The 288,358-nt window shown below is 43.8% G+C and overlaps 2 protein-coding genes across 3 annotated transcripts; one reads left to right on the top strand and one right to left on the bottom strand.

The window, feature by feature from the left end:
• Positions 1-14,229: 14,229 nt before the first annotated feature.
• BNIP3 (BCL2 interacting protein 3) lies at positions 14,230-50,305 on the top strand. The gene is made up of 6 exons (XM_030202973.1): positions 14,230-14,379; positions 33,104-33,287; positions 38,241-38,319; positions 44,603-44,709; positions 44,795-44,944; positions 48,616-50,305. The coding sequence occupies exons 1-6, from the start codon at positions 14,334-14,336 to the stop codon at positions 48,659-48,661; spliced, it is 612 nt and encodes a 203-aa protein (XP_030058833.1). The 5' UTR covers positions 14,230-14,333; the 3' UTR covers positions 48,662-50,305.
• Positions 50,306-77,352: 27,047 nt separating this feature from the next.
• PPP2R2D (protein phosphatase 2 regulatory subunit Bdelta) lies at positions 77,353-266,445 on the bottom strand. Of its 2 annotated transcripts, XM_030202971.1 has the most exons (10): positions 266,102-266,445; positions 265,893-265,967; positions 214,966-215,061; positions 170,990-171,155; positions 145,216-145,328; positions 117,539-117,716; positions 107,500-107,664; positions 105,346-105,515; positions 105,172-105,263; positions 77,353-79,333 (listed from the first exon to the last, which is right to left on the bottom strand). In XM_030202971.1, the coding sequence occupies exons 2-10, from the start codon at positions 265,950-265,952 to the stop codon at positions 79,054-79,056; spliced, it is 1,320 nt and encodes a 439-aa protein (XP_030058831.1). In that variant the 5' UTR covers positions 265,953-265,967; positions 266,102-266,445; the 3' UTR covers positions 77,353-79,053. The 2 variants fall into 2 exon arrangements, with proteins under 2 accessions (XP_030058831.1, XP_030058832.1); XM_030202972.1 differs by lacking the exons at positions 170,990-171,155; positions 214,966-215,061; positions 265,893-265,967; positions 266,102-266,445 and adding exons at positions 146,828-146,833; positions 147,966-147,971.
• Positions 266,446-288,358: the final 21,913 nt, after the last annotated feature.

Raw genomic sequence — 288,358 nt, 5'->3', positions numbered from 1 at the left:
TTCATGAGGTACTTTGTCAAATGCCTTCTGAAAAGCCAGATACACAACATCAACCGGCTCACCTTTATCCACATGTTTGTTCACCCCTTCAAAGAAATGTAGTAGATTGGTGAGGCAAGATTTCCCTTCACTAAATCCATGTTGGCTTTGTCTCATTAATCCATGCTTTTGAATATGCTCTGTAATTTTGTTTGTTATAATAGTCTCTACCATTTTGCCCAGCACCAACATCAGACTCACCGGTCTATAATTTCCCAGATCTCCTCTGGAACCTTTTTAAAAAATTGGCGTTACATTGGCCACCCTCCAATCTTCCGGTACCACGCTTGATTTTAAGGATAAATTACATATTACTAACAATAGCTCCGCAAGTTCATTTTTCAGTTCTATCAGTACTCTGGGATGAATACCATCTGGTCCAGGAGATTTGATACTCTTCAATTTGTAGAACTGCGTCATTACATCCTTCAGGTTTATAGAGAATTCATTCAGTTTCTCCGACTCATCAGCTTAGCATACCATTTCTGGCACCGGTATCTCTCCCAAATCTTTCTCGGTGAAGACCGAAGCAAATAATTCATTTAATCTCTCCGCTATGGCTTTATTTTCCCTGATCGTCCCTTTTACCCCTCGGTCATCTAGCGGTCCAACCAATTCTTTTGCCGGCTTCCTGCTTTTAATATACCTACAATATTTTTACTATATGTTTTTGCCTCCAACGCAATCTTTTTTACGAAGTCCTTCTTAGCCTTCCTTATCAGCACTTTGCATTCGACTTGACATTCCTTATGCTGTTTCTTATTATTTTCAGTTGGTTCCTTCTTCCATTTTCTGAAGGATTTTCTTTTAGCTCTAATAACTTCCTTCACCTCACTTTTTAATCATGCTGGCTATCGTTTGGTCTTCTGTCCTCCTTTTTTAATACGCAGAATATATTTGGCCTGGGCTTCCAGGATGGTGTTTTTGAACAACATCCATGCCTGATGTAAATTTTTGACCCCTGCAGCCATTCCTCTAAGTTTTTTTCACTGTTTTTTAAAAGTTAAACACTAATGTATTTGATTTCCTATGTATACTTTCTTCAAAGCTAATATCAAATCCGATCATATTATGATCACTGTTATCAAGCGGCCAGAGCACCATTACCTCCTGCACCAAATCATGTGCTCCACTAAGAACTAGGTCTAAAATTTTTCCTTCTCTCATCAGCTCCTGTACCAGCTGTTCTATAAAGCAGTCCTTGATTTCGTCAAGGAATTTTACCTCCCTAGAGTGGCCCGATGTTACATTTACCCAGTTAATATCGGGGTAATTGAAATCACCCATTATTTTTGTGTTGCCCAGTTTGTTTGCATCCCTAATTTCCTTTAACATTTCTGCATCCATCTGTTCATCCTGGCCAGGCAGACGGTAGTACAGTCCTATCATAGTAGATAGCCTGACAAGACTCTAAGGGCCAATTTAGGTACTGGTCATAAGCTTAGCCAAATGAGTCCAGAGTAATTGCTGTCTGAGTGATTTTCTGATATATAACAATGCCTACAGTTGCTGTCATAGGATGACTGATCTCAAACTTCATTGGAGAAATAGGCGTGGATGGGGAAGGGGATGATCCTTCTTCTAAATCAAACAGGGACAATAGATTGACTACAAAGGTGAAACCTTTTTCCTTCCTATAATTATTGGAGTGGAGAGGGCGAGCAGAGTGATAAGGAAGAGCAAGCATTTGTTAGGCCGTATAATACTCATGAAAGGAAGCAGAGTCACAATAGTGAAAATGAATGGTTCATTTGGCTACAAACAGAAATGGTCATCCAAGTCACCTGAGCTTCTGCCAGAGAAGCCAAGGGTAAAGTAGGCATACAACTATGAACATGAAGAAATGCAAAAATGACAAGGCTGTAGTCAGACTAGGAAACTAGTCCATGGAAATAGGATATGTAAGACCTTTACATGTAATCCACTTTCCCCTGGATTATCTATATGATGACTAAATTGGTGTGCACAAATCAGCATGCATTGACAATTTGTGTGATAAATTAATTCATTAATGAACTAATCGGCATCAGGCATTTACACATGCATCATATTCTATAACGATGTGCACAGAAATCCTATAGCATGTAAATTCAAGGGGCATGGCCAGGGCATTCCCAGAATGTACGCACATTTTTACACAATAGACCCAATTGGTGCCTAACCTAGGCACCAGCACTGGCGCCTTACGTTAGGTGCAATTTATGCACTTAGCCACTATTCTTTAAAAGGGCGCAGATGCTTTATAGAATAGCACTCAGCGCTTAAATTTTCTGGTGCCAATATCTCAGTGCCATTTACAGAACCTGTGTATTTTAGTAGAGTAGAATAATGACTAGCTTTATATTTTAAATCCATGTTCTGTTTCAGAGATGGTATTGTCCCCTTGTTTTATGCAACTCTGTGTTTTGGTGTTATAGAATATGATAGCAGAGGATAGGAAGACCTCTAGAGGGATGTAAGAGCAGACCAAATGTAAACAGGACTATTTCAAGGAAGCACTAAGATAGTAAAGAACTGGCTAGGTTTGTCACAAGAAAATGAATAATTACAACAATTTGAGCTATTTTTGTACAATGGATAAGAGGTTTCTTTTGCACTAAAGCTTAGCATTCATACTACGGCAATTTAAAGTTTGGTTCATGTAGCCCATATTCTGCAAATTGACTTAAATGGATAAGTCAGCTGAAAATCCATGAAGCTAACTGTATAAGTGATCCAGTTAACTTTAAGCAGATATTGTCTCACTGAATATCAGCACCCTTAACATCAGAGTGAAATTTCTCATTTACTAAGCTGCATAAGCGTCTATGCACACCTTGCATGTTTTGATTTTGCTGCACGTCCATTATTGGCAAAAGCTTTAAAAAGGCATTTTTTGCAGGCGCACTGAAAAATAGATCTGCGCGCACCCAAAACATGTGCCTACACTACCGCAGGCCATTTTTCAGTGCACCTTAGTGAAAGGACCCCTTAGTTGGTTATAGACTCAGTCAAAATGGCTCAATGCTGACACACTGCTATGGTCAATTTATCTATTGCTTCAACCACTCATATCTTCCTAAATCAGCTTTGCTGATTAGCCTTATAGTTAAAGCAGCAAACAGCCATGTTCAAATCCAACTACTGCTTCTTGTGATCTTGGGCAAGTCACTTAACTGTCTACTGCTTCAGGTACAAACTTTGAGGCCCTTTTACAAAAGCTGTGGTAAGTACTAATGCATGCTTACCGCAGCATAAAATGGCATACCGTGGGGCATGCTGAGGTGCCTCACAGTAATTTTGGGATGTGCACATGCAAACCACAAGCTAAAAAATAATGTATTTTTGGTGCAGGAGGTGTGTGTCTGGGGGCAGAGATTGGGCCTGTTCTGCGCTAATCAGTTAGTGCAGCTACATTGCTGTGCACTCACCAATTAACGAGTGCTTAGCATGTGAGCCCTTACCACCTACATAATGGGTGGTGGTAAGGGCTCAACGCCTTAATCTGTTTTAATGGCCACATGCTAATTGTAAAATTAACGCATAGCCATTAATACAAAAAATAGGAAATCCAGCCATTTTACCCAAGCAGTAAAAATGGCCTTAGCGTGCAGGAACGATCTGCTTAAGGGTACACTAAGGCTTCTTAGATGGTAAGCCCTCCAAGGAAAGGGAAATATTTGCTGTAACTGAATGCAACTCACCCTGAGCTACTATTGAAAAGGTATGAGCCAAATCCAAAAAGATACATGACGTCTTCAATACTTTACTAGCATTACTGAAATGCTGTATTTATTTACATAACTCAATTTTTTTTGTAGAATAGAGGCATAGAAATACCAGGACAGATTTTTTTTTCCTTTTGTTTTGTATTTAATTGCAGGTATAAAACAACTGTGGAAAGAGTTTAGACATAAGGAAGACAAATATGTGTGTATGATGCAAAGCTGTTAACTAGATAAAATGTATAATTCATATGCACAATTAATACTGCAGTAAATAACCAAATAGTAAAAAGCGTAGAATGGTTTGAGAGTTAATGAGGAAATACTGTACCTCTATACATGCACCCACAGGAATAATTATATGGATGTTAGTTGTACATGCCAGTAAAAACCTGACAATTAAAATAATTTAATAAATTAATGCCTTTCTATGAGCCACAAAACACAGAGATACTAGTAACTTTCAGAACAGATGGCTGGATTCTTTGAAGGCTGTGATACCAGTTTTCTCTGGGATCAATACTGCTACTAGAATTCCATACCACAGAACAGATGGCAAACTTGTTTCAATGAATATTAAATATTAAATTGCCCCTTTTACTTCTGTCTTGCAACTTACCATTACCATTCCCTGAACTGATTTCTACTGTCGTTTTCCCTTTGCCTTCTAGATATTGCTAATAGTCATCTCTTGACCCTCTTTTTCACACCTACCTTCAACATTCCCTTTGCAATTGTTCTCAGCTTCAAAAGTTTCAAAAACATGACAAAAGGTCCAATTTCTGTGCAATAGCCTGGCTTCATTCCAGGTGGTATGTGCCAGGTCTAAGTACCAACATCTTTACTGTTGCACACTCAAATTGCTTCACCAGTTCCCCAGATGTTAACAATAGTAATATAGAATAGAATTTTAGAAAGGTCATTCAAAACCAAAAATAAACGTCCAACTAGAGATGTATGGGCCAGCTGGGGTATTACAAAAATCAAGCTGTGAATGTCTAAGATGGTTCATAATCGACCTGTAACCATCCCCTGAAATGAACATCCCAAACTGTAAATGGACATATGACAGAGGAGAAGTGGCCTAGTGGTTAGAGTACTGGTCTTGAAATCCAGAGATGGCCGGTTCAAATCCTACTGCTGCTCCTTATGATCTTGGGCAAGTCACTTAACCCTCCATTGCCACAGGTACAAACTGGGACAGAGAAATTTCCAGTGTACCTGAATGTAACTCACCTTGAGCTACTACTGAAAAAGGTGTGAGCAAAAATCCAAAAAAATAAATATTAAAAATAAAAGATGAACATCCATGTCACTAAAATACTCATCCATATACATGCATAGGTGTTACTGTCTGCTGATAACCAGAAAACTGATCCTAAATATAGGAAAACATCAATTGGAACCTCAGTTGCCTTAGATAGGTGAATGTTATAGAATGCACAAGGCCACACATTCTGTACAATTTAGACTGTTACCGCCATGAAAAATGATATATATCCAATGACCATGGTCACACTGAATGATGTCAAACACTGTATGTTCTCCGGATGATCAGCATGAGCTGCATGGAGTTAAGACATGCCGTTTCCAGTCCGAATGACATAGCACCCCTATATCTGCAAAAATTTAGATGTGTAACATGTCTTCCAGGAGGGAGCCAACTTCTTGGAGTAGTGCACCTTCAAGGCAGTGCTATGTATTCTCCACCAATGACAGCTGTTCCGCAAGTGCAGAAGGCTGCTACCACATGCTGCAGCCATATGCATGTGGAGAAAAATCAGGAGCATCTAAGACAGGTAAGAATATTTCAATGTCACCATGTGCCCACCAACAACATCCTGCACTCCATAATCACCTCATTGATAGCACCACATATGCCTTGGATCCCATTTCTTCATTCTGGATTAGTTTGCCAATTCATAGGCTTCTTCCTCTGGCTCAGTTGTCTGTTCAAAATGTATCAACTAGGACTATTTTAAAAATTAGAAAAGGGGAAGGCAGAGTCTGTGTTCACATCGGGCTCCTACAATTCAGATTAAATAATACACTATATTTGTTTATTTACTGCCCAAATTTTGCATATTTCTGCTTAGTCTATGTTGGGGGTATCAGTCCTGAGATTTATTTTGAGTTTTCTTTCCTCCCTTAATTAACTTCATTGTTTTGTTTGGAAAAAAGCTACTTTTTGCCTTCATGCAATCTTTTAGCAAGCAACCTTTCTCTTTACTTGTGATCTGATCTGGATCTACAACAAAAAAAGCCTTCAGTGGTCTGCATCAGTTGGATCATCAAAGGTCATCAGAATCAGAAACTGCAAAATGATGCAATTCCGTGAGTTGAAGTTCATATCTTTACCTTAAATTATCTCTAAATTTTGATATCCTGCTGAATCTCCCTCTGCATTAAAACTTCCAAATAATTTCACAGGAGTGAAATACAGTCACTTGATTTACGTCTCTAGTGAACAGAAGTGCCTTGTTATATATAAGACACTGGACTTTAAAAACTATTTTACCTTGCTTCAACATTTAATAGCACAAAATATAGATAGAATAAGCAATTCTATGAGGCTGATGCCTGACTACTTATTTCCTAAAGAATCTCAACTTCCTAGGAAGCAGACACTTAAATGACTGGCTAGTTAAAAGTAATTGGCCAGACCCATGTCAATCTGGTTTCAGACATGGGTACAGGAACAGAGACCGTTCTTGTATCCATTCTTGATGATCTGCACAGACACTGTGATAGGGGATCTGCCTTGATACTAGTGTTGCTGGATTTCTCATCAGCCTTCAACACTGTGGATCATAATATCATGCTTACAAGCCTGGCAGAAATAGGTATCAGTGGCACACTATTTACATGGTTCAAATCCTATTTGTCAGACAGACAACAATCAGTTCTGTTCAGCAACAGCACATTATTACCTTGGGCACTGAACTGTGGGGTGCCACAGGGATCCATACTGTTTCCCATTTTATTTAATATCTACTCAAGCCTCTGACTGAGCTGTTTTGGTCAATGGACATAAGATTCTATATCAATGCTGATTACGTGCAACTATTCATACCCACCGAACCAGAGCTACCCACAGTTTTGAGTAAACTGACTACCTGTCTAACTGCAACTCAGGAATGGGCAAACAACAACAAACTCTGCCTGAACCCAAGCAAAACAGAAACTCTTTGGGTACCTAACACAAGTGGACAAATACCTGACTTCAAAATACCTTGTGGGAAGTATGAACTCCCCCTAAACTCACAGGTCAGGAATCTTGGGATACTGCTAGACTCATCACTCACTCTGATCCTGCAAATTCAAACAACCTTTAAATTGTCTTTATCACCTGCAGCACTTACAAAATCTCTCTCCATATACTGAAGAGACAAGGATGATCATGGTGGTCCATGCCATGATAATGTCGATAATGTCACAACTAGACTACCGGAATAACCTGTACACTGGTCAAACCAAAAAAGAGTTTGCATCAACTCCAACTAATTCAGAATGCTACAACACAACTGATAGAAGACTGTAAGCAGTATGAAAACATCACACCCCTTCCTTCAAAAACTACACTAGCTACCAGTACCTTACAGGCTAAATTTAAAACTCTGATTTTCAAGGTCATCAAATAAAATGAGCCAGAGTACTTAAAGAATAAGTTAGCCCTTTACACACCTTTGAGTCCCCTAAGATCTTCTCAGGGAGCATCACTAACTGTACCCTCAACAAAAGAAATTGTACAATGAGATATTAGCCAGCTAGCCTTCTCAGGAGTAGCTCCCGTACTCTGAAATTTACTTCCAGAGGGGCTACATCTAACTCAAGACTACCTCTACTTCAGGAAGCAGGTGAAAAAGTCTGGTTCTTTCCCCAAGCCTTTAATACATAGGGTGACTGACTATACACTCATTCTGCATCTAGACTACCTAGCTATACACACTGCAACTCAGACCAGTTCTCTATATCTTATCAAAGAATTGACTTGAATTTAGCCACCCATCTATTTATCCCAACTGACTCTGTACCACCCATCTTGTCCCCAGCTACTGTATATATCTTCACTTGGCTCATCAGCTACATGGTATGCTGAATTGTAGAAAAGCATTAGCATCATTTCAATGTTATGCATATCATATCATAGCATCATTATTTGAATGTTCTAATGCGTGCTTGTCACGAAACGCCTAACAACCCGCCTGGGGTTACCCTGCAGCCACTTAGAGGGTCTATCCCAAGCCTGCATCTGCCGCTTGTGCTCTACACTAGTACCCTCTTCCCACTGACTGGGTCCCAACCACCTCGGGGTGAGTCTCCCACTCTCAAGTTATCCCCAGTGATTTCTAGGTTACTGGGGCTAAACTCCCAGTGGTCCAACAGTTCCCAGAAAGTACTCACAGACCAAACACACAAACCATCAGGATTCTTTATCAGTCCAGACAGCAGTGTCAACAAATTGAAAATTATTTATTGTCTTAAAAATTGAATAGTGAAACCTAAAAAATGCAATCAGCAAACAATAGCAGGTAACTGAAATATGGATCAATTATAAAACTATCTAAACACTTGTTTACTTTCTAAAAAGTACCTGGGGATATCAGGAAATATGCTGCTCACAGATTATCAAATATAACTGATCACAGGGCCTCAGCAAAGAGATCTGTCTCTCTCTTCTCCCAGACTAAGACTGAGGAAAAAACCAGTAAAATCCAAATGAAATGAGCTCCTGGGCCAATCAGAGCCCAGTGCAACAATCTTTGAACATATACTGCAGACTGCCTTTCTAAAAGGCTTAAACAAAGAAAACAGCCTTAGTTCTACAGCAGCTTCAAAACATAAACATGCACCACCTGCTGCTCAAACTACAGAAATACACATCAGGAAAATTAAGGCAGTTTTACAGACTTAAAACACACTGTTCTGTCACAATGCTTATTAGGTGTTTTGTTAGTATTATGCTGACATCATATTATATCTCTGTTATTAGAATTTAAGTACAGTTAAATGTGCATATTTTTCATACTGTATTATGGTAGTCCTATTATTAGGTTTCAATTTGCTGTTTTCAAGTTTACCTCATTTAATGTATTTATGTTTATATTTGGTCATTTTGCTATTGTTATGCTGTTAACAAAATTGTAAGTTTTATGTTAAACTGTACCTACTGCACACTGCCTTGGATGAATCTTCATAAAGGCAGTTAATAAATCACAATAAATAAATAAATACGCAGTAGTTTGTCCTATTCTAAAGAGGCCTTCACTTAACCCCAATGACCCTACCAATTATAGACGGATTTGAATCTCTGTTTTCTATCTAAATTAATAGAAAAGGTAATGTTCAACCAACTCCATTTCTATGTTGAACAAAAGTCAATTCTTCATCTATGATAGTCAGGATTTTGACTAGAATATAGCACTTAAACTGTTCTAACTACCCTGCTGAGTGAAAACCATTTAATACTAATTCAGGGACATTGGGCCCTTGCAGTATCAATTGATATTTTAGCTGCATTTGACTTAGTGGATCATTCTCTTTTGAGGTCTCAGTTGTTGGACATTGGTGTAGGGGTAACAGCCCTGCTACAAGTGCTAGTGTATTACATAACTTGACTACATGCAGACGTGGAGGGGCATAATCGAACGCGAACGCCCATCTCCATGGGCGTCTATGTCCGAGAAAGGGTACGTGAAGGGGTGGGACAGACCGTATTTTTGAAAAAAAGGGCGTCCATCTTTCGTTTCGAAAATACGGTTTGTACGCACCAAAATGCCATGGATTTAGTCATTTGTGAGCTGGGCATTTGGTTTTTTTTAGCGATAATGGAAAATAAAAATGCCCAGCTCAGAAATGTCCTAATCCAAGCCATTTGGTCGTGGGACGGGCCAGCATTCGTACTACACTCGCCCCCCTGACATGCCAGGACACCAACTGGACACCCTAGAGGTCAGTGCGATGGACTTCAGAAAACGCTCCCACATAGCTCCTTTACCACGGGTGCTGAGCCCCCAACCTCCTCCCCCAAAACCCACTACCCACAAATGTACAACACTACCATAGCTCTTACGGGGGAATGGGGTACCTACATGTGGATACAGTGGGTTTTGGAGGCCTCCCATTTACCAGCACAAGTGTTACAGGTGGGGGGGGGGGGCTGGGTCCGCCTGCCTGAAGTGCACTGCGGTACCCACTAAAAGTGCTCCAGGGACCTGCATACATGCAGGCCTCTAGGACTTGTTGCTGCTGTATAACCTTGGCACAACAGTTGACACCTGAAGACTAATCTCTTTGAAAAAGTCCTTTATTTGAATAAGCACATTTACTCACACTTAACTGCAGATCAGAGGTTGTGCCCCATTGGCAAAGAGTCTTCTTGGTACTGAGATTAGCAGTAGGTCAGAGCTGGCAGAATGCTGTACAATGCCCTCTTTCAGCAACATTCAAGGGAAGAACTAAGTTCTGTAACGTGGCTAACACATGAAAGGGATCTAAAACTGTGTTACAAAAATGGCCACTACCTCATGGACTACCGGAAACAAAACAGGGCACACTCTGACCCAGTAAGCAGAGGGAAAAGCACCATGGGAGTAGAGCCTACCAACTACCAACATCGTGAGCATTTAACACAAGCTACTGGAATCACGGAGCCCAATACCCTACACCCACCACAATGCATTGCTGATGTGACTCTGCAGTGCACATAACAGAAAAGGTGTCACACTCACCCAAGAGCCACATCAGAATCAGGGAAAGGCTGTCACAGGATAGAACACATTCTGCTGTCATGGAGGTGGGTACGGCATTTGAGGCTGGAAAAAAAAGTTTTTAAAGTGGGGTTTTTTTGGGTGGGAGGGGGTTAGTGACCACTGTGGGAGTCAGGGGAAGTGATCCCCGATTCCCTCCGGTGGTCATCTGGTCAGTTGGGGCACTTTTTGGGGACTTGGACCTGAAAAAAAAGGGTCCAAATAAAGCGGACCAAATTCTCGTCCAAAACGCCCTTCTTGTTTCGATTATCAGCTAAAGACGCCCATCTCTCCTTGGCCAATAACCACGCCCCAGTCCCGCCTTCGCCACGCCTCTGACATGCCCCCATCAACTTTGTTCGTTCCTGCGACGGAGTGCAGTTGAAGACGACCAAAATCGCCTTTCGATTATACTGATTTGGTCACACACGGGAGAAAGACGCCCATCTCCCGATTTGGGTCGAAATATGGGCGTCTTTCTCTTTCGAAAATAAGCTGGCTAGTCTACAGAATACAATGGTGCAGTGCTAAGGTGCCAATAAAGCATGAACTTTGCTGAGTTATGCTTACACTAAAGAAAGGCCTTTGTATACTGAACATGCCCATATCCTTGTTAAGCAACCTGGCTAAAAATGAGACCAAGGAATGTAAGCAATGTGATTATGTCAGCCCCAGACTGCTAGGGGCCCAGAAAGCATCTAGAATGATGCCAAAAGACATTAATTTGATTTGATCTGTTTACTTAATATACCCTGTGTTTTTTTCAAACCATAACATAAAGGCACAGCTAATCACCTATTAAAATCTTATCAAACCATCAAAAAATATCCAAAATCTGAATAGGAAAGATCATTTTCAAAAAAGAAAAATGTCTACCTTTTTTTTTCAAAAATACTGTTTAGAAAAAGGTTTTGTGATTTGGACATTTTGTCTTTTGATCCATTTTCAAAAATAAAAAAAACGTCCAGGTGCAAAACACACAAAATCAAGCCATTGGGATGTAGGAGGAGCCAGCATTTTTAGTAGCCTGGTCCCTCAGACATCCCAGTAAACCCACAGGGCACCCCAGGGGGCACTGCAGTGAACTTCATAAAATACTGCCAGGTACACATCACACTGTTGCTCCTTTATCTTGTCTGAGGAGCCCCCCCCCCCCCAAAAAAAAAAAACCCACTACCCCCAACTGTACACCACTACTATAGTCCTTACGGGTGAAGTGGGCACCAATATGTGGGTACAGTGGGTTTCTGGTGAGTTTTGGAGAGCTCACAGTTTCCTCCACAACTGTAACAGTTAGAGAGAGGTGTAGATCTGGGTCCACCTGTCTACAGTGCACTGCACCCACGACTAGAATACTCCAGGGACTTGCATGTGTACTAATGGGCCTCAGTAAAACATCTGAGGCTGGCAAATAATGTTTTAAATCACATTTTGGGGGGATGGGAGGGGATTAGTGACCACTGGGGGAGTAAAGAGAGGTCATTCCTGATTCCCTCCAGTGTTCATCTGGTCATTCAGGGCACCTTTTTGTGCCTTATTTGTTATAAAAACAGGTCTAGCTCAAAATGTCTTAATTTTAGTACTGGATGGTTTTGTTTTGTTCCATTATGGCTATAAAACGTCCAAGTGTTAGGAATGCCCAGATCCTGCCCTTAACACGCCCTCTTGTGATTTCAACACACTTCTGATGGACTTCATAGAAAAATGTCTAAAAATTGGTTTTGAAAATACTAATTTGGGTGTTTTTGTGAGAAAAACGTTCAAATGCAGATTTAAGCCACGTTTTGGACGTTTTTCTATTTTGAAAATGAGCTGCAAATATTCAGGCAATTAAAACGCTATATAACACTGAAGGAAAAAGACAGTAGATGACTAACACAGCTTCAGTTATATCTACTTCTGTGAGACCTCAGTGATTCCACAAGACTCCAAAGCTGAGGGAGTCACTGGCTTGTGAGCAGCCAAAAAGGAAGAAAATTGTGAAGGATGAAAGAAGATGTATTTAATTGACTTATACTTATCTATATATTTACAAGGAAATCTGAGAAAGAAAAGAGTACCCAATTGGAGTACACCCGGCTGTGCTTCTGCATTTCCTTAGTTACATCTGGCAATATTCTGATCTTAGAATTTAAAAATAACCCATCTCTATGATGGAAAAAAAGCCTAACTAACCAATCAATCTCTATCTGATTTTAATGCAAAAAAAACCCATCAAAGTAGATGATCTCATCAGATCTGAGTCAGATGTTTTCAAATGTCAGATATATCTAGATTAGGATTAATAGCTTCAGGATTCCACTCTTCGGATTAGATTGCCTCTTTGCCACTGGAAGGCATTTTCTTAGGAGTCACTTCCAATATTTCTCTTTGGTATTGAAAGAAGACCTGTTTAGGAGATCTCATTGGAACCTTTGGAAAATTTAATAATCTCAAATTAGTAGCCTTCAGTTGGCTCTCCAATATCTCTACTTTAGATTTCAAAAACATGGACAGCACCATTTTAGATAAATCGTAGAAGTGGGAATTGCAGATGTTTTTGCTAAAACATCTAGAGTTTTATATATTTTACAAATGCAGGGCTGAACATTTAAGTGTATTGTAAAATTGACATATCTCTGTCCCCTGAGCAAGATGTCAAAAAGCTTGATAAAACGTATGACAAATGAACAGCGAAGTCTCAAAATGTGTGCATGTGAAACACAGAAATAAACAAGTGTATCCGAGAGTGGTCATGAAGCTGAAAACATCCCACAGGATCCAACCCAGCATGCTCTGCCCTCATAGTACGAGTAAGCAGTCTCCACGGCATCCCAGGTGTCCATTCAGCACCTGCAGAACAAAACATTACCCTAGCATTACCCTTGGCAGTAGCACAAACCATATAGTGTTGGGCATTGCCACATAGGAAGTGCTAGCGCGGCTTGATAAAAAAAAGGCCCTTAGGCCCCTATCCTAGTCTGAAGTTTTAAGACTTTAAAACATGGAAAAGAAAATAAGATGATTGGACATAACTTAATACATTTCTTGATTAGCTTTCGAAGGTTGCCCTTCTTGGTCAGATTGGAAATAAGCAAATGTGGTAGCAGATAGTATATATAAGAGAAACATCAAAGCATTACTTTGACAGTCTGACAGAGTGGGAGGGTTGGGGTATGCATGGGGACATCAAAGCATTTCATTGATATTCTAACAGAATGGGTGTTGGTAGGTGAGAGGAGGGTAATAAACAGAGAAATAAACAGAGAAATACAGCTTTATGGTTTATAATGGGTTAGAAAACCCAGATCCTTATTAAGTCCTGTTTGTTGTGTGTCAAAATATTCTATCATTCTTATTTCAAAGGTCTTACTTCCTGTATGGTTTTAAAACTACCTTTCAGTATTCTTACTGTGAAATCACTGGTGCAGGACTTAATTGCCCCTAGAGAGCCCTGAAGCGCAACATCTCTTAACCTGGCTGGAGAATCCACAGAAGGACTTAGCATTTGAACCTAAAACTAGGCGTGCCTGTAAGCACATAGGCATACCCAGTGAGGGGGGAGGGCTTCACTTACATCAAAACTGCAGATCAGCTGATTCACAGCTTCTGCCCGTCTAAGGAAAAAAAAAAAAAGGAAATGCGTGATGAACGTGCCTCAACGCAGTGGGCGTAACTCGATGGAAGCCAATTAGCTGGCTTACCTCTGCAACGTCTTGACGTCACCTGGCTGCCATCAGACCACTCCCCCGCCTCTTCCCTCCTCGCCAAAACAATAACAACAACACACAGTGCAGTGCTTGTGACAGGAGCCCGGGGTTGCTGTGTACGTGTCGGACGAGAGCAAACAGAGGGGAGCAGAATGGCGCAGAGAGAAGGGCTTAATCTGCAGGAGGAGAATTTGCAGGGTAAGAAACCATATTTCGCTAGGCTGCAGTTGACCTTCCAGATCCTTAAAAGTTTTCCACAAGCCTCTGGGCTTGTAGGGAACCAAGCAGTTTCTTTAGTAGATTCTTCTCACGTTTTCATGTTTTAACTGAAGGAAATGTATGCATAACAGCTGAAGACATAAGAATTCTAACACTAACTTCTGTTATCCAATACTGTATCTAGAAAGTAATTGTTGCTGCTGCTGTTTTGTTAATTTTCTGGAGAGGCATTAGCCTCGCTAGCTATGATATTCTTGCAGTGAAAACAGTTATTTTTTTCCTGTCGTAGGTATAGGAGCAATGTTACATCATTGGTTTAAGAATCAGCTGCAAAATATTTATATTCGTAGTACTGTGCACCTTGAGGAGATCTGAAAAATTAAAATTGCAACGAATTACCACAAAATATATTACAGTTTAGTATTAGCTGTTATAAAATTATAGAAATGTTAATACCGAGCTAAGAAAAGGCATTGACAGTGTTTTCCAGTTCATAATACTTTGACATCTTACTTAATTCTGATGGATGAATTCAGTTACTCTTGTTTTTTAGCATTCAAATCTTAGGGGTTCTCTTACTAAAGGTTAGCACATGCTATCTCCACAGGACCTATTTCATTCCTATGGGCCCTGCTGCAGATAACATGCTCAAATCTTTAGTAAAAGACTCCCTTAGTTTGGGGACTGGTTCATCCATCTCTATGGTCATTCAGAGGTACTGTAATGTTTATTAAAATTCCCTGATTGGGTCCAAAATTGGAGGAAGGTGGAAGATAGGCCTAGCATTTATCCTGTTAAAAATGACTTTATTGAAATCAGAGTGAGTACTAGAAAATCCAAGGTGTTTTATTACCTATGGGGGTCTTTTACTAAGGTGCACTAGCGTTTCTAGCTCAGGCTAAAAATCAGCTGGCGTTAAACGCTGAGACACCTATTATATTGCTATGGGCTCTCAGCTTTTAGTGCTGGCTGATATGTAGCATGAGCTAAAAATGCTAATGTACCTTAGTAAAAGATCCCCTATATAAGCATTACCAGTCAAAGAAAACAGTTAAGCAGATATTTTTATATCATTTCACATCTCCTGCACTCGGAAGCCTAAGTCTGACACCCAGAATAATTATTTCAGGATGCAGAATGGCTTCTGAATACTCAGAACACATCAGGAGTTCTGTTTGTTAGCTTTGAGGTTGATTTACCAAATTGTAAATGGAAAAGCAGTTTAAAATATCCCCAAAATACAGAAAAAACAACAAACTCTGCAGTGGTTCATGTGCTTTTACATGCAGTGTGCCAAGAAAATTTGTGAATTTCAGCCCTCATGATAGTAAGCTTTCACCCACAGTTTGCTACATGTAAAAGTGTATTTACATTCATTATTAATGAGCTGTTGTAATGCAAAATTGCACAAAGCAACTCCTTAGTAATGCATTTTTTGAAAACTAGTATGCAAAAAATAGCTGCCCATGGCAGTTTTCACTTAAAAGATAACAGCACTTGGATGAGGGGTTTTTTCCCCCAGACTTTTTCTACACAAATTTCTTGCAAAAGTGAACTTGCCATGCCACAGGTTGTGTTATGACACAGAGGGTATGGAATCAGCTTGGACTCTACTTTGTTTTCCACAGAGTTGTATTTAGCTGTCTGAGGAAGGGAAATTTTGTTTTCCATAAATTGATTTTGTGTTTGGGCAGTAGGTTTTTTGTAGTTTTTATTGTTTATGTTTCTGTATTGTGGATTCTTAATGATTTTTTTTATTATGTATGTGCAATTTGTACTGTTACTTAGATATAGGTGGGTTATAAATATGTAAAAAACCAATTCTCCATCTCTCCCTCCCCCAAAGTGTCCAGTATCTCTCTCCTTCCCTACTGCAACCCAACCATATAATAAGATAATATAATTTGAATCCACTTACATGATAGCTTTTGGATAACAGACACCATATCTGACGAATGGAGTTCCCCAATATATTACATGTAAAGTTACATACATTTAGGGAAAAAAATTAAGACAGCTGTGTGATCTATAAACTAATACACTATCCTTGTATAATGTGTTTAGTGTTTTTGTTTTTCTTGTGGGGGTGGGGTGTTATTTAAATTTGATTCTTCTTGATTGTAATTTATGTCTAATATGCCCTGTCTTTGTTTTATTTGTTCTCATGTTCTATTATTATTTTCATGTGTTTTATTTTATAAACATCTCTGCTATTTATCTTGGTATATCCAATTATTAAACTAAACTAATTGAGCAGGGAAGGGAGCCTACCCTCCTCCTATTAGACATCTCACATCCCTGCAGAAATAGAAACACATACTCTCAGAAACAAATACCCCACATATACCATCCCCATCATACTCTCACCTGCACCCCCCATGCATCCTACCAACCCTCAGGCAACCACACATCTCTACTATTTTAGAAGTATCCCACATGTGAATGACAGCATTTAAACATCTGGAGGGACCAGTTCAGAACAGGGGCTATTCGCATGTGGGGAGGCTAACTACATACAAATTTTAAGGGAGCATGAGTAGAGTAGGGAGAGGATGTGTCCTGGGCTGGTCTGTAGTACAGACATGGATTCCCCATTTCACATAGGAATTCCATGGGCCCTGTTTACTAAGGCGCACTAGTGTTTTTAGCGCACACTAACCATGTCAATGCCCATAGGAATATTATGGGCATCTACAAGATTTCAAATATATACTGCTTCTTCCTTCCTGTTTGTGTCAAACTAAAAAAAAAAAACACTCAGAGGGTCTTTTACTAAGGCATGCTCATGTTTTTGGCGCACGCTAAAATTGTGGGCTCGCTAAACGTTAGAGACGCCAATGCATTCCTATGGGCGTCTCTAACATTTAGCGCAACCACAATTTTAGCATGCGCTAAAAACGCGTGATCCATAATAAAAGACACCCTCAGTTCTTTGTAACAGCTTTATAGCAAAGAAACACCATCTGCTGGCCAAAGAGGAGAAATACACTTCAGAACATAATGCAGGAAAATATCCAATACTTTTTACAGGCATAAAACACACTGTTTCTTCACAGACATAAAGGGCTCCTTTTACTAAGCGACAGTAAGCCCAAAGTGGGCCTACTGCTCGCTATACAGGAAGTACCACTGGGCTACTGCAGCAGCCTGGCGGTACTTCCCACTCCTAGCATGCCATCATTTCCAGCGCTACAAAAATGTATTTATTTTTGTAGTGCTGGAGTGTACACAGCGAGTGTACATGGTGGTAATAGGGCAGTGCCACTCTCTGCCCGGTTACCGCCGGGTTAATGCGGGAGCCCTTACCGCCACCTCAGTGGGTGACAGTAAAGGCTCTTCCCCCCGAAATGGCTGCATTGCAAGTGCTTTACTTCCTGCGGGAAGGCGAGATTTCCCTTTTACCAGCTTACAGTAAAAGGGGCCTCGGAGCGCATGTAAAACATGCGCCGATGCCAGCACTGGCCCCCCTTTGCCACAGCTTGGTAAAAGGGGCCCAAAATGAACAAGCCTTAAATATCATAGTTCAGAAATGCTGCCATCAATGTAGAGAGACAGAGCAATAGAAAAAGGAAGATAGCAATGAAAGTGTGGCGAAAAAACAGCAAATATATCTTCAGTGCACTCCTTCTCCTTCCTGCCTAGAGAGTTCCCCAGGGACAGAAATCTAACCCATCCCTGCAGGAATCTATCCTATTCCTACCTGTCCCCGCTGGAATGTAACCCGTTCCCACTCGTCCCTGCAAGAATTTAACCCATCCCGCCCATCCCCACCAGAAATTAATGGTACATAAAAAAATTATGGTTGGCTGTCTCAGAGTTCAAGCTGCAGTAGTGCAGGCAAAGAAGAAACAGAAGATGGAATATGGAACACTGGCATTCACATGGAAGACTTGTCTCTGATTTGCTGGCACTGTTTGCTGACAGGTCACCACATGCACCCGCCAGTAGGTCAGGTGACCTCTGATGCTCGTGCCTGTGTTAGAGCTGAGGCCTGCACATCAGCCCGGGGTTAATGGAAGACTTTCTGCATCCTCACTGTTAAAGCAAGGAGGCGGTACTCAAAGAACTTGGTATTTGATAGGTGAGAGGCTGGCGCAGGTGCAGCTTACACATCAATGGGAACCCCGCAGGAACTGCTTCCGTCCCCGCGGTAGTCCTGCAGCCCCGGAGGGGAGGCCTGCGGGAGTCCAGTGAAGTCCATTCCCATGTAGGTCTCTAGTCCAGCCTTTTATTAGTAACTAGTAAAAGAGGCCCGTTTCTGAGCAAATGAAACGGGCGCTAGCAAGGTTTTCGTTGGCAACACCCCTCCCCCGCCAACCCCTTCGTTGTTGTGGCATTGCTCCGCCCTCAACGTCATGACGTTTGACGCGAGGGCGGGGCCCGTAGCGATTTCCCACCCCACCGCCTCCCTGCCTCCCTCCCTGCCAACTGCTTCGTTGTTCTGCCACTCCCCCGCCATCGAGGGCGGGGCCCGTAGCGATTTCCCACCCCACCGCCTCCCTGCCTCCCTCCCTGCCAACCGCTTCGTTGTTCTGCCACTCCCCCGCCATCGAGGGCGGAGCCCGGAGCGATTTTGGTGACTTCACCACCACGAACCTTCGAACCTTTTTGAAGGAAGTCAGAGCTTGGCTTCACTGACGTCACTGTCTTCAGAACGTTGAGGGTGAGTTTTATGTATATAGATATGGTAAATGATGCAGACAAAGACCAAAATGGGTCTTCTGGTCTGCACAGCATGGTTAAGTTCACCCTAAACCAAAGACCTCCAAGCATTCAGTCCTGTAGACAATGCAGGGCTGCCTGAGCAGAACCCTATCCCAGCCAGCACTTGCCTGTCTTCAACATTATTACACCATAGACTTTTGTCAGGCCATGTGACTAATGCACATATTGGAGTCCTTTTTCCATGTTCAGAATGGTTCAGGTGATTCATTATATTTAACACTACAAAATGGCCTTGTACAACGTGGCTGTTTTTTACTTGTATTAGGAGGAAAAAGCCTCTGAATTCCTGGTTCAAAACATGTTATAATCTGTTTTGTCGGGATGGAATCTTCATCGGCTAAAAAACCTCCATCGATGCCATATGAAGATATAGCTTATACTTCACAAACTGACCATGTCAGATATGTAACACTTATCTGAATATAGTAATGTTGCAGTGTGGTTACTCTCCGTTCCACTCCGACGGGGTCCCGTTTCGCCCTCTTGCAGCAGCTTGCGGTAGTACCACGAGCTGCCACGAGAGATCACAGCAGCCATTTTAGATCAGCACCACAAGGGGCAGGAGTGAGGGGGCAGCGCTCATGCCTCCATCAACCTCACTGGACTACCAAGGTTATAGGCCCAGGGAAAGGCCTGCCTGTTCGGCTGGGGGTGAGTCTTGATGCTAGCTGGAAGGGGGGAGGGAAAGAGGGGACATTGGGGGGGGGGGGGAGAAGGAGGCTCAGGGTTTTTTTTTAAGGAAAAAAAAGTTATGCAGGTGCCGGCCCGATATTCAGAGATGGCACCTGCATAACTAAGTGGCCTTGTTTAGGACAGCTCTAAATGAAGCCATTTAGCTATGTGGGTGCTGGCACTGAATATTGGTGGCACCTGCATAACCTGGGACTCCTCCCCAGTGCTGCTTATGACCTGCCTAATTTTTGTTTGGGCGGCCTAAGGGGATATTCAGTGGAACTCTTCGGGCAAATGCTACTGAATATTCCCAGTTTTGAATATCGACCCGATTATGTCCATAGCAGTATGGACATAATTGGATATGTATGCAGATCTCTATAAGTATTAAACTACACACTATGCTGATTAATTTCTGTAGTGCTAGTGCTAATCATTATTATTCATATTTATTGGGAGTTATTAACCACCTTTATGAAGAGATTTGCTCAAGGCAGTGTACAAGTAGACAAGTTCAGTTGAAATATATAGACAGGAATAATTGAAGGCAAATTATATGCACAGTTGAATAAGGAATGAGGAACTAGTCTAAGTTAGTAGGTTTAAGCTAGCCTAGGGACAGAGTGAGTGAATAGTCAGTATTAAAGGCTTGAGATGAGAGCCTAGCTTTTACCTACTTCCTGAAATAGAAGTAGTCTTGATTCTTGAATGTTATCAGGGTTTCCAGAGGAATGACTCATCACAGGTTCTGTAAAGAAAAACATTTTGAATGTTAAGAAGCGGGTCACTGAATAGCTGAAGTGGATTTCTGTTGTTAACTTACCATAACTGCACAGTCACTTGTGGAACGAGGACAGTGTGGTAAATTTAAAACGAATTGGAGAAAATTTTTCTTCACCCAACGTGTAATTAGACTCTGGAATTCGTTGCCGGAGAACGTGGTACGGGCGGTTAGCTTGACGGAGTTTAAAAAGGGGTTAGATAGATTCCTAAAGGACAAGTCCATAGACCGCTATTAAATGGACTTGGAAAAATTCCGCATTTTTAGGTATAACTTGTCTGGAATGTTTTTACGTTTGGGGAGCGTGCCAGGTGCCCTTGACCTGGATTGGCCACTGTCGGTGACAGGATGCTGGGCTAGATGGACCTTTGGTCTTTCCCAGTATGGCACTACTTATGTACTTATGTACTTATGTAACATGAGTACATTAATACAAATTCATTTACATTTCAGTAGCATGGGCTGTTAATGCAAGCTAATCCATGTGTTAATGGCTGACATGAAAATATTTTAGTACATTAGATGCTGAGTTTCCTAGCCCTTATCATAGATAGATTTATTTATTGAGATTTATTACCCACTTTTAGGAAGAGATTTGCCGAAGGCAGTGTAGAGCTGGTAAAGTTTAACATAAAAACTTACAATTTTGTTAACAGCATAACAATAGTAAGAATTGCCAAATATTAATATAATAAATGAGGTAAACTTGAGAGCAGCAAATTAAAACCTAATTATAGGAGCACCATGAAACAGTATCAAAATGTACACATTTAACAGCACTGAAATTCAAATACCAGAGATATAATGTGATGTCAGCATAATACTAATGAAACATTTAATAAGTATGCATTAGAATATTTAAATAACATTGACATGATGTTAATGCTTTTGTACAACACAGCTTACTATGTTGCCGAGGGGCCAAGTGCAGATATATAGATGGGGACAAGATGGGTGATACATAAATGTATTGGGGTAAATATTCAGCTTGCAGTGACCAGTGTTTTGTTTTGTTTTTACTGCTGTCGGCTTTATTCCTGGATATTCAATGCCAGGCCATATCTGGGTACATTGAAGTTCAGGTATGTGCAGGTGGCCAGCATTTAACTGGTTTTGTACCGATATTCAGCCTTAAGATAGGACTGCTTTTTATGCAGTCCTGTTTGGCTAGTTTAACTTAACCAGTTAAGACTGAATATTGACACTTAACTGGTTAAGTGCTGACTCTGCCACTGGACTGCCAACTAAATAGCCAGTTTCGGTATAGGCTCTTTGAGCCTGATTCAGTAAATGGCGCTCAAAGGCGCCGGAAAGAACCACGCTGAAATTGCATTCTATAAAGGACCAAGTGCCGATTCACATGACCAACTTTGGGCATGCGGACTTACACCAAATGAATCCTGGTGTAAATCCTGACACACAAGTTGACCTCGCATACCTGGAATTCACTAACATCGCGGCTAAATTTATGGAAACACTCCTGATCTGCCCCGCCCCTTTTATGGCAATGCACGAGACGTGCAACTTTATAGAATAGCATGCAGGCAGAAGTGTGTGCAACTCCAACTTATATCCCGCATTATCCAAAAGCATGTTCGATTCAGTTCGGCTTACATAAAAGTAGATACCAATATCAACTGTGAGAACAGAACTATTGTAACAACCGTGAGGAAACTTAAAGTGTACAATTAACAAATATGTAGAACTTCTCTTACATTATGTGACTTACTAGTAACTGTCACAAATTCAAGGTAGGTTAGTCCTTAGACCACATCTGGAGCTGCAGCAGGCAAGTCCCCTGGGCTGGCAGAGGGCAGGGGATTTGGGCTCACCTACCTTGAATTTGTGATAGATTGCGAAGGCAAAGCATGAAAGTCCCAAGATTCCTTATAAAGATCCTCACTGATGATGTCACAACTTGGAATGAGGCATGGAACACACTGAGAAACACAGCAGGGCACCAGAGCGAGGCTAAGATAACCTCTGGAATGAGGCTTGGGAAACAGGGAAACAGGCAACAGTGGTATCACTGCAGGGAGAGAGAGTCTGGAGAAGCCACAGAGCCCGACCACTGGAAGAAGAAGGTGAGTCTGGACCCGGAGCACAGCTGCAGCCATGACAGTAACAATTCTAAGACTAAACGAGTTAAAAACAGATTACTAGCAACAGCTGGTAGCCAGTGTCGTAGGAACTGCCAACCCGCTAGTAACCGATAAAGTTGATTTCTTAACTAATTGACTCGTTGATTAATTGACTTGTTGCCTAATTAGGCTGTGCGTGCTTCTCAGGTTTACACCTAAAATTGGGCAAAATTTGGCGACCTTTATAGAATCTGGGGGTTAGCGCTGATATTGAGTGGCACTATCTGGTTAAGTGTTGCTCAATATCAGCGGATAGCCCCTGCACAGGTAATATAACCGGGCAAGAGCCTCTCCTGCCTGGTTAAATCGCTTTGAATATTGACTCCTAAATGTTTAACATCTCAAAAATTTCAGATTCTCAAGCCTTTCCTATTAACTCCACAGCCAGTGGGATTTTCTTGATACTTCCATTCATTGGAGACCTAGCATATGCAAGTTTTTATCATGCATATTGATCGTGGATATCCTGAAAACCTGACTGTGGAATCAGTGGGAATATGACCTGAATGCAGGCTATGAGGGTCTGTTTTTCAGATATTTTTAATTAGCAACAATATCTCTTATTTATTTGGGGTCCAGGTTTCCAAGTTTATTAGGATTTACTAATCCGCCAGTCAGGGGTACCATCTAGGCAGCTTACAATTGCATCAATAATATAATAGAAAAAGATGTATAGTGCGTGTACATAGACAAATATTTGAATGTGAGGGAAAGAGGGAGGAACTCCATATACTTTAGAAAAAAAAGGTGGAGTGAACAAATAAGAGGGATGCTCTTAGTGATTCAGAAAGGTAGTATAATGGATGAAAAATGAAGAAACTAACTAAATGCATTTTTGAAATAAAAATGTCTTAAGGTCAGTCTTGAAAGTTGATAAGGATGTTTGAAGTCACAAAGAAATTGGTAGAAGATTCCAAAGATATGGTCCTTGTACAGAAAAGATTGAGGCACGAGTATGCTAATGAAGAACTTTGTAGGTTGGTACAATGAGCAAATTCTGATCTTGTGAGCGTAGGATACGGAAGGGAGCGTATTGTAGCAGGAGGCGATATAGATAAGGAGGTTCCATTGAAGCTGAGGTTTTAAAAACCTTAGCTTCACGCTGTAATTGTTGGCAGAGAACAATCCTTTGTGTCTGCCCAGTTGCCCTCTGTTTTGTGCCACCTGAGACTCAAGTCGCATTCGCAACATTTGTAACAATTTATGGGGTCTTTTTACTATGGTGCGCTGCAAAATGGCCTGCGGTAGTGTAAGCGCATGTTTTGGGCGTGCGTAGATCCATTTTTCAGCACACCTACAAAAAATGCCTTTTTTTATCTGCCGAAAATGGACATGCGGCAAAATCAAAATTTGCGCGCCATTTTTGCGTCTGAGACCTTACCACCAGCCATTGACCTAGCGGCAAAGTCTCATGCAGTAACTGGGCGGTAATGACCTACGTGCATCAAATGCCACTTGGCACATGTCTGAAAATAATTTTTCGGATGCGCATATCAGATGCACTCCCAAAATGAAATTACCACAAGAGCCACGCGGTAGCTCCATTTTGGCATGCGTAGACGCTTACATGGCTTAGTAAAAAGGGCCCCTATGTGTTATTAGGGGTTGCCTCAAACAGAGGGAGTAGAGAAAATCAGGACGTTTTGCAGAGCTATGTGAGGATATTTCTACAACCTGGGCCTCTGTTATACTACGGTCCCTGGGTCAAGCCAGTCCTACTGTGCTATGATTATTTTATTTGTTAAAAACAAATAATTCTTTAATCTTCAATGAAATGACGTGAACTGTAACAAACTCTTGGGCCTCTTTGGGAGTGTACTTTCATTAAATCATATTTTCTGGCGTAGTAACACAAAAATGTCCAATTTTGTTACTCTGTTTAAAGCAGATTTTCAGTGGCATTTTCCCCTCAGCTTGTTGATATGTCATATTTATGGGGAAACAGAGCACACAATGTTCAGATTAGTTCTTTGCTAAGCTGTGAGAGAACATGTGTTTCTGGTAGCAGCACGATTATCTGATCCTATTCATAACTCTAAAGTACTACTACTACTACTACTATTTAGCATTTCTATAGCGCTACAAGGCATACGCAGCGCTGCACAAACATAGAAGAAAGACAGTCCCTGCTCAAAGAGCTTACAATCTAATAGACAAAAAATAAATAAAGTAAGCAAATCAAATCAATTAATGTGAACGGGAAGGAAGAGAGGAGGGTAGGTGGGGGCGAGTGGTTACAAGTGGTTAAGGGTCAAAAGCAATGTTAAAGAGGTGGGCTTTCAGTCTAGATTTAAAGGTGGCCAAGGATGGGGCAAGACGTAGGGGCTCAGGAAGTTTATTCCAGGCGTAGGGTGCAGCGAGACAATAGGCGCGAAGTCTGGAGTTGGCAGTAGTGGAGAAGGGAACAGATAAGAAGGATTTATCCATGGAGCGGAGTGCACGGGAAGGGGTGTAGGGATGGACGAGTGTGGAGAGATGCTGGGGAGCAGCAGAGTGAGTACATTTATAGGTTAGTAGAAGAAGTTTGAACAGGATGCGAAAACGGACAGGGAGCCAGTGAAGGCTCTTGAGGAGAGGGGTAGTATGAGTAAAGCGACCCTGGCGGAAGATGAGACGGGCAGCAGAGTTTTGAACCGACTGGAGAGGGGAGAGGTGACTAAGTGGGAGGCCAGCAAGAAGCAGATTGCAGTAGTCTAGACGAGAGGTGACAAGGGTGTGGATGAGGGTTTTGGTAGAGTGCTCGGAAAGAAAGGGGCGGATTTTACGGATGTTGTAAAGAAAGAAACGACAGGTCTTGGCAATCTGCTGGATATGAGCAGAGAAGGAGAGAGAAGAGTCAAAGATGACCCCAAGGTTTCGAGCTGAGGAGACAGGGAGAATGAGAGAGCCATCAATAGAAATAGAAAACATTCGTAGCCATATGCTTATACAGAACAAGGCAGAAATATAATTAAACCTTTCAGCTGTACTCCTGCATGCTTTCCACTGTGGGCCGACGGCAGGTTCATTTGGGTAGCAGGCTTCTATTTTTAACACAGCCTGCTCCATAGTGAGCACATAACAACATGCTGATATTTATCTGCCCTGCTCACTGTTTTCTTCCAACAGTGTGAACTAGACAGGGCGAAGTTCAGATCAGATAATGTCTTCTTGGACTACATATCCAGTTCTTTTCTGACACTATCTCTCTATTCTGGGAGGAGGAGGCTGTACTGTGCTCATACTACATACTCCATTGCATTACTAAACATTGAGCTATACCAATTCAATGTCCAAGGAGAAGTCAGTCTCTTTATTTTCCAACTGTTTATCGCAAACAAGGAACTTTACTATAAGTAGTTCAAATCAAAAAGTGCAGGTTTAGTACAAAAATGGAGATTCTTTCTGCAGAATGGATCACTGAGGGGGTCTTTTACTAAGCTGCGGTAGCGTTTTTAGCTCACAGTAGAAATCAGCTGGCGGTAAATGCCGAGTCGCCCTTTATATTCCTATGGGCGATTCGGCGTTTGCCACCAATCGATTTCTACCATGAGCTAAAAATGCTACCATGGCTTAGTAAAAGACCCGCTGAATGCAGTTGACTGATTGTGAGTGGATGCTAAATGACTGAAGGAATGGATTTTAAACTAATTGTAGGAGTTTGAATTAACTGGGGAGTGGAGTGGGAGAGGGAGAAAAATTCTGTGGCGTGCCTTGTTTGCTGTGCCCAAGATAGATATTTTTGTACTACTGGAGGGTTGCAAAAGAAAACCCAAAGGGACTAGGGGCTCTGGAATTGGCTAATAGGGTCAGAGGTTATACCTTGGGCTGAGGAATGTGCAGCCCCATTTAGAAAGGACGTAGAAGTTGGACTTGAGATGTCAAGGCCAGGATGCCTCAAGTTTGACTAGTATTCTAGAACAGAATCTGCTGATATACAGGCGGTCCTCAAATACAGGAGAAATGAACATTTATATGCCTAAGTGCATGTAGCGTAAGCATCCATTTTAGAAAAAAAAAAAAAGCAAAAATGTCAACAGGTTGAAAACCAGAACATAAACATGTTTATGCCAGCACATACATCTTTGTCTTTGCTATTTTAGAAATATACGCATGTATGTTCCAGATGCTGTCACAAAGAAACTGGTTTCCCTTGCCAGTTTGGTTAATGAGAGGACAAAAACTACTGAGAGAATGCTGCTCAGTCAGAGCAGTTTGCCAACACCTAAATCCTAATGTTGATCTGTTAAGAGATTGATGTTTAGTCCCCTTCTAAAATAGGGAATAAATATGTATTTTCTAGGCACGCCCTAGTCCTGCCCAAACCATGCTCCCATGCCATTTACACACACTTGGGTTTTTGACATGCATATTCTGGCTTTGTAAGATGGGAACTTAGATATTTATGCATGTCTCAAATGCAAATAACCCTTCTAAAAAGACAGCCTTGACCTATACTTACAGCCATCTAGCAAGAAGCTGCTTGCTGTATCTTACAGGCTATCAGTACAATAGAAAACAAAATATAAATATGCTCTGGGGGTAGAATAACTGACTTTAGCTAATGAAGCAGATAGATTGCAACTCTAGTTTTCGGTTGGGCCCAGAGCATGCAACTCAATGGACATAACAACAGACAATTCCTCCTCAACCCTCCAGACCGGTCAAGACGCTTGGGTTATGCTCGCCTACCAGCAGAGGGAGACTGAGAACACTAACTTCAAACTATGTACATATAACCTGTGCCTAGCCTTCTGTCGTCAGTATTTTCTCAGTCTCAGCAGAGGGTAGACAGGCAACCTGTGCAGCTTGTCCGGTCTGGTAGGATTCAGAGATTTTGTTAGAAGTTTCTTGGATCTGTTTTTAGATTTCATCCCTGTGCCTGGAAGACTTAGTGTGCTGGGGGTTGGTGGGTCCGGTGGGGCCTGCCATTTTCCCCTTTGGGGTGTCACACCCGGGTGGCCGGGTCCCTCCCCCTAACTGGCTCTCCCGTTTGGGCAGCTTGTGCCTCGGCTGCAGTTCTGTGCTGCAGCCTTGAGTGCCGTATAGTTTAGCAGCAGCAGGGCTCAATTTCTGCAATAAAGTTTGTAAAAAAAAAAAGATTCTTTCAGAGCAAAGGCCCAGACGGTGTTGAGAGCTAAGTGAGCTGCACTCCGGGGTTCCGGAGTTGTTCAGCTGTTTTGGGGCACTGCTATTGAAGGCTCCGGGTGATTGAGGTTTCGGGCTGTCAGCTGTTAGTTTGGCGCGCGATGCAAATCTTGTGCGCGCCGGGGGGGTTGACGTGGTTGGCGGTTCCTGCCGTTATTGTGGCGAACCGAAGGCGTCTTCCTCCGCTCCGCCGGTGCTAGCGGCGGAGGTACCCGCGTCTGGCCCCCCAGAGCCGGCAGCGTCTCAGTGTAGCAGTGCGGCGGCGGTCCCGATTTTGGCGGGAACCGCCGCCATTTTGGAATCGGCATCGCAAGGCCCGGAGTTGGTCGGAGGACCTATGGGCAGTCAATTGTCAGGTTTTTATGGGGGGACGTTCCTGGTCGGATGGGTTTCCCGCCGGATTTCATCTGGAGTTTATTCCAGGCCTGGCAGGCAGGGCCGACGCGAGCGGAGCCCCCTAGTCTGGGAACGGGGGGGGGGGGGGGGGGGCTAGTGTGAAGAGACCACGTGTAGAGTGGTCGGAGGACTTGGACAGTTTTTCCCCTCCAGAGTCAGAGGGCGATTTTAGTCCCCTGGAGGAGGATGAGGGGCCGTTGGCTGGTTGTGAGAAGGAGATTGCGGTGCCTGGGGAGGACCCTTCGGTAGTTCGCATTTTTCACCGGGATGAGTTGACGGAACTGATTGAACAGGTGTCGTCGACTCTCAAGTTTGAGGCGTCAGCTCCAGTGACAGCCGGGACGCAGGATCCATTGGTTAAGGGGATCCGGCAGGTTTCACGTACTTTTCCTATGAACGCGGATCTGAGGGAAATGATTACCCAGGAGTGGCGTTCGCCAGATGATCAGTGTAAGGTGGCTCGAGCCATGGCTAAGTTGTACCCGCTCCCGCAGGAGGATAGAGAATCCCTCTGGCCTCCGACCGTGGATGCCGTGGTGACGGCTGTGACTAAGGCTACGGCTATTCCTGTGGATGGGGGGGCCGCGTTGCGGGACCCACAGGACAGGAAATTGGAGACGTTTCTCAAGCGGAGTTTTGATTTGTCTGCCTTGGCGTTGCAGGCGTCAGTTTGTGGAGGTCTGGTGGCCCGGGCGTGTTTTCGCTGGGCGGAGCGGCTGCTGGATAGCCCACCGGCGGATAGGGCTTCTTTAGTTCAAGATTTGGCAAAGTTGGAGATGGGGTCGTCTTTCATGGCTGATGCGCTGTATGATTTGTTACGGGCTTCGGCTAAGAACATGACCCTGGCTGTGGCTGCTCGTCGGGCCCTGTGGTTGCGGGGCTGGATGGCTGATGCTGCTTCTAAGGCAAAGCTGTGTTCGCTGCCGTTTAAAGGTTCTTTGCTTTTTGGAGAAGAGTTGGATAAGTTGGTGAGGGGTCTTGGTGATGCTAAGGTTCCTCGTCTTCCAGAGCTTCGCCCTAAGGCCGCTGGGGGTCCGCGGTGCGTGGTCGGTTTCAGGAAGCTCGTCGTTATCGGCCCGGCAGGTCCTCGGGGGGGACTAGGGGTCGGTTTTTCCAAAGAACTCAGTCCTTTCGAGGTGGTCGCCGTGGAGGGCGCGGGTCCGCTTCGGGAGCGAACGGAGTGTCCCGTCCTTTGCAATGATGGTTTGGGGACCCAACCTCTGGTTCGCGTGGGGGCGCGTTTGCGCTTGTTTTACCAGAGGTGGGTCCAGATCACCTCAGATCAGTGGGTGCTGCAGATTGTGCGAGACAGCTACGCGTTAGAGTTCGACGGTCCTCTGCCAGATTTCTTTCTCGTGTCCCCTTGTCATTCCAGGCGCAAGGCGAGAGCAGTGCGGGAGACTCTGGCGCGTCTGGTCGATTTAGGAGCAGTGGTTCCGGTTCCTTCAAAAGAGCGAGGAAAGGGTTGTTATTCCATTTATTTTGTGATCCCCAAAAAGGAGGACGCCTTTCGGCCCATTTTGGACCTCAAGAGGGTCAATGCAGCTCTGAAGGTTCCTTCCTTTCGAATGGAGACGTTACGCTCGGTCATTGTAGCGGTTCAGGAAGGAGAGTTTCTAACGTCTTTAGACCTGACGGAGGCGTATTTGCACATTCCCATCTTAGAGGCACAACAGCGGTTTCTTCGTTTTGTGGTGTTGGGGAGGCATTTTCAGTTTTGTGCTCTTCCGTTCGGCCTGGCAATGGCGCCCCGCACTTTTTCCAAGGTCATGGTAGTGGTGGCGGCTGCGCTGCGTTTGCAGGGCATTTTGGTCCATCCGTATCTCGACGACTGGTTGATCCGAGCCAAATCAAAGTCAGAGAGCGAGGACGTCACCGGCCGGGTGGTGTCTTTTCTGCGGTCGCTCGGATGGGTTGTCAATCTGGCCAAGAGTCACCTCGTTCCGTCGCAGTCTCTAGAATATTTGGGAGTACGTTTCGACACGAAGAAAGGCCGAGTGTTTTTGACAGCTCCCCGCATTTCCAAGCTGCAGTCTCAGATTCGGCACCTCCGAGCTCAGAGGGCGCCAGTGGCGCGGGAGTATCTTCAGGTGCTGGGTCTGATGGCGGCATCAATAGAGGTGGTGCCCTGGGCCAGGGCCCACATGAGACCGTTGCAGGTAGCGTTGTTGTCTCGTTGGTCTCCTCAGTTTCAGAGTTTGGAGGAGAGGCTCTCACTGCCGGAGGTGGCTCGGTGCAGTCTTCGCTGGTGGCTCCACTCTCCGAATCTAGTGAAGGGCATGCCGTTGGACACTCCAGATTGGGTGGTGCTGACCACGGATGCAAGTCTGTCAGGATGGGGGGCTCATTGTCTGGGTCAGGTGGCCCAAGGGCGTTGGACGTTGGAAGAGGCGAGTTGGTCCATCAATCGCCTGGAGACGCGAGCTATTCGGTTGGCTCTTCGGGCCTTTCAGAGTCTTCTGGACGGCAAGGCAGTCAGGATTCTGTCAGACAATGCCACGGCCGTCGCCTATGTAAATCGACAGGGGGGAACGAAGAGTCCCGGGTTGGCCGTAGAGGCGGCGGAGTTGCTGTCCTGGGCAGAAGTTCATCTGCAGAGTCTATCGGCGGGACACGTGGCAGGGGTGGACAACGTGAGTGCGGATTATCTGAGCAGACACACGTTGGATCCCGGAGAGTGGGCTCGCCATCCCTCCGTGTTCGAGCGGATAGTGTTGCAGTGGGGTCGGCCAGTGTTGGATCTTATGGCGTCGGCCGACAATGCGCAGGTCTCTCGGTTTTTCAGTCGTCGAAGGGACGCGCGAGCCGAGGGCATCGACGCGTTGGTGCTTCCGTGGCTAACTCAGCAGTTGCTCTACGTGTTTCCGCCGTGGCCGCTGGTGGGTCGCGTGGTGCAGCGGATCGGTCGGCACTCGGGGTTAGTGGTGCTGATAGCGCCCAATTGGCCCCGGCGTCCGTGGTACGGAGATCTGATGCGGTTGCTGGTGAAGGATCCGATTCCCTTGGGGCCTCGGGTGCGACTGGTTCAGGGGCCGATAGAGATGGCAGATCCCTCTCCGTTCTTGCTTACGGCTTGGCTCTTGAGAGGCACCGGTTGAGAAAGAAAGGTTTTTCGCCCAGGGTGGTTGATACGATGTTGAGGTCTCGCAAGAGGTCTACTTCTTTGGCGTATGTGCGGGTGTGGCGCATCTTCGAGAATTGGTGTCAAGAGCGGGATTATGTTCCTTTGCGTGCTTCGGTGGTGGAAGTTTTGGATTTTCTGCAGGATGGTTTGGAGAGGGGGCTGTCGCTCTCTTCCCTGAAAGTGCAGGTTTCGGCCTTGTCTTGTTTTAGAGGTAAGATTCAGGGAGTTTCCTTGGCGGCTTCTCCTGATGTGGGGCGGTTTCTGAAGGCAGTGAAGTTGATTCGGCCGCCTCGTCGTCCGTTGGTCCCGCCTTGGGATTTAAATTTGGTCCTGGAGGCGTTGGTGGCACCTCCGTTTGAACCCTTGGCATCCATTACATGTAAGGATCTTACTTTGAAGGCGGTTTTTCTGGTGGCCATTTCTTCGGCGCGTAGGATTTCAGAGCTTCAGGCTCTGTCTTGCAGGGAGCCTTTTTTGTCTTTTGCTAAGGAGAAAGTGACTTTACGGACGGTTCCTTCCTTTGTGCCTAAGGTGGTGTCTGCTTTTCATGTCAACCAGGTGATTTCATTGCCTGTGTTGGGGGATCGCGCTGGGGATCTTACGCAACGTCGACTGGCTAAGTTGGATGTACGGCGCGTTTTACGGTCTTATTTGCGCAGAACGCAGGATTTTCGAGCATCGGATAGGTTGTTTGTGTTGTTTGGAGGTCCCAAAAAAGGGGCAGCAGCTTCCAAGGCTACTCTGGCTAGGTGGTTGAAGGAGACCATTGCGTCGGCGTACTTGTTGAAACGCCGGGCCGTGCCCTCGGTGCTTAAGGCTCATTCTACTCGGGGGGTAGCTGCTTCTTGGGTGGAAAGTAGTTTTATTCCTCCGCAGGATATTTGTAAGGCAGCGGCGTGGTCTTCCATCCATTCCTTTGTGAAGCATTACAGACTTGATGTTCAGGCAAAGGAGGATGCTCGGTTTGGAGCGGCGGTGTTGTCTTCTGCTTTTCGAGGATCCCACCCTTAAGTTTCTACTGCTTTGGTACTTCCCAAGCGTCTTGACCGGTCTGGAGGGTTGAGGAGGAAGGTGAAATTAGGCCTTACCTGCTAATTTTCTTTCCTCTAGACCCTCCAGACCGGTCAAGAGCCCACCCTGTGGATTATCAGAAGTCTGTGGATTATCAGAAGTGATTTTGAGCCGTGTTCTGCTATGACTATCCTTTCAAGTTTAGGTGGTCGGAGAGAATTTCTTTGACTATATGACTCTACAGAGCGGGGCGTTTTGACGTTCCGTCTGTGGAGGCACACTGTTGGTGTTTGACTAGGGGTTTTCCAGGTACAGGGGTTGTTTTTATTGTTTCAGGTTTTTTTGGTTTCTGCTTTGCTAAGTGTATACTGACGACAGAAGGCTAGGCACAGGTTATATGTACATAGTTTGAAGTTAGTGTTCTCAGTCTCCCTCTGCTGGTAGGCGAGCATAACCCAAGCGTCTTGACCGGTCTGGAGGGTCTAGAGGAAAGAAAATTAGCAGGTAAGGTCTAATTTCACCTTGCTTGTTCTGCAGCCCAGAAGTTTTCTGCAAATTCACTCTGTTCAGCCATAGGGTTCTCAATAATAATAAAAATACAAGTCATGGTTTCTTTCATTTTAGTATTTTATGGAGCAGATGATGACAAACAAATGTGACACACTCCTCTTAGTTTTGGAAAATACATTTCTTAGTGTTTTCTTCTTGTCTGACTATGCATTGCAGGTTCGTGGGTGGAACTGTACTTCAGCGGCAATGGCAATGGGTCCAGCACACAGCAAGTGGGACAGGGACAAGAGCAGGTGCCAGCATCTGCTTCCATTTACAATGGAGATATGGAAAAAATCCTTCTAGATGCCCAGCATGAATCAGGGAGAAGCAGCTCACGAGAGAGCTCACGCTGTGACAGGTAGAGAAAATAGTTAGAACTCTGTATTAAATAATGCAGTACTGTGATATGATCCCTAACATGAAATAATTCAACATAATGGAAGCCCATTCCACAGTTTTGAACCAAAAGACATGTTGATTGGACTGGCTCGACAGCTGGGTAAGTTAAAATTGCTTTTGGTGGAGAATACTAAAGCACAGTGTTACCTGCCTCCAAAGAGAGAGAATCTTTTTAAACAAGGTTTAATTTATCCTGCTTTTTCCCTATTAGTAATATTCTATGCAGGCTCTCAGAGAAGTCAAAAGCCCAAAAAGAGATCATCTTAGGTCCATAACTCATGCCATGCATGACAGAATAGCTCAAAAGCCAGCATGTAGATAATCTTTTAATAAACATTTGGTTTGTTAATAGCATATGCCAGAAAGTGTGCTATTCTCTCCACAGTCGTGCTCTCACATCCTGCTGAGTTTGTCAGAGAGCAGCATACCCTTGCATCAGCTCCAAACCTGATAGCTTTGGGGTTTCTCCCACTGTAGATTTGGTATAGTGGAGAAGAAAAGGGAACAAATGTAATTAGCACTTCCGCTACATACGATAGTGCTTGTAATCATTCTGTAGATGCTGATACATTTTTCTTTCATACAGATGCTACTAACAAGATAAGGAAAAGGAAACAAAGATTCAGGGCTGGCTTAACCATTGGAACAGGCGAGGCACTGGCCCCGGAGTGCTGGAAATTAAGGGCGCCAAAATACCCAGCCTCTGACCTCGCTTAGTCTAAAAGTGAAGCCTTCCCCCACCCCCACCCCCTCCCAGTCCGGCCTCTCTTCTCTTTCTCTCTGCACCTTGAGACGGCACTGTTCCCTCTTCTGTCTTATTGTCCTGCAGTCCTGTAAAGTTTACATCAGTTGCTGGCGGCAGCATGACAGGTTGCCTTTGGCCAGCACCTGGATCTTCCCTCTGCTGTGTCCCACCCACAGGAAATTGCATCAGAAGAGGCAGGATGTGGCAGAGGGAAGAACGAGGGGCTGGCTGAAGGCAGCCTATCGTGCTGTTGCTGCTGTCATCAACCGACATAAACTTGACAGGACTGCGAAGGAGTAAAAGAAAAGAGGAAGCAGTGCCGACCCTCGGGAAGTGGGGGACAGAGGAGGAGGAAAAGGAGATCAGACTGGGGGTGAGGGTGGGGAGAGATGCCGGCCTGAATGGAGGGAGAGAGGCTGGACCCACAGGGGGGAGAGGCGCTGCCAAAGCATATTAGCTTAGGATGCCTCTATCACTTGAGCCGGCCTTGCAAAGATTCAAATGGTTGGTGGCATCTACTTGTAGGAAAGGCATATCAGTGCTACGTAGTGATTTCTGGTACAGCATAATTTGCTGTTCCTACCCTTATCCTTCCCTTCATCTCATCTGATCAGGATCTACTGCACATCCTTCTGCATCTTTGCAGATCTTCATTTTTGTATTCGACTCTACCACTCTCATTTCTCTGATTGAGAACAAATACATCCCCTCTACTTCTCGCCATCTCATTTATCCTGTTGTCTTTTCCTTTTATTTCTTTCCCATGTTGCTCTTCCTTTAGTTTTCTTTCTCTTTTACAGTCACAACACTGCTATACCATGATGGCTGATGAGTGTGGGAGAGTAAAGGCAGGAAATGCTGGAAATGCCTGTCTCTCATGCTGCTGCTCTTGCTCCTTCCATAGCCTGGTAGACCATCCTGCTTATAATCGAACGAGAAAAACGCCCAAGTTCCGACCTAAATCGGGAGATGGGCGTTTATCTCACAAAAACGAATAACGCGGTATAATCAAAAGCCGAATTTGGACGCTTTCAACTGCACTCCGTCGCGGATGCGGACAAAGTTGACGGGGGCGTGTCGAAGGCGTGTCGAAGGCGGAACTGGGGCGTGGTTATCGGGCGAACAGAGATGGGCGCCCTTTCGCCGATAATGGAAGAAAAATATGCGATTTCAGCGAGAATTTAGGACACTTTTCCTGGACCCTGTTTTTCCACGAATAAGGCCCCAAAAAGTGCCCTAAATGACCAGATGACCACTGGAGGGAATCGGGGATGACCTCCCCTGACTTCCCCAGTGGTCACAAACCCCCTCCCAGCACAAAATATGACGTTTCACAACTTTTTATTTTCACCCTCAAATGTCATACCCACCTCCCTGGCAGCAGTATGCAGGTTACTGGAGCACTTATTAGGGGGTGCAGTGGACTTCAGGCAGGTGGACTCAGGCCCATCCCCCCCCTACCTGTTACAATTGTGCTGCTTAATGCGTTAGTCGTCCAACCCCCCCAAACCCACTTTACCCACATGTAGGTGCCCCCCTTCACCCCTTAGGGCTATAGTAATGGTGTAGACTTGTGGGCAGTGGGTTTTGAGGGGGATTTGGGAGGCTCAACACACAAGGGAAGGGTGCTATGCACCTGGGAGCTCTTTTACCTTTTTTTTTTGTTTTGTAAAAGTGCCCCCTAGGGTGCCCGGTTGGTGTTCTGGCATGTGAGGGGGACTAGTGCACTACGAATCATGGCCCCTCCCACGAACAAATGCCTTGGATGTATTCGTTTTTGAGCTGGGCGCTTTCATTTTCCATTATCACTGAATAACAAAAACGCCCAGCTCACAAATTAGCGAATAACATATGGGCGTCTATTTTTTTCAAAAATACGGTTGGGTCCGCCCCTTCACGGACCCGTTCTCGGAGATAAACGCCCATGGAGATAGGCGTTTTCGTTCAATTATGCCCCTCCATGAGTGCCATAAACCAGTAGCTTACAAAAAATGTGTGCGGGGGAGGGGGGGGAGAAGTAGCATTGAGAGAAGAGCTTCCTGCACCATTAGGTATGTCTTTTTGCAGTGCCAGCACTGCAATAGTAGACAAGCCATAATGTCAAGATACACTGACTTGTTGCAACCTGAAAAATGGAAAACTCACCAGAACATCTGGAGTCAGATCTCTAGACTGAGAGGCTCCAACCAGCTGAGTTTCAATGTGTGTTTGATCCTGCGAGATGCTCAGCAGGGTATGCAGCCAGGGCTTGCATACCGTTAACAAAGCCTTTGGGTTTGGGAAGGTGTGCCACTAGATATTATACCCCCATATGGAGCATTTCAGCATAGCTAACTTTCAGTCAGTTAGGCTGACCTTCATCTTTGGCCTAGGTGATTAACTGTATGTATTTAAATGCAGTGATGTCAGATTTCCAGGAAGCCATAGGTTCACATGTGCAGGACCAAGCCATCACAGTATTACAATACTGCTAACGTCCCTTTTTCATTGTTAGCGGTACAGTCTATCAGAAATTTTTAAAAAAAAGGGTCACCTGGTGCAGAAAAGAGTCTTGGAAAATTTTTAGTCATGCTAATCACTGCTGAAACATATTACTACTACTACTTATTTCTAAAGCGCTACTAGACGCAGTGCTGTACATTTGAACATGAAGAGACAATCCCTGCTCGACAGAGCTTACAATCTAATTAGGACAGACAAACAGGACAAATAAGAGATAAGGGAATATTAAAGTGAGGATGATAAAATAAGGGTTCTGAATAAGTGAATAAGGGTTAGCAGTTAAAAGCAGCATCAAAAAGGTGGGCTTTTAGCTTAGATTTGAAGTCGGCCAGAGATGGAGCTTGACGTACCGGCTCAGGAAGTCTATTCCAGGTATATGGTGCAGCAAGATAAAAGAAAAGAGTCTTGGAAAAGTTTTAGTCATGCTAAACACTGCTGAAACATATGTGTAAAAACCGTAAGCTTTTTCATAATTTTTAGAATATTTATTTTGGATTTGGGTCATATTTGTTCTACCTATACTCTTCTCTTACATTAACAGTATTTCATTGTAGACATTGGTTTACATGAGCATGAACCACTCTACATGTGGTTTCCGACATGCTCAGAGAGCAGCTGGGGAAGACAGAAAGCATGAAGGATTGTATCTTCAAGAGTTTTGATTTGACCTCAAAATGGGAGAAAAACCTTTGAAACTAGGCCTACAAAACCTGGTATACTAGTAAGCTTGTTCAGAATCAAATGAAAACATACAGTGGTCAGAAATATTTCACTTGGGCTACATTATTCTATGGCTGTATGACTAACTGTTCTTATGTTACCAGTTCCTCTGAAACTATTTCATCACACAAACCTCCATCCCTTCTACTTGTTGCTAACGGTTATTAACACATTGCCACAAGAGGTTTCCAGAACTGTACAAACAGAATTGCAAAACAGAATAGATGTATCATTGTTTTTGGCCTGCCCAGAATATGCCTCTGTTGATCTATGCATTCTGTAGCATGCTTGCTTTGTTTTACATTTGAGCTATTTACTGTTTTGTAACACACCTAAGGTTATAGATGATTGGGTGGGGAAATAAAATTTTCAAATGAGTAAATGAACACATATAAAATAATGGCATAGTAAAATCAGCATTTAGATGGTGCCATACAGCTTTTCTAAAATGACTCATTCAACCTGCAGGAAGAACAAACATCCAAATTCAGGCTATCCCTGTGGTAGTACAGATCATTACACATTTTGGGCTAGTTGCAATATCATTTGTGACCATCTCTGGAAAAAAGTGCCAAAAAAAAGAGGTTTTAATGAATTCTGTTAGAGCAAACAATTTGGAATACAACAGTCCAAACTCCATCCTTTTATGTGAGAAAAATAGGAAAGCTAGGGAAGTTAAAACATGTAACTTTTTCAGACTGGACCCTTGACTTAAAAATTGGCCACTCTCAAGATTTTGGATCTGCTGCTTTTGTCACTTTTTCCCAGAGGTGGACACATTTACACCTCCTGTTTACTAAGCTGCGCTAGCGGCTGCGGTGCGCTAATGCCAACACAGCCCATTCACTTTGAATGGGCATTGCTGCGCAGCTTGGTAAAAAAGGGGGGTTTGAAGACAATTGTATCTTGCTTTACCTTTATTCTTTTCTTTATTTTTTTAACAAGTCCTCCTCGCTCTCAGACACCTCAAAGTATTCAAAGATCTTCTGAAAGCGATAGCAGCAAAGAAAAGACGGGCTCGCAGGTAAGACAGCATACTCGGATATGCACTGATATAGCTGACTAATAGAAGATTCTCATAATTTATGCATCAAGATGTTAGCAACTTATTGACATGAATGCCTTGTAAAATTGAAGATCTAGGGCCCTGTTTACTAAGCTGTGCTTTAGGCATGCTAGCATTTTTAGCGCGTGCAAATTTTTAATGTGCGCTAAAATCATTAGCGCACCTTAGTAAACAGGGCCTTTATTCTAATCTAAAATGACTCTTTTGCTCTGCTTATTCCTTATAAAGGTTCGAAGCGGCGTACAATCTAAAAAATCCCCAGTACATCAGTTAAAATGAATTAAAAACACTGAATCAATATGTCTGAATTAAACATAGGTAAACAATATATCATCATATTCAAACATCCAACTGAACATACTTCTTAAAGAGAAATGCCTCTGTATCGTTCCATGGTGCGACCTCACCTTGAGTACTGCATTCATTTCTGGTCGCCATTTCTCAAATAAGATGTAGCGGAATTAGAAAAGGTTCAAAGAAGTGCGACCAAAATGATAAAAAGGGATGGAACTCCTCTCATGTGAGGAAAGGCTAAAGAGGTTAGGGCTGTTCAGCTTGGAGAAGAGATGGCTGAGAGCAGATATGATTGAGGTCTAAAAATTACTGAGATGTGTAGAACGAGCATAAATGAATCGATTTTTGTACTCTTTCAAAAAAGTACAAAGACTAGGGGACACTCAATGAAGTTACATGAAAATACTTTTGTAAAACAAATAAGAGGAAATATTTTTAATTTAGGGGCCATTTTATAAAGGCGCGGGAGGGCCTACGCGCAGGTAGCGTGTGCCCAATTGGCACTACTGGGGTAGCACATGCGGCTGGTGGCAGTTCCAAGTTTGACGCGCACCAAACCCCACAGTAGAAAATAATTCTGTAGTGCGGGGGGGGGGGGGGGGGGGGGGGGGGGCCTTTCCAGCGGTAACTGGCAGCGCGCCCAAGTTGGTGTGCACTGCATGGTTATTGCATTGGGAGCGCATGAACCCTTACCGCTAGGTCAGTGGGTGGTGGTAAAGGCTCAGGCCATAAATAGGCATGCGCAGGTTTTAATATTAGCGCAGGCCCATTTCCCAGCTCATTAAAAATAGCCTTTTTCCTAGCCGTGGCCCAACGAGCGCCTGAAAGACATGCCCACAATTCCGCAGGCCACTTTTTACTGTGGCTTTGTAAAAGGATTTCTCAGCAAATAGGTAAGCTCTTGAATTCTTTGCCAGAGGACGTAGTAACAGCGGTTAGCGTATCTGAGTTTTAAAAAGGTTTGGACAAGTTCCTGCAGGAAACTTCCATAGTCTGCTATTAGGACAGACATGGAGAAGCCACTGCTTGCCCTGGGATTGGCAGCATGGAATGTTGCTACTATTTGGGTTTCTGCCAGATATTTGTGACCTGGATTGGTCACTATTGGAAACAGGATGCTGGCTGGATGGACCATTGGTCTGACCTAGTATGAATATTCTTATGTTCTTATACTGGGTGTCTAAAAATTACCTATCCTCTGTGTTGCTAAAAGTCTGAATTTTTTTCCACAACATGGTGGCATTCAGCTACATTTAGAAGATGTGTTTCAGGAAGCTTTTGTAGATCGAAGAGGAAAAGTTTGTACATAGCGTGAATTCTTGAAATCTTCACACATATTATTCCTGCAAAACTCTACTGGCAGGTGCAAGTTGTACAAGCACTTTATACCTGTTGTCATTTTCAGAGTAAAAGTACATGCACACTTTTCCTTTGAAAATTAATGCAATGTGTGTGGGTAAAAAGTCCACAAGAATTTTGCATCAATACAGGTAATTTGAAAAGTATCCCCATAATATAGTAATTCTGAAACCACAATTTTTCCTTTTCCAAATCCATAGCATTGTAGAAATTATTTTAAAAATCTGCTTATTGAATTTTCAACCAATACAATGTCTAAACATAACAGACATTTTCATCAGAAAATAGTATATGTGTATCTTTACACATACCACTAAACTTACAATATGAAATTATTTTTTATGTGTACAAGTCCCCACTCAAAACTACTAGTAAATTAACTAACTGCATATGTAACACAATCACAATATCCATTTCCTCACGCTAATCCTCCCCCTCCCTATGCTGATGAAAATATTTGTTAGTAAAATCAATCTCTAGAATACCTGCAGAGTATAGTGCCTATTCAGTAGTCCACTTCTGGCTCTGATCAAAAGCATGTTCCATAAAGGTGCCCAGATACTCTGAAATTTCTTCCATTGGTGTTCATTTTTGTCATTCACTGCCATCCTTTCCACAGTCAACAGCTGCATCCATTGATGGATCTTAGGAGCTTATGAGTTTGTCCAGAGCAGTAATATGCACTTTCAAGCAATCAAAATGGCTTTTCTCTGAAAACCTCTAGGTCTCTTCCCTGTGCTGCTTAGTCTTCCCAAATTTCAAACAAAAAATTGAATAAAGGTAATATTTGAATATTTAAGAACATAGGAATAGCCATACTGGGTCAGATCAATGATCCATCTAGCCCAGTATCTGCTTCCAACAGTGGCCAATTCAGGTCACAAGCACCTGGCAGAATCCCAAATAGTAGCAAGATTCATGCTATTGATCCCAGGGACAAGCAATGGCTTTCTCCATGTCTATCTCATTAGAAAACTATGGACGTTTTCTCCAGGAACTTGTCCAAACCTTTTTTTAAACCCAGATTCATTAACTAATGTTACTACATCCTCCGACAAAGAGTTCCAGAGCTTAACTATTTGTTGAGTGAAAACATATTTCCTCCTATTTGTTTTAAAAGTATTTCCATGTAACTTGATTGAGTGTCCCCTAGTCTTTGCACTTTTTGAAAGAGTAAAAAATCAATTTACGTTTACCATTTCTACACCACTCAATATTTTATAGACCTCTATCATATCCTCAGCCATCTCTTTTCCAAGCTAAACTAGCCTTTCCTCATATGAGAGGATTTCAATACCCTTAAATCATTTTGGTCGCCCTTCTTTGAACCTTTTATAATTCTGCTATATCTTTTTTAAGGTACAATAGCCAGAATTGCACACAATACTCGAGGTGTGATTGCACCATGGAGCAATAAAGCGGCATCATAATATTCTTTGTCTTATTTTCTATCCCTTTCCTAATAATTCCTAGCATTCTGTTTGCTTTTTGACTGCTGCTACACACTGAGCAGAAGATTTCAGCATATTGTCCACATTGAAAACTAGATCTTTTTCTTGGGTGCTGACTCCTAGGGTGGAACCTAGCATCAAATAACTATGATCTGGATTATTCTTCCTAATGTGCATTGCTTATACCTCCTCTATCCAAGGTTTCTCCATCTGTTCATCTTGTATCCCTCCATCCAAGGTTTCTCCTGTTCATCTTACTTCTGAGACCTTTTTACTTCCAGGATGGAGAAGCTTCAAGCTATCTTCTCACTATCTTCCATTTCTCTCCCTTCCCCTAACTCTCCTCTGCTCACTCTCTCATCGCAAATCTACTCAGCGTTGTGTACTATATTTAATATTCCTTCTGTTGATTTTGTCCAGGTTACTATCTCAGCTACTTGTCACTTTCTGTTCTCTGGATCCACTTCCATCAAGCTGGCTAAATCAGCCTTCTCTTGGGTTGCTTCATTTTTTACATTCTATGATATTTAACAGCCTGTCTTCTGGTCTGGTTCCACTCCCTCTCAAACATGCTCTGGTCAAACCTATTCTGAAAAAGGTTAGCTTAGATCCACTACAGCCCAACAACTTTTGTCCTGTCTCCAATATGCCTTTCTTGTCAAAAGTACTTGAGTCTGAAGTTCTTCAGCATCTTCAATCTTTTGCCAAATCAATGAATGCTCTGCACCCCCACCAATCACGTTTCAGATTAGGCTATTGCATGGAGACTGTCATCACTGTACATAAGTATTGCCATACTGGGAAAGACCAAAGGTCCATCAAGCGCAGCATCCTGTTTCCAACAGTGGCCAATCCAGGTCACAAATACCTGGCAAGATCCCAAAAAAGTACAAAACATTCTATACTGCTTATCCCAGATATAGTGGATTTTTCCCAAATCCATTTAATAATGGTCTATGGACTTTTCAAAAATGCACTTCTCAATAGTCTTATGTAAGCCGCATTGAACCGGAGTATACTAAAAATAATTCATTTCTCTTCCTGTATTATGAAATCATACTTAAGCTTCTGTAGCAGTTCACGTGATGTATCTTAATGTCTGTTAACTTTCTATTATGTATTTCTCAATAATGTTTGTCATGGAAGCCACATTGAACCGGAGTATACTGTCTGGATAATGTGGGATATAAATGTCATAAATAAATAAATAAGCCCTCTGGGGATAGAGAAATACTCAGTGTACCTGAATGTAACTCACTAAATCCAAATCATTAAAGTAAATAAAAAAGAAATATATGCCTGGAAATGCTAATGTTCCAGGAACACCCTGTTCTATACAGTGGTGCTTAAATGCGTTGGCACATACTTTGCAGGTAAGCATTCACATGAGTGGAGTTTTGGTCAGACCATGGGTGGGGTACAGAATCCCAAAATCTAGGTGTGTATTTTAGCGATCTAAGAATGATCATTTACATTAGTTCTGTAGCAAGTGTAAGTGATCACACTTAGAATATGGGCGTGTTCTTGGCTATTTATGCTGGTATAAATAACAGTACACACTTACTTTTCTTTATAGAATAGGCTCCACCTAGGCACCTAAATGTAATTCCCTATAAACAGTATTGTGATTTGTTAGTATCATGGGGAAATGAAGGGGGAAAGCAGAAACCCATGGTAATGTCAGACTGGAATAGAAATTATTATGGTAACATTAATAACAGATCTTAACTTTTACATGTGCTTTTGATTATTTTCTTACTTTTTGTATCCTTATTAAGTGTAGTACTGAAATCTGATCACGTTTGTCTACCCATATTTAATTTGCCAAAACAGTTTTCATACCTGACACACAATATAAATGAGGCACTAAAATTGTGAGAGTTTGCAAACATGACTTTAAAAACACATCATTTGAATCCCCAGGAGATCGGGCAGGTCTCCCCTTGTGTTCTCTGCATAGTAGTGGGCTCCTTGGTTTGGGGGGGGGGTCCTGCCTGGACTATCAGAGCTCAGGTCCAGGGGGACAAGGGGGAAGGGGGGCTTGGAGAGAAGGGGGGGTAGAGATGGGTGAAGGGGGGAGGGTTCTCAGGGGTAAGGGGAAGATAAGGGGGGGTTCAATGTTAAAAATTGGTTGATGCAGAACGATGCTGTATTTTCTTATGCTGTATCATTTTCCTTTTTACTTTTGGGAAAAGTATCTGTTTGTTAAGTTCTACCATCAATAAAAAAAAGTTGAAATCTAAAAACAGATAATTTGAATATTGATCTGTATTAGAAACATACAAATGGCTATTTGGAGACCCGGGGCACATTTTTGTGTATTTTGCGTGACAGCATCTGCAGAGATCTGTATATGTGAAATAGTTACAGTAGCTGAAAGTGTCTAACTTGCACCATAGTGTTAGCGCATGCTGATGCTATTAATGTGCATTAATTTACTGCAGGTCCAATTTTATGCTGTGGGCCCTCATTACTAATAATGCATGTTAAAACAACATTAGCATATACTAATGCATTCACATACCTTAATAACTCTAGGTATTTATTTGTGTTTCCACTTACATTTTCAGATCTTGTAATATGCTTCTTTTAATTTTTTCTCCTAACTCTAACGCGGATAATGGTTTCTCTTAACACAGTGGTAATGAGTGGCATTTTAGAAAGGATGTCCAACTCAGAATATGGACGTCCATGTCACATGTATTTTAGAACAGGATACAACCTGTACACATGTGAGGTGGACCTCTGTGTGCTGAAAACGTCCATCATAAACCTATCGGTGTCTCTAGCATTAGCGCACACTAATTTTTAGCGTGTGCTAAAAATGCTAGCGCACCTTAGTAAACAGGGCCCTTAGTGTGTTATGGGTGGGATTAGTCAAGCTAAAGGCATTGTCAGTAAAACTGCAAGGAACGAAGGTCCTTTGGAATTGCCAGTGTGTTGAGGCAGAATTCAAACTTCGCTACTCTGACCTTTTATTTGCATATGCTGCCATATTGTCAAAAATACATGCCAGCTTTTCTTGAAGAATGAAAGAAACACTTGTGAAAAACAATGGGTTCTAGTCGTCAGTCACCTTTGGCATGATGAGTTCCTTAACAGTGTGGAGTCATATTGAACATTTGTTTTTGTGTTAGTCTGAGGAAGATTACATTGAAAGAAGAAAAGAGCTAGAAAACATCCTAAAGAAAAATTCTGATTGGATTTGGGATTGGTCCAGCCGGCCTGAAAACATACCCCCAAAGTAGGTCAATGGAGGATTCTTAAAAGTTTTCACAGTCTATTAATTTGGTTTAGTGTAAAATCTTTCTTTTCATTTTTTTTTACAGGGAATTTCTCTTTAAACATCCAAAGCGCTCTGCCACTCTCAGTATGAGAAACACAAGTGTCATGAAGAAAGGGGGTATATTCTCTGCTGAGTTTTTAAAGGTTTTTCTGCCATCTTTGCTTCTTTCTCACTTGCTTGCTATTGGATTGGGGTGAGTGAAATATTAGCCCTTCCACAAATCTTGCTAAAAACTTACATGTACTCAGATAAGATCTACTAATTATCTTGTGTTTTATGTTTCTTCCAATTTCCAAATGATGGTTTTATTCAAGAAAGAAGTGCAGATGGTAGTGCAAACTAAGATACAGTTTAACCAGAGCAGAAATGTTATTGTTAAATACATTATCTCTATATATAAAAGGCACCACCAACGTTCTAATGAAGCCTCCAGCCGGAAGTGTGAAGCGCCAGAGATATCCGGTTTCCCCACGAGTGAAGGAAAACAGCACAGCACAGCACGAAATCCCTCTCTCTGTAACAGTGAAGGACTCAGAGGGGGGAGGGGACAGAGACGCCCTCACTCTCTCTGTAACACAAACACAGCACAGCAGGAAACTTAACACTGAAGCACTGGACTCGGAGGGGGGAGGGGACAGACAGCACAGGGGAAGGGAGAGAGGGCAGAGGGCACGGACACACACACTCCCACATGCACACTCTGAAGAAAACCTTGCTAGCCACCGTTTCATTTGCATCAGAAACGGGGCTTTTTTACTAGTGTATACATAATTTACAGGATGTCTACCAAGTTCCAGACAGAACTAATGAAGTCTTTTTTTTTCTGGAACATGTACATATATATTTGGGGAGTGGGGAGGGGCTACGTCAATTTTAACAAATATTACCCTTAGCCAGTGTGTTTTTAGTAGCAAAAAAGGTGCTGGTACTCAAATGATAGGCCACCCTTCAGGGGTGACGTGATCACTGATGGACTCACCTCACAATAGCCAGGCCCCCTGCAACCAGTCACAGAATCTATTACAAGGCAGAATTAGTGTGTAGAGCCTGAGCTCGTTCATTAAAACTTGGGGTCCAAGGGTCAATTTTAGCAGACAATGGAAAAGGTGCCGGTACTCAGTACCCCCAAGTACCCCCTCAAAAAAGCCCTGCCCTTAGCTAACCCCTTTGGAACCCCCCCCCCCCCCCCCCCCCCCCCCCCCCCCCGAAGCATCTGTGAAAATTTGGTGTGGATTGGATGTAAAACCAAAAGGTTATTAACTGACAGTCATCATAATTAATGGAATAATACTTGGATTCCCCTTCTCCCCACTATACCCCTGTCATGATCTTATAGGACCCTGACATGTCCTTAAAATTTGGTGTGAATCAGATGTAAAAGTGATTAGGTGGCATATTTCCTTGCTTGTACTCATACAAAGAACATGGATCCAAACAAATGTCCCTGTCAGAATCCCACTATCCCCACTGTTATGTCCTGAAAATTTGGTGTAAATCAGACTGAAAGCCAGATGTTGACATCATAATCGTATGCATCAGTCCCCCCAAAGCACCTTGTTGTGCTTGTGCACTTCCTTGCAAAATGGATGCCAACAGAAAACTTCTAAAGGGGATGGCATCACTTTATAGAATACGCTTAGCGAGTTATGCACGTAAATCCTAATTATCCCCAGTTAGTACTGATAATTGCTTGTTAACATCCAGTTATCGGTGCTGGCTGGCTTGTTGACCAATGAAGTTCGGTGCGCAAATCAGCTATGCGTGCTGATTTGCGCATGGAACTTTAGTCACCATGTATAGAATCTGGGGAAAGATGTGCCACATGGTATTTGCAAAGAAATTCTTAGGGAACATTCCACATGTGGAAGTATTCTGATCTGATGAGACCAAAGAGGAACTTTTTTGGTCTCATTATGGTGTAAAATACATCATTCTGCTAACACCATCTCTATAGGAAATCAAGATGGTAGCAGCATTATGTTGTGGAGATGTTTTGTAGGGACTGTCAGTCTTCATATCCATGTTCATAGACCCTGACTCCTGCATGGAAGCTGGAAGTGACAAGTACACTGTGATTAAAGTTTGCAAATAAGGCAGAAGGAGAAAGCTGGAGGGAATCAGAGAGACGCTGGTCCAGAGTTGAAAACTGGAAGTATGACATTCAGGAGGGAAGTGCAGTGTGGGCTACCTTTAAGACATATTATTTTACTGTTAACCCCAGATATTAGTAACTAGGTCTCATTGCATAAAATGGGACTTCTGATAAGAGAGCACGTTAGTGGTAAAATAACATGTCTCATTGATACTTATGCCCCTCAGGTATTTGCCAATTCTTGCTATTAACTTGGGCATGTCAATTTCTGCATATTCACAGTTGGCCATGGTCAAATATTATTGGTGAAGAGTTCCTAAACCACCACCTATCATACTAAAGTACCATGATATCCATATTTTTTCTCTTGAAAAGAAGAAAGGAGAGCCAGGAAAAGAGAGAGATATGCTTGAATGTAACGAGTGAAATTAAGATCCCAGAATGCTAGGGGTCTTGCTTGACTCCTCCCTCACTTTCTTCTCCCATATTAACCAACTGTGGAAGAAAACTGTATTCAAAATCAGACAGCTACATCTAGTCAGATCATTCTTTGACCAAAAAGCCTTTGCATTGTTACTTCAAATGTAGTCCTACCACACCTGGATTACTGTAGTGTCTTATTTCTTGGTAAGAAGCGTCAATATCAGAAAAAATTGCAAATCATACAGAACACGGCTGCCAGACTAATATTCAAATTGAATAGATGTACTAGTGTTTCATCTTATGAAACTGCATTGGCTTCCCATATAAGAAAGAATCAGGTTTAAAGCTGCTTGTTTAGTTGTTCATATCTTACAGGGTTTCACATCTGAATTGCTAACTAGGGCTGCTTTACAATGTTTGGTCCAGTCTATCAGACTGAAAGAACAATTGATGCTAGAAATTTGATATCAGAAAATATTTAAGTGCATAAGTGTTGCCCTACTGTACTTGGAGTTACATTGTGGAACTCTTTACCTATTGCCATCAGAACAGATAATAGATACCTTAGCTTCCAGAAGAGGCTAAAAACCTCTCTCTTCCCAAAGACTGTTTCATAACAATCCATTACGACTTCTGTCTCCTCGTATCATCTATTAGACTTTCCTATAATGTTCTTTTGTCTCATACATGTACTCTAATAGTTTCTGCTTTTGTCACACTTAGAATATAAACCACACTGAACCCTGGAAAGGAGCTATTAGTGTTATAAAGAAAAGATGTGATTTGATTTTGTCAATAGGTTTGGGGTCCTTTCACTAAGTGGCCTTAAGCACTACCGCATTCTTCCTGCGCGCCAAAATGTACTACCATGGGGCACACTCAGGTGCCCTGCAGTAGTTCAGGCATCAGCACACGCTTCCCGGGTGCTAAAAACATACTTTTAGCACTGGGGGGGGGGGGGGCGTGTTTGGAGGGGCAGAGAGTAGGCATGCCAAGTGCTAATCGGTTAACTCAACTACATTGCCGCACACCCACCGATTAGAGCATGGTTAGCGCGTGAGCCCTTTCCACCTACTAAATAGGTGTCAGTAAGGGCTCACACACTAATTGGGAAATTAGTGCCTGGCCGTTAATGGGGGAAAAATGAAAATGTGAAAATGTGGCTATTTTACAACCACGCTAAAAGTGGCCTCAGCGTGTGGAGAAATCCACAGGCTAATCATAACACAAGGCCTCTTTTAGCACAGCTTAGTAATAGGACCCCTTTATTTGTTATAATCATGACATGGACATTTTGATTAATCCTCATTCTACCAATACTTATTTATATTAATCCTTTTTCCATCTAGAATTTATATTGGGAGACGTCTGACAAACTCTGCAGACACTTTTTGAGATGAAATGGAAACCCTTTCTTCAAAAGCAGAATAAATATAGATCTGGGCATATCAAAAAAACACAAACATCTTCTGATGCTATGAGGGCTGCATGGCCTCTGTTTGCTTGCTCTGTAAATGTCCTGTAATTCATTCATTGCTATTGTGGGAAAATTGTCACTGAATACGAAGAAAATAATTCTTCGGGTGTATTTCAGAGCTTACACTTACTGTAGAACATGGTGGTGATAAGTTACTTTTCTGGCCAGAGGCCAGTGATGCAACTTGACCAGTATAATTAATGCTGGCTGTATATTTTATTTTTCTGATTTGGTTCTGAATAAAAATAAACGAAGAAAAATCAATCTGTACTCAATATAGACATTCAGCTTTAAAAAATAAACTATGTTCTGTAGTGAAGTTTGAAGAAAATCCAATAATTTTTTAAAACTTATCTAAAGCACCTTATTTCTGTTTGTGTGTAGCATGCAATTTAAATAGAAAACAAATAGGTTGAGGAAAGCCATGCCTATAGGCAGACAGAAATGTCCTAATATAATTACTTTGGGGCTGGGTAGGGGGTGCATTTTCTAAATCATTTTCTGCATGTAGAACATGTTTTACACACTGGAAAGGTTATCTCTTGGCTAGCTATGGGGGCCTTTTACTAAGGCGTGCTAGCATTTGTAGCGCAAGCTAAATGTTAGAGGCGTCCATAGGAATATATGGACATCTCTAGCATTTAGCGTGTCCTAATGATTAACGCACGCTAAAAACACAAGCGCCATAGTAAAAGACCCACTTTATTTGCAAGTGTTTATGCACCTGCTAGTTTCTCAGTCGTTCCTGCTTTCCATTTTATAAAGGAAGCCATTTTTGGCTTTGCTGGTGTAAGTGGTCTCACCTATATGTATGTTCATTATCTGCCACTTATGCTAGTATTCTGTTTTTAAAAAATGCTGGTGTCTATTTAATATATCGAATAGGCTTAAAATTGGTGCCATAACCAGTGCCTATAATTGGCCTCCTGTTATAGAGTTACTCCCTACAAGTATGACTATGAAACAAAGCAATATTATATAGTAACAATTGTAGCAATTTCCCAAAGTATTACCGTCTGCAAACTTTTCTACAGTCACTGTATGTATATAATTTTATTATGTGTGATTTTGTGATACAATGATTACTCATTTCAGAATTGTTTTATGTTGTTGATCCTTTCATATGCAATATAAATGTTTTTGTAGATAGATTATTAGTGGCTGTACCAAGTGTTTTGAAATAAATTTGAGTTTGGCTCGACTCTCCCCAGCTATTGAATAAAGTTAGGGTTGTCATGTGCCATTTCAAAAACCAATAATCTGCAATCATAGGAGCCAGCTGTGTGATATTAAGCAAGCTCCTTCGTTGTGTCCTAAGAGGAGTAATTTGTATTGTGTTTGGCACACCCAATCATTTTGAAATATCAGCAGCAATATCTGCAGTTGCATTGAGTGTTCAAAATGCAGGACTAAGAAGGGTGGTACCTAGTCATACTGTACATCATATCTGAAACTCTGGAAATAACAGTCAGGATAATAGTTGTTTTAAACCATTTTATTATGTTGCAATGTGAATCAACTGTATGAAAACTCCTAAATTATTAAATATATGAAGAATCATATTTTGTCTCATCTGTGGTCAAAAATTTGAGAAAATTGAAAAAAAAAATCAAAGAATGCTTTACTAGACAAAACATACATAGTGTACACTTGACTGGATGACTAGGCATTAGTGTTGGGACTTCTGCAAAAGAAGGATAGTAAGGTTCTCAGCTTTTCTTCATCTTTCCAATAGTGTCGATTTCTGAACCATACAGCCTGTTGGTTGAGAACTGGAAGGACCACGGCCTTCAAAATTCCCTCCCTTTGATGGTAAATGGTTCATCCCACTGCAAAGGCAGCGGTTGGTCCTTTTGCAGAGTCCAAATTCATCAGGCTTCACGTTGTCCCACAATACTGTCGGAAGACCTGAGCCTGACTCTCCTACAAATTAGTGTGATTACCATGTTAGTCCACTTTAAAGGTAATAAATAGAAATTTAAAGAGGAGGGGAATAAAAGGTGATCTTATTTTTGTTTTATAGTTTTGCTTTATTTCTATGTATCTGTGTCATTTGGAGGGGCATTTTTGAAAGAAACGTCCAAGTTGGGATTTGGACGTCTTTGTAACGTCCAAATCCGGGGCGGGGAAAGCCTTATTTTTGAAAAAAGATGAACGTCCATCTTTCGTTTCGAAAATACTAAGGACGTCCTTGGATTTGGACGTCCTTAGAGATGGACATCCTTAGACATGGACATCTTTGACTTTCGGAGATTTTTGAAACCAAAGACATCAATGTCAAAAATGTCCAAATGCAAGGCATTTGGATGTGGAAGGAGCCAGCACTGGTCCCCCTGACATGCCAGGACACCAGCCGGGCACCCTAGGGGGCACTGCAGTGGACTTCATAAATTGCTACCAAGTACATAGCTCCCTTACCGTGTGTGCTGAGCCCCCCCCCCCAAACCCCCCCAAAACCCACTACCCACAACTGTACACCACTACCATAGCCCTTACAGGTGAAGGGGGGCACCTAGATGTGGGTACAGTGGGTTTTGGAGGGCTCGCTGTTTCCTCCACAAACGTAACAGGTAGGGGGGTATGGACCTGGGTCCACCTGTCTGAAGTGCACTGCACCCACTAACACTGCTTCACGGACCTGCATGTGCTGTCATGGACCTGAGTATGACATCTGAGGCTGGCACAAAATATTTTTAAAGATGTTTTTGAGGGTGGGAGGGGGGTTAATGACCACTGGTAGAGTAACGGGAGGTCATCCCTGATTTCCTCCAATGGTCATCTGGTCATATTGGGCACCTTTATGTGCCTTATTCATAAAAAAACATCCGGGTGACAACGTCCAAGTTTTACTTTAGGACGTCCCTGCGTTTTTCAATTATGGCTCAAAGACATCCAAGTGTTAGGCACGCCCAAGTCCCGCCTTCACCATGCCTCTGACATGCCCCCTTGAAATTTGAACGTCCTTGCGATGGACTGCAGTTGGAGATGTTCAAAATCGGGTTTTGATTATACTGATTTGGGCGTCTCTGGGAGATGGACGTCCATGTTCCGATTTATGTCGAAAGATGGACCATCTCTTTCGAAAATGAACCTGAGAATGAGCTGTGAATAATTTGTATCTCCATTTTAAAACCGGACTTCAAACGTAGTTATTTTCAGTTGTTTAGTGATAGGCAACATCATCTGGAATCTGATGGTCAGTTTCTGGTCTCTCTCTCTTTGTACTGTCTTTCATCTTTGTACATTTGTTGCTACATACTTTTCTCTTCCTTCTAATATGCTGTTGTATGTAGCTTATGACTAATCTACTCTAAACCACCTTCCCCTTTTCTGCCCTCTGATATGATGTTTTATGGTGGAGTGGAGGAGTAGCCTAGTGGTTAGTGCAGCAGACTTTGATCCTGGGGAACTGGGTTCAAGTCCCACTGCAGCTCTTTGTGACTGTGGGCAAATCACCTAACCCTCCATTGCCCCAGGTACAAAATAAGTACTTGTATATATGTAAACCAATTTGAATGTAGTTGCAAAATACCACAGAAAGGCAGTATATCAAGTTCCATTTCCCTTTATTTGCATATACAGATAAAGAGCAGTACATCAAGTAAATAAATTAAACAGAGCTATTTTTTTCCCAACTTAATGTAATGTTGGAAAGAAATTATACATAAATTCCTCTCTCTCTCTCTCTCAGAGTATTCATGAAATTGACTTTAAATCAACTCCCTCCCTTTTTTTTCCTCTTTTCCTGAAAATGTTCTCCCTGCTTCTGTAAATGAACCAGGTGTTGGGCTCTGTATTGGATAAAGTTGCCCCATTCTATCACAAGGCTCGTCCTCTTCATAGTTCCAAACCCTGACTTTCACCAGTCATTGTTGTACTTTTGACCTGGATGGTTTGGCCTTCTTTAGAAAATGGTCTTTCCTAGTTCCTCCTATTGTAATAGCAGGCCGGTTTATCCTTAGCAGCCTGTAGGCAATAATGAATTGTCTATGCCAATGGAGTCTCTAGAAGAACATTCGTAGGCAGAAGAGTCTGGGTCCATCACCTGAACATGATTTGAGCTGGAGATTTCTCCTAATGCCTCGGGGTATTCCTCCAATCCAGTAGATGCAGGAATGGATCGATTGAGGCCTCAGAGGCTTTCTGTAAAATCTGTTTTGCCGTTCAGCCAGCATTTTCTGCTGTCCCATTTGATTGAGGGTGTCTGGGGGAAGATGTTGTATGTCAAAACTCAGAGTCATGAAAACTGTAATTGAATGAAAATTTGTCATTAAATGCCTGTTCTGAAATACCATGCTGCACAAAATGCTTTTTCAAGCAACATATGATATTGCATGTCTTCCTATCCAGATGATCAATTTCAAAGTAATTGTTCAAGTAGTGGCTTGTGATCAAGCCACTTGTCTAGCTTAGACATAAATATGAAACCGCTCTAGTGGATAAACTATGGCTAGGAGCTCTTTATCAATTTGGGCATAGTTTAGTTGTACCTTTGTCACTGCTCAGGATGCATAGGCAAGAGATTTTCTGTTTTGCAAAAGGCAGCCCCCTAGACCAGTGTTTCCCAAGTCCAGTCATGGAGTACCCCTTGCCAGTCAGGTTTTCAGGATATCCACACAGCCTCCATTATATGCAAATCTCTTTCATCACTGACTGGCAAGGGTATTCCATGACCAGACTTGGGAAAGAGTGCCCAAGTCCATGCTGGATAGCATTGCATTGCACCACAAGAGCAGCACTGGCATCATATAATCCCAACTCTGGAGCTTCCTTGGCTAAGTGCCTCAGCTCCTCTAGCACTGTGCCATGTCTCTCATGTCATCAAATGAACTCGTTTTCCTACTTGAACAGTTCTCTAATGGGTGAGTATATTTCAGAGAATGCCGTTACAAACTTTGCTAGATATATTGCTATCGCAAGTAATCTTGAGATCCCATGTGGGCACAGGTATATTATTTATTTTTATTTTATTTTATTTGTTGCATTTGTATCCCACATTTTCCCACCTATTTGCAGGCTCAATGTGGCTTACATAGTACCGTGATGGCGATCGCCAATTCCGGTATAACAAATACACTTTAACCTTTAAAGCAGTAGTAAATAATGAAGGTATTATGACTATAGAGAAAGATCACTGTCCCATGACAAGAAATGCTAAATAAAGTTTCTTTTTTATATTATTACATTGCTTGTATGTCCATTAATTTGTTCTTATATAAATAATTAAACAGAATTTGGTTGTGGAAAATGGAGCATTTCCCCTACATAGCAGCAGAGCACTTATAACACTGCTGTTAAAGCCGGGACGTCCTGAGGATAGGGCAGATTCTTATCGCCCAATCTCCGTACTAAACTTAGATGTAAAGATTCTGGCCAAGATATTAGCAAATCGCTTGGCAAAGTGGTTACCCAAGTTTATAGGGCAAGAACAAGTAGGCTTTGTTAAGGGAAGGCAATCCGGGGTTAATGTGCGTAAGCTTTTGATGGCAATGGCCCAATGTCAACAAGATAAGAGATCAGTGGTAGTTATAAGCTTAGATGTGGAAAAAGCCTTTGACAAGGTCAGGTGGGACTTCCTGTTTGGGGTACTGAGGTATATGAGTATCCAGGGTTGGTATTTACAAGCTATTCCAGCGTTATATATGGATCCTAAAGCTATGTTACTGATCAATGGTAGAAGGGTGGGGAAAATAGACATTAAAAGGGGGAGAAGACAGGGATGCCCTCTTTCCCCATTGCTGTTTTTGTTGTCAATAGAACCACTTCTAGGCACATTGAAAAGGGCGCAAGGGTCACTGTAGGGGAAGAGATTGTGAAGATCTTAATTCAAGCTAAATAAATTGCAAATTACAACAGTCAAAAGATTATATTCATCTGATATCCCTAGTGCCTTAAGAAGTTTTAATTAAATAACTCTATAATATTAAGATGCAGACAGTAGTCTAGCAGCAAGAAGTGTGCTATCCAGTCTTTTGCATTGAGTGTCACATGTATGATTATCTCCCATTTAGTGAGATGTCAAATGTGTGTGCTCGATGCAAAGAGCTCCTAGCTCTCAGAGAACGAGTCCGTTCTCTTGAGGCTAGAGTAGCAGACTTGGAGGAGCTGAGGGAGACAGAGAGGTACATAGAGGAGGCCTACAGGGACATTCTAGATAAGTCCCACCTCCAATCTTGCAGCCCCTGTGCTGCCTTGGAGAAGGGGCGGCTCCTGAAAGGACAGCATCGCCCTGGTGAGGCTGGAATTAATCCTGTAGACAAGACCAGCATACCAGGGAATACAATATCCTCTCGCACCGAGGATGTGTCTCCAGGAACTACTGCCCAGTTGGGAAAGGTTAGGACAGCTGTTGTAGTGGGTGATTCGAATATTAGGCATGTAGATAGCTGGTGGATGTGAGGATCGCCTGGTGACTTGCCTGCCTAGTGCGAAGGTGGCAGACCTCACGCATCACCTAGATAGGATTTTAGATAGTGCTGGGGTGGAGCTGTCTAGGTACAAGTGGGTTCCAATGACATAGGAAAATGTGGGAGTAGTTTTCCTTTGTATAAAGCTGATTTTTGATGTATTCAGGCCACAGGATGTAGAATCCATATTAAATCAGCAAAAGGTTCAGGCTTACCAGGCCTCTGACCAGCAAAGATGAGAGCAGAAAAATACCCCTACACACCATGTTGAATGTGCTTGTCATATCAAATTGGTGTAGGAGGATGTTTTTTTCCTATTGAGGTTTTGTGTTTAAATTTGGCCAGTGTATCAGTACTGTTTCTGTGCTGTGGTTTGGTCTGAAACCTGATTGGGATTCATGTAATATAGAGAATTTGTGAGTTGTGTGGCTACTATACCTTCTATCATTTTGGTCGTTAATGGTATGGATGCCACTGGTCTGTAGTTGTGATATTGCTGGTGTTTTCTTTTGGGTTTCTTTGTGTCTTTTGGGATTTGTGAGGGCAGAATGTTTCCTTTATACATTGGAAATTGGCATTGAACATAAAGTTTAGATAGAATGTGGGTTGTTCAATGAATTAGTTAGGTGGTGCTATATCATGATGTAGTTGGGGCATGTGTCTACTTTGCAGTGGGCGAATGAGAACTTAGATATCGTTTGTGTTACTATCTCTTTGTAGAGCTGGGCAAAAGATGTACATGTTCTGTCCACTGGTGATTCCTCTGGTGGATTATCTAGTTCGTCTATGAAGGCTTCAAGATTGGTATTTCTTTGCAGAAGATTTTTTCGTAAGTTGATTATTTTTTCCTTGAAGTATTTGGCTAGCTCATTTGCGTGTGGGAGGTCTTTGATCATTCTTGTTATTGTTTTGTTGTCAAGTAGGTTGTTTATAAGCTTGTATAGTTTCCTCGTGTTTTTACAGCCATGGCCTATTTGTTCCTTATATAATTTTCTTTTTGCTTGTCTTATTTTATATTTGTACCTCTTTTGTGTTTCCCTCCATGTGGTTATTGTAGATTCATTTTAATTTTTTCTCCATGCTCTCTCTTGTCTTCTACATTGAGGCCCTTTTACAAAGGCATGCTGAAAAATGGCCTGTGGTAGTGTAGATGTGTGTTTTATGTGCGTGCACCTGTAAAAAAAAATGCCTTTTTAAAATTTTTGCCGAAAATGGACATGCAGCAAAATGAAAATTGCCGCTTGTCCATTTTGGGTCTGAGACCTTACCACCAGCCATTGACCTAGCGGTAAGGTCTCACACAGTAATGGTCTACACACGTAAAATAGATAAACAACAGCAGCGCCTGCTTCCTGAGGAAAAAGGCCTCGAGAAGCCCCCAGCCTAAATGTGGCTCTGGGGACTGGACTTCATCATCATTGGCCAAAAAAACTCTTTTATTATAGCTTGTCTCTCGACATAAATTCAATTAGTAAAGTTACTTAGCTTTCATAACTGTCTTGCTTGTGCGGGTCTGCTTCACACCACGGCCACAACCTATGATGGCCGCCGTTTCGAAAGTCTGCCTCAGGGTTCAGTGGTCCATTTTTTCTGACAAATTACAATTATGGGTGCCATTTTTTCTGACAAATTACAATTCTGAAAACCAAAAAGTATTTTGATGATTTAAATTTTGAGACACACCTTTGGATTCCCGCAAGCCGATTGGCCACATTTAAGCATAGGCGTCTGACGTGGCCGGCTATAATAGAGCGGCCATTTTTAGTTGAGTTTGTCTCGTCGTGCAATGCTTGACTGATGCGGAGGTACTGGTGAGGGGTTTGATTTTGAAGAATTTCACCAACGAGGACTGGTGGTAATACACATTTTTTGTTCTTACCAGGTTAACACATAGACCACTGAACCCTGAGGCAGACTTTCGAAACGGCGGCCATCGTAGGTTGTGGCCATGGTGTGAAGCAGACCCGCACAAGCAAGAGAGTTATGAAAGCTAAGTAACTTTACTAATTGAATTTATGTCGAGAGACAAGCTATAATAAAAGAGGTTTTTTGGCCAATGATGATGAAGTCCAGTCCCCGGAGCCACATTTAAGATGGGGGCTTCTCGAGGCCTTTTTCCTCAGGAAGCAGGCGCTGGCTGCTGTTGTTTGTTATCTCTTTAATTTCTATATTTTGAATATAATTTACAAATAAAAGAGATAAACCTCGCCATACATATCTTTAGACTACACATGTAAAATGCCAATTACTGCCCTATTACCACCTGCACGCCAGAAAACAAAATACTTTCTGGCACACATAGTGGACGTGCGTCAAAAATGAAATTACCGCAAGGGCCATGCAATAGCTGGGCGGTAACTCAAAATTAACACGTGTTGGGCATGCATAGGTAGGGCTTTTTTTTGAGGGGGTACTGAGTACAGGCACCTTTTCCATTGTCTGCTAAAATTGACCCATGGACCCCAAGTTTTAATGAAAGAGCTCAGGCTCTACACACCAATTCTGCCTTGTCATAGGTTCTGTGACTAGTTGCAGGGGGGCTGGCTATTGTGGGGAGGGTACCTCAGTGATTACCCCCACCCCTGAATGGTGGCCTAGCATTTGAGTACCGGCACCTTTTTCACTAGAAAAAGTGCACTGTACGTAGGTGTTATGGATTCAGCTGTGGTTTCCATTTCGAAGAAGGATCTGTATATTAGTGTGATACCCGCTCCCTTTCTCCCATTTCTGGTCCTGTGCAGAATTTTATAGCCTGGCGGGCAGAGGGCCGAGATTATAGGATCTTCATTGTTGTTGATCCATGTTTCATTGAGGAAAGCTAGTCCGAGGTCTTCATCCATTATCCAGTCCTTTATCATTTCTGTTTTGTTTACTGCTGATCTAGTGTTTACATATCCTACTGGTACTGGTAGGTGGTGCTCCTCTGTTGTGATTTTGGGAATTTTCACTAGTTGTTGTTTGTTTGTTGTGTTAGACTGATTTGGTCCCTTTTTTCATCTGCTGTGTTTGGTGTGTAGATGAATTTCCTCTTATGTTTGGTTGATTTTTATCTTGATGGGAGGTGGTGGGTCTGGTAGGATGAGGTAGGTTACATAGTATGGTTATGATGTTTTGGTCATCATGGGTTAAAGTTCCTGTAGTGGTAGTTTGTGTTAGGATGTAAAGTCCCAGGAGAAGTTTTGTGATATGCATTTTGTGTTCTTTCTGTGTGGTGTGGAGGTTAGAGTCTGTGATTGTTTTGATTCAACAGTGTTTTGTTTTTAAATATTTAACTGTTTTCTTTCTTTTCCCTTTTTTCATCATTTATGGTTGATTAAACCAGGCAATAGTATGAACCATTGTAATTCATTTTGCATAGAGTGGTTTATCAGTCGAGTAGATAGATAAATACACATTTCAAGGTGCACTAGTTAGGAAGATTAGTTTTCACAGCTGTTACATATAACTTTGCATACAGTCTTCCTTCCAGCACATCAATTACGCAAGTTAATGTCTAGGTGATTTCAACAAATATATCTTACAGTTGGGTAGGTAGGTTAATAGTTTTCAAGGTGCCCTGGTTAAGCAAGCTAATTTCAGCAGCTATTGTATACAACTTTGCATCAATTTAACACATTAATGTCTAGATGATTTCTACAGTTGTATATCATACAGTTGGGTAGATAAATAATTTTCAAGGTGCATTGGTTAGTCAGATTATTTCCAGCAGCTATTGCATACATCTTTGCTTACAGCTTCCTTCCAGCACATTAATTCAGTAAAGTATTTTTCTAAAGTAATTTCTATAACTGTAGTATACAGTGTGCACTAGTTAAGCAGGTTAGTTTCAGCAGCTATTGTATAACGTTGCATACAACCTTCTATCGCATCAATTTAATAGATTCATTTCTAAAATAGTTTCTACGGTTATAGCATACAACCTTCCTTATTAATCCCTTTTGTTTATGCCAAGGTCTGGCCGATGTGGTATATGGAACCGTGTTTTGTTTTCAGATGTCCTGCAGCTGATTTCGCTTGGTTCTGTTCTAGTCGGCTTCGTCTTGGGGCGGTGTCGCATGGCGAGGCAACCCATCTCCTTGCCTTTCATTTGACAGAAGGTGATGATTCCGCCCGATATCATCAGTTCATGGCGAATTCTGGTCTGGTCTGGATCTCCCTCCAGACACCCCTGCCCTAGTTGGAGTGGGAAATATCTGGTTCCAGCTATCTGTGTCCGAGATGACCCTGGTTTAGCTTCTTGATAATGCTGCTGCATAGCCTGTGATTTGAAAGCCTGCACCATTTATTTTTCCTGAGTAATAAAATACAAATCAGAACAAAAGAAGGAAATCACAATTCTGTTCACAATAACTGCTGAATTACCTAAAAATATATCTGAAATAGTACTTTAATGAGTTGTACCATATATAATATATAGTATTGTTGCCCCATCTGGTGGTTACACAGAACACTGCTTCAGTATGCAACTAATAAAATACAGATACTTTAAGAAATTACTCTTTTAAAACAAACAGAAGAAAATATTTTTTCACTCAACATATAGTTAAGTTCTGGAACTCATTGCTGGAGGATGCGGCAACAACAGGTACTGTACCTGGGTTTAAAAAAAGGTTTGCACAAGTTCCTTGGATGAAAAGTCCATAATCTGCTTTTAAGATAGAGGGAAAGCCAGTACTTATCCCTGGATTGGTAGCATGGAATCTTGCTGCTCTTTGAGATTCTGCCAAGCACTTGTGGTCTGGATTGGCCATTGTTGGAAATAAGAATAGTCCATCTAGCCCAGTATCGTATGTTCTTATGTAAGTAGGCCTAGGGTAACCCTGAATCTGCCCACAGTGGTCAGCATTAAAAAAAAACATTGCTGCCAGCTGAATATTGACTGGTTTAAATTTACCCTGCAGGCTACAGGTACCCAGTGGTTTTCCTGTAGCAATGGGAAATGTGATCAAACATATTGGCGCAACAGAGAAGCCTAATTGCTGTATTCTGGATTTATGGGAGTGTTGTGGAGCCCATTGCACAATGCATTAAAGTTGTCAAGTTCACTAAGAGCTAAGGCGTGAATAAGAACCAATAAAGCAGCTCAATCCAGCAGCAACCTGATAGACTAGATTTGATATAGCATTAAAAGAACAACAAAACAACTTGAGACCCTAATGAAATGACTCTAAATGTCAGTGTCAGATCAAGGATGACCCCTTGAACTGAGAGTGAGGAAACAAGAAGTAAAATATGACCGTAAAGAGATGGTGCAAAGTTGGTGAACTCTCTATCAGTGATCCACTTAGCATTTCAAAAGATTGAGCTTAAGCTGGTTTATATCCAACCAATTGGCAGTCTTAGCCAGAAATGGTTATGTAATTGATTGCAGGTTTGGTGTTGTGGGATCAACACAATATTCAAGCTATATCAGTGAAGAAAAGGAGACTTGCCCTGAGAGATTGGATCAAGGTGGCTAATAGAGAAACAAGATAAATAAAACTGGTGCCTGGATAGATTTCTGAAGAATCCCCTGAGAGAAAGGGTAAAACACTGAAAGGGTAGTGTTAATCAAGGCATGAAAAGTTCTTTCAGGAAGGAAAGAAGTGAACCTGTGCAGGACAACCAAACAATACCAAGGTCAGAAAGTCATGTAAGAAGCAACGGATATCAACAAGGTCAAAAGTAGCTAAAATACCAAGAGACACAAGAATGAGAATGCTACCACTATCAAGGAACTTTCTGATCTTGCTTTTCAGAGATAAGAGATGTTTCAGTTCTATGGTTTTACTAAAGGTCAAATTGACATGAATGGAGAGTATTCATTTTAGTAATAAAAAATCTTGACTGGAGCAGCACATTTTCCAAACATTTTTTTAATTTCTTTTATTTATATCATTAAAAAAAACAAGCAAATAACTTGTACAGAAAAGCCAACAATGAAAAAAAAAACATTTGTTTGTTACATTTGTATCCCACATTTTCCCACCTATTTGCAGGCTCAATGTGGCTCATCAAATCAGGATAGCAAAATAGGCGAATACAATTCCTTAGCTCAAGCCAATCAGAGAGAGAGAGAGAGAGAGAGAGTTCCAATACTATTATTTGGAGGAAATTGTCAAAACTTTGCCACATCCTGTGAATCAAGGGATGGTTTATTGAGAAAAGGAGAGAACTGTAAGGCCTCTCAAGACTTAATATCTATAAAGCCTTGATATCTTGGAGCATAACCTCGGCATACCAGCAAACACCTGAAGCCTCTTTATTTTCTGAAGTTTCCCTTATTGAATAAATATAGTTTACTCACAGTCAGATGATCAAAAGTATTGCCCCAAGGCAACACAGACTCCATAATTCTGAGAGCTGTTATCAGTGGTTGGAGATAGAAATCTGAAGAAAGGCAGCTTTATTGCAGAGGTGAGAAAATAGTTAAACAGATGCCAGGTAGTTCAGAGTTGGGTGGCTGGAATATACACTGATTTTATTGTTATATTATATTGTAAACCATTCTGATTTACTTTTTGTAATAAGTGACGGTCTAGTAAATAAATAAATGATAAACGATAATACCTTATTAGAAAGTATTAACAAGATAAAAAATGAGTTTGTTACAAGGAGTTTAGCAGGACAAATGCTGTCTGAAGCAAGATGGAGAATGCCTCATGGAGAAAAAGAGAGGCCAAGAAGGGGCTCACACAGGCCCAGGGAGGAGGTAAAGGGACCAATGGAGACAAAGCCTGCTATCAGGTAGCAGGGGTGGTCCCAGAGGGCAGCCCTTGATTGGAGGAAAAGTTCATACCTGGTTGACCTCTCAGGACAGAGGTAGTAAGAATGACCAGGAATGATAGCAGATAGACAAAGGAGCCAAGCTTGGCTAAGAAAGAGAAGAGGTCTTTGCAGCAGAATAGACCAATAGTAACAATCCTTATACAGACAGGCAGGGGTAGCTGCATTACATGTGAGACTACATTACGCACAATGCATTGCTCATATATCTTTGCAGTAAGGACTGCAGCAATAAAAATCCTTAGAAGTGAGAATAACAGTAAAGGCATTAAGACACATTTTAGGGTCACAATATAAACTAGTATAAGGCTGTTGTATGACAGAAAACAATAGCTAATGGGAAAACTAAGGCAACGCTAGCAATGATAAGGCCAAAAGTGGAGAGGAAAAGACCAATATTAGGATTTTTAAACATATAAGAAGGAAAAGGGTTTAGGGTTGAGGTGGACTCCCATCATAATGGCCAGAGTCCTGGAAAGAAAAAGGAGGTAAAATTGCATTAAAAGCAGTCCAGTAGCTAGGACAGTTCAAAGGATATCAGGTAAGGACTGTAAAGTATCAATTATTGGAGGGAAGAAGGTAGGGAGGGAGGAGAGATAAAAGGAGATAGTGGGTTTCTTAATGGAAGAGGTAAGGGTTTGAACTTTATCTATGAAGAACCAATTAAAAGCATCAGGGGGACAATGAAATTTGAGACTCAGGAGTAGGACTAGCTAAAGCTGTTAACAGACTTAAGTTTCTTAGAGGAACTGTCACCAGAATTAATGAGATTAGAATAGTATTTCTCTGTAGCCTGCCTAATGCAAGTAGAACAGGCTTTTTCAAACTTAGTAGTTGCAGATATTTTGGGTTCCAGGGTGAGTTGCTCCAGTCCATATTATTCTACTCCTGCTTTGTTCTCTTTATTTGTCTTTAATTAATGATATTTTTTCTTAATTCCTTTTTAATATTAATTTTATATTTATTGTAAACCAATTTGATGTATGTCTACAAAAGATGGTATATTGAATTAAATAAACCACAAACTTGTTTACTAAGCCGCACTAGAGGTGCGTTAGTGTTTTTACCATGCGCTAAGCATTAGCACGCACTAACTGTATAGATGCCCATAATATTCCTATGGGCTTCTATATGATTAGCATGCACTAATTTGTAGCACAGGCTAAAAATGCTAATGTACCTTAGTAAACAGGGACCCTAGTGACGCCAGAGTCTATCTCCTTTCACATTCAACCTATGCATCCTCATTCCAGAGCTTCATTTCAATTGAAAGAGGCCTGCCTTCTGTGCATTTATGCTATATATATATATATATATATATATATATGTCACTACCATTTTCCCTTCTCCTGCTTTTCTTCCAAAATATACATATTAAGAAGTCTGTCATCAAGCCCACTGAACATTTAATACTGCTATCTGTAGTTTTTTTTGAAGGTGCATAAACAGTAATCAAAATGAGGCCTGACTAAAGACAGGGACATTATCACCTCCATTTTCAAACTGACCATTCCTCTCCCTATGAACCCAAACAATCCTTCTGGCTTTTGCCATCTCCTACTCCACCTGTCCCGCTCTTCTCTTATGCACAGTACTTCACCTCCTTTACTGAACTGCTTCCTTAGCTTTTGCAGCCCAAATGCAAACCCTGCAATTTTAGCATTACTGTTAGCTGCCAAATTCTAGACTATTTTTCAAGTTTCGCTAAATTCCTTCTCATATTATTCACACCTTCCAGGGTGTCTATCCTGTTACTGATTTTGGTATCACCCACAGAGGCAAACCTTACCCAAAAGCCCTTCCATATTATTAGTTATAAAAATGTGAAGTAGAACTGGACCAAGGTCAGATCATTGTGGCTTACTATTGGTAACCTCCTTATCCTCAGAGTGAACTCCATTTATCAGTACCCTTTTACCAGTTTCTAATCCACTCAATCACTTTAGGGCCATAACAAGGGCACTCAGTTTATTTATAAGTCATCTATGGAAAACCATGCCAAAGGCTTTGCTGGAATCTAAGTACACTTAGGGGGCTCATTTTCAAATGAGAAAAATGTCCAAAAAGTGTCAAAGCAGAACTTGGATGAATTTCTTCTCATAACACCCAAATTAGCATTTTAGAAACCTATTTTGCAGATGTTTGCGTAAACAATTTGCCTTCCGTGCATCCAAATCACAAGGGAGCATGTCAGGGCTTAGGGCAGTGATGGCGAACCTTTCAGAGACCGAGTGCCCAAACAGCAACCCAAAATCTAATTATTTATCGCAAAGTGCCATTCCCCCTCCCCTCCCCTCGCCCCCTCCCTCTCATCCCCCCTCCACCTCTCCCCAAGTTCCAGGATCCCCCAGGGCCGTGCCAAGGGTCTCTGGTGCCCCCCTGCAGACTATCAGCTGGTGCCCCCCCCCCCCCCACGTCTCACTTCTTCATTAGATGTTTCTCCATTGCTACCTGTCTTTCCTTTAGACTGAAAACTACAGGCCCAGCCAGACCTGACAAAAGGGTCTACCACACCCTTCAATGTCAAGCATATACTAGAAGACTGTAAATTAGCTTACACAGGAAAGCAGTTTAAAAAAAATAAACACAATTCCTGCTGTTTCTTAACACTGCTCTCCAGAGAGAGCACTGCCTTTATATAGAGGCTTTTCAGTGGGACTTAGCCTATTAAAAACTATTAGCATAATTAGGAATGGCCAGCCCTTGTAACTGCAGAGACCTAAGCTTTGATTATGCATGTTCCTGTCTTTGTTACAGTGGGGGGGGGGGGGGGGGGGGGGGGCTCCATCTCATTTACACAGTCTGACCTCCCTGGCTCACTGGGAGCCCAGTCTCTTGGAGACTGATATACATTGCAAAATAAGATAGCAGATGTAAATTCTCAAAGTGGACATATTCCAAACACTAAAATGAAAATAAAACAATTTTTTTTCTACCTTTGTTGGCTGGTGACTTTCTTTTTCTGATCATGCTGGCCCAGTATCTGATTCTGTTGCTGGTATCTGTCCTCTTAACTCTGTTTCCAGGGATTCCTTTCCACTGTATGTATCCCTCATTGATAAGTCTCTGACTCTAAAGTTTAGCAATTTTATTAAAGCAAAATGTATTTTCAAATATCACAAACTCTCCCTATCCAAGCAGAATGTTTTATATAAAAACAAACACACAAAAAAAGCAATCAGATTTTTACTTACCAGCTATTCTACACTATACGTCAGGTAAACTTCCTCTTTGAAGCTCAGCCAATTAAATGGATTTTAGCTGTAGCTATGATAATTATGTACACATCATTGCAGTCATGCCTTACCCTCCTCTCAGTGTACATGCTCAAAAAACAAAAACTTTGAACCACTTACAGATAACAATTACACTATTTATTTTTTATTTCTCCCCAGTCTCACTTGCACACCTGCCTCCAAACCTGTTCTCTTTAATTTGAATGTTGTTCCAGCTCACCCTGAATGAAAGTTGTTCACACACCAAAGCCATAAATAGCTGCTGGTTGTACTCTTTGAAGCAGCTTTAGCAGAGCAGCCTGTCTGTCTCAGCACTGGTGGGCTACCTTCACTTCCTGATGCGGGAAGGGCAGGGGAGAGAGGAGAATCACAACTTCAGGTAAAAGATTTTGCAAGTGAGTGGCGCCCTCTAGAGGTCGGCGCCCCCCTGCATTGCTTACCTCGCTTACCGTGTCAGCACGGCCCTGGGATCCCCCCTCCCTCTGAGTTCCACAGGGTCCCCTCTCCCTCCCAGTTTCAGGGCCAGGATCCCTCCTCCCCTTTCCCTCCCAAGGCCAGGGTCCCCCCTCCCCTCTACCTCCCTCCCACCCAGTTCCAGACAAAAGCTTTTCCTGAGCAGCCCGCCCTCCCTCCGTCCGAGTACCAGGGCCCCCCTCCGAAATTTAAAAGTCATACCTGGTCGGGGTTAAGGCGGCGTCGGCGGTAGCAGCAGCAGTGAAAAGCATGCTGACTTGGCGCGCCTTCAGCCGTCCCTTCTGTCTCTCAAGCTCTGTGGTCCCGCCCTTGCGGAAACAGGAAATGAGGGCGGGACTAGAGCTTGAGTCCCGCCTACTAAGAATGGTGGCTCCTCCTACATCCTAATGGATTGATTTTCTACATTTTGCACATTTTCTTTCAAAAATGGCTCAAAAAGATAAAACCACAGAGCACGAAAACATCTTGCATGTGGCAAATTAAAAAAAAAAAAGATAAGACATTTTGCAGTTTCGAAAACGGCCATATTTCCTATTCGGATTTGGGACGTTTAGCGAAAAATGGCCAAAGTCCAACTTAGATGTCATATCGAAAATGCCCCTCTTACTGATCTCCCTTGATTCAACTATCTGGTCAACCAGTCAAAGAAATTAATCAGATTTATCTGAGAAGACCTACCTCTGGTAAAACCATGCTGCTTGGGTCCTGCAATCTATTAGATTCCAGAAACTGCACTGTCCTCTGTTTCAGCAGTGATTCTATTAATTTAAACCCAGCAGATGTCAGACTAACCAGTCAGTAGTTCTTAACTAGCTCATTACATCTGCTCTTGTGGAGAGAAACTCCTACCACCCTTCTCCATCCTTCCAGGATCAATCCTAAATCTAAAGAAGCACTGAAAAGGTCAGACAGCAGAGTCAAGTTCCTTTAGTGTCCTCAAATGTAAATCTTTCCGGCCCCATTACTTTGTCTACTTTTTAGAGCTAATTCCTCATGGAAAAGGTGCAGCGAAGGGCGACCAAAATGATAGCGGTGATGGGACGACTTCCCTATGAAGAAAGATTAAGGAGGCTAGGGCTATTCAGCTTGGAGAAGAGACGGCTGAGGGGAGACATGATAGAGGTATATAAAATAATGAGTGGAGTGGAACAGGTGGATGTGAAGCGTCTGTTCACGCTTTCCAAAAATACTAGGACTAGGGGGCATGTGATGAAACTACAGTGTAGTAAATTTAAAACAAATTGGAGAAAAATTTTTCACCCAACGTATAATTAAACTCTGGAATTTGTTGCCGGAGAAAGTGGTGAAGGCGGTTAGCTTAGCAGAGTTTTAAAAGGGGTTGGACGGTTTCCTAAAGGACAAGTCCATAAACCGCTACTAAATGGACTTGGGAAAAATCCACAATTCCGGGAATAACATGTATAGAATGTTTGTACGTTTGGGAAGCTTGCCAGGTGCCCTTGGCCTGGATTGGTCACTGTCATGGACAGGATGCTGGGCTCGATGGACCCTTGGTCTTTTCCCAGTATGGCATTACTTATGTACATATGTAACAGTCTTCTGAAAATCATTCAAGATAAACTTCAATTCCATACCTGTCTGTTCTCTGTGGCCCTGCTCCTGACTCTTCATCTGTGAATGCACAACAGAAATATTTGTTAAATAATTCCACTTTATTCTCATGAGCTTGTATATCCTCTTCTTCACCCTTAAGTCCTATCACAAACATATGTAAAAAAAAAAAAAAAAAAGCCCCCCCACCCACCCACCCAATTTTATTGTATTGGCTATTTTTCTTCCATTTGCTTTCTTGGCTGCATCTGTGCAGACTGTGCTTCGGATTGTGAGTCTAAACTATGAGCATTTCCGCTCATAGCCTGTCAGCAATTTTTGGATGACTTGCTTGTTTTTTGTATAGTTTGTGCTCCAGTCTTCTCTTCAGCTTTGTTGCTGATGAGTGACTTATGATAAATTCTCCCTTTATTTTTTCCACAACTATAATGCTGTTGCTAGGGGTGACATCCTAAACTTTTCTTCCATTTTTCATCCCTTTCTTTAGTCCAAAGATGTCTGCATATTGTTTAAAATTTTCACTTACAATCTTTTTGCCTTCCACTGGGAGATGTAATACATCTGTACAGTATAGTCTCCTGTTGTTCCATTTATATCTAAAGCCTTCTGGCTCACACCTGGTTGTGTCTCTGGTCTCCAAAATGCTATTGTGCTGACAATGCCGTTAAGTCTCTCTCCATTGAAGATGCTGTTTCTAGCCAGTTCATTTGTTACCAGATGGATAACAAAATCCATTTTAGAATCCTTTGATTTCACTAACAATTCAACTTGTGTTCCTGCTAGTTGAGAGTCTTGGAAAGCATTTCACCTTTTTCTGTCCATTGAACCATGTTCCAAAATAAATGCCTCTGTTAACAGAATCTCTAAGCACTAACAATTCTGTTCTCAGCAATTTTGACATTGTCAGAGATTTTTGGTACACTGAGTACCTCCCTCCTTGGGTTCTACAATTGGAGCGTCATCGTTTGATAAGGCAGAAAACCTATTTTGCAATGGTATCCTTTGGAGGAGTGGGTGGCTCTGTGTTACAAGTCATATTCTGCCAGAGCTCACTGTAATTAGATGGATTACACCAGGTTTTCAGTGATTCTTTTGAGTGACTGGGAGTGAATAGTCTTATTGTAGGCTGGGGGAGTCCATGAACACTGGTTGATGAACAATAAAGGTTCCTTTGACATTTCTGATTGGTGCCATTTGATTTATTGCCTCACTGCTTCACTTCACTGTCATCATATGGGGCTTTATCCCTTCTTCTACAGACTGTTTTTTTTTTTTGTTATATATATTATAGGGATTCCCTTTAATCATAGTTAATTCTTTCCTGAGTTGAGTCAGCTATTTGTTTTTTTCAAATCAGATTGTTGGCGACAGATGGAGCAAGCTCTATGGTTCCAAATGCTGTGTTTTAGGATTAAAGCACTGCAGCTACTACATTAAATAATTGTCAGTATGAATATTGGTCCTGGATATGATGGTTTCCACTTAATTAAAGTCTATTGGTTATGTACGTTGTAGGAGGACTAGATAACAAAATCCAGCCCTGGGGTGGATGGGTGAAGGGCAGGGAGGGGGTGTTTAAATGTCTGAGGCCTGAAGACTGTGTCTGAACTGAGGGCAACCCCGTATCTCTTATTTATAAAGACCGAACAGGAAATATAGAGAAGAGGGGAGGGTAATGGGATTTGATAAACCGCCTTTCTGTGGTAAGCTAGATTCTCTAAAGCTATTAGCTAAAAATGATACCAAAGCCTAATGTGAGATTAGAAAATCTTAAAAGAGGTACTTCAGTTTGTCATCTTTAAATGTTATTTTAAATTTAAATGTCTACTGTTAAATGCTAGATCAGTTAGAAATAAGGCTACTATTTTATTTGACTTTAGATAAAGTAATTATGACATTGTTTGTGTTACTGAGTCCTGGTTGGTACCTGAAGATGTTATCTTAAAGCAATTATGTCCTCCAGGGTACTATGCTATATCTCAGCCTCTACTGAGGGTGGAATAATTGTGCTTTTTAAAGATTTTATTGAATTATCTAAAAAGGATTCAATATTGGACTCATCACTGGAATGTTTAGTTTTATTATTTCTTAATATTCATCAAGGGGCCCTTTTACAAAGTGTCGGTAAGCCGCTAAAAGGGAAGTACCGCCAGGCTACCGCAGCAGCCCAGCGGTAGTTCCCTGCCCCAGCTTGGCACATTTCTGGCACTACAAATTTTTAAAATTTTTATAGCTCCAGTGTGAACCTGGTGGTAATCCAGTTACTGCAGGGGTAGCACAGGAGCCCTTACCGCCACCTCAATGGGTGACGTAAGTGTTCCCACCTAAATTGGGCACATGGCAAGTACTTCACATGCTGCATGTACATTTCTTTAAAAAAAACAGATGCCAAAACACATGCCAATGCCAGAACAGGCTCCCTTTTGCTGTAGCTTTGTAAAAGGACCCCTTAATTCTGTTTTATTGCCCTCCTGGAATTTTATGCAAGGAAATTTCAAGTATGACAGAACTAATCATAGATATTAGTTTAGATTCAGTCAAAACAATTATTTTACATTACTTTAACCTTCATGTTGATGATGTAGTTAATTATTTAGTTTCAAGATTTTTTTATGGCTGCTAGGATGGTGACAAATACTTCAAAAAGTTACCCATATAAAAGGAAATATTCTGATTTTAATTTTTATAGATAGAAAATATTGTAATCTGGAAAGATGTGTGAACCAGATTAAGCATGATCCTCAGTCAGAACATTTTGTGATAACTTTATGATAGTTTTCTACTAATATTATGCAGAATAACTCACTAAATTATTATGAGATTTTTTTTTAATCAGAAGCACTGAATTTGAAGGCTGACAGTATTGACCTTTTAGACATTGAAGAGGCTACAGTATGATGGAATGAAGCCTTATCAGAAACACTGGATGAGATTGCACCAGTGAAACAATATTGTACAAAGAGGACCCATTCTGTTCCATGGGTTAAAAATGATCTGAGGATTATTAAGCAATCAGTACAAAAATGTGATGAGAATGGAAAATGTATCCATCACAGATAACAAATTGAAAAGTGATACAATACTTTGCAATCGAAAAATGATTTTTTGTATAACTAGACAGAATCAGTGCCTACTCAGTCCAAGGAAATTTGTGCTATTGTTCACAAGTTAAGTAACTTAGATGTTAAAAAAAAAGGCAACCAAATTTCATGTGAAGATATAGCAGTTGGTATGAGTAAGAAAATTCACTTAACTAATACAGGTTGAGTGTGTTTTGACAGACGATAACTGATGCATTGTTTTTTCACAAGTTAGTGAAATACAGACAAAAGATCTCTGTACTAGGACCAAGAATTCTTAGTGTACTTGACCCTTGCCAGCTTTTGATGGTGAAAGAACTAAAAAGTCTCTTTAGTACCAATTCAGCATATTGTGAACAGTTCTCTCAAAGAAGGCTGCTTACCAAGTCTTTAAAAAAAAAAAAGCAGCTGTTAGACCTTTATTTAAAAAAAAATGCAAATTTAGATTCTACTTCTATCAGTAATTATCATCCCATTTCATCTTTACCTTTGAGTAAATTGATTGAGAAAGCTGTACTTAATCCATTGAATAGAGATGAGCAAAGATTAATTTTTAATTTTAATAGTCTACAGCCCCATGGACTTAATCTGGAAATAGATTACAGAGTCTTCCTCTAAAATTTATAATTATCTGAAAAACCAGTCATATTTACATTAGTCTTTATACATACACGTTTTTATACATTTTTTCCAACGGATACACTGTTTCCCTATGTGTTTTTAAATTTTTTTGTTTTATCCCCTTTTTCACAGTTCTAGGTATTAGAAATTAAGATGTTTATTCATTTAACACAGAATATTTAATTTGAAAATTCCTTTAAAAAATCTTGTATATACATGAACTTTGTAGTCGAAATTTGGTTATCTGTTATATTTATTAGATTATTTTAAGTATCTACTTTATTTTTATCATTTTAATGCCATAATTACTTAATACCTGCTATAAGTACATATTTTCCAATTAATGTATTTTGCACAGCTATGATATGTCACATCAACACAGACAATTGTTCGATTATATAACACACGATTTACCAACCATCATCATTCATAGGTCTTGTCATAACTCACTTTATCACTTTTAAATTCTTTTAACACTTTTCACTTACTTTTTAATTTTTTATATCATTTTATTTTTATATTCACTTTGCAATACACAGATACACAGTATCTATTTTTTTCGCCTACACCATTAATTGACACACAATTCACCCACCATCCTCACATATAGGTTTTATTTATTTTATCACGTTTAATTTTTAACACTTGTGAATTCATTTATTTTTTACATTATTTTTCTATATTATATTTTTATTTTTGTATTCACTATGTGATACACAGGATCTATTTATTTTTGTTCATATTTATATGTAGCTTATATAAGCCATGGTGTTGCAACAAACTCTCATTCACTGGGAAATACTTTGTAGCCATCCACGCGATACACAGTATTCATTTGATGTAATCTACATATGTCATGGCAAAGCAACAAACTCATTCACTGGGAGATATTTTGCATTCATCCATTCCGTAGCTTAATTTTGTGTTCAACTGGTTTCAACATCTTCCACTCATACTTGTTAAATTTAATTATACCATACACATTCATTAAATGTCAATTGTTTTCTATATGTTTACATCCACCTCACGAAAAGGATGCAGCACATATTTTTAAATAATTTTTTTCATCAAATGCCACACTATTACATCAACATTTACGCTTGTTTTTAATTTCATGTTTTACATCAATTTAATTACATAAAAAGACAGATCCTGCATCATTATCTATGCCATGGCACTCATTAACTAGTAACGATCATCATACAAGTAATATATTTTACATGATTATTCCTACGCCATTTCCTGTCAGACTTTTAAACGGCGGTTCTTTCAAACCTTCTGTTTGCAATTTTGACATCATTGATGAGCATTGTCGCCACGGCATTTTACAGTTGAGTTCCTCATTCTTCAAATTTTAGGGTGAGTCATTCAGTTTACCCACTTTTTAAAAAATAGAGTAAGCAACCAATTTGCAAGGATGTAAGGCATATATTCTTTCCGGAGCTCACGTTTCCCATAGCTTGTTACATTTGGTCCTCAACTATTTCAATTATTTTGGCACCATTTTTATAAACAATGCAGGTAGCACACTATTTTATCCCGTTTTATTTTTTATCTAAGTTTTTTTTTAACTTCGGAAGACATGATAGACTCTTTAAGAAGATTTTGCTATCGTTGTTTGATTTATAACTCTGGTAGTCTTTTCATTTGTCTTCACGCAGTGAAGTGGCTATTTTTTAATTGAATATACTGATGTGCATTAATCACTACTCCAATTCCATTTTTTGATTCATTATTGCACGCATCATTATTGTTTCTCGTTTCTTTTAAAGTGTATCTCTCACTAACACATCATCTCAAATGCACTTGTTTTGACAATGTTTTATTTACTTCCCCCAGGTTGGGTATTCAGAACACTTTCTCTCCGTTTAGAATTAATACGTTGAATATAAAGGAATCCTGTTCCGAGGGAATGGATCCTCAGAAGCTTAGCTGAGATCGGATGGCAGAGCTGGTGGTGGGAGGTGGGACTGGTTGTTGGGAGGCGAGGATATTGCTGGGCAGACTTATACGGTCTGTCCCAGAGCCGGGGGTTGGGAGGCAGGGATAGTGCTGGGCAGACTTATACGGTCTGTGCCCTGAAAATGACAGATACAAATCAAGGTAAGGTATACACAAAAAGTAGCACATATGAGTTTATCTTGTTGGGCAGACTGGATGGACAATGCAGGTCTTTTTCTGCCGTCATCTACTATGTTACTATGTATTACGTTCTTTACTGCTATTTGGTACTCCTAACCATCTATACCTTGGCTTTATCACTCACCATGTTTTACACCACGTTATTATAGTTTGGTTGGTGACTAAACCATCTGTTTTTGCTTTTATTTGTTAAAAAATTGATCTTTCAACCGATAATTAACTTTTCTAATTTCCTTTGTAGAAGCCTAATAGCAATATTTCTCTTGGTTTATCCTTCAGCTATAACTCAAGAGGTACATTTACTTTGCATACACATTTATTCGTTGAGCACATTATGGCCAATATTAGGAAAAGACATCAATATGTACATGCAAGGTTGTATTTACTTTCAAACAATATCATTTATTGATTATTGGTTATCCTATTTTAGGTTATTTTATCTTATTTTATATTTTCTAAAGTTTGTATTTCTTAATTTTTCGAATAATCTCAATTTCTACTTTATACCATTACATTAAGTTTATAAACTGTAATCCATAAACAGATGTTTTTATCATATACATTATATATCTGTCTATTTATTTTATTACACATATAATCATTCATACAATATATTTTTATCTACATAGCTTTTTATACATGTCACTGTTTCATTTGTTATGTTTTTATCCGTTATTCTTTTACATTTAATTTCAATTTTCATTTTTATGTAGATTTAATTAACCCCTGATGCAGGCTCTGATGCCGAAACACGGCCGTGTCGGGTCATTATTTTGCTATTAATAAAGACTTCCTGATTTCCTCTTGTAGTGCAGGAGTGGCCTAGTGGTTAAGGTGGTGGACTTTGGTCCTGGGGAACTGAGTTTGATTCCCACTTCAGGCACAGGCAGCTCCTTGTGACTCTGGGCAAGTCACTTAACCCTCCATTGCCCCATGTAAGCCGCATTGAGCCTGCCATGAGTGGGAAAGCACGGGATAAAAAATGTAACAAATAATAATAACTCATCCTCACTCTTTGTGTCCATTGGATTTAGATCCAAACATAATACTGAAACATTGCTAATTTCCATGTTAGATGTCATTAAAGCAGGTTTTGATAAGGGATAGGCTTTTTAGTTTCCCTTGACATATCCGCACCCTTTGATTTTCTAGACCATCACATTTTAAAAAAAGGAAGATTACAGTCAGTTGGGATTGGTGGAACAGTTCTACAATGGTTCTCTTTGTTTTTGAATAGTAAACAATTTTGTGTAACTAAAGGACAACAGAGGTCTAACCCCCCACTCCCCGTTTACAAAGCCATGCTAGCGGCTCCCGGTGCGATAATGCCAACACATCGGCATTCCCATATGGCTTTGTAAACAAGGGGTAAAGTTTGTCGATATTCAATTTTCCACAGGGTTCAGTTCTATCAGCAATTCTTTTTAATATTTTCTTATGACCACTATTGTCTGTTGTGGTTTTGGTCTCCAATAATGAATTTATGCTGATGATATTTAGTTTCTCTTTAAATGTGAATCTACTATGTCAGACTATTGGTTGTGTCCATATTTGAAGACAATCATGTCCATATTTGAAGACAATCGACTAATGGTTGAAAGTGAACCAGCTAAAAAAACCATGACAAACAAAAGTTTTGTTTCTTTCTAGTTATCCAGTGTTGGGAGTTCCAGAAAGTTTTGAAGTTGATGGTCAAGAAATTGAAATTTGAGAAAAGATACGAACTTTAGGTGTGATTTTAGACTCATCACGTACAATGAAAGGTCATAAGGAAGATTGTAGGAACAATCTTTTACAAACTAAAAGTAGTTAAATGTCTAAAGGATTTCTTATCGGTTGACACACTGGGTCAGACCAAAGGTCCATCAAGCCCAGTATCCTGCTTCCGACAGTGGCCAATCCAGGTCACAAGTACCTGGCAGAAACCCAATTAGTAGCAACATTCCATGCTACCAATCCATGGGGCAAGCAGTGTCTTCCCCCATGGCCATCTCAATAACAGACTATAGACTTTTCCTCCAAGAATTTGTCCAAACCTTTTTTTTAAACCCAGATATGCTAATTGCTATAAACACATCCTCTGGCAAAGAGTTCCAGAGCATAACTATTTTTCGATTGAAAAAATATTTCCTATTTGTTTTAAAAGTATTTCTATGTAATTTTATTGAGCGTCCCCTGGTCTTTGTAATTCTTGAAAGAGTGAATAATCAATTCACTTCTACCTGTTCTATACCACTTAGGATTTTATAGACCTCAAACATATCCTCCCTCAGCCGTCTCTCTTCCAAGCTGAAGAGCCCTATCCTCTTTAGCCTTTCTTTCCATTCCCTTTACCATTTTGGTCGCTCACTTTGAACCTTTTCTAATTGTGCTATATCTTTTTTAAAATACTGTGACTAGAAATGAACACAACACTCAAGGTGAGGTTGCACCAAAGAGCGATACAGGAGCAATATAATATTCTTGGTCTTATTTTGCATCCTTTTCCTAACAATTCCTAGCATCCCGTTTGCTTTTTTTTTGGCTGCTACCGCACACAGGGCAGATTTCAGCATATTGTCTACAATGACGCCTACATCTTTTTCTTGAGTGCTGACTCTTAAGGTGGACCCTAGCAACAGCTATGATTCGGATTATTCTTACCAATGTGCATCACTTTGCATTTGTCCACATTAAATTTCATCTGCCATTTGGATGCCCAGTCTTCCAATTTCCTAAGGTCTTCCTGCAATTTTTCACAATCCACGTTTAACTTTGAATAGTTGTGTGTCATCTGCAAATTTAATCACCTCACTTGTTGTTCCATTTTCCAAATCATTTATAAATATGTTAAATAGCACCGGTCCCAGTACAGATCCCTGTGAAACTCCACTGTTTACCCTCCTCCATTGAGACAAATGGCCATTTAACCCTACCCTCTGTTTGCTGGCCAATAACCAATTCCTAATCCAAAGGACTTTGTCTCTAATCTTGACTTTTTAATTTTCTCAGGAGTGTCTCATCAGGAACTTTGTCAAAAGCTTTCTGAAAATCTAGATACACTACATCAACTAGCCCACCTTTATTTACTTTGATTATGGTAAAAGTTTGTTAAGCAGGATTACACAAAAAAAAATCTTAGGGATTTATTTGGCACACAGTGTGACTGCCAGGCTTTTGTGTAGTTTATCAAAATACAACCAAATTTCTTCTGCATTAACGAGACCTCACTGACTGCCTTTAGAATATTGAATATAAAATTTCATTATTAGTGTTTAAGGTGTTAATGGATTTAGGTCCTTTTTTACTAAACCGTGCTAGCAATTCACACACATTTGCCATGCTGGGAATTGCTAGTGCAGTTTAGTAAAAGAGGCCCTTAATGCCTTGTGTGATTGCTGCTACATTATACTTACATCAGTCAATTAGACTGTTGAGATCAGCTTCAGAAAACATATTAGATGTGCCTTCATTCTGGTTAATTTAGAAGAGTATAGAGCTTCATTTTTTGCACTGCCAGTCCAAAAGTATTGAACAGTCTACCTCTTACTGTGTAGCAATAAGGAATGTAGCTCAGTTAAAAAAAAAAAAAAAATCACTGAAAACCTATTTCAAATTGCATTTAATGTTGTGATTTGACAAGGGATGAAGTATTTATTGTTGAAGTGATTCCCATGTTTGATGATGTGATTTTTTTGTTTTGTATGTATTATATTATGTATGCTAGTTTGTAAACCGCTGAAAATCATACATCATGCAGTCTATAAATTTTTAGAACTAAATAAATAAAACATGTATTGGTGACAGTTGTGCACCATGATAAAACTAGCCCAAAATGGGAAATAACTAAAGGTCTGATGTACTAAAAGAATCTGTATCTGTCTAAGCAATAGGCTTACCGCTCACTAAACAGGAAGTACCGCTGGGCTACCGCAGCAGACTGGTTACTGTCAGGTTAGCGCGGGAGCCCTGGCTCTCCCCTAAATGGCCATGCAGCAAGTGCTTTACTTGCCGCACGGCCATTTCCTGTAGAAAAGAGAAACCTCCTTTTTACCCGTTGCGGTAAAAGGGGGCCTCAGCGCATGTGGAAAACCCTTTTTGCCACAGCTTGATAAATGGGGCCCTTAATGTCTAACCACACAGAATAATTTCAATTTTGTTAGTATTTATCTGCATTTTCCTATAACCCCCCTCCCATAGAAAACTTGGAATACTTAGTTATTAACTAGTGAAGATTATATTATTTTTGCTAGCTTAATAAAACTGAAAAATAGGAAAGCTAAAGTTTGAGATACAAATGTTACAAATAATATGTCAAAATACACAGTGTAAATTCAGTTAAACACATTTAAAATTTATTAAACTTTTTGGTCAAAATAATTGAACAAGTATATACAATCCCATTGTATTATTAGTACTAATATGTATTTCAGGAACAAGGTCAATTTTATACTTAAAATTGACCAAGAAGTTCCACAATTCAGGATCTGCAGATAGTGTCACAACCAATATACAGTATAAGAGAAAAATTGCAAGTTTTAGAACACTAGAGATTTGCTAGTTTATTCTGAACATGAGTGGCACTCTATGGACATTAATTTAGAAGGCGGAGGAGGGAGAGCAACACATTTTATTCTTGCACATCCTTCTCAAGTTTAGCAATCATAATAGCATACCTTCAATTTAACAACAATGGAGTGTAAGAAATACTTCTACATATCACCAGGGAAGCAGAAAGACTTCATCTTCAATAAATTCAATAACCACATGGCACCAGCAGATCCACAGCTGCTGCCACAAATGCACTCTATTAGTATATAGTGTCAGGAAATCCTGACTACTGGTGTCAATGGGTTAGATTAATAGTTAAGTTGTGCTAATTGTTTGGCATAATCAAGTTAAAATTAATTGCTTTCTTTAATTGTAATGTTAAACTCACCATGCATATATTCCTTTACACCAAATATTAAACATTTTTCATAAAAACAAAAAACCCCCCAAACAAAAAAACTTAAAAAAGGTAAAAAATAATGCATATCAGGTTTGTCACTGTGTCAAACATGTTACTTGGCTGTTAAAAACGGAATTCAGTTTTACAACAAAAGTTTTGCTGCATTTTCCCTTCTTTCCAAGGTGGTTTCTTACCAGTAAGGCAGAAGATGTCTTTATATCACCTTCTCAAAATTTTCTAGTTCTGCATTATATAAAGTATTTTTACAGGAAAACAAACACACAACATAAACTAAATGGCAGTTCTGTTTGAAATAAGTTCAGGAGTTTGGAGTATTTCATACGATATAAAAATGTTTACCATGCTGCCAAAATTGATGATTTGGGATAAACCTTTGTTAATCTTTTCCATCAGAATCATTTTGCACAATCTCTATACATGCAATAAAAGAAAAAGAAAAGACTGAATACATACTTCCAGATTTAAAAACACCTTTTATAGCTTGTTTTTTTTATTAAGTGGTTTACACCAGAGGGTGCGCGTATAGATACAGTCAGTGAGTAAATATACATGAAAAACCTGCTAATGAACCAACTCAAGACCTATCTAAGTGCTCAAAGGTAAAAACACCTAAGCCTAGATAAAGGTCAGAGAAGGAATGTTTACAGGCATAAAGCACAATATATGTTTTGAAAGGCCCAAATATTACAGCAGAGAAAGACAGACAAAGAAAGAGGAATTACGTGTTTGATGACAATTTTTCCTCAGGTGTTAAATTTTTGGTCTATAAACTGGAAAAGAAGGCTCAGACTTAAATAAATACATTTTGAGTATTGGCCTCTATTGAGCACTGTCCATCAATTCTGCTTCAAGTGGGCTTTCACTCAGAAAACAAATGTATGCCCCCTCCTCACTGAAGGCAGAACTATACCACGAACTCAAAACCAGGCCAGCATGTCTCCTTTTTCTATAAAGATAAGTGCATCAATGTTCTTTAGTGGGAGGACAACAGAGCCTTTTTCTTTTATAGATAAACAAGTAGACTTATTATGCAAGAACAAGACTTTGTCCTCAATTAAGTCTTTAGTTAACTTTGTCCTGGAATATATACAAGTTATTGGTGGCAGCTACAGCAATGATGTTCTCTTTAGGGTGCCATGCTGTATGTAGGATCTTCTTGTTGAAGTCTAGACTGTCGACACTTATTTCATCTTTCTTCCTCTTACCACCTGTACAGACTTTGCGTGGCTTTAAGATGGCACGTGGTTTGCTACTCTCCCTTGATGCTTCCAATGTAATATCCCGCCGTGTAGATCTATCAAACATTCTGAAAAAATTGTTGTAGGAACCAGTCATAATAGCACTGTATAAAAAGAGAAGGAACATTCTGTTAATAAGCCAGCTGGTACCAAAATCTGGAACAAACCACCACCACATATCAGAAAATGTAAAGTCACAAAAAAACATAATTCTAACACTAGTGCATAATACTGCAACACCTTCCAAACATACCATTGATCAAGCAGCTGCTAATATGCTCCAGAGAGGTTTGTGCTGACCATGGATGCTGCTACATATCACATGTTACAGGCAAGCAGTCTTTCTGTCATGCATATATGTACTATTGAAGCAATGGTTCAATTTAACTACAGTGAAGGCTATCTGCATGTTTTTAAAAATACAGATTACTGGTAAACAGCTGGCATAGTAGTGGGTGATTACCATACAGCTCTTAGGAGTTCAGAATAAGTGGGAAGTTCAGAGCATGCAAGACCCTACCTGCACAAAGTAGTGTACTCAAATTCCCTTATTTAAGTTCCTCAGTTCAAGGAGACGTATACCTCTCAGGAAGGTGGCAGGGTTGTGTGCCTGATTGTTTACCCATACTAGGTGTTCCTCCATAGCCAGCAGGATCAATTTTGTTTGTTTTTCCCACCGAAAAGCAGCATACTGAATTAGGCATACAAGTGGGTGACTCTTAAGCAAAGGATCTGTCCAATCTACAGTCCCCGTTTCCGTTTTTGAGGAGTGATCAGATGATGATAGAAATATTGCTCTATGAACCCTGTTCTCAGGTCAGTTTTGTGGAGTAGGAGGCTAATGGTTAGTGCAGCATGCTGAGATCCTGGGGAACTGGGTTCAATTCCCACTGCAGCTCCTTCTGATCCTGAGCAAGTCATTTAATCCTCTAATGCCCCAGGTACAAAACACACCTTAGATAGTGAACCCACTAGGGACAGAGAAAGTACCTGAATATAGTAACAGAGTAAGTGACTGCAGATAAAGACCTGAATGGTCCATCCAGTCTGCCCAACAGTCACATTCATTTTCAATTCAAGATTAAATCAACAATGAACGTGATAGTAGACACCTGATTATGCTCTCTCTCTGTTGTTTCTGTGACATAGACTGTAGAAATCTGTCTGGCTCTGGCCTTATATCCCTATAATGTGTACAGTGCTATATACCTCTAGTAGTGCTACAGAAATAAGTAGTAGTTGTGCTTGACTGAAAAAAAAAAAAAAAGCACTGTCTGCTACTGAAGATTGGCCCAGGCAGTTGTGTGATGTAAAGAGATGAAGTGGGGTACCAATAACTGTTTTTATAAGCTTTTTGGTAAAGAAGATTCTAACAGCTACTATAATTTATTTATTTATTATTAATATTTATATCCCACATTTTCCCACTGATCGCAGGCTCAAAGTGGCTTACATAAGTCTGCAATGCAAGCTACATTACAAGAAGAACAATTATACAAACTGAGGATAAAGATAAAAATAACAAACAGCAAAAAAGCAAAGTAATAATATAAGTGACTCCTCTGATGCGGCTCAACTATATTGACTAAAGGAATCCCAGTCTGTTCATTACAATGCTTAACACAGAACACTAATCAGTTAGTATACACTTTGCAACTGGAATACCGTCTGCCTTATTTTCGAAAGAGAAAGTTGCCCATATTTCGACCCAAATCGGGAGATGGGCATCTTTCTCCCGTGGGCACCAAAATCGGTATAATCGAAAGACGATTTTGGGCGTCTTCAACTGCAATCTGTCGCGGAAATGGCCAAAGTTGACAGGGGCGTGTCGGAGGCGTGGTGAAGGTGTGACTGGGGCGTGGTAATCGGCTGAGGAGAGATGGGCGTCCTCGGCCGATAACTGAAAAAAGAAAGGCGTTTTTACCGCGAATTTGGGTCACTTTTTTTGGACCCTTTTTTTTCCCGCAAACAAGTCCCAAAAAAGTGCCCTAAATGACCAGATGACCACCGGAGGGAATCGGGGATGACCACCCCTGACTCCCCCAGTGGTCATTAACCCCCTCCCACCCAAAAAAAACAACTTTAAAATCTTTTTTTTTCTCAGCCTGTATGCGCCAGCCTCAAATGCCATACCCAGCTCCATCACAGCAGTATGCAGGTCCCTGGAGCAGTTGTTAGTGGGTGCAGTGGACTTCAGGCAGGTGGACCCAGGCCCATCCCCCTACCTGTTACACGTGTGGTGGTAAATGGGAGCCCTCCAAACTGCCCCCAAAACCCACTGTACCCACATCTAGGTGCCCCCCTTCAGCCATAAGTGCTATGGTAATGGTGTAGAGTTGTGGGGAGTGGGTTTTGGGGGGGATTTGGGGCGCTCAGCAACCAAGGGAAGGGAGCTATGGACTTCAGAGGTAGTTAACTTTTTTTTTTAATTGTTACAAGTGCCCCCTAGGGTGCCCAGTTGGTGTCCTGGCATGTGAGGGGGACCAGTGCACTACAAATCCTGGCCCCTCCCACGACCCAATGCCTTGGATTTGTTCATTTTTGAGCTGGGCGCCTTCGGTTTCCATTATCGCTGAAAAACGATACCGCCCAGCTCAAATCCGCACAAATCCGATGCATTTGGCTGGCACAAACCGTATTATCGGAAAAAAGATGGACGCCCATTTTTTCGAAAATACGGTTTGTCCTGCCCCTTCACATACCCGTTCTTGGAGAGATGCCCATGGAGATGGGCGTTCGTGTTCGATTATGCCCCTCCAAGTTTACTGGGATCAAAGAAGGTGAACAGCTGTGAAGACCTTGAGTTTTTCTAAAATAGTAGGTAAGAGCTTGTTTTAGTCTGGAGTGTGGAGGGACTTCTCACATTGATTTCTTATGTAGTAATGGTAAAACATATGCACTACTTCTTCATTCTTTTTCTTGTTTGTAATTTATTTATTTATTTGCTGCATTTGTACCCCACATTTTCCCACCTATTTGCAGGCTCAATGTGGCTTACATTATATTGTAATGTCAATAATAAACCAAAAAAAGCCAAAATTAACCATTATAGACGCATGCTATCTTTTCAAGTCCATGACAATGCGGGAAAGAGAGCAAGTAGAAAATCACAAGTAATCCAATATAATTCACTGAAGTAAGCTAACAGCATAGGACACTCTAGTAATTACTGTTACTGCGGATCCATTGTGGCTAGTCTAACTGAAGAACTAAAGTCCATCTTCTTGCTGCTCAGGAAAGCAGTTCAAAAGGTTCAAAGAAGACATTTGACTGACTTCCATATATTTACATAGATATTTTAAAAAGAAAAGGGCTCCCATTTGGAAAACAGCTGGTTTAAGTATCAGAAAACTTCTTTCCTGGGTCTCCTTGGTCAGATCAGAAAACATTCTGACATGGAAAACCAAAAAGGATGCATCCCTTTTCTTTAAAAAAAAAGAAAAAAGAAGAATTATGGAAGCTATGCCAAACAGACCACCGAAGTTAGTTTAACCACCAACTCTGTCTCTGAGGTCCCCCAAATATCAAACATTTAGAACATTCAAGATCTGGAGTTGAGATTATGAAGGTTCTTTTTTTTGTAGTGGGTAGATAATAGACTCGGGTGATAGGAGGTATAGCTTCTTATGGTATCAACAGAATTTCCTTAAGATACCGATAAAAACATCTCTCTAGCTGATGTAAGTGCAGATTTAGGAAAATTTATCACATGGAGGTTTTAAAACCTTACCACATTTTCCAAATGTTCATCCTTATGCCTTAACAAGGTCTTCTCTTTCATCAAAGTTGAAGTCAGTTATTAATTCTTAATCGGTTCACTATAACCATCATGAGATATCTGCTTCTGAACAGAGACTATATTACTTGAATTGGTTTGAATATTAGCATTTATAGCTACAACCTGAACAGAAACTGCCTTACCTAACGCAGGCACTGCTGTCCAGATTGATTCCAGGGTAAATATGGAGGCCTCTGGATCTGAATTTGAAATGCCATCATCAGAGACAAACTGCCTCCTCCAGCAGCCAGGTCTGGTTCCTGCTCCTGGGCAGTGTTCCCTCTAAGGTGAACGTGTGAGCAATTGCTTATACATACCAGGAGTGTCGCTCATTGTGTTTACACAGTAGCTCGCAAATGTCTCTGTCCCTCTCCCGACGTGCCTCACAAGTCAGGACACCCGAACAAACCTTTCTGTTGGATCCCACAACGTTCCTTGGGGTGGTGGTCCACATCTCTACAGCATCAACCGCCGCCAGCTTCCAGGTACGCGTATGCAAGCATGCAAAGGAACTTCTATTAAGTAAGCACTGGACCCACAAGGGACGCCTGCGCTTCGAGGTTGGGGCCTATTTAAGGAAGGCTCTGCTTGCCTGACTATAGTATTGCCTGCTTTGAACACTGTCAGCATTGCCTGCCGCGATCCATGTCAGCCTTGTTTGCCTGTTCCCTGCCTGAGCCTGCCTCAATGCCTTGCCCGACTTCAGACCTGCCTGCTTTAAACCCTGTCAGCATTGCCTGCCAACCTTGCTGCTGTGACCCCTGTCAGCCTTGCCTGCCTCATCTGCCTCCATTTGGAACCAATATGAAACGGTGTTTGGGGTTTAAAACAAAATGGTTGATGGAATGTTTTGTTAAAACGGACTTACCGTATGGCGCAAGACAGCATATGCTTATTGGAGAAATTTTTAACTACTCTGAGACGGATGATGTCATTTGCAAAATGTGCTTGAAAGCAGGAGCTTTAACAAATGAACTTCAGGGAAAGCATGAATCGACTGGAAAGTGGACCATCTCAAATTACGTTTGAACCAGAACTTTCATATCGATTCAGTTACAAAGCTTAAAAATCAATCCAAAGGTTTGTAGAAAAAAAGGTAAAATTATGTATCATACCTGATAATTTTCTTTCCATTAATCATAGCTGATCAATCCATAGACTGGTGGGTTGTGTCCATCTACCAGCAGGTGGAGATAGAGAGCAATCCTTTTGCCTCCCTATATGTGGTCATGTGCTGCCGGAAACTCCTCAGTATGTCGATATCCAAGCTCCATCCGCAGGACTCAGCACTTAGAGAATTACACCCACAAAGGGACACTCTGCCCAGCTCACCACCGCCGAAACGGGGGAGGGGAATTAACCCACAGAAGTGGGGGAGGGGAATCCGTCCAGCTCATCCCCGCGGAGCGGGGGAGGGACACCACACCCGCCGATGCGGGGGGATCTGGCTTATCCTGCAACCGCAACCGCGGGAGGAGCTGACTGACCCTAACACCGCCGAAGCGGGAGGGGTACAAAGCTGCCCTACTGCCGCACGAAGCGGGAGGGAGCGCCGGCAGAATTTAAGTCTCAATCCAGCCCCGTAAAACGGAGGGGAGAGGAATGCAGCAGCTCACTGTAACACAAATTCGTCTCATGAAGAATTCATTGAAAAACTTGAACACGAAGTCCTCCTGAACAGGAACTGAAGACTAAACTTGAACCTGAAATGTAACCAGAATATAAACAATACAGATACAGTGGTGGAAATAAGTATTTGATCCCTTGCTGATTTTGTAAGTTTGCCCACTGACAAAGACATGAGCAGCCCATAATTGAAGGGTAGGTTATTGGTAACAGTGAGAGATAGCACATCACAAATTAAATCCGGAAAATCACATTGTGGAAAGTATATGAATTTATTTGCATTCTGCAGAGGGAAATAAGTATTTAATCCCTCTGGCAAACAAGACCTAATACTTGGTGGCAAAACCCTTGTTGGCAAGCACAGCGGTCAGACGTCTTCTGTAGTTGATGATGAGGTTTGCACACATGTCAGGAGGAATTTTGGTCCACTCCTCTTTGCAGATCATCTCTAAATCATTAAGAGTTCTGGGCTGTCGCTTGGCAACTCGCAGCTTCAGCTCCCTCCATAAGTTTTCAATGGGATTAAGGTCTGGTGACTGGCTAGGCCACTCCATGACCCTAATGTGCTTCTTCCTGAGCCACTCCTTTGTTGCCTTGGCTGTATGTTTTGGGTCATTGTCGTGCTGGAAGACCCAGCCACGACCCATTTTTAAGGCCCTGGCGGAGGGAAGGAGGTTGTCACTCAGAATTGTACGGTACATGGCCCCATCCATTCTCCCATTGATGCGGTGAAGTAGTCCTGTGCCCTTAGCAGAGAAACACCCCCAAAACATAACATTTCCACCTCCATGCTTGACAGTGGGGACGGTGTTCTTTGGGTCATAGGCAGCATTTCTCTTCCTCCAAACACGGCGAGTTGAGTTCATGCCAAAGAGCTCAATTTTTGTCTCATCTGACCACAGCACCTTCTCCCAATCACTCTCGGCATCATCCAGGTGTTCACTGGCAAACTTCAGACGGGCCGTCACATGTGCCTTCCGGAGCAGGGGGACCTTGCGGGCACTGCAGGATTGCAATCCGTTATGTCGTAATGTGTTACCAATGGTTTTCGTGGTGACAGTGGTCCCAGCTGCCTTGAGATCATTGACAAGTTCCCCCCTTGTAGTTGTAGGCTGATTTCTAACCTTCCTCATGATCAAGGATACCCCACGAGGTGAGATTTTGCGTGGAGCCCCAGATCTTTGTCGATTGACAGTCATTTTGTACTTCTTCCATTTTCTTACTATGGCACCAACAGTTGTCTCCTTCTCGCCCAGCGTCTTACTGATGGTTTTGTAGCCCATTCCAGCCTTGTGCAGGTGTATGATCTTGTCCCTGACATCCTTAGACAGCTCCTTGCTCTTGGCCATTTTGTAGAGGTTAGAGTCTGACTGATTCACTGAGTCTGTGGACAGGTGTCTTTCATACAGGTGACCATTGCCGACAGCTGTCTGTCATGCAGGTAACGAGTTGATTTGGAGCATCTACCTGGTCTGTAGGGGCCAGATCTCTTACTGGTTGGTGGGGGATCAAATACTTATTTCCCTCTGCAGAATGCAAATAAATTCATATACTTTCCACAATGTGATTTTCCGGATTTAATTTGTGATGACCTATCTCTCACTGTTACCAATAACCTACCCTTCAATTATGGGCTGCTCATGTCTTTGTCAGTGGGCAAACTTACAAAATCAGCAACGGATCAAATACTTATTTCCACCACTGTATCTGAGAGGGGCTATGGATTGATCAGCTATGATTAATGGAAAGAAAATTATCAGGTATGATACATAATTTTACCTTCCATATCATCATGCTGATCAATCCATAGACTGGTGGGATGTACCGAAGCAGTACTCACCCAGGGCGGGACATAGAAATCCCTGACCGCAACACTGAAGCTCCGAACCGGGCCTCCGCCCGAGCAGCCACAGTCAAGCGGTAATGCCTGGAGAAGGTATGGGCCGATGCCCAAGTTGCCGCCTTGCAAATCTCTTCCAAGGAGACGGACCCGGCCTCTGCCATCGAGGCCGCCTGAGCTCTAGTGGAGTGAGCCTTCAGCTAGATAGGCGGCACCTTCCCCGCGGCCACATAAGCCGCTGCAATGGCTTCCTTGACCCATCTTGCCACTGTAGGCTTAGCAGCCTGCAGACCCTTACGAGGACCTGCAAACAGGACAAACAGATGATCCGATTTCCGGAAATCATTGGTCACTTCCAAGTATCTGATGATGACTCGTCTCACATCCAGATATTTGAGAGCAGAGTATTCCTCTGGGTAGTCCTCCCTACGAAAGGAAGGGAGACAGAGCTGCTGATTCACATGGAAGCGAGAAACAATCTTGGGCAGGAAGGAAGGCACTGTGCGAATAGTCACTCCTGCCTCAGTGAACTGCAGAAAAGGCTCTCGACATGAGAGTGCCTGGAGCTCGGAAACTCTTCTGGCTGAAGTGATAGCCACCAAAAAGACTGCTTTCAACGTCAGGTCTTTCAGAGATGCCCTCGACAAGGGTTCAAAAGGCGGCTTCTGCAAGGCTCTTAGCACCAGGTTGAGATTCCACGCAGGCACCACTGAGCGCAGAGGAGGGCGCAGGTGATTAACTCCCTTGAGAAAGCGCACCACATCTGGCTGCGAAGCCAGGGAAACACCCTTCAGGCGGCCCCTGAAGCAAGCCAGAGCCGCTACCTGGACTTTAAGGGAACTGAGCGACAGGCCTTTCTCCAGACCTTCTTGCAGGAACGCCAACACTGAAGAAATTGGAGCAGTGAAGGGAGAAAGTGAGCCTGCTTCACACCACGCTGCAAAGATACGCCAAACCCTGGCGTAAGCAGTAGAAGTAGAGCGCTTCCTCGCTCTCAGCATAGTGGCGATGACCTTGTCTGAGAAGCCCTTCTTTCTCAGACGCTGCCGCTCAATAGCCAGGCCGTAAGACCAAAGGGGGAGGGATCCTCCATCACCACGGGACCCTGATGTAACAGGCCCTGCTCCACTGGCAGCCGCAGAGGATCGTCGACTGAGAGCCTGATCAAGTCCGCATACCAGGGACGTCTGGGCCAATCCGGACCCACCAGGATTATCCGGCCCGGATGCTTTGCCACACGGTCTAGCACCCTGCCCAACATGGGCCAGGGCGGGAACACATAGAGAAGCTCTTGTGTCGGCCACTGTTGGAGAAGAGCATCTACTCCCAGGGATCGAGGGTCCCGTCCTCTGCTGAAAAAGCGCGGCACTTGGCAATTGGCCGATGACGCCATCAGATCTAGGCTCGGCTGGCCCCAGCGCTTCGTGATGTCCAAGAACGCCTGAGCAGATAGCTGCCACTCTCCGGGCTCCAAGGTATGGCGACTGAGAAAGTCCGCCTTGACATTCATGACTCCGGCAATGTGGGCCGCTGACAGCTGTTCCAGGTTCGCTTCCGCCCACTGGCATAGATTCATGGCCTCCTTGGCTAGAGGGACGCTCTTGGTACCTCCCTGGCGGTTGACATAGGCCACAGCCGTGGCATTGTCCGACAGGACCCGTACTGGCTTCAACGCCAGTACCGGGATGAACTCCAAAAGCGCCAACCGAATGGCTCTGAGTTCCAGGAAGTTGATAGACCACTTTGCCTCTGCAGGAGACCAGAGCCCCTGCGCTGTCCTTCCCAAGCAGTGGGCTCCCCAGCCCGACAAAGAGGCGTCCGTCGTGACGACAATCCACTCCGGGGTCACCAGAGGCATTCCCGCAGACAACTTGTCTGTCTGCATCCACCAGCTCAGCGCCTTGCGCACTGCTGGGTCCAAGGGAAGGCGCACAGCATAATCCTCCGACATCGGAGTCCAGCGCTGCAGCAGAGTGTTGTAGTGGTCTCATATGAGCCCTGGCCCAGGGCACTACTTCCATCGTGGCCGTCATAGAGCCCAACAGCTGCACATAGTCCCAAGCCCGAAGAGGAGAGGCTACTAGGAACTGGTCCACCTGAGCCTGAAGTTTGACAATCCGATTGTCTGGCAGGAACACTCTGCCCACTTGGGTGTCGAATCGAACTCCCAGATACTCCAGGGACTGAGTCAGGCGTAGCTGGCTCTTCTCCCAGTTGATGATCCATCCCAGGGAGCTCAAAAGAGCAACTACCCGGTCCACAGCTTTGCCGCACTCTGCATAAGAGGGGGCTCGGATCAACCAGTCGTCCAGATAAGGATGGACTGTACTCCTTCCTTTCGCAGGAAGGCCGCGATGACCACCATTACTTTGGAAAAGGTCCGCGGAGCAGTAGCCAACCCGAAAGGGAGGGCTCTGAACTGGAAGTGTCTTCCCAGGACTGCAAAACGCAGAAAGCGTTGATGAGGAGGCCAGATGGGAATATGCAGGTACGCTTCCTTGATGTCCAAGGAAGCCAAGAACTCTCCTGCCTTCACTGCTGCTATAACAGAGCGGAGAGTCTCCATGCGAAAGTGCCGCACTTTCAAGGCCCGATTGACCCCTTTGAGGTCGAGGATAGGCCGGACAGAACCTCCTTTCTTTGGTACCACAAAGTAAATGGAGTAACGTCCCTTGCCAATCTGATTTTCTGGCACCGGAACGACCGCACCCAGGTGGATCAGGTTGTCCAAGGTCTGCTGCACTGCCACAGCTTTGACCGGAGACTTGCAGGGAGAGAGTACAAACCCGTCTCTTAAGGGTCGGCAGAACTCTAGCTTGTAGCCGTCTCTGATGACTTCCAGCACCCAAGCGTCTGAAGTTACTTTGGTCCACTCGCCCAGAAACGAGGACAGCCGTCCTCCAATCTGCACTGGGTCATGGACCAAGACCCCGTCATTGGGTACGAGACCCTGGGGGAGGACCGGAGGGCGCACCTCCGGGACGGCGGTCTCTGCGAAAGGAATGCTGCTTGGGGGAGAAGTTCCTTTTGAAGGAAGAGGGGGCAGAGGAGCCCGACTTGCCCGGGCGGTACCGACGGGCTTCTTGAAACCGTCCTCTGGAGATCCCGGGGCAAGCACTGGCCCGAGCCCTGACCTCTGGTAACCTCTTGCCCTTAGACGTGCCGAGATCGGTCACGATTTTGTCCAGCTCGACCCCAAAGAGCAGCTTGCCTTTAAAAGGCAACTTAGCCAGGCGGGACTTAGAGGCGTGGTCCGCAGACCAATGTTTCAGCCAAAGCCAGCGCCGCGCAGAGACTGTCTGAGCCATGCCTTTAGCCGAGGCTCTCAAGACATCATACAGTAAGTCTGCCAAATAAGCCAAGCTCGATTCCAGGGCCGGCCAGTCAGCCCTCAAGGAAGGATCCGAGGGGGAAGCCCGCTGCACCAACGTCAGGCACGCCCTGGCCACATAGGAGCCGCAAACTGAGGCCTGCAAACTTAAGGCAGCCGCCTCGAAGGACGACCTTAAAGCCGCTTCAATCTTCTGTCTTGGGCGTCCTTTAGTGCCGTGCCACCTTCCACCGGCAACGCCGTTTTCTTAGTCACCGCAGTGATTAAAGAATCCACGGTAGGCCAAACAAAGGCCTCACGTTCACTTTCAGGCAAATGATAGAGGCGGGACATAGCCCTAGCCACTTTGAGGCTCGCTTCCGGGGCCATCCCATTGAGCCGAAATTAAGGTGTGCATGGCATCATGCACGTGGAAGGTTCTAGGCGGGCGCTTCGTCCCCAGCATAATGGCGGAGCCAACAGGGGCTGAGGGAGAGACGTCCTCCGGAGAGGAAATCTTCAAAATGCTCATGGCCTGCATTAACAGGTTGGGCAAATCCTCTGAGCGAAAGATCCGTGCTGCAGAGGGGTCATCCGCTCCATCCGAGCGGGAATCCGTCTCCTCCAAGGAATCCCCAAAGGACCGTTGGGAGAACTCAGATACGCTGCCCTCATCTACATCAGAGGAAACAGCATCCTCTAAGGCCTGGGCATCCACCCGAGGGCGTTTACTTCCGGGGGCCTCAACCCCTTTATCGGACAAGGGAGAAGGGGCAGCGTTTTGCATAAGAAAGGCCTGATGCAGAAGCAAAATAAACTCGGGGGAGAAACCCCCCAGACTGTGCACTTCAGCAGCTTGTGCCACAGCCCTAGACGCACCCTCAACCGGCGCTCGCAAGAGCGGGGGAGAACCATGCTGCGCATCCAAGATGGCGTCCGGCGCGACACTCCACGAAGGAGCCGCGCGGGAAGAACGGCGCTTAACTTTAGCCGCTTTTTTGCCGTCGCCCAAATCAAGGGCGGCCATGGCATGAACGTCTCCCAGCTCAAGGGCGGCCCAAGAAGAAGCTGTCCGAGCAGAGTGGCCGGCCAAGATGGCGGAGGCGAGTAGCGGGGGATGGGCGTTTATGGCGGGGAAAACCGCCGCGACAGAGGAAGACCCGGGACACTGACCGGCCTCCAAACTGACACCCAACAAGGGCGAATCAGATTTTAAAACCCCCGCATCCCCGCTAGAAGTGCACACGCGGTCCGGGGAGCGATTCTTCGCGCCCTCGCCCTCCGACGCCATAGGCCACGTGGAGATCAATCGGGGAACCCCCTGCCCGCTACAAAAAGGTAAAAATTACCTGCTTCTCGCTCCGAGCTGTAACGACCTGGTGTCCCAGTGAGTAGCTGCAATAAACGTTTAAATAAACGTCGAAATAAACGCCCTTAAAGACGTTCAAAAATTTTTTTTTTTTTTAACGGAGCCAGCGGGAGGGGGGAGAAAAGGAGGGACCTGGCGCCACCAGGTTTGCACTTGCTCAAGAAGAGCCCTCAACCCCAGGCACTCAACAAAACCTAAAAATTAGGCTTGGAGGCCTAGCCAGAGCTGCTGCTGTGTGTGACCACCACCTGCTGAGATAGAGAACATACTGAGGAGTTTCCGACAGCACATGACCACATATAGGGAGGCAAAAGGATTGCTCTCTATCTCCACCTGCTGGTAGATGGACACAACCCACCAGTCTATGGATTGATCAGCATGATGATATGGAAAAAATCATATGAGTTTATAGCTTATGGAAGACAAAAAATGTCAGAAGAGAAACTGCTTGAATATTTAGTGAAATGATGAGTAAAAATAAACTTTTTATAAAAAGAAATTTGTTACATCACTTCTGTTAATTATTTGATAATTAACATTAAATATGTAGTAAATAACCATATGTGTGATTTTTTTTGTGCTATATACAGAAATGCAATACTAATACCGGCACTCAAAAATGATCAGTTTTTAAAAACTTGTTGCTCACACGAAAAAATATTTGCACGAACAAAGGCAGCTTAGAGGAAACATTGCTCCTGGGTAGTCACACTTCCTCATGATACTTTTAAGATCCACTGACCCAGAGGTAAACTAGACTAATCACCTCCTTGCTTGCTCCTGGAACTTCACCCCAAACGACAAGAGACTCCAGCAATAAACACTGGTTACTTACTCAAAGAGTCCCCTGAGTTGGCCAGGTATGGTTTTGACTGGGGGGGGGGGGGGGGGGGGGGGGGGGGGTGGGGGGGTAATCTGCATTCTGGGCGTGAGGTACATATATCAGACCCAAAGCTCAATGCTGTTCCGCCTGGCAGTGGCGTCAGTGCACCTAGTGATTCTCTGACTCTTGAAGGCATTGGTTTTCCTGATGCATAATGGTATCCATCGGTCCAGTAATGAACTAGAGGGTTGAGTAGAGGGTTCTGAGAGATAAACCCTCACTTTCCCCCTTCTTTTTCACCATCATGAAAAGTATGATCAGCGCCTCTCTATGCTGCAGCTGTCATCTTGACTCCTATTTCTTCATTCATATGACAAGGTGTAACCCACTTCTGGCAGCAATTTAAGACCGAGTGTAAATGTCATATGTGACCAATGCTCAAAAACATTTTCCAGGTCAGAATTTTGAGATGAGGCATCCAATGGTTCAAATGGTGGTTTCAATAGAGATTTAAAGATGATATTCAGGTTCAAGAGGTTGGACACAAAAAAGCCCTGTCATTAATCTCTTCCATCTGAAAGCAAAACATCATCTTGTGGATGGTTTCTATGCTGCCACCAAAATGTCCTGAATTGGTGAGGTAGATTCAAGGAGGAAGTGGCCTAGTACAGTGCTTCTCAACCTTTATTTCAGGGCACACTTTCAATCATCTTGCTTGATCCTCAGGGCATACCAGAGCAAATTTTACAAAATTGTCTTGTTTGCCAGTCATTGGCTACAGGCCACTTGATTGTGAAATGCCAGGTAAATGTACTTTACTAGAATGTACATATTAAAAAGCCTAAGACATAATTAAGGAGGTAGAGATTTAGAAGAAAAGAATGGGGGACCATGACAAGATATAATGTAAAATGCTTTTGGATGACCATGACTGGTCAGTGAACAGATGAAAAACAAGTAATCTGTTTGCAAACAGACAACACTTTACTCTCCAACTCACTTACTCCAAATAGGCAGCACTTTTTTTTCTCTCCTGGAAGCAGCCCCCTCCCCAACTCAGGCACAACATTTTTCCTCTTGTGCCCCTCCTCTGGAAGCACTTACCCTCAGGGGCAGCTCAAGGCAGTCTGTGATTTGAAGACTGAGATGATGCCCCAACCCCTACCAAGCTCCCAAAGGAAATGGCTTTCTGAAAACTCTGGTCAGGGTGGAGGGCGAGGAGATCCCCTCACTGAGAACACTGATCAGGCAGCTGCCCCCAAGAGAACAAGGCAACTCATATTCCCAAGCTATACACTTACACTTGATTAGAGAAAGAAAACAAAAAAGGTATCTTTGCCAACATGGCTATTACACTCAACAAAAATTCTTTAAGTTATGTAGCCTGGAACTCAAACATAAAAAAAAAAAAAAAAAAAACCTACCCTTCTCCCAAACACCTTCCTGAGTACATTCCATGACACATTTCTATATATTTCTGCCACATTTTCTTGGTCTTTGGCTGCATTTCTGTTGTGTTTCATTAGACATAATGTACATTGGAACAATGGATTTTTGAGCAACGGATACTGCCTTCCCCCCAATATAGTCTGTTGCTCCAAAGATTTACTGTATTATGAATTAATACAATCCCTACAAAAGTCACTCTTTTAGAACAAATCTACCATTCTAAAACAGCACCAGCAAGGACCTTCCAAGGAAAAGGTACCACTGTAAATACTGCAGTTATTCCAGAACGTTATTACATTTATTGAGAAAATTAAAAAAGCTAGATTCCTATAGATCCCTATACATACTAATATTAGGCTACCTGGCCTCAGACACATATGCACAACACAAATAGTCACTCTCAACATACAGAATAAAATGACCACAATCTAAAATTAGAAATATGTAGACAAAAATAATCTGAAATTCCAGGAAGCCACGTTCTTGCAGCACAGCAGCAGAGAAAGCAAAGATACTTGCCTGTAGCAGGTATTCTCTAAGGACAGCAGGCTGATTGTTCTCACATGTGGGTCGACGTCTGCGTCGGCCCAGGAATCGGCATTTTGCGAAATATAAACAAAGTTTTGCCAGAGTCTTCTGGCGCGCGTGCAGCGCGCACCACGCACGCGCAGACTTCCTGCCAGTCGCGTGAGCATGCCTCCTCAGCTTAATCAAAAAGCATAAAAACAAACAACTACAAAAGGGAGGTGGGTGGGTTTGTGAGAACAATCAGCCTACTGTCCTCGGAGAATACCTGCTACAGGTAAGTATCTTCGCTTTCTCCGAGGACAAGCAGGCTGCTTGTTCTCACAGCGAGGACATAACCAAGACTGACCTGAAACCATAAACAACTAACTGAGAGTGCAGCCTGGAACAGAACAAAAGTGGGTCTAGGGGGTTGGAGTTGTATTCTAAACCCCGAACAGATTCTGCAGCACTGACTGCCCAAACCGACTGTCGTGTCAGGTATCCTTCTGAAGGCAGTGGTGAGATTTGAATGTGTGGACTGATGACCACGTTGCAGCCTTGCGAATCTCCTCAATGGAGGCTGACTTTAAGCGAGCCACTGACGCAGCCATGGCTCTAACATTATGAGCCGTGACACAGCCCTCTAAAGACAGCCCAACTTGGGCATAAGTGAAGAAAATGCAATCTGCTAGTCAACTGGAGTTTGTGATTTTTCTGATGGCAATTCCCCTCCTGTTGGGATTGAAAGAAACAAACAACTGGGTGGACTGTCTGAAGGGTTTTGTCCACTCCAAGTAAAAGGCCAATGCTATCTTGCAGTCCAAGGTATGCAAACTGCTTTCGCCAGGGCGGGTATGAGGACAGGGAGAGAATGTTGGCAAGACAACTGACTGGTTCAAATGGAACTCCGATACCACCTTTGGCAGGAACTTAGGGTGCGTGCGGAGGACTACTCTGTTGTGATGAAATTTGATATAAGGTGCATGTACTACCAAGGCCTGAAGCTCACTGACCTTATGAGCTGAAGTAACAGCCACCAAGAAAATGATCTTCCAAGGTCAAGTACTTCAGATGGCAGGAATTCAGTGGCTCAAAAGGAGCTTTCATCAGCTGGGTGAGAACGACGTTGAGATCCAATGACACTGGTGCAGGTTTGATAGGGGGCTCTGACAAAAGCAAACCTCTCATGAAGTGAACAACTAAAGGCTGTCCAGAGATAGGCTTACTCTCTACACGGCGATAAGCACTAATCGCACTATGGTAAACTCATCAGAGTCTGGTCTCAAGACCAACTCCGTAAAAGTGCAGAAGGTATTCAAGCAGGGTCTGTGTAGGACAAGGAAGAGGATCTAGGGCCTTGCTGTCACATCAGACGGCAAACCTCCTCCATTTGACAGAGTAACACCGCTTCGTGGAATCTTTCCTGGAAGCAAGAAAGACTCGGGAGACACCCTCTGAAAGACCCAAAGAGGCAAATTCTAAGCTCTCAACTTCCAGGCCGTGAGAGCCCGAGACTGAAGGCTGGGATGTAGAAGCGACCCTTCGTTCTGGGTGATGAGGGTTGGAAAACATTCCAATCTCCACGGTTCCTCGGAGGACAACTCCAGAAGAGGGAACCAAATCAGACGCGGCCAGAAGGGAGCAATCAGAACCATGGTTCTGCAGTCTTGTTTGAGTTTCAGCAAAGTCTTCCCTACTAGAGATATGGGAGGATACACATACAGGAGGCCTGTTCCCCAATGCATGAGAAAGGCATCTGACGCTAGACTGTTGTGGGCCTGAAGCCTGGAACAGAACTGAGGGACCTTGTGATTGGATAGAGTGGCAAAAAGATCCACCGAGGGGGTGCCCCATGATCGGAAGATCTTGCGGGCTACGCCCATGTTCAGCGACCACTCGTGAGGTTGCATAATCCTGCTCAACCTGTCGGCCAGACTGTTGTTTACGCCTGCCAGGTATGTGGCTTGGAGAAACATGCCATGACAGTGTGCCCAAAGGCAAATTTATATGGCTTCCAGACACAGAGGGCGAGATCCGGTGCCCCCCTGCTTGTTGGTGTAATACACGGCAACCTGATTGTCTGCCTGAATCAATATGATTTGGTTGGACAGCCGGTCTCTGGAAGCCTTTAGAGCGTTCCAGATCACTCGCAATTCCAGAAGATTGATCTGAAGACTTTTTTCCTAAAAGGACCAGACTCATTGAGTGTGAAGCCCATCTACATGAGCTCCCCACCACAGGAGGGATGCATCCGTCTTCAGCACTTTTTTGTGGCTGAGGAATTTGGAATGGACGCCCCAAGATCAGATTGGATCGAATCGCCCACCACTGCAGAGGATTCTGGAAGTCGGTGGACAGTTGGATTACATCTTCTAGACTCACCGCAGCTTAATACCACTGGGAAGCTAGTGTCCACTGAGCTGATCTCATGTGTAGATGTGCCATGGGAGTCACGTGAACTGTGGAGGCTATGTGCCCCAGAAGTCTCAACATCTGCCGAGCCATGATCCATTGAGACGCTCGAACTATGGACACCAGGGACAGGAGGTTGTCTGCCCTTGTCTCGGGAAGATAAGCTTGAACTGTTTTTGTGTTCAACAGGGCTCCAATGAATTCCAACTTTTGCACTGGAGATGGGACTTGGGGTAATTGACTACGAACCCCAGTAGTTCAAGCACCTGAATAGCCATTCGCATGGACTGCTGAGCGCCTGCCTTCGAGGTGCTCTTCACCAGCCAATCATCAAGATAAGGGAACACATGCACTCCCAGTCTGCGTAGTGATGCTGCAACTACCGCCAGGCACTTTGTGAATACTCTGGGCGCAGACGCCAGACCAAAAGGTAGCACACAGTACTGAAAGTGCTGAGTTCCCAGCCGAAATCGAAGATACTTCCTGTGAGCTGGAAGGATCGAGATATGTGTGTAAGCATCCTTTAAGTCCAGAGAGCATAGCCAATCGTTCTCTTGAATCATGGGAAGAAGGGTGTCCAGGGAAACCATCCTGAACTTTTCTCAAACTAGAAATTTGTTCAGGATCCTTAGGTCTAGGATGGGACGCAGCCCCCCGTTTTCTTCTGCACAAGGAAGAACCTGGAATAGAATCCCAGCCTTTCTTCCACTGGTGGAACGGGTTCGACCGCACCGGCCTTTCGAAGGGCGGAGAGTTCCTCTGCAAGTACCCGCTTGTGCTGGGAACTGTAAGATTGAGCTCCCGGTGGACAATTTGGAGGTTTGGATTCCAGATTATGAGTGTATCCTAGCCAGACTATTTGAAGAACCCACCGGTCGGAGGTTATAAGAGGCCACCGTTGGTGAAAAAATATCAACCTCCCTCCAACCGGTAAGTCATCCGGTAAGGACACTTTTATTGAGGCTATGCTTAACTGGAGCCAGTCAAAAGCCCGTCCCTTGCTTTTGCTGGGGAGCAGTATGGCCCTTAGTTGCATGCTGTTGATGAGAACGAGTGCGCTGGGGTTGAGCCTGGGCAGGCTGCCGAGAAGCAGGAGTGTACCTACACCTAGAATAGGAATAGGGAGCACTCCTCCTCCCGCCAAAAAACCTCCTAGATGATGAGGCAGTAGAAGACGACGTCCGGTGGGAGAGAGATTCCATAGCATCATTATGCTTCTTGATCTGATCAAATAGATCCTCTACTTTTTCACCAAAAAGATTATCCCGCCGGCAAGGAACATCTGCCATTCGCTGCTGGACAGAATGATCCAGGTCAGAGACACGCAGCCATGAGAGTCTGCGCATCACTATACCTTGAGCAGCAACTCTGGATGCCACGTCAAAAGTACCCCTGACCAGGAACTTTCGACATGCCTTCTGCTACCTGACCACCTGGCGAAAAGGCTCGGCCAGCTCTGTAGGGAGTGCATCAACCAAGCCCAACAGTTGCCGTATCGAGTCCCGCAAGTGCATGCTCGTGAACAGCTGGTAAGACTGGATCTTGGCGGTGAGCATAGCGGCCTGGTACGTCTTTCCTCCCAAAAGAGTCAAGCGTTCTAGCCTCTCTGCCTGGGGGCGCAGAAGCATAGTCTCTAGTACTCCTGGCTCTCTTGAGGGCAGAGTCCACCACCATGGAATTGTGGGGTAACTGAGACTTCATCAACCCAGGTTCATCACGGATCTGATACTAGGATTCAGCTTTTTTCGGGACCACAGGGCCAGACAGAGGGGCTGACCAATTTCGCATAAGGACTTCCTTCAGTACCTTATGCAAAGGAACTGTCACAGCTTCTTTAGGTGGAGAAGAATAATCCAGGACCTCGAGCATTTCAGTCCTGGGCTCATCTTCAACTTCCACAGGGAAGGGAATAGCCGTAGCCATTTCACGGACAAAAAAGGAAAAGGACAGACTCTCCAGTGGAGACAGTCTCCTTTCTGGCGGAGGGGAAGGATCAGAGGGAATCCCAAAGGACTCATCAGAAGAGAAGTACCTGGGATCCTCTTCTGACTCCCACGAACGCTCCTGCTCATTATCAGATAGAACCTGAGTTAAGGTGCTTCGACACTGAACCTGCCTCGAAACTATGTCCTCTATGGCGATGTTGAGAGGCCGATGCCCAGTCTGACTACGGCGAAGCTCCCTCCACCAACGTCGAAGGGGAGTCGACCTGGGTGACAGCTGACGTGGATGCCACAAGCGGCATCGCGGTCGGGGACCTCACCGCAGGCGAAGGGCCAGACACCGCTGCAGCAGCAGGTACAGAAGGCACAAGCAACCCCGAAATAGAAGCTGACTATTGTAGCAGCCCTTCCAGAAGTTATGGAAACAAGGCCCGGATGCGCTCGTCGAGAGCCGCCACCGGAGAAAGCTGCGGGGTCTTTGGGACAGGCGGTGTCAGAATCCGTGGAGGCTCGGGAGCAGGTACCAAGCTACTGGGAGACTGATGCATCGGCACCTCCTGTATCGAGGGGGAGCGATCCTCTCAGCGCCGACGCTTCTCAGGTGCTGACTTCTCTCAACGCCTCGGAGCTCCCGGTACCGTGTGTCGAAGGAAAACGATGATGGTGTTTTTTCGCCTTCGCTCCACGCCAGTCATCGAGACTCCTCGGTACCAATGAGGAAAACGTGGAATCCTCACACGTCTCCTCGGGGCTTGGTCCGACGAAGGCCGTTCCTGGGGGGGCCTGCATAACAGGAGGCCTCAGAGCAGGTGGAGACCCACTTGACGCCTCACTGTTCCCAGCAGCCATTACCCTTCTTCCCGACGTCAATGCTCCTGTCAATGTTGACGCCGACGCCCCCGGTACCGATGTCGAAGGACCGGACTGAGCCCCAAAATGTTTTCCTCGCTGGGCTTCTCGAGATGCTTGGGTTGTTTCTTCATACGAAGACACAGAGTACAAGCGGCTGGGCTATGGTCGGGCCCAAGGCACTGGATACACCAGGCGTGGGTATCGGTACCTGAGATAGTTCGGTTGCACCGCATACAATGCTTGAAACCACTGGGTGTCTGATGACATGGAAGGAAAAAACGGCTTCGGCGAAATCAAACAACGCGACTGTGCCTTTGAAAAGAAAAAAGGGGCGCAAAAGAAGGGAAAGAACTCGGCCGCGTCGAAAAAGAAAGAAAACTTATAAAAAGGGACTAAATTCAAGAAAAATACGGGAAGAATTTTTTTTTTTTTTTAAAGAATGACGAGAAAATAAAAGAAAACTAAACGAACTAGCCGTCAAAGACTCTGTTTCCTGGGCCAAAAACGAAGAGAAGAATTGAAACGCTGTCTCTCCGCCACGGACAAGAAAAAACTGAGGAGGCACGCTCACGCGATGGGTGGGAAGTCATCTGCACATGCGCGGTGTGCGCTGCACTCGCGCCACAAGACTCTGGCAAAACTTTGTTTATATTTTGCTTGCAAAATGCCGATTCCTGGGCCGACATGGTCGTCGACCCACATGTGAGAACAAGCAACCTGCTTGTCCTCAGAGAAATAGAAATATGCATTTCCATCTATACAGTACAAAAAATAAATATAGCAGTGTCAATTCCCAAAACTGATATTCTAATCACTAAATGGAAAATATTAAATTATTTTTCTACCTTTGTCTGGTGATTTTATTTTTCTGATCATATTGATCCCAATTTCTGGTTCTTTTCTCTATCCGCTCAGCTTGCTGTCCAGGGCCTTCTGTCCATTTGCCATGTCTTTTCTCTCCATCTTTCTTCCGCTACATTTATCTCTGACATTGATCTTTCAAGCTCAGCTTTCCTCCCTTTTTCTGCTCTCAATCGAATCATAATTCATCCTTCCTCTTCACCATCTTTTTACTGCTGCTAGGTATAGGTTTCTCCATCCATGTTTATCACTCCCCCATGTACAGCAGTAAGGTTCAGGGATTCACCGAGCCCCACTGAATCAGCCACAGTACCCAAGAATGAGAACAAACTACTTTCAACCACAGTAATTTGGACCAAGCAAGGCATCTGGCTGCCACTCCGAGGGCAAGCACAGGTCTTGCCTTTGCATTTTCCCATATCCAGAGACACGCTGGCTAGCAACTAAGAGGAACTCAACTCCATGTGTCCTCTCCCAATGCCATCTTGGTTCCTCCCCAACTGCACCTGAAGATAAATTTTTTAAATATAGAGAAAATTCACACATGAAATCCAAGCATACAACTTGTAAGGAAACAGAGTACAATTAAAAAAAAAAATAGAGTAAATTTATCTTTCATTAAGAAAAAAAAAAAAAAAAAAAAAAGAATGTCATAGTTCTAATAGTACTTAAAATTTTGGGATATAGCTTTAAGAACATATTCTTAAACCAGTCCTCAGGACCAATCTGGTTTTCAGGATAGCCGGTAGGAATGTGAAGTTTAATTTTTATTTATTTCTCAGATTTTATATCTTGCCTTCCAAAAGAGTACTGAAAGCAAGTTACAATAAGATTCCACAAGTCATTAATAAATAGTATTAAATACAAAATTAAAAGACAATAAAATAAACCCTGGTTATCTTGGAGATCAGCCAAATACTCGACAAAAAGCCAAGTCTTCTAAAACTCAAGTAATACATTTCCAGATATAAGTCCAAAAGAATGTCATTCAAGACTTCTGTTGAGTTCCTCTTAGTTGCTAGCTAGCGTGTCTCTGGATACGGGAAAATGCAAAGGCAAGACCTGTGCTTGCCCTCTGAGTGGCAGCCAAATGCCTTGCTTGGTTCAAATTACTGTGGTTGAAAGTAGTTTGTTCTCATTTTTGGGTACTGTGGCTGATTCAGTGGGGCTCGGTGAATCCCTGAACCTTACTGCTGTACATGGGGGAGTGATAAACATGTATGGGGAAACCTGTACGAGTGGAGGAGTGGCCTAGTGGTTAGGGTGGTGGACTTTAGTCCTGGGGAACTGAGGAACTGAGTTCGATTCCCACTTCAGGCACAGGCAGCTCCTTGTGACTCTGGGCAAGTCACTTAACCCTCCATTGCCCCATGTAAGCCACATTGAGCCTGCCATGAGTGGGAAAGCGCAGGGTACAAATGTAACAAAAAAACAACAACAAATAAATCATTCCTCTCTGTATTAAAGCTTACAAGGGGCAGAACAGGATTACAAAGGAACAAAGAAAAAAAAAATCTAAATTAAGACAAACAAAAGGTGTGCTGGACCTTACACCCAATCCATACTTTTAAAGGTAGACCTCCACTGAAGCTCATGAATACCCCTCTTTCTAGGAGAGAGCAAAGGAGCTTTTATCAGACAAAAAAAAGTTAATTGTGATGGCTCAATAAAACACCACTACACGTTTAAAAGGAAACTTCAAATGCAGCGAGTCCCAATTCATAAAACTTTGGGCCTAAGAAGCAAGAATTGCCTGTGTCTTGCATGTGGCTCTAGCCACATCTTGGAAAACACAAAACAATTCCTGTATGCGTCAAAGAACTTCCATAACAAATTTCAATCCACTCCATCACCAAATGTTGTGAATAAAGTACCGGCCTGAAAATGTCAAAGTATTTCCAGTTGATATATTTAAATTATAAAATAATTCTAGTGAATCAGGTGCATAATTTTCTTCAGGAGACGACATCCCAGTTGAATGAGTATAACATGCTCACACTACAGTTGGAAATATTTCAATACCTCCATCAAATATCTAGCCAGGTCAACCACCCCTAGTATCACCTTTAGTTGTTGCTTAGAGGCCTCTTATCTAATAACCAATGGGGAAAAGAGGTTGTCTTCACTCCTCCAGACTAAACATGACACCCAAGGCCTGGGGAGACTACAGGGCTCCCTTCTCCAAAAAACTTCCAACTCCCCAATCGGAGCCTGTCCGGAATTAAGCTCTGACAGCCATCGCCAGAGTCACCACTCAGTCAATACTCTTCCCCATTGTTGAAGGGGATAAGAATTAAAAAGAAATAAACACGGTAAATGCAGAGCTCACAGAGCTAGCAGCACTGCATCCACTATCCGGATTTCAAGAGTATCATTGTGCTGTTTGATCAAATAGCCTCTTGCACTATATCTTCAAAGGAATGTTCTCCTTGATATGTCAGTCAACTTTTTCTGCACAGGATTTTGTAGACTTTTCCCCATTCTAGACCTCTCAGGATTTTGTAGACCTCTATCATATCCATCCTCAGCTGTCTCTTTTCCAAGCTAAAGAGCCCTAACCTATTAAGCCTTTCATCACTTGAGAGGAGTTCTATCCCTTTAATCATTTTGGTTGTCCTTCTTCAAACCTTTTCTAATTCACTATAATGTTTTTGAGATACGACCAGATTTGCACACAGTACTCAAGGAAAGATTGCATCATAGACCAATAAAGAGGCATTATAATATTCTGTATCTTATTTTCTATTCCTTTCCTAATAATTTGTAGCATTTTGCTTGCTCTTTTGGCTGCTGCCACACAATGAACAGAAAATTACGTTTTGTTCACAATGACACCTAGATCTTTTTATTGGGTGGTGACTATGATTTGGATTATTCTTCTCAATGTGTATCACTTTGCATTTGTCCATATTAAATTTCATCTCCCATTTGGATGCCCATTATTCCAATTCCCTATGGTCCTCCTGTAATTTCTTACAATTTGCATGCAATTTTACAACTTTGAACAGTTTTGTGTCACCGGCAGATTTAATCATCTCACTCATCTTTCCCATTTCCAGATCATTTGTAGATATGCTAAATAGCATCAGTCCCAGTAAAGATCTCTAAGGCACTCCACTATTCACCTTCCTCATTGAGAGAAATCGCCATTCAACCCTACCCTCTGTTTTGGAGTAGCCTAGTGATTACTGCAGCGAGTTTGATCCTGGTGAACTGGGTTTGATTCCTACTGTAGCTCCTTGTGACACTGGGCAAGTCACTTAACCCTCAATTGTCCCAGGTACAAAAATAATTACCTGTATATAATATATAAACCGCTTTGACTGTTTAACAAGAGAAAGACGGTATATGAAGCCCCATTCCCTTTCTCTCTTTTAATCAGTTCCTAATCCACAACGGAACATTGCCTTCTATCTCAGAAATCAGATTATCTTTAGCTACATGTCTATTCACACCTTCAAAGAGATGAAGCAAATTGGTCAGGCAAGATTTCCCTTGGCTGAATCTATGCTGTGTTTTGATTGTTGAGGGTCCTGGCCCAGCCCCAACATTAGTAAGCATATGTCCATGGAGCAAGGGACACTGGGCGAGGTGAGTTGTTGGTGATGGCTACCACCAGTCTTCTTTGAGTGGAGGGGTCTGGTATCCCCACAGTCCACTATCCACCTTATAATTGAAAGAGAAAAACGCCTAGATTTCGACCCAAATCGGGAGATAGACGTTTATCTCACAAAAACAAATAAATCGGTATAATGGAAAGCCGATTTTGGACGTTTTCAACTGCACTCCATCACGGAAGCGTACAAAGTTGACGGGGGCGTGTCGGAGGCGTGGCAAAGGTAGAACTGGGGCGTGGTTATCGGCCGAGGAGAGATGGGCGCCTTTCGCCGATAATGGAAAAAAAGTATGCGTTTGTAGCTAGAATTTAGGGCACTTTTCCTGGACCCTGTTTTTTCACGAATAAGGCCCCAAAAAGTGCCCTAAATGACCAGATTACCCCCAGAGGGAATCGGGGATGACCTCCCCTGACTCCCCCAGTGGTCACTAACCCCCTCCCACCACAAAAAATGATGTTTCACAACTTTTTATTTTCACCCTCAAATGTCATACCCAGCTCCCTGGCAGCAGTATGCAGGTCCCTGGAGCAGTTGTTAGGGGGTGCAGTGGAATTCAGGCAGGTGGACCCAGGCCCATCCCCCCCCTAACTGTTACAATTGTGCTGCTTAATGCTTAGTCGTCCAACCCCCCAAACCCACTGTACCCACATGTAGGTGCCCCCCTTCACCCCTTAGGGCTATAGTAATGGTGTAGACTTGTGGGCAGTGGGTTTTGAGGGGGATTTGGGGGGCTCAACACACAAGGGAAGGGTGCTATGCACCTGGGAGCTCTTTTACCTTTTTTTTTGTTTTTGTAAAAGTGCCCCCTAGGGTGCCCGGTTGGTGTCCTGGCATGTGAGGGGGACCAGTGCACTACGAATCCTGGCCCCTCCCACGAACAAATGCCTTGGATTTATTCGTTTTTGAGCTGGGCGCTTTCATTTTCCATTATCGCTGAAAAACAAAAATGCCCAGCTCACAAATTTTTGAATAAAACATGGACGTCTATTTTTTTCGAAAATACGGTTCGGTTCGCCCCTTCACGGACCCGTTCTTGGAGATAAACGCCCATGGAGATAGATGTTTTCGTTCAATTATGCCCCTCTATGGCTCCCAATTCCTACATGCCTGTCCTGTGTGCCTGTCCAGCCACTAAGTGCAAAATACATGTGTGCATAGATGGACAGATGGCTCAAACCTTGTGCTATCACCTGTTGCGAAATGCACCTAAAACAAAACCAAAAGCAAATCATGGCTCTTGTTAAAATTATGAGCCAAAGTGATAAAATACATTAAAAAGCATTTGGGTTTATTTTCATGATCCTGCTCACTGTTACCTGAGCTACCTAATTAATGAGGTCCGCATTGACTTTAGGGAAGAACATATAGCCTTGACTATTTATAAGTAGCCTAAATAAAGCACATAAAACTGAAGCCCAATTACTACTTGCTTGAAATTAAAGTTTTGATTCATGTTTCTTTAAAAGGAGTATAATATAAAATGACTGCCAGTAAGATAAGGAGGGAAGCATAATTAACTAATCTACTCCTGGATGAAATTACATGGTATACTTACCTATCAGGTCCATTCCAGCAGCATTCAAACTTGTCAAAGATGCAATCATTTTCATACAAAGAACAAAGTTTACTTCGAAGATACTCATGGACCTGGAAATATTCACAGGAAAATTAACAGCATAACCTTCATCAAAACAAATCTGTATTCAAAACAAAGCACACAAAAGCTTACCTGATACGTTTCTACAGGCCTGTTTTCCATATTGAGATCCCATACTTTCACCGACAGGTAGTCTCTAGTCATCATATATCGACCACTATGACTGAATTTTACATCAGATATTGAGGAAATGATTTCTGAAAAGAATGATCTGCTGCTGGGATCTTCAGGTTCTTCAAAAACTAAAAATAAAAATATTAACTTATTTGAACCACAATTTTCACAGTTATTCCATTTAGGTTTACAGCAACAGAAAAACCAGGGATTTAAGTATCCCTAACAGAATCCAATTCTCTATTATTTACAAAATTATAATACCACCGCTCTCTTTTATAACCAGTTGGCTTCCAGTTGTTCTGATAAAGCTGATGCTGAGCATTCGAGCTATTCCCTTATGACATAGTAGGAATGCCTACTAAGTGAAAAAAATTAATTAAACAAATCTAAGCTCCCAATTAAGTTTTCTGGATACTTAATAAAATGAATTACATTTAAATACCAGAAGAAAATCACATGCATTCTCTTACAACTACAGATGGGCAAATATTTTTAAAAAAGCTTTGCGGAAGCAATTAGAGAAACCCATAATTTTTTGAAGGTTCACTCAATGAGATGTAAAATAAATGACCATGAAATACAAACAGAACCATGGAAAGCCACAAAATTCACTACCCTGATTTTTCTGGTTTATGTCTCTACTGAGATTTTTCTGGTAGATGCACTCTACTGAAGCTTAAATCTAACCAGTTCAAATTCAGTATCAGATAGTTTATACATTCCTAACTTATACCTACAGAATTCACATATTTGCAAAATGTTCGTATAAATTAATGGTATAGAAACACAAAGTGTAGTCAGAAAACCACAATAAGAAAAAACAAAACCTGGATTTTTAGGTATTGAATTGTGAATTTAGCCATTTTAATTAGCAAGCACAGACCTAATTATTTTTCATTCAGTCAATTTTTGAGATAAACATTTCCCCCGGATTCTATATAGCACGACTTAAGATGCATGTGCAAATCCAGTCGTATTCTGGACTGATGTGCACAACTTAGTTAAGCCAATCAGCGCCGATAATTGCCATTTAACAAGCAATTATTGACACTAATTGCTTGCAAATTTTAATGTGCATAGCTGAAAGGGAGATTGGCCACGGCATTTCTAAAATCTATGCGCGTTATTATAGAATACACCTAGATCGCACCTAGTTTAGTTGCGGGCATTTACACCAAGTTTTACTTGATGTAAATGCCCACGACCAAATTTAGTTGCATGGACAGCAGCTCGGCGTATTCCATAAAACATGCCTAAATCTAAGCATACTTTACAGAATACACCTAGGTGTATTTTTTTTTTTTTTAGGTGTGATATATAGAATCTAGCCCTTCATGCTAATGTATCATTTAAAACTTAGAAATATAAACATGGAGAACCTTGTCATTATAAAATTTTCTAAACTGGTATGACATAGCTAAGTAATAATAATAATAAGTAACAATTCTATGCTCTCATACAGCATACAAACCTACCTGCAAATTAAACTGATAGTGCCAACTCATTCTTTTTTCTTCTTTGGAGAAGGCATACTTTACAAAACAGATGTTATTTTTATGGAAACAGGTACATTTTTTTTTTAAACAGGCTGACTATCAATGAATCCTATACCTTATGGCTGAAAAAGAAAACTTTCCTCACCTATGAGGGGCTGCGTGGCTCAGTGCATTAATACACTGGCCTGTCACCTCTGGGAACTGGCTTCAAATCCAGCACAGATCAATGTGAACAAAATTCATTCCGATAGCTGTAAAAGGTCACAAATGAAATGGGTTCTGGTAGCCTCAGCCCAGTTCCTAATGCACAAAGGTAGATGTCAATAATCTGCCCTGAACTGGCACTGGTTAATCAGACACCTTTGAAAAGCCTTAAGACTGAGTCTGGACAGAAGATGGGTCCTAGTTATGCCCAACACACTTGCTCTCTCACCTGCCAAATGATATTAACGTGTGAAGGCTTAGAATATGATAAAGTGCTCTATTTTATGAAACTACAACCCACCATTATACCTCTCAAGTTCAACAAGCAGAACCTTTCATTTTTCATGGGCATGAAATTAAGCAAATATACCTAAAGTACACTCACAAAATCCATTATCACACCACTTACATTTTGAATGTCTATCACAGAGGGCCGAATCACGCATGTCACAAAGTCTTATAGTTCCTTTGCTGCTACTGTAGACAAACACATTACACTGATGCGGATGGAACTCTGCTGCAGTGATTACTTCCGTCAATTCTTCCATGTTTGCTGGCTTAATATCTACAATGTCTGAAAGTAGTTTGTCAAGGCAAATAAAACTGAAAATATCAGGTTTCACAAGTGCAAACAGTTGAGTTTCATACACCAATGAAAACACACAAAACAGAAATTGTTATGAGGCATACCATTTCAAAAATTACAATGAAAATCCACAGTAAGCACAGTCTAATCTGCATGCATGTGCCCACTATTTTTTCGTACTTTGCATAAGGTATCATGGTGGCCGAAGTTTTGAATGGGTAAATGCTAGTGAATTTCATCAATTACATTTTCTTCACTTTTACTCAATAGCAAGCTGTGTGTGTTTTGTTTCTTCCTTTTTGTCACTCAAAATTCTATATATTTCTTATACCCCTTTGGGTAATTCTTCTTCTGCCCTCATCCATCATTCTTCCAGCTTCTCACTGACTGTCTTACAGTTATTCCAAACGCACTAAGGGCTTCTTTTACTAAACCTAGCGATTCCCAGTGCAAAAAGTGAGAGGGAGCACATTCAATTCATACAGGCTTCCTCTTATTTGCTTAGTAGGGAATCACCAGTGTGGCTTTGTAACAGAAGCCCTAAATTCTACTATGTGGCTTCCACTGTAATGGCTATCATTTTGCAGAATTGTGAAAGTCATTACAGTAGAAGCCACATAGTAAAGTTTTTATATGTACGCATTTTACCTTAGAAATAAGAGATAAATGGTATGTTGTAATATGTCTGTACAACAAATGCAATATTTCTAAAAACATATACTTTTACTTCTTTTGTGATATGACTGTTACTTAAGGTCACACAGGACTGGGTGGATATAGACTAACCATAAGGGGCCTGTTTATTAAAGTATGGCCAAAGTTTGTAGTTACTGAACAGTAGTTGGGAAATTAATTCACAGTGAGCACAAAGCCTGTGCAGTAACTATTAGGGGCATTGCCTGTATTGCTTATGCAGTTAGACATTTACCACACATTAAATGCAAAGCCAACAGCATGTCTGCAGCCATACTATCAGCAAAGCACTAAAGTGATAATTCTGTATGTGGTTGCCTCCATTTAGGCACCCCAAGGGGGTACTGGCAGAACACAGCTTGGATGATATACTGGCATTCAGTATTCTAAACATTTCTGCGCATATGTTTATAGAACGGTCCATTAAGAAGCTAGTACAAAGTATCATCAGGGGGTCGAAGCTGCCATTTTGATCACAAGCTGAGGCAGGAGTTACTGGGAATTGCTCCTAATTCCTGCTAGGATTTGTGGTAAGAACTGGGGAATGGGGTGTTGGGGGAGGAGGTGGTGATGACAGAATATTTGGAAAGGTGTTGGGGAGGTGTTACAGCTGCCTCTTTTTTTGAGACGACACAAGCACATCCATGCTACCTACAGCAGTGATAGTGTATGGTAACTTATCATGCACTAACTGCAATGTGATGTCCATGCTCATAAACCTCTACCATTTTCTTGCCCCTGCCACAGCAAGCAGTAAGCATTTGAATTAAGGTGCTAGCAGTAGATAAGGGTTTTAAAGAATTTTTTAAATTGTGCTGTATGATATAACTGTTTAAGATTATTTGCCTCAATTAGGTTGTACTCTGCTCTGTATTTGTGCTTGAAAGAGAAGCATATAAGCACTATTATTAATTTTTTTCAAATTACCATGCCAATTAGCATGTGGTAAGTGAAGTGTAGCCATGTGGTAATTATCACCATGTGCTAATGGTAACTCCTTATCACCTTAGAAAAAAGCCTTTAGTTCAACATTTATGGCTCTGTTCTGTAATCAAGACTACAATGTAAATATTTTGGCACACCAAATTAACAGAGAGAAAATGTGGGCAGATAAAGATCATTTTGCTCATCTGTGCCTGCCTACCATGTTGCTACAATTCTAACTGTGTCTATGATCATCTCCTTCCTTTCTCTTTTGGTCTGTCTCAAGTATGTTTGAATTATCAATGCTTTGGCTCCTACCACCGTAGGAGGTCTGTTACAGATGTCTACCACTCTTTCATTAAAATAAATTTTCCTGCACACATTTTGAGGCTCTCTGCTTTCATCATCATATGGGGGAAATATCACAGCCTACAAAATTGCAAAGCACATGGACACTTTGGACATATTTGCAAGTATTTTTCAAACAAAAACTACAGGTAGTTTTCTTAAAAAAAAAAAAAAAAGTGCTAGCATAAGGTTATCTGCATACAATTCACCTTCTATTTGTTCAGCTGGCTGGGAGGATGTGATACCCAAAGTCTCTTTCCAATTTGAAGACTCCTAATAGTATTTAATTCTTGAATTTCTACAACTAAAACTCATTATTTTACCTCAGCTCACGCAGAACCTGTGCCTATGTAATGCATACCCACCCCCTCAACCCCACCCCCAAATCTGCCTGTTGCCATCTGTGAGGAGCACTGCACATGTTGTCAAAAATAATAATGTGTGACGCCACAAAGGCCCATCACCTGAACCCTGTTTTTGGAATTCACTGGGACCTAGAGTTGATCCGGCATCAGTACAAGCATGTCCTGTGTGAGGACCCTGCTTTAACCTGGAAAATGTGGGAGTGCCTCAGGGCCTGATATAAGTACCATAGATGTAACACCCCCTATTGTGGCTCTGTCCCCGATTAAGGCCCGAGTATGCAGCTACCCCTATATTTACTAGAATGTGTTGCAGCCAACCCCCAACCTATGAGATGACATGGAAAGTAAAGGGGGAGGAGGGGAAACCCTTTGGTCTGCATCTTCCAACAACCAAAAGTGCCCAGTGTGCCACACACACTTACCTAGCACATTGCAGCTGCCATGGCAGGGGAAATAAGAGTCACCCTAAATACCTACAGTGAGAATCAAACCCACATCCCCTACGTTCAGGGCACACAGCACTAATTTCTTACACCAAACATGCATCTGACAAAGGAGTGTTCAAGGAGGACAGTACGCTGACCTCAAAGGGCCATCACAGCATCAGTTTCCCCCCAAATGGATGTTCGCTCATGCCCCCTAACCTGGTCACTGGATATACCATTGTCTGCTCTAAAGGTCGGTATGCTGCCCTTTGAGACATCCCTGAAGGCCCAAGCTGGAGGTCCCTGAACTATCCACATGGCCCCTAACCCCTGTTATGGAAACTCCCACCTATGAGTGTACATAATCCCATCCCCCTTGGGCATCTCCAAAGTATGGGCATGAGTCATGGGGTGATGTGTAGACACCATCATCAGTGAGGGCCTTAAAACAGCTAGCATCAGTACTCCACTTTCCCTATGCAGGCAAGGACATGAAGTCGGATGGAGAGTCTGAAACCAGAAGCAAGAGGGTGAATCAGTGGCAGCTCATAGGAGGACACTGTGGGAGAGCAAGAGCACCCAGAGGACACCAGCTGGGAGCTGCCTGCAGTGGATGAAGAGCAGGAGCAATCAGTGATGCAATCTACCCCCTTCCCTGAGGCATTTGCAGGTGGTCCAACAGAGGTAGAGGAAGCTGATGAGGAGCCACGGTCAGCCCCCTAGGGGACTCGGTTGCCACAGATGGCAGGTGCTGTGGCTAGCTAACAAACTGCTGACACAGAATTTGCAGCTGGCGGACTACCAGCAGCAGAAACTGCAGCTGCTGCAGGAGGGGAGTTTGAAACCCAGGTATAATGCAGCAGGAGAGCCAGGAGGCAATCCAGAATATCTGGCAGCAGCTTCTGGGGATTCGGTGGGATCTCCACGATTAAATGACGGCCTTCTCAAGCACACTGCCGACAGCAAGCACCCAAGCCTCCACCTGGAACCAGTGAGGACACCAATCCTGCACCAACACCCTCCACACCAGCTGCAAATTCCACCAGTGGCCACATAGCCCAGTAAAGCTTCATTGTACCTGCCTCAGCTGTCGAGCCACAACCAACCTCAAAACGTCCAGGGATGGGGACCCACAGCATCCCAGGCCAGTGGGACAACTGAGAAGCCAGGTTCTACAGGGCCAGCACATGCTCCCTTGCTGAATGCTGGGTCCAGCAACTGATCTGACACCTGGCCAATCAGGTGGCCTGATTTTCAGGGTGCAGCAGATGCAACAGATGGAGTGATGACGTGGTTAAAGACAAGAATAGATGCAGACAGAATTGCCTGTAAAAATTGTGTTTTCAATTATAAACACCTCATTTGTAATGCTAAACAGTCACACTATTCTCATAAAACAGCAGCTGGATTAAATAATTCAAAGATCCAGCTGACAATTTCATTCAATTTACTCCCTCTGCTAATGAGCTAGCTTTATTCTTTGAGAAAAAGATTAGACATTAGGTCTTCATATTCTCTAACGGAACCGACTGACTGTGTTGAAACTTTTAAATTTTATTCCGACAATGTGATTAAAGTTGATCAATATTGAACCAATTTTAATATGGTTACATGACATCAATTAAAACAGACTATTATTTCTTCTAGTCAAAGTTATTGTGAATTGAATCCATGTCCTGCTTCAATTATGAAACATCTTCAATGGAAAATATTCTTTGGCTACTGAATCAAATTTATGCTACATTAGGGTTATTACCCACTCAGTATTAGTTCCATAGTTGTTCTTCCTATAATAAAAGAGAGATCAAAAACACCCTCTCATTGCTCAAATTACAGGCCTATTGCCAATATCCCTTTAATGGCTAAAATCATGGAATTTATTGCACGAAACAGCTTCAAGACTATCTGGATTCTTTTGCTATTTTAGACACCTATCAGTCTGGATTTAGAAAATATTATAGTACTAAGACGTGTCTTTTATCCCTCTCATCAGTACTTAAGACTCTCAGCTGACAAAGAAATTGCCTCGGTACTTATGCAATTGAACTGGACAGCTGCTTTTTATTTGGTGAATCACAAATTTTTGTTGTTTCGACTCAAATTGGTATATCAAGCAGGGTATTTGTTTTTCACCTTTAAAAAAACCCCAAGTTATAAAGTATCTGTTAATAATGAGAGCTTCTGTGCTTGGACCCCAGGCTGTCTCGTTGTCCCCTACTTTAATCAATATTTATTTCAGTCCTCTAGGTAAACTGCTAAAAATCAATGTAGTATTATATTTATGCGGACGATGGAAAAATTAATGACCTGATAATTTTCTTTCCTTTAGTCCCAAAGGATCAGTCCAGACAAATGGGTTGTGACCATCTGCCAGCAGGTGGAGATAGAGAACTCTATTGAGTTGTGCTTCATAAGCTCATGCGCTTAACAACCAAGCCAGTTTTCAATAACAAAGCAGTGAGTGACTTCCAGAGAAAAAAAAAACCTCCAGCCTCTAGATAGAAAAAGAATTATGAAATAAAGGGCAAAACTCGTGCCTTAGAAATAACGGATCCAGAATAATACAAACAACTGAAATTACATAGAACCCAGAAAAAACAAAATCATCAAAGAACGGCGGGCTCTGAACTGATCCTTTGGGACTAAAGGAAAGAAAAACAAAGAGATAATCAACTAATTTCTCCTTCCACTACATCCCAAGGATCGGTCCAGACAAATGGTATGTACAAAAGCAATCCTTAAGAGGGGAAGGACTGTGATATCCCTGCAGCGAGAATCGTGGCCCTGAAGGAAGCATCTGCTTGAGCAGGCACATCCAAACGGTAATGCTTAACAAAGGAATGAGAAGATCACCATGTCACTGACCGACAAATCTCTTCCAATGCAATTGCCCTAGACTCTGCCATAGAAGTCACGAAAGACCTGGTAGAATGAGCCTTGACGTGCATGGAAGCAGATCTACCCCTCAGAATGTAAGCCGAAGAAATAGACTCTTTAAGCCATCAAGCCACTGTCACTCTGGAGGCCAGAAAACCCTTCCAGGGTCCCGCAAAGAGGACAAAAAGATGATCAGATCGCCTGAAATCATTGGTAGCGGTAAGACAGCGCATAAGGTCGCGCTTCACATCCAACAGCCTCAGAGAAGCATTTCTGCAGAACAGACCTCCCTGGAAAAAGAAAGAAACACAGTCTGACATGAAAAAGAGATACAATCTTCAGCAAAAAGCACAGAACTGTATGGAAACTCCAGGGTCAGAAAAGCAGAGAAAGGGATCCCTGCAAGAGAGCTTGAAGCTCTGAAACTCTCTGTGCTGACACAATGGCAACCAGAAATACTGCCTTTAACATAAGATCTTTGATAGTTGTCGAAAGGGCTCAAAGGGGGCCGAATGAAGAGCATTAAGAACCACTTGAAGACACCACTGAGGACAAATATTGTGGAGAGGGGAACACAGATCAGCGACTCCTTTGAGGAACTGCACTATACAGGGTGAGCTGCTAATTAGGCATTCTGTATCTTGCCTCTATGACACTCCAACGCTGCCACCTGAACCTTGAGCAAATTGAGAGCCAAGCCTTTTAAAATTCCTCCTGAAGGAAGGATAAAATTTGAGACAAGGAAGGACGAAATGGAGAAACACCATTCTATGCAGACCAGCTCTCAAAGGTTCTCCACACTCTTAGCATAAGAAGTGGACCACTTTAGGGCTTGTAGCAAGGTGGTAATAACATACGTGTAACCCTTCAATCTCAATCATGCCCTTTCAAGAGCCAGGCCATAAGACCAAAGCGGGAGGGATCCTTCTTAAGTACTGGAGCTTTGTGCAATAAGCCCGTTTGAGGAGAAAGTCAACTGAGGAGCGATGTGAAGGTGGCTAATGTCTGCATACCAAGGATGTCTGGGCCAGTCCAGTGCTACAAGAACGACATTTCTGGGATGATGCATAATCCTGTGCAACATCCTTCCCGTGAGAGGCCATCCAAAGGCCAAGGCTGTACCAGTGAATCCTAGGGAGTCTTTCTCCCTGAAGCAGATGTAGAATCTGCGTACTTGTGCATTGAGCCTGGATGCCATGAGGTCCAGAACTGGAAGGCCCCACTGTGTAAAAATGAGGTGAAATGCAGTCTTTCAGCGTTGCCATTTCCCCCGAGTCCACAGATAACACTGCTGAGGAAATCTGCTTGTGACTACATGAGATGCTGAAATCGGCACATTCAATTCCACCTACTGAAAAAAAGAGGACCACGCCTCCTGGGCTAGAGATACATCAACAGACGAGGAACAAAGTGTAAGACATGGCTGTGATATTGTCTGAGAGCATGCACATCGGCCTCCCGGCTCGAAGTTCCAACTGTTGATGGACCAGGAAGCCTCCACTTTCAACCAGCAGCACTGTGCAGAGTGGTGGAGATAATGGGCTTCCCATCTGAAGAGGCTGGCACTGGAGGTGAGAACACACCAACTGGGAGCCTTAAGGGCAAGCCTGAGTGTGAAAAGGGAGAAGACACCAAGTCAGATTCCATCTGACTTGAGGCGTCCACGGCACCAGCTGGTCATAAGTCCCTGAGACCGGATATCTCTGGCTCAACAGGGACAACTGTAGGGGCCGCATATGGAACTTCACCCAAGGCAGAACGTCCAAAGTTGCTGCCACAGAACTAAGAACCTGAGCATAATCCCACACACATAGGCAGGAAAGAGAGAAGCATAAGAATTTGCTGTTTGAGCTTGAGTTGACAATGCTGAGGCAGGAAAACCTTCCCTGCCTGGGTAGTAAAGCACACTCCCAGAAGCTCCAGGGTCTGGGTGGGGGCAAGATGACTGTTGCTGTAATTCACAACTCAACCCAGCGCAGAAAGAAGAGACAAGACCGTTTGTGTACTGCGAAAGTACTGCTGCAAAGACTTCATTAGTTGTCTATTTGAGCTAGAGTCCATTTCAAGGCTTTATGCTTTGTTTTTAAGATCTTGAATGGACTCTGCCCTGAATACATGATGACTTTAAATTTTTGTGTCAGTCTTGTTGGATTACTACTAGGCTCACTCATGTGAATAAATTGCAGATTCCTCCTTTTTTTTTAGGCCTTGCTTGGTTTCAACAACCAAAAAAAATTATTCATACTGGCCGTGGATTCCCATCTGGAATGCTCTGCCTTCTGCCATCAGGACTGAGACAATTATCTATAGTTTTAGAAGTTACTTAAATCTTGGTTCTTTTTAAAATATGTTATTCTTAATTTATTTTAATTGCTGAGATTTTATTTTATGTACTTCTGTTTTTTGGATTTTTGAAAAGTTTATCTTTCAGTCTTTTATGTAATTTTTCTTACTGTAAACTGTGACATAGTATATAAAAATTGATATGTTAATGAGGACAGTGTGAGCCCCACAGGGAAGCGGTCTGTGGTGTAGAACTGAGCTATGTTGTTCTGAAGTGCCTGGGCGGTAGAGGGGAAGGTAATTTAGTGCGACGTGTGGATGAGGAAGGCATCAAGAAACTGGGAAAGACAGTTGGAGATGGCAAGCCGGGTGAGGCCTGCACTGATAGCTAGCACTAACTGGAAGATGCTAGTGGCCAGAAAGGAGAGGGAGGCAGTGACTTTCAGGTGGACTGGCACAGGATTATTCCTGCTTGTCCTGGGCTGGAGGAGGGGTTGTAGCTGGTCACAGAGGTGTTGCTGGCAGCCCTGTCGAAGCAGAACCTAGTCAGGCATTCCTGGTTGATGAGATCCAGAAAGCAAGCGCAGGGCCTGAAGACTCTGTTAGGGATATCTCCTCTGGCACGTCCTCATCCAAACTCTCAGCCAACAAAGCATTCAGGGCATTCATGACTGGCATGCAGGTGTCCCACCACCACAGGTGCAAACCGCTGACCCCAGAAACACCATTGTGCACACCTCCATCTACTGCACTTCGTAAGACCCAGCACCAGCCCCTCAGAAGCACACAGTTGTGACACACACCAGTTGCCCAAAACACACTCTCCCACCACCAACAAACAGCCCTGACACACTCAGCAGCAGCACAAAACACTCACTCTCCTAGAATAGCACGCAGCCCCTCACACAGACAGCACCATCACACAGCACAGTGGGAGCAAGCAGAGGAACAATGAGAGACAGAAGACAAGTAGGTAGGGATGTAGAATGGCAGATATGGGGGTTTGGATGAGGGAAGGGGGCGAGATACAGTGGAAGGGATGGATGTGGCTAGGGGGCTAGCAGGTGTGCGCAAAGACTTGAGAAGGTGAGACACAGAGGAGACAAGTCAGAAAATGTAAAGGTCAAAAGATTCAGACTGGGGCAAACAGAGGTAACAAAACACTCAGCATCTATCTACTATTTCTCACAAACAACTACTTCCACCTCCACTCGCCAACTCAGCAAAATCACAAATGGGTCTAAAGACAGGTCTGGCCTTACCGTAGACGCTTTTAAAGTGGGTCTAATTCCGGTGGCTTTTTTTCCTGCCCCTAAGTCATTTTGCTATCCACTATGGGCAGAAAATGTTCATCACATAACACTGTCCATGATCCCACTGGAAAGTTTTTTTTTTTCCCCCATTACATAACTCTACTTTCTTTGAGAATTTTAGGCATTGCTTAGGAGAGAGAGTGGAGAGGATATGACAGATATTCAGATACTTCAAAGATTAGGAAACGTTTTCTTCTAAGTGACTATATGCTTTAGAAGTTTTCTGCGAGAAAAACATATATCTGCTTGTCATGCCATTTTTTGGACGTTTTTCTGTTTTGAAAACAAGCCCCTACATATACTAGGCAATTTCTTGACATCATGGAACTAAAGGCACTCAGGGGTCTTTTTACTAAGCAGCGGTAATAAATGGCCTGATTCTTCAGTTTCAATGCCAAGACGCTCATGCGAGTGATCTGGCTATCTTTTGGCCGAAACATAACATTGTGTCAGTCGATATATTGATTAAAAAATTTTGGTTCATCTTCACTCTGGGGCTCCTGGTTTCTTACCCACTGCCCTGTATTATTACATGTGTGCATATGAAGTAAAAACATTTCCTACCATTAAAATGGTTTTACAATAATTTCAGACAACTAAGTGGCACAATAAAATTAAGGTACTCAAAGGATACTAAAACTTCTATCTGTGATTTCTAAATTCCATAAATTAATTCTCAGATCATCTGCAGAGAGGTAAGTTTCATGATCACTATTTACTGAAATTGAGTTTATGTGATATGTATGTGCATTTGCAAATATTCTTCTTGGACTTGCTTCTACCATTAGGTCCATGGGTTTCAATATTGGCACCTGCAAGATATAGATAAAAAAAAAAAAAAACACTTTTTCAATAAACAAATGCATATTTTGCCCAGTCAAAAAAAAATCATATAAAATCAGTAACAAAATTTACACAAAACTTTCACATTGCTAGGATAAATGCTGGCCACTATCTTCAAGTGAATAATTTCAAGTTAAGCTTAATTCAGCCATACAAATACAAAACCCCCACACAATACTGCTAGGATCTTGCTGTGCTGTTGCTCTATTTTAGAGTAAATGAAGAGACGAGCTAAATCCAAATAAAGTACAGAGCTTTTTAAAATACATTCCTTGTGTATAATATGGCTGTACAGAAAAGCAAAGCATTTTTTAAAAGATATTTGAGCAACTTTAAGTACTACACAGGTTGACAACTGAAAGCACTTGTGTGATCACAATCTGGGGCTAAGCACACAAAATCTTTTACTAAAGAATTTTTAAATTAATTTTTGTGCCAGTTATGAGATACATTTTAGCTGGATAAGACACTGCTCATGCAAACTTTACCCATTTAAAACTAGAATAGGCATACAGGGGGCAGAAGGCATAATTTGAATTTTCTATACTATTTTTACTGATGAGCAGGTCAAAGTGGTGAACAGGCTTAAAAAAAGGAAACAAGAACTCTGATATGCTATAGGATAGCAAGCAAATACACAAGATCAATTCCTCAGTCATGAAAGGCAGAGCAGACATACTCATCAAGAGTCGCCAGTGACTATTATACAAAGAGATCAAGCATTTCGTTCAAGACAGAAGCATGAACAACAATTCTAAAAAACTAAGGGCTCCTTTTACTAAGTGATCCCCAGCACAGCAAATGCAACGAAGCCCATTCAATTCCTATGGGCTTTGTCACATTTGCCACGGGGGAAATCACTACCACATCTTAGTAAAAGGAGCCCTAATTTATTCATTTATAAATAGGACCGAATATTCTGTAGGTCCACCTAAATGGACAGAGCCAGTAACTACTGGACAAAAATAAATGGATAAACCATCCATTTCTCTTTATGCAATGACAATCTCTCTGAATACTGCACCCCTTCCCCCCAGTTTTTCATGCACTCCAATGAATTACATTACTATTTAGATTTTGTCACGATTTAAGATTGTTTTTTGATTGATTGTATTATACTTACGACTTCTTTGTTAAGCAACAGAATAGAAATGCTAGAATTAAATCAAACAAACAAATTATTTCACAACGTCCTGTTTCCAATAATTTTTCATGCAATGCTCAACTGCACTGCATGCTTTGCTCACTGAAAAAAAGGATTCAAAGTTCATATTCAATTCTGGAAAACAATGTCCTGCATTACACTCTTGGTTGATGCCAAACTTATCTGAGGTGATTCTCTCTGTTCTTGCTTTTGCATAACCGGTGATCAGTCATTCTCTCATTCAAGAAATGTTCTAAAATGTGTCCTATAAATGTGCTTGGGTGCATGTAGGTTTGGAGAGAAACAGGTTCACACATGCTAGGCGTCTGATGAGTCGAGCACCATTACTCTATCGGCGAGTGCTCCATCCCGACAGAAGTCATAGAATAAGTTTATCCATTGACTGTAAGGTAGGTTTAAGTACATGATAGCTAAGTAAGTGTTTGTTACTAAGATTGGAAATTTTGTGCAATTTCATTCCTTTACTGCTTTGTGCTTCACTTATAGTCAATGCTCCTGATGATGCTATTTGCGAAACAAATTTGTGTAGGGCCTTGGTAAGGTTAAACGTACTCTGGGAACTGCAAGAGCAAGAAATAATCTTGAGTGATTTAAAGGGTGCTGAAGAAACATATAAAGACACGTTTCAGAAAATATTTTGAACGAGAGAAGGACGGATCGCCTGGTATACAAAAAACAAGAACTGAGAGAGAATCACCTCAGATAAGTTTGGCATCAACCAAGAGTGTAATGCAGGACATTGTTTTCCAGAATTGACTATGAACTTTGAATGCTTTTTTCAGTGAGCAAGTATCCCCTGCGAGGAGAAAAAGAAGTTATGAAATATGGCACATCAATAGCCTGGTTGTGGCAGAAAGTGAGAAAAAATGCAAATGGCAGCATTGCACTGAGAAAAAAAAAACACAACAGACTGCAGTTTGAAATCTTAAGAAATATCTACAATGGGGGGGGGGGGGGGGGGGGGGGAATTCACCACAGAAGAATGTACTGTAATGGAGACAATAAGTTTATCAATTTAAGTCCCAACAAATGGTACTGACACTACAAAAATAACACAGGTTGTATAATACTTGCTGTTTTGAAGTGCAGAATGAGGTAGCACATGTGGGAAGAATGGAAGGAACTTGGCACCACCAAGTACTGACCTTTATTAGCAGAAAAGCTCCCCAGACTCAACTGGTATGTGGCCTGAAGGCCTTATCAAGAATAATCCTTAGCATAGCCGAGTTAAGGGTCCTCAATCCCAAGAACCGAGGGAAGGGACAGCGGGAGGCAGGGAAAGGGACTTGGACTCACCAAGTATTTCCCTCACAAGCAGCAAATAGTCCTCTTTCACTCATAAATTAAGATTTCTAGCAGAACTAGACTGAAATATATCAGTGTAGAAGCTGAAAACCTGAAGAGCTGCACGATACACTGTCACCATTCCACTGGAGAAAGAATATGGAGGTTCTATGGGAGTACGATACCCTTAAGGAATGGATCACACAGAACTACTTTCTATCTTTGTTTCCATCTGTGTAACACACGAGTCTGGACTCAACTGATGAGATGACAAGGAATTTCAAATAGCCCATTTATAAGGATAAATGGCTTTTGAAAAAATGAACATAATGAGGGCAAAGTATGATGTCTGTTTTGTGCAGGATTGTTCTATTAAGTTAATTTAGAGGTAAATGATTGTTGAGTTTAATGATAAAAGGCGCTAGGGAACTGACAGTTAATTAGGGAATGTGGGAAAGGAAGGAGTACGAGCTGAAAGCTCCGGTCTTGTTTTGAGATTGGGAAAGGCTTCTGAAAGCCTTCAACTGTTGAAGACACTGATGCAGTTTTGCAGCATGCTATTGTTGAAATTAACATGGCACCTTTAAAACCATCCTACGATGAAATCCAAGGTTCTTGAGTCCTTCCCCAGGTAGGATGTTTCAGTATTCCTTGAAAAACTTTTTTACCCAAAGCAGATTATACCACCCCCACCACAAAGTGGAAGTTGGACCACATCAAATTCTGTAGCAGCCTATTTCAGATTCAGTGTCCATGTCATCAGTGAGCATGAGATGGAATTCTGCCACATTCTCAACTGAAGCCCTTTGAGAAGGCTGTACACTGGTTCCGCCATAGCCTCAAAAACTGCAATATGTTGAATGCATTTAGGTATTTGTTTTTATTTCAATGCATCTGGATTCTTATTCTCTGTTCAGAGGAGAAAGTATCACACTTGCCATTTTCTGTATCACTTCTAGCACAATAAATCCTCCAGTAATGAAGTACTCCTACTGGTCAACTCTTTCCATTACAATTATTTGGGAGATTGCTCCAAAAAGTGTTCAGAGTATTGTGAACATGAAATAAGACGGTTCATGGACGTCACTAGGAGAAAAAAATGGAAGGTTCAGGGGCATCTGGAACTGCTCTTCTTCAGGTGATTTTCAAAGAAATATGCCTTTCCGATGCAAAGCATGAGGCCGAGAGAACAAGGATTTTGATAATCACATATAATATATAAGCTGATTTGGCTGTACCACAGAAAAGTGGTATATCAAACCCTGAACTTTAAGAAGGGCCCTTTGCTCACAAAATCACCTCATAAATGTAGAGACCGCTCTAAAGTACTTTCAGCAGTAGTCTCACTTATTTTCTCACAGGAGTTGGTATGTAATTAAAGATATTTTTACAAAGTGCCTGAACTATTCTACACTTGTTTAAAAATGGTCCTAAAACTTTTCTACACTTGTTTAAAAATGGTCCTGTGGAACATCAAAAAAGTCACGCTGAGCCACACCAAGGTCCATCAAAGCCCACAAGCCCATTTCAGACAATGGTTAGTTTTGGGCACAGGTACCAAGCAGATCCCAAAAGACAGATCTATTTCTAATAGCTCATTTCCAAAGACACAATTGGGAATGCCCTAGCTTAACTGGCTAATAATTTATAGACTTTCTTCCAGGAACCTGCCCCAATTTATTCTGATTCATCTTGACCACATATCCTCCAGCAAGAGTCCACATCTTGTGTGCTATAGAAAAAACAATTCTATAACTTGTTTCCAATCTGACTGCTAATTTCAAGGAATATCTTCCTTTTAGTGTTGTCTGAAAGGTTAAACAACTGTCTAATTATTCCACCCACTCATGATTTTATAATTTTTCATATTCCCTTTCTGTTGTCTCTTTTCCCAGTTGACGTGCACTAACCAATTCAGTCTTTTTTCACAAAAAAAGTGTTCCAATCCCTTTATTCTTTTTGCTGCCATTCTCTGAACCTTTCCCCATTCCTCTATATTTTATTTGAGATGGGGTGACTAGAACTACATACAAAATTCAAAGTGTTGGCACACCATGAACTTATATAGAGGCATAATGAATTTTGCTCTTCATTCAATTTTTGAATAATCGCAAAGCAGATAATGAAGAGTTGGGGACAAAAAGGCAAGACTTTTAGGATTTTTTTTAAGCCAGCTGATGTCTTTTGCCTTCCCTTACCCTTGCTTTTTGTTTCCTGACAGTCTCTTATCACAGAAGTATGAATCTATTCTTAGCTGCTTGCAGATGTAACACATTGCTAACTGGATATCCATTTAGACCGAGATATTTTTCTTGGCTAATCGATACCTAAAGGTCCTTAGTGCATTCCAGACAGCCTGCTGCTCAAGAAAATTTAACAGAGCTTCTCTAGAACAGAGCAGAGAAGCTACTTCTCTTCCAAGGTAAGCATTATCACAAAAGGCTGGACTTTTTCCTCCAAAAAGTAGTACCTCCTTCTCAAGTGGTACCCATCTGCTTACTTTCTCTTAGGGCCTCTTATCAAGCGCGCAGCAATGCCAACAGAGACCTTTCAAAGTGAGTGAACTTTGTCGGCATTGCCACACTGAGAGCCGCTAGTGGGGCTTGATAAAAGAGGTCCTTAATTGGCTAAATGTTAGACTTTGAAAGTCCTATCCACCCTAATCTATGACTGTCCTGTATGACACAAATTTCCAAATATTTAACTCTACTGATGTAGGTGGTCTGCCAAAATATGTTTCAAAAGCTAATGTGTTGATACTTCTATATTTTGTGTTTTCTTGTGTATTTTTTTCAATGTATTCTGACACTTAGTATAATAGATTTTTTTTTTTGGGTTAGTCCTGCATTATTTTCTTCCTTTAATTTGCTAGTACTTTTAGTGCAACAGAGTTGGCTACTGTATTTTCTCCCAGTGAAGCTTGAAAAGTCATATTTGACCAAAGATATTCAAATAGGGAATTTCACTAGTCATAATTCAATTAAAATTTCAGATTTCCATCCAGATTTTTCATTCATGGTTGATCAATCAATTGATAAAAGGATTGTCTTGTTAAAAAAGGCTACTTTCTAAAATAGCATCTTTCTGTCATCTGTATCTGTCTTTCAGAGATGAGTTTCTCACATTGTTGTTCCTAATAGCATTTGAATATGGGTGCCGACTCGTATGATTCAATAATGCAGAGCTGAATGATATTTAAATGTTCTCTCGCTAACAGATCACACAACTCAAATATACTAATCACAGAGCCTGTGTCCTTTAATTGAGCAATTTGTTGGCATTGATGGGTTCTTTATTCATTTTCTCCTAGCAGTTAGGCAAAAAATACAGACTTGCTCAACCATAGCTGTTATTTGTTACTCTTTGAGTCCCCTGTAGGTCAAATACTTCAGATAACAGGAATCAAGGGGCTCAAAAGGAGCTTTCATCAGCTGGGTGACGACAACGCTGAGGTCCCATGACACAGTTGGAGGTTTGATAGGGACGTTTGTCAATAGCAAACCTCTCATGAAATGAACAACTAGAGGCTGTACAAAGATGGGCTTACCTCCTACACAGAGATAAGCACTAATTGGACTGAGTTCGTTTTCAAACCAGACTCTGGAGAGGTGCAGGAGGTATGCAAGCAGTTTTTGTGTAAGACAAGTGAGGGGATCTAAGGTCTTACTCTTACACCAGACGACAAACCTCCTCCACTTAAACGAGTAACACCTCTTAGTGGAGTCTTTCCTGGAAGCTAGCAAGATGCAAAACACCCTCTGGAAAATCTAAAGAGTAGAATTCTATACTCGCAATATACAAACAGTGAGGGCCAGGAACTGGGAGGCTGGGATGCAGAAGAGATCCCGTATTCTGAATGAGGGTTGGAAAACATTCCAATTTGAACGGCTCTTTGGAGGACAACACCAGAAGAAGAGGAAACCAGATTTGCCTCGGCCAGTAAGAGGCGATTAGAATCATAGTTCCCTGGTCCAGCTTGAGTTTCAGCAAAGTCTTCTCTATGACAGGTACTGGAGGATACGTATACAGAAGACCTTCTTCCCAAAAGAGGAGAAAGGCATCGGACGCTAGTCTGCGGTGTGACCTGAGCCTGGAACAGAACTGAGGAACCTTCTTCTTGAAATGAGTAGCAAAAAGATCAACCGAGAAGGTGCCTCACTCTCAGAAGATCTTGTGGGTTATGCCCATGTTGAGAGACCACTCGTGTGATTGCAAAACACTGCTCAGTTTGTCTGCCAGGCAATTCTCCTTTTCCGCTATGTATGCAGCACAGAGAACCATTCCATGAAGGAGGGCCCATTGTCACATGCCCACCATCTCCTGACACAAGGGTTAGGATCCCGTATCCCCCAGCTTGTTCAAATAAAACACTGCAACCTGGTTGTCCATCTGAATGAGAATAATTTAGTTCTGTAGCTGATCTCAAAAGAGATATAGCGTAATTAGAAAAGGTTCAACGAAGACAGACCAAAATGATAAAGGGGATGGAACTTTGGGGAGCGTGCCAGGTGCCCTTGACCTGGATTGGCCACTGTCGGTGACAGGATGCTGGGCTAGATGGACCTTTGGTCTTTCCCAGTATGGCACTACTTATGTACTTATGTACTTATAACTTCTCTCGTATGAGGAAAGGCTAAAGAGATTAGAGCTCTTCAGTTTGAAAAAGAGATAGATGAGAGGAGATATGGTTGAGGTCTACAAAATCCTGAAAGGTATAGTAGAAGTAGAAGTAAATCAATTTTTTACTTGTTCCAAAAGTACAAAGATTAGGGAACACTCAAGAAATTACACAAAAATACTTTTAAAACTAATAGGAGGAAATATTTTTTTCACTCAACAAATAGTTACACTCTGGAACTCTTTGCTAGAGAATGTGTAACAGCAATTAGCTTATCTGAGTTTAAAAAAGGTTTGGACAAGTTTCTGGAGGAAAAGTCCATAGTTTGCTACTGAGAACGACACGGGGAGGCAGCTGCTTGCACAGGGATTGGTAGCATGGACTTGCGACCTGGCTTGGCCACTGTATGGAAACGGGATACTGGGCTAGATGGATCATTGGTCTGACCCAATACGGCTACTCTTATGTTCTCTGAAAGCCTTTAGAGCATTCCAAATGGCACTGAGCTCCAGGTAGTTGATATGGTAAGCTGTTTCCTGAGCAGACCAAGTATCCTAGATGTGAAGCCTATCCACATGAGATCCCCACCCTTAGTTGGATGCATCTGTTAACACATTCTGAGGAGGTGGAATACGGAAGGGCATGAGTCAACTCTGAAGGAACAGTGGAGTGTCCCAAGGATCTGAACTGGGACTGATGCTATTTAATTTATTAATGATCTGGAAAGCGGAATAACAAGTGAGGCGATTAAATTTGCAGACAACACAAAACTATTCAGAGTTGTTAGGATGCATGCGGAGTGTGAAAAATTGCAGGAAGACCTTAGACAGTTGGAAGATTGGGCATACAAATGGAAGATGAAATTTAATGTGGACAAGTATAAAGTGATATACATTGAGAAGAATAATCCGAAATCAGTTACTTGATGCTATGATTCACCTTAGGAGTCAGTACCAAAGAAAAAAGATCTAGGTGTCATCGTAGACAGTACTCTGAAATCTTCTGCCCAGTGTATGGCGGCAGCCCCCCAAAAAGCCCCAAAACAAACAGAATGCTATTAGGAAAGGGATAGAAGATAAGAAAACGAATATTATAATGCCTCTTATCGCTCCATGGTGTGACCACACCTTGAGTACTGTATGCAATTCTGGTTGCTGTATCATAAAAAAAGATATAGCAGAATTAGAAAAGGTTCAAAGAAGGGTGATCAAAATTATTACAGGGATGGATCGCCTTTCATATGAGGAAAGGCTTAAGAGGTTAGGACTCTTCAGCTTGGAAAACAGACAGCTGAGGAAGAGATATGACAGAGGTCTACAAAATAGTGGTATAGAACAGGTAAAAGTAAATCAAGTTTTTTTACTCTTTCAAAAAGTACAAAAACTAGGGGACACAAGTTACATGGTACTACTTTGAACAGGAGGAAATATTTTTTCATTCAACAAATAGTTAAACTCTTGAACTCACTGCCAGAGGATATGTATGTTATCAGCAGTTAGTGTATCTGGGTTTAAAAAAAGAAAAAAAAAAGGTTTGGACAAATTCCTGGAGGAAAACTCCAGTCTGCTATTAAGATAGATTTGGGGAAAGCTACTGCTTGTGCCTTGGATCAGCAGCATGAATATTGCTACTATTTAGGATTACACCACGTACTTGTGACCTGAATTGGCCACTGCTGGAAGCAGGATACTTGGGTTCATTGACCATTGGTCTGACCCAGTATGGCTATTCTTATGTTCTTTTATAATTTGGATTACATCCGCTAGATTCCCAGCTGCCTGAGAGCATTGGAAAGCTAGGGTGCACTGGGCCTCTCTCAAATGGAGACGTGCCACAGGAGTGACATGAACTGTTGTGGCCAAGTGGTCCATTAATCTCAACATTTACTGAGCTATGACCTGCTTGCTGCTTCAGATTTGCAAGGTGAGTGTTAAGGCCTCTGCTCTGGCTGGGTCAGACCAATGGTCTATCCAGACCAGTATCCCAGCTTCCAGCAGTGGCTAATTCAGGTCACATGCCATTTTCTTGGCAAAACCAGTGAAAGATACCTTTAGATGGAGATTTACATCTCTCTTGAGGCAGGGAGGGATCAGACCAGATCCCATAAGACTCCTGCTCCTAGAAGTAAATGAGGGTCTTCTGAGTCCCATCAGTGGTCCCAGACTCCTCACTGTACTCAAGACTTGACCGAGTGAGTCTGTGCCTGCCTTGGCTCAGTGGAACCACGTCCATATTCTGAAGGGTGCTGAAGTACAGCCTTACCCTCAGACTCCAGGGAAGCTACGTCCCCCAACACTGACAGCGGTACTGCACTGGTCGGGGTCAATGTCGATACAGACATCCTTTGAGGTGCTGGCACCGAAGATCTCTCCACAAGCATGGTAGGAGCCTCAGGAAGAATCTGGGGCTGATCCTCAGTTGGCAAAAGTGCCCTCGATGACCAAGTGAACTGCAACAGCAGTATCTGCACCAGCTCCTCCCCGAGCATGGCTTGGTACCACTCATCGAAGGAATGCATCAGCAAAGGTGGGGGAGCCAGAACATAGGCAGCCTGAGAGTTGTTGCTGAATTGTAAGTGGGAACCTGTTTGATCAGAAACTTGTGCACCAGCACCTCTACCAAAGAGGGGGAGTGTTCTCTTGGTGCCAGTGCTTCCCGGCACTGTGCATTGAAGAGGACTGATGCTTATGATTCTTGGGCTTCTCTTGATGCTCAGCATTGCAGTCCTTCAGTGCCGATAATGACATCAAACCCGTTTGAGCTCTCTGTGTCGGGTCTGATGCTGACCAATCCTAGGGCCTACTTTCAGCACCCGATGTCGAGAGAGATGGAGACCTTCTCAATGCCGGTACACTACCAGTGGTAGCCAGCAGCCATCGAGGTTGATGCTTCTGGTGCTGATGTTGATGCATCAGCCTTTGAGGTGCCAAAAAGTCTCTCCTCTTGGACCTGCCGTACCTTCTGTGTCCTCAACTGCATTTGCAAAGAAAATTAGGGACATGGTCAGGCTCAAGGAACCCAATGCATCAAGAACGCATGTCCGTCACGGAAATCACCAGATTATATTGGGCACACCTTTTGAAGCCACTACATCTTAGACTTAAAAAAAAGAATCATGGCCAAATTAAACACCTCAATTGTGAACTATAATAAGGGGCAGTGTTCAAATTCAGGTCAGTGCTCCGGCTCAAGTGGGCTTAATGACTTGCAAAAAAGAAAGGACATTTGAAAAGCCGAAAACAAAATAAAACTAAAAGGATGCAAAGTTTTAAAAAAAGGCCAAGGATAAAAGAATGGGAAAAGCTCCGTCAGATGATGTCTCCCAGGTGTGAGAATAAAACAAAACTGGTCTGCTTGTCCTTGGAGACACACTTTCTAACGTTAAGAGTTACTCTTTAATTGAAATATGGCTATATGTGCAACTTTCTCCCTTATATGCACGTCATGCTTTGAAAAATTTGGGAACAGCAAAGATTAGGCCACTATTTGCTTAACAACACAAACCTACAGAGGTGAATGAAACTCTATGTTCTACTAAGTCATGGGTATTTAGTAGCATAAATTTTTAAGTCAGATAAAAGCCCTAAAGTTTCTGCAGTTTTTGAAATATATGTAGGTATATAACTATTGAAGAAAATAAGACAATATATAATTTGCACTAATAAAAGCAGTCTAGTGGTTAGAGAAATGGGCTGAGAACCAGGGAAGCCACGGTTCAAGTCTGGCTTCTATCCCTGACAGTCTTGTGACCTTGAGCAAGTCACTATCTCCCATAATCTCAAGTACCCAAATAGAAAGCTCTCTGGGGTAGAGGCGAGCAGGTCCAAACTGAATTGGAAAAATTATTGGGGGGGGGGGGGGGGGGGTGGGAAGGCTTAATTCACTCTCGAACAGCTAGAACATTCTTTAATAGATGGTTACAGGGATGTGGACTAGTAAAGAATAAGTTTATGCAGGTGTGGGAGAGGGACCTTAGACAGTAGTGTACACTGAAGAAATGGGAGAAGATCTATACTCAACCTTTTGAGAGAATTCTACAGCACATGTGTGCGCTTTCCTGACTGCTCCTGTTGCATGGGACCTCACCACTCAAGTCTCTAACAGAATTCAACACCAAGAGGAGGAGAGAGAAGATATGTATCCTGCTGTCCACAGAGAATACCTGCTAACTTAAATAATTTTTCTCGGAGGACAAGCACAACACAGACATCTTTAAATGGTGGACTCAACTACAGGATGCCTTCCTACAAAAAGGGGAACGATGAAACCGAGCCTCACAAAAGTGGAGACAGGGAAGAAGTGGGAAACTACAGACTGGTAAGTCTCACGTCGGTGGTAGGAAAAATAATGGAGTCGCTGATGAAAGAAAGGATAGTTAACTTTCTAGAAGCCAATGGGTTATAGGACCCGAGGTAACATGGCTTTACCAAAGACAAATCCTGCCAAACGAATCTTATTGACTTCTTTGACTGGGTGACCAAAGAACTGGATGAGGGACATGCGCTAGATGTAATCTACTTGGACTTCAGCAAAGCCTTTGATACGGTCCCCCATAGAAGACTCATCAATAAGCTGAAAGGGTTGAACTTAGGACCGAAAGTGGTGAACTGGATAAGAAACTGGTTGACCGACAGGTGGCAGAGGGTGGTGGTAAATGGAATCCGCTCGGAGGAAAGGAAGGTGAGCAGTGGAATTCCTAAGGGGTCGGTGCTGGGGTCTATTCTGTTTAATATATTTGTGGGAGATATTGCTGAAGGGTTGGAAGGAAAGGTGTGCCTTTTTGCGGATGACACAAAAATAGCCAGTAGAATAGATATCCCGGAGGAAGTAGAAACGATCAGAAGGGATCTCCAAATGTTAGAAGAATGGTCGAGGGTCTGGCAGTTAAAATTTAATTATTACGTCCCGGGGATCAGTAATCATTCGGTTTCTCTTGTAATTAACTATCTGTAATACCTAGAAACCTGGACATTATCTTAATGTCCTATGTATTCCCACAGTGGGAATACATAGGACATTAAGATAATATCCAGGTTTCTAGGTATTACAGATAGTTAAAATTTAATGCCAAGAAGTGTAGAGTGATGCACTTGGGGTGCAGAAACCCAAAAGAGAGATACTGGATAGGAGGGGAGAAATGAGTAAGCTCGACTCAGGAGAGAAACCTTGGGGTGTTGGTGTCTGAGGATCTAAAGGTGAAGAAACAATGTGACAAGGCGATGGCCATGGCCAGAAGGATGCTAGACTGCGTAGAGATGGGTATAACCAGCAGAAGGAGATGCTGATGCCCCTTCTACAAGTCGTTGGTGAGGCCCCACTTGGAGTATTGTGTTCAGTTTGGGAGGCCGTATCTTGCTAAAGATGTAAAAAGACTGGTGCAAAGAAAAGCTACAAAAATGGAATGGGATTTGCGTTGCAAACCATACGAGGAGAGACTTGCTCACCTGAACATGTATACCTTGGAGGAAAGGAGAAACAGGGTTGACACAATACAGATGTTCAAATATTTGAAAGGTATTAATCAGCAAATGAACCTTTTCCGGAGATGGGAAGGCAGTAGAACTAGAGGACATGGATTGAGGTTGAAGGGGGGCAGACTCAGGACTAATGTCAGGAGTGTAAATTTTAAGGGGCTTTGACGTTAGCGTCGGAACTTAGTACAAGAACAGTACTGGGCAGACTTCTACGGTCTGTGCCCTGAGAAAGGCAAGAAAAAATCAAACTCGGGTATACGTATAAAGTAACACATACCATGCAAAATGAGTTTATCTTGTTGGGCAGACTGGATGGACAGTGCAGGTCTTTAACTGCTGTCATTTACTATGTTACTATATGTTATAAGGCCTAAGAATGTAATGTGTAACATTTATTTTAAACAAGGGCAGACAAACAGATATCAGCTTGGTCTAAAGGGGTAAGAGTGAAATTCCAAATCTCACATAAATTCAGTAGTCCTATATCAAACAATAATGTGAATATGTGGATTTAGGACCATGTTGAAGCTCACGCATGGTAAACTCAACATTAAGATCACGCTCCCATTGAGTCATATAAGCATTATTTATAGAAGCCTGTAACCATAATAAATCTGTAAAGAATGGAAATATTTCCTCTAAGTTTCCCCAATGGTTTTCAAAGTGTTCACTATCATCGGGGTCATCTCTTAACCACCCTTGTTGGAGTATACAGTGTTTAACCTGCAAATAGAAGAAAACATCAGACTAAGTAGAGTAAAGCTCTCCTTAAACTCCGCAAAGGGATGCAATTCACCCACCTCTAGAAAGTCCTGAAAACAAACCAACCCCTGAGATGCCCATCGTATAAAAACAGAATGCCTAAATCCTGCTAGAAACCCTAAGTCTAGACTAGTATGAGCATATGAGAAATGTGCCTTGGACTTCCTTAATTTAGGCTTGAGAAGGTAAAATTATGTATAATCATACCTGATAATTTTCTTTCCATTAATCATAGCTGATCAATCCATAGACTGGTGGGTTGTGTCCATCTACCAGCAGGTGGAGATAGAGAGCAAACTTTTGCCTCCCTATATGTGGTCATGTGCTGCCGGAAACTCCTCAGTATGTCGATATCAAAGCTCCATCCGCAGGACTCAGCACTTAGAGAATTACACCCACGAAGGGACACTCTGCCCAGCTCACCACCGCCGAAACGGGGGAGGGGAATTAACCCAGCTCATCCCCACACAAGTGGGGGAGGGGAATCCGTCCAGCTCATCCCCGCGGAGCGGGGGAGGGACACCACACCCGCCGATGCGGGGGGATCTGGCTTATCCTGCAACCGCGGGGAGGAGCTGACTGACCCGAACACCGCCGAAGCGGGAGGGGTACAAAGCTGCCCTACAGCCGCACGAAGCGGGAGGGAGTGCCGGCAGAATTTAAATCTCAATCCAGCCCCGTAAAACGGAGGGGAGAGGAATGCAGCAGCTCACTGTAACACAAACTCGTCTTAACTCTTGAAGAATCCAAGTGAAAAAACTTGAACACGAAGTCTTTCTGAAGTAACTGAAGACTAAACTTGAACCTGAAATGCAACCAGAATAAAAACAGTACAGAAATCTGGGAGGGGCTATGGATTGATCAGCTATGATTAATGGAAAGAAAATTATCAGGTATGATTATACATAATTTTACCTTCCATATCATCAAGCTGATCAATCCATAGACTGGTGGGATGTACCGAAGCAGTACTCACCCAGGGCGGGACATTGAAATCCCTGACCTCAAGACTGAAGCTCCAAACCGGGCCTCCGCCCGTGCAGCCACAGTCAAACGGTAATGCTTGGAGAATGTATGAGCCGAAGCCCAAGTTGCCGCCTTGCATATCTCTTCCAAGGAGACAGAACCGGCCTCTGCCATCGAGGCCGCCTGAGCTCTTGTGGAGTGAGCCTTCAGCCGGATAGGCGGCACCTTCCCCGCGGCCACATAAGCCGCTGCAATGGCTTCCTTGACCCATCTTGCCACTGTAGGCTTAGCAGCCTGCAGACCCTTACGAGGGCCTGCAAACAGGACAAACAGATGATCTGATTTCCGGAACTCATTGGTCACTTCCAAGTATCTGATGATGACTCGTCTCACATCCAGATATTTAAGAGCAGAATACTCCTCTGGGTAGTCCTCCCTACGAAAGGAAGGGAGACAGAGCTGCTGATTCACATGGAAGCGAGAAACAATCTTGGGCAGAAAGGAAGGCACTGTGCGAATAGTCACTCCTGCCTCAGTGAACTGTAGAAAAGGCTCTCGACATGAGAGCGCCTGGAGCTCGGAAACTCTTCTGGCTGAAGTGATAGCCACCAAAAAGACTGCTTTCAACGTCAGGTCTTTCAGAGATGCCCTTGACAAGGGTTCAAACGGCGGCTTCTGCAATGCTCTTAGCACCAGGTTGAGATTCCACGCAGGCACTACTGAGTGCAGAGGAGGGCGCAGGTGTTTAACCCCCTTGAGAAAGCGCACCACATCTGGCTGCGAAGCCAGGGAAGCACCCTTCAGGCGGCCCCTGAAGCAAGCCAGAGCCGCTACCTGGACCTTAAGGGAACTGAGCGACAGGCCTTTGTCTAGACCTTCTTGCAGGAACGCCAACACTGAAGAAATTGGAGCAGTGAAAGGAGAAAGAGAGCCTGCTTCACACCACGCTGCAAAGATACGCCAAACCCTGGCGTAAGCAGTAGAAGTAGAGCGTTTCCTCGCTCTCAGCATAGTGGCGATGACCTTGTCTGAGAAGCCCTTCTTCCTCAGACGCTGCCGCTCAATAGCCAGGCCGTAAGACCAAAGGGGGAGGGATCCTCCATCACCACGGGACCCTGATGTAACAGGCCCTGCTCCACTGGCAGTCGCAGAGGGTCGTCAACTGAGAGCCTGATCAAGTCCGCATACCAGGGATGTCTGGGCCAATCCGGACCCACCAGGATTATCCTGCCGGGGTGCTTTGCCACCCGGTCTAGCACCCTGCCCAACATGGGCCAGGGCGGGAACACATAGAGAAGCTCTTGTGTCGGCCATTGTTGGAGAAGAGCATCTACTCCCAGGGATCGAGGGTCCCGTCCTCTGCTGAAGAAGCGCGGCACTTGGCAATTGGCCGATGACGCCATCAGATCTAGGCTCGGCTGGCCCCAGCGCTTCGAGATGTCCAAGAACGCCTGAGCAGATAGCTGCCACTCTCCGGGCTCCAAGGTATGGCGACTGAGAAAGTCCGCCTTGACATTCATGACTCCGGCAATGTGGGCCGCTGACAGCTGTTCCAGGTTCGCTTCCGCCCACTGGTATAGACTCATAGCCTCCTTGGCTAGAGGGGCGCTCTTGGTACCTCCCTGACGGTTGACATAGGCCACAGCCGTGGCATTGTCCGACAGGACCCGTACAGGCTTCAACACCAGTACCGGGATGAACTCCAAAAGCGCCAACCGAATGGCTCTGAGTTCCAGGAGGTTGATAGACCACTTTGCCTCTGCAGGAGACCAAAGCCCCTGCGCTGTCCTTCCCAAACAGTGGGCTCCCCAGCCCGACAAAGAGGCGTCCGTCGTGACGACAATCCACTCTGGGGTCACCAGAGGCATTCCCGCAGACAACTTGTCTGTCTGCATCCACCAGCTCAGCGCCTTGCGCACTGCTGGATCCAAGGGAAGGCGCACAGCATAATCCTCCGACATCGGAGTCCAGCGCTGCAGCAGAGAGAGTTGAAGTGGTCTCATATGAGCCCTGGCCCAGGGCACTACTTCCATCGTGGCCGTCATAGAGCCCAACAGCTGCACATAGTCCCAAGCCCGAAGAGGAGAGGCTACTAGGAACTGGTCCACCTGAGCCTGAAGTTTGACAATCCGATTGTCTGGCAGGAACACTCTGCCCACTCGGGTGTCGAATCGAACTCCCAGATACTCCAGGGACTGAGTCGGGCGCAGCTGGCTCTTCTCCCAGTTGATGATCCATCCCAGGGAGCTCAAAAGAGCAACTACCCGGTCCACAGCTTTGCCGCACTCTGCATAAGAGGGGGCTCGGATCAACCAGTCGTCCAGATAAGGATGGACTTGTACTCCTTCCTTTCGCAGGAAGGCCGCTATGACCACCATTACTTTGGAAAAGGTCCGCGGAGCAGTAGCCAACCCGAACGGGAGGGCTCTGAACTGGAAGTGTCGGCCCAGGACTGCAAAACGCAGAAAGCGCTGATGAGGAGGCCAGATGGGAATATGCAAGTATGCTTCCTTGATGTCCAAGGATGCCAGGTACTCCCCTGCCTTCACTGCCGCTATAACAGAGCGGAGAGTCTCCATGCGAAAGTGCCGCACTTTCAAGGCCCGATTGACCTCTTTGAGGTCGAGGATAGGCCGGACAGAACCTCCTTTCTTTGGTACCACAAAGTAAATGGAGTAACGCCCCTTGCCAAGCTGACTTTCTGGCACCGGAACGACCGCCCCCAGGCGGATCAGATTGTCCAAAGTCTGCTGCACTGCCACAGCTTTGACCGGAGACTTGCAGGGAGAGAGTACAAACCCGTCTCTTAAGGGTCGGCAGAACTCTAGCTTGTAGCCGTCTCTGATGACTTCCAGCACCCAAGCGTCTGAAGTGATTGTGGTCCACTCGCCCAGAAACGAGGACAGCCGTCCTCCAATCTGTACTGGGGCGTGGACCAAGACCCCGTCATTGGGTACGAGACCCTGGGGGAGGACCGGAGGGAGCACCTCCGGGACGGCGGTCTCTGCGAAAGGAATGCTGCTTGGGGGAGAAATTCCTCTTAAAGGAAGAGGGGGCAGAAGCACCCGACCTGCCTGGGCGGTACCGACGGGCTTCCTGAAACCGTCCTCTGGAGGTACCGGGACGAGCACTAGCCCGAGCCCTGACCTCCGGTAACTTCTTGCCCTTAGATGTGCCGAGATCGGTCACGATTTTGTCCAGCTCGACCCCAAAGAGCAGCTTGCCTTTAAAAGGCAATTTAGCCAGGCGGGATTTAGAGGCGTGGTCAGCAGACCAATGTTTCAGCCAAAGCCACCGCCGCGCAGAGACTGTCTGAGCCATGCCTTTAGCTGAGGCTCTCAAGACATCATACAGCAAGTCTGCCAAATAGGCTAAGCCCGATTCCAGGGCTGGCCAATCAGCCCTCAAGGAATGGTCCGAGGGGGAAGCCCGCTGCACCATAGTCAGGCATGCCCTGGCCACGTAGGAGCTGCAAACTGAGGCCTGCAAACTTAAAGCAGCCGCCTCAAAGGACGACCTTAAGGCCGCCTCCAATCTCCTGTCTTGGGCGTCCTTCAGGGCCGTGCCACCTTCCACCGGCAATGCCGTTTTCTTAGTCACCGCAGTGATTAAAGAATCCACGGTAGGCCACAGATAGGCCTCACGTTCACTCACAGCCAAAGGATAGAGGCGGGACATAGCCCTAGCCACTTTAAGGCTCGCTTCTGGGACATCCCATTGAGCCGAAATTAAGGTGTGCATGGCATCATGCACGTGGAAGGTTCTAGGCGGGCGCTTCGTCCCCAGCATAATGGCAGAGCCAACAGGGGCTGAGGGAGAGACGTCCTCCGGAGAGGATATCTTCAAAGTGTCCATGGCCTGTAACAACAGGTTGGGCAAATCCTCTGGGCGAAAAAGCCGCGCTGCAGAGGGGTCATCCGCTCCATCCGAGCGGGGATCCGTCTCCTCCAAGGAATCCGCAAAGGACCGTTGGGAGACCTCAGACACGCTGCCCTCATCTACATCGGAGGAGACAAATTCCTCCAAGGCCTGAGAATCAACCCGAGGGCGTTTACCTCTGGGAACCTCAACCTCTTTACCAGACGAGGGAGCGGGGGCAGCGTTGTGCATGAGGAAGGCCTGATGCAACAGCAAAACAACTCGGGGGAGAAACCCCCCAGACTGTGCACTTCCGCAGCCTGGGCAACAGCCCTAGGCGCGCTCTCAACCGGCGCTCGCAACAGCGGGGGAGAGACATGCTGCGCATCCAAAATGGCGTCCGGCGCAAAACTCCGCGAAGGAGCCGCGCGGGAAGAACGGCTCTTAATTTTAGCCGCTTCTGTGCCGTCGCCCAAATTAAGGGCGTTCATGGCATTAATGTCTCCAACCTCAAGGGCGGCCCAAGAAGAAGCCGGCCGAGCCGCGTGGCCGGCCAAGATGGCGGAGGCGAGGAGCGGGGGATGGGCGTTTATGGCGGGAAAAACCGCCACGCCGGAGGAAGGACCGGGACATTCATCGGTCACGAAACTGTCACCCAACAAGGGCGAATCAGGCTTTAAGACCCCCGCATCCCCTCTAGAAGCGCTCAAGCGACCCGGGGAGCGACCCTTTGCGCCCTCGCCCTCCGAAGCCATGTGCCACGAGGAGAAGAATCGGGGAACCCCCGCCCGCTATAAAAAGGTAAAATTACCTGCTGTCCGCTCCGAGTTGTAACGACCTGGTGTCTCAGTGAGTAGCTGCAATAGACGCTTAAATAAACGTCGAAATAAACGCCTTTAAGGCCGTTCAAAATTTTTTTTTTTTTTTTTTTAACGGAGCCAGCGGGAGGGGGGAGAAAAGGAGGGACCTGGCACCACCAGGTTTGCACTTGCTCAAAAGAGCCCTCAACCCCAGGCACTCAACAAAACCTAAAAATTAGGCTTGGAGGCCTAGCCAGAGCTGCTGCTGTGTGTGACCACCACCTGCTGAGATAGAGAACATACTGAGGAGTTTCCGGCAGCACATGACCACATATAGGGAGGCAAAAGTTTGCTCTCTATCTCCACCTGCTGGTAGATGGACACAACCCACCAGTCTATGGATTGATCAGCTTGATGATATGGAAAGCTCCATAGTGTTAGCAAATGGTGGACAAATGGATTATCAGATAGCTGACTATAGGCCCAGGAGGAGAGAGAGGTCCATAAAACTGCTCCCAAAGTATAAACCCATACATATGTCTGGAACTGTTGGACGGCCTTGGCTCCAGGCCGAAATAATTTTCAACTGGGCTGCCTAGTAATACCACTGTAGATGGGTACTCCTCACCCCCTAGGTCTACCGCCCTCCACATCACCTTTCTATTCAGCCGTGAGGCACAACCTCCCCAGAGAAATCCCGAGAGGTCCCGCTGAAGCCTCGGCAATGCTTATATTCTTATAATACCTGTTGACTCTTGAGTACTTCCATTACTATGGAAACAAAAAGAGGAAGGGAAAGGGATTGGATATGGAGAAATTAGGTCTTACTTGATAATTTTCTTTCCATTAGTTCTTCACACTATTCCAGGACAAGTGGGTAGTTGTGTCCATCAACCAGCAGGTGGAGATAGAAAATACAGAACTGCGCACCACTACTTAGCTCCCTGCTAGCAGCTTAGTTCCTCAGTATCCGTCCTCAAGCAAGGAAGAAAACACACCCAATCAGGAGCATGGTCAGCAATCAACATATCCAGCCACAAGAACAATTCAAAGATAAGGCCCCTGGAAAACAGGATACAAAGACAGTACATAGAGTCACTAACAAAGGCGTCGCACCACGGGAAGGCTCCTGGAATGGTGTGAATAACTAATGGAAAGAAAATTATCAGGTAAGACCTAATTTCTCCTTCCATTATGTTCATTCCCAACTATTCCAGGACAAGTGGGATGTTCAAAAGCTATCCCTACAAGGGTGGGAAGCCGAATCTGCCATACGCAGAACCGACGCCCTAAATGTAGCTGCTGAGCGGCACCAGTCATTCTACCATACTTACTGAAGGTGTGCAGTGAAGCGTACGCCGCTGACCTACAGATAGCCATCAGAGAAGACAACGAAGCCTGCGCCCAAGACATAGCCACACGTCCAGCAGAGAGAGCCTTCAATCTGAAAAGCGCCTCCCAGGATACAGGCTGAGACCAGAGCCACCTTCACCCATTGGGCAAAGAAAGCCTTGGGCAACATGAGACCCTCCTACTGTTTACCAAACAGCCCAATAGGACCAAACGAATGGCGAAAAACATCGGGAACCGTGAAATGCAAGAATTCCCTGCTAATACCAGAAGCTTCCAAAAAAACAGACCGTTGACTATGGAAAAAGACCAACAAACACTAAGGCAAGAAGCATGGTACTGCCCCAAGTGAGACCCTTGCCTCCGAAAAACGGATAAAGGGACTTTCCAAGAGAGAAAGTTACAAGAAGCAACAGGTTGACAGAAACACCTCAAAGAACACCGTGGACAAAGAGAGAAGTAGACAAGTGCTTTAGCCAACTAAGCCAAGGTTCCATAGAATGAGGGCCACCAATCAACAGGCTCAAACGGGGAGTGCTGAAGCACCCGAAGGACCAGAAAAAGAACTCAGTCCAGAAGGAGCAGCTAAAGAAGACTCCTGCAAGGAGCCATGAAAGCAAGTCAGGACCCCATTGGACCTACTGCACTAGCCCCATGAATTTCCCTCCTGCCAAAAAGCCAGAAAGTGGCCCAGAAAGGATGCAACAGCGACCCAAAACCTCAAAGTACGCCAGACTGAGAAACACACTCTGGCAGACACCAATGAGGAAGAGCGCTTCCCGGCCCGAAGCAGGGAAGCCACCACTGAAAGCGAATAACCTTTCTTCCTCAGCCGAGCACTCTCCAAGGCCAGGTCGCAGGACCAAAGGAAAGGGGGGAGGGAACCTCCATGGCCACTACGCCCCGACAAAGACCTCGACACTGAGGGAATCACAATGGCTCCCTAACCAGGAGCCTCACGAGATCTGCATACCATGGAAGCCACGGCCAGGCTGGAGACCAGGATCACCCTGCCACTCTCCCCCACCGCTGACCTAAAATCGGCATGGGGGAAGGCATACGGAGGTCTCTCGCTCAGACACAACCGTCACAGGATGAATAGATCCCTAGAGTCCTATGTCCATCGGTGGCTAAAGCACCGAAGAACCTAGACACAGGACTAGGCCACCAGCTGAAAACGGCTTGACCAACCGCTCCCTCTGCTGGAAACCAGAGCGTACTGACTGAGCAAGTCTGTCTCCATATTGAGGGACCCCACAAACCATCCGAAGGCACAACCGAAGTCTCACTGCCCCGTCCATTAACAAGCTGGACTCCCCCGCCAGCAGACTGCCAGGAGTCCCCCCCTGCGAGACGAAAAAAGGCAACCTCAACAGGCAAGACAGAAAGGCCCAAACGGCGGCATTCCCAACAGTGGGGCAAAGGCTGGAGGCTCACTGCACGCAACTCCAGAGGATAGAGGGTCAATGCCCTCTTTGGAGACCAAGTGCCCTGCACCAAGGAACCCCAGTAAAGGGCACTCTCCAGCCCGAGAAGCTGGTATCCATAGACACCACCTCCCAAAGCATGCTCGAGGAGGACCTTCCCAGGGTCAACGACTGGGGAAGCAGCAATCCCCTCATGCACTGGCCGACAGCAAGAGCAAAAGAGAAAGATGCAGCCACCCTCAGAAACCTGAGACCAGTGGCTGAGGACGGCCCCCTATAGCGGTCGTGTAAGAAATGAAGGAACCCCTAACATGGCCGCTGCCATAGATCTAAGGACCTGCACGAAATACCAGGCCTGTGGCTGGTGACAAAGCAGGAGCGAGAAACTTGGAAGCTAACTTAAAGAGTTGTCCCTCTGAAGAAACACTCAAGCTCATCGGGAATAAAAGTTGATGCGCTGGCACCAGCCTGCTCCTGTTGAAATTAAACACCCAAACCAGAGAAAAAAATGGGGGTGAACCAGCGCTGAAGGGGTCTCTACTCAGGCTAGGCAAGAAGAGACCCGGAGTCATCCAGGTACAGGAGAACACCAAAACCTGTGTCTCTGAAGAAAGACTGCCACTATGAGAATGACCTCAAAATGGGTCCTCGGGTCTGATGGAACCAACTGGCAGGGTCCAGAACAGAAATGAACTGCCAAGACAGCATGTAGCGGGAAAGAGAAGTATGCCTCTCTGAGATCAAGAGCGGAGAGAAACTCTCTCTCCCAAACGGAGGCAATCAGAGACCTCAAGGTCGCCATCCGAAAATGGATACCTATGGATCCCTTGAGATCCAGACTGTTCCCGTCTTCCTGTGAACCCACAAAAGGATGGCATACCGACCCAAACAGCGCTTAGAAGGAAGGATAGGAACAATGGCCCAAAAGGATAGCAGCACCTCCACTGCTCTTCTGCTCTGAGCAGAGGCCCCCTCTGACAAGGAGACTGCACAAAGAGAGGGGCTACTAGAGGGGAGAACGCCAGCCAGACACCAGCACCCAAGCTGAGAAGGTAGTCCACACAACCCGAAATGCCGAAATGCGGCTCCATGTCGGCCCAGATAGGCCAGCCAGCCAAGGATGGCTGGGAGACAGCAGCCACTCACCCCGAGTGCCCTGCTGGTTCCTGGTTCCCCGTCCCCCGGAAGGGAGAATGCCAGGCTCAAAACCGAGCACTCTGGCCAAAATTCTGAGGACCAGGACTACCCTTTGTGCTGACACGAAACTGGGTACTTGTCAAGCCCACAGGGTGGTCCAAGAACGAGGAACATCTCCTGGCCAATGCTGCAGCCCAACTCACCGAGCTCCTGAACCAAACCACTGAGGGTGTACCCAAAGAGAAAGGTGCCCCAAAGTGGCAACCTGACCACGCAGGCCTTGGAGATGGCAACCACTGCCTATAGCTGAAGGCAGAACTGACAGCTTGTGGTGAATGCCAAAGACATACCCTAAGCTGAAGCCCGAAGAATGTCATACACAGCGTCCACCAGACAGGCAAAACGTGCCTCCAACCAGGCAGCATGGGGACTGCCCCGGGAAAACAGACTGCTGCTGCTGCCACTGCAAACAGGCCCATGCCGCAGCCCTCGACCTAAGACAGCCTGCAGCGGGAAAAACAAAGGGCTACCAATAGAAGCCTGCAGCTCCTAATGCAAACACCTCCAAGACGGACTACAAGGTCTGACTCAGCTTCCCATCTAGTAGATTCTGCGAGGCAATGCCGCCAGCAACCAGGAAGGTAAAATTCAAGGTGACTGCAGACACTGAGTCCAATGTAGGGAACGGAGCTTATCCTTCTCCCTGCACTAGAGAAAAGAAGTGGGCCATGGTTCTACCAACCTGCAGGCCTGAGTCAAGTGCACTGTACATTGTAGTAAACAGGCCCCGAATGACCACAACATGAGGAACACCGAGGCCCTACGCAAGGCTAGCCACCCAACTCCTCCAGAAAACCCCAAGGGTTTTGCTAAGGGAACTGCTGCTAGTGCCACCGAAAACAGGGAGCCGAACTCCCCCCACTGAAACAGACCCGAGCACCCGAGGGTCATCCTCCTCCCCCAGAGGGAGCTCACCCTCCACCAAGGACTCTGACAGAGGAGACCCCATAAAGCAGTCCAACAGCAGCAAAACAAAACGAAGACTCCACGTGTTATCCGCTGCGAACTCCTGGGAGCCGGTGGGGAAAACCCCGCCCCGTCTCCCAGGAGATGCTAGGGCCACTGGAGAAGGGACTACTTGCACCAACCCAAAGTCTGGCAGAGCAAGAGAACAAGCCCAGAAGGGAAGGCTCTGACTCAGGCCCACCCCTCCCCCGAAGAGATCCCCACTGCTACAGCTGTCTGCACAGGCCCTCGCGCCAGCAGAGAACAAAATGGCTGCCATTCCCGCCTCCCTCTGAGGCGAAGTGCCGAGACGCTGCACTGGGGACCAGAATTGCAAGAAACGCATTGCTGCGACTGAGGGCGCTCTGTTTGCATGAACCCCGACTCAACCCCTCCACTCGGGAACTGGACTGCACAACGTGCAGCAGCCCGAGGAGGAAACCTGCCCGCTGCGAGACAGGCAGCTACTCGCACTCCCAGCAGGGGCTGCCATGAACAAATATTGTCGCAGCGCGGGAAAGCATGTGGCGCACTGCGCTACACACTCGCTTGTCTTTCGTGCGTTTTTTTTTTTTAAACTGGAGCGCAGTACAACTCAACCATAAAGCTTTTTTTTTTTGTGAGCACAGACACAAATTGCTCCCAAGGACGTCCTGAGGCCCAAAGCACAGTAGAGAACACACTACCCCGGGGCCATCCTCCCAGGGGACACAGCCACCCCCCTGTCACGGCAGGGCACAGCACCACCGGCCCGCCAAAGTCACTGAGCTGCCTGCACTGTTCCTTATCTTCTGAAGCAGACTGGTTGCTGAGCAGGCTCCCATAAGAACGCAGAACACTCCTGGGGAGAAAGCACGACAGGAACCCAGCACCACCAGGTATGTCTGCCCACTATGCTCAACCGGGAACCAGCTGACCAACTGGACCAGGAGCAAGGCCTCGGAAACAGAGAAAGAGGAAGTCTATCCATCCACCTGCTGGAGATAGAAGATACTGAGCAGCTGGCAGGGAGCTATGTAGTGGTGCTCAGTTCTGGAGCTATGTAGTGGTGCTCAGTTTTGTATTTTCTATCTCCACCCGCTGGTCGATGGAAATAACTACCCACTTGTCCTGGAATAGTGGGAATGAACGTAATGGAAACCGCCCTTCCTGTGGTACAATCAAAACAGTTTACAGTTATATCTATGGGTACGTTCTCTGTCCCTAGTGGACTCACCATTTAAGTTTTGTATCTAAGCAATGGAGGATTCAGTGACTTGACCAGGGTCAAAAGGAGCTACAGTGGGAATCAAATTGGGTTTCCCTGGTTCTCAGGTCACTACACTAACCAATAAGCAGATATGCTAGAGTTGTATCTATCAAGGCTCCTATGAGCTCCAATTTTTGTGATGAGCTGAGCTGCTCTCAGTAGACAATTTGCACAAATATTCACTAACTGCAGACAGTGACCTTCCCAGACTATTGTGAGAACCCACTGGTCCAAAGTTATAAAAAGCCATCTTGGACCATTAAACATTTTTCCTCTCTCCTACCTGAAGGTCATCAAGAAGGACATGGAAATTGAAAAGTGATGCTCTGTTGGAGATGGTGAAAACCCCATCCCTGGTTCTGACTGTGCAGCTGTTTCGAACTTCTGGGCCCTTGGTTGTCTTGAACGACATCAAGATCCCCAAGTTGATTTAGAGGAGTAGGAGGCTGGAACATACCTACGCCTCAGAGAGTAATAGGATCTCTGTTGCCTTCCAATGTAAAACCTCTTAAAATAGAAGACTGGGTGAGGAGAAGGTCTTAAGAGTGTCTTAATACTGCTTGATGAGGGTAGCATCCTCTTGCACCTTACTTTTGAAAAGATTCTCTCATCAGCCCAGCACGTTGGCAAACTTTTCCTACATCTCTGGCTTGAGGTCCAAGGCTCGCACCCAGGCAATTCTGTGGGCACCAATCTCCATCACGGAGGATCTCTGTGCTGTATCGAAAATACCATAGCTCACACGGACCTCCTCTCATGGTCCAAAATCCCCTGCCCCTCTTTTGCCCCCATCTCGCCATGATCAGGTATCACCCTTCTCAGTAGTGTTCTACGAATCTTCCCCTTCCCACACTCCCCTCCAACCTAACTAGCAACAAAAACACTTTTTTTGTGGAGCTTTGGCATTCATATATTCTTCAAGGATCTGCTCCGTGACACACAGTCCCTGCTGCTGTGAGGTTAGAGCCTTGTACAGCACTTGAACACAAAAGCTCTGATATTACTTGATAGGATTATAATCTTTTCAATTGTATTTTTACCTTAAAAATTAAAGGAAATTTATAGTTTATAGCTATAGTTTAGCGGATAAATCACTTACAGTATAAGAGACTCTCCTATTATAAAATCTGATTTTTCTAGGGGGAGGGGGGAGCCCTGTAGAAAGAATTCCAGATAATGTTTCACTGAGACTAGAGGAAAAGTTATTGGATTCTGTCTATATACATTTTTCTTTTCTAAATTTCACCCAGAGGCTCTTAAAATACCACTGCAAAAAAAACCAAATATAATAATTTCTAAAATTGTGTACGGTTTTTTATTTCCAATCCATGTGAGAAACAAACCACATTATTTCTAGCACAATTTTCCACAAACACAAAGTATAAAAATTTGTACAGAATTCCCTTCTTGCATCAAATTTGGTAATATGATTTGACAAAAGAGTTAAAATGCTGGACTGAATAAGGCTGGATGAGAACATGGAGACAAACATTGGCTCAAGGTGGATCTTAGGGAAAAGATGAACTAGGAGAGAAGGGAGCCGAGATTAGGCAAAAAGAAGGAACTCTGGGAAATTGAGCTACGGTAAAAAAACGAAGGAGCTAAAATTGGGTAAGGGAGGGGTGAGCCAAGGGGAAACATGAGCTGGTAGGGGAGGTGGAAGAAACGGAGGAAACAACAGAACAGAGTAAGCTGAGTGGGAAGGGCAGCAACAATGAGCTTGACTGGGAAGCAGTGAGTTGGGGGAGGCGGAATAAACTGGTGGGATCCATGTCAGGTCCAGAAAACAGCAAACTAGGAAGGAGGGCAAGTTGAGCCAAGTGGAAAAAGTGGGCCAAGGGTAAGAACTGATAGCCTTAGGAGCTGAGCTAATTGGCACAAGGATAAAAGGTGAAGCCTGTAAATGAAAGGGGAAAGGTGGAGCCTGTAAATGGAGGAGAAAAGGTGGAGCCTGTAAATGGAGGGGGAAAGGTGGAGCCTTTAAATGGAGGGAGAAAAGTGAGCTAAGAGGGGGGAAACAGGAGAGTTTGGTGTTTGGCACACCTTATGATGTACTACATAGTATTTCTAATTAAATTTCATACACAAAGAGACACCTAAAATGTCACATCATTAAAATAACTCTTCTAGCATTTTAAATTAATTATGCAGTGGTTCTATTGTGTTATTCTGAGACATATGCAGAATTTTCAAAAACTATGCTCAGAATTCATTTAAGTGTATATATGCAAGTAACACTAAAATACCTTGAGACCTGTTTACACTCATGAAGGACTGGAAATGAAAAACCCTTGCACTGTGTGTGCTTCACAGACCAACTGACAGAACACACACATGAGAAAAGGAACAAAAGTGAGTGAAGCAAAATCATACCCGTAATGATGTAATCCTAAATGGATCTCTAAGTCTTCCATCATCATCTTTCAAGTTATAACCTTCTGCTCTCTTATCTCTTTCACTTATTTTCCACAATTTTATTGTTTTATCTGAAAATAAAACATTTGATATTACAGAATTCTACAACACATGGGAAAACATTTTATACATCATCATACAGTTCAACAGATTGAAACAGGTCCAGCAATTTAACACCTACCTTACAGTTTTTATTCATGAAAATCCAGAAGAACCCAATAAAAATGAACCTCACCCCCACCACAATATGTACCTGTAACCAATTAAGCAACTAGGAGAAACAGGTTTTACTTTCTCCCTAACCTCAATTACTGAGCGATCAACATCTTCACCTAGACAAATGATCAACATCTTCACCTAGACAAATAAAATGTAATATGAACATTCCCACTCACTTCCTCTTCTCTCCATGAAACCAAACAATTTTATTTTGAAAATTTAGTGTCGTAGACCCGGCAGTCTCTGATGGCCAAAATGTTCCACAATTTGACCACTCTAAACAATTCCTTCCGTTTCTATGTTTATGTAGATAGACGCTTAGATACCTCGCCTGTCTTTTGAAAAACTTTTGTAGCATTTGATATATTAGACAAGCCATTGCCAACCCAGTCCTCAGGGAACAACTAGACCCATCGGGTTTTCAGGATATCCACAATGAATATGTATGAGATAGATTTGTGTGCAATTGAGGCAGTGCATGCAAATCTAACTCATGAATATTTACTGTGGATATGCTGAAAACCTGATGGGACTAGGTGTGCCCCGAGAACTGGGTTGGGAAAGGCTGCATTGGATGATCTGGTTACTATATCTCCACTGTATAAGAATTCATAGTGCATTCCTTTTTTAAGTAAACACCCTTTGCAATCCTATAGATCACTGAACTTTCTAAATCAAGCCCCTGGTTTCTTTTCTGTCCCTAGTACTACTCAGCATTTGCTGAATTTCCTTGCTAGAGGTCATACATCAACACACGATTATTAGCTTTGCTCGATAATACAATTTTGTTTAGCGGTTGGCTCAAATCAGTTCCAAGATAAGAGCCCCTTAATTATCTCCAATTCCAGTCAGTCATTGGTTACATCTGTACAAACTGACCCTCAGTCTTACTAAATGTGAGATGCTATGACTCTTTCAAAATCAGTCCCTTTAACTTATAAACATTCCCTTGGGGGTAGTGAATTAAAGAGCTAGGCAGTGTTCAGAATCTGTGTGTTTTTCTGAATTCCTCATTATCTATGGACAAGCTGATACAGATTTTATCAGCAATGCAAAGGTGAAACAGATGGCTATATCAAATCAGGTGATTATGTCTGTAGATGGCTAAGGATTCTCCTGCAATATTAAATGTACATCTTTTTTTATATCTATGTTACATTACTGCAACTCACTTTACCAAGGAAGCTTGGTTGCTACTAGGTAAGAAGAGTTACAGTAATGGAATACCACTTTATGAACTGCACTGTTCAATGGCATCTGTATTTTAAGATTGTGGTTTTGGTATTTAAATCACTGCATGCGTTAAGGCTTCAGTATTTCTAAAAAATACAACATACTTTTTTGAGCTAACCATTAACTTGAGGGCAGCCCAGCAGGGTTTACTAACTGCAGTTTTCAAGCTCTCTCTACCTATACTGTGGAATATGCTCCCCAGTAAGACTCAGATATAGTGAGCTACCTAAGCTTCTGGACAAAGTATTATTATTATTATTATTATTATTATTAATTACATTTGTACCCCGCGCTTTCCCACACTTAGTAGGTTCAATGCGGCTTACATAGTAAATAGAATTACAAAGTCTTGAAGGAGAATGTTACAAGTTGTAGTAAACATAGTAGTAGTGGGGTTTTGAGGATATGTAAGTTGAGCATGGAGAGGTAAACAAAGATAGGATGAGCAAAAGGAGAAGAGACTGGGAGGGGTAAGGAGTAGGAAGGATGGAGAGGAAGAGATTGAGGAATGAGCATAAGGAGATTCTGAGACATGGTCAAAGGTATAATAATCATCGAGGCAGGAATCATGTGGGTGGGCTTAAAAAGTTAAGTTGGGTCATTAGGGTGAGCTTTCTTGAAGAGATGGGTCTTCAACATTTTTCTGAATGGTAGACGGTCGTTGATTGTTCGGATGGATCTTAGCAGAGCGTTCTAAAGCTGGCTGCCCAAAAAGGAGAAACTGGATGCATAAGAGATCCTGTATTTAATACCTTTGCAGTTGGGAAGGTGTAAATTGAGGTAAGTACAAGAAAACGATGATCAATTTCTAGTTGAGAGGTCGATGAGGTTATTCATGTAGTTAGGGGATTCTCCATAATGATCTTATGAATCAGAGTGTGGACTTTAAAATTTATTCTTTCTCTGATGGGGCGCCAATGAAGCTTCTCTTGAAGAGGTGTTGCGCTATCGAATCTTGACTTGCCAAAGATAAGTCTGGCAAGTAGTCAGTAGTCAGCTTTTCAAAATGATTGAGGGTGCTAAACTCATCACAAGCTAACTCCTCTCTATATATGGTGAAAGAGTTTGCTCAATATTGTTAATGATGCCTGAGGGAGTGCAGGACTTATGAGTATTGTGTGCCTTACAGCTTATAAGAGACAAAAGGCTAGTGAAAAACTGTGTGTGAAATAGTTTTTGAAGGAGAGATTGTAAAGGGGATTATTTTGCTATGAGAAGTTGTGAGAGCTATTTATATGAGATAGGATGCTGAAAACTAGAGCAGTAAGCCTGATTTTGGTGCTAGGCAAGCTATTTTGAAAGCAATATTATTAGTTCTATGGGTAGACATAACTTAAAGGGGCAGAGCCAATGTGGATTTAGCAGAGAGGTCTTGCCTTACCAATCAAGGTATTTTATTTTAAGGAATTAAGCATAAAGCTGACCCAGTTAATATAATATATATTGATTTTTAAAAGGTTTTCTTGAAGGAAAGGTTTTCAGTGGAATGTCCCAGGGATCTGGATTGAATCAATGTTTTAACATTTATAACTGATTTGGAAAAAGAACATCGAGAAAAGTGATTAAATTTGTAAATGTCAAATATTATTCAAAATTGTTAAATGAGGAGATGACTTAAGGAATTGCAGGAGAACTTGGGAAGATAGAAATGGGCATCTAAATGGCAGATAAAAATTAACATGGACATGAGCAAAGAAGCTTACAAGACAAATAATCTTAACTATAGGTACACAATGCTAGATTACATGCTAAGAGTCATGATCCAAGAAAGGTTAAATTTGTTCTTCACAGGGCCAGTGCTAGGGTTTCTGGCGCCCTCCTGCTGCCTATTAGTCGGTGCCCATACCCATCTAGGGGCGGGATCACCATGGCTCCGCCCCTACAGTAGTCACTCCCACAGTTGCCACACCCCCTTTACCAGCCATGGCACATGTAAACAGGCATCACTGAAAATATTACACCAGTATAGGAGAAGAAAATAACATGTTTTTTTGTTTGTTTTCACTATAAATAATTTGTGTAAGCTGTTACAGCTCCAGTATAACCAAAATGACACAAACCAAATTAATATACCAGGAATTAGGAAAACAGTTTTGCCCAACTCTGAAAAACAATATGTTATCAAAATCTCAGAACCTAACAAACAGATCCCTATGCAGACACTTGGCCATGTAGTCACACATGCAGGACAGAGATAGCCCCTCTTAAATTTCTTCAAAAATTAACCTGAAATCCTAAGAAGTTAGACTGCCTGCAGCACAATACCAGAAAAGCAGAAAGGAACAAATCGCTATACATTGCAAAATAAAACAGCAGATGTAAATTCTCAAACTGGACATGTTCCAAACACTAAAATTAAAATAAAATGATTTTTTTCTACCATTGTTTTTCTGATCATGCTGGTCCCAGTATCTAATTCTGCTGCTCTCTGTCCTCTTAACTCCGTTTCCAGGGCTTCCTTTCCATTTATTTCTTTACTTTCCTCCTTTCTTCTTCATTTCTTGCCCTACATCCATAAGTAAAAGCTGGGTTCTCTGCAGACTTGACTGGAGGAGGTACAGAGTGGATCCAGCTTCTGCCTATTTTCTCCATCCATGTGCAATTTTTCTCCTCTCTTCATTTTCCCTCATCATCTCCTTCCTTTCTTTTCCCTCCCCTCCATCCATATGCATCTCTTTCCTCTCTCTTACCTCTCCTCCATCCATGTCCAGCATTTCTCCTCTCTCCTCTCCATTCATGTTCCTCTATCTTCCCTCCCCACCATCCATGTCCAGCATTTCTCCTCTCTCGCCTCCATCCATCTCCTTCCTGTCTTCCCTCCCCTCCATCCATGACCAGCATTTCTCCTGTCACACCTCCCCTCCATCCATGTGCATCTACTTCCTTTGTCTTTCCTTTCCTCCATCTCTGTCCAACATTTCTCCTCTCTTCTCTGTCCTCCACTCCATCCATATCCAGCATGTCTCCTCTCCCCCGTGTGCATCTCCTTCCTGTCTTCCCTTCCCTCCATCCATGTCCAGAATTTCTCCTGCCCTCTCCTCCATCCATGTCCAGCAACTCTCCTCTCTCCCCTTCCCTTCCCTCCTTCCACCCATGTCCAGCAACTCTCCTCTCCTCTGCCCTCCCCTCTAGCCACCCATGTCCAGCAACTCTTCTCTCCCCTGCCCTGCCCTCCCTATACATCCATATCCAGCAACTCTCCTCTCTCCCCTACCCTCTCCTCCATCCATATCAAGCAATTCTCTCTCCCCTGCTCCCCTTCATCCATTCCCCACAATTCTCCTCTCTCCCCTGCCCTCCCCCTCCATATCCAGCGATTTCTCCTCTCTCCCTGGGCCCTGCCCTCCCCTCCATTTCCAGCAATTTCTCCTTTGCCCCTATCATCCCCTCCCATCCATGTCCAGCGATTCTCCTCTGCTCTCCCTTCCCGCTCCCATCCATGTCCAGAGATTTTCCTTTGCCCCATCCTCCCCTCCCATGTCCAGTGACTCACCCCAGCCCCCACCTACCACCTTTTCAGCCCCTGAGTATCGGTTCCAACCATAGCCCCACCTGCCCACCCTCTTCTCCCTCAATATCCCCCTTTTCATGCCTGATGCCCTTCAGGGTTTAAATCTTTTATTTTACCTCAGTTGCAGAGGCGACGACCGTGTCAGTGAAAGCAGCAGGCAGGCTCGTTGTCGTTTCTAGCCTTCCCTTCCCTCTCAGTGCCCTGCCCTCACAGAAAGAGGAAATTACATCAGAAGAAGGCAGGACACTAAGAGGGCAGGGAAGGCTAGAGACAATGAAGCTGCCTGTGCCTTCAATGACGTGGCCGCCGCCGCTGCGACTGAGGTAAAATAAAAGATTTTTAACCCCCCCCCCCCCCCCCAGGGCGGTGGGAACAAAAGGAGATGTCGGGGAGCTGAGGGTGGGCAGGTGGGAACCTAGAGCTGCCTGTAGGTGAGCACCCGGGCGGCAGTAAGCATGGCTTGTGGCGCCCTCCCTGCTATGCTTTCCACACTTACCGGGTTCCGCTGGCCCTGTCTGTTCATTTCCTTCCTTTGATTCCTGCTAGACCAGTTTAGACTGACAGGTCATATCACCCTACCAGCAGATGGAGGCAGAGAACATGACCTTTCCTATGACATCACCAGTATAAGGAATGGTGCCAGTATGACAAAGTTGATGATAAAACTTTATTAACAAAAAACATCACCGCCCGCCCCCTTCAAGGAAAAAAAGACTCTCTTTAAGAAATGTGCCTCAATCACTGTAACATAGTAGATGACGACAGAAAAAGACCTGCACGGTCCAGTCTGCCCAACAAGATAAACTCATATGTACTACTTTTTGTGTATACCTTTGCCTTGATTTGTACCTGTCCTTTTCAGGGCACAGACCGTATAAGTCTGCCTAGCACTATCCCCGCCTCCCAACCACCAGCCCCGCCTCCCACCACTGGTTCTGGCACAGACCGTATAAGTCTGCCCAGCACTATCCCCGCCTCCCAACCACCAGTCCCGCCTCCCACCACCGGCTCTGGCACAGACCGTATAAGTCTGCCCAGCACCATCCCCACCTCCTGCCACCGGTTCTGCCACCCAATCTCGGCTAAGCTCCTTAGGATCCATTCCTTCTGAACAGGATTCCTTTATGTTTATCCCACGCATGTTTGAATTCCGTTAGAGTTTTCATTTCCACCACCTCCCGCAGGAGGGCATTCCAAGCATCCACTACTCTCTCTGTGAAAAAATACTTCCTGACATTTTTCTTGAGTCTGCCCCCTTCAATCTCATTTCATGTCCTCTCATTCTACTGCCTTCGCATCTCCGGAAAAGGTTTGTTTGCGGATTAATACCTTTCAAATATTTGAAAGTCTGTATCTCCTTTCCTCCAGAGTATACATGTTCAGGTCAGCAAGTCTCTCCTCAAAGAGACTTCAAGCGACAGTCTTCCCAAATGGGACCTGGAGGGGCTTAGTAGGAATCAAGGAAAGGGGGGAGGGGGAGGTTGTACAGAAGGCTCAACCCATGTAGACCCACCTACTAGGGAGCTCCCACTCAAAGGAGGTTAATCTTAGTAAAAAAAAAAAAAATAAATAAAAAAAAAGACCCCCTTGGGCTTATTTTCAGCTCTCAAAGTAATAGATCTAAGTTCTCTACAATGTCTACTACTAAAAATGGACACAAGCTTTGCTATAGCATCAGGGCTAAAACATTATAAAACAAGTCCCCCAACTCCCAATAAAATGGTGGCACAGAACTCCAAAGCTACCACTGACTCGATGCAAGCAAGCACTGTGGGGATATGATGAAAACACGAATGGAGATTACTTAATACTACTACTACTACTATTATTTAACATTTCTAGAGCGCTACAAAGTGTACGCAGCGCTGTACAAACACAGAAGAAAGACAGTCCCTGCTCAAAGAGCTTACAATCTAATAGACAAAAAGTAAAGCATTTAAATTTAAAATATTTAAGCAGTCAAGCACAAGAGAACAGTCACAGAAGGACTGAAGATGTTGAAGGGTGGTCAGTGTGATTAGGTGTAACTCTGGTTGGAGTAGTGGGAGAAGGTGATAGAAGAATAGAAATGGGTGAGGTAAAGTAATGAGTGGGTTGATAGGGAGGTTATATAAGACATGTCACTCTAGGGGTGGGTGGGTAGAGGGGTAGGGTGGGTGGGACTAAGTCTAAAGCAGGAGAAGATATTCTCTGCAGCCTATCTGTGAGATGGAAAATGCTCTCTGAAGCTGCTGCTATAAGTTGTTAGTTTTCTCTCCCTGAAAGAGATCCAAGCCACACCCACGAAGTTCAAACTGTCAGTGGGGAGGGTGAGGGGAGGAAATGGCAGTGCTTGATGAAAAAGAGAGCTCAGTTTGATAGGAGATATACTATAGGATCAGTGTTGCCAGGTGGGCGGTTTTACCGCCCAATTGGGCGGTTTTCCGCGCCCCGCCGCGGGAAATTTTTGCCCGCGGCGGGTTGCGGTTTTTTGGGCGGTTTTTTAGGCTTCCAGGCGGCTTTTTGGGCGGCTTTTTGATTTTTTTCGGCCGCGGGGGGCGGGGTTAGTGACGTTTTTGGGCGGGGTTAGTGACGTTTTGGGCGGGGCCGATGACGTGGGAGGCGGGGCCAATGACGTGGGAGGCGGGGCCGATGACGGGGAGGCGGGGCTGATGACGGGGAGGCGGGCCCGATGACGTGGGAGGCGGGGCTGATGACGGGGAGGCGGGCCCGATGACGTGGGAGGCGGGGCCGGTGACGGCGGGGCCGGTGACGCAGGGGTGGGGGTGTCAGGGGCGGGGTTTGTGTTTGGGCGTGTTTTGGGCTGGTTTCTGGCCCGGATTGGGCTGGAAAAAAAATTTCTACCTGGCAACCCTGTATAGGATGTCATTCTGAGGCCAGGCTAAGTCTAAAGCAGGAGAAGGTATTCTCTGCAGCCTATCTGTGAGATGGAAAATGCTCTCTGAAGCTGCTGCTATAAGCAGGGTTGCCAGGTGGAAAATTTTTTTCCAGCCCAAGATTACTTAATACATACAATTGAACATATAAAATCTCACTGCACAGCTCTCAGCATCACAGTCTCAACTGGAACCATTACAGCAGCGCATAGCTCAACCCAAACAATACATGAAGCAGGTGAAGGCGAATGCACCTCTTCATGCTGAAGAGCTGCGGAGAGAGGATTATTATTATTTATTATTATTATTATTAGCATTTGTATAGCGCTACCAGACCTGCTGAGATAGAGCAGTGGATAATAGATGGGCAGACTAGATAGGTCATATGGTCTTCATCTGCCTTTGTTTTTTCTATGTTTCTATAAGGGGAAGAAAACTTCACTGATGCATATATTACCTGCTGGGAAATTGCATTTAAACTTGGGGAACAACAGACTTGGGGTTAAACAGGTAATTCCAGTTTCTTTTTTTTTTTTCCACTTATTTAGAAAAAGGCAGTTTAGAGAATAGTTTAACATTTCAAGTCTCTGTTAAGAACGTTTTAGAGCATAGTTTAGCTTAGCATTTAAAGTTGCTGTTTTAGAGTTTACCATAACATCGGTCTACAGCATGGCTGGCAGTTAAAGGATGCCTCTGTTTAGAACTGAAACACATTTAGGCCTTATGTTTGATTTATAGGTATTTAAGCCAATTAGAAGGCTAGAAGGTTTAAAGTATCTTCATATGCAAGTAAATAGCTGTTAGCAACACATTGTGTATACGTCTTTGAGAGAAACCTAAAATAATCAAATAAATGAACAGCAGAAAAGCACAGCTTATAACTAATAATCACGAGGGACTTTAGTTTATATACACCTACTTCATTACCAACTTAACTGACAGCTCACTAATAAATACTAAGATGCAGGCAGCAGTGAGATGGTGGCTATCCATTCTTTTTTATTGAGTGCCACATGATTGGTTATCTCCCAGCTGGTGAGAAGTCATGTGGGTGTATTCCGCACAGAGAGCTCCTAGCACTCAGGGAATGAGTCCTATCCCTGGTGGTGGAGTCTGATCCTTGCATTGTTAACTGCAGGTGAAGGGGCTTCGGAATTTTGACAGGTAGCCATAAGATCTAAGACTGGGGACACCATGATTCAGCACCAGTTGGAAGCTGTGGGACTTGAACCTCACTCTTCTGTACCTAGAATATTCTGGCTGTGAAATTTAACCGTATATTCTCCACACCTATGTGAGCCACTGAGATCACTTGAAGATTGTGCTTTGTCCCAAGGCACAGCCAGAAGATCTATGAAACAGTTGCAGTACTCATGCTCACTTGCTTGTTGACCACCATTGTGGCATTGTTGGATGCTGACATTTATTTGTTACATTTGTATCCCACATTTTCCCACCTATTTGCAGGCTCAATGTGGTTTACATAGTGCTGTCAAGGCGATCACCAAGTCGGTTGATAAATACAAGGTTATAATGTGGTCGGATGAGGTAGATATGTATCAGGCATCATGAGGGTCGAAGGGAATGGAGGTTGTATGTTGTCCATTACGATCATTGGTTGTGTTGTGTTGCTGGGTTTGGGGATTTACGGTGCGTCGGTGGGGTAAGCCTTTTTGAAGAGGTTGGTTTTTAGTGATTTCCTGAAGTTTAGGTGGTCATGGATTGTTTTCACAGCTTTTGGGAGGCCATTCCATAGTTGTGCACTTGTGTAGGAGAAGCAGGATGCGTAGGTTGTTTTGTATTTAAGTCCTTTACAATTTGGGTAATGTAGGTTAAGGTATGATCGTGATGATCAGATTCTGTTTCTGGTTGGTAGATCTATGATGTCTGTCATGTGTCGTGGGACTACGTCGTAGATGATTTTGTGGATCAAAGTGCAAATTTTGAAGATGATCCGTTCTTTGATTGGGAGCCAGTGCAGCTTTTCACGGAGGGGGTTGAGCACTTTCGAATCGTGTTTTACCAAATATCAACCTGGCTGCTGTGTTTTGGTGCGGTCTGGAGTTTTTTTTTTGTGAGTTGTTCTTTGCACCCCGCATAGATTCCGTTGCTGTAATCTGTATGGCTTAGGACCATTGATTGTATTAGGTTTTGAAAATTTTCTCTCGGGAAGTAAAGTTTTAGTCATTTGAGTTTCCACATTGAGTGGAACATTTTCTTTATTACGGAGTTTATTTGGTTCTCAAGGGTGAGGTTGCGGTCGATTGTGACGCCGAGTATTTTTAGGCTGACTGAAGTGGGGAGGGTGTGTCCTGGGACGTTTACGGTTGTGGGTTTGTACTTGTTATGTTGAGATGAGAGGATAAGGCAGTGTGTTTTCAGTGTTCAGTTTGAATGAATTTGCCCAAGAGTCCATGATGTTCAGGTCATCACTGATTTCATTGGTTATTTCTGTTAAGTCCTGTCTGAAGGGAATTTGTAACATCATCTGCACAGATGAACAGGTTGAGGCCTCGATTGGTTAGGGTCTTTGCCAGTGGGATCATCATTATGTTGAAGAGTATTGGTGAGAATGGTGGTTGGGAGGCGGGGATAGTGCTGGGCAGACTTATACGGTCTGTGCCCTGAACAGCACAGGTATAAATCAAAGTAGGGTATACACAAAAAGTACCACTATGTTACTATCCTTGAAGTACTCCGCAGGCTGCTTTCCACAGTGGTGAGATGTTTGAGTTAGATTTTACTTGGTATGTTCTGGTGGTTAGAAAACCCTTGAACCAGTTAAGTGTGTTTCCATCAATCCCAAAGTGGCCAAGGAGTCTTATTAGTACATTGTGGTTTACCATGTCGAATGCGCTCGACATGCCGAATTGGAGGAGAAGTATGCTTTTAGCTGTGGCTATTTCCTGCTTGAATTTGGCCAGGAGTGTGACTAGGACAGTTTCAGTACTATGGTGGGAACAGAATCCTGATTGGGAGTCACGTAGTAATGAGAACTTGTCCATGTATTCCGTAATCTATTTGGTCACCAGGCTTTCCATCAGTTTGACTACTAGTGGGATAGATGCAACTGGGCGGTAACTGGTGAGATCATTTGTGTTTTTCTTAGTGTCTTTTGGTATTGGATGTTGCCATATTCCTCATGGAAGAGACCTTGTTGTAGCAGGAAGTTTAGGTGGGATGTGAGGTCTGCTATGAAGCGGCTGGGGGCAGATTTGAGTAGATGACTGGGGCATATATCCAGTTTGCAATGGGTGTTGGCAAATCTATGAGTCGCTTGTGTAACTGATTCAGTGGTGAGGAGGGTAAATGTTCACCAGATACAGTCAGCTGGGTATCCACCAGGGGTTAGGTCCAGTTCGTTGATGAAGGTTTCGATGTCAGTGTTGTGCTGAGGAAGTGTACTGCATCATTTTATTATTTTTTCATTAAAGTAGTTAGCACGTTTGTCTGCGGATGGGATATCTGTGTTGGTTGTGGTGATAAGGGTGGTGTCTAGTAATTTATTTACAAGTTGATATAGTTTCTTCAGATCTTTATAATCCGGTCCTATGTTAGTTTTGTAGTAGGACCTTTTGGCTTATCTTATTGCATATTTGTATGTTCTATGTATTGCTTCCATGCATTGAGGTGTGTTCATCTTTATTTTTTTTCCATGCTCATTCAAGTTTCCTAGTTTGTGTTTTGAGTTTTTAAAATTCGTCGTTGAACCATGGTATCGAGTTTTGTCTTCTTGATATTCGTGTCTTTAGAGGTGCTATTTTGTTTAGTACGCTTCTGCATCTATTCTCCCAGTGATTGACACCCTTAAGACCACACCAAACCACAGGGTATTCACTCTCTCAACAACAAAGCTTTACAGATCACTTCCTGGCTAACAAATCATAAGTTAAAATTAAAATTCATAAAAATTCAAGGCCATTTTATTCTCAGATCCAATTTACAACTCCACTTCTACTTCAAAATGTGTAAGTCCCATTGGTTTCTTCTCTGAAATGTCTAATTATAATCAACCCTGACAAAAACTTCCGAGCTCAAATCTCAACCTTGGTCCGGCTCTGCTTCTACAAGCTGTGCCTGACTCGATCAATCAAGGCACCCCTATATCCTTGTGCTCAGATCCTAGTACACTCTTCTTGTCTTGTCTCAAATCAACTATTGTAACTCATCTTATAAAGGCTTAAGGTATAATAATCAACCCTGACCTAAAATTCCAAACTCAAATCTCAATCTTGGTCCAGTGCTACTTCTACAAGCTGCATCTGACTCGATCAATCAAGGCACTCCTATACCCTTCTGCTCAGATCCTAGTACACTCTCTTGTCTTATCTCAAATTGACTATTGTAACTCATCATATAAAGGCTTAAGACAGAAAGATATATATCATTCAATTGATCTAAAACACTTCCATTAAACTGATCACTGGAGCAACACTTTCTTGGCACTTTTTCCAACTCCATACTCTCCGTCACGGGTCCTTTGCTCCTCGCAACACCTTCTAGTTATTCCCTCTTTTTGACACACCAGATATGATACCATTCATAACTCTATTTTTTCCCTTGCTGCCCCCACCCTCTTGGAATGCCTTACCTCTCCAGCTCAGATTGCACACCTCTTTACAAAAATTTAAAACTGACCTTAAAAACTTTCCTTTCTGAATATGCCTTTTCAATGAACTAACTCTGCTACTTATCCCTATTTATACCCACTGCTACTCCATCTTTCCTATCTTATATTGTAGTTCCTCTTCCGATACTGCCTGCCCTCCCCCTTCCTCTATTTCTTTCTCCTTCCTCTTCTTCTATTATATTAAATTTGTTAGTCGCACAGATATTTCATACAATGTGTGGGATATTAAGTGCTTATTAAACTTGGACACCACCCAGACCACTCTCACCCACACAAGGGAAAGGAATGCAAACAGGCCCAGGCAATGTCCCTCACCTCACTGATGGGCCAAGACGCCTCTTGCTTTCACCACAGATCCTGCACCATCTGCCTTTGACAGTGGGCTCCCATTAGGTTCCTAAGTGCAGCTACTTTGCCGAAAGTAGTTAGGGAGCCTGCTGCCTTTGCCCCCTCCTCCTTTGTCTGTTGTAGGACAGATGGGCACTATCGGCTATGCTCCTGGTGGCATCTGCTACCCAGACTCAAAGACCCTGGTGTAGAGTGTGGGATTCCAACTTCAGCAGAGATAGCGTGCGCGGTGCAGGCTGTTCGGGCCACTACTGCACCATCTGACCCTATGCTGATGTTTCTGGTAAAGTGTTTCATTGACATTTTTCCTCCTATATATCCCATATAGCACAGAAAAGCTTAACAGAGGGCTCAATGCCATCGGCTTGGAAAATTGCTACCAGATGCCCAATATTCAAGGATGCAAAGCAGAGCAGGAATCTTGTAAGCAACTATAGGCTGATAGCTCAAATACCTTTTGTCTCTAAAATTGTTGAGCATACTGTTTTATGATACTTGTTGTAGTAAGTGGAGACCTGTCAGGTGTTGCACCCAACCAGACAGGTTTCCATCCCTACCACATTACAGAGACCGCTATGTTAGGGTTGCTCCTTACTTTTGAACTGCTGGTTAGCAAAAGTGGTATAAGCAAGTCATCAAGTCAGAACTGGTAATCAAGTTGGAACTGGTAAAGAAGCATGCTGTTCTTTTGTTGTTGTTTCTTGATCTGAAAGCAGCCTTCGACATGGTAGATCATGACCTACTCTGATCGCGCTTTTCAGGTAAAGGGATAGCATCTAAGATGCTCTGGTGGCTTTGTTCCTACTTATGTAATGGGACATATCAGGTCACCTGGCAAGACAGTATTTTGGCTCCGTTTCAACTTCTTTAAGGGTCCCGTAGGGCTCTAATGCTTCTATTGTTTAATATATTCCTATCCCCACTGATATATATTTTTTTTAAATACAGAGTCTTTGGTATTTATGCCATGTATTTATGCTGACGAAACTCAGGTTGTTGTGCCTCTGGAGAATGTGGAGGTCTCCTCATTGGTAGTAGTCAGGGTGAAAGTGCTTTATCTGGAAACCTGGCTTGGAGTACGTAGGTTGCAACTTAATGTCTAGAAGACATGCATGCAGGTTTTTAGTAGGGCATCCCAATCTAGCTTTGTTGGCTAGCAACTCAGTTTGGGTTTTGGGGGTCATATTGGACTCCAAGCTATCATTTCAGTCACACGTGTCCACAGTAATTAAGGTCTGTTTCCCCTCCCCCCCCCCCCCCCCCCCCCCAATACCTGAGATGTATTCGGTCTGTTTGCCATCTTTTTGATTAGAATGCCTTACTCATTTTCCTTCATTCGTTTGTCAAAACTCGCATAGACTATTGTAATAATCTCTTGCTGGGGGGGGGGGGGGGGGGAGAAATCGGGCAGAGGGAGATCAGGCGGTTACAATTAATCCAAAATATTGTTGTGAAATTGCTTCACTGAGCAAAATTTGATCATGTGACACCACTGTTGCAATTTGAACACTGGCTTCCAGTGGAACTTCGGATCGTCTATATGATCTTATTGTTGATTTATAAGATCCTCTGTTTGGGCTTTCCTTTATTTTTGTCCATCTGTTGACTGTTCCTGCAGTCTGAGTTGTGCCTTTGAGAACATTTAGGGTTTCTATGTTTACTGTAGAGGGTCCCACTTTGTGGAATGCCCTTCATCTCCTATTACGTATGGAGGGTATGCTCAAAGTTTAAAGCCATGTTGAAAGCTCATTTTTTCTGACTGGCATTTGTAACAGGTCTGCTTAGAAACTGGGGCCTGTGGATGCACAACAGAGTTATGGTTTTGTGAATTGTCTTGTGATGTCTTTTGTCTTATGTTTTTTCCACTTGAATTGCAATTTGTTTTCCCTATTTTATGTAACCATTGAGATGGTCTCATATTAAGTGGATAATCAAATAAACACAACCCTTGAACCCAAACAGACAGGCTGGTGTAGATGGTTTAATTATGTACAGTAAGCATTTAATAACAAAAGAAAATAAAGACTGCTATACTAGATCAGACCAAATGTCCATCTAGAACAGTATCCTATTTCCAACAGTGTCCAGTCCAGGTCAAAAGCACATGGCAGGATCCCAAAAAGTGACACGATTCCATGCTACTTACCCCCAGAGATAAGCAATGGCTTTCCCCAGGAATACCTTAATAAAAAAAGTTTATGGGCTTTGCCTCCAGGACTTTAAACCTTTTAAACCCACCATCAACTACTTTATCCTCCGGCAATGAGTTCCAAAGCTTAACTATATGTTGGATGAAAAAATATTTTCTGATTTGTTTAAATGTACTACTTTTTCACCTCATGACATGTCCCATAGTTTTTGTACTTACTGAAAGATTAACAATCGATTCACATGTACCTGTTCCCAATTCAGTCAGGATTTTATAGATCTCTAGTCTCTTCACTAAGTTGAAGAGCCCTAACCTCTTTAAGCTTTGCTCATACAACTGCTAATCTCTCTTTAATTATTTTGGTCATCCTTCTCTATACCTTTTCTAATTCCGTTGTATTTATTTTTGTGATATGGTAACCAGAATTACACATAAAACTCAAGGTGTAGTTGCACCACAGAGCAATACAGAGGCAACATAATATTCTTTGTTTTATTCTCTATTCCTTCCCTAATAATTTTTAAGATTCCATTAGCTTATTTGGCCACCAACTCACAATGAACAGAAGATTTCAATGCCTAGCTCCTTTTCCTGGGTGATGACTCCCAGTGTGGGACCTAGCATTGTATAGTTATTATGTATTTATTAAACTTATATCCCACTTATCCAACTCATCTAGGCGGGTTACAACTAACACTCATAAAACAAAAAAAAAAAACATAACCATAATACAAAACATGCAACATCCAATTACTCTAAAATTGAAAAAGAAACAAAATCCTACATGTGGCTTAATTTAGATTCATCTTCCCTGAATGTAACACTTTGCACTTGTCTATATTAAATTTCATCAGTCATTTGGATGCCCAACCTTCCAATTTCCCCAAGATCCTTTTGCAATTTCTCACAATCTGCATGTGATTTAACATTTTTGAATAATTTTGTGTCATCTTCAAATCTGATCACTTCATTCATTGTTCCCATGTCTAGATCAATTATAAATATGTTAGAAAGCACTAGTGGTAACACAGATCCATGTAATACTCCACTATTCATCTGCTTTGATCTCACTGCCATGTTTGACATTGTAAATCATACCACTCTTTTTCAGGCTTTCCAAGCCGTATTTCTGGATCTGCATTGGCATGGCTTTCCCTGCCAATTTATCACCACCACAGAGAATGAAACAGAGAAACAGGCTCTGGTGCACTAAGATCTGTAACACAGATGAACTCACCCTCCCAGCCTTTGCCCCCGTCAAATTCTTTTGCTAATTGGATAACTATGATGCTGAAAAGAGAAGTACTGTGGTGGAATCAAAGGCAATGAAAGTAGCACAAATCAAGAAACATCCCCCCAAACAATGACAGATTGGTGAAAAGCAGAAAACTGTTACTGCTTGGAGACTCCATTATCAGAGGCATTAACTTAGGAACACAGTTCAAGGGTTCTAACCTAGTGAAATGCCTTCCAGGATCTTCAGCTACCAGATGTACTGAGCAAATAGTGAAAGTGAGCTGAGAAGAGAGAAAGGCTTCAAATACTGATGCTGTAATTCACCTGGAGACAAATGACCTGGCCAACAGCAGCAAGTTTACAGCACAGACAGAATTCCAGAAGCTTGGGGAGGGACTGAAATCTTTGCTTCAGGCTGTTTTTTTTCTGAAGTAATTCCCACATGGGGGAAGGGAGAGGAAAGACTATGATAGTGGATTTCAATAAGTGGCTTGAGTCTTGGTGTAAAGAAGAAGGTTTTAGATACATAGGAGAATGGAGTAATACACGGAAAAATAATAGGATGTACTGTAATGATGGGCTACATCTTTCTGTGATGGGAAAAAAAAGGATCCTTGGGGAGAAATTCAGACGTATGTTTCTAGACATTTAAACTAGAGGGCGGGGGTGACAAAAGGAAACAAGGGAATTCATAAAGTCACCCCCAAAATAAACCTGATGGCAGAGGGAAAAGTCATCTAAATATAGAAAACCACCTAAACTCATTAAGCACATGGAAAGAAATGAGCACAAATGTTCATAGTCTAGGTAAAAAGGTTCAAGACTTGCAAGCCCTGGTGTTTGATGAAAACTTGGATACTGTTGCTATTATAGAGATGTGGTTCAATGATTCCCATGAATGGGATGGGACCATGGAAGAAAACAAACCTCCGCACTGGTGAACCCAAAGGGAAAGACAGCGAAGGTGACAAGATGGATGATGTAAAAAAACTACTACTGGACTCAAAAAAGTTCACAGCAAAAATTTATTAATAAAACCTGGACTCGACACGAGTTGTGTTTCGGCCGCTCTGGCCTGCCTTGGGAGTCCCTGTGTGTTATCGTTCTGATAATTCCTGGAAGAAGAAAGGATCTTCTCAAAATGAAGAGCAGTACGTTTGTGTGCCGACTGACTCGGCTTCCAGTTTTTTCATGAGATTGCTTTCAATCCAATACTTACCTTTTAGGGCCCTGCTTACAAAGGCACCCTAACATTTTTAACACGAACTAAAAATTAGTGCAAGCTAATCGGGTAGATGCCCATAATATTCCTATGGGTGTCCACACGTTTAGTGCATGCTAAAAATGCTAGCACGTCTTTGTAAACTGGCCCCTATCTGTAGCCAATCCCCCAGGCCTACTTACAAACCCTGGTGGTCTAGTAACCTTGTCAGGACAGGAGCAATCCCTAATCACTCCTGCCCATACCAATTCTGCAGTCAAAACAGATGCCATGATTTCCTGTCTGACGAGGATCGCCTTGGATCACTCCCACCTGCTCATGCCGGCTCTACAGTCAAAACAGATGACATGATTTCCAGCAACAGTCTCACGAGGAGCACCTTGGATGACTCCCACCTATGCAGGCTCCAATCTCAAAATGGCTGCTGCAAAATTGCCACAGGAAGTCATGGTAACCATTTTGACTGTGGAGGTAACTAGGAATCTTTGTATCTCTGCCTGCTCCCTTAAAGGCACATGGACTACTCTTGTCTTTATTGCATCCCCTCTATTTTGAGGGTATCCTTTAAAAAAGATACTTTTTGTCCAACCATACACTCCTGAGCTATCGTCGGCATTCCACCAGGCTCTAGTTTAAAACTGCTCTACCTTCTTTTTAAACAGTGACAGCAGTCTGGTTCTACCCTGGTTAAGGTGGAGTCCACGTACTTGGAATAGGCTCCCCCTTCTGCTGAACACTGCCCAGTTCTCAGCAAATCTAAATTCCCCTTCCCTGCACAATTGTCCTCACCACGCACTGAGGACTCCGGAGCTCTGCTTGCATCCTTGGTCCCGTGCACGGAACGAGAAGCAGTTCTGAATAATGCTACCCTAGAAGTTCTGGATTTCAACTTTCTACCTATAAGCCTACACTTACTTGACTTCTAGACCTCATTCTCATATTTTCCTGTGTCATTGGTTCCCAACCAAGCAGATGGCTCTTCCTGAGCACTGTCTAACGTCAATCTAGTCCATGCATGAGGTTTAACTTTCACCAGTAGGCAGGCAAGCAACCAAGCAATCCTCACATCCACCATCCACATAGCTATCTACAATGCCAAAAGGACAGAATCTGCAGCTAAAACATCCATATTAACCCTTCCCTCCTGGGAGTGAAAAGATATTGCATCCCCTCCGGAAGGCATGTCTGGCTACAGGATTGCTTTCTGCCTTGCTAAGATATCCAACGGTATCCTTTCAGGTGACCTTTCTGCTCCAAGGCAACACAGAAACTGCAAGATTGGTGGTGGAATTTATTTTTTTTAACAGTATGTTTCTTCTATATACCTCTCTACTCAGCTCATCCAAATCTGCACCTCTAGCTTCCAGTGAACAGACTTCGCCAAGAGTCAATAGTTCCTTTTACCGAGCACACAAATATAACATCTCACCAAGTGGCAGATAATAGGAAGGGCAGACAAAAAAAAATTGTTTTATTTTTTCATTCCAAAACGAATGTCATCAAAAGTGTGCTGTTTGCATTTCAGAAATGCATAAATCAGCACCTAAACATTTATGTTGAATAAAAAGTCCCCATCTTACAAAGCCTGGATATGCACATCTTAAACCTAAGTGCAGGCATATGGCAAGAGGCACTGTCTAGGCATGTTCTGGGTAGGACAAGGGCATGAAGGAAAATGCATGTTTATTTCTCATTTCATGTCTTAAAAGATCAATGTCAGGAGTTACACCAGCTACCAAACACATTTAGGTTATGGTAAATGGCTGTTTACGCAGAACTCCACTGGAGGGAATGGAGGATGAGGGAGTGTCTCCTTAATTCCCAGTGACTTTTGCCCACCCCCAACCAATGCTACACTGGCAATGGAAACTGGTCTCTGTGACAGCATCAGGATTAAAGAACAGTTACATTTCCAAAGTTGTAAAGGTAAATAGGTATATGCCATTTATCTTTGCGACATGCATATGTATGTGCCAGCAGATACCTGTTTAGGTGCTAGCTTTGGGAATACAAAAAAAACACCAATAGGCCTTTCAAGTGTGGTACTAACCACTATATAATTAACGTCTTGAAGTTGGCGCCAAACAGGATGCCAGTGTGTTATGATGCACCTCTACTGTGTGTGAATGAGAGAATCTTAACTTGTTTCAGTTTGCTGATTATATGATTGTGAGGTCTAATAAAGAGCTGTTGACTATCCCACGCTTGAACGGCCCTTGGTGCTTTTTTGTATTTTTATTGCTATGTGTACTTCGACCCTCTCTTCTGCTGCTGCTATGTGCTGGATTTGGACGCTTTGCAATTTTCTACATTTATTTAAGGTGAAGCACTCAATGGTGAAAATAATTTGTGGGGAAAAAAAAACTGATTAGAAGGTCTAAAATTATGTTGCTTTCAATCCAATACTTACCTTTTAGGGCCCTGTTTACAAAGGCACCCTAGCGTTTTTAACACGCACTAAAAATTAGTGCGTGCTAACCGTGTAGATGCCCATAACATTCCTATAGGTGTCCACACGTCTACCACGATACAAACGCTAGCACGCCTTTGTAAACAGGGCCTTCAATGCAGGTAAAATGATGTTTGACTGTTTAAAAAGCTAAGGGGTCTTTTTACTAAGCTGAAGTAAAAAGTGGCCTTAGGGTACCCTTGTGCAGGTTTTCCCCCCTGCACTAAGGCCATTTTTACCACAGCTGGAAAATGGCCATTTTCTACTTTTCTATTAATGGCCAAGCGCTAATGTTGCCACTAGCGCACGTGAGCACTTAACACCTAGTTTGCATCTAAGTACATAAGTAATGCCACACTGGGAAAAGACCAAGGGTCCATAGAGCCCAGCATCCTGTCCACGACAGTGGCCAATCCAGGCCAAGGGCACCTGGCAAGCTTCTGGTAAAAGCTCATGCAGTAATTTTGCACCAACCAGTTAGCGTGCGGCAATGGTTAGCATGAAGTAATGATTATTACGTGCTGATTTGGAACTTATTGTAGGACACCTGAATGTATCCCACAGTAAGCCATTTTAAGCTGCAGCAAACATGCGCCTCTTACCATAACTTAAAAGGGCTCCTTTATCAATAAAGACACAAATTCCCTTCTATCCCATTTACTCATTAAAAAAAAAAATCTATTAACTAGGTATTAAAATAGTCTTCATCTGTGTGTATTATTTTACACTAGCCTGGGACTGCTGGTTAGAAACAGAATATTTTACCATTTGGTATTTAAAATAATATGTTATATGCCATGAACATAAATTGAGTATAAAATTATTTTCCCATTCAAAGTTCTTCTGAGATGACACTAATGCTTAATGGTCTCCTTTGAAAGGCCATATTACATTTCTTGTCCTAGCCTTCAAAGCTTTTGAGGAAGTTGCCCTGTATATCTAAAGCCAATTTAGGTCCTACTCAAGAAGCCTTCCTGTCAGTATAAACTCGCCAAGTCAAACATACTAAGCTGAGGAACAGAGTATTGTCTTCATTAGTTCCATGTTTGAGAACAACCTACCATGGGACTTAACATGTGCAGAATTACATAATAGCCACTATACTAGGCCTGACTAATGGTCCATTTAGTCCAGTATCCTGCTTCCAACAGTGGCCAATTCAGGTTACAATACCTGACAGAATACCAAATAGCAGCAAAATTCATGCTACTGATCCCAGGTACAAGCAGTGGCTTTTCCCATATCTCTCTCAACAGAGTATAGACTTTTCCTCCAGGAATTTGTCCAAACCTTTTTTAAATCCAAATATGCTAATCACTGATACTACATCCTCCGGCAACAAGTTCCAGAGCTTAGCTATTCATTGAATGAAAAACTTTTTTTCTTGTTCGTTTTAAAGGTTGTGCCATATAACTTCCTTGAGTGTCCCTTAGCCTTTGTACCAAGCTGAAAAGACCTAACTGCTTTAATCTTTCCTCATGATTGGAGTTCCATCCCCTTTATCATTTTGGTCGCCCTTCTTTAAAACTTCTAATTCTGCTATATCTTTTCAAAGATATGTTGACTAGAATTGCACACAATATTCAAGGTGTAGTCGCACCTTGGAGTGATACAGGGGAATTATAATATTCTTTGTCTTATTTTTTTTTTATTCCTTTCCTAATAATTCCTAGCATTAATTTTTTTGGCTGCCACCACACATTGGGCAGAAGATTTCAGCACATTGGCCACGCTGACACCTATATGTTTTTCTTGAGTGCTGACTCTTAGGGTAAAAACTAGCATCAAATAATTATGATTTGGATCATTCTTCCCAATGTGCATTACTTTGTACTTGTCCACATTATATATCATCTGTCATTTGAATGCCCAGTCTTTCAATTTCCTAAGGTCTTCCTGCAATTTTTCACAATCCACATGTGTTTTATAATGACTGAATAGTTTTGCAACATCTGCAAAATTTAATCACCTCACTTGTCGTTTCCATTTCCAGATCATTAAATATGTTAAATAGCACAGATCCCTGTACTCCACAATTAATTTTCCTCCACCGAGAGAATAGGCCATTTAACCTTACCCTCTGTTTTCTACCCATCCACCAATTTAGGAGAAGCCTGAAAACTTGTTTTTTTTAATTATATGTTTGGACAAATTCATATTAATAGAGAGGCTGCATTCTATTTTTATTTTCTAGCTTATTCATGGCCTATATTTTCCACATCATTTATGCACAAGGTGGCTTACAAACACAAACATTTCTGATAAAAATAGAGGACAAAATATTTATAAATTAAATCAAAAATATAAACCATATTTAAAAACAGAGCCATAAAGCCCAATAAAGTGACTGCTCCTATCATTATTCAGTAGCGTATCAGGCTAAAGAGAGCCAACCTGTACATTATATAGAACCCCCATTACACACAAACAAAGTTCATCAACAAGATTCAAGGTTTGCAATTTTAAAAAAGATGAACTACCTAAAGGTCGATAACTCAAATTTTCTCAGTTATAAGCAGCTTTTCTGTACCAATGGTCCACATCTGAGATAATCGCGTGTCTTTCACTACTTCCAGAACAACATATTCCAATGTAAGTTGTACACGGGTATAGGATTTCAAAGCATGGGTGAAATATATGAGAGCTAGAAGAGCACTAACAAGGGATCATATTTCAATCATCGAGGTGGGGCAAAGTTTGTTTGTCACTGCAGACCGCAGTAGCCTGGCTAGCAACCATGACACTTTATTGCAAAGTATCCAGGACTTTTAGATTAACTCTTTTACATTCACACTGCACTCTCAATATCATAAGGGAGCCAGGAAAGGATTGTAAGTAAAGAGGACTGCTAGTTTCAAACCTTACCCCTGTAAGTAATAAGCTGTCCTGCAGCTTATTACTTATGTTAACTTTCTAATACACTTTAATGTGTTAACTTTCTAATACAATTTAATGTGTCAATAGGTCAATGGTGTCACCATGCAGGGCCTGCCCAGGTCACAATTCCAAATGCAAAGTTCCATGACCCCATTTTGGGTCCCACTCAGTTTGGGAAGCCCTGACCTTGTGCATCTAGTTCCACAGCAATGATCTTACTGCAAACCTGCTACAGTAGATACAGTACATTCCAAAGTCTTCACATCATTCTAGGTCTGTATATATTCGTATTCGATTCTGCCCCCGAATACAATATTCGTACTCAGCCAAATAGTGATTTAAATTCAAATACGAATAATCCGGGGCTCTACTGTGCATAATCCTACTGAATTAAACACGATCTCTGATTTTACATTGCTTCTTTGATTATTTGTTATGTTAAAGCTCAATGCCCATTATTCATATTCGGACAAATAATGTTTTTCATTATTTGTATTCGGCCAAATAGTAAAATATGCTATTCCGTACAGCTCTACAACCTTCTATATTTTTCACATTCTGGTGTCTTAAAAAAGTAGTGAATGCATGTGGGGCACAGCTCATGGAAATCTTGCCAAGCCCTCTGACTTGGAGGGGAGCAGGGAGGAGTGGGTTTGAAGGAGCTGTACCCAAACATTGGTGGTTTGTTAATGGAAATGAAACCAAAACATGACAATTTGTCAAAACCATGTAAATTTGTCACATGTCAAAGGATGCATTTTCACTTTAAGAACAGGGCGTCACTGACCTATGGCAACAGATACTGGTACATGTTTCACCATCAAGAGTTGGTAATACACATGGTTCAAGTCATTATGTGTCATTCTATATAACAACAAGTAGGAAAGCTATATGGTTTGGTCATGGAGGTTTTACAGTAGAAATTATAACAAAGAAAATGAGTCACTAAGAGCCAGGCTACCAGGGTATGGCAGTAATTTTTTTTTTTTTGGGGGGGGGAAGCATATGGATCATGAAAATAATTATTTCCAGCCCTTCTATATGTGTCCAGGTACATGTGTGTCTGACTGGAAGAATAAGAGGTGAAAAGCAAAAGCTGAACTGCTTTTTACATAGAAATGCATGGGGCCATTTTGGGAAAGAGTTTATTTTTCTGGAAATCCTGGTCTGATTTGGTCCATTTTTGAACTTGATTTCCCCCACATCAAGTTTGGTTTCATTCATTTAAATTTTCAGATTTATTTTGACCCTAAACAGACTCCTTCAATCCCTAATGCATAATTTCTAACATTCTTTACTCCTTCAATCCCTAATGCATAATTTCTAACATTCTTTGGGTTGCAAAGAACAAAAATGCAATTCAGAATGTAGGAGTAAAGTAGGAGTTTATTTTACTGATCCATACTACATATGCTACACTTTCGGTGTGAAAGAATAATCATAGGACTAACAACAACAAAGTCTCAATTGCACAATCTACACATCCACTGGCTCAATACTTGGTCATAGCCTCTTTTGCAGCATTAACCACGAGTTGTTTAGGATACATTACTAGCAACTTTGCACAATGTAATGCTGCAGACTTTGCTCCTTTTTCTGGCAGACCAGCACAAGCTCTTTCAAGTTGACTGACAATACTATGTGGATTGCTGAAGTCTTGCTACAGATTTTTTTTTTTTTTTTACTGTATTTAAATCTGGACTTTGATTGGGCCACTTGAGGACATACATTTTCTCTTGTAAGCCTCTCACTGCTGCATTTGCTTTGAGTTTAGGATTTTTGTCCTGCTGCTATCTTATGGAGTAACTAGTAAAAAGCCCCGTTTCTGATGCAAATGAAACGGGGGCTAGCAAGGTTTTCTTCAGAGTGTGCATGTGGGAGTGTGTGGTCCTGCCCTCTGCCCTTTCTCCCTCCCCCTCCCCCCTTGGAGTCCAGTCCTTCAGTGCTAAGTTTCTGCTGTTCTGTGTTACAGAGAGAGTGAGGGCATCTCTCTCCCCTCCCCCTCTGAGTCCTTCACTGTTACAGAGAGAGGGATTTCGCGCTGTGCTGTTTTCCTTCACTCATGGGGAAACCGGATATCTCTGGTGCTTCACACTTCCGGCTGGAGGCTTCATAGAACGTTGGTCTTGCCTTTTATATATATAGATCTTAAAATTGCTTAACATTCAATATTTTCCCCATTCTTAGCCAAAAGGCCTTTGGAGTCTTTAAGAAATATTAGGCCTCTAAGTACCGTACTTCAGTTGACAGTTTTGGAGGTGGTGCTAAATTGTTTCCACTTTACAATAAGAAAACCAACAGCGGCTCATAGGTTATTCAAAACATAACATTTTCTAATAGAGATTGAGGTTGAAACTCTCTTTTGATAATTTTATCCTTTAGTTTTTTTCAATAGTTCTATGTTCAGCACATTTAGACCTTAGATTCAGATTCACTCCATAACACAAGCAATTTAAATCGGCTCAACTACTATAACTAGAGACAGGTGGACTCTAACTTACTATGGAATTTAAGGCATTTTTTGAAATGGAGCTAATTTGATTTGCCATGACAGAGGATGTGAAGAGATATACAAACCAAAGCTTTGGTTTGCATATTTTTATATGCTGAAAGTGTAGAATATGTTGTATAGATCTGTGAAAATTTCCTACTTAATTAAATTCTCAATTGTTTTTTTAAGACAGCAGAATCTGTCTGAAGACTTCTACCGAATCCTACAATCATGCTGTCTTAATCTAACCACTTGGTGTCACTGCTGAACAATGGCTGGGACTCTACCCCTTTACCATATCCAACACTGACCAGCCTGTATAATAGAAGACCTGAGACAGAAATCAAACCCATTTCCTCCACTGAGCCAAAATCAGTCCCACTATAATTCTTTCTAAACGGTCAGTCATTTTTTCCAGAAAAGATACTCAGTCATGAAGACGTTAAATGATTATACTTAAGGAATATACAAATAGCTGAAAATAACCTTACCATTAGTAGACAGTAAGAAGTGAGCGGCATTCTGTTGTGGTAGCCACCTAATTTTATTAATTTTTTCCTCAATTTCTAGGCTTTTCAAGTAGTCAAATTCAGGTTCGTGACTTTGAAAGGTACTATAAACGTTATATTCACCCCGAGAATGAGGACGGCTTTTATTCTGCAAACAAAAAGCAAAAAATAAAATAAAATCTGGATTACAATAGTTTTGAAACACTTGAAAGTATTAAAAAAGGAGAAATTTGAAAGTATTAAAAAAGGATGAATTAACTCAATAAATGCAACCAATGCATTATTAAGAGTTAACACAGAATTTCTTCTATTTCTCTTAGCTCTGACTCTTGTTTAAGTTGGTTGGTTCTAGCGGTGTTCTAGAAAACACACCAAGAGCTCCTCAATACGCAAAAGCAAAGGGTAGGGGGGAAAAAAAAAAAGGAGGTTGGTACAAGTCTTAGTTTGGTGACCAATTAACAGTCAGCAATGGAAATAGCTCTGGGATGAGCTGCCTCCTACAATTTTACTCCCAGCCATCACCACAGGCAACACAGGAAAACCCTTAAAAAACATTTAAGTAGATATAAAGGACCTCTTGAATGTACTTTATGATAAAATTTAAACGAGAAAAACCTTAAACTACATGAATAGGTTTACTTACCTGTAACTACTGTTATCGAAAGATAGTATTCTAATAGTTACCCTGACAAGACATGCCACAGCTCAGATCTTGTTTTTGAAGATACTTCTCCTATACAAGAGAATTTTAACAAACTCTTGTCACTATCTTGCATTAGAGTTCTTGCAAACAATCATCCTCAGTTCCTTTTTGGTAACGATATAAAATATAGAACGTAAGATGGATTATATTACAATTAGAATATATAATTTTGAAATAAAAAGTTCCAAAAAAAAAAAAAAAAAAAATACTGAAACAGACATGAAAGAAGCAGACAGTTTTGGTGGTAAAACCAAACCAACAAAAAATTTACTGAAGGATTTGAGAGCAGCAATAGTATGGTATCACATGAATCTTCGCAATACATAGTAGATGACGGCAGAAAAAGACCTGCACGGTCCATCCAGTCTGCCCAAGAAATGTGCCACTTTTTTGTGTATACCTTACCTTGATTTGTACCTGTCTTTTTCAGGGCACAGACCGTACAAGTCTGCCAGCACTATCCCCGCCTCCCCACCATCGGCTCTGGCACAGACCGTATAAGTCTGCCCAGCACTATCCCCGCCTCCCAACCACCAGCCCCGCCTCCCACTACCGGCTCTTTTATCCAATCTTGGCTAAGCTCCTGAGGATCCATTTCTTCCTCAGGAGCTTACAGTCCATACAATTCAAAATTTCCCAGTGTTAAACATTTGGTAAATCTGTGAACTGAATGCAGTGTTGCAACCTTGCAAATCTCAATGGAGACTGACCTGAGGATGACTATCTACCAAAGATATACTTTCAAATGTCTTCCGAGGTTTGTGTATGCCAGGGAACAACAGAGGTAGACACAATCTTAACTCATTAGAGATACTGTATTGATTTACAGGAAGGCCATGTATTTGAAAAACTGCAAACTACACAGACTTTTTAAAAGAATATATAGAGACTGTTTACTAAACAATGCTAAAGCATTAATGCACATTAAACACACACTTTTAGCTCATGTTAAATGTGAGATATTTCTAACAGCAAAAATCTGCATTATCTATATTAAAGTGAGATGATTAAAATTCAAATGTATGTTACCCAGCATATTCCTTTGATTCTCAAGGTAAAGCAAAAATATTCACTACTGCCCTAACATTAGTTACAAATCCACAGGTGTAAAATTATTTTCAATAAAAATCAATCATGTTGACATCAGCTTATAAAGGGCAATTCTATAAATTAGGGGCTCACATTTACACACACGTTATGCATGTAAGTATTTAGAATGTCAATTGTACACACATGTGTAAAACACCAATATTCTGCCTAAGTGCTGTTCTGCAAAAACACAGGGGTGCAGCACAGGTAGGACATAGGCAAACTTCCACTCACACACAGAATTACAGAATACTGTAAGTTATGTGCATCCCTGCCACATTTAGGCACCCACATTTAAGCCAGCTCTATGGCTGATCTAAGTGCCGGTGCCTACATTTTAAATATGCAAATACCAGATTACATTGGTGTTCTATAAAGGAACCTAGGCACCTTGCTTCAATTCCAGAATAGGCTTCTATTACACGGCCTTGAGATACTTAAATGGAGGCACCCAGTTAAAGAATTGTCTCCTAAATGTATCCAGCATGTTAATGTGCTAGTTAGTGAAAAACATTAAAGTGGCAAGTCTACAAGTGGCTACCTTCATTGCAGGCACTGTAATGCTGAATTGAGAGCATATTCTATTATGGCATCTGGCCACCCAGTTACAGTTGCAGAATACTAACACAATCCGGTATCAGCATGCCTTACATTTACACTCCTGCAGTTACACAAGTTATAGACCGAAGTGCAAGCGCTCAAATACGGCAAGGGCGTATAACTTACAGCAGTGTTTCCCACATCGGTCCTGGAGTATCCCATTGCCAGTCAGGTTTTCAGAATACCCGCAATGAATATGAATGAAGTAGGTTTGCATACAAGGGAGGCAGATTATGCAACTCAATTTTCATATAATCCATGGAGGTATCCTGAAAACCTGACTGACAAGGGGTACTCCAGGACCAACTTGGGAAACACTGCCTCACAGTATTTTCAAGTTAAGTCATTACGTCCACCTTACATTTGTTTGACTATCACTTATGCCTCATTAGTGCCCTAAACCTATTCCTTAAGAATGTGCATAAGTGGTACCTTTTTGCTCGTGACACATACAACAGGTGCCTAACTATAGGGCCAAAGTTACGGACTTGCCCTTCAAATCCTTTAATACAGTACTACTCAACCCTCTCTGGCGGCCAACCTAGCCATTCAGGACTCCAAGCTTACCCTAGAATATGCACGAGGTAATCTGCATCCAACTAGAATCCACTGTATGCAAAATTTATCTACTGCATATTCATTGTGTATCCTGAAAACCTGACCTGGCTAACTGTGCCTTCAGTAGAGGACTGAGAACCACTGCTGTAAGTGAACTGCCAGTTCAGCATGTTAATGTGTTTTTGAGTGTGCTTTATCTACATTTTCCTTTACTTCAGGCGCAAAAGCAAGAGCTTCCTTGCAGTCCCATCCACATTGTGAAACAGCTTGGGGGGGGGGGGGGGTGCATCAGGGGGAAGTGCCATCAAATTTGTGGGCTGGAAGCGACAGTTCTACACTAGGCTGGGGGGAGGGGGTGTTGGAGTCAATTGGAAGCATGTGCATGGGAAGGGGAAGAGAAAGGATGAGGAAACCTGTAAAGCAACAAGGTTGCTATGAGAAAGTTTTAATGGTGTTCACACTGCAGGTTTGAATTTTTTTTTTTTTTTTTACATATAAACAACAGCCTCTTGTAGCAGTAGCAATGTAGATGAAGTATTTGGAGGAGACAGTCATTCTGTTAACTTTTATACTGACAAATGGATATATTATGATTATTTTTACTACAGCTCACGTTTGAAGCAGTACTATTTAATAAACTTTCAACTGAAAATGGTAACATGTTTTGCTCTTGACATTTTAAAACTTTGACTTTTCGGCCGAGCCGATGTTAAGCCCTGACGAAGGAGCGTCAGGGCTTCTGGGCTTGAGGTGTCCCTCCGCCGCTGAGTTGATTCACCTCCCTGCCCTGCTCGGATCCGAGGTGAGGAAACCCCACTGGACGCGGAAGGCGCTACTAGTGGGGCGTGTCTGCAAGTTACCTCGGACCTCAGATGGGGAGGACTTTCAGTCCGGGAAAATCCAGGAGAGTTACATTAACGGCGGTCTGGGCAGCGGGTCCAAGCATTGCCGGTAGCTGTGGACTAAATCTACAAGTGAATATGCCACAACTGTGAGTAAATAAAGAAGATGATGCTTGTTGGAGAAAGTAAAGCGAATTGATACATACCTGTAGCAGGTGTTCTCCCGCGGACAGCAGGCTGATTGTTCTCCGACTGGGTTGACGTCCACGGCAGCCCCCTCACCACCGGAACAAAACTTTGCGGGCGGTCCCACGCACGCGGGCATGCCCACCGCGCAATGCGCGGCCGTCTTCCGCCCCGTGCGCAACCGTTCCCGCTCAGTTGAATGACGAGCAAAAAATTATGAAACGCAACTCCAAAAGGGAGGAGGGAGGGTAGGTGAGAACAATCAGCCTGCTGTCCTCGGAGAACCACCTGCTACAGGTATGTATCATTCGCTTTCTCCCGAGGACAAGCAGGCTGCTGTTCTCACGACTGGGGATACCCTAGCTACTCAGCTCACTCAAAACAAGAACCCGGTCAATTGACCTCGCAACGGCGAGGGTATAAACAGAAATTGACCTACGAAGAACAACTAACTGAGAGTGCAGCCTGACCAGATAATTCGGTCCTGGAGGGTGGAGTTGGATTTAAACCCCAAACAGATTCTGCAGAGCACCGGACTGCCCGAACCGACTGTTGCGTCGGGTATCCTGCTGGAGGCAGTAATGTGATGTGAATGTGTGGACAGATTGACCACGTCGCAGCCTTGCAAATCTCATCAATAGTGGCTGACTTCAAGTGAGCCACCGACGCTGCCATGGCTCTGACACTATGAGCGTGACATGACCCTCAAGAGTCAGCCCAGCCTTGGCGGTAAGTGAAGGAAATGCAATCTGCTAGCCAATGGAGATGGTGCGTTTCCCGACAGCGACCCCTTTCCTATTGGGTCGAAAGAAACAAACAATTGGGCGGGACTGTCTGTGGGGCTGTGTCCGCTCCAAATAGAAGGCCAATGCTCTCTTGCAGTCCAATGTGTGCAACTGACGTTCAGCAGGGCGGATATGCGGTCTTGGAAAGAATGTTGGCAAGACAATTGACTGGTTAAGATGGAACTCAGACACCACCTTCGGCAGGAACTTAGGGTGAGTGCGGAGCACTACTCTGTTATGATGAAATTTAGTATACGGAGCATGAGCTACCAGGGCTTGAAGCTCGCTGACCCTACGAGCTGAAGTAACTGCCACCAAGAAAATGACCTTCCAGGTCAAGTACTTCAGATGGCAGGTATTCAGTGGCTCAAAAGGAGGTTTCATCAGCTGGGTTGAGGACGCCGTTGAGATCCCATGACACTGCAGGAGGCTTGACAGGGGGCTTTGACAAAGCAAGCCTCTCATGAATCGAACGACTAAAGGCTCTCCAGAGATGGCTTTACCTTCCACACGATAATGGTAAGCACTAATCGCACTAAGGTGATTCCTTACTGAGTTGGTCTTGAGGCCAGACTCTGATAAGTACAGAAGGTATTCAAGCAGGTTCTGTGCAGGACAAGAACGAGGTTCTAGGGCCTTGCTCTCACACCAAACGACAAACCTCCTCCACTTAAAAAAGTAACTCTTTTTAGTGGAATCCTTCCTAGAGGCAAGCAAGACACGGGAGACACCCTCAGACAGACCTAACGAAGCGAAGTCTACGCCCTCAACATCCAGGCCGTGAGAGCCAGAGACTGAAGGTTGGGGTGCAGCAACGCTCCGTCGTTCTGCGAAATGAGAGTCGGAGAAACACTCCAATCTCACGGTTCTTCGGAGGACAACTCCAGAAGAAGAGGGAACCAGATCTGACGGGGCCAAAAAGGCGCTATCAGAATCATGGTGCCGTGGTCTTGCTTGAGCTTCAGTAAGGTCTTCCCCACCAAAGGTATGGGAGGATAAGCATACAGGAGGCCGGTCCCCCAATGGAGGAGAAAGGCATCCGACGCTAGTCTGCCGTGTGCCTGTAATCTGGAACAGAACAGAGGCAGCTTGTGGTTGGTCTGAGAGGCGAAAAGGTCCACCGAGGGGGTGCCCCACTCTCGGAAGATCTTGCGTACCACTCTGGAATGGAGCGACCACTCGTGCGGTTGCAATGACTCTGCTCAGTCTGTCGGCCAGACTGTTGTTTACGCCTGCCAGGTATGTGGCTTGGAGGAGCATGCCGAACTGGCAGGCCCAACGCCACAATCCGGACGGCTTCCTGACACAGGGGGCGAGATCCGGTGCCCCCATGCTTGTTGATGTAATACATTGCAACCTGATTGTCTGTCCGAATTTGGATAATTTGACAGGACAGCCGATCTCTGAAAGCCTTCAGTGCGTTCCAGACCGCTCGGAGCTCCAGGAGGTTGATCTGAAGATCCTTTTCCTGGAGGGGACCACAGTCCTTGGGTGTGAAGCCCATCGACATGAGCCCTCCAGCCCAGGAGAGACGCATCCGTCGTTAGCACTTTCGTGGGCTGTGGAATTTGGAATGGACGTCCCAAGGTCAAATTGGTCCGAATGGTCCACCAGTGCAGTGAATTGCGGCAGCTGGTGGAGAGGCGGATGACATCTTCTAGATTCCCGGTGGCTTGATACCACTGGGAAGCTAGGGTCCATTGAGCAGATCTCATGTGAAGAAGAGCCATGGGAGGTCACATGAACTGTAGAGGCTATATGACCCAGAAGTCTCAACATCTGCCGAGTTGTGATCTGCTGAGACGCTCTGGTTCTGAGAAGCCAGGGACAGGAGGTTGTTGGCCCTCGCTTCTGGAAGGAAGGCCTGAGCCGTCTGTATTTCAGCAGAGCTCCTATGAATTCCAGAGACTGGGCAGGCTGGAGATGGGACTTTGGGTAATTTATCACAAACCCCAGCAGCTCCAGGAGGCGAATAGTGCACTGCATGGACCGGAGAGCTCCCGCCTCCGAGGTGTGCTTGACCAGCCAATCGTCGAGATATGGGAACACGTGCACTCCCAGCTTTCGTAGATATGCCGCTACCACCACGAGGCACTTCGTAAACACCCGTGGGGCAGAGGCGAGCCCAAAGGGCAGCACACAATACTGAAAGTGCCGTGTGCCCAGGCGGAATCTGAGATACTGTCTGTGAGCTGGCAGTATCAGGATGTGAGTGTATGCGTCCTTTAAATCCAGGGAACATAGCCAATCGTTTTTCTGAATCATTGGCAGAAGGGTGCCAAGGAAAGCATCCTGAACTTTTCTTTGACCAGGAATTTGTTCAGGCCTCTCAGGTCTAGGATGGGACGCATCCCCCCTGTTTTCTTTTCCACAAGGAAGTACCTGGAATAGAATCCCTGCCCTTCCTGCCACGGGTGGTACAGGCTCGACCGCATTGGCGTTGAGAAGGGCGGAGAGTTCCTCTGCAAGTACCTGCTTGTGATGGGAGCTGAAGGACTGAGCTCCCGGAGGACAATTTGGAGGAAGGGAGGCCAAATTCACGGCGTATCCGCACCGCACTATTTGGAGAACCCACTGGTCGGAGGTTATGAGAGGCCACCTTTGGTGAAAAGATTTTAACCTCCCTCCGACCGGCAGATCGTCCGGTACGGACACTTTGAGGGCGGCTATGTTCCCATGGATCCAGTCAAAACCCGTCCCGGTTTTGGCAGGGGGCTGCTTAGGCGCACGCTGTTGACGGGAACGAGCGCGCTGGGACTGTCCCTGTGCCTGACGAGGCCTTCGGGCCGGCTGGGGGTACCTACGCTTGTATAGGCGTAGGGCGCAGCCTGCCGGGCCCGGGACAAACGTCCACCTGCTGAGGTGGATGCTGAAGGCGCCCGGTGGGAGAGCTTGTCGAGGGCGTGTTTCCCGCTGATGCAGTTGGTCCACCAGCTGCTCGACCTTCTTGCCAAAAATATTATCCCCCGGCAAGGGACGTCGGCCAGTCTCTGCTGGGTGCGGTTGTCCAGGTCAGAGGCACGCAGCCATGAGAGCCTGCGCATCACTATCCCTTGGGCCGCAGCACGAGATGCACGTCACAGGTGTCATATATACCCCTGGACAGGAACTTTCTGCACGCCTTCAAGCTGCCTGACCACCTCCTGAAAAGGCCTGGACTGCTCCGGGGGGAGCTTGTCGACCAGGTCCGCCAGTTGCTTCACATTATTCCGCATGTGGATGCTCGTGTAGAGCTGGTAAGACTGGATGCGGGTCACGAGCATGGAAGATTGGTTGGCCTTCCTCCCAAACGAGTCCAGAGTGCGAGACTCCCGCCCCGGGGGCGCTGAGGCAGTATCCCTCAAACTCCGTGCCCTCTTGAGAGCAGAGTCCACGACCGCCGAGTCATGAGGCAATTGGGGCCGCATTAACTCTGGGTCCGAGTGGATTCTGTATTGGGACTCTGCTTTCTTGGGGATGGTGGGATTAGATAACGGTCTCAACCAGTTCCGAAGCAGCGGTCTCTTTGAGGACATTGTGCAACGGCACCGTGGAGGACTCTCTAGGTGGTGATGGATAGTCGAGGACCTCGAGCAACTCAGCCCTCGGCTCACCCACAGAGACCACAGGAAAGGGAATGCAATTAGACATATCCCTGACGAAGGAGGCAAAGGAGAGGCTCTCAGGTGGCGAGAGCTTTCTCTCTGGTGAAGGAGTGGGGTCGGAGGGAAGGCCCACAGACTCCTCTGAGGAGAAATATCTGGGGTCCTCCTCCTCCCCCCACGAGGCCTCTTCCTCGGTGTCGGACATGAGCTCGTGCAGCTCAGTCCTCAACCGGGGCCCGGCTCGACGTCGAGGCACCGAGGCCTCGGTGGCGTCGTCGAGCGGGTGGACTCCCGCGCCGGCGGGGATGAAGCTCCCTCCATCGACGTCGAAGGGGACTCCACCTGCGTGGCGCAAGCGGCGTCGAAGGCCTCGGCACCGGGCTAGAGCATGCCGCCGCCGCAGTCAACGGCACCAAGGGCGCAAGCACCCCCAGGCGCCGGCACAGTCTGGCGCATCAGCCCTTCCAGAATCCCCGGAAGGATGGCTCGGAGGCACTCATCCAGGCCCGCTGTCGGGAAAGGCGAGGGGGCCGGTAGAGGCGTCGGTGCCGGAAGCTGTTCGGGTCCAGGAGATTGCACCGAAGTGCTGGGACCCTGACGGGGCGGTACCTCTACTACAGAGGGGGACCTCTCCTCTCGACGCTGCCGCTTCCTCGGCGTCGACTCATCCCTGGCACCGGGAGCCGGATGCGTCGTGGGCGACCGATGACGGTGCTTCTTCGCCTTTTTGCGGTGCCCGTCATCGGCGCTCGGTGGAACTGACGAGGAGGAGGTCGATCCCCCTCGGCCTCGAGGGATCGGGTCCGACAGGGAGTGACCGGGGCCGATTGCCCACACGGCCTCTCACCCCTGCCTTCACCGGGGGACCGGCGGGCCGACGAGACCTGTGCTCCTGGGGTCGATGCCATCGGTGCCAATTTCGTGGACATCGATACCGGTACCGAAGAACCGGCCGTCGATACCGATGCCGTCGAAGTCAACGTCGAGGGGCCGGCGCAAGTTCCAAAAAGACTGTCCCGAAGAACTTGCCTCGCTACCTGTGTCCGTTTCCGGAGACCGAGACACAAAGTACACGTCTTGGTATCGTGCTCCGGCCCGAGGCACTGGAGGCACCAAGCGTGAGTGTCGGTCTGCGAGATATGCCGGCCGCACCGACCACACTTCTTAAATCCACTCGGGACCTTCGAGGACATCGACGGAAAAATCGCGTCGGCGAAGTCAAAGTTGTCGATGGTGGTGGTAAAAATCACACCTCGAAATAAATCGACCGGCGCGGCCACAAGGCCGTGATGCGACGCCCCCGCTAAGAGACGAGGGAAAAACCAAAGTTAGCGTTTTTTTTGTTTTGTTTTTAGAAAACTAAAAAGAAAACAGATTCAACGAAAGAAGAAAAATTTGCGGCAAAAGCGCAATCCAGTTTCCAGGGCTGTCAGAGAGAGAGACGAACGCGGCTCTCTCCAGCGCGGAAAAGAAAAATCTGAGCGGGAACGGTTGCGCACGGGCGGGAAGACGGCCGCGCATGCGCGGTGGGTGTGCCCTGCGTGCGGGACCGCCCGCAAAGTTTTGTTCCGGTTGGTGGGGGCTGCCGTGGACGTCAACCCAGTCGTGAGAACAAGCAGCCTGCTTGTCCTTGGAGAAAAAAACGATACAAATACCCAAACTCAACAAACACAAGTAGCAGTGAATAATTTAAAATCTTCAGTTGTAGCCTTGATGAATGATAAACAAGTAAACCATCGGAAAATCAAACAAATAGAAAATCACAATAGATGCTTGAATTTGAGACTCTTGAATTTCCCTAGTTATTCATTAATTAAATCAAATGAGTTGTTCAAACTGTATTTGCAGGTAGTATTGCAGATACCTGCTTCAAATTTGCCCCCATGTAATAAGACATTATTTACCTTTGAAAAGAGGCCTGAATACTGGTTCTGCAGTAAAAGTACAAGGGGTTGCTCAGGAATCCCATAATTTGACAGCAATTTTGAAAGATTCGAACTTGGAAATTACTGATCAAGGGACTTTACTTGTGCAAATTGTGTTTGAGCAAGATTTAAATCATGTTTTCAAATTATATTTTAAAAACTCTGCTAAAATGTTCTATGGTCAGAAAATATGGATGTACCCAGATGTTGCAAAAGCATCTTATCAAAATAAGTTCAATAAAGACTTCTATAAAATTAAAAAAAAAAGCAACTCAGGAGAGAAGGAAACAATTTTTGGAATTAAGGAATGACATCAGAGCTTTGGGTGCATCGTTTTTGTTGGCTTATCCTTGTAAGTGTAGGATTAACTTCCAGGGGAATAAATATGTTTTTTACGATCCTTCCCAGCTACAAACATTTTTACAGATGAAAAGACTAGACAACCGTTCTGTATTAACATCAGTTATCAACTAAAAAGAAAATATGTGGGAATAAGGTTAAGCTGATTTATTTAAAAAACTTTGGTTTAATTATCTCCTTATATTTCTTAACGCCTCCCTCCAGAAATTGAGGTCTAAGGAAGAATGTATTTCTATCAGTTCTGATAGTAATGTGTATTTGGAATGTTACATGAGATTGTTTCTTTCCGTGTTTCTTTTGCAAGTTTGTGTAACTTGTAATAATAAAAATCAATAAACAAATTTAAAATAAAAATAAAACTTTGATTTTACCTCTAATTTCTACACAGAGCTGAGAATCAGAAAATGCATTTTTTTCAGTGCCTGTGAGTTTTTCTTTACTATTTCAATTACTTTAGTAAAATAAGAGAAAATGATAGAAGTCTGTATGGCTGTATGACTCAACTGAAAGACAAGTTTGTCACAGGTAATTTCACTTGTGTATTAAAGAATTCATAATACATAAGTATTGCCATACTGGGAAAGACCAAAGGTCCATCAAGCCCAGCATCCTGTTTCCAACAGTGGCCAATCCAGGTCACAAATACCTGGCAAGATACCAAAAAAGTACAAAACATTTTATACTGCTTATCCCAGAAATAGTGGATTTTCCCCAAGTCCATTTAATAATGGTCTATGGACTTTTCCTTTAGGAAGCCGTCCAAACCTTTTTTAAACTCCGAAAGCTAACCGCCTTTACCACATTCTCTGTCAACGAATTCCAGAGTTTAACTACACGTTGAGTGAAGAAAAAATTTCTCTGATTAGTTTTAAATTTACTACATTGTAGCTTCATCGCATGCCCCCTTAGTCCTAGTATTGTTGGAAAAGTAAACAGACGCTTCACATCTACCTGTTCAACTCCAATCATTATTTCATAGACTATCATATCTCCCCCCACCCTGTAGTGCTTGGCAATAGGTATGAAGGTTGATCACATCACCAACTTGCAAATATCCACCAGAAACAGTAGTCTCCACCCAGGATGTCACTGTATGCCTTGTACAATGAGCCCGCAAATCCTTAGAAGTCTGCTTCCCTGCAAGCAAATAAGCCGACACGTGAATAGTCTCCTTCAGCCATCTAGCAATTGTGGCCTTGGAAGCCCTAAGACCAAGCCTCTGTTTATCAAAAAGCAGTCTGCCCAATTTGAAAAACTCATTCTTGACTTCCAGATATCTAACAAGGACTCTACGTATATCAAGAAGCTTCAAGGAAGAATACAAAGCCTCTTCATCCTCTCTGTGAAAGGACAGAAGCTCCACAGATTGGTTGAGATGAAATGCTGATACCACTTTTGGAAAAAAGGGAGGAACTCTGTGTTCAAAAAGCAAAGAAAGGGATCCCAACAAGAGAGCCTGAAGCTCCAAAACCCTTTATACCAACACAACAGCCACCAACAGTGATGCCTTTAGCATAAGATATTTCAAGTAGGCCTTCTAGAGTGGCTCAAAAAAAAGGAGGTTTTTGAAGAGCCCGAAGGACTAAATTGAGGTCCCACTCTGGACATAGTGTATGAAAGGGAGGTTGCAAGTAGCCCACTCCCTGCAAGAATCTAATGATATCCAGGTGAGCCTCAAGAGACACCGTCTGTAGTTGGCCGCTGAATCAGGCCAAAGCCGCAACTTGAACTTTTAGGGAACCCAATACCAATCTTTTCTGAAGACCTGCCTGGAGAAACACTAGGATATACGTGATCTGAGAAGGGAGAAAGTCCACGTTCAGAACACCAGCCTTCTAACGTCCTTCACATCCTCGCATACACCATGAATATAGAGCATTTCCAAAACTGAAGCAAGGTAGCAATGACAGAATCAGAATAACCTTTTCGTCTCTACTGAGCCCTTTCAATGGCCAAGTTGTAAGACCAAAGGGAAGTGGATCCTCCATGAGCACCAGCCCAATAAAATGGCGCCCGTTCCCATGCTCTCCTAAATCAAATTGCACACTGTCCCTGCAGGAGAGCCTGAAGACCCCAGCATATTTGTATGCTGCACCAAATCGTACGATGTGCTGCCGCCATTCCCTCCACATCCTCTGGGATTCCCAGCTCGCATGCACTGCAATGCCCCACCGCCAGCCGATGGGTCCCACAGCGAGAATACTGCTGAACTGCCGCCACAGGATTCGCCATTCACCCCAACTGTCACCAGCGCAGTACAACGCATCCCAAGCAATGAGTCAGGATCCCTCCTCCCACACCAAGTAGAACTTGCAGCCCTCCAAGTGGTTCCGAGTCAAAACTTTAGTCAGATTTACCACTGCCAGCTGCGCCCCCCCCCCCCCCCCCCCCAAGCTCAAAGTCTCCACAAGTCTTACCACAGATGAGAAAGGCTCAGGAATGATACTCTGTCCCATGCTCTCCAGCAAACCTCTTTTTTTTTTTTTTTCAATTTTTTTTTTTTTAAGGTGGTTGTGCTGGAAAAGGCCAGCTCCACAGGAAAGAGGGGAGAGGTGAAGGGAAAGAAGAAGTAACAAGCAGGCACCATAGAGACAGGGATCTGAAAACCCCCAGATATGGACTCTGAAGACTCAAGCCACCTGTAAAGCTCAACTGGGGACCAGCTGACCAAATGGACAAGGAGCAAATCACTCAAAACAAGAGGCTAAAAAGTATGTCCATCCACCTGCTGGAGATAGAAAATAGTGAGGAGATGGACTAGATGCCAAAAGATATGCCTCAACTCAGTTTTCAGTTCTCTATCTCCACTTGTAGGATGAAGGACACAAATATCCCACAGGTTCTGGAATAGTGGTAAACTACCTAATGGTAGAAACCCACACACAAATATATTTTTCTGTGCTTACGTTACTGGCAATGAAAACCAGTGCAAGTCTGTCCGTACTTTTTCACAACCCCAGAATGCACTAACAAAACATGCGAGTACAAAATTCCCAGTACACTTGCATATTCTATTCAAAACACAAAGTAGCTACCTTTTCAACTTCAAAACAGAAAAAACCCCCACCAACCATTCAGCAGAATCAAAGGGTACTTACATAAGTACATAAGTAGTGCCATACTGGGAAAGACCAAAGGTCCATCTAGCCCAGCATCCTGTCACCGACAGTGGCCAATCCAGGTCAAGGGCACCTGGCACGCTCCCCAAACGTAAAAACATTCCAGACAAGTTATACCTAAAAATGCGGAATTTTTCCAAGTCCATTTAATAGCGGTCTATGGACTTGTCCTTTAGGAATCTATCTAACCCCTTTTTAAACTCCGTCAAGCTAACCGCCCGTACCACGTTCTCCGGCAATGAATTCCAGAGTCTAATTACACGTTGGGTGAAGAAAAATTTTCTCCGATTCGTTTTAAATTTACCACACTGTAGCTTCAACTCATGCCCTCTAGTCCTAGTATTTTTGGATAGCGTGAACAGTCGCTTCACATCCACCCGATCCATTCCACTCATTATTTTATACACTTCTATCATATCTCCCCTCAGCCGTCTCTTCTCCAAGCTGAAAAGCCCTAGCCTTCTCAGCCTCTCTTCATAGGAAAGTCGTCCCATCCCCACTATCATTTTCGTCGCCCTTCGCTGTACCTTTTCCAATTCTACTATATCTTTTTTGAGATACGGAGACCAGTACTGAACACAATACTCCAGGTGCGGTCGCACCATGGAGCGATACAACGGCATTATAACATCCGCACACCTGGACTCCATACCCTTCCTAATAACACCCAACATTCTATTCGCTTTCCTAGCCGCAGCAGCACACTGAGCAGAAGGTTTCAGCGTATCATCGACGACGACACCCAGATCCCTTTCTTGATCCGTAACTCCTAACGCGGAACCTTGCAAGACGTAGCTATAATTCGGGTTCCTCTTACCCACATGCATCACTTTGCACTTGTCAACATTGAACTTCATCTGCCACTTGCACGCCCATTCTCCCAGTCTCGCAAGGTCCTCCTGTAATCGTTCACATTCCTCCTGCGACTTGACGACCCTGAATAATTTTGTGTCATCGGCGAATTTAATTACCTCACTAGTTATTCCCATCTCTAGGTCATTTATAAATACATTAAAAAGCAACGGACCCAGCACAGACCCCTGCGGGACCCCACTAACTACCCTCCTCCACTGAGAATACTGGCCACGCAATCCTACTCTCTGCTTCCTATCTTTCAACCAGTTCTTAATCCATAATAATACCCTACCTCCGATTCCATGACTCTGCAATTTCTTCAGGAGTCTTTCGTGCGGCACTTTGTCAAACGCCTTCTGAAAATCCAGATATACAATATCAACCGGCTCCCCATTGTCCACATGTTTGCTTACCCCCTCAAAAAAATGCATTAGATTGGTGAGGCAAGACTTCCCTTCACTAAATCCGTGCTGACTTTGTCTCATCAGTCCATGTTTTTGTATATGCTCTGCAATTTTATTCTTAATAATAGCCTCCACCATCTTGCCCGGCACCGACGTCAGACTCACCGGTCTATAATTTCCCGGATCTCCTCTGGAACCTTTCTTTTTTTTTTTCATTTTTATTTATACAGTTTTATCATACATAATAAATCCTTATGAGTGATAATACACAAAACAACAATTTATAAACAAAAGGAAATATTCTAATAGTCACAATGATATATTCTACTATCGATCACAAATTAGGTAATGATCCAAGATTTATAGTAAATTTTCAAACACTTAAATATAAAGCATAATCACCAAATAAATAAATCAAAAGAGCAAGTTACGTCTCAAGTGGCAGACTCTTAGCTGCCTTACAGTGGTGCGTGCGGGACTAAACTTTAACATTTACCACTTCTCTGCTTAACAGAAATTCCTCCAACTGTTTTGGGTCATAGAATTGGTATTGCCTAGATTGAAATTTTATTCTACATATACATGGGTATCTCAGAACAAAATCTGCACCTATTGTTATTAATCTGGGACGTAGAGTCAAAAATTTCCTACGCCTTTGTTGAGTGTCCCTAGCCAAATCAGGGAATACCCTAACCTTTGATCCCATAAACAGAGAATCCAAATGTCTGAGGGAAAGTTTAAGGACTGCATCTCTGTCTATTTCCAATGCAAATGTCACCAAAAGGGTAGTTCTTTGGGTTATGACCTCTAAAGAAGACTCGAGAAATGCCGTAAGATCCATCACACCTTGTTGCTGTTGATTCTCAGATGATTTCGCATCCATTTGTATGTAATAAGCTCTTGTTATAGGTGGTAAGGAATTTTCCGGCATTCCCAGAATCTCCATTAAATATTTTCTGATCATTTGGATTGGCACTACCATAGGGGACCTAGGAAAATTTATAAAACGCAAGGTCAGTCTTTTTGAATAATTCTCTAAATATTCCAAGCGTCTCAGGGTGAAGTTTTTATCTTTAATTAGAGTTTGTCCCACAAGATCAAGTTTCTCAACTTTTTCCGACATCCTTCTAACCTCGGTCGCTTGGGATTCACTAGTTTGAATTTGGTTTAGAGCAGTCTCAGATAGAACTTTAATCGTCTCCATATTTTTCAAAATCAAGTTTTGTAAAGCTGAGTGGGTAGATGAAGTTAAGTCCCACAGTGTCTCCAAAGTCACTACAGCTGGTTTTTCTACTCTTCCCATTGAAAAAACCGGTAGGGGGGCTTTGGCAGCCTGTTCCAGAGTACTCACAGTCTTTTCCAAGGCTTGAGCAGCTGTTAATCCTGGTTCAGCTTGCAATGTGGCTCCAGTTGTCCGCTCGTGCAGTCTCCCTTCCTGATCACCTGGTTCTCCTCTCGATGCCATGGCCCCAGGACTTGCAACAATAGCTTCCCTTCCGGGTTGTGGGGGCGCTGCACGCTCGACGGGGCTTAGGGAAGCCCCGTCTCCACTGCTGTCTAGCGTTTGAGCGCTAGCACCGGCTAACGGAGTCGACGCCAACTCGGGACCAGACACAAGACGAAAATGATCCAGCGTTGTCTGGCGTGGCTGAGAGGTGCCGTCCGGTACAGAGGGAGCCTCCCGAACTTTGCCTCTTCTCTTGCCCATCACCGCGACGGGGAAGACGCTCACGCAAGTCCAAGGAAGGAGCTACTTCGAGGTGCGTCCGTTTAACTTGCTCTAACAGCCGCCATCTTGGATCGTAATTCTCCTCTGGAACCTTTCTTAAAAATCGGAGTAACATTGGCTACCCTCCAGTCTTCCGGTATTACACTCGATTTTAGGGACAGATTGCATATTTCTAACAGTAGCTCCGCAAGTTCATTTTTTAGTTCTATTAATACTCTGGGATGAATACCATCAGGTCCCGGTGATTTACTACTCTTCAGCTTGCTGAACTGACCCATTACATCCTCCAAGGTTACAGAGAATTTGTTTAGTTTCTCCGACTCCCCCGCTTCAAATATTCTTTCCGGCACCGATGTCCCCCCCAAATCCTCCTCGGTGAAGACCGAAGCAAAGAATTCATTTAATTTCTCCGCTACGGCTTTGTCCTCCTTGATCGCCCCTTTAACACCATTTTCGTCCAGCGGCCCAACCGACTCTTTGGCCGGTTTCCTGCTTTTAATGTATCTAAAAAAGTTTTTACTATGTATTTTTGCTTCCAACGCTAATTTCTTCTCAAAGTCCTTTTTTGCCCTCCTTATCTCCGCTTTGCATTTGGCTTGGCATTCCTTATGATCTATCCTGTTACTTTCAGTTGGTTCTCTTCTCCACTTTCTGAAGGATTGTTTTTTGGCTCTAATGATTTCCTTTATCTTACTGTTTAGCCACGCCGGCTGACGTTTAGTCTTTTTTCCCTTTTTTCTAATACGTGGAATATATTTGTCCTGAACCTCCAGGATGGTGTTTTTAAACAGCATCCACGCCTGATGCAAGTTTTTTACTCTGCGAGCTGCTCCTTTCAGTCTTTTTTTCACCATTTTTCTCATTTTGTCGTAATCACCTTTTCTATAGTTAAACGCTAGCGTACTTGATTTCCTAGTTTCACTTCCTTCAATGCCAATATCAAAACCGATCATATTATGATCACTGTTATCAAGCGGCCCTCGTATCGTTACCCCCTGCACTAGATCATGAGCACCACTAAGGACTAAGTCTAGTATTTTTCCTTCTCTTGTCGGCTCCTGAACTAGCTGTTCCATGAAGCTGTCCTTGATTTCATCAAGAAATCTTATGTCCCTTACGTGTACAGATGTTACATTAACCCAGTCTATATGCGGGTAATTGAAATCCCCCATTATTATTGTGTTATGGTTTGCTAGCCTAAGTCATCATTATTACTGTTTAGCTGTAAGTAGAAAATATGCACCTTATCATCTTAGAAACTGAAGTGTAATTAGAAACTGAAGTGTAAGACGTTTCCATGGTGAAGCACATGTCCCTTATGTTTCATTATAGACTATTTTCAAAGACATTCTTGCCTTTATATGGCTATATACCAGACCCACACATTCAAACCCAGAAAACTCTGCAAGCATTAACCAAAGCATTAACCAAGCTACAAAGTGACCAAGTTAAGGTTTTCTAGCTTAAATGTTTTTTGCTTTCAATGTCATTGTAGACTTCATAGAAGAATTGCTCATGTCCATCTTGGTGAACAAACACTGCAACTTTTTGCATAGCATTCTACAACCTGAATTATTATTATTATTTTTTTTTTTGCAATAAGCAGCAAGCATAATTTCCAGTCTTAATTCTACTTCTTACACATTATTGACTCCTTTATTCTATTTCACCCCCTTTTTATTCTATCCTATTAACACAAAAAAACAACAAAAAAAACCCTGTCCTTTCACTTGCAGAGGGTCTGACCTCTATAAGTTCCGTATCTGTCTCTATCCTATTGCTTATATTGCACTGTGATTTTATATTTTTATGCTGGTATTGTCTTAAATGGATTTTAGAGAATCGTGTTTTGAATATCTGTGCTAGTGATTTCATCTTTTTATGCTGGAATTGTCTTAAAGGTGTTTTCAATGGAACTGTGTTTTAACCTGTGCCAAGAGTTTTAAACCTGTGACTTAATCTGGTGACATTGAATCTGGTGTCTGTTTTCATTACAATTGTGTGTTGAATCTACACTGCCAGAGACTTAATTCAATCAATTTTGGTTACATAGCATCTGGTGACTCATAGCTCTGGAGGAGGGGCAATTTTGTTTTGAGCTAGATAGTAGAACCCATGTACGTTAAAACAAAGACATTTAACTAATGAAGTCACAGAGTGATCTTGAGTATAAAAGTCTTAACCGCTCCGGGGCTCGCACCAGTTCCTGCATAGCAACATCAACTTGATGACGAAAAGAAGACCCTCCCCCTAACTCTTTGCAAGCTAAGTAGTTTTTCTTATTGAAGATCCCATTTTTGTGATTATTTAGTGTCGATATACAGGGCAGGAGGCAGGGAGTGCTATGATGGTGGAATGGTGTTTTTGCATTTCTCAAGTCTTTGGGACGCTGTAATACACCAAAAAAAACACTGAGCACAATTTTACAAACATATTATTATTATAAGTTTTTCACATTAAGATAGAGTTTGGTTTTGACCACATATATATTTTTTCGGTTGGTTTCTTTACTTTTTTCAGTTTACTGACTAGAAACCGAAATTTTTCTAAAACCCAGAATACTTATTGGCTTGAGTTAAAATTTAATGCCAAGAAGTGTAGAGTGATGCACTTGGGGTGCGGAAACCCAAAAGAGAGATACCGGAGAGGAGGGGAAAGATTAGTAAGCTCAACTCAGGAGAGAGACCTTGGGGTGTTGGTGTTGGAGGATCTGAAGGTGAAGAAACAATGCGACAAGGCGACGGCCATGGCCAGAAGGATGCTAGGCTGCGTAGAGAGGGGCATAACCAGCAGAAGAAAGGAGGTGTTGATGCCCCTCTACAAGTCGTTGGCGAGGCCTCACTTGGAGTATTGTGTTCAGTTTTGGAGGCCGTATCTTGCTAAAGATGTAAAAAGACTGAAGTGGTGCAAAGAAAAGCTACAAAAATGGTATGGGATTTGCATTGCAAACCGTACGAGGAGAGACTTGCTGACCTGAACATGTATACCTTGGAGGAAAGGAGAAACAGGGGTGATATGATACAGGCGTTCAAATATTTGAAAGGTATTAATCCGCAAACGAACCTTTTCCGGAGACGGGAAGGCGGAAGAACTAGAGGACTTGAATTGAGGTTGAAGGGGGGCAGACTCAGGACTAACGCCAGGAAGTATTTTTTCACAGAGAGGGTGAAGATGAAAACGGTAATGGAATTCAAACATGCATGGGATAAACACAAAGGAATCCTGTTTAGAAGGAATGGTTCCGTGGAATCTTAGCGGAGATTGGGTGGCAACGCTGGTAACTGGAAACAAAACGGGAGCTGGGCAGACTTCTATGGTCTATGCCCTGATCGTGATTGAATAGATAGGGATGGGCTGGAGTGTAAATTTTAAGTGGCTTCGACATTAGATTCAGAACTTAGTACAAGAACAGTACTGGGCAGACTTCTACTGTCTGTGCCCTGGGAAAGGCAAGGACAAATTAAACTCAGGTATAAAGTATCACATACCATGTAAAATGAGTTTATCTTGTTCAGCAGACTGGATGGACCGTACAGGTCTTTATCTGCCGTCATTTACTATGTTACCTGGTTTGAGGGTACAGTTAGAGATACTGATGCATGAAACTTAAGCAACTCTGCCAAAACATTAACTCCATCAATAGGCTCTTACATGAGAAGTACCTGAAGACAGCTGAATCCAAGAATTATGGATGCAAAGCAAGTATTGTGTTTGCCTTCCAAATCACAGTTGGTAATAACTAAAGGTGTCCCATATCTAATTTAATTTAGAACAGCCATATTCAGTTCCAAAATGAAGACTAACGAGGACGGTCTTAGCTATCATCTGTATAAGACAAGGGAAAAGGCCATTGGATAGAGAGCTCCTCTTTTGATAGGCAAGCCTGAAGCACTGTAGCTAGGACCCAACCACAAGGTTGCCTTAAATCCCTCATCCAGTCCATGTGGAGATTATTTAAATTTCTTTACTGCCTGTCCCTTGTTGTAGTGCATAGTTAAATTGAACAAATCTATGTCTTTCAATAGGACAAAGTTAATTGAATTAAAGGATTTGAGAACATCCATAATGTAGTATCTTGAGGGAGAGCTGGTCCAATCAGATTTCCTAGATTGTACAAGGCTTGAAAAATTCCTAAAGCCTTCCCTTGTTTTGCATTTTGCAAAGCTTTTGGCATCAGAGAATAAAAAGCGGAATAAGCATAAAGGATTCCTGCTTCTCAGTGTACACTGAAAAGTGAGAGTAAGCTATCGTCATTGGTCACCTGGAGCAGAAATGTAGGCACTTCCTATTCTAGTTCCAATGCAAATGTTTCTACAGTTGGGACTCCACAATAGTGAAAAGCTTTCACCAATGTATCCTAATATGGACCATTTGTGAAGTAGCAGGTAATAGCAGAATTTAACTAATGACATTCTGCATTCCATGGAAACACAGAAAATGTTGGTGGATAATGACTATTCAGTTTGCTCATCCATACTAACCACTAAACTCCACATGTTTTCTCTTCCTTAGAGACCCCATGTGCTTGACCCATGTTTTTTTTTTTTTTAATTCAGATACAATCATCTCCACTACTTCCACTGGGAGGTCATTTCACATGTCCACTATTCTTTCTGTAAAAAAATATCTGACCCCCTTCAACCTCTTCTTATGACCATTTATTCTACCGCTTCCTTTTTTCCCCCACCCAAATTTAAAAACAAGGCCCACTTCCTGTACATTTATGCCTTAGATGTATGTAAATATCCATATGATATCTCCCCTATCCTGCCTTTTATCCTTAGATGTTTGAATCTGTCCTTATGTGCATTAGGATCCACTACTGTTAGAAAGCAATTTGCACTTGTGAATATTTACTCACTAGAAAATGGGGGGAATGGAAGATTTGGGTTAAATTGATAAACTATTTAAAATTCTGTTTTAGTGTTTACTAAACAGCCTACAACTGCTGCTACTTGCTAAAGTATCAAATTGCAGAGTGAGCTTACCATAACGCGGTTTGCACGCTCATTGGTATTCAAGACATCACTCTTGACCCCTGAGGCAGGCGCTTTGAGCGCCGAAACACGGCCCGTGTCGGGTCTCCTTCTATTAAAGTTTGTGTGTTATTCCATCCTTGGAGGCTCTTTTGTGCTTTTTTTTGTGTTACCTAAAGGTCAAAGACACAACACTCCAAACAAAAAGGTACAAAGGGCTTTTTAAGAATAGGACAAATGTGCTTTATTAGCGACCCAACACGGGCCATGTTTCGATGTAAGGAACTGCCTCAGGGGTCAATTCAATAACATTAAAAAAAAACCACACACATTACAATAAATATAAATATATAATAGAGATGATACAGTTGCACAATACAGACTGTACTGACTAAAAAGTGTAAATCATTGTTAAAAAGTAAAGATTAAAAGTATGTAAATAAACTACTAGATACCACACCAATCACAACCAACAACAAAGACACACCAGGAGCTGACAATCTTGCGAAATACTTCAATGAGAAAATCGTACAACTACGACGTAAAATACCAGTCAGTACCACCGATTATGCCGCACTCCTTGACTGTTTAGACCCATACCCTGGTGTATACCCAGCAGACAGAACCTGGACCAAATTCGAGATACTATCGGAAGATCTTATCTCTCAAACGCTCAAAAGATTTGCCAAATCTCATTGCAAATTAGATATATGCCCAAACAACCTTATGACATCTGCCCCTCATCAATTCATAACAGACCTCACGAATCACGTAAATTATATGCTACAAATGGACTCTTTCCGAAGGAAAAAGGAAACATTCTACTCACTCCTATACCCAAAGACGCAAAGAAGAGCGCCAGAGAACTAACCAACTACAGGCCAGTAGCAACTATACTCTTAATAATCAAACTAACAGAAGGAATGGTAATCAAACAACTCACAAATTATTTAAACAAATTCTCAATATTACACGACTCCCAGTCAGGATTTCGGTCTAACCACAACACGGAAACAGTACTAGTTACTCTCATGAACAAATTTAAACAAATGACTGCAACTGGTAAGAACATACTACTGCTTCAATTCGACATGTCTAGCGCCTTCGATGTGGTTGATCATGGAATACTATTACATATCCTCGAATATTTTGGAATCGGAGGAAATGTTCTCAATTGGTTCAAGGGATTCCTAACCACACGACCATACCAAGTGACATCTAATTCGACATCAGCTACATGGATACCTGAATGTGGAGTTCCACAAGGATCCCCCCCTTTCACCGACTTTATTCAACTTAATGATGATACCCCTTGGCTAAACTACTATCAAACCAAAACCTTAACCCATACATATACACAGACGATGTAACAATCTACATTCCATTTGAACAAGATCTAAAGGAAATTTCCAATGACATCAACCAAAGCCTACACATCATGCACAGATGGGCGGACGCATTCAAGTTGAAACTCAATGCAGAAAAAACCCAATGCCTAATACTCACCTCGCAATACAACACGAACAAATTCACCACCATTGACACACCAAAACTGAATCTTCCAATCTCAGACACCCTAAAAATTCTAGGAGTGACCATTGATCGACACCTAACACTTGAGAGTCATGCGAAAATCACAACCAAGAAGATGTTCCATTCAATGTGGAAACTAAAAAGAGTAAGACCTTTCTTCCCAAGAACCGTCTTCCGCAATCTGGTACAATCAATGGTAGTCAGTCATCTAGATTACTGCAATGCACTCTACGCTGGCTGCAAAGAGCAAATAATCAAGAAACTTCAGACAGCTCAGAACACTGCAGCTAGACTCATATTCAGAAAAACAAAATACAAAAGTGCCAAACCCCTACGAGATGAACTGCACTGGCTCCCACTCAAAGAACGAATCACGTTCAAAATTTGCACCCTAGTCCACAAAATTATTCACAGAGATGCACCAGCCTACATGTCTGACCTGACAGACCTACCACCCAGGAATGCTAAAAAATCATCCCGTACATTCCTTAATCTTCACTTTCTTAAATTGTAAAGGTCTTAAGTACAAACTAACGCATGAGTCAACCATTTCCTACCTGAGCACACAATTCTGGAATGCGTTACCGCAAAACCTAAAAACGACCTATGAACAAGCCAACTTCCGAAGTCTACTGAAGATCCATCTCTTCAACAAGGCATACAACAATGATCAACAAATATGAATTCATGTACACACAGCCAGAATTGCCCCTACAATATTTGCTGCCAAACTACTATCGTGTCCTTCATTATCATGTTACCCAAGATCTTCTACCATTATCAAATGTAAAATTTCTTTATGATTCTCATATATTTCTTAAATTTCTATTACTACGTTTGTTTGTTAAATAATACCATGTTCTAACATGATCATATTACCCAAAATTCTTCTATTACTAAATGTATACTTTCTCATGTATTCTCATTATTCATGATGTATTGTAAGCCACTTTGAGCCCGCAAAAAGGTGGGAAAATGTGGGATACAAATGCAACAAACAAATAAAATAAACAGTGCTTAACATACACTAGTGATAAAATGATGTCCTCAAAGAGCTTGCCAAGGTACTATAATAGAAATGGTGATAACATTTGAAAATGTGAATTTATAACTAATCAAAAAAGTAACTTAGTGATAAAGCAAGAAATATCAAAGTGCTAGGACAATAGTAAAAAAGGTTGACAATTGTGTGTCCATACTGGTGGATGGGTGAATGAAGAATTTTGTGTCCATACTGGTGGATAGGTGAATGAGGAAAAGTGCAACTAAGAAAAGCAAAAAATAAAATATGTTTTTCTTACCCACCAACCAATAATATGTTCATAGGTGGTGACACAGGATACAAATGTGGTAACAGCACAATGGTGGTCCTCTCTACTGAGATAACTAAGTGGACAGTGAGTAATAATGAAAACATAATTAAACCATATAATGGGTCCAACAGTAAATAATAAAAAATCCAACAGATGAATTTAAATTTATAATTTTTGTCTAAAACACACAATAATAAACTTCCTTGGCATTGTAGAAAGGTGCTTTGAATTATTCACCAAGATGCAACCAAACCACATTATCAAAGAATCACGGCTAACACTGACCAGAAAAACAACTTTGGAACTGCAATTCAGCAAGTAAATTTACACATAAAGCAGCACTAGCAGAGTTGTAGAATAAATTTATTTATTTATTATTTATTACATTTGTACGCTGCGCTTTCCCACTCAAAGCAGGCTCAATGTGGCTTACATAGTAATTGGGATTACAAAGTATTGCTGGAGAGAAATAAGTTGAGTATTATCAGAGTAATAAAAGAAATAGGAATGTAGAAATGCAGGGATGAAGGGAGTAGAAGAAGTATGAGCAAGGGTAAGTGAGCAATTGGAGGGTAGATGAGGCGGAGGGGAATGGGCAAGAGTGAAGGGAGTAGGAGAGGTGTGAGTAAGGGTAGGTGAGCATTGGGGGAGTGGTCGATGAGGCGAAAGGGGATAGAACAGGGGATAAGCAGGGGAAAATGAGGCGGGAGCTGTAGTCAGACAAGTAATGTTAAAAACTTATTCAGATTAACAAAACAAGCAACTATAGCAGCACTTTTAAACAATTATAAATATGAAGCATTAATGACTGCGCAAAAGGAGTACAATGAATGTGTACTAAATCATGTCTACAAACAAAAAACAAAAAAACCCCACATAACCAAGATATATTATGCTGAACATAAAACAAAAAAAGTGATTATTTACATTGGACCCATTAGGTTTTCATTATTACTCACTGTCCACTTAGTTATCTCAGTAGAGGAGACTATCATTGTGCTGCGTTACCACAAATATATCCAGTATCACCACCTATGCATGCAGTGTTGGTTGGTGGGTAAGAAAGACATTTTATTTTTTGCTTTTCTCTCTTGCACTTTTCCTCACTCACTATCCAAATATGGACACACAATTCTCAACCTTTTTTTTTAATATTGTCCTAGCACTTTGATATTTAACTAGCTATGTATCACCAAGATACTGTTTAATTAGGTATCTATATAAATAAAATCCCCCCTCAGACGTTCTGAAGCTCACTCCATCTGTCCTGAACTCCAGTCCTCCTGGTAGGCTAGGCTATTCGGACTACTCACCCTCAGTCTCAGCCACGCCCATCTGGGCCGTAGGCCACGCCCCATCTGCACATAAAAAGCACCCTCAACGCTCTAAAGCACACTCTGAGGCTTCAACAGTTCATATGTTCGAAGCTCTGTAACCATTTTTAAGCACACTACATCTCTGCCCCGCCCTATCAGAGAAGGGAGGAGTGTCACAGCTGCACCGCTCTGACCTATCAAAGGGAACTGAAAAAGGAAAAGGGAGGAGCGTCACACCAAATGACGGACCTATCAGAGGGAAGTCAAATAGAAGAAGGGAGGAGCGTCAGAGGCCAAGGGGAGGGCCGTATCTACGTCTCATAGGTTTCCTTGCTTTCTTTTCAGTGTATTGCAGCTGCAGCCACTTAGGTAAGTCTAGCAAGCCTGCCAGCTACTGAATACAGAAAGCAAAAGATAGCATGTGGGAACTTGCTCCATTTTGTTCTCTGGAATGCAGTGATTATTATACAAATGGTCTTGCTTTCATTATTTTGGTAGGGGCTGCCTTCATGACTGTCCACAGTCCCTCCAGTCCTGACACCTGACAGGGGGGACAGGGAAGGACACTCACTGTCTCACATATGCACTCGCACACACTCATTCTCACATACACACACGCTCTCTCACAGACACACTCACACCCACTGTCACACACACACACTTGCACATTCTCACTCACACAGTCACTCTCTCAAACATACACACTCCGCGCAAAACCTTGCTAGCGCCCGTTTCATTTCAGCCAGAAACGGGCCTTTTTTACTAGTATATATATATTTTCTTCATATTTTCACATTTCATCACCATTTTTATTATAGTACCTTGGTAAGCTTTGAAGACATCATTTGATCACTAGAGTATATTAAGAACAGTTTTGTTTCACATACTTTTAATCTTTGCTTTTTATTAATGGTTTAAGTTTTTTTTAGTCAGAGTACAACCATGCACTGTGCAACTGTATCATACACTTGTATTATATATTCATATTGTTTTATATTTATTGTAATTTTTTTTCATGTTATAGAATTGACCCTTGAGGCAGGCGTTTCTTATGCCAAAACATAGCTCGTGTCAGATCACTAATAAAGCACACTTGTCCCATTCTTGAAAAGCCCTTTGTGGGGTTTTTTTTTTTTTTTTTTTACTGTTAGTGTTTAAAGCCATTTTAGGCAGAGCTTTAGCTGTGAAAACTGTGTGTCAATGTAAAGAGAAAGTAGGGCAACTTTTCTTAGCATATACAGATAAATTGTTTGCTAGAGAAATTCTCCTATATAGAGAATTTTTACAAAGGATCCTTCCTGTTAGAAAATTACAACACTGTGATCTTATTTGAATAGATATTAAAAGCTCAATGAAAGATTTAAAAAAGGACACATTGATAGGATGCTCCTATCAAAATGCAGTGTGAACCACCAGAAGAATTGTTAGAAACTACTGCCTAAGAAGCATAAATATATATAGGTAAACCAGAGCTAAAATTAACCTCAATGTTATACAGAGATACTGTCACTTTTTTTTTCTTCCTGCTGGCTATTCTTATGCACCCAAGAATCCTTCTGGATTTTGCTATCAACTTTTCTACTTGTTTGGCCACTCTAATATCAGATACAATTACTCCCAGATCATGTTCTTTCATGGATATAATTACTTCAACTCGCTTTACTGTACTGGTTCCTTGGGTTTTTGCAGCCCAAATGGATGATCTCATGCAATTTTTTTTTTTAAGCATTAAATCTTAGCTGCCAAATTCTAGAGCATTCTTCGAGATTTGCTTGCTGGTTCCTCATCTTCCAGGGAATCTTCCCTGTTGCAAATTTTGCTATCATCTGTAGAGTAGCAAATCTATGCCAACTACCCTGTCAATATATTGCTTACAAAAATATTGAAACGAAAAGGATCAAAGGACAAATCCCTGCAGTACACAACTGTAACATCCTTTTCCTCAGAGTAAACACCATTTACCACAACCCTTTGTCGCCTTCTGTATAACCAGTTCCTAACTCAGTCAAGGCAGTCACTTTAGGGACCATAATAAAAGTACCTGATGTATTAGTCACCTGCACAGAACAGCACACCATATGTAATACTCTCCCCCAATCCTCTAGTTATCCAGTCAAAGAAATTGATCATGACTGTCTGACAGGACCTATTCTAGTTAAAGCCATGCTGGCTTATATCCAGTAATCCACTCATTTGCAGAAATTCAAAGTTATCTCTTAAAAGGATGTATTTATTGGCAGCAAAACTCAGTCCAAATCTTCAGCAATTCCTTGCTAGAATGCAAAATTCAGTTCCTACTTTTTTATACATAATACGGTCATCTGGCTGTATATCGGGATTAAAGGAAAAATTATGCCTTACCTGATAATTTTCTTTTCTTTAGCCGGCGAAACAGTTCTGCATGGATGGGTGAGCTAAACTCCATGCGGGTGAGCCAAACTCCATGCAAGTGAGCCAAACACCAGAGTGGCACTCTGTATCCTGCATACACCAGGGAAAAGCCAAATCCAGTTACTAATCAAAAAAACAAAGACTTGTTCCATTTTGTTCTCTCTTTTTTTTTTTTTCTAAAATACTGAGCAACTGAGAGAACACAGAGAACACCCAGGATCCCAGGCCGAGGTCTTCCAAGGGCAGGATTCAAGAAAGCGTTCTTTAGTCAGCGAAATTGATCAGGTAACGCATAATTTCTCCTCTCTCAGCACCAGCTCAAACATTCTGCATGAATAAGATGTACTGAAGCAAATCTACTGGGTAGGGAAAGACAAGGCCCCTTGAATGCCAGCACTCCCAACGTTTGGCCAGGTTCTGGCCAGCACATCCAACCTGTAATGCTTGACAAATGAATGAATCAATGACCACATCACCACTCTACAAATCTCCTCGGGAGACACAACCTGGGCCTCGTCCAAGAAGCGGCCTGAGCTCTGATAGAGTGGGCCTTCAGCCCCTGAGGAACTGGTCTATAACTGTTGATGTAGGTGAACTCAATCGTCACCTTTATCCTCCTCACAATGGAGGCCTTCGAGGCCGCCTGACCCTTCCGAGGGCCATGGAAAAGCACAAAAGATGGTCAAAGACGAAACTCATTCATCTCCCAATCTCCCTCAGGTAACGGAGAACAGTCCTCTGGACATCCAGTCTTTTCAGCCTTTGATCTGTGGCCACTTAACTGCCCTCCAGAAAGGAAGGCAAGCAAATAATCCCATTCACATGAAATGGAGAAACCAGCTTCAGCAGAAAGGAGGGAACTGTTCACAAGGATACAGAATCCTCCAACAAAGGACATATAAAGGGCCCAACACGAAAGAGACTGGAGCTCGAGGACCCTCCAAGTCGAAGTAGTGGCCATCAAAAACGCCGCTTTAAGGGCGAAGTCCTCAATAGAGGTTTATTTTTATTTTTGTTACATTTGTACCCCGCGCTTTCCCACTCATGGCAGGCTCAATGCGGCAGGCAATGGAGGGTTAAGTGACTTGCCCAGAGTCACAAGGAGCTGCCTGTGCCGGGAATCGAACTCAGTTCCTCAGGACCAAAGTCCACCACCCTAACCACTAGGCCACTCCTCCACGCAAGGGCTCAAATGAAGCCTCAGACAGCCCCAGGAGCATCAGATTGAGGTCTCATGACAGAAAGGAAGGTCGAAGCGGAGGACACACATGCACCACCCTCCTTCAGAAACCATAATATCTCTCAGTGCATGGCTAGAGAGACGCTATTAACTTTCCTCCGAAAACTGGAAAGTGCCACCACCTGAACCTTCAGGGACCTCAAAGCCAACCCTTAGTCTAGGCCCCGCTGCAAGACTCCCCAAATATCAGGAACATGAGCCCTCCAGGGCGACAAATTGCACTCCCCACATCAGGATTCAAAAACACTCCAGGTCTCGCACAGAGGATTTCTGGGAACAAAGCAGCATAGAAATCGCCGCGGAAGAGTACCCTGGCCTCTCTAAGTGCCTCCTTTCAATGGCCAAACCACAAGGGATCAGTGTCCTCCATTGATACCAGTCCCTCTTAAAGAAGACACCGATCCCTTAGAAAAGGAAGCGGGCCTCCATGAGAATATGCCCAAGGTCTGCTTACCAAGGTCTGCGAGGCCAATCAGGAGCCACGAGCAAGACCAGATAAGGAAAAAGTGCACAATCCCGCAAACAGTCATCCTATGAGGGGCCACAGAAGGAAGATATAAAGGGGCCCCGCGCCTCTAGCCATGGTTTAACCAAGGCATCGATGCCCTGGGAACCTAGATCCTTCTGCCACCTGAAAAAGCAATCCACCTTCATGTTGGCTCATGTCACCATCCAGTCGAAGAGTGGGGGCCCCCAGCGGTGCTGAATAAGCTGAAAGGCCCAATGTCCCAGTTCCCACTCCCTCAGATCCAGGAGAGCGGCTGAGAAAGTCCACATGCACATTGTCTTTGCCTACAATCTGAACTGCTGACAAGGTCAACGGATGGGTCTCCACCCAACAACAGAGACTCACCACTTCCTGTGCAACCACCTGACTCCAGGTACTTTCCTGTTTGTTGAAGTACACTATACCTGTGGTGTTGTCTGACATAAATCTGACCACCTTGCCCTCCAGCAGTGATGGAATTTCAGGAAGACCAGGTGCACCGCCCAGGTCTCTAGGCGGTTGATGGTCCAAGCCACTCTGGGCTCGACCAAAGGCCCTGAGCCACATGCCTCAGGCAGCGAGACCCCCAACCGAGACCTGCATCTATGCTAACTGAAACCCACTGAGAGGGATACAGAGGGACTGTACTACTGTCTCACCAATCCAGACTAAGCCTTGCCCTGGACTAGATAGGAAGAGGACAGTGAAAATCCTGGCCAACCACCTGCTACAGAAGACGCATGTGGGTCCTCGCCCAAGGGACAACTTCCAGAGTTACCACCTTGGAGCCCAGAAGCTGCAAGTAGTCCCAAACTGTGGGCATCTGAAGCTTACACAATCGTCGCTTCTGCGCTCACTCTTCCAGAAGGAACACCATCCCCTTAACAGTGCCAAACTGGTTTCCCAGGTAACTTCAACACCGAGATGGCAGCTAAACCTACCACCTGCTGATGGCTAAGAAAAATACTGGACTCTTCCAGGGGGCACCACAGCTTATTACCAGTGATGCAATCACTGGTAGAATTCAGTCTTTTCTCTACCTCCACCTGCTGGTAGAAAGGAATAACAACCCATTCATGCAGAACGGTTGAGCTGACGCTGAGAAAATCTTCTTTTCAGTCATTGTGGTAAAGGCCTTGGACACACTGAAGATTGCTCCAAACTCCAAGAAGTCTGATGTGGTTTGTTTTTTTGGCTCAAGTTTTTTGTATGCAAAGGAATAGCAAGCAAGCTCCCCATACTGCACTGGATGCATCTATGCTTAAAATAATTTGCTGTTCAGACTGTTGAAATGGAAGCCCTTGACTAAGCTGATGTATGTTTTTCATTGCTGGAGAAAGTGAGTAATCCAGCTTATCAATCACTGGAGTCAAAGGCTGAATGAACTGACTCCACTGAATTTTAGCACCTACTATAGCTGTTACACATGCTGGATGGTGGATTCTATGTAGCCAAGGAGAACCAACTTGGACTGAGCTAAAGAGCTTGATGTGTGTAAAGAATTTCTTCAGAATATGCACTCTCTGGCCTGGAAGAAGAGCTTTCTGTGCTGGATGTTGTTATCAAGGTGTATATCTTTTCAGATAATTGCATAGTTAATTTTGCTAAGTCTGTGATGAACCCCAGCAGAGAGCAGCATATCTATCTGTTGAGGGGGATAGGCATAAAGGTGTCCTGCTTCTCAGTGGATGCTGAGAGTATCTGACAGTAGGCTCTTATCGTTGATCTCCTAGAGCAGAAAGGCAAATAGTTCCTGTTTTCCAATGCAAAGATGTGTATAGTAGGGACTCCACAATGGTGAAAAAGCATTAGTTTGTATCTCCTGATTTAATGGCCATTTGTGAGGTTGCAGGTAATGAGAGCTTAGCTCTAATGACATTCTGTACTCCATGTGAACACAGCTTCTTGGACAGAGAAGGCCTTTACTAGTCTATTATCCCGGTACAGTCAGACTCCTTCCTTTCAGAGAGGAGCTGCTAGTCAAACATTTTGCGACCAGTCTGGGGCTGTGAAGACCAAAAGAACTCTCTGTATGGGTAGGGAATACCCTGCAAAACAAAAAGGAATAGTATGTATGTGAGTGCAGGCATCGAAATAAAAGGTCCAAACCAGTCTAATATCCAGGAGTGAAAGGATAGCACTCAGGGAGTTCACTGCAAATGTTTCTTGGAGGAAATTGTCAAAATTTCTCAAACTCTAAAATGGATCTCAAGCCTCCTGATTTCTTTTAATTAAGAAATATTTAGAGTAGCAACTCTTGCTGATCTCTTCTTTTCTGACTGATTTCACTGCTTTTTCTGATAGCAGAGAACTTACTTCTTGTTGAAGGGTATCCACCTGCAGGAATTTCAGACCATAAGTTTTCAAGGGACATCTGGTGGAACTTGAGAGACGTGTACACTGTCCTACTATTTTCCATACCCACTTGTCCTTTGTGATGAGGTACCAGGTGAATTTTGCCTCCTCTTGGGTGGTGGACAACATTGACTGGAAAACTGGTTATTTTTTATTTTTGTTACATTTGTACCCCGCGCTTTCTCACTCATGGCAGGCTCAATGCGGCTTACATGGGGCAATGGAGGGTTAAGTGACTTGCCCAGAGTCACAAGGAGCTGCCTGTGCCTGAAGTGGGAATTGAACTCAGTTCCCCAGGACCAAAGTCAACCACCCTAACCACTAGACCACTCCTCCAACCGCTTTTCCTGCTCAAAAATTGAGGGAAGTCTTTGACTGAATGCCTATATGAAATCTGAGGTATCTTATTTTTGTCCAGGGCTGGGGACTGCTACCTTTTCCTATGACTTGTTTATCATAAGGCCTGAGGAAACAGTAGCAGCTCTCAGTTTTAAATGCAACTCCTCGACTCTCATTCTCCAGTACACTCTCTCCTACCCCACACACCTTCTCTGGAGACTTGCAATAGGCACTGCCTCCACATGCACATGTGACTTAGCATCATGTGACTCAAGATCACCAAAATGCCTTCTAAAACAGCATGACTTAGCACAGGAGCTCTGAACTGTATAGCTCAAATTCACTGAGAACCATGTGGTGCTAGAACAAAACTGAACAGCAATTTCACAGATTATGTAAGCAGCAGGCTTCCAGAGAAGATAAATGGGGTGGGGAAGAGGGAGAAGAGCTGTCCTGGAGAACAGGATGGAGAAGGATGTATGGTTTGAGAATGGATGGACTGTGGTGCCAGGAGAAAGGGTAAATTGAATGAAGAATCTATTTGGTTGAAGGAGGACCAGGGTGTTGGGGAGAGACAGAGGAAAATTGTGAGTGAGGAGAGATAGGATGGACAGGAAGAAATAAAATGTGGTGCAGATGAGCATAGGAAGATGACTTGGTTTCGGTTATATGACTTTCTCCAAGTGTGCTTCAGCAGCCGTATCAATTGGAAAAGGGGCTTCCAGAAGCCAGCCTGCTTCAACGAATGGGGATCACTACCTTACCCAGTATGCCAGCCATTTTGTTTGCAATTGTCCTCTTACAATGAACAGTGAAAAGGAATGAATACTGTTGGCTTAGGATGTTACTTACAGGAACATTTTTCACAAAAGGTTTTGTCTTCTACATGGATAAAACTGTCCTTTAAGTGGTAGACTGTTTGGGGCAGTGATTTATTAAATCCACTGCCCCTTCTACCTGTCTTCTAAAAGTTTCCCCCATGCACAGTGTGTCTACTAACCTGTCATGCAGCTCTTCCCTTGAGCTTGAAGATTTGAGCAATATCAGCCTACTTGTTCCTATTGCCATATATAAAGACCTGGCAGAAGAATGTAAAATGCATAATGCATCACGTTGACCTTACATGATTATCACATTCCAAAGCACTGCCCATCCGATTAAGGACTTCTTTCCTCCTATAGGAGGGTCTCCACCATTGCTTTATGTTCAGCAGATACTGGCGCACTTATTACACTAACAGGCATATTTCAAAGCACTTAGCCTTCCAAAGTTCCATAGAAACCTATGGAACTTTGGAAGGCTAAGTGCTTTGAAAATATGCCTCTAAGTACAGCAAGTATACTGTAATCATAGAACGAGCACAATTCCTTGGAAACCTCCCCCCCCCCCCCCCCCCCCCCCCCCCCCCCCCCCCCCCCCCCCCCCCCCCCCCCCCCCCCCCCCCCCCCCCCCCCCCCCCCCCCCCCCCCCCCCCCCCCCCCCCCCCCCCCCCCCCCCCCCCCCCCCCCCCCCCCCCACCCTATTATTATTATTTTTTTTTTTTACCATTATCCAAGGCCTTTGGCGCCTTGCCTAATGATGTATTCAACTTTACTTTGAACATTTACATATTTAAAATTGTTTTGGCTTTTTCAGTGCTCCTTTCATTACTACTGACTGGTGGAGAAATAGATTGTACTGAATGCAGGAGAAGCTTGGAATTCAAATTTTAGGTTAGCTTTCTTGCCACCTGTACCACAGAAACTGGGATCTTCCATATCTGCATTTGGAATTAAGTAACCTGTGGATGGGGACCACTACTGATTCCTTTGAGGCACTGTGAAATATTGGATCTAGATTGCATTTGCTTCTCTGGGGTAAGTATGATCACTTCGGATATTTTCTAAATGATATCGTCAGGAGGAGAGAGCACTGTGAAATACTGGATCTAGATTGCATTTGCTTCTCTGGGGTAAGTATGATCACTTTGGATATTTTTCTAAATGATTTCGTCAGGAGGAGAGATGATCCAGAGTAAGTGCCAATAGGTCAGAAAGCAGGCCAGCTGATTCTTCAACCTCCAATCATTATGGTAAAAAAACCCATGAATAGGTTAAGCATTGTGATCCTTATGTAGACATAAGAACAGAAGGCCAGCCATACTGGGTCAAACCACTGGTCCATCTAGCCCAGTATCCGGCTTTCAACAGTGGCCAAGAAACCCAGCTAGTGGCAGAATTCCATGCTACCAATCCCAGGGCCAACAGTGGCTTCCCCATGTCCATCTCAATAAAAGACTATGAACTTTGCCTCCAGGAAATTGTCCAAACCTTTTTTAAACCCAGATAGGCTAGTTTCTGATCCAAGATGGCAACGGTATGGGAAGTGCTACCAGACGCGTCTCACTCTTCTCTGCGAACGCCACGAAGTTGCTCCTTACCTGAACACCGGAATGGGGAAAAGGAGAGGCAAGGTCAGGGAGATTCCCTCTCTCCCTGATGGGACAAGTCAGCTTTGGCAGGCTAAGAAGGAAGATTCTGCAGTAGCGCTGAGTCCCGGGAAGATTTCTACTCCGGTAGCTCAGGCTGGCACTTCGGCGTTAGCCGACAGTGTAGACGGGGCTTCCCTTAGCCCCGTCGAATATGCGGCTCCTCCACAACCAGGAAGTGAGCGTCTCCAGACGAGCCCTGTAGCTCAGATCCGAAGTAGAGAGCAGAGTGTGCAGGGAGGGAGCCTTTTGGAAACCAGGGGAGATCAGAGGGAAGACAGTTTGGGAGCTCCAGAGGCACCCCTTCCTGAATTGACTTTGGAGAAAATGGAAAAGCCAGCTGTAGAGACGCTAGAGTCACTATGGGATTTAACCTTTACTGCACATTCCTCCCTACAAACTGTGGTAACTAAAAATGCTCTAATTATTAAGACTTTATCAGAAACTACATTAGCCCAATTGCAAAAGACTGAACATCAAGCTGCGGAAGTAAAATTTCTTACTGAATGAACTCAAAAAATGGAACTTGTGGGTCAAACATTGATTAAAGATAAGAATTTTACTCTCTGAAGGCTGGAATATCTGGAAAATCAGTCTAAGAGACTTAACTTGAGACTAATATATTTTCCTAGTTCGCCTCTTATTACCCCTGTACAAACAGTGAAAAAATATCTTGTGGAAATTTGGGGCATGTCAGAAAACTCACCACCACCAATAACTAGAGCGTTTTATTTGCCAACTGATTCTAGAGTGGAGTCAGAAAACCTTCCTCACGGTGGTGTAGTGATGAATCTGACTACCTTTTTGGAGTAATCTTTAGAAGTTGTAACGAAAAGAGCAACATTATTAGTCTCATTTGCTTTAGAAATGGATCGGGATGCAGTACTGAGACTTTAAGATATCTGGATTCAGTTTTTTTTGGGGTCAAAAATATGAATATATCCAGATTTATCAAGAGAGACTCAGAAGAGGCGTAAAGCCTTTTTGGCTTTGCGCACAAGAACTGTGGCAATAGGAGCTACCTTCCTATTGAAATGTCCTTGTGTATGTAGAATTATGTTTTAATCTAAACAGTTTCAATTTTTCGACCCCAAACAGTTAGAGGAATTTCTAATTAGTAGGGAAGAGGTTAATGTGGTGGTTTAATTCCATGTGTACACTGTTTAACAGCCTTGGAGTGAATCACTCGGGACGTGACACTTCATTAATATAATTTACAATGTATGATTATTTCCTTAGATTATATGATTAATCTTACATCTTGGATTGATTTCTTATTCTTGTGGTCGATAATTATATGAAACTTAAATAGTAATTTACTTGTTTATATAATTTTTCATTTCCAAATTGTGCATTATCATTCAAAAATCTGAAATTATGTTTGTTAAAAACCTTAATAAAAGTAAAGTTATAAAAAGAAAACAAACAAAAAAGGAAAAATTAGGTTCTTACCGTGGTAATTTTCTTTCCTTTAGTCATAGCAGATGAAGCCATTACGTATGGGTTATGTCCATTAACCAGCAGGGGAGATAGAGAGCACTCAAAATTTCACAGTGCCCTCTTGGCCAGCTAGCTCCACTGCCTCTTCAGTATTTGAAGCTTCCAAAGCAGTATGGAAAACCGCAATGGGAATCACAAGAGCTTTCCTCACAGCGAACGATGGCCCATCACAAGGGCATGAACTCATAAAGGAGGGAATGCACATCCTCCTGGAGGGAATAAACTCATCCTCCTTATTGTATAAGTGGAGGGGAACACCCGCGCCTCCTGGAGGGAATCACACATCCTCCCAACACACTGGAGGGAATAAACTCATCCTCCTATTTATAGAACTGGAGGGGAACACACGCGCCTCCTGGAGAGAATCAACACATCCTCCAAAAAAACATGCTGGAGGGAATGAACACATCCTCCTAAATTTAAACTGAACATGAATCCTGAAGATTGTTTTCCAACTTTCTCCCAAGGAAGTAACTTCAGAAAATTAGAACAGAACCTGAAAAACAGATTCACAGCATACAGACAATCATACAGGGAGGGCTCATGGCTTCATCTGCTATGACTAAAGGAAAGAAAATTACCAAGGTAAGAACCTAAATTTTCCCTTCCTTGTCATCAAGCAGATGAAGCCATTACGTATGGGATGTAACAAAGCAATCCCTAGATAGGGTGGGAACAAGCCACACCACGTGCTAGCACTTGTGCACCAAAACGCGCATCCCTCCTGGCAGCCACATCCAGCCTGTAATGTCGGGCAAAGGAGAGCTTAGAAGCCCATGTTGCTGCACTGCATATCTCTTGAAGAGAGAGTGCTCCAGTTTCAGCCCAAGAGGAAGAAATCGCTCTAGTAGAATGTGCCTTAAAGGCTACAGGCAGAACCCTGCCGGCCAGCAGATAAGCTGAAAAGATAGTTTCTTGAGCCAGCGGGCAATAGTGGCTTTAGACGCTGGAGACCCTCTGCGAGAACCGGATAGCAAAACAAACAGATGATCAGAAGTCCTGAAAGAGTTAGTAACTCGCAGATACTGCAGCAGAGTCCTGCGCACATCCAAAAGGTGCAGCTGCCCAAAAGATTCTGGAAACTCTTCCTCTGAAAAAGAGGGCAAGAAAAGAGGCTGGTTTAGGCTGACACCACCTTAGGCATAAAGGAAGGCACGGTCCGAACCGTGACTCCGGACTCTGAAAATTGCAGAAATGGGTCTCTACAGGACAGCGCCTGGAGCTCTGACACCCGTCTCGCCGAGGTAATGGCCACCAGAAAAACGGCCTTCAGTGTCAAGTCTTTCTCCGATGCTCGCCGAAGCGGCTCAAAAGGAGATGCCTGCAGGGTTTTCAAAACTAGCCCCAGGTTCCAAGCTGGACAGGGTGCTCGCACTGGAGGTCGGAGCCGAAGCACCCCTCTAAGAAACCGTGCCACATCTGGGTGAGCAGCCAAAGACACGCCTTCCATCTTACCACGAAGGGAGGCCAACGCTGCCACCTGCACCCGCAGGGAATTATAGGCCAAGCCTTTTTGTACACCTTCCTGCAAAAAGTCCAGAATCGGCGAGACAGGAGCCCGCATTGGAGCAATGGCTCTGGAAGCACACCAAGACTCAAACAGGCACCAAATCCTGGCATAAGCCACGGAAGTGGACCGCTTGCGGGCTTGCAGGAGAGTGGAAATAACTTTATTGGAATAACCTTTATCCCTCAATTGCGCCCTCTCAATAGCCATGTCGTAAGACCAAAGCGGCTGGCGTCCTCCATGGCTACCGGTCCCTGAGTCAACAGGTTCGGTGGCAGAGGAGCCTCCAGGAGCATCTGTCGGAGGTCTGCATACCAAGGTCTCCTTGGCCAATCCGGGGCGATGAGGACCACTTCTCCTGGGTGCAGCCGAATCCGCAAGAGCAGGCGCCCTATCAAGGGCCATGGGGGAAACACATAAAGTAGACCCGGAGGCCAGGGTTGAGCCAAGGCATCCAACCCCGCCGAGCGAGGATCTCTCCGTCTGCTGAAGAAGCACGGGACTAAATAGTAGTACTTTGGTATTGGCAATTGTCGCCATTAGATCCATCACGGGCTTGCCCCATTTGGCACAGATCTGCAGGAAAACTTTGTCTGCCAGATTCCATTCTGCTGGATCGATCTGATGCCTGCTCAGATAATCGGCCTGCACATTGCTCTGACCTGCAATATGACCTGCCGACAGACACTGAAGATGCAGCTCGGCCCAGTGGCAAATCAGTTCGGCCTGCGCGGCTAGTGCTCTGCACCTTGTTCCGCCTTGTCGATTTATATAGGCCACCGTTGTCGTGTTGTCCGACATCACTCTGACAGCCAATCCTTCCAGGGTCACTTGAAAGGCCAGAAGCGCCTGAAACACCGTTTTCAACTCTAGGCGGTTGATGGACCACTCCGACTCCTCGGGTGTCCATAGACCCTGGGCATGCTTCCCCTTGCAGTGTGCGCCCCAGCCCTTCAGGCTGGCATCTGTTACCACCAGGCACCAAACGGGGAGCGTCAGTGGCATTCCTCGCCGCAGCATGCTGTCCAAGAGCCACCACTCCATGCTGAGTAGGGCCGCAGGGAGCCAGTAAGTCTGCATTGGTAATCCTGAGAAAAAGGAGACCATCTCCGGAGTAGGGAATACTGTAGAGGTCTCAGGTGCGCTCTCGCCCAGGGTACCACTTCCATCGTGGCTGTCATCGATCCCAGCAGCTGGACAATGTCCCAAGCTCGCGGGCGGGGCATCCTCAGGAGCAGACGGACCTGATTCTGAAGCTTGCACCGCCTTAGCTCGGGTAGGAACACATAGCCCGAGACATGTGTCGAACCTGGCCCCCAAAAACTCTAGAGATTGTGAAGGGGGACAGGTGACTTTTGGCAAGATTGACGACCCAGCCTAGAGATTGCAGTACTGAGACCACTCTGGCTGTAGCTTGTAAGCTCTCTGTTGCAGAGTCTGCTCTGATGAGCCAGTCGTCTAGGTACGGGTGAACCCTGATACCTTCTCACCTGAGAAAAGCAGCTACTACCACCATTACCTTCGAAAAGGTTCGGGGAGCTGTGGCGAGGCCAAAAGGCAAGGCTCTGAACTGGAAATGTTTTCCCAACACCGCAAACCTCAGAAACTTCTGGTGCGGGGGCCAAATCGGTATGTGCAAGTAAGCTTCTTTCAGGTCCAGAGACGTGAGAAACTCTCCTGGCTGTACTGCCGCAATGACGGAGTGCAGGGATTCCATGTGGAAATGCCGCACTCTCAGGGACTTGTTCACTTCTTTTAAGTCCAGAATAGGGCGAAAGGACCCACCTTTTCGTGGCACCACAAAGTAGATGGAGTATCGGCCGCAGCCTTGCTCGGCGGGAGGCACCGGGGACACTGCCCCTAACTGAATCAGACCTTGTAAAGTCTCCTCCACCGCCGCCCGTTTGACGGCAGAACCGCATCGGGACTCCACAAACACGTCTCTTACTGGGGCGTTGAATTCTATTCTGTATCCATCTCTGATCAGGTCCAGAACCCACTGATCTGAGGAAATCTTGGCCCACTCCTCGACAAAGAGGGAAAGCCGTCCTCCGATGACAGGCATCGAGGAGAGGGCTGGCGCACCATCATTGAGAGGGTCGCCCCTGAACTCCTGGTCTTGAGCCACCGGCTGCGGAACGCTTGTCCGAGCGAAAGGAGTTCCTCTGCTGACCACGGGCACGTGAAGTGAACCCAGCAGAACGCCCCGGGCGGTACCTTCTAGCTTCACGGAAGCGAGGTCTGTACGAGGAGTGGACCGCCTGGCCCTTAGAGGAAGGCCTCTGCCTATCTTCGGGCAAGCGCTGGGGTTTTGGATCACCCAGGCCTTTCACAATTTTCTCCAACTCCTCACCAAATAGGAGAAGTCCTTGAAAAGGCAACCTCACCAACCTTTGCTTAGAGGCCATGTCCGCTGCCCAGTGTCGTAGCCACAGACGACGGCGAGCCGCCACTGCTACTGCCATTTGTTTAGCCGAAGCTCTGACAAGGTCATAAAGGGCATCAGCCAGAAAGGACAAGGCCACCTCCATCCGCGGAGCCACATCCAAAAAGGGCTCCGCTCCATCTCCGGGCTGAGCCACTGCCTGTTGCAGCCAAGCTAGGCAGGCTCTAACAGCATAACAGCTGCATGCAGACGCCCGAACAGTGAGACCTGAAATTTCAAAGGACCGTTTCAATGCTGTTTCCAGCCTACGGTCTTGAGCATCCTTCAGGGCAACACCTCCAACAGGGAGGGTAGTTCTCTTTGTCACCGCAGTGACTAGGGCATCCACTGTAGGCATCTGAAAACGAGCCATATGTCCCTCACGCAGAGGGTATAACTGCCCCATAGCCCTGGAAACTCTCAAAGGTCCCTCGGGGTCAGCCCACTGAGCCGAAACAAGCTCTAGGATGGAGTCATGCAAAGGGAAGGCCCGAGCAGCTTTCTTGGTACTAGCCATTCTGGGATTACCCGAGGAGGCCATGCCACTGTCAGGATCTTCAATCGAGAGGGCCTGCAGGGTATCTGAAATAAGCGCTGACAGCTCATCACGGTGGAAAATCCTCACCGCGGAGGGATCATCCAGATCCTGTGGTAAATCCGCACCTGACTCTGGTTCCTCAGACCAAGAACGTCTGTCAGAGTTCTCCGAATCCTCACACCCCCGACCACGGGGGGGGGAAAAAGGTGCACCACAATCTGAAGGGGAATTAACCCTTCTGCGCTTATCTTTAGGCCAAGCATCCGGGGAAAAAAGCATCACTGGGCAGTCCCAGGCCAGAATCCATCGGGGGGGGCAATCAGAGGAGCCTCAGGCGACCCTTGAGGAAGGGCTCTTTTCATCATGTATGCTTTATGCAGCAAAGCACAAAATCCGGGGAGAAACTCTCACCCTGGGCACCCAATCCTGTCCGGTGCTAGCCACTCCTGAATAACCTCATCTCGAGGTGCCCCACCCGGCTCAGGTCTCTCCGTGTCCACGGAGGCCGCGCCATGCGGTGTAATCAAAATGGCACCGCTGCCAGCTCAGAGCGAGAAGAAACATTGCTCGCCATGCTCGGGCCGGCTCCTACGCCAATACAACACGATTTACAGAGCCCTGCTGCTGATTTGCGCTTGCCACAAGTGGAACAGCGCTTTACATTGTCCGCAGCCATCGCCGAAAACGGCGGTAAAATCCAAAATGCGGTTTCACGCCAAAATTGCCCCGATCGCGGGCCCCACCCCGGAGGAGTTGGAAAACACTCTTACCTCAAAGGATCTAGTGTACAACTACGATCCTGCTGAAAATCAGGTCAAAAACCTCTGTTCCAGCGTCTCTGCGTTAAAAACGCAACGCAACTTTTTTTTTTTTTTTTTTTTTTTAAGCTGTGAGGAAAGCAGAGGTATTGAAGACTCCGGAGGCTCAGATGAGTGGGGAAAGGCAGGGAAAGGGCGAACCTATATGCCTGCATCTACTGTTGGTGGGTAAGGACAGGAAAGCAAGGCAATATGTCCACATCCACAGAGGTATGGGTAAGGCAGGGAAAGGGCTAACCTATGTGCCTTTAAAGTGAAGCTGCTATAGCTCCAACACCCCGGTTAACAACTGGCAAGCCAGGAACCACTCCCGCAGATTTTCTGGAGCTCGAACAAGCTGCAGCCACCCTGCTAAGGGAGATAGAGAATACTGAAGAGGCAGTGGAGCTAGCTGGCCAAGAGGGCACTGTGAAAGTTTGAGTGCTATTCCCCTGCTGGTTGATGGACACAAACCCATACGTAATGGCTTCATCTGCTTGATGACAAGGAACATTTGTAATTTCATTTCATATGCCTTTTCATTGTTAGCTCAAGGTGAGAACTCCAAATTCTCAGGGTTTTATTTACTAACATGAGAAACAGTAGCATGCTAAATCAAGTAAAGCAAAGTGGGTTCCTTTTACAAAGGTGAGCTAGCGTTTTTAGCATGCGCATATGGGTAACTCTAGTGCTTAGCACACACTAATCATTCGGGTGCACTAAAAACGCTGACATGCCTTTGTAAAAGACCCCCAGTGTTAGTAAATATACCTCACTGAGAATAATGGGGATTGCATTATTTAATATGTATTACCCGCTTAAACTAAGGCTGTGCTTGAAAGAAAAAAAAGAGCATGATCTCATTTGCCTAGACTTGAATTCTGGCTCTCTCAAATTTTCAGCTTACTGCATTAAAAACACTGGGCTGCTCCCTTTACTATTACTATCAATCAGTAACCAGGAAATAAAGTGCTACTGACAAACTGGATAGCTTGATAGGAAAACATTTCATTTTAATCAATCAATGAAGCAATATAAGGCTCTGCTGAAGCACAAAAACAAAGATTCAAATATCTCTACCTTTTCTTTCTGGACTACATGATTTTATTTTTGTTACATTTGTACCCCGCACTTTTCCCACTCATGGAAGGCTCAATGCAGCTTACATGGGGCAATGGAGGGTTAAGTGACTTGCCCAGAATCACAAGGAGCTGCCTGTGCCGGGAATCAAACTCAGTTCCCCAGGCCCAAAGTCCACTACCCTAACCACTAGGCCACTCCTCCACTCGAAGTGAAGACCATCTACAAGTTGAATCAATTCCAAGAAAAGTTTGTTCTTTTTAATTTAACATCATAGGCCCTGAATTATATATATTTTGTAACATTACAAGGTCCATTTACCCTAAGCTTAGCTTCAGGATGTGTAAAAGTAAGATATGTTAAATATATCTATCTCCAGTATGTTGTTTTATTTTTTCTTTAATGTTTTTTTTTTTTTTTTTTTTAAAGGTTGCAGCATTTCAATCAGATTCAAAAAAATGGAATGTTTGCAAAAGAGTAGCATGAACATGTGAATGAAAATATACAAAAAGAGGTGTACCCCCAATTTAATGTTGGGTTCAGATGCATGCACAAATAACTGTCCTTTAATGTATTTTGGAGCCTGTCATGGAGCTGTAAACTGTACAGGTGCTGGAAAAGTATGAAAAAGTTCGTACGTGTCAAACCACTAATTTTATAGAAAATAACTTTCACATAGGTATTTGGTATAATCTAATTACATACCCTTAGGGAAATAGCTGATCTGGTAAGACTTAAAAGCTAGGCTAACATTTCTAGTCCCTTTTTAATCTTGAAGCAAATATCCATTAATGATGCCTTTTTCCTCCCACCCTTTTGCAATTAGTTTGTGTACAATGTTACATAGTCGCCTTGCATACATAATTAATAGTGCTTTTGCAAAAAACTGTGAAATAATGTTAAATATTGTATACTCTGGAAAAACTAAACTGCTGCACTAAAAGTTAACACCAACCTCTTGTTCCCTTTGAAATATAACCACTCTGCCACCTTTGTCTCCTGTTGCTAGTAGATCTCCGGAAAAGTTGAATTCAACGTTGAATAATATCAGCTGAAAGAACAAAAGAGATGATTAAGATGTGCAAGTTAAATTGAAAAAAATTAACAATTACAAATAAGTACAGTAGGGTTTGGATTTGTATATGGTTTTAAAAATCACTTACCATATATACTCTACTATAAGTCGAGAAATTCTGAACAAAAAAAAAAAAACCTTATAAAACTGTGGGTCACTTTATCTATGGGTAATACCTGTAGAAGGTTAAAACAAAAATAAAAACCTTAGAAATCCAGCCCTCTCATGCACCCCGCTAGCAGCACAAACAGCATTGCGACACCCCTCCCCTCTCCACCACCTACCTATAAATTTCAACTCTTGCACACAACGCCAACACTGCAGCGGCACACACCTGTGGTCTGCTCCAGAGCATTCCTCTGACCTATCAAGCCCATGAGGCAACAGGAAACTGAGTCAGAAGGAGCACTCTGGAGCAAACCTCAGGCAGTGTACTGCTGCAGTGCTGGTGCTGTGTGCAAGAGGGTTGACGGGGGTGTGTGCATGCGTGCTCGAGTTATACATGAGATCAACTTATAGTCAGGTATTTATGGGTAAGAGATAAACGAAGTCCCTAGTATCACTGGAGATTTCAGATTTTGAAAATGCATACAAATGAACTAAAGACTAATCAGATGAACATTTATATCATAAGCAGCAGGGAAGGAGAAGAAATCCCTGGTACTAGGGCACTAAAATTTGGCCCCTGCTCAAAACTACTACAGCCTGAAGCAGAATCCTATCACTGGGCCACATCAGTTACCCACAACAGCTTACTCCTGTCAAGCCACACACACACGCTGGTAGGGCTCCAGAAAGGAAGGAAAGGCTGAGAATGAAGAAGAAAGCAAATGAGCCAAGAGCAAAATATCACACAATAGAAATGAAAGGCAGAAAAACGTTCTCTGGCTTCTAGAGTGCGGTTAGTGCACAAGATCTCTACATATATTAAAAACAGCCCGATCATATAGGGATCCTAATCATTTTTGAATATCATGAAAATGTAACTAGTTTGTAATATCACAGGAATGAAGTATTTTACCCTTACCATATATACTTATGTACAAGTCAAGAAATTTTGACTTAAAATCCCATCAATAAACCAGGATCATCTTATCTATTGGTCATTCTTATTTGTGATATAGCCATCTTGTTATTGTTAGCTTCATGAAGTAAGGTAAACAGACTCTGGCTGTACTAAAGTTGTTTTAGAGGATAGAGCCAGTGACTATATATATCCTTGGCAGTGGAAAAACTCTAATTCAGGGTGAGCATGTACAGTTTTCATATTAGAGAGATGAGGTTCGAGCAGGTATGCAAGCGAGACTGAGGAGTGATAAAATAAAATAGTAGTGATTGTTTAAAATCTATTTGATTGGTTGATGGCTCAACAGTAGGTTCAAAGAGTTTTAGCCGAGATAGTTGGAAAAGGGTTCATGAGTAAAATTCGAATTGTTTTATTCAGAAATCAGTATGTCTCAGTACCTACACACACTCCTGTTTTCTTTTAACCTCCCCCCCCCCACCCCCCAAAAAATAGCAAACAAACAACATTCTCCTTGGATAGGAAGGGTGAGTGATTTGTGAAAATATTTATCTAGAACATTTTGCTTAGTAAACTTGCCAAGTTTAGCGATAAAGTGTGGTGACTAAAACTGAATTCAAGCGAGGGATAAATATAATTCTCATATACTTCATGGAGGCAGGGTGTATTGTTGTGTTTGAGTATTATTTGTATTTAAATGCACTGTTGGTGTAATAACACTGTGTATTAGGACTGCTTTTCCTATAGTTTGCAGTTCCTATGATTGATTCCTTGCGAGCTCTCCCTATTGGTTGTTAGCTCTGTGCTAGGGTCAGCCCTACCTCTCTGCCCCTGTGGGCTGTGTGAGAGGGCCCAGTACTCCTAGCATGCCTTTGTGATCAGCAGCTGATCTAGGGGCTGAGACCAGGAGATGTCCAGAACCTCAGCCCAGCTGAGAGGAAAAGCTGTAACACCCAAGTAAAATAAGGGGGAGAATTTGGAGAAAATAAATGGGGAATGACTTGGGGAGATATCTTTTGGAGATGCGTTGGGGAGATGACTTGGGGAAAGGACTTGGGACGATGGTGAAAAATCTGATGGAATTACAGTACATTAAGGAGGGATCAACCCTGGTTCTGAAGCTTGCACCACCTTTGCTCGGGTAGGAAGACCATCCCCGAGGCTGTGTCGAACCGGACCCCCAAATATTCTAGAGATTGAGAGGGGGGTCAGGTGACTTTTGGCTATATTGACGACCCAGACCAGAGATTGCAGTACTGAGACCACTCTGGCTGTAACCTGATGACTCTCTTCTGCAGAGTCTGCTCTGATGAGCCAGTCGTCTAGGTAAGGGTGAACCCGGATACCCTCTCGCCTGAGAAAAGCAGCTACTACCACCATTACCTTGGAAAAGGTTCGGGGAGCTGTGGCGAGGCCAAAAGGCAAGGCCCGAAACTGGAAATGTTTTTCCATCACCGCAAAACACAAACCTCTGGTGCGGGGGCCAAATTGGTATGTGCAAGTAAGCTTCTTTCAGGTCCAGAGATGTGAGAAACTCTCCTGGCTGTACCGCCGCTATGACGGAGCGCAGGGTTTCCATGTGAAAATGCCGCACATTCAGAGACTTGTTGACTTGTTTTAAGTCTAGGATAGGCCAAAAAGACCCTCCTTTTTTCGGCACCACGAAGTAAATGGAGTAATGGCCAGAGCCGCATTCGGTAGGAGGCACGGGGGAAACCGCCCCAATGTGAATCAAGCATTGCAAGGTCTCCTCTACCGCCACCCGTTTGGCGGCAGAACCGCATCGGGACTCCACAAACACGTCTCTTATCGGGGCATTGAATTCTATTCTGTAGCCTTCTCTGATCAGATCCAAGACCCACTGATCTGAGGTAATCTTGGCCCGCTCCTCGAGAAAGTCGTCGTCCTATCACAGGAATCGAGGAGGGGGCCGGCGCACCATCATTGAGAGGGTCGCCCTTGAACTCCAGGTCTTGAGCCTACTGCTGTGGAACGTTTGTCCGAGCGAAAGGAGTTCCTCTGCTGAAAACGGGCACGCGAAGTGAACCCAGCAGAACGCCCCGGGCGGTACCTTCTAGCTTCACGGAAGCGAGGTCTGTAAGAGGAGGGAACCGCCTGACCCTTGGAAGAAGGCCGCGGCCTATCCTCGGGTAAGCGCTGGGGTTTGGCATCCCCCAGGCCTTTCACAATTTTCTCTAACTCCTCACCAAAAAGGAGAAGGCCTTGAAAGGGTAACTGCACCAACCTTGGCTTAGAGGCCATGTCAGCTGCCCAATGTCGTAGCCACAGAAGACGGCGAGCCACCACCGCTACAGCCATCTGTTTAGCCGAAGCTCTGACCAGATCATTAAGGATGTCAGCCAAAAATGAAAAGGCCGATTCCATCCGCGGTGCCACCTCTGTAAGGGGCTCCGCTCCATCTCTGGGCTGTTCCACTGCCTGTTGTAACCAAGCGAGGCAGGCTCGGGCAGCGAAGCAGCTGCATGCAGACGCCCGTAAGGATAGGCCTGAAATTTCAAAGGACCGTTTCATAGCTGCCTCCAGGCGACGGTCCTGCATGTCCTTCAGGGCAACTCCTTCTTCCACTGGGAGGGTAGTTTTCTTTGTCACAGCCGTGACTAGGGCATCCACTTTAGGCACTGCTAGGCGCGCCAAATGCTCCTCACTTAGAGGGTATAATTGCCCCATAGCCCTGGCGACTTTCAATGGCCCCTCAGGGTCAGCCCATGGAGCCGTGATAAGCTCTTGGATGGAGTCATGCAAAGGAAAGGCTCGAGCAGGCTTCTTAGTACTTGCCATCCTCGGATTACCGGAGGAGGTCCTTTAGATTGTAAGCTCCTCGAGCAGGGACTGTCCTTCTCTGTTAAACTGTACAGCGCTGCGTAACCCTAGAAGCGCTTTAGAAATATTAAGTAGTAGTAGTACTCCCAGGGTCTTCTATCGAGAGGACCTGCAAGGCACCAGTAATAAGCTCTGGCAGCTCATCGCGGTGGAAAATCCTCACCGCGGAAGGATCATCTGGATCCGGTAGCAATCCCGCACCATCTTCTGGCTCTCCAGACCACGAAGGCCTGCCAGACCCCTCAGAGTCCTCACATCCCGGGGGGGGGGGGGGGGGGTGCGCCACTCTCTGAAGGGGAATCCACCCTGCTGCGCTTGTCTTGCGGCCATCTGTCAGGAGAAAACGCGCCTGATGGTAATCCAAGGCCAGACTCCACTGGAGGGGATACAGAAAGCAGGGCCACAGAAGACCCCTGCGGAAGAGCTCTTTTTAACATGTATGCATTATGCAGCAATAAAACAAATTCAGGGGAAAATGGCTCACCCTGGCCTCCCGGTTCCAGTCCGGGGGAAACAGCTCTTTTATTAGCCTCTACGCGAGGCGCCCCTCCAGGCTCAAACCCCTCCACCTCAGCGGGGGTCGCGCCATCCTGTTCCAAAATGGCACCCGCTGCCAGCTCCACGAAGCGGGAAGGAACATCGCTCGCCATGCTCGGGCCGGCTCTACCGTCTGAAAAGCACGCCTCACAGAGCCCCGCTGCAGATTTGCGCTTGCCACAAACGGAACAGCGCTTTACTTTCTCAGCCGCCATCGCCGAAAGCGGCGGAAATTCAAAATGGCGGATTCGCCCAAAATCATCCCGAACGCGAGCCCTGCCCAGAGGAGCTACACAAAATGCTCTTACCTCACCAGACCGAGTCTCCGAGCTCCGGTCACGTTGCACGCTGTGAGGAAAGTTTGAGGCAACAGCGAAAGAGGCAAATTTCCAACTCCGGAGGATCAGTAGCGTGGGAAAGATAGAGAAAGGGCGAACCTATGTGCCTGCATCCACAGCGTGGGCAAAGACAGGGACAGGGCTAACCTATTTGCCTTTAAAGTGGGCACTATCAGCCACAACACCCCTGCTACAACTGGCAAAAGCACAGGAGCCACCCCAGGCAGATTTTCTGAAGGAGCTTGAACAAGATGCAACCACCCTGCTGGGGATATAGAGAATACTGAGGAGGCAGATGCAGCTAGCTGGCCAAGAGGCACTATGGTTTTTCAGTGCTATCTCCCCCTGCTGGTTGATGGACACAACCCACTCGTAATGGATTCATCTGCTTGATGACAAGGAAACAAGTATCAACCATGGCTTAAATGCATGGAAAACAACAAGCCAAGATGACCAAGGACAGACCCAAGGCCTCCTCAGACACAATAAGGTGGGAAAATTATTCCTTCTACAACAGTCCTATGACTAGGGAGTGATACTCCTGCCGTTCCTCTGCTGGGAGGGGGAGGGGCCTCCAATTCTGAGCCAGTCACAGAGTGACAAACTCCACAAGGCCGTCTGCCTCATCACAGCCATCCCCAGAGGTCAATGAACCTCCTAATGAAATATGGTTACCTCTGTGCCTTTAGCCCCAGAAGTGGGGTCCTCTGTGTGGCTCCCCCCAAGCCTGGGGAGAGTCCCTCTAATGGCTGGGGACTAAAATCAGCTGTTAGGACCATGTGCTACAGCTTAATCAGAGCTCACCCCCCCTCCCAAGGGCCCCAAACCCTTATCCCCACAAGATACAATACCTGTTATAGTGAGTGAAGAGGGAGCCAACAACTGTGCTCTGCCACCGGCTCCTGCAGGCAGTGTAGCGGGCCTGTGAGCCAACCGAGGCCCCAGACTCACCGGGCTTCTGCCTCTGCCGCTCCCCTGCATAGTTCTTCAGTGTGGTTCCCTTTTTTTTTTTTTTTTACTAGCTTTACTCCCCATACAACAGGAGATTAATGCTAGACCAGATAGCCCAGCCATATTAAAAAGATTTCTTATGGACTGCCGGAGCCCGAGAAGAGGTAGGAGGCGCTTAGGCCAGAAAGGGTGGGGAAAGCAGAAGGGAAAATACGGACCACTTTCCCTGTGGTAAGGGCCCTATAGGGACTGAGCTGAGTGCCCTTGACCTGGATTGGCCACTGTCGGTGACAGGATGCTGGGCTAGATGGACCTTTGGTCTTTCCCAGTATGGCACTACTTATGTACTTATGTACTTATGAGTGCCTCACCTAGTTATCGCCTATGGATGATGACTGGAAACTGCATAGCCAAGCTCAAAACTCTACCAGGTCCAGTCTGTACTGTAAACCAGAAATATGGAAGCAAAGTTAGGCTCTACGAAGCAATGTGGCCCTTTGCTTGCAAGGCTGGCAGCTGAACCCAGGACCAGATGCACCAGCCCACACAACCTACGTACTATCTGCTAGAGGTAAAGAAATTACTGAGATTTTCCCTTATACCGGTCATATCATTGGGAAAAGTCAATCTCTCTACCTCCATCTGCTGGTAAGAAGGGTATACAATCAAATCATACAGGATGGTGCAGGTGGATGCTAAGAAAGAAGCTACTGCAGACCTCAAAGTGGATCCCATCCCTCTTCCAAAAGAGAGAAGGCCTCAATCAATAGCTCCAAAATTCAAAAAAATTTCATCAAGGTCTGACATAAGCTGCCATGCCTTGGGATCCTCTTCCCAGACAGAAGCCGCAGCATGTGTCATGAGTTATGCTCTTCAGGAAGACAGAAATAATCGCAGCATGAGCCACAGCCCTAAGAGGAGGGAAAGTCAGTGCAAGTAGAGTATACTCCCATCCCAGGACCAGCTACTAAAAAATAATGTTCTCTTTGCAAACACTTCCAAAACGTTTTGCTGGTCTGTACTTGTATTAAACGAAGCAGTACTGAAGCAAAAAACATAATTACTTTCATATTCATTTATATACTAAGAAGAATCTGAACACGTGGAAATCAATTAAGTGGATCAAATAAGTTAAAGAAGATCAAATTATTACTGACAAAGCAGTGAAACTCAATAGGGTGTGTTTTATTGGAGAAGTGCCCATTGACTTGGGTTGCACTCAGAATTACAACAGTGTCATTCTAGTACAGTATACGCCCTGTATCCTATCTAATTACAATTGTAAAGCACATCTCAATTTTCAGACTTGAAATATATTTTCAGTTTTTATACTACAGTTCATACACAACATTGAAGTTATATTTGTAACAAATTGAATTGGAAGCAGAATAAAACAAAAATCACACCATACAAGTGGGTAACATCATTCTGCCAGTGACCACCATCATGCATCAAGGCCCTCATTTCGTAAGCTTCATTATGGGCTAATATCCTTAGTCAGGCCAAGAAGAAGGTGTTGTAGACCTCAAAACAGATCCCAACACCTCTTCAGGACGTGGAAGGTCTCAACAGCTCTCAGAAGCCCAAAAAGGTTTTCTGAGGCATGGGAGATTCCATACAGCCACCCCTGCATATGCCTCTTCATTACAATCTATATTAATAAATCCCACCTTGAACGTTCTGAAGCTCACTCCAAGGCAGAGAAGCACAAAAATCCTGTAGTCTTCATAGGCTAGGACCACTCACCCTCACTCATAGACCCGCCCTCAGCCACGCCCCATCTGTACATAAAACGCTACCTCAACATTCTGAAGACAACCTGCTGAAACCATCTGCAAAATCCCTAAACAGTTCGTAAGTTCATGGTGGTGAAGCCATCCAACTCACCATGTCTCTCTGCCCAGCCCTCGAGGGCGGAACACAGAGAGTAAAGGGATCCATAAAGGCACCCCTACGAACTGGCAACCCCCTCCAACAAACAACGACCCAGGCAGGGGGAGTATTTCCGTACTCCTCCCCCTGCCTAGGAATCGCTACAGACTGCTGGCAAACTCCTCAACCACACGACCACAAAAGCCACCCGCAACCCCCCCCCCCCCCCACACACACAAACACACACATACACACACACACACAAAAACACACAAAAACACACAAAACAAAAACACACAAACACACACAAAAAAACACACACAAACATACATACATACAAACACACACACACACACAAACAGCCTTGACGGTGCACCTCTAAGTGGCCCCCGCCGCATCGCCACAACAACCCATGCAACGGGGCATCAGAAAGCCCCTACCCCCCTTCCCTCCTCGCCGCATCACCCAACCCCTCCCCTGCCGCTTCACCAAGCCCCTCCCCCCCACATCGACTGCCTCGCCACCCGCGACCGCTAATACAAACTCTGTCCGGCGGCTGCTGCTGCTTCTATTCAGCAGCAGCAGCCCGTACATAAAGAAAAACAAAAAAACAACCTTCTAAAACGCACCTCCGTGGAGAACCATTTCACATTGGCTGACGTCTCTGCAGCCGCTCCTCTTCTCCCCTCAACGTCAGTGCCCCTGCCGGAAGACCCTGGAGAAATGCCGAGACGTCAGAGGGGAGAGGAGGAGCGCATGCTGAGACTTCAGCCAATATGAGATGCTTCTCAACGGAGGTGCGTTTTAGGAGGATTTTTTTTTTGTTTTCTTTATGTACGGGCTGCTGCTGCTGAATAGCAGAAGCAGCAGCCGCCGGAGACAGTTTGTATTAGCGGTTGCGGGTGGCGAGGGGGTTGATGAGGGGGGAGGGGCTTGGTGATGTGCCACGGTGGGGGGGTCGGGTGATGCACGAAGGGGGGGGACAAGGGGCTTTCTTTGGGTGCTGCGCCGGCTGGGGGTAAGGGGGGTCTCGCTGGACATGGGTGGCTGGAAGGAAGTAGGGGGAAGGGAGGGTCGCTGCACATGGGTGGCTGCAGGGGGGGCAGGGAACAGGGAGATAGGGATGGGGCTCCACACACCACATGGGTGCCTGCAAGGGGGGCAGGGGATACAGGACGGACACTGCAGGGCGGGCAGGGGGACAGAAGGGTTGGTGGTCATCAGGGGGGACAGATGGGTCAATGGATATGGCTGGCCACAGGGGAGGAACAGGGAAAAAGGAGAGGAGTGTCCTGAGACATGGGTGGCTGCACAGGAGAGGAGGGTCGCTGGACATGGGTAGCTGCAGGGGGGGGCAGGGGGACAGAAGGGTCGCTGGACATGGCTGGCTGCAGGGGGGGACAGGGGAGAGAGGAGGGACGCTGCACATGCGTGCCTGCAGGGGGACAGGAGGGATGCTGAGGGGGGGGGGGGCTGAGACCACATGGGTGGCTGCAGGGGGAGCAGGGGAGACAGGAAGGACGCAGCAGGGGGAGAGGAGGGTTGATGGGCATGGGTGGCTGCAGGTGGATGCTGGACATGGGTGGCTGCAGGGGGAACACGGGGAGAGGAGGGTCGCTGCACATGCCTGGCTGCAAGGGGGCAGGGGAGAGGGAGGGGGTGAGGGGGTTCCTCACACCACACACGCAGTCACTCATTCTCTGTCTGCCACATACACTCTCACTCACACACTGTCTTTGTCCCTCTCTCTCACACAGTGTCACACAGAAACACAAACACTGTCTCTCACACACTCTCTCTCGCACAAACACATACACTGTCTCTCTCTCTCACATTCTCTCTCTGACACACCGCTCCATCTCTCACACAAGCTCTTTCTGAAACATACACTCCAAGGAAAACCTTGCTAGCGCCCGTTTCATTTCTAACAGAAACGGGCCTTTTTTACTAGTAGAAAATAAGGCTCAAATTCACAAAAAGGAATATGTTACTGATTTTATTTAGATTTAGTTCACACATTTTTTTTAGTAGCTCCTGAAGTCTATGAAGAACTCTATAGGCTATATTTAAAAAAAAAAAAAAAACAGATCACACAAGGAAAAGACCCTTTAAAAACGCTTTATTCATGTGAAGTCTAGAACTAAAATGAGCACATATTTTTATACATATAATAAAAGGCAGAAAACCCATACACCCTACTTCTTGTGAAATTTAAACAATGAGCATTCCCATCCTCTATATCTAATCATGTATTCTTTTCTCAAATGTAAATATAAAGTCATGTCCACTTAAGTTTATAACCCTACCTGGGCAGTTCTTCACTTTAGAAAGCTAATGGGCTCATTTTCGAAAGAGAAGGGCGCCCATCTTTTGACACAAATCGGGAGATGGGAGTTCTTCTCCCAGGGTCGCCCAAATCGGCATAATCAAAAGCCGATTTTGGGAGCCCTCAACTACTTTCCGTTGCGGGGATGACCAAAGTTCACGGGGGGGGGGGGGGGGGGGGGGGTGTCGGAAGCATAGTGAAGGCAGGACTGGGGCATGCTTAACACATAGGCATCCTCGGTCGATAATGGAAAAAAGAAGGGCGTCCCTGACGAGCACTTGGCTGACTTTACTTGGTCCATTTTTTCTTGTGACCAAACCTCAAAAAGGTGCCCGAACTGACCAGATGACCACCGGAGGAAATCGGGGATTACCTCCCCTTACTCCCCCAGTGTTCACTAACCCCCTCCCACCCTAAAAAAACAACAAAAAAAACTTTAAAAATAAATTTTTTGCCAGCCTCTATGCCAGCATCAAATGTCATACCCAACTCCATGACAGCAGTATGCAGGTCCCTGGAGCAGTTTTAGTGGGTGCAGTGCACTTCAAGCAGGTGGACCCAGGCCCATCCCCCCGTTACACTTATGGTGGTAAATGTGAGCCCTTCAAAACCCACCAGAAACCCACTGTACGCACATGTAGGTGCCCCCCTTCACCCCTTAGGGCTATGGTAGTGTTGTACAGTTGTGGGGAGTGGGTTTTGGGGGGCTCAGCACACAAGGTAAGGGAGCTATGCACCTGGAAGCAATTTGTGAAGTCCACTGCAGTGCCTCCTAGGGTCCTGGCATGTCAGGGGGACCAGTGCACTACGAATGCTGGCTCCTCCCATGACCAAATGGCTTGGATTTGGTTGTTTCTGAGATGGGCATCCTCGGTTTCCATTATCGCCAAAAACTGGGGACGATCATCTCTAAGGTCGACCTAATATTGAGATTTGGACGTCCCTGACCATATCATCGAAACGAAAGATGGCCGACCATTTTGTTTCGATAATACGGGTTTCCCCGCCCCTTCACTGGGACGTCATGCAAGGATGTCCTCAGGAAAATTTGGGCGCTCCGTTCGATTATGCCCCTCCACGTGTACTTGGAACGTTCATTAATTTTCTACCTGTTTCATTATGGCGTAGATTCAAGAAAGGGCACCAAACGTTAGGCACATAAAAATTGAGCACTAAGCAAATCTATATAATAAAACTCACCCTCAACGTTCTGAAGACACTGACGTCACTGAAGCCAAGCCACTGACGTCACTTCCTTCGTGAAGGGTACGTGGTGGTGAAGCCACGAAATCACCAAGTCTCTGGGCTCCAACCTCGCATCAAACGTGATGACGTCGCGGGCGGAGCAATGGTGTCACACATCGAGGGCGGAGCAATGGCGTCAGTGGCTTCAGAACGAAGAAGGTGATGGTGCGTTGACGAGGTGCGGAGCAATGGCGTCAGTGGCTTCATAACGACGAAGGGATGGGGGGGGGGGGGTTGGGGAGGAAAACCTTGCTAGCGCCCGTTTCATTTGCTCCAGAAACGGGCCTTTTTTTTACTAGTATTCTATAAGCGGCAAAGTTAGGCACTGAAGCTATTATAGAATACTACAATAAGTTAGTATTTCAGCGCCTAACTTTAGGTGTGAACACTTATGCCAGTCAAAGGCTGGTGCAAATGCTCACACCTAAACATTGACAGCTAAGAACAAAAGAATAGCCATAATGGGCGAGGCCAATGGTCCATCTAGCCCAATATCTTGCTTCCAACAGCGGCCAATCCAGGTCACAAGTACCTGGCAGAAACCCAAATACACTGCACCCGCGTCATAATATGCACTGTTATAATTTGACTTTGTTTACAACATGGTAGCCAATATGGCTCCCAGAATTTTTGTACCTTTTGCACGATTACACTGAAGCCTAGTATGGCTCCTGGAACTTTAGTACCTTTTGCTTGGTTGGCGTGCAGTCCAATACTCAACGCATACTGTTCCAGCACACATGGCTGATGTGCCCTTCCAGCTCACATGCTCTTCCAAGCTCACACGGTTGATACGCCCTTCCAAGCTCACACCGTTGATGCGCCCTTCCAAGCTCAAGCATGGTTCCAGCTCACTGCTCTTGAAATAGCAAGACGTTTGATGCAGCGCAAATCATATATGCTGGAAGAGAAACTAAGAGCAATACAGCCATCGATAATGGTGAAATACAAGCAAACACCTCCGGAGACATACATGTTTCAGAATCAACTTTGAGTTGACGATTGAAAAATCAACCAAAGACCATGGATTACCTGCGCAAAATCAACGAATGTGGTCAAACAAACTTGAACGGTTAGCAAAAGATGTGGACTTGGATTCGGCGCTGTTCACGTGGTTCGTGCAGCAACTACAAAAGGACATTCCAACCTCAGGGTACATGGTATGCATGAAAGCAGAGAAATTCGACCAAGAACTTAACAGTCAATTCAGTCAATTCAAAACAAGCAATGGTTGGCTATGGAGATGGAAGCGAAGGCATGGGGTATCTCAAGTATTGACAGCAGGCAAAAAAACATCTTCAGATGAGCAAGCTGCACGATCCTACCCACAGAAACAAAGAAATTTTTAAGGCTGAAGGTTATACAGAAGAACAGGCCTACAATGCTGATGAGACTGGAATGTTCTATAAAACACTGCAAGATAAAGCACTAGAACTGAAGGATGACCGCAAAAAAGAAGATTTAAACAAGCCAAATATAGACTAACCATCTTATTCTGTGTCAATGCAATGGGCAGCCACAAACTTACACCTCTTTGCATCATAAGGATTTATCGAGGCTGAAAGTTAAACAGAAGAACAGGTCTATAATGCTGATGAGACCAGAATGTTCTATAAAACGTTGCCAGATAAAGCACTAGCGCTGAAGGATGACCACAAAAAATAAGATTTAAACAAGCCAAAGATAAGACTAACCATTTTCTTCTGCATCAATGCAATGGGCAGCCACAAACTTACATCTCTTTGCATTACCTTTTCTGTATAACAATTCCAAAAATTTGTGGATGACAGCTGAAATTTTCTAGGACTGGTTCTATAATGACTTTGTTCTTTCTGCTCAAAACCATCGGAAAGAGAACGCAATGCTGCTCTTGGATAACTGTCCTGCCCATCCCTCCACCTGAAAATCTGATATCACAGGATGGAAAAGTTAGGGTTCATTATCTGCCCAAAAATACAACCACCAGGATACAACTATAAGACCAAGGAGACTTTTCCATATTTAAGTAGCACTATTGCAAATAAGACAGTAGGAAGCTGATCTTGGCTGAACTGTTTCACCACAGGATTGGGAGGGAGCTTATCAAACTAAGTTTCATATTTCTATTTCAGTTAATCTGTTGGAAAATGGGGTAAAATCATTTTATAGATGGTACAGGGCTCCCACGAACACTGCCAGTTTGTTTCTACCCATATGGGCTTGTTGGAGGGGATGCGAGGGGCTAAGTACTTATTTCTACATTTGGTGGGACTGCCCTCTTATTCGGCCTTTTAGGGTTAGCTGGCTGGAGATCTTTTCCAAAATGTTTTCTGCCTCTGTATCAGCAGACCGTGCTCTGTTTCTGTTGCATATGGTACCTGGTTCTCGATCCCCAGATGTAGTGAAGGTACTCCTTCCCTGTACAGCTGTACTCAGGAGGAAGATGGCTAAATGTTGGCGGTCTGCAATGCTACCCCAGGTAAAGCAGCTTCTGCGTGCTTTGTGGGATGCCTATTATTTCAGTAAGCTGACATCTCATTTCTTTCTGGAAGACTTGGGGACATTTTCTCGCTTGGTATATGTAGCGGTATAATCTGGTGTTCAATGTACTGGACTTGATCACTGTTAGCCTGCCTCTGTATGTTCCTGCGTTTCTTGTACTTTTGTAATCTATGTAATTTGTTTTATTGACAAGCTAGCTTGGGAATGGGGGTGGAAATTGGAATGTTCTGTTATGGTTTGGGTTGGGGTTTGTCCATTTGGCAGGTTAACTTTCTAACCAATGTTGTAGCAGGAGCTATTTGGTCTGTTTTTATTGGGTCTGTTATGATTTTGGAAAGTGAATAACAAAGTAAAAAAAAAAAAGGTAGCACCATCGCCAACAGTTGGTGACCCAAATGTTAGACAGCAACCTATCTGTTCCCGATTTTCTAAAAGGTTTATCTGTAAAGGACTTCTTTTACATTGGTGCTGACATATGTGGTCTAATAAGTGCAGAAACAATAAACCGTTGCTGGATGGCAGGATTTTGAGTCATTTGGCACAGCAGCACTTGATCTAAATTACTCAGATGACAGAAGTAATTTTGAAGGGTTTTCAGAGGAGTTGGGAAAGCCTGATGTTGAATGGATGAGAGAAATTTCAAACAATTTCATCATGGCTTGGACTAGATGTTGCACCTGCAAATGTCGAATCCTAGATATGCGGGGACAATGAATTTGAAGAAATTTACCCCACTGCACATGAGCTAAGTGATGCTGAAACTATCATGTTGGTAAATTCACGTCAACTTATAGACAACGTTTCAGATGAAGGACGAGGCACTCGAGTTACCTGAAGTGGATGATTTTGTTCCAACTTCATCTGGAAAATGGACTGAAACTTAGGATTTAGAACCTGTCAAATGTATGAAGGTATGAAGTTGAGAAGCATTCCACAATTTTCTGCTAAGTGTCAATCATATCCCTTGAAGACCCAGTCGTGAATTGCAGACTTTTTCATAAAGTGAACATGTGTGTGAGCATTAAGTAAACATGTACTGAATTTACATTCTACACTATTTTGGTTGCATTCACAAAAAGGTTCTTTATTTGGTACAGTACAGAGGTTATGTAATAATAAATTCCAACATCCTATATTTAAGTTTGATTTGCAGTCAGGAAAATAATTTTATTGGACCTGTATTGCCATTGTAAATTCAATCTGAAATCATTAAAAAGATTTTTTAAATTAAACTGAGTTTTTATTTGATCGGGTATTGGCAAGCTAATATGTACACGGTATGCACATGCCTCTCATAATAATGCATTCTTCATTATTATGCGATACTGGTTATGGTTCCGAAGTTCCATATTATATTGAGGGAGCGGTGTAGTAGCAACATTCCATGCTATCAATCCCAGGGCAAGCAGTAGATTCCCCATGTCTATCTCAATAGCAGACTATGGACTTTACCTTGAGGAACTTGTCCAAAACCTTTTTCTAAACCCAGATACACTAATTACAGAACACGTAGACAAACAGGGTTTAATGGGACAGAGACAGCATGGGTTCAGATGAAGGAAGTCTTGCCTCACCAATTTGCTTTATTTCTTTGAGGTGTGAACAAACATGTAGATAAAGGTGAGCCGGTTGATGCTGTGTATTTAGATTTTCTGAAAGTTATTTTATAAAGTTCCTCACGAGAGACTCCTGAAAAAATTAAAGAGTCATGGGAAAGGAAGCAAGGTTCTGGTGTGGATTAGGAATTGGTTATTGGACAGAAAACAGAGGGTAGGGTTAAATGGTCATTTCTCTCAACGGAGGAGGGTGAACAGAGGAGTGCCGCAGGGATCTGTACTGGGACCGGTGCTACTGAACATATTTATAAATGATATGGAAATTAGAATGAGTGAGGTGATTAAATTTGCAGGTGATAGAAAACTATTCAAGGTTGTTAAAACACATGCAAACTTTGAAATATTGCAGGAAGACCTTAGGAAATTGGAAAACTGGGCATCCAAATGGCAGATGACATTTAATGTGGACAAATGCAAGGTGATGCACATTGGAAAGAATAATCCGAATCATAGTTACCTGATGCTATGGTCCACCTTGGGGGTCAGCACTCAGGAAAAAGATTTGTATGTCGTTGTAGATAATATCCTGAAATCTTCTGCTCAGTGTGCGGCGGCAGCCAAAAAAGCAAACAGGGTGCGCTAGGAATTATTAGGAAAGGGATGGTGAATAAGACCAAAAATACTATAATGCCTTTGTATCGCTCCATGGTGCATCTGCACTTTTGAGTATTGCGTTCAGTTCTAGTCGCCATATCTCAAAAAAGATATAGCGGAATTAGAAAAGGTTCAAAGAAGAGCAACAAATTATAAAGGGGATGGAACTCCTCTCGTATGAGGAAAGGTTAAAGAGGTTAGGGCTCTTCAGCTTGGAAAAGAGACGGATGAGGGGAGATATGACTAATGTCTACAAAATCCTGAATGGTGTAGAATGAGTAGAAATAAATCGATTTTTTTTTTTACTCGTTCCAAAACTACAAAGACTAGGGGACACTTAAGGAAGTTACATGGAAATAATTAACAAATAGGAGAAAATATTTTTTCACTCAACGAATAGTTAAGCTCTGGAACTCTTTGCTGGAGGATGTGCTAACAGCGGTTAGTGTATCCAAGCTTTAAAAAGGTTTGGATAAATTCCTGAAGGAAAAGTTCAAAGTCTGCTACTGTGACAGACATGGGAAGCAACTGCTTTGCCTGGGATTTGTAGTAGGGAGTGTTGCCACGATTTGGGTTTCTGCCAGGTACTTGTGACCTGGCTTGGCCACTATTTGGAAAACAAGATACTGGGCAAGATGGACCATTTGGTTTGACCTAGTATGGCTACTCTTATGTTCTTATTCAAGGAGAGAATTTTACAATTCCTAATTGATACAACTTTTAGCCATTCCAGCTGTCCCACATCCTTATACAAGGAAATTACACTAAAAACCAGTAAGAACACAAAAATAGGGCGTTATTTCAATTAAAAATTGTAATCTTGCGATTAATCCGACTATTGAAGCTGGGCCATAGCCAGCTCTTCATGAGGGGGGTAGGACCCATAGGGATGAATAGGGCACATTTCCTCTCCCCCCACCCCACTAGATATCTTATCTTTGCTGGTGGGAATGCTGAAGTCAGTCAAAGAAATTCACTGCCAAAGCGTCCCCCTTCCTCCTTGTGCTGCCTCAGTAGTGAAGAAGTCAGCAGGGTGCTTCCAGCTGCCGATGCCGACAGTCCCCAAGCATGCTCACTTCATGCACAAACTAAGCATGCTTGGGGAGTGCAAGCGTTGGGGGCTGGAAGCACTCCTCACTCCTGAGGCAGTACAAGGTGGAAGGGTGTGACTCAGGAAGTGGATTTTGTCAGCTGGCGGGGCTTCAGCTATTCTCTCTCCTTGTGCCTTCACCCATTCTCTCTCTCACTCCATGTGCCCCCCTGTGCCTTCACCTATTCCCTCTCTCTCTCTATTATGCCCCCCCCCCCCCGCACTCTCACTCTCCCGCACACCATCTCTCCCAGACCGTGGCAGCGGCTCTCCCCTCCCTGTTTACCTCATTAGTTGTCTTGCAGTAAATCTTCACCCTGCAGCAGCCGGCTGCGTATTGAAATGCTGCTTCGGCCTACACAGGCCCTTTCCTTCTGACCCAATGCCCATTTCTGAAAATAGCAAGTTGCATCAGAAGGGGGTGAGACAGATCAGAACGAAAGGCCTGGTGCAGGCCAAGGCAGCATTTCAACATGCTGCCAGCCACTGCAGGGCAAAAATTTACTGCAAGACAACTAAGGTAAACTGGGAGGGGAGAGGCATCAGCAGTCTCGGAGGGAAGCAAGAGATGAAGGCTTGGGAGGGTGGTCAATCAGTAATTGTGATCAATTATTTTTCAATCAGAAGTAATGATTGACACATTAATTGCGATTAATGTGCAGTCCTAATTAAAAAACATTTAAATCTTAATTTTTTATTTAACTTCCAATGTAAAATGCTAAATTTAAACAAAAGGCAGCAAAGTAAAATATTACACTACAACAGAATAAAAGAATAGAGTTAAACAAAAAGTAACCAACATTTCCACTTTTACCCCTGCTTCCGTGCTAATGCTGAAGCAACTGCTAACTATGGGAAAATTAGGTTCTTACCTTGGTAATTTTCTTTTCTTTAGTCATAGCAGATGAATCCATTACGAATGGGTTGTGTCCAGCAGGGGGAGATAGAGAGCACTGAAAACCATAGTGTCTCATGGCCAGCTAGCACCATCTGCCTCTCTTCAGTATTTGAAGCTTCCAAAGCAGTGTTACACCGCAAAGTAGCATAACTTGAACTTTCCTCACAGCGGATGAACGCACCAGAACTGGAGCAATAACACAGAGGAGGGACGAACGCCACCTCCTGTAGTAGAACAGAAATCCTGAAGACTGTTTTCCAACTTCTCCCAATGAGGGAACATGTCTGCAGGAAAAACTGAACATAAAACAACATCACACAATGAATCACTGAGGGAGGGCTCATGGATTCATCTGCTATGACTAAAGGTAAGAAAATTACCAAGCTAAGAACCTAATTCTCCCTTCCTTGTCATCAAGCAGATGAATCCATTACGAATGGGATGTATCAAAGCAATCCCTAGGAAGGGTGGGAACAAGCCACACCACGCGCCAGCACTTGTGCTCCAAAATGCGCGTCTCTCCTGGCAGCCACATCCAGCCTGTAATGTCGGGCAAAAGAGAGCTTAGAAGCCCATGTCGCTACACTGCATATCTCTTGGAGAGAGGGCTCCAGTTTCAGCCAAAGAAGAGGAAATAGCTCTTGTGGAATGTGCCTTGAAGGCTTCAGGCGGAGGCCGGCCAGACAGCAGATAGGCTGAAAAAATAGCTTCCTTGAGCCAACGGGCTATAGTGGCTTTAGACGCTGGAGACACTCTGCGCGGACCTGATAAGACAAAAAGATGATCAAAGGTCCTAAAGGCATTTGACATGTGCAGATACTGCAACACAGCCCTTTGCACATCTAGGAGGTGCAATTGCCCAAAGGCTTCCGGAAACTCCTCTCTAGAAAAGAAAGGCAGGAAAATAGGCTGGTTTAAGTGAAACGCTGAAACCACCTTAGGCAGGAAGGAAGGCACCGTACGTACCATAACTCCGGACTCTGAGAATTGTAGAAAAGGATCTCGATAGGACAGCGCCTGGAACTCAGACACCTGTCTCGCCGAAGTAATGGCCACCAAAAAGACAGTCTTTAGGGTTACATCCTTCTCTGAAGCTCACCTTAGCAGCTCGAAGGGCGAACACTGAAGGGCCTTTAAAACTAACCCCAGGTTCCAGGCCGGACATGAAGCCCTCACGGGAGGACAGAGTCGACGCACCCCTCTAAGAAACCGTGCCACATCCGGATAAGCAGCCAGGGAGAGGCCAGCAACCTTCCCTCGAAAACATGCTAAGGCTGCCACTTGAACACGCAGGGGATTATAGGCAAGGCCTTTTTGTAAACCATCCTGCAAAAAGTCAAGTATTGGCGAGACAGAAGCCTGCATAGGTGTAATCGCTTTAGCAGCACACCAGACCTCAAACTGGTGCCAAACCCTGGCATAAGCCACGGAAGTGGAACGCTTGCGGGCCTGTAGGAGAGTGGAAATGACTTTACTGGAATAACCCTTGTCTCTCAATTGCGTCCTCTCAATAGCCATGCCCCAAGACCAAAGCGGCAGGTGTCCTCCATGGTCACCGGTCCCTGTGACAACAGATTCGGTACCAGAGGCAAAGGAAGGGGAGCCTCTACCAGCATCCGCCGGAGGTCCGCATACCACGGCCTCCTGGGCCAATCCGAGGCAATGAGAACCACCTCTCCTTGATGTAGCCGAATCCGCAGGAGTACTCGCCCTATCAAGGGCCACGGAGGGAACACATACAGGAGGCCCTGAGGCCAGGGTTGGGCCAAGGAATCCAACCCCGCCGAGCGAGGATCTCTCCGTCTGCCGTAAAAGCACGGGACTTTGGCATTTACGCTTGAGGCCATAAGATCCGCTACGGGCGTCCCCCACTTGGCACAGATATGAAGAAACACTTCATCTGCCAGTTCCCACTCCGCTGGGTCGATTTGATGCCTGCTTAGATAATCGGCTTGCACGTTGCTCTGACCTGCAATGTGAGCTGCTAACAGAAACTGCAGATGAAGCTCGGCCCAGTGGCAAATCTGCGCGGCCTGTGTTCTGCACCGAGTGCCGCCTTGTCCATTTATGTAGGCCACTATTGTCAATATTGTACAACAGAACTCTGACAGCCAATCCTTCCAGGGTCGAGTGAAAAGCCAGAAGAGCCTGGAAAATCGCTTTCAACTCCAAGCGATTGATGGACCACTCCGACTCCTTGGGTGTCCAGAGATCCTGGGCATGCCTTCCACGGCAATGTGCACCCCAGCCCTTCAGGCTGGCATCTGTTACCACCAGGCACCATCAGGGAGCGCTAGCGGCATTCCTCGCCGCAGCATGCTGTCCGAGAGCCACCACTCCATACTGAGCCGGGCCACAGGGAGCCACGTGAGTCTGCACTGTTAATCCTGAGAAATTGGAGACCATCGTTGAAGCAGGGAGCACTGCAGAGGTCTCAGGTGCGCTCTCACCCAGGGCACCACTTCCAAGGTGGCCGTCATCGACCCTAACAGCTGGACAATGTCCCAAGCGTGGGAGCTAGGCATCCTCAGCAGCAGACTGACCTGGTTCTGAAGCTTGCACCGCCTTGCTCGGGAAGAATAACAAACCCCGAAGCTATGTCGAACTGGACCCCTAAATATTCTAGAGATTGAGGGGGGTCAGGTGACCTTTGGCTAAATTGACGACCCAGCCCAGAGATTGAAGTACTGAGACCACTCTGGCTGTTACCTGATGACTCTCCTCTGTCAAGTCCGCTCTGATGAGCCAGTCGTCTAGGTACGGGAGAACCCGAATACCCTCTCGCCTGAGAAAGGCAGCTACTACCACCATTACCTTTGAAAAGGTTCGGGGAGCTGTGGCGAGGCCAAAAGGCAAGGCCCGAAACTGGAAATGTTTTCCCATCACCGCAAACTGAAGAAACCTTTGAATGTGCAAGTAAGCTTCTTTCAGGTCCAGAGACGTGAGAAACTCTACTGGCTGTACCGCTGCAATGACGGAGCGCAGGGTTTCCATGTGAAAATGCCGCACTCTTAGAGACTTGTTGACTTCTTTTAAGTCGAGGATGGGCCGAAAAGACCCTCCTTTTCACGGCACCACAAAGCAAATGGAGTAACGGCCAGAGCCGTGTTCGGCGGGAGGCATTGGGGACACCACCCCTAAGTGAATCAAGCTTCCAAGGACTCCTCTACCGCTGCCCGTTTGACGGCAGAACCGCATCGGGACTCCACAAACACGTCTCTCAACGGGGCATTGAATTCTATTCTGTAGCCATCTCTGATCAGGTCCAAAACCCACTGATCTGAGGAAATCTTGACTCACTCCTCGAGAAAGAGGGAAAGCCGCCCTCCTATTGCAGGAATCGAGGACAGAGCTGGCGCATCATAATTGAGAAGGTCGCCCTTTAACTCCAGGCCTTGAGCCAGTCGCTGCGGGACAGTTGTCCGATCGAAAGGAGTTCCTCTGCTAAAAGTGGGCACGAGAAGCGAACCCAGCAGAACGCCCTGGGCGGTACCTTCTAGCTTCACGGAAGCGAGGTCTTTAAGAGGAGGGAACCGCCTGACCCTTGGAGAGAGACCTCGGCCTATCCTCGGGTAAGCGCTGGGGTTTAGCATCCCCCAGGACTTTCACAATTTTCTCCAACTCCTCACCAAATAGGAGAAGGCCTTGGAAGGGCAACTTCACCAACCTTTGCTTAGAGGCGGCGGAGTGTTTTCGTCTGGAAGGGGGGGATTGAGGGGGCCACGGCAGGGTGGTCCGGGGTCCGTAACGCAGAGGGGGGGTGTTGAAATCGGAGGGAGGGCAGAGTCTGGAACTCGGTGGGAGGGGCATGAGGGGCACACGTCATGATGGTGCCTAGCAGACCACAGGAGCCACAGTCCCAGGCAGAACGTTGGAGGTGAGAATTATATATATAGATAATACTTCCTGTATCAGAAATAATCGTAGCACACACCAAACCAGAACTGAGAAGATAGCACACTTTATAACATTTGAGTTACAGCGTGTACAGCAGCAGTATCTCTTACTTATAGCAATCTAAAAAAATACCCAAAATTCTGAAGGCTACCAATAGAAGACAACTCCCTAAGAAAATGGGGACATGTCATTTTAATTTTTTATTTTTATTTTTTTTTTTTTGGGGGGGGGGGGAAGAAGAACGAAGAGAAATCTGCCTCTTGATATATAGAACTCAACCTTTCTATATAGGTAGGATTTTTTTTTCAGCTTCAGCCAGAATTCTGAAGTTTGGTATCAAGTCAGACAGCTTGCATCAGCAAGCATAATGCTAGCATTACAACCTGAGAATCAGTTTCCTGATCCTGAAACCAAATCAGAAAAGGTAAAAACAAAACAGTCTTAAACATGCACGCCACTAAGTTGCACAGAAACAAAAAAAGGAAAAAAGATGGAGGCAGCTGCAAACTAAGGGGCAAATAAAATGTGAGCGCGCCTGCAGGATCTACACTGAAGTGCTGGGAACTCACCAGTTCGGTGGCCCCCTACTTTTTCAACAGAAGTTAATGGCCAAATAAGTTACTTTTATCTTCAAGTCCAATGGTCAGAAAAAATTCTTCCTCCTTAGACATAACAGTCACCAATCCTGCCTAGAATCCCTGGGGACTAAACTTGGAGCACAAGTTTTGCTCAGAATTTATGCTTGTTACTATTTTAGTAAATCATTTGCAGAAACAAAAGCCATGAACAGAACAGCTTCTCTTATGTACAGTGATTCTTAGTAAGCACATCAGCGAAACAATACCAGTGTCAGTGACACAGCCACTGGTAGGCTTGGGTGGCCACATGTCCACCCAGTAGCAGCACAGCCATGATATGGCTGGCAGGGATCCCCAAACCTCGCCAGCTAAGACTTCCGGGCATCTCTTCCTCCCCTCCTCCCAGGCGATTGGGGATGTCTTAAGCTCCATTCCTCCAAACCCTACCTCCTTTTAAATCCTCCAGTTCTTTGCTGGCAGCAACTTATACCCGCTGATTGCGATGGCTCAAAGCCTTTCCTCTGCTGCAACTTTCTGTTCACCAAATCAGGAAATTATGTTAGAGGGAAGTCTGGGGGGCCGGCGCAAGCAGCAGGTATGAGCCACTGCTTGCTACCAGTAAATAACAAATGGAGGTTGGGGAAATGGAGTTAAGAGATCCCCCCCCCCCCCCAATGGCATGAGGAGAAGGGGAGGAAGAGATGCCAGTCGGGGTCAAGATTCTTGTGCCCACCCACTTGGGGCTCAGGTCAACCATAATTTATTTGGAAATATTTACCAACTTTTTAAAGGAATTCATTCAAGGCAGGATACAGCAAGAATAAGTCAAACATAAGCAACAGACAATTATAGCAGTAAAAATATTCAAATAATACAAAGTATGGCTTAGTATACACTACATTACAATGTCAACAAAATACTCAAGATTTTAATAGACAGCATACGTTGTAAACTAAGATGAAACATTTATATACATAAAGGTGCTTGAACATCATCTTAGCTAGGGTATGAGTGGATACACGTCCTGCTATACTATTTTCAGCTTACCTGTATTTCCCTGACCAGTGTTTTTATTTAGAGTGCTGGATTTAGACAAGACTGTGAGAATGGTTCCTTTCTTGGCATTTACTTTCTTCCATATGATATTCTGCCTGTATCTACAAGATAGCACAACGAGTCATAAGCGCCACTGTGGCCTTAAAAATAGTACAGTCTGCTATGCTAAAAACAATCATCCTAGACCGGGTCACACAGATCTCTCTTCCAGAAGGGACTAGGCAAATGTTTGTTCAAAGAGCAAAGATCTGGCTCTTTTACAAAGAGAAGACAAACAGCAAATTACAGCACTGAGCATCCAAATGGCAGATGACGTTTAATGTGAGCAAGTGCAAAGTGATGCATGTGGGAAAGAGGAACCCAAACTATAGCTACATGATGAAGGGGTCTACATTAGGAGTCGCTGCCCAGAAAAAAGGATCTAGGTGTCATAATTGAAACCCTCTGCTCAGTGAGCAGCAGTAGCTAAGAAAGCAATGTTAGGAATTATTAGAAAAGGAACAGAAAACAAAAATGAGAATGTTATAATGCCATTGCATCGCTCCAAGGTGCAACCTTACCTCAATTCTGGTCACTGCATCTCAAAAAAGATACAATGGAATTAGAAAACAAACAGAGAAGGGCAATGAAAATCATAAAGGGGATGGGACAACTTCCCTATGAGGAAAGGCTAAAGCGGCTAGGGCTACTGGAGATAGAGGGCTAGCACAGGTTATATGTACTCAGTTTGAAGTTAGTGTTCTCAGTCTCCCTCTGCTGGTAGGCATGCATAACCCAAGCGTCTTGACCGGTCTGGAGGGTTGCTGAGGAATTGTCCCATTTGCTTGCCCCGATTAGATTGTAAGCACTGTTCAAGTGTAGTAGCGCTATAGAAATAAGTAGTAGTTGTAGAAGGAACGGCTAAAGGGAGACATGATAGAAGTGTATAAAATACTGAGTGGAGTGGAACGAGTAGACATGAATCACTTGTTTACTCTTTCCAAAAATTCTAGAACTAGGAGGCACACAATGAAACTACCAAGTAGTAAATTTAAAACAAATCTGAGAAAATTTTGCCACTCAATGTGTAATTAAACTCTGGAATGCGTTGCCAGAGTGTGGTAAAAACGGTTAGCTTTGCAGGATTTTAAAAAGGATTGGATACTTTCCTAAAAGCAAAGTCCATAAGCCATTATTAAATATGGACTTGGTAAAATCCACTTATTTGTAGGATAAGCAGCATAAAGTCTGTTTTACTGTTCTGGGATCTTGCCAGGTACTTGTGTCCTGGATTGGCCACAGCTGGAACAAGATACTGGGCCTGATGGACCTTCGGCCTGTTCCAATATGACAACACTTATCTATATAAATAATTCTCACCTCAAACATTCTGAAGCTCACTCTGTGGCAGGGAAACACTGAAGCCCTGCACTTAGGCTGTCACCACTCACCTCTCACTGTCACTCATGCACCACTCACTGATAGACCTGCCCACAGCCACGCCCCTTCCGCACATAATTCCCTACCTCAACGTTCTAATGAAGCTGCAACTTCGGATTCTTGAGGCGGCAGAGATCGGAATTTTTCCCCAGGACTGTTTGCTCCGCCCTCACGTCAAACGTGATGACGTCGAGGGCGGAGAAATGACACTCTCCCAATCGCATCGCTGCGCCCTTGACGTCAACACGTTTGACGCGAGGGCGCCGTTTCGCCTGCAGGGCCGTCGGGCAACGGGGAGTCAGCTGTTCGCCCGAAACCACAAACGTCGGACGAACGCAAGGCGTGAGGCAGCCAGCCTGAAGGTCGGAGGCAGCGAGGGAGCCAGCCAGCCAGTCTCCATGTGGCACTGTGGGGGTGGGGGGGGTGAGTCCAAGACCCTGAAGCACGGAGGGTAAGGCCAGCAAAAAGGGGAGGGGGATGGGAAGAAAAGCGCCTTGCTAGCGCCCGTTTCATTGGCCTCAGAAACGGGCCTTCCTTACTAGTGTTTTTATGTTATGAACCTTAACTACTCTGTTCATTCTACTCAAATTTGACTGCATTTGTTATATTAAATTATTTCATAGTTTAATAAGAAGTGTTTCAGTACATATTGAATTCTACTACAATGGTAAAATGTCTTAACTGATAATTTTCTTTCCTTTAACGCAGCAGATGAATCCAGGAACTAGTGGGTTAAGTCCGCCTACCAGCAGGTGGAGATAGAGATAAACAAACTAAAGGCAGTGATGCCAGACGGCCAGCTGCTTCCTCAGTAAATATGTCATTCGTAAGCATTTGCCAAGGTCAAAAATATGAAACCAATAACAACCAGAAACCATCCTCACTATGAAAAACAGAGAACCAAATAAGAACTTCGAAATAACTGCAACTTGATCCAGAAATTGGAATGCTTTCCGTATTCCCAGAGAACCCAGAAGGAAAAAATAATCACACTGCGCGGCAAATGAAAAAACTGTCGGCTGAACTAGGGAGAGATCCTGGATTCATCTGATGCATTAAAGGAAAGAAAATTATCAGGTAAGACGTAATTTTACCTTCCTTGTCACTTGCAGCAGATAAATCCAGGAACTAGTGGGATGTACCAAAGCATTCCTTAAGTAGGGTGGGAAGCCGACGCTCCCTGTGCCAACACTCCCGCCCCAAAACTCGCATCCTCCAGAGCAGCTATGTCTAGCCTGTAATGCTTCGCAAAAGTATGACGGGATGCTCAAGCAGCCGCCCGACAAATCCCTTCCAGAAATAAGGCCGACGCCTCCGCCCAAGAAGCCGCCTGTGCCCGAGTAGAATGCACCTTCAGGGCCACTGGAGACACCCGCCCTTGTAGCAGATACGCCGCTCCAATGGCTTCCCTAATCCAGCGCGCAATGGAAGCCTTAGAAGCTGCCTCACCTCTTTTTGATCCCGACAAGAGCAAAGAGATAATCCGAGCGTCGAACTCGTTAGAGATCTGCAATAGAGAGCTGCACGGCTTCCGTCCCCGCGGCGCGGGGATGGAGGCAGTTCCTGCGGGGTTCCCGCGGGGATGGAAACAGTTCTGCGGGGTTCCTGCGGGGACAGAGGCAGTTCCTGCGGGGTTCCCACGGGGATGGAACCAGTTCTGTGGGCTTCCCGTAGAAGTGTAAGCTGCACCTGCACCAGCCTCTCATCTACCGAATACCAATTTATTTGAGTGCTGTCTCCTCCTCCTCTTCTTCCTTGCTTTAACAGCATAAATGTGGAAAGTCTTCCATTAAGGAGGTGGTAGAGTCACAAATGATGACGGAATTCAAAAAGGCGTGGGATGAACACAGAGGATCTCTAATTAGAAAATGGAAGTTATATAAAAAGCTAACCTTAAATGGCTGCATGTGTGTGGATGTGTCAAGTGACACTTAGATGGCAACTCTGGCTGTGATGAACTAGAGCTGATACCTGGCAGACTTGTATGGTCTGTGTCTCATACATGGCAATCTGGTTTAGGATGGGCTGGAAAGGGCTTAGACAGCAACTTCAGTGGCTGGAACATGAGGACAGTGCTGGACAGACTTTTACGGTCTGTGTCCCACAAATGAGAAGACGAATAGACTGGAGTGAGCTTCAACGGCAACTCCAGTAGTTGGAACATAAGGATAGGGCCAGATAGACTTCTGTGGTCTTTGTTCCAGAAGCACGGAAGAAAGACCATAATCAAGTATATAATATCACACTCGTTGATTTAATGACTTGATCACGAGTGTGACTATTGGCAGAGTGGATGGACCGTTCAGGTCTATTTGCTGTCACTTACTTTGTTACTATTAATCCTCTTTGCTACCAGACTTGTGTCAGACCTCAGCTCTGACACAGGCACAAGAATCAGATGTCACCTAACCTACTGGCGCGTGCATGTGGCGGCCTCTCAGCACACACTGCCAGTAAATCAGAGACAAATCTTACATGTGCACACCAGAGTGTTCCAAGTTTCAGCATCCACTCCTTCCTTGCCTACAGTGCTGTGGCTCAAATCCAGAGAGAGACTGAGGGAGCTGACTGGAACTTTCTTTTATGTACTATTAAATTCTTACGGGGATAGGTGGGGATGGGTTAAATTCTTACGGGGACGGGTGGGGACGGGTTGGGATGGTTTAAATTTTTGCGGGGATGGGTGGGGATGGGTAAGATTCCAGTGGGGACGGGCGGGGACGGGTAAGATTCCAGCGGGGACGGGCGGGGACGGGTAAGATTTCTGTCCCCGTGCAACTCTCTAATCTGCAAGTACAGAAACAAGGCTCTCCGCACGTCCAGGAAACGTAGTGAGGCAAACTCCCCTGAGTAATCCTCTCTTCGAAAAAAAGGAAGATAAACCATCCGGATCGACACCCCTGCTTCAGAAAACTGCAAGACAAAGCCTGAATTTCAGAAATCCTCCTAGCCGAAGCAATGGCCACCAAAACCAGTCTTAAGTGTTACAGCCTTCTCAGAAACCTTATTCAACGGCTAAAACAGTGGGGCCTGGAGAGCTCGCAGTACCACATTCAAATGCCACGCCGGGCACGGCTGCCGCAGAGGAGGCCGAAGCCAGAGAGCCCCGCGTAGGAAACGGACCACATCAGAGTGAGCTGCTAAAGAGGAACCATCCAGTTTGCCCCTAAAACAAGCTAGCGCAGCCACCTGCACATGAAGGGAATTATATGCCAATCCCTTTTGAAGACCATGCTGAAGGAACTCCAGAATAACCGGAATGTCCGCCCGAAAAGGCGATTCAGCACGCCGAGAAAGCTTTCCACACTCGTGCGTACGCTGCTGAAGTAGACTGCTTCCGTGCTCCCAAAAGAGTGGCAATGACTGGTCCTGAAAATCCCTTCTTTCTCAATACAGGAAGTCGCAATGGTGGCTCCGAGAATGCTCGAACGAGATCCGCATACCACAGCCGTCGGGGCCAGTCTGGGGCCATTAGAACGACCGGCCCCCGATGCCGCCCTATGCGGCAAAGAACTCTTCCTATCAGAGGCCACGGAGGAAAAACATACAGTAGCTGTTGTTTCGGCCATGGCTGGAGAAAAGCGTCCAATCCTGGTTGCCATTTGCGGCTGAAGAACTGGGGAACTTTGGCATTGCAAGCCATGGCCATGAGATCCATTACTGGTCTTCCCCAACGTTGACAGATCAGCCGAAAAGCGAGTCCCACAGCGTCCATTCCGCTGCGTCCAAAAGAGTCCAGCTGAGAAAATCCGCTTGAACATTGTCTTGACCCGCAATGTGCGCTGCCGACAGACTCTGAACATGCGATTCCACCAATAATAGAAGACGAGACGCTTCCACTGCCAAGGGAAGACTGCGAGTGCTCCTCTGCCGATTGAAGTAGGCCACCGTCGTGGTGTTGTCCGAGAATACACAAACCGCCTACCCCTACAGAAGGTCCTGAAAACTCCGCAGCGCATTCACGACTGCTCGCAACTCCAGCTGATTTATCGGCCAAGTCACTTCGAGAGGGGTCCACAATCCCTGGGCTACTCGATGAAGACAATGGGCTCCCCAGCCCGCAAGGCTGGCATCTGTCACGACTACCACCCAATTGGGAGACGCCAGAGAAACACCCTTCTGCAAACTGGCTGACCGGATCCACCACGCGAGACTGTCCCTGGCCTGGCTCGACCAAGGAAGCCGTCGTTGATAATCCAGCGACGTTGGCGCCCATCTGCTCAAAAGGAAATTCTGAAGAGGCCGCATGTGAGCCCTTGCCCATGGAATGACCTCCAAGGTCGACGTCATGGAACCGAGGAGCTGAACATAGTCCCACACTCGGGGAGCGCAACAACTCAGTAAGGTCCATACCTGAGAAAACAATTTGATCCTTCGCCCCTTGGGGAGAAACACCTTCCCCTGCTTCGTATCAAATTGCACTCCAAGATACTCCAGACTGTGTAGGAACCAGATGACTCTTGTCCATATTGACCACCCAACCTAAGGTTTGCAACACCGCAATCACGCGGTCGGTGACCACTCGACTCTCCTCTGCTGTCGTCGTCCAAATCAGCCAGTCGTCGAGATATAGATGCACTCGAATCCCCTCCTTCTGCAGGAATGCCGCCACCACCACCATGACCTTGGAAAAAGTGAGTGGGACAGTGGCCGTTCCGAAAGGAAGGGCCCGAAACTGGAAGTGCTGCCCCAGCACTGCAAATCTGAGAAATCTCTGATGGGGCTGCCAAATGGGAATGTGGAGGTAAGCTTCCCTCAAATCGAGAGCCATCAAAAACTCACCTGGTTGAACAGCAGCAATAACTGCCCTTAATGTCTCCATGCGGAAGTGACGAACCCGCAAAAACTGGTTTACTTTTCTGAGATCAAGAACAGGCCGAAAAGCCCCCTCCCTTCTTCGGAACCACAAAGAAGATAGAGTACCAACCTGTGCACCTTTCGAGAGGAGGAACAGGCACGACAGCCCCTATCCTTAGCAGGTCTCGCAAACACTGCAGAACCGCTGTCCTCTTGGCCCGCGATACACAGCGGGACTCCAGAAAAAACGTCTGTGACAGGAGAGAAGAATTCTAGCTTGTAACCTTCTCGCACCACATCGAGGACCCACTGATCCAAAGTAATTCTGGCCCACTCTGGAAGAAACAAAGAAAGCCGACCACCGATCTGCTCTCCTCCCGAGTGGACCTGCACCCCATCACTGGGAGGCCCAAGGAGTCCCCCGACGAGAGAGGTGTCCAGCCGGACGCTTCTCTTTGCGAAAGGAAGAACGCTGCCCAAAACGAGGACGCTGAAAGGCTACGTTGGACCGCCCCGGGCGATACCGTCGCGTCTCTGTGAAACTTGACCTCGAGGCTCCCTGCCTGGAAGTAGCAATTTAATGAGCCGTTGCTTAGAGGCCATATCTGCGGCCCAATGACAGAGCCACAGAAGACGCCGAGAGGAAACGGTCAAGGCCATGAGTTTGGCCGAAGCACGGACCAAATCATACAAGGCATCCGCCAAGTACGCCAGCCCAATATCCATCAGTGACATGTGAGGAGTTCCCGGCATATCAGACTCCAAAATCGAATCTATGACAGAATGTAGCCAACTGAGACAAGCTCTAGCCGCATAAGAACCACAAACAGAAGCTTGAAGTGTCAAAGCGGCCACCTCAAAGGCACATTTTAAAGAGGCCTCTAGCCGTCTGTATTGCATATCCTTAAGTGCCACACCACCTTCCACTGGAAGAGTAGTCTTCTTAGTGACCGCCGTCACCAGGGCATCCACCCTAGGTAGAGCAAACTGCTCTAAAAGATCCGCTGAAACCGGATACAGCCTGGCCATAGCCCTGGCTACTTTCAGCCCCCCATCCAGATCCGCCCACTGGGCCGAAATCAACTCTTCAATAGCTTCATGTACCAGAAAGGCCTTAAAAGGTCATCTGGTACTAGCCATCTTGGGGATGACCGCCTGAGAAGCCACAACCTCAGGGTCCTCTATATTCAGGGCTTCCAATGCCTGAGATAAAGGAGGACAACTCCTCCTTATGGAAAATCCTCACAGCGGAAGAGTCCTCCGGTTGGTCAGTGAGGACACCGTCCTCCACGTCTTCTACTCCCGTCTGCTCCGAGAGAGCCACCACGGAGGGAGCTGCAGGCGACTGTATGCAGGACCCCTCCTCAGACCCCCAAAAAGCCTAGGCTTTTTAAGGGAGGAGAAATCCTCTGGGGAATAACGCAAAATCTCTTGGATACCCCCAGACCCCCTGAGAAGATCAAAGGCCGAAGCTGTCACAGCCACGTGAGGGGTGGGCAGGGCCCTTTTCAACAAAAACACCTGGAGTAGCAAAATAAACTCTAGCGAAAACCCCTCCCCCACAACGGAGGAGGTCGCAGCCATGGCACTTGCACCACCGCCCACAGTGCCTGACAGCCCCCCCCCCCCCCGACTCCCCTACCAGTGGAGAAGAAGCTTTGCCCAAAACCGCTACCGGAGCCCGCTCCGCGACCGACTCCAAAATGCCGAGAGAATCGCCAGGCTCCGGGCGGGAAAGCATGCTCTTGGGGGGGGGGGGGGGGCCATCGCTCCGTCGAGTCCCGCCAAATCAGCGCACCCTGCGCTACAAAGGCCCTCCGCCGAACGCCGTTTCCCACATCGGGAACAGCGTTTTACCGCCTCCGCTGCCATCGCGTGCCCCTGAATAGGAACCCAGCAGGACTTACCCTGGACTGGGAAAGAGCGGGAACTGACAGCTGAGCCGAAGAAAAAAAAAAACTCTCCGACTCCACTTCGAGGCAGGCTCAGAAAAGCAGGCAACAAAACAGGACTCGGACAGCAGTAACACAAACCTGCTCTCAGGAAAAGCACACTTCCCTGTGCTTCTCTGTTTCTCTTTTAAATAAATCCTATGGTTCTCTCTCTTTTTTTTTTTTTTTTTTTTAGTGAGGAGGCAGAAACAAACAGGGAAGGAAAGGAACAGCCAAAACCTGTTCAGAGGGAATCTGAGGTGCAGCAGGAACCCAGCAACTGAGTATGCTGCCAAAGGGGACACCACCAGTCCGCCACCCCGGCTCAAACTGGCCACCGGCCCAGGAGTTGGAGAAAAGCCGTCCACCACCTGCTGAAATAGAGATATACTGAGGAAGGAGCTGGCCATCTGGCATCATTGCCTTTAGTTTGTTTATCTCTATCTCCACCTGCTGGTAGGCGGACTTAACCCACTAGTTCCTGGATTCATCTGCTGCAAGTGACAAGGAAAAAAAATCGATATGTACTAGAAAGGGTAATTTTAAAGGGTCTTTCATACGATAGGTATATCATCTGCTGCCCTCACATGAGCAGCTCTACATTCTAACCAGTGTATCATATCTAAAAGAGCAAGAAAGCTGTAAAGATAATAAATTCATCACTCTTCCCTCCAAACAATTAAAAAAAAAAACCCTGTTCTGTTGATAAAATATCTAGAGAAGCAACATTACAAGGCGAGGCCAGCTAAAATATTGGGGAGAGGGACACTGTTTCCTTGTCTCCACGGGCTGGTAGCAAAGAGTTGCTCTGGACCACAATGGTGTCTCCTAGTCTCTGAAGTTTAGTAGTTTCTTCTGTCAGCACAAGGTACCAGGAATAAGCCACCACTAAAATTCTTCCACCCCTGCTTGCCCAACCGCCTGCTCCTCTCCATTCCCCATGAAGAAGTATGAACTCTTCCCATTCCAGTTAGTTGATATCTATTCCAATCCTTTTTATTCTAAAGCTCTATGTGAAAAAAATGACATATCATATCCAGAGAGGATAGGACTAACACTGAAAATATTAGAGAAAAAGGAAATAAATTCAAAAAGTTCAAGATACAGCATTGGAAGGAAAGTGAAAAATGTTTCAAAATACTTTTGAAGACACCAAAACAAGTGGGAATGCCAGCCATAAACTACTCAGCTCTACTACAACCACAAATCAACTGAACAACACTAGATTTAACCTAGAACTATCTGAATAACATAAAACTGCTTTATTGTACCTTTGTTGTAAGTTTTGTTAAAATTATGCATTGCTATGGTCTTAATGCACTAACTCCCGCTTTCAAATAAATGGAAAAATTATTTAAAATGTCAAAATAAAAACAAAAATGTCTTCATGTAGCACAGAGAATAAACTTCAACATGTGTGCAGTAAACCAATCAATGATAGCATTAACAGACTAAAGAAAGTTGAAGTAGATGAACACTATCAATTTGAGTCTCCAATGCACCACATAAACAGTGGTTTAGAAAAAAAAAAAAAGCTTGGCTTATCAATAGTTCAACAAGTCTTTCTTAAAAAAAAAAACAACATATCTATTGTGTTGAAAAAATTCCTTAACAACATGTACCACAAAGACTGAACAGAGGAGAAATTAGAAAATAAATAAAGACCGAAACAACAAAAGCTGATTCACTACATAAAAGGCAGGCTTCTGGATTGATCTTTCAGGTCAAATTCTTAGACATCATCTCCAACGGCTCAAATGGCAGCTGTTGGAAAGCCCACAGCACCAAATTAAGGTGCCATTCCAGGCAAACCAGTCAACTGGGTGGTTTCACATGGTTAACTTCCCACAAGAAATGGACTACATCTGGATGTACCGCCAACAAAGTGTCATGCAGGCAGCCGCAAAAACACACCAAGGCCACCACCTGCATTTTCAGGAAGCCGAGTAACAAACCTTTTTCTAGCCCTGCCTGCAAAAAAGACAAAATACGAGATATTAATGCCGTACAGGTGGCCATACCCTGAAACTCACTCCAAGAGCCAAAGGTCTGTCAAACCCTCGTGTACACTACTTGGATCCAAGCCCAAACTTGTCTATTTTTAACACACTTTTTTTTGTTTGTTTTAGTTCTGTTTAAGCACATTTGTTTTCAGTAATTTTTGCATATCATTAGGTTTATTAAATAAGTAGAGACAACCTTAATATATAATCTACATTCATTTGTAATGCAAATTACAGTTGGCCAGATAGTGAGCTGAGGTACACGAGCCTTACAGTTTTGTACCAAATGAAAAACCACTGATAAAGCTCTGTATCAGTTCCTTTTGAAAAAGGGAAAATTAGGTTCTTACCATGATAATTTTCTTTCCTTTAGTCATAGCAGATGCAGCCATTACAGATGGGTTGTGTCCATCAACCAGCAGAGGGAGATAGAGAGCACACTTTTTTCAGTGCCTCATACCAGCTTGCTCCACTGCCTCTCTTCAGTATTTGAAGCTTCCAAAGCAGTATGGCAAACCGCAATGGGAATAACATAAGCTTTCCTCACAGCGAACGATGGCCCTACAACAAAGGGCATTAACTCAGAATGGAGGGAATGAAACATCCTCCCGGACGGCATAAACTCATCCTCCACTGAGACATAACTGGTGGGAATAAACTCATCCTCCAAAACATGAAACTGGAGGGAATTAAGTCATCCTCCTTTAATTGAACAAGAATCCTAAAGACTGTTTTCCGACTTTCTCCCAAGGACGGAATCTCCAGGAAACACGAACAGAACCTGAAATAGATTTACAGCAGATAGCATCAGACAGGGAGGGATCATGGCTGTATCTGCTATGACTAAAGGAAAGAAAATTATCACGGCAAGAACCTAATTTTCCCTTCCTTGTCATCAAGCAGATGCAGCCATTACAGATGGGATGTATCAAAGCAATCCCTAGATAGGGTGGGAACAAGCCACACCACGCGCCAGCACTTGCGCTCCAAAATGTGCGTCCCTCCTGGCAGCCACATCCAGCCTGTAATGTCGGGTAAGAGAGAGCTTAGAAGCCCATGTTGCTGCACTACAAATCTCTTGAAGAGAGAGTGCTCCAGTTTCAGCCCAAGAAGAGGAAATTCCTCTAGTGGAATGCGCCTTAAAGGCATCAGGCGGAGGCCGGCCGGCAAGCAAATAAGCTGAAAAGATAGATCCTGAGTCACTTCTGCACCAGACTCTGGCTCCTCAGACCATGAAGGCCTGCCAGAGTCCTCCGAATCCTCGCAACCCGACCATGGGGGGCAAAAAGGAGGTGCAGCACTCTCTGAAGGGGAATGAGCCCTTCTGCGCTTCATATTCTGCCAATTATCAGGGAATAACGCCTCAGAGGGCAATACCCAGGCTAGAATCCACCAGGGGGGGCATTAGAAGAGGCCCGTGCCGGGCTTTGTGGGAGAGCTCTTTTAAGCATGTATGCTTTATGCATTAATAAGACAAAATCAGGGGACAAAAACTCACCCTGGGCACCCGGATCTCTGCAGGGGCTAGTAGCTCCCATATCAGCCTCACTCCGAGGCCTCCCCCCGGGCTCAGGACTCTCCGTCTCAGCGGAGGTCGCGCCATGTGGTAAATTCAAAATGGCGCCCGCTGCCAGCTCAGAGCACGAAGAATCGTCGCTCGCCATGCTCGGGCCGGCTCTAACGTCTGTACAGCACGATTTACAGAGCCCCGCTGCTGATCTGCGCTTGCCACACTTGGAACAGCGCTTTACTGTCTCCGCAGCCATCGCCAAAAACGGCGGTTCGCGCCAAAATCACCCCGATCGCGGGCCCACCCCGGAGGAGTCAGAAAACAGTCTTACCTCACTGGACCGAGTATCACAGCTCCGGTCCCACAGAAAAAGGCAAGGAAAAACCTCTGTTCCAGCGTCTAAGCGCCAAAGCGCGACGCAACTTTTTTTTTTTTTTAACGCTGTGAGGAAAGCAGAGGTAAATAGAACTCCGGAGGCTCAGGTGAGTGGGAAAGGCAGGGAAAGGGCGAACCTATGTGCCTGCATCCACTGTTGGTGGGGAAGGACAGGGAAAGCTAAGCAATGTGTAGAAATGTTAAGTAGTAGTTGTAGTAGTAATGTGTCCACAACCACGGAGGAATGGGTAAGGCAAGGAAAGGGCGAACCTATGTGCCTTTAAAGTGAAGCTGCTATAGCCTCCAACACCCCTGCTAACAACTGGCAAAAGCACAGGAGCAACCTCCAGGCAGATTTTAGATGGAGCTCGAAGAAGCTGCAGCCACTCTGCTAGGGGAGATAGAGAATACTGAAGAGAGGCAGTGGAGCAAGCTGGTATGAGGCACTGAAAAAAGTGTGCTCTCTATCTCTCTCTGCTGGTTGATGGACACAACCCATCTGTAATGGCTGCATCTGCTTGATGACAAGGAAACACAAAAAATGAGTTGCAAGAAGAAAGAGAACGTCCTTGAGTGGTCTAGTCAAAGATCAATCTTAAGTCAAACAGAACATCTGTGCCAAGCCTTGGAAGATAGTGGCCCACGGACAGACCCAGTGCAAAACTATTTAATATCCTAGGGCAAAAAAGTAATTTAGTGAGCCATTTGAAAATTGCCCGCCCTTCCTGCAGGTAGAAGTACATATTGATGGTTCATTGAGTTTGTTTGGCTGTCAGGATCCATTGTCTTACTTGGTACTGCAGCTCCTCTTTGCTGCCCCCCAGAAGCTGCTGCTTTTGGTGACCGCTTAGTCTTGCCTAATGATTGAGACTCCAGCTCACAGACAATCCCCCAGCCAACTTGGTATATCAAGCAAAGTAAATCATTCTACTGTGCAAATCTGATAGATACTTATCCTGAAAAAGTAAATAAATAAATAAGCAAGCCAACCACTCATGGTTATTACTGCTGCAAAGGGGCTTCAATCAAGGAGTGAATCAATGGGTGTGAAGAAGTATGCTAGCAAAACTTTAGTTTCTTATACTTACTTTGAATATTCCAAAAGTATTCTGGTCACATTTAAAGTGTAGAATTATGATATCAGTTATGCAAATTCCTAGTTTGATGCACTTTAAGTTGTTCTTTTTAGACTGCAAAATGTGAAAAGTGTACCAGAGTGTCAAGAGTGTTGCAAGGCACTCTAAACCAGATTTCTATCACCCAGTTACATGGTAAGTTCAGTAAACCCTTTGCTTCCTACAGCAACCCTACACTGTCTCTGCCGAGGTGAGAAGATAAAAGTGTGTCTTACCTAATAATTTCCTCTTTTTACTCTGCTATACCATTCTTAACAAGTGGGCATTATCCACTCCTACCAGCAGATGGAGGTAGAGAAAAAGTTGGCTTTTTAAACAACCTCACTAGTATATCCTGCTGGTATGCTGGAAAAATTTCAGTATACATCTGTCAAAGCAGCAGAAGGCCGCTTTGTAATCACCCATGCCCCATCAACCATTGCAACTGCGAAAATAATGCAAGCAAGCATAACCCCACAGAGTGGCACTCAATACCCTCCATATTTTTTCAAATTATTCTTAGTTCTTTTCTGTTTTTTTAACTGAAAGGAAAAATAGCAGAGCCCCAGGCTATAGCCTTCCAAGGGCAAGCTTCAGGATGCTGCAGCCAACTAAAGGAAAATAAATTAGCAAGTAAAACAATTTCACCTTCCTTGTTGTCTAAGTCTGCACCAGTCTGAACAAGTGGAATGTACCCAAGCGGGATTACTAGGTAGGGGGAAGACAAAGCCCTCCCTGAGGATAGCCCTGCCAAAATCAAAATGAGCCCTGGTCAACACATCCAATCTCCAAGTGCTTCAGAAATGCATGAGGCGATGACCACGTTGCTGCCCTACAGATCTCCTTCGGAGCATCTGCCCAAGAAGTTGCCTGAGGTCTAGTAGAGTGAGTCTTCGAACCCAAAGGCACTGGCCAATTCCTACAAATATAGGTGGCTTCTATGACCACCTTGATCTATCATGCAATTGAGGCCTTAAAGGATGCCTGACCCTTACAACAGCCATGGAAAATCATTGGTCTCTTCCAATAAAGCAACGTCTTCTGGATCTTACACAATAGTGCTTGAGAAGGCAGAGGCTTGTTCACATCATGCTCAGACAAATCAGGTTACATAATACACTATTTGCTTATTTACCATTCATGATTTTACATACTTCTGCTCTGTCCATGTTGGGGTACCAGTCCTGAGTTTTATTTTGAGCTTTCTTTCCTTCACTTAGTTAATTTCATTTGTTTGTTTTGTTTGGATAAAGGCAACTTTGCTACACTTTTCAAGCAAGCCCTCCTTTCTCTTTCCTTGTGATCTAAACTGGATCTACAACAAAAAAGTCTCTAGTGATCTGCATCAATTGGACCATCGAAAGACATCAGTATGAGAAATTGCAAAATCAAACCATCAATACAATATGCGAGTTGAAGTTCAGGTTAGGGGAGTAAGACCTTTTGACTTAAAATACTCTCACAGTTTCTCTAACAGAGTGCTGGCTATCCTCCCTGCAATGGAGAATAGTAAGTTCGAGACATCCTTAGGAGGGAAACTGTGTTGGTCTAACTACCAAGCCCAGTGGTAGTACTCTTTGTTTTTGACTTTAGCTTCATGGCCACTGAACCTTTATTGCAAGAAAAAAGGCTTAGCTCTATCCTCCCCAGTACCTGTACATCTAAGAGGAAGAGGGTATCTGGCTATCAAAGCCATTGAGAAAGTAAGAGGGAAGTGCATTTAAGAGAGCCCATACAGCTGCTGCATTTGCACAAATGAGAGCTGGAATGGGAAAACCATCTCAGCATCCTTTTTACAAAGCAGTAAGGAGAGAAACAAAAATCAAGCCTGAAGAAACAGGAGAAGACCAGAGGAAGGTCCCAGGAAAAATAATAGGGCAGAAAACCCCAGTAACACTGTGCTCACTGAGGAAGGACCCTTACCAGAACTTTATACCTGAAGGCAACGAGCCCTTCTACTTAACAGACATATATATTACATCAGCTCTGAGCTGCTGTAATATATATGTCTGTTAAGAGTGCCACTCTGTGATGTTATGCTTGCAGCCGAAATCCAGGCCACATTTTCCCACCTCTTTGCAGGCTCAATGTGGCTTACAAATACTGTAGTGGCGATCCTTCCCCATATTAAACTTGTACAGTGCTGCGTAACCCTGGCAGCGCTATAGAAATGCTAAGTAGTAGTAGTAGATCGCCATTTCCGGAATAGAATACAGAGTAATATTCCAGTAAAGAATATAGAAAATGCACAGTAAAATTAGAAGAAAATAGATAATTTCAGGTATTTGAGAACAAGGATAGTAAAAAGCATTCAATAATAGCACTGTGATAAGTAACCAAAAAAAAAGAGTAGTTCAATATTAACTAATTCTTGGGGGAAAGAGAGAAGAGGGAAAGGCCATACTGATGCAAAGGGAGGATGATGGGAGGGGGGGTGGGGAAAAAAAAGGATGTTGGACATAGCAGGATTATTGTTGTATTAGATAGTTATGGGGGAATTGATCTCCAAATGTTTGATATTCAGATACAGTAGGATTACTATTGTATTAGAGGGTAAGGGGAGATTCATTCTCCAAGATTTTGTTACTTTGAAGTGTTAATAAAAAAGTTTTATAAATCATAAAAAAAAATATTAACTAATTCTGGTACAGTATTGGTGTCATATTTTTAGGAAGGATCCTTTTGATAAGTCTCTTTTATCATCCTCACTTTAATATTCCCTTATCTCTTGTCTGTACTAATTAGATTGTAAGCTCTGTCGAGCAGGGACTGTCTCTTCATGTTCAAGTGTACAGCGCTGCGTACGTCTAGCAGCACTTTAGAAATGATAAGAACTAGTAGTAGTAGTAGTGGAGGAGGGGTCCAGAAAGTAAAGCTGTAAAGTACTTGTACCAAGAACCTGTACAATAAAGAGTGTCATAAGGAAACCTACTAAAAAATAAGCGTTTGAAACTACTTCATTCTACTACTGACTGTATATAGTGAATGCTGATGTATCTTTTTTCTTCCTGTATCAACAAGTTTACATAGGTTCAGTACTGCAACTTCTGGCCTGGATTTACACTGGCTGATAGCAGAGCACTCAGTCAGTAGATTGTCGTGCCAGTCAGCCTCCCAGCTCTTGCTGGTCCCAGCCCCGACTCCACAAATCAACCCAAATTATTAAAAGTAACCTGCCCTAATACTTAACAGGCAAGCAAGGATTACACAAATATGTGTTGTCATATGTATACGTGTATGTTCAGGATAATTTTATAAGTGGCATTTTAAGTGCATATATTGAATATAAGCATAGCCATACTGGGTGAGACCAATGGTTCATCTAGCCCAGTATCCTGCTTCCAACAGTGGCCAATTCAGGTCAAAAGTACATGGTAGAAACCCAATTAGTAGCAACATTCCATGATATCAATCCCGGGGCAAGCCATGGCTTCCATATCCCTCTCAATAACAGACTACGGAGGTTTTCTCCAGGAACTTGTCTAAACCTTTTTTAAACTCAGATATGCTACCTGCTGTTATCACATCCTCTGGCAGCAAGTTCCAGAGCTTAACTATTCTTTGAGTGAAAAAATATTTCCTCCTAGTTGTTTTAGAAGTATTTCATTGAGTGTCCCCTGGTCTTTGTACTTTTTGAAAGGGTGAAAAATTGATTCGCTTCTACCTGTTCTACACCACTCAGGATTTTATAGACCTCAATCATTTTCCCCCTCAGCCAATCTGAAGAGCCCTAACCTCTTTATACTTTCCTCATATGGGAGGAGTTCATCCCCTTTATCATTCTAGTCGCGCTTCTTTAAAAATGCCCCCAGTATGTCTAAACATCTTTTTGGAGATGCTCTGGCTATTCCTTAGAAAAATCCATGTGGCAGGAACTATGACAATTTATTTTTGATACATACACAGAAATAGATTTCTAAACTTAAGAGCCAGTTCAGATATTTGATTTAAATGACTTAAGCTTATTAGTAGGATTGCATTCTTTTTAGTCATAGAGGGCTGGATTCAGTAAACGATGCTGAAAAACAGATACCAGGAAAAATCAGCGCTCAGAATGCATCTTTTGTGAATACCCGACCATGCCCCTCCCATGGCCATGTCACATTTTGGGTTATGCACAAGAGGATTTGGGCATAGATCTTTAAAGAATCATGAGAAGCCAGATCCGTGCACAAATCCAAATTAGTGTCAATTAATGTCAATAATTGCTTGTTAATAGCCAGTTGATGGATAATGAACTGTTAACAAATCACAAGTCAGGAACCTTGGAATAGTCAGATTCAACACTTACTCTGATTCCCCAAATCCTAGCAACCTTCAAGAGATGCTTCTACTATTTGTGACAGCTATGCTGCCTTTCTCCTTACATCGGCGGTGGTAATTTGGTGCAACTCTCACCCCCCCCATCGCCCCCAGAGCCACGCGTTCCCGGGTAGGAGGGTGTGCACGGTCAGCCGCAATCCACCCCCTTCTTCAGAGAGTGAGGTGGCAGGCATCACCGGCTGTACCGGCGGCTGCAGCTTGCGCTCCAGCCCGCGGCTCTAACAAGTACTTGTCAGGGACATCCTTTTTGGACGTCTTTGGCATGCGCAGAGCAGCCAGCTTGGCTGCTCTGCGCATGCTCGACCAGCCGACTGTTTTCCGAGGAAATAGAGAATGCAAGTGAGCTACAACGAGCAGCTCATTTGCATTCCATTTCCTTGATGCATGGCCGTTCCCTATCGATTCGCTATGGAATCGGTAAGGGAAGGGCTCTTCCGAGGACTTTAGTGCATCTAGCCCTATGTCTGAGCTTCAATGCTCTGAAAGGAAATGGCCCCGATTACCTGAAAAATAGGATGATCCTTCACACACACCGCCAAAGACACTACGGTCCTCCCAAGGACTATCACTAACCACACCCTCTCCAAAAGACATTACACGATGTGATACCCGCAAGTGAGCCTTCTCCGGAGTAGCCCCCACACTCTGGAATGCACTGCCTGAAAGGCTCCGCTTAACACAAGACTATCTTCTACTTCAGGAAGCAGGTGAAAGCTTGGCTCTTCAACCAGGCCTTTAATGGAAGAAGTAACTAACTTGTTAGTCTCACTCACTCACACAAGGAGTGACTCGGGCTGCATATACTGCAGCAGGACATGTTTATCCACTCCTACCATAGCTGAGATAATATTTTAACTCTCTGACCTCATGTGCAACTTTCTTTAAATCAATCACCTTACTTTCTAACTCTTCCTACTTTCTTACCTGTTACATCTTTGCTTAACCCTTCACTATCAATTATAATGTCCTATTACGTATTGTGTTGACATTGTAAGTAGTACACTGTGCCATACATTGTATTATTTGAATATTTTTACTGCTGTAATTGCCTATTGCTCATGTTCTACCTATTCTTACTGTACACCGCCTTGAGTGAATTCCTTCAAAAAGGCGGTAAATAAATCCTAATAAACAAACAAATGTGCACGCAAATCTCAGGATTACACCCAAATATGGGCACCATTTATAGAATTCAGGAGGAAATAGTTGGTTAAGAACTGTTCACTGCTGTTATTGAGAGATGCAGATTTGTACATTTTAGAACAAATACATTTACTTGTGGGGTTTGTGGAATGAGCTTGTGTACATATTTGGTGTTTTAATATCTAAATGGTATGCTTTAGTGCATGGATTTTAGGTGTGCATTATGGATGTACTCAATCCTTTAACGCTACACTGGTCTTCTTTTAAATATCATGTCACTAACAGGTTTGTCAGATTTAAGAAGTTAGTAGTTTAAGTACAGGGTTTGATTGGGTGATTAGAAAATCACAACCAGTATTCATTCAAACCATTAAATTTGGAATTAAATAAATAATTTTGGGGGAATATATGAGTGATTACAGCAATGAGTTGCATTGTTGTTTTGGGCTAGATTGTGTTTTGTAGTAAATGGTGTTGGTCCTCTTATAGTGATGTTTTTGAAGTAGGTGAGGTTATGGGATTTTGAAGTAGAGAGTTGCACAGGGACAGAAATCCAACCCATCCCCATTCGTCCCCGTAGGGAATCTAACTCATCCCCGCAAGAATTTAACCTGTCCTCACCCAGTCACGCAAGAATTTATTGGTACATAAAAAAAACTGCTGTCGGCTCTCTGTCTCTCTCTGGGTTTCAGCCACAGCACTGCAGGCAAGGAAGGAACGGAAGTTGGAACACTCTGGTTCACACTTGTAAGACTTCTCTGATTCACTGGCACTGTGTGCTAAGAGATCGCCACATGCAAGCAGCAGTAGGTCAGGTGACATCTGAGGCTCATGCCTATGTCGGAGCTGAGGTCTGCACATCAGCCCAGGAGCAGAGGATTAATAGTAACATAGTAAATGACAGCAGATAAAAATCTGATCGGTTCATCCAGTCTGCCCAATAGTCACAATCATTACCAATTCATGATTAAATCAACAATGAATGTGATATTATATACTTGATTATGGTCCTTCTGTGGCATTTCTGGGACATAGACCATAGAAGTCCGCCTGGCCCTATCTTTATGTTACAACTGCTGGAGTTGCCCTTGAAGCCCACTACAGCCTATTCATCTTCTCATTTGTGGGACACAGACCGTAAAAGTCTGTTCAGCACTGTCCTCATGTTCCAGCCACTAAAGTTGCTAAGCCCTTTCCAGCCCATCCTAAACCAGATTGCCATATATGAGACACAGACCATACAGGTCTCCCGCTATCAGCCCTAGTTCATCACAGCCAGAGTCGCCATCTAAGTGTCACTCGACACATTCATATACAAGCAGCCATTTAAGTTTAGGTTTTTTTATAACTTCCATTTTCTAATGAGAGATTCTCTGTTCATCCCATGCCTTTTTGAATTTCATCACCATTTGTATCTCTACCACCTCCTTAATGAAGACTTTCCACATCTGTGCTATTAAAGCAAGGAGGAGGAGGAGACAGCACTCAAAGAGCTTGGTACTCAGTAGGTGAGAGGCTGGCGCAAGTGCAGCATACACTTCCACAAGAACCCCGCAGGAACTGCTTCCGTCCCCACGGGAACCCCGCAGGAACTGCTTCCCGTGCAGGTCTCTGTTTTGAAGGTTAATTGAGTTTGATCCTGTTAGTCGAATCATTATACTAAGAAATAGCATTTGGGATACTGAGGCTGTGCTTTAGATTAATGTGACATTGAGAAGAGGTGCACATAGGGGTATCATCTTGATATCACTAGTGTTATAGTTTCAGAGTGCCCTTGAAATCTGAAAAAAATTCTGTCAGCACTCTATGTACAATGAGCATGAAAATTACTGTCAGGTTAAGCTTCAAATTACTGCTGCATTTTTATTGTTACCCTTCCTGTTACTGAAAGTGGTGATTGGCTCACATTTTGACAAAAAGGGTGACAACAATAAATAAATAAATTGACACGAGCCCCCAGCAATCCAACCCATCTTTTTGTACCAGCTCCTGTTCCTGGTAGCCTAATGGCACTCTTACCTTCCTTTCCCCAAATCAACCCTAACTTCCCCTCTCCCCAGTCCCCTAACATTAAAACACAAAAATCCCTGGTAGTCTAGTGCCCCCACCGCCTCCCCAGCTTAATTTTTTTAAAAATCCCCAAACTCTAGGGCACCCCCCAACCTGACTGACCCTCCACCCCACCACTTTAAACAATACAACCCTGGTATCTAGGGCACCCTAATCCCACAGCCCCTTTTTCTCTGCCCCCCTCCGACTAAAACAAAAACACGTTCCATAGTGTTTAGTGGTACCTCTCCCCTCACCCAACCCCTCCTTCAGCTGTCCCAACACCTCCCAAGGTTGTACCTTAAAAGGAAGCAGGAGCGATGACCACTTGCTCCTGTCTCCAGTGCCACCGTCTTGGAAAATGGCAGCACCCAGCCCGAGATGCACTGGGTGAGGTCAGTCTGCCATATAAGGGAATTTTTCTAAAATGGCAGCACCAAAGGCAGGAGCGAGTGGGCATTGTTCTTTTAAGGAAAAACTCGGGTACAGGTTGGGTGGGTGGGGAGTACCACTAAACACCAGGAAATGGGCTTTTGTTTAGTCGAGGAGGGAAGGGCGGTCATGTAGAGTTGGGAATGCCCAAGATACCATGGATTTAATTTTTTTTTTTAAGTGGATCAGTCAGGTCAGGGGTGCCGTAGACACCATGAAATAATACTGACAAGCCAGCAGGGATAATTTTTTAAGTAGGGAGGAGGGAGGTTAGGTAAGGTCGGGGTGCCAATGCAGAAATCTAATACTGCCCTTGACATGGCAAAAAAAATGGCTTCAGCCACCTGGTTACCACTTTACTTTCCAGCATTGCTACGAAATACTCAATCTCCTCATATGCATTCATTTGAATGCAACGTGCGGACATGTATGCCACATTTATTTTATTTATACTTGTATCTCAAAATTATACAAAAACAAGTTTCAGTTCAATGTGGCTTACATTAAACAGAGATTACATTGATTCACAAATTAAACCAGCACTCAACCCCATTACTACATCGCTCGCGTGTTTATACCCTGTGGTACCTGAGAGGCAGATGATGAAAAGCCCTGCGCTGTTCCAAACAGCGCTCTAAAATAGCGCTGGAACAGTGTGGGGCTTTACTGCACCGATGATCAGAGATAATGCATGCAAATTTAAGCAGCGCAATTATCTCTGATCATGGGGTAGAAGTATGGGCGAATTGTGCCTAATCCTCCCGCACTTGTTTGACAGGTCTGGGCTGTCAAAAGCCCAAACCTGTCAAACACAGGGGCTGGAGGTCCATGGGACCACCAGGCCCTGACTACCCCTGCCCTGAGCAATGGGGGCTGGAGGTCCAGCGGACCTCCGATCCCCCCGAAAATCCCCCCCCCCCCAGATTCAGGGAGGGCTGGAGATCCGGTGAGCCTCCAGCCCCCCAAAACCCCCAGAAAATGGTCCCTGGTGGTCTAGTGGCCGGCAGCCAACCCCCCCCCCCCCCTCAGCCTTGTCTGACGGTCCAGCGTAAAAAGACAACCCCCTCCCGGCCCCCCTACCTTAGTTGGATGAGGGAGGTAGCCTGCCTCCCTTCTCTTCATTGGGTTGACGCCGCCGCAAAATGGCAGTGCCCAGCACTGCCCAGTGCATCCTGGGATGAGCTGGGCGAGGCTACAGACCATATAAGGTCTCACCATTCCTTCCCAATGATCTGCAAACCCTAACGCCAGCTCAGAGCTGGCGTAGGGTTTGCCACGGCCAGCGACCCAAATTTTGGCGTGCTGGCCACTGATCATTGCGATGGACGCATTGAGCCCTGTTTAGCATGCATTTGCATGCTACTTGCACAAAGAGCCCTTGAGTGCGTTGTTTCACGTGCTCAAGGGCTTTAATCATGGGGCGGTAGCAAACGCCGGCGCTAGTATGGCGCTAACAGCCTCTAGCTCCGGCGTTTGCTTTTGATCATCTGCCTATGAATGGCTGAGCTGGCGGTAGCTTTCTGCATCAGTCCCTATGTTCAGCTAACACAGTAGGGGGCAAAGAATGAATGAAAAAAGTGCCTTAACAATCAGCACATAACTAGCTAAAACAACAGATAGCATGCAGTTACCACCACCTGAATGCTGTGCACCTAGGTACACCAGCAGGGACTGTCTTTTCTTCATGTTCAATTGTGAAACGCTGCGTACGACTGGTAGCGCTATAGAAATGATTTGTAGTAGTAATACCTGCCATTCAGTTAATATGCAGTAAACAATTTCTCTCATTATAAACTGAATGGCAAAATGTTGGGAACACTGCCAACAGATAAAGAAGCTGTGCAATTATCAAGCGTTAATTTGGGTTATTAATCGGTAATTTCCAAAATCTTACCATTTTAGTAATCAGGGTTGATAGTGTTACCAAAATTGCAATATGTGCCAGAGATGCAGAGATCTACTATATATTGGGCTGTTTTGTTTTTCTTTTTCACTACAACTTTTTAACTTTGTATCATCACATTTTGCATTCTGATGATCTTTTAGATTTACGAAATATTCAATATATTGGCACATAATGCATCAAGTTCTGTAATGATGGAAAAAGTAGTTGCATGTTTACAGACAAGAAGTTTCCAAGAGAAATCCTAGGCAACCAATTATTTCTGTTTGTCCTCAGTTACTGTGGGCCTAGGTTACATCATATAGCAACATAGTAGATGACAGCAAATAAAGATCTGTATGGTCCATCCAGTCTGCCCATCAATATAAGCTCATTACATAAGTGTGATACTTCACATGCATACCTGACCTTACTTTGTCCTTGCCTTGACGGCAGATAAAGATCTGTATGGTCCATCCAGTCTGCCCATCAATATAAGCTCATTACATAAGTCTGATACTTCACATGCATACCTGATCTTACTTTGTCCTTGCCATTTTCAGGGCAGAGACTGTAAAAGTCTTCCTGGCACTGTCTTTGTTCTAAAACTTCTGAGGTTCTCATCAAAGCCCCTGAAAAACTCCACTCCAACCCACCCAAATCTACTGAGCCACGATCAAGTCACAGACCATAGGAGTCTGCCCAGCACTGGCTTTGTTCCCCAACTTCTGAAGCTGAATCTGTCTAGCCATGATCAGGGCACAGACCATAGAAATCTGCCCAGCCCTGGCTTTGCTTCCCAATTACCAGCATTACCAACAAATCTCCGCTAAGTTTCCTTGGATCCATTCCTTCTAAACAGGATTCCTTTGTTTCTCCCATGCAGTTTTGAATTCCATTACCGTTTTCATCTCCACCACCTCCCATGGGAGGGCATTCCAGTTATCTACTGCCCTCTCAGTGAAAAAATACTTCCTGTCATTATTCCAGAGTTGCCCCCCCCTTCAACCTCATGTCCTCTAGTTCTACCACCTTCCTGTCTCTGGAAAATGTTTGCAGATTAATACCTTTCAATGGTCATTATAGCAAAATAAACATGTAAAGCATAAAACTACCATTAATACAAAGACCCAAAAGAAAGGTAGGAGAACACAGTGAAACAAGCATCAAGTCTATTAAGGCCAGAATTTAGCCTTGAGGGAATGCTCTGGCAAAGTACCAGGTTTTCAATGCCTCTCTCAATTTTAAATGTGAGGATTCTGACCAATGTTCACTTAGTAGTTCATTACAAAGTATAGGGGCCATGACCCTAAAACAAGATTGCTGAATATCAGCTGAATATCATCTAATTGAATGCGATGATATAAAGGAACATATAAATACATCTGTGAAGACGTTAATACATGTGCTGGTGAATATGTACAAGTGACATGTAAAGATACCCTGTATAAAATGTGTTGTTGGAAACCGAGAGGAGCTTAAATGAAATGCAAGCAGCTAAAGGAAGCCAATGCTTTTCGATTAAAAAAATATATGTATCACCCTATTAATTTTTGGGGCACCTAACAAGTTTTACTGTGGTGTTTTGCACTAACTGACATCAGCAGAACTGACAATGAGGAAGGCCTTGGTAAGTAGAGTTACAGTAGTCCAGGAAGGACAGTACTAATTAAAAGGGAAACATTTCCAAAAAAACAAACAATGCCCACAATAGCTGACTTGCCTTAAGAGGGTTTTGGAAATAAACCCTTCAAATATAAGTGTTACGCCTCAATCACACATAAATCATAATTCTTACAACAGAACAGACACAAATACAGTCTTTGTCAATTGCTGGCCTACGTTTGTTGAATATGTTGCCAGTGAATTAGAAAAGGATTTTTTTTGTGTGTGTGTTCCATAGAAAAAATTAAAATCTAGTATTTTCTGCTTAGGTTTTAACTATTTTGTCACTTCATTTTGTAAGTTTGATTAATTGTAATCCACTTTGGACAAATATAAGTGTAGATTAGTGGACTAGAAAACCATAGAAATAAATAAAACCAAACCTTTTTTTAACAAAGGGCACACTGAAAAAGTCCATGTGGCACAAACAAACTTTAGGTAAGCCATCCAAAGACAGAAAAATGTCTACCATACCTGAATGGCATGCTTAAGCTCAATTTAAATTTAACTCATTACCACAAAAAGCACAAAACACTAATAAATGGCTCTTTTACTAAAGTATAGCCCAAAATTGCAGTTTTTGCACATTAGTCGCAAAAATGAATACAGAGTAACAGTAAAGCCAGTGTGGTAACTGTTGGGGGCATGCCCGATTAATTCAGATAAACAATTACTGTGTACATCAGGGGCGTAGCCACGGGCGGGCCTACACGGGCCCAGGCCCAGCCACTTTTGCTCCAGGCCCGCCCACCCTAACTAGCCCCAACCCAACCCAACCAGTGGCGTAGCTCTCCCAAGTGAGGCTCCAATCTTTTCCTGCCTCTTCTGCCTGCTCTCCCCGTCCACTTGGTCTGCTCACTTTTACTGCCCTGAAGCACCGTTCTCCCTCCAGTACCGGCGATTCCCATAGCCAGCCTTCTGCCAGCGTGCGTCGTCGGGGCCTCTCCTTAGGCGCGTCCTGCCTACTCTGCAACTTCCTGTTTTCCGCAAAGGTGGGATGTGTGCCTGAGGCCCCGACGATGCACGCTGGCAGAAGGCTGGCTATGGGAATCGCTGGTGCTGGAGAGAGAACGGCACTTCAGGGCAGTAAAAATGACCAGACCACGCGGACGGGGAGAACGGGCAAAAGAGAAGGAGAAATGCAAAACTCGGGAGGGGATGAAGAAGGGAGAAAGCGCTGCCTAAGACCAGAGTGGAACATAGGAACATAGTTAGTGACGGCAGAAAAAGACCTGTACGGTCCATCCAGTCTGTCCAACAAGATAAACTCATAAGTGCTACTTTATATGTATACCTGACGTTGATTTGAAACTGGTGCTTCCTTTCCCTAGTTATGGTCCTCGTTATGTGAGTTTTGGGTTATGCCAAAATATTTGTTCTAGGTCTGAAGTGAATTTTGTTCAGTTTTGTATTATTTCACAATATGCTAACAAGGTTTGTGTTGCTGGTGAGGATCTCCAAGCCCCCAACTGAAGACATCCGCAGTCTGTTCAACCCTCTGTCAGAAAACCATGGCAGTCAGTGTCGGTGCTCTAAACTAATAATACCAGCACCATGGGCATACTCGGTCTTCATGGGCATACTCAGTCTTCATGCATAGTCAGTTCTTGAATGAGAACTGAGCATGCCTGTGACGCTGGTGTCTGTTGCTTGGAGCGCTGCCTTTGACTGCTGTGCTTTTCTAAACGAAGGTTGGTGGGCTAGGTATCTTTACCAGCTAAAGTATTTAACTTTTAAGTTCATTGGTGATTGGAGGGGGGGGGGGGGGGGTGGAGAAGGGAAGAGGAAATGCATGCCTACCTGACCTACACACTGGCCCACCCAAAAATTGCATTCTGGCTACATCACTGGTGTACATTAATTGCCAGATACTACAGATGCACCAAGCAGCAAGTTAAGGGGGTGTTAACTAATATGTATTTTCTGCCAAAGTATAAGACACAGTAAGTTACTGTGTGTTAATTCAAAGGCACAAACCATGTCCATTCCACCCTATGCAATTCATTCAAGCCTTAACTGCTTAAAAAACACTTTTGTAAGAGGCCCTCTATAGAGTTCAGATATCAGAAGTCTGGAACTATACTGCTTGCTTTGATCAGATAGTTATCATAAGTCTCAAAAACGATAAGCCAGTAGATATTTAAAAAAACAATTTAAGAGGTCCATTACTGTAGATCAGCTGTCCCCACAGTGGCTCTTCACCACAAAAATGAATACACCTACAGGAAGGCTACTTAGTTGTCCTTGTCCATTCTTGTTATTACACAAGAGCTCTACACCAAATAAATAAAAGTTAGTTAATTACTAGGCCCATAAAAGCAAAGTAGGAAAGCCCTTTCAAAGTCACTAGCGTCCATTCAAAAGCTCTTCAGACTATATGCCCCTCCCCGCTACGGCTCGTCCCAGCACATGCCGAGGAGCTGCATGCCTGCCTGCCTCTTGCCCTGCCCCTTTCCCCCATCCCGGAGCCGGCCGGCAGCCCCGGCGCTTGCTTAGTCATTGCGATCCCCCCTCACACAGCCCGCGATCCTGCAAGGCAGACGCAGAACATTAGACGTCACTCGGATTCCCAGAAACTCCCAATGCCTCAGCCCGGCACGCACCGTTCTTCTAGAGCACGGACAACCCGCCGAGTCCGAGAGGGGCCAGTTCTCCGATGCAAGGGGGGGGCTGTAGGCAGCGGCGAGCCCCGGACAGCGGCAGGCGCTGACTCCCGCGCCCGAGGGCAACCTCAACCCTTGCCCGCTGCAGGGCATGAGCAACCCGAGAGCCCGCATGTTTAAAAATAAATAGTTATTATGATAAAATTAAGCTGTTACCTTCTGCCACGTCTTCGTCGATAGCACCTTTAACTTGGGAAAAGCACCACTGAAAGTCATTCCCTCCACCGACTCCTGCAAAGAAGCAGAGGAGCTCATGAAGCACTGGTTCCAGGAAAAGTCTCCTTCACCTCCTCCCCCTATTAGGCCGGAGCAGAGCGGGGCCAGGCCTCCCCGGCCGCTCTGACCATCCAAAGTTCGGCTCTCACCTGCCATAGCTGTCAGTCGGGCCTGACTGGTGACTCGCGAGCTCCTGGCCGTTTTTGCAGCTCCTTTCAGCACGAAATCCCGCAAGGTCTAGTGTAGCAATTCAAAGAGAGAAAGAACCGGGCAATCAGAGCCGCTGAGGCTGTTCGTGATTTTTTTTTTTTTCAAAATGGCGCACATTGCCAGTCGACATGATTCGATGACGTCATTTAATAGACACCCTTCGGAGAAGCGCTCGCTTCCTGATGGAGCCCTGACCGAGAGACTCCCTTAAACACACACACACACGCATATATGAGAAGGCGGGGGGTGCGCGCGCACAGTGACAGATGAGCAAAGACTTCTTTCACGCGCATAGAATGAGACCTACGCGTAGTTGCTGCGCTTCCCAAATGTTTACAGTGCGGCAGCTTTAGGTTATTTTTAAGGGGGAGGAGCACCAGGTGGACAGACACTGGTCACCCTTAAAAGTATAGCTGTTAAGATCTGAAAGCTGGGATGCTTTAGTTTTTCTTTTCAAAGCATAAAGTGGGAAAGAAAAAGTTAGGCGGCTTCCATGCTTCTCTCTCCATATTTGCTGTCTCTACTACAAATCATTTCTATAGCGCTACCAGTCGTACGCAGCGCTTCACATCTGAACAAATGAAAGGGAGATTTGGGTACGCCCACTATACAAGAACACTGACCCAAGATTAAAGTGACACACAAAATATGGCTATTCTGACGTACATCATGCTATGTGCACAACCTACTCCACAATAAAGTAGGGAAACTTTGCCGAGAAAAAAAATACAAGCAGAATGGAGCCCAGTTACTCCTACCAAACAGATTTATTAGTTGTTTCTGAATTATATACATAAAACCTTTTTTTAATGGAAGCACCATTAGATAGTCCATGTTGATCTAAGTTAAATCTTTCTCCAAGACAAGTTCTCTTCTTGCTCAGTTTGAATCTTAAACTGAATCCAGGCTTTTATAGGCAACACACTTTACAGGTAACCAGTGCAACAACTGTAACAATAGGGAGCCTGAAGACCACCTCTAGAAACCAAAAGCTATTCCTGCTGCCAAAATTTGGACCATCAGCCTCCGTGGGGGGGGGGGGGGGGGAGTCAATTTATAGATGATTACAATAATCCACTTGCAGTGCAATAATGCTGGATAAAGGGGTAAAGGGTCATGGATTTTATATACTGTCAGTGGTACAATCAAAGCTGTTTACATTTAGTATATGTAGGTACTTTGTGCCTAGTGGGCTCATAATCTAAGTTTTTGTAACTGGGGCTCACATCCAAGAAAGAGTGTAACTGCTGAATTATGCATATTTTAAGTAAAGATTGCCTCACTAGTCATGAAACAAGATTTTAAGGATTTTAACTTCCTTCGTATGCACTACCCCCCAAATTCTATATAGCGCAACTGAAATTGTGCACGCAAATCCGGCCGTATTCTGGATTTGTGCATGCAATTAAATTAACAAGCCAATCAGCGCCGATAATTGCCATTTAACAAGCAATTATTGACACTAATTGGCATTAATTAGAATTTAGGCACACAACTTGCTAAGTGTATTCTCTAAAGTGGTGAGCGTAAAGTGTTATGCTTGCTAGCAAAAAGGGATGTGGCCATGGGCGTGGAATGGGTGGACCATGGGCATTCTGAAAATCTACATGGTTATAGAATACACCTGCTCTGCACCTAACTTAGATGCTGGTATTTACACCAAAGTTTACTTGGCGTAAATGGATGTCCCTAGTCTAAGGCACTCGAATGGCCACTAAGTGTATTCTATAAACCTCACCTAAATCTAGGCATGGTTTACAGAATATGCCTAGGTGGAAATATTTTGTCGCCAGTTTTTCAGGCACCATATATACCTCTTGTTTACTAAGCTGCACACTAATGCAGACACAGCCCATTCACTTTGTATTTCCTAGATCCAAGTTAAATAATCCAAGGGAATCCATTGATCCTTTTTACTCAGTATTACATAATCTGTTTTATTCATATTAAACCAAAGGTTATTATAGTGCCTGTAAAGTAGTGTGGATTATACGTGAATGTTGCATAAATTCAATAGGCTTATTTTTTAAAATTACTTTTAATTACTAATATCAGCTATTAACAGTCTAAGGATGCTCCTGCCAAATTTTCATTTTTGTTGTAAAAATTATTCATCTATCACATAAAGACTCCAGTATCTTTTAAATATCAAAAAAACTTGTATTCATTGTACATTAGTGCCATCCTACAACAGCTGACACTATCGCCTACCTAAAAACTCTCACTCATGTCATCCATTCACCGTCCTCACCCTGTACCTGATAATATACACTACAATAAATTGTGTTATCATCAATATCTTTCACTTGTTGAATTGATTTACAATTTACACACATTTTACACTGTTAACAATTAAAGGAACACGACTCAGTCTATCTAGCGCAGTGATTAATGCCACGTTTTCCACCTGGCCACTGCATTCACTTGATAAACAGGTGTTTAGTCCCAAATATGCAAAAACCAGTTAAAATGTGAATGCTCTGTTGACTGCTTCCAAGCAGTCCACTACTTCAACAAGTGTCCTTGTAAATCACTGTACAGGTACTGAGAAATCAGTGACCAATTCATTGATTCACCATTGGTGTCTCCTGCTTATGTTGGTTCCCCAATGCTGGACCGCATTTCACAAGGTCTTCCTCAGGAGGAACCACCACCACATAATCACTCATCTGAACGGCTGCATGCCGGATTGAGGCTCCCTCAGGTGTGGGCCACAGAACGCCGCCCCAGGTTTTTTTCCATCTCCATATATCCTATATTCACATTAACATGCATCCTAATTCTTAACACTCTTTCTGCACACCTGTACTTTCAGACATGTATATCCTCTGCAAGTTTTCTCTAGAATGGATCCACAGTGCTTACTTCATCTGATAATTTTTGATACATATATACCACAATTTTTTTGTATCTCATCCACCAGATGTCTTTTCTTTCAGGGATGTAATTCAAATGAACATTATTCGTAAGCAGGACCCAGCACTTAAAGGAAGGGCTTTATTCCTTTATCAAAAAACTAAGAATAACATTCTTTACTGGCAAAAGTATAGATATGTATATAGATATATATGATTTGAATAATTTAGAATTTGACATGCTTTCAATTTCTCTTTACAGTAGCGACTTATGTCCTTTTGCACTGGAGTATGTGCTGCTTCCTGAAAAACAGACAAGCATTCAGGTTGATGTAATTTTAAATCTCATTGTCCATCCTATCTTCCTTAAACCGAGTGCTTTTCCATGTTCTTTCCCTGTTTTCAATGGGCACAGTCATTCAGCCAGATTAGTTCAGGCTTATATCAATATACCATTTAGTTGCTGTTTTTTATTTTCAAGAATTTGTGCACTAGATGAAAAAAGAAATTCAGCATGGATTATTGCTTTAGAACAAGAGTGGTAAAGTATTTTATTCTGAGCTTCAGTTAAAATAATAACATGATTTATAGCATCTGAGTTCTTCCCCGGGTACCACTATGTTTGATTGGATTTTCATTTTGTTCCTAAGGTCTTCTGCTTCCAAAGTAACCACTAGATGTTACATAGAAACATTGAAAATGACAGTAGGTAAAGACCATATAGCCTATCTAGACTACACCAAATGCTCAGCTCCACAATCCCTTTCTCTTCCTTAGCTATCTTCTGTCCTGTGAAATTCAAACAATGCTGTTGCATCTGCTATTTCCATTAGTAAATTCCGTCCAGGCTGTTTCAGAGTTAAATCAATGTAATATTGCCCCTTGCTGGACTGTTTGCTCATAGTAACCCCTAAATGTCCTTTCAGCATGTTAAAATGTATTTCACTAATTTATTTTTTCAGTTGTTACTCAAGGTGAGTTACATTCAGATACAGTGGGTATTTCCCTGTCCCTGGAGGACTCGCAGTCTCAATTTGAACCTTAGACAATGGAGGGTTAAGTCAAGTGACTTGCCCAAGATCACAAGGAGCTACAGTCGGATTTGAACTAGGCTTCCCCGATTCTAAGCCTGTTGTTCTAACCATTGCGCTATTTCTTCACTCTTACTGGATCTTATCATAGTAATATAGCAAGTGTCAGCACATAAAGACCTTTATGGTCCATCCAGTCTGCCAAAAAATGTGACCAAAGTTGAATCTGGCACTCTGCACAGGTTCCACTTCTTCATGAGTAAACACTGGTATACTTCATCTCTCTCTCTCTCCCTGCCAGTTTTGGGACACAGACCTAGAAGTCTGCCAGGCACCGGTCCTACTTCCCAACTATTGGAGTTGCCATCGAAGTCCACTCCAACCTTGATCCTGATCTGTTGTTTGCCATTTATGGGACCCGGACCATAGAAGTCTCCCCTGCATTGGTCATACTTTCCAACCTCTTCAACAAGGCCTACAAAGAAAACCCATAACCCACTTAACTAATTCGCCAACCCAACCAGTTAAGACAACCTACCTTCTATACTCACCCATCTAACTCTTTTCTACACCCCCACTTAATCTTAATACATCACTAATTGTATCTGATATCCTGTAATGTTAATGTCATAACAAGACTCTGTAAGCCACATTGAGCCTGCAAATAGGTGGGAAAATGTGGGATACAAATGCAATAAAATAAAAAATAAAAAAAACCGCTGAAGCTGCTATCAAAGCTCATTCCAGTTATGAGGTCATTTAAGTTTTGCTTTAATTGGATTCCATTATTTTTCTATATATTGTTCCTCTGTATTTATCCCATGCATTCTTGAATTTCGTCACTGATTTTGTCTTCACAGCCTCCCATGAGAGGGCATTCCAGGCATCCTTCACCCTTTCTGTGAAAACGTATTTCCTGACATTGCTCCTAAGCCTCCCACCCTACAACCTCAACTCATGATCCCTCGTTCTACCCCATCTCTGAAAAAGATTAGTTTGCATATTAATACCTTTTTAGTACTTAAATGTCTGTGTCATATCCCCCCCATCCCTCCTTTCCTTTAGGGTATACATATTGAGGGCTTCAAGTCTCATATATCTTTTGGCACAAGTCACATATCATGGCTCAAATAAAAGGCAGAACAAAATTTTTTGTATATATTTGTTTACTGCTTTCTACACAGTTTGAGTATATTTGAAACCACTTTACAATTTTAAAAGTTACGTTTTGTATATTTTTTAATATTCAAGAAAAGGGTAATTGTCATAAAGAAGAAAGATGAAAATAAACTTGTTTTGAAAAATAGTTTCAAGGGTAGACATTTTATGTCAATGGTTCTCAATCCAGTCCGTGAGGCACACCCATACAGTCAGATTTTCAGAATATCCACAACGATTATGCATGAAATAGATTTGCAAGCCAAGGAAGCAGTGCATGTAAATCTATCTCATGCAAATTCACTGTGAATATCCTGAAAACCCGACTGTATGGGTGTGTCCCAAGGACTAGGTTGAGAAGCTCTGGTTTATGGAATACCAAATTATAAAAACCGTGACTTGAAAATAGACTTGGCAGCTTAGTGACAGTGCTGTGGAGACCAGAGTCAATTCTCAGGTTAAATCTTCTGTTCCCTGCCCCAGCTGAGGAGGCAGTAGTCATCAGCCCTGGGCAGAAGGGAATCTTAGCCATTGTGCTGCTGTAACATTGATACACTGTACCTTGCTCTGAGTGCTACAGTAGTAAAGTCAGTTATAAAGTTTCCTGAAAAATGAGGGGAGGATGAAAATATTTAGATCCAGTGGTCTGCTTGAGCTTGGGCTTCCTTCCATTTTGAAGTTTACTCTTTTCTGCATGCAAAAACATCCACAGTAATAGTGAAGAGGGAAAAGGAAATTTCATTTTGCAATAACATTGATTAAATCTCCATCTTTGCCCTGGTTGGCTGAAGGCACTTCTATAACAAAAATGTTTTGTTAAAATATAAATTAAAAATGGACTTTCCAACCTTTGGGGCTGTTTTACAAAGCTGCAGCAAAAAGAGGCCTTAGCGCACCCTTCTGTGGGTCTTTTTCATGTGCTAAGGCCGCTTTTTTCTGTGGCTGTAAAATGGCCAATTTTCCATTTTCTGATTTAATGGCCATGCATTAATGTTGTCATTATCATGTGACTATTAACAAAAATTAGTGCATGAGCCATTACCACCACTTATATTGTAAGCAGTAAGAGCTCACATACTAATCACGTGTAAAGCACGTAGCAATTTGGCAGTGCTACCTGATTAGTGCAGACATACCCACTCTCTGCCCCCAGACCCACCCACCCCCTTGGCAAAACAATACATTCTATTTTTTAGCACATATTGCAAGCGCATGCAAGGGTCAAAAGTACTGCAGGATGCCTCAGTTCACCCCGCAGTATACCATTTTATGCTGTGGTACGCACATGTTAGTGCTTACCATAGATTGGTAGAAGGACCCCTTTGTAAGGGAGAATTTTTCTCTTTCTTACAGAGTTATGATTTTGCCAAGATTTGTCATCAACTAGTGTTCTATGCTCACCGAAGTTTGGGAAATAATCAAGAATGCACAATGGCAACCCAACACTATGGGATCCTTTTACTAAAGTATGTTGACAGATTTACCCCTCCCTACTTTTAGAAAGCTGCGCAGCAATGCCGACACAGCCCATTCACTTGAAGGAGTTGTACCGGCATTACCACACCGGCAACCAGGAGCACAGGTTTATAAAAGGGGAGGTTAGTGTGCACTAAATGCCTGGTCATTTGCCCATCTCGTGAGAAGGTGGCGAACCTCACAAGTCACCTAGATAGGATCATAGATGGTTCTGGGGAGGAGCCGGCTGTTTTGGTACATATGGGTACCAATGACATAGGAAAATGTGGGAGGGAGGTTCTGGAAGCCAAATTTAGGCTCTTAGATAGAAAGCTGAAGTCCAGATCCTCCAGGGTAGCATTTTCAGAAATGCTCCCCGTTCCATGCGTAGGACCCAAGAGGCAGGCAGAGCTCCGAAGTCTCAATGCGTGGTTGAGACGATAGTACAAGGATGAGGGATTTAGATTTGTTAGGAACTGGGCAACGTTCTGGGAAAGGGGGGGACTATTCTAAAAGGATGGACTCCACCTTAATTGGAATGGAACCAGGCTGCTGGCACTAACTTTTAAAAAGGAGATAGAGTAGCTTTTAAACTAGAATCGGGGGGGGGGGGGGGGGGGGGGGGGAAGCTAACAGTCGCCCAAGAGCGAATGGTTCAGCGTGGAGTATTCTTGAAGGATACTACTGAATTAGGACATTCAGGGAATCCCAGTAGAGGGGTTTCAAAAATGCTGACAGAAAGCCAGGTTTGTTTAAGGAGAGAGCAAGGTAAGGGATGCACATTAACCCCGTCAACTTCTAAGCAGCTTGTAGATGCAAGGAAAAACAAATTTGAAGTGCCTGTATACAAATGATAGAAGCCTAAAAAATAAGATGGGAGAGCTATAGTATATAGCACTAAGGGTCCTTTTACAAAGGTGCACTAATATTTTTAGCGCATGCTAAAACATGCTAAATGCTAGAGACACCCATAGCATTTAGCATCTCTAGTCTTTAGTGCGTGCTAAAAATGCTAGTGCGCCTTTGTAAAAGACCCCCTAAATAATGATAATGATATATATAGATATATATAATAGGCATCTTAGAGACTTGGTAAAAAGAGGACAATCATTGGGACACCACATTTACAGGGTACAAATTGTATTACAGATATCAATGTGGAATCATTATGAATAGAAATTCCATGTGTGAAGGGAAGGAGTATTCTTGTAGGGCTGTACTACCGTATGCTGGGACAGAACGAACAGACAGATAAAGAAATGTTTACAGAAATTAGAAAAGCTGGCAAACTGGGCAACAGTATAATAATGGGTGATTTCATTTACCCCAATATTGACTGGATAAATGTTACATCAGGGAGCGCTAGAAGGATAAAATTTCTAGATGTAATAAACGACTGCTTCTTGGAGCAACTGGTCCAGGAACCGACAAGAGGGGGAGCCATTTTGGATTTAGTCCTTGATGGCGTGCAGGGGCAAGTTACAAGAGGTAAAGTATTAGGTCCCCTGGGAAACAGTGATAATAACATGATCAGGTTTAAGAAACTATCTGGAATGAAGCCACAAAGGAAATCTACTGGAGCTGCATTTAATTTTCAAAAGGGCGACTATAATAAAATGAGGAAAATTGTTAAAAAGAAGCTAAAAGGATCAGCTGCAAAGGTTAGGACAGTAAATCAGGCATGGACGTTGTTCAAAAATACCATCTTGGAAGCCCAGATCAGATGAATTCCATGTATTTGCAAAGGTGGAAAGAAGAGAAAATGACAGCGTGGTTAAAAGGTGAAGTAAAAGAGGCTTAACACATATTCCTTATTCTTATTTATACAGAGAAAGAGTATAGGTTTCTTCTCCAAAAAGTTTTGCCAAAGTATACATGTTAAAATTGTTATCATGGTGTGCAATTACTGGGATATGAAAATTCACCCAGGGCTTATGCAATTTAAAGCACTCAGGGGCCCTTTTACAAAGTGGCTGGGCTTATCGCACACTAATCTGGAACTACCACTGACCCAACACAGGCGTCGGTGGTAGTTCCAGCCCCAGTGTGCGCCATTTGCCATGCTAGGGAAAATAGCTGGTTATGTTCTAGCGTGGCGCTAACCTGGTGGTAATTGGGCAGCACTGTGCGCTATCTGGTTACGCAGGGTTAGCATGGGAGCCTTTACTGCCACCTCAGAGCAATCTTACCCCATGGCCATGGCTATTTTCAGGGATTTTTACCCACTGTGGTAAAAAGAGCTACAACACATGGCAAAAATAGCCCCTGCCGCTAGTGCAGGGCCCTTTTTACCGCTGCTTAGTAAAAGGACCCCTCAATATAAGCATCAAGGAAAATGCATTTGGAGGAAATTTTTGAATAGCTCTTGTTGCTGCATAGTTTCCCTTTTGAAATTTCATAAATGATACGTGGTATCTGTTTACATTTGTGACTGCCTATTCCTTGAGCAGCACAACGACAACAAATCAATGTGTTTTATAAAGTCTGATCTACATTCAATATTTGTCCCCTGTCCTAAATACCCTCCTCCCCCTTCTAAAAGCCTCTTCACAATAAATCAGCATCAGTCAGCATTCTATGAAAACCCATATGTACTTTTAATTGGACTGCACAGGACAGTTTTCAGCTAGGCTAAGTCACAAAGGCAAATACCCAAAGAATTTTGAAAATTGTCATATTTAGGACGAGTTGTATCTTTTAATTTAATTAAAGATCTGTGTGTTTCTTACACACTTTAAAATCTATTGCACCTTTTGAAATTCCTTTGTATATTGTTAGACTGTCACTATATTATAAATTAACAAAACAGTGTCACATCTTTGCTTTTGTACATGATTTCCATTCAGCACATGCAAAAAATTATACCAAAAATATTTAAGCATTTATCATATTTATGTTAGGTCAGACACTGTTTTTTTTTTATACAACAGCATTAAACTTGCTAATGCTTCTGAATATATGTGTACTAAATTCCACAAAACACTGCTTAATGTCTCACGAATATATAGAAATGATGTTACAATTGAGGATTTCACAGCTTCATATTTTAGTGTAATTAAAATTTCTAACATGAAGCCAAACATTACTGAAGTTGCCCGGCCCTAACTAGTTTTCAAAGCACTTCTGTTTTACAATTGGGCAGGTCACTTCTAAATCAGTGTTCTTCTGAGTCAGCTGATGGGTGGTGCAATTGATCCCCTCCACTCCCTGTACATTCAGGCTGAGCTGGCTTATTAATTGGCATCTAGTGCCAGAGCAGGTTTTAGAGGAGACACAATAGTGATCTGTCTGCAGAGAAGCTTTCTGTTTGCATGTTGACAGATGCTGACTTTGCATTTTAATAGTGCACAGGGAAAGGTGAATTGTACTGGTTACCAGATCATAAGAGCTGCACCATGAAACATGGCAATTAGCATGACAGTAAATGAGTCACACATAGGGGCTGAAGTACAGCAGTATGTTTAGCACTTGCTCCATTTACTTTCCTTTACTGCACTGGTAAACCAGGGTAAAAGATGGTTCTATAGCCATAATAAGTGCTATTGTGGCTGTCTATGCTTACTATAGTAGTGGACATTTATTTATTTATTTGTTACATTTGTACCCCACATTTTCCCACCTATTTGCAGGCTCAATGTAGCTTACATAGCGCCGTGGGGCGAAAGCCTCCTCTGGTTATGAACAAATATAGAGTGCTGTTATTAAGTGAAATAGATATGTACAGACAAATTAGAAAACATAGAGTAAGGTTATGTAAAGTTCATTAAGTTCATATCACATTTGGGTCTGTTGGATGCTAATGATAAATAGTAAACTGCTTAGATATTCACACCCTATCTACTAAAGTGCAATAGGTGTGCAATATTTATCACATGCTATATAAATCAGAAAATAATCAACCTCTGGAGAGAGGCATTCAGTGCAGTCTGCAGCATGTATAATAAGGCACCTTTGACAGGAATTTTTCCTTCACCAAGCAGTGGGCTTCAGAGAGCTTTAGCCCAGAGGTCAAGGGGCAGAGGTGTACAATTGCCACTCTTGCTTTCATTTCATCACCTGTTCATACAGTACAAGCGAAGGAATTGTAGGGTGGGAGTCCCCTACTCTGGATGCCTGAGGTGCCATTATTTCAGGTGGTGGCTCTGTCTTTAATGTGGAGCCTCTGTTTGTGCTCTGAGTGTTTTTGCAGGGGAAAAGGAAGCAGGGGTGAAAGAAAGAGAGAGAGAGATGGAAGGAAAGATAAGAGGAGCGAGTAAAAGAATGGAAGGAAAAAGTACAAGAACAGCAAGGGGGACTGGAGGATAGACCTTAGCAAACACCACTGCAGTAGAGACCATGCGACCATAAACACCCAATATAACAAGCTTGGGGAGATTAAGCTAGAGTGGAGGAGTAGCCTAATGGTTAGCAGTGGTGTAGCTATAGGTGGGCACAGGCCCACCCATTCTTGGCTCAGGCCCACCCAGCAGCAGCATCTCAGATCAACATCGCTCCTCCTCCGTGGCGTCCCGGCATCTGACTGCCTGTCGTTGAACACCGTCCCTCCTTGGTGTATATTACAGGTGTCCCTGGCACCTGCAGTGATTCATTATTGCTGCCTGCGCCAGCCCTGCAGGCTTTCATGTCTGGGTCCTGCCCTCGCTTTCATCATTTCCTGTCTGGCGGGATCCCGCTGATGGAAGCCTGCGGAGCTGGCACAGGCAGCAATAATTGAATCAATGCAGGTCCCTGGGGCGCCTGAATGGTACACCAGGGAAGGACAGGGTTCAGCGATGTGCAGTCAGATGCCGGAACGTGAAGGAGGAGGAGAGATGTTGATGTGGAATAGCTGAAAAAAATCTGCAATTTTTAAAATATATTGGGGGGGGGGGGGCTATGGAGTGCCATGCCGTGGAAGGGCCCATTTAAGTTAGCTCTGGGCCCATCCAAAATACTGGGTCTGGCTACACCACTGATGGTTAGAGCACCAGCAGTTTTGACATCAGAGGTAGCCAATTCAAATCCCACTGCTATTCTTTGTGATCTTGGGCAACTCACTTAACCTACCATTGTCTCGGGTACAAAATTAGATTGTGGTCCCTCCAGGGACAGATAAGTACTCAGTGTACCTCAATGTAACTCACCTTGAGCTAATATTGAAAAAGGTGTGAGCAAAATCCAAATAAATAAAAATAAGCCTCTCCAGTCCAAACCCTGACCTTCCCCACCTTTACTTCTTCCCTGTAAAGCTGAAATAGTGATAAAAAGTGGATATATCTCCTGCCCCTCTTTTCTACATGCACCACTGCTGTCTCTGCTGTTCCCACCTCTTCTGATGTAGACTTCCTGTTTCAGAGGGATCGGACCAGAAGTGGAAGCAACTCTGTGCCTTTTTTCAGGGTTTTTTTTTTTTTTTTGCTAATACTTATGCTTCTGGGAAGCAGTAATAGTAGGGATGCCAGGGAAGGGATGGTGGTGAGGGAGAAGAGGATGGTGGGTTGGGGTAGGGAGCACATGGGGTGGAGTAATGTGAAAGGAGAGGGATACTGGATACAGGGGAATACTGGAACAAAGGGGGGATACTGGACATGGGATGAGAGAGAGAGAGAGAGGGGAACACTGCTGAATGAAAGGGGAAGAGAGAGAGAGATGAGACACTGGATGGAGGGGTTTGAGAAAGAGAGAGGAGATAACATAACAATTTGTCTTATATTCCGCAATAAACCTTGCAGTTTTAAGCGGACAACAATCAAAAAGAAAACAACCTGGCTATAACCAGGAGTTACAAGATCACATAAAAACAATACAGTGTGCAATATCTGAACACATTATATAAAATCTAAATTGTAATAATAGCCTGATACGAAAGACAAATCAAACCCTTCTCTATTAAAATTTTTCAGAATGTATTTTAATTTGACGTCTAATGTTCCTATAGTCACTGGCAGTTAATAACATACAGGAAATTTCCTTACCAAGTTTTGCAGCCTGGAAAGAAACACATTCTCCAGTTGTTTAAGTCTTTTCCAACCCCATGTGGAGAGAAAAATCAAACAAATAGTGTTCTTAGAAGATCTAGGGCCCTGTTTACTAAGCCGTGCTGCAGACGCACACATTTTTTAGTGTGCAGTAAAAATTAGCACACGCTAATGATAGAGACACCCATTATATTCCTATGGGTGTCTCTAGTGTTAGTGCATGCAAATTTTTAGTGTGCGCTAAAAGGTTTGCATGCTTACAGCTCAGCTTAGTAAACAGGGCCCCTAGTAGGTACTGCAAGAATGAAATATTTCACCAAATAATAAGATGCCAACCCATATAATTCCTTCTATAATAGGCAAAATTAAATTTTAATAAAATTCTAGCAGGCATAGGAAGCCAGTGAGTTTTAATATAAAATGCTGAAATTCTATACATTTTTTTCAATAAATAAACACAAAGCTGTATTCCAAACTGTAATGTTTTCATTAATTGAGAGGGGCAACCCAGATATATTACATTACAGTAATCCAAAAGACTTAACAATAATGCTTGCACAATTAAACAAAATTGTTCTTCTTCAAAATATTTACAAATGTGGTGAAGATTGCACGTAAGTATGAACACTGGATGGAAGAGAGGGAGAAAGGTTAGAATTAATGAAAGACTAGAGAAAAGGAGGAAGGGGAATGGGAGGGCCAGGGAGAGGAAAAAAGATGGAAAATTGTAGGTTGATGCAGCAAAAACAGAGAAATTGAAGACAGGATAGTGAAAATGAATGAAATCTGAATGGATAGAGAGGCAGAATAATAAATGAAAGAAAGCTAAAAGGAACAATCAGTGTTAGAGGTGGATGTAACAGAGGAAATGAAGAAGACAGGAATGGGAAAAATGACAAATGGTTCAAGTTGAAAGAAAATAAAGGAAAGCAGAAACCAGACACTGTGACCAAATGATTAGAAAAACTAAATGGCCAGGCAACAAAAGCAGAAAAAAGAAATTTAGTTTTAATAAAGTAGTATGGTAGTCATGTTAGTCCACTCTTAAAGGGTAATAAATAAAAATAAAACAGAAAATAAGGTGATACTTTTTTATTTGACTAACCCCCATCCCATTTTACAAAGCTGCACTAGCTGCTGCCATGCGGCAATGATAACACAGCTCATTTACTCTGAATGGTCTGTGTTGGCATTACCACATACTATGGTTTGGGTTCCTCTTTCCCATATGCATCACTTTGAACTTGCTCACATTAAAAGTCATCTACTATTTGGATGCCCAGTCTCTCAGTCTCGAAGGGTCCTCTTGCAATTTATCACAATCCTCTTGTGATTTAAGAACTTTGAATAACTTTCAGGCTCATTTTCGAAAGAGAAGGACGCCCATCTTTCGACACAAATCGGAAGAAGGGCGTCCTTCTCACAGGGTTGCCCAAATCAGTATAATCGAAAGTCAATTTTGGGCATCCCCAACTGCTTTCCATCGCAGGGATGACCAAAGTTCATGGGGGCATGTCAGAGGCGTAGTGAAGGCGGGACTTGGGCGTGCCTAACACATGGACGTCCTCGACCCATAATGAAACAAAAGGGCGTCCCTGATGAGTACTTGGACGACTTTACCTGGTCTTGTTTTTCTTACGACCAAGGCACAAAAAGGTGCCTAAACTGACCAGATGACCACCGGACAGAATTGGGGATCACCTCCCCTTACTCCCCCAGTGGTCACTAACCCCATCTCACTCTAAAAAAAATCTAATAATATTTTATGCCAGCTTCTATGCCAGCCTCAAATATCATAATCAGGTCCATCACAGCAGTATGCAGGTCCCTGGAGCAGTTTTAGTGGGTGCAGTGTACTTCAGCCAGGAGGACCCAGGCCCATCCCCCCCCCCACCTGTTACACTTGTGGTGGTAAATGTGAGCCCTCCAAAACCCACCACAAACCCACTGTACCCACATCTAGGTGCCCCCTTCACCCGTAAGGGCTATGGTAGTGGTGTACAGTTGTGGGTAGTGGGTTTGGGGGGGGGGTTGGGGGGCTCAGCACACAAGGTAAGGGAGCTATGTACCTGGGAGCAATTTCTGAAGTCCACTGCAGTGCCCCCTAGGGTGCCCAGTTGGTGTCCTGGCATGTGACGGGGACCAGTGCACTACGAATGCTGGCTCCTCCCACGACCAAAGGGCTTGCATTTGGTCGTTTCTGAGATGGGCGTCCTTGGTTTCCATTATCGCCGAAAATCAGAAACGACCAAGTCTATGGATGACCATCTCTAAGGACGACCTAAATGTCAAGATTTGGGCGTCCCCGACCGTATTATCAAAATGAAAGATGGACGTTCATCTTGTTTCGATAATATGGGTTTCCCCACCCCTCCACCGGGACCTTTTGCAAGGATGTCCACAGCAAATTTTAATTACCTCATTAGTTATTCCCATCTCTAGATCATTTATAAATATGTAAAAAAAACAGCAAAACCCTCTTTCCTCTGGTCAGGACAGTATACAATAAAAGTAGTATACTATCCTGACCTGAGGAAGGAGATTTTGGCCTCTGACAGTTAATCAAAGAATGTATAACTGTAACTTAATCTAATAAAAAGATATCACTTTATTTTCTGATTTTAAAATTTCTTTAATAATTGTTAATGCAATGATTGGAATATGTCAGTTTTTGAAATTTACAACTGTTATCTTTATTTTGTAGAGCACAGGTGGACATGTATCACTTTTTCTATTTCTCTGCACTGTGGGGCCTGTTTATCAAAGGAGGTAAAAGAGACCCTATGGTGGCATCAGCGCATGGGTTATGCTATGTGCAAAGGCCCCCTCTTACAGCTGCAAGTAGAAGGCTTTTTAAAAAAAAGAAAAGGAAATGGCTGTGTAGTAAGTTAAACACTTGCCGGGTGGCCATTTCCTATTTAGGAGGTGGTAGGGGCTCTGGCGTTAGCCCAGCAGTAACCAGGCAGCACTACCTGATTACTGCCAGGCACGCCTCCTGTGTTAAAAAATACAAAAGTATTTTCTGATGCTCTAATCACCATGCGCCAGACGCTGGAACTACTGCCGGGCACATGAGCAAGCCTGGTAGTAGGGCCAAATTGTCACATGGTGACATGGAAGTAAGCCTACAGCTGCTTTGCAGGGCCACCGAGAGGGAGGGTGGCAAAATTCCCTGGGCCTGGGCCACCAAGGAGGGCCCAGCACCAGAGTCTCTCACCCTTTCCTGCTCCCAGGCCACTGGTACCGCAGTCCCGTCTCCACCTTTCTACCCTCAGCTCCCTTCTGTCTGTCGTCCGACCCCCTGCATTTAATCTCTAAAGCAGGAGTGCAGTGCCTTCTCTGTGAAAGTGGCAGATCGCCTCGGGCAGGCCTTCCCTCACTGTGTCCCGCCCTCCTCTGATGTAACTTCCTATTTCAGTGAGGGAAGGCCTGCCCGAGGCGATCTGCTGCTTTCGCAGATAAGGCACTGCGCTGATGCTTTAGAGATTTTTTTTTAAATTTAAATGAAGGTGGTCAAATGGCAGGCAGAAGGGAGCAGAGGGTAGGTAGGTGGAGACTGGGAACTGCGGCGCTGGTGGCCTGGGAGCAGGAAAGAGAGGTGACAGCAATAGCGATTGAGGGGTGGGGGGGGCGATCCTTGGGGGGGGCAGGGCAACTGCGATCTGGGGGGGTGCGGCGATCCAGGGGGGGCGTGGTCTTGCCCCGGGCCCGTCTCAGTCTCTCGGTGGCCCTGCTGCTTTTTAAAATGGCCCCTGTATGTAGAGTCTGGCTTCTTGAGGATACAATTTAAGGGGCCCTTTAACTAAGCCACGCTAGTGATTTCCAGCGTGTCAAATGCGATGAAGCCCATAGGAATTGAATGGGCTTGCTTGCATTTGTTGCATGAGAATTACTAGCACGACTTAGAAAAGGAGCACTAACTTTTTTGCCTAGATAGTTCTATTTTAGTTATGGTTACTTATTCTATATTTGGTGAGGATCTGCGTGTGTTTTGCATGTGTTAAAGAGGCCAGGTATTTTGTTAACACTGAATATTTGTATAGATCGATCTGTGCTAATCCTAGGTAGGCCCGTAACCTGTGACTCCAGGAAATTGGTGGTGTTATAGTATAGCAGAATGGTACTATAGGTCTTGACTACTTTTATAGGTTTTTGTATAACTTTGTCTATCAAAAAATTGATAGACAAATCATTTTATGCTTGCCAGTAACCAGCAGTATTGTAACAGAAATCCTGTGAATATCTCTGTTTATGTTTATTTAAAAACTTCATATACTATTCTTCTACCAAACCAAACCCATTTGCAATAATATTAAATGAAAACAATCAATAGTATATATAAAATAATGTATACAGATACAAACAGAATAAGGAAAGCAAAACAAATCAGCCACTTGCCATGATTTTCCAGTCTATAGCATCCCAATGGTGTAGCATCACTCCCCCTTCCCGATCAATAAAATATTAGAGAAAGCCAATGAAAAACAATATCTTTTCAAAGCAGTAGTAGTTTGCTTGAAAGGGCCTGCACCAGCTCCAGATGATTCAGAATACAGCAGCAGCAAGACTCATAGAAGGTTGCAAGCAACGTGACCACATCACACCATTTTTGCAAAAACTTCATTGGCTACCAGTACAATACAGGGCTAAATTTAAAACTCTATGTCTGATCTTCAAGGCCCTGAAAGGAAATGGCCCCGAGTATCTGAAGAATAGGATGATCCTCCACACGCCGCCAAGGACGCTAAGGTCCTCCCAAGGACTTTCACTAACTACACCCTCTCCAAAAGACATTACACGATGTGATACCCGCAAGTGAGCCTTCTCCGGAGTAGCCCCCACACTCTGGAATGGATTGCCTGAAAGGCTCCGCTTAACACAAGACTATGACTACCTCTACTTCAGGAAGCAAGCCTTTAATGGAAGAAGTAACTAACTTGTTAGTCTCACTCACACACACAAGGATTGACTCGGGCTGCACATACTGCAGCGGGACATGTTTATCCACTCCTACCCTAGCTGAGATATTTAACCATCTCTCTGACCTCATGTGCAACTTTCTTCAAATCAGTCACCTTACTTTCTAATTCTTCCTACTTTCTTACTGATCTATATGTTACAACTTTGCCTTACCCCTCCTCACTACCAATTATAATGTTCTAGTACATATTGAGGCATATTTTCAAAGCACTTTGGGAGGCTAAGTTCCATAGGTTTCTATGGAACTTTGGGAGGCTAAGTGCTTTGAAAATGAGCCTCTAATTAGTGTTTATTTATTTAGATTTTGCTCACATCTTTTTTCAGTAATAGCTCAAGGTGAGTTACATTCAAGTAATCTGGATATTTTTCTGTCCCAGGAGGGCTCACAATCTAAGTTTGTACCTGAGGCAATGGAGGGTTAAGTGACTTACCCAAGATCACAAGGAGCAGCAGTGGGATTTGAACCGGCCACCTCTAGATTGCAAGACCGGTGCTCTAACCACTAGGCCACTCCATCATTGCAAGTAGTATACCATGCCATACTTTGTATTGTTTGAATATTTTTACTGCTTTAATTGCCTACTGCTCATGTTTGATCTATTCTTACTGTACACCACCTTGAGTGAATTCCTTCAAAAAGGTGGTAAATAAATCCTAATAAATAAATAAATAAAATAATCTCTGATCATGAATTCCAAAGTGCTGGTGCCAAATTAAAAAAACAAATGCTGAATAATGTGTAACTATCCAGTCTAGCCTTAGTCAGACTGGAAATCACCATACTGGGAGAGAGAGTTGACCAATATAGTTCACAAAGCTTCTGAAAAGCATCCATTGAGTGTCTTTTCATTGCATCAATGCCCAAGCATTCCATTGCCAATAAAGAAGTCATCTGCACACCCTATTGGGCAATAGTTGGTGCTTCCTGCAAGAATAGTCTAGGCATCGTAGCACAGGGGAGCCAGGATTGTCATCTTAAAGTCAGTGGAATATGGAGCACTATTGAACTTGCCCTGAATGAAATTGGAATGCTAGATCTGAATGAAACCAGAGTGCTTGAAAATAGTGGTTCCTGGGAAGACTGTGAACTTACTAAAGGTACAAAACGGTTTCAACCATCCAGGATTAAAATTATGTAAACAACAGATACGTAGAGCTGAACGCCAATGGCGGAAGCATAGAACTATAGAATTTAAACAGAAATGTAAGCAGTGCCAAAAATATTATTTAACACAACTAAAAGCTGCTAAAACTACCTACTTCTCCAAAGAAATAAAGGAAGCTGCTAGTTCACAGAAAAAGTTATTCCACATTATGAAATGCTTGACAACTACGACTAGTGAAAACAGAGAATCTCCTGCTCTTGATTCCGAGATTCTGGCAAAGTTTTTCAGTACTAAAATTGAGAATCTAAGAGCCCAATTCTCAAGGGTATCAGGGATCAGTCATATTGACAACTCCTCAAATTCACAATTAACTGTACCCTGGCAAGACTTTGAACTCCCATCTGTGGAATCACTGCATACTTTAGTTGCAGGTCTTTCACCCACTTACAGTTCCTTGGATCCCATACCATCAGCATGGTTGAAAAACCACACACTAGAAATCCAACAGTTTATGTATTTAATCATCGTACGGAGTCTTTCTGAAGGGATAGTCCCTGCTACTCTAAAAGAGGCGCTAGTAAAGCCTATTCTGAAGAAGCCCTCATTAGATCCTATAACACCCAACAATTATAGACCAGTTTCTAATCTTCCGTTCCTATCCAAAGTGATAGAGACAATAGTGTTTAGACAATTGCAAACTTATGTAGATTCTAAAAATTTGCTACATCCTAGACAATCGGGCTTTAGGAAAGGCCATAGCACAGAGACTATCCTGACTTCAATGTTAAGTGAGATTCATGCAAAACTAGAACATGGCTATATTGCCTTGGTTGTTTCACTGGATCTATCTGCAGCTTTTGATTTAATTAATCATAAACTACTTCTTGATAGACTAGGTGAGATTGGCATTTCAGGGACAATTATGAAATGGTTATATCTTTTCTTACCGAACGGTCATTTAAAGTAGTTCAGCAGCAATCGTCCTCTACAGAATACAACTTACCATGTGGGGTTCCACAGGGATCGGTCCTGTCCCCATTACTGTTTAATCTATATGTCAGTCCCTTGGCACTTCTCATTCAAACAATGGGTATTAGTTTTTATTCTTATGCGGACGATTTCCTTCTTATACATTATGTTAAACCATCTAATATGGATCTTACACCACTACAAATTTGTCTGGATAAAGTGGCAGACTGGCTCACAACATATCAATTAGTATTAATCCAGATAAGACTATAACATCTTGGATAGTAGGACAGGGCACATGTCCAGCAGTGGTACCTATGCTATTTGGCAAGAATATCCCTACAGTTAAATCTTTTAGATACCTTGGGGTTATAATTGATTCTGCTCTGACTTTCGAGGAACAAATATCTGATGTAGTGAAAAAATCTTTTTTCCATCTTAGGAGACTTCGGTCAGTTAGGAATTCAATTAGTAAGGATTCCCTTAAAACGTTGACATCTGCTTATATTACCTCACGCTTAGACTACTGTAATATCATATATTCAGGGATCACCCAAGCTAGCTTGAAGCGATTACAAAGAATACAGAATACTGCAGCACGTATGATTTGTAGGGCCCGGAGGGATGACAGAGTAACACCTTTGCTGCATCAACTGCATTGGCTTCCAGTTGAAGCAAGAGTTAAGTTTAAAGCCTTAGTCTTGACCCATAAGGCCTTTTATACACTAAATCCTGACTATCTGTCAAATCTAACTATTCCTTACACTGCCACACGAACCCTTAGATCCCTGACAGATAACAGGTTAGTGATTCCTCCTCTTGCTAGGGCTAGATGGGAATCTACACGGAATTCGGCTTTTTTCTATCTGTCTCCCTCTCTTTGGAATGGCCTTCCAAAAGAGATCAGACTTGAGAAATCTTACTTTCATTTTCGGAAACTTTTGAAAACCTTCTACTTTATCGAGTATGTAGATCAGAATTTAGAATAATGGAAGAAAGGTTATAAATGGGCATCTGTAATATATACTAAGTCAAAACTGTATTATCTGTCTGTGTAGATTATATTATGTATTTAATTTTGTATCTGCAGTGTTCTCCTGTGTATTAATCATGAGTTATATTGTTTTCATCTTATGTAGCTAGTTTGTTGGGTTTGCTGTGCTTTCCTGTAATGATTGGAGTTCTAATGTTTGTCCAATTTGTACTTATTGTACTGCTTTTTTTTTTTTTTTTTTTTTTATAAATTGTAAACCGTTCTGTCTTGCAGTAGCAATAAGATACGGTATATAAATTGATGTAAATAAATAAATAAATAAATTAGAAGATTTTTACAGATAAGTGACATGGTTTTTACTGTGCATAGTTTAATTTTGGGGGGGGGGGATGGGTAAGTTTAAAGGAACTCATTGTGAAAGAGTGCTTAGGTAATTAAAAACTAAGGGACCCTTTTACTAAACTGCGTAGGCACCTACGTGTGCCCAATGCACACCAGTTTGGGACTAGTGCTCGGCTACCGTGTAGCCCGGGTGGTAATTTAATTTTTTACGTGCATCCACTACGCGCGCTGGAAAATTTCCAGCATATAGCGCTAACCGGGTGGTAATCGGCAGTGTACGCATGCTGATGTTTACTGCCTGGTTAATTAGTGTGAGACTTTACTGATGTTTACCGCCTGGTTAATGCATGAGAATTTACCGCTAAGTATCGTAGTGATAGGGTGAATCGGATTGGTGGAGGGGTAGCATTGTATATTAACGAGAGCCTTGAATCAAATAGATTGAAAATTCTGCAGGAAACAAAACACTCCTTGGAATCACTGTGGATTGAAATTCCATGTGCAAAGGGGAAAAGGATAGTGATAGGAGTGTACTACCGTCCGCCTGGCCAGGACGAACAGACGGATGCGGAAATGTTAAAGGAAATCAGGGACGCAAACAAACTGGGCAACACAATAATAATGGGGGATTTCAATTACCCGCATATAGACTGGGTTAATGTAACATCTGTACACGCAAGGGACATAGGATTTCTTGATGAAATCAAGGACAGCTTCATGGAACAGCTAGTTCAGGAGCCGACAAGAGAAGGAAAAATACTAGACTTAGTCCTTAGTGGTGCTCATGATCTAGTGCAGGGGGTAACGATACGAGGGCCGCTTGATAACAGTGATCATAATATGATCGGTTTTGATATTGGCATTGAAGGAAGTGAAACTAGGAAATCAAGTACGCTAGCGTTTAACTATAGAAAAGGTGATTACGACAAAATGAGAAAAATGGTGAAAAAAAAGACTGAAAGGAGCAGCTCGCAGAGTAAAAAACTTGCATCAGGCGTGGATGCTGTTTAAAAACACCATCCTGGAGGTTCAGGACAAATATATTCCACGTATTAGAAAAAAGGGAAAAAAGACTAAACGTCAGCCGGCGTGGCTAAACAGTAAGATAAAGGAAATCATTAGAGCCAAAAAACAATCCTTCAGAAAGTGGAGAAGAGAACCAACTGAAAGTAACAGGATAGATCATAAGGAATGCCAAGCCAAATGCAAAGCGGAGATAAGGAGGGCAAAAAAGGACTTCAAGAAGAAATTAGCGTTGGAAGCAAAAATACATAGTAAAAATTTTTTTAGATACATTAAAAGCAGGAAACCGGCCAAAGAGTCGGTTGGGCCGCTGGACGAAAATGGTG

Source organism: Microcaecilia unicolor, chromosome 5, assembly GCF_901765095.1.
Source record: "Microcaecilia unicolor chromosome 5, aMicUni1.1, whole genome shotgun sequence".
NCBI lineage: Eukaryota > Metazoa > Chordata > Amphibia > Gymnophiona > Siphonopidae > Microcaecilia > Microcaecilia unicolor.
This window is presented reverse-complemented; position numbering and strand designations above follow the sequence as displayed.

Coding starts and splice junctions, on each gene's coding strand:
- BNIP3 (XM_030202973.1), top strand. CDS start 14,334: ATGGCGCAGAGAGAAGGGCTTAATCTGCAGGAGGAGAATTTGCAGG. Junction 14,380..33,103: donor GCAGGAGGAGAATTTGCAGG/GTAAGAAACCAT, acceptor TATGCATTGCAG/GTTCGTGGGTGGAACTGTAC. Junction 38,320..44,602: donor AAGAAAAGACGGGCTCGCAG/GTAAGACAGCAT, acceptor TTTTTGTGTTAG/TCTGAGGAAGATTACATTGA.
- PPP2R2D (XM_030202971.1), bottom strand. CDS start 265,952: ATGACTTTCAGTGGTGCTTTTCCCAAGTTAAAGGTGCTATCGACGAAG. Junction 215,062..265,892: donor CGACGAAGACGTGGCAGAAG/GTAACAGCTTAA, acceptor TTGTTCTTTCAG/CTGATATTATTCAACGTTGA. Junction 145,329..170,989: donor CTTCTTACTGTCTACTAATG/GTAAGGTTATTT, acceptor TTTTATTTTCAG/ATAAAACAATAAAATTGTGG.